This window comes from Corvus cornix, chromosome 19 (assembly GCF_000738735.6).
Source record: "Corvus cornix cornix isolate S_Up_H32 chromosome 19, ASM73873v5, whole genome shotgun sequence".
In the NCBI taxonomy this organism is placed as follows: domain Eukaryota; kingdom Metazoa; phylum Chordata; class Aves; order Passeriformes; family Corvidae; genus Corvus; species Corvus cornix.
Window position 1 is genome coordinate 4,874,261 of NC_046348.1, and position 249,738 is coordinate 5,123,998.

The window sequence follows — 249,738 nt, forward strand, 5'->3', positions numbered from 1 at the left end:
GGTTCCTTCCCAACCCAAACTACTCTGTGATTCTATTACATGAACACAGTAATTGTCTTTCTTATTGTTTGGGTTGAAAAAGACCTTTAAGATCATCGTTACCCCATCACTGCCAAGCCCACCACTAACCATGTCCCCAGGTTCCACATCTACAAAAAAAAGGGGGGAATTTGCACCAGCAAAGACCCTGATTCCTGGAAAAGCAGTGTCACTTTGGGCATCACTTTGAGCTTCCATCACTCCAACCCTGTGGTCAGGGCATCACTCCCTGTGCAAGGACCTCCCTTCACAGCTGGTTTCAGGGTGTGTGGAGCATTTCCCAGCCTGGCAGGACTGGGAGAGCTGGAATTGAGCTATGCACACGTTGCACCCCTCATCTGAAGGCTCAGAGAGGGTAGGAGCCCTGAGGACAGCCTGCATTTGCTGCTCCCCAGGCAACCCCTGCACTTCTTGCTCCCTGGCTGTTGATAAATGAGGAAATTTTTTGCCTTCCAGCTGTCTGGAATTTAGGGGAATAATTACAGCAGGAATTATCAGGGAGGGACTGGAACAGCTGGGACCTGAGCTTTCACCCACCTGGAAACCCAGGCACCAAGGGATGGATCCTGCGTCCCCACGGTGGAGGTGCTGGCAGTGCAAAGCATCAGCTCTGAACCTGGAGCTGAGCAGGTTTTCCAGCCAGGGAGAGGCCCAGACACTGCTGGAAGCAAGGGAGAAAGGTGAAATGAGTCAATTCCTGCTGCAGGACAGTTTTGGGATGGATTTGCCAATGGAACACGGAGCTTGCCCTGAGGTGCTGCCCCTGCGCCTCTCGCTGTAGCTGCAGCCCTCCACTGCTTCACATCTGGGCTGGGGTTATATGAGGGGAATGAGAGGTTTTTGTTTTGCTCCTGGAGCATTCCAGCAGTGCCTGTTGTGGTTTAGGGTGTGGGTTTTACTCTGGGGGGCAACTGGAAAGAGGGATCCTTTGTAGAAAATTGGCTGAGCGGGAACGCCGGGGGCTGCACAGCCTGGCCCAGTGCCTGGGGCAGGAGTGGTCCCACCTGAGCCCCTCCTGGGGGATGTCCCCCACCCTGCTCCAAGCCCCCATCTGCCCTGTGAGTGCCTGTCCCAGCCCCCACAGCCAGGGGAGCCTCTTCCATCACCTTTCCCGTGCAGACGGGATCAGTTCATGGGCTCAGCTCCCCTCATCCCTCTCCAGGTCCCCCGACTCTGCCCAGCCAGGATCCTGCCAGGTACCCCTGGGGCTCCAAAAATACCTTGCTGATGCTTTGAAGCAGCTGTGCCAGTGCAGGCAGCTGCCTGCTCCCATTGCCTCTGGCACTGGGATGTGGCACTGCTCCTTCCCAGGGGCTGTGCCCACCCTGGGGCATCTCCAAGGAGGGCTGGACCCCTGGTGCTGGGCAGGGATTGCTGCTGTCCTGCTGCCCCCAAACATAAGGAGAGAACAGGGTTGCTGCTCTGAGTTGGCTCTGGTGCTCCAGGTGGGGGTTTCTCAGCTCTTTGGTGTCCCCTTGGCACAGTTTGGGGTTTGGGGCCCCCCGGGTGACAGGCCTGGCTCTGTCTTGCAGTGCGCTGTGCCGAGCTGCAGATCCAGCTGACGGAGGCCGTGTCCACCCTGGCTGGCCAGAAGGAGCTCGTGGCCAAGCTGGAGCACGACCTCAGCACCATCCAAGCCCTGTCTGCCATGCATCGCCCGGATGCAGAGGTACCCCCCTCTCCCCCCGGCCCCGGGCTTGGCTGTCAGAGCTGGAAGTGTGAGGGAGTGTTCACCTCCTCTTTTTTCCCTTTTTAAAATTGTTTTTCCTTCCTTTTCTCTCTGCCTGATATTTCACCCAGCAGAGATTTGCACGGTGCCCGTGCAGTGGGGAGGTGCTGGCGTGGGAGGGGGTGGTACCAGTGGCACCCAGGAACCATCTAGCCCTTCTCCTTCCCAGGCAGAGGCTGGGATTTGAGGTTGAACACCAGCCTTTCCACGCTGTGTCAGTCCTGATCCTTCCAGGATGCCCGTCCAGCAGGGATGCGGCTGCAGCTGCCAGGGCAGTAGCAGGATCCAGGAGGGTTTGCTTTGCCCAGGCACCTTTGGGTGGGTGGGAAATGCTTAACCCCTTCTGCTTGTGCTGCCCAGGGTGCGGCCACCCCCGGCCTGGAGAAGATCCCTGAGCCCATCAAGGAGGCCACGGCGCTGTTTTATGGTGAGAGGAGGGAGTGAAACTGGCGCTGGGACACCCCAGTGCCATGGGCAGGGTGGTCAGTTGTCCAGGGATGGCAGCACGAGGAGGCTCCTGAGCCAGAACAGGCATCACCTGCTCCGTGTGTCCCTCGCTGGGACAGTTTTCCATGCTGGGCATGGTTTGCCCATCCTCTGGCTCCTCCCGAGGGGTGCAGTGGGCACGTGCCACGCCTGGCTCTGTGCTGAGCTGGTGAACCCAGGCTGAACCAAACACCCTGAGCTCTGTGCTCTGCCTCCTGCTCTTCCCACACCAAACCCCTCCAGAGCCAGCCAGTGAAACATTTCCTGTACATCAGCCCCTGCGCTGAGGTCTGCAGGAGAAAATGAATCAAAAAAAAATAACAACTCTTTGCTCCTCTGGGAGAAAAACAACAACAACAAAACACTTCCTTTCCTTTTTTCCTTTCTTTGCTTGGTTTTTGGGGTTTTTTTTTTTTGGTTTGTTTTGAAAGGTTTTGAAAACACAAGATAAACAATATCACAGCAACAGTCCCACCAAGCCAAACAACCTGCAGCCACCCCTCCTGCACTATGAATAACTGCTCTGTGCAGCTGCCTGACTCATGGCCTTGGGGACACATTTCTCCTTGGCCATGGATGCCACTGCCAGGAAGAAAGAGCAGGGAGGGATGGCCACAGCCCCCCAGGCATGCTCAGAGCCCCCTCATGGGGGGCAACCCATGTGGGACACCCAAAAAATGGGGCCCTGGGCATAGCAAGCTGGTGGTAGATGAGGAGTCAGGGTAGGGGAGAGAAGGGTGTGGATGGAGGGGCTGGTTGTGGCTCTGGGGCTTTATTTTAATGCTGCAGCTGCTGCAGAAGCCAGAGGAGAGATGGGGAGGGTTGGGGTCAGGGAAAGGCAGATGTGGGTTGCAACAAATAATGCAATTGGTTTTCCTCTCCACTTCCAGGGTGAGTCCTCAAAAATGAAAAAATAACCCATAAATACCAGTCCATGTTGTAATAACTGTGCACAGGGGTTTATCTGGGTGCCCCCAAGGTCCCACAGCAGGAGGACCATGAGCAAGCCCCTGGGGTGGATGGTGGGCATCTACCAGCTCATCTCTCACGCCAAACCTCGTCCACAGGTCACCCTCCATCCCCTGGCACCTCATTCCCTGAGGGGCAGGTGGACTCACTCCTCTCCATCATCTCCAGCCAGCGGGAACGCTTCCGGGCCAAGAACCAGGAGCTGGAGGGGGTGAGTGTGCTGGGGAGGGGGCTGGGGGGCTGCAGGGCCTCAGCCTGGGCTGGCTGCTCTGCTGACCTGCAGGGAATTTTGTACCAACCACTCACTGCAAGCAAGAGGAAAATACATCCTGCTGTGAGCAGGACCAAAGCCTGCCCCAGCCCATGTTGTTCCAGCTCAAGGACAGGTCCAAATCCCTGTGTCCCTGTGCTTGGCCTCCTGGCACAGTCTTTGGGGTAGCCATGGAAAAACCATGTAGAGGATGCATTTTGGGGTAACAAACTAAAGGAGAGCTCAAAATAACCCTTTCAAAGCTGTCAGGTTGTGTCTGCACATCCTGTGGGAGCCACATCCCATCCCAAAGTCCCCCTCAGCCACCTTGGCTGCCCCAGCCCTTCTTTGGCCACTGAGGGATGGGGTTCTTAATGGTTCAGGACTGGGAGCCCCGTTCTGCCACACCTGGGACAGTTTTAATTAGGGAGCAATTTGAATTCAGAACCAGGGGGGTTTAATTCCTGAGAAGGGACTGAACCCTGGCTGGATGCACTGAATCCCCCCTGGCTGGATCCCATTCTCCCCCTGCCCCCCGTGCAGGAGAACCGGATGCTGCAGCACACGGTGCACGCCCTGCAGAGCGAGCTGGACAACCTGAGAGCTGACAACATCAAGCTCTATGAGAAGATCAAGTTCCTGCAGAGCTACCCTGGCCGGGTGAGTGTCCATCTGTCCATCTGTCTGTCCATCCTCGGGCTGGGCTCACACGGACAGACAGCCCACACAGAAACTGCACATTTCCAATATGCAGCTTGCATGGAAGTTGGAGCTAATTGGGGTGGGAAAAGGTGCAGTGGTCTGTCCAGAGGAGCAGGGACCCCACCTCCCTGCCAGGAAGGCAGTTTAGAACTGTGCTGAGGGGTCTTTGAAGCCAGAAGCCCAAATTTCCTCCCTACTAGAGCTGCTACACCCCCCTTTGATGCTCACTGCTGGCAATGTGGTGCTCTAGCAGGTAAATGTGGATCCTTCTACCTGAGCAGGCAGCCAGGGGTTAAACTGGGACCTCCTGCAATAAATCCCTGCCGTAGAGCCTGGAAAATAATTCATCCTGTCCCACCTGTGCTCATTCCTGAACTTCTCGTAGCCAGCAGAGAGAGCTGCTCCCTGAGCAGCCAGAAGACAGACAAAAGAGAAGAAACCAGCCCAAAATCATCCCAGTAATGCCAGGAGGAGGCTGGGAAGGGGGACCAGACTTGGCTGCAACCTGCTCTGCTCATGCTGTGTCGCTGAGGAGTTCATCCCTGGGGGTTTGCAGGAGGGGCAGGCTGCTGCCCAGGAGCTTTCCACTGCAGCCACTTCTCCGGTCAGAGCCAGGCTGTCCTGACCTAAAAATGCCAAAGTGCCACTCACAGAGAGGACACCCATTCCCTGCCATCCTTCCCTCTCGCTGCTGCCTTCCCGTGCTGCCTGGACCGAGTCTGTTTTGTTGATGGATATTTTAATAGCATTTGGGGGTGGGAAACTCCTACAGCTGTGAGGGACCTTATTTGGTTCTTTTATTTATGCCTCCGTGATGACGCCAGGTCGTCCCCTCTGACATCTTTTCCCGTTTCTCCTGCAGAATATCATATCCATGTTTATCCTCCGCCACAAGGCAACCCCTGAATGCCATTGCCATGAGCTAAAGAGCAAAACCCTCCGTGGCAGCAGCGCTTGGGATTGCATAATTCACCCTCTAATGGGGCATGTGACACGTTAAAAATACTCATCAAAGATCGCTCCACCGGGCCAGGCTGCGGCCAGTTCAGCGCCCCTAAATGGTCTCATCGCGCTGACCCGAGGCTCGGGTTTCAGTGTGTGAGGGCTGGTTGTTACTAAAGGTTTACACGGAGGTGTAACAACCAGCCAGGGGCTGGGCAGGGCAACCTTCTGCACGTAGGAACAGGTCCAGAAAGCCCTCGGGGAGTGTCAGCACTGCCGAGCTGGCTGGGCAGAGCGGGAGGTGGCACCGGGCTGGGACAGGGCTGGATTCGCACCGGAGCGAGCAGCCAGAACTTGCAGCAGGCTGGTGGCTGCATGTGCTGTTTCCTGGCTGGGTTTGGGCAGGAATGATGTGGAATCTGCAGTTCCTGCAGAGGTGGAGGAAGGAGGAGCAGGGATGTGCAGGCTGCACGAGCATCCTCGGGGCTCGCTGCGGCCGAGGCTGTGTAAGGGGGACCTCTGTCCCAGGAGAAGTATAAAATCCAGCCTGTCTGAACCCACCCAAATCTTTCCCTTCTTTCAAGAGGTTTTCTTCGTTTTCCTTGCCCTTTTCCCAGTTTATAACAGCTCTGTGTTTGGACAATGATTTGCTCCTCCTAAACCGCTGTGTCCGTCCTACCTGGCCCAGCAGCAAAGGAATTCAGGGTGGGATTTGCAGTAGCCCAGCTGAGCCCTGTGAGGACGACACAGTTGACAATTATTCCATGGAAAGGGCCAAAAACAGGGAGACACAGGAGAAACAGGAAGTCCTCATGGCAGAATCCCCTGGTGTAACAACCCAAGGTCCTTTCCAACCCAAACCATTCTATGAAGAAATGATTTTGTTCAACAGTTCCCGTTGTGCTTCTCCTTTCTGAAGGGGACAGATGCTGTCGGCCCCGTGGGTCAGCTCTGGGCTGTGCTGCTCCATCCTTTGGGGGTCATTTCTTCCAAATGGGGGACCTGGGGGCTCTGTCCTTGTGCTGGGTGTCCCTGCTGGCTCTCACGCTGCCTTTGCTCCCACAGGGCAGCAGCAGGGATGACACGGAGCAGCGCTATTCCTCCCAGTATGAGGAACGCCTGGACCCCTTCTCCTCCTTCAGCAGGAAGGTATGAAAGGCCCTCCCAGCACCCTCCTCTCCATCAGCCTCTGTCTGCTGTGGGATCATGCCCAGATGAAATCCAGGGACCTCTGATAGAATGAAACGCACTCAAACGCCCTTTGCTTTCAAAAATAAAAAATAAATAAAAGTCACTGTGCCCAGATGATGGCTGGGGGTAGGGCGAAATAGGAGCATCCTGGGGCACACAGCTCCTTCCATGTTTTGCAAACCCCAAATTAACCCTTTGAGCCTTAAAATCCTCTGTGGTTTCCTTTCAGGAGCGCCAGAGGAAGTACCTGAGCCTCAGTCCCTGGGATAAAGCCACGCTGAGCATGGTGAGTGGCTGCTCTGCCAGCCCTGGTGGGAGCTGAGAGGTTTTTAACCCAGTGCCTGCAAGGGAATGGGGCTCTTGGGCAGTGGGAAGGCCCCATCCCTGCTGCCCCAGGCAGGGGTGCAGACCACACTGGGGCCATGCTGGGTTCGGGTTAGGAGCAATTCCTTTCCTCCTGTGCTGTCCAGGGCAGCGGTGGAGCCACCATCCCCAGAGGTATTTAACAGACATGGAGATGTGGCACTTGGGGACGTGGGTAGTGGTGGCCTTGGCAGTGCTGGGGGAATGGTTGGACTGAAGGATTTTTGAGGTCTTTTCCGACCTACACAATTCTGATTCTATTCTGATTCCAAGCACCTCTCCTCTGGTTTGTAGCGTGCTGGGGGGCTCAGGGCTGCACCCCCATCCAGAGTCAAAGCCTCCTGCATCAGAGACCCCCCCCAGAGAGCCCCAGCACCCCACACATCTGGGGAGAAGGAGTGTGAAGGGCTGCAGAGGGTCCAACACTCCAGGGAAGATCTCTGCCCCACACAGCACAGCATCCTCAAGCACACAGCGACTTCTCATTGCATTCTCCATAAAAACCCCTTCCCAAGCCCTGATCCTTCCTGCTCTGGCTCTTCTTTCCAAAAAAGTATCAGGGAAAATGCTGGGGAAGCTGTGGTGTCTGCAGCAGCTGAGGGTCCTTGCCTGAGCCAGGGAGGGCAGGAGGCGACTGCTGCCACTGCAAGCCTGGGCTGCCATCTCTTAGGGCTGAACTTTCTGAGCTAAAAATGTGGTTATTGAGGAAATCTGACTTATATTGGAATTTGTGGCATTAGCAGCAGGCTCAGGATGGGGTTTTGGCTGAGTTAACCCCCAGCTCTCCAGCACAAGGGAGGTGAACGTGGGACTGTGAGGCTGCAGCAGCCCCAGAACACAGAGATATCCTGCAATAAAGGCAGAGTTGTCATTTGCATAAAAACCAAGCAAATGCCAACATGAATATGGATTGTGTGGCATGCCAGCACCACGGAGAATTAATGAAAGGCATTCACAAAAAAAAAACTGACTTAGGGGAGTTATTCCTTGGGAATATTTAAGAACATAATCTTGTTTGTTACAGCAGCCTCCGCTGTGGCCGTGAATAGCAAAGACGATTTCAGCCCGGAATGGGTTTGGTGGGAGATCTGTGGGTTTTAATGCCAGCTTTGGAAAGCCTGCATGGTGTTTGGGGAATGTGCTTATGTCCATAATGAGTCCCTGGGTTACAGCAGGAATAAAGAGTGGCTATGAAGGAAGGCAGGACCTTCCTTTACAAGCCACTCCTCTGCTGCTCCTGATTTTCATGCTTTTGAAGGGAGGCACACGAAGGATTTCCCACTGGGATCTTGGTGTGATGTGCCAAAAGGGCTCAGGTGTCATCAGGCCCTGGCTGTGGTTCAGTGGCCTCTCCAAAATGAGGGGTGGAGGGCGATTCAACCCCACCCCACAGGTTTCCAGCCCCCAATGAGGTTGGGCAGCCCTGTGGGGTGGCACAGGACTGGCAAGGGTGGAGAGCAAACCTTTTGGGACAGACCTTGCAGAGCCAGAGCAAGGGGACACCAGGGCCCGGCTCTGGGAACACCAGCACAGCCTTGGCTCCAGTGCCCTGCCCAGGAGGCGATGAGGGGATGCTGCAAATCACAAGTTGTTCGAGCTCATGAATTAAAAATGTGCAAGACTTAATTACTGCCGGGGTTTCTCTGCGGAGCAGGCACTGAGGCAGGGCTGGCACAGCAGGAGCGGGGAGAGCCGCTGGAGAGAGCTGGGTGAAAGCAACTCAGATAAACCCCCAGAAGAGTTTTCAGTAGGGGCAAGCCCACAGCAGGCAGCCCTGAGTCCACCTCAGTTTGGGCAAATTTGGGCTGAGAGCGTTGGCACTTGTGCAGCCACTTCGAAGGAGCGTCACTGCTCGGAGGTGGGTGTAGGTGGGTGGCAAACACCACCTCACTGCATGTTTGTGTAGGGTCTGGCAGGAACAGGCTCCCAGTCCTGGCCAGGCTCTCTCCAAGGCTGCTTGAGGAGAGCTGGTTTCCGCTGGCCCCCATCAAAGTGGGATTTTCCACTCTGCTCTTCTGCAGGGGCGGCTCATCCTGTCCAACAAGACCGCTCGGACCGTGGCCTTCTTCTACACCCTGTTCCTGCACTGCCTCGTCTTCCTGGTGAGTGTGTGGGCCACAGGGGGTGGGCACTGAGACAAAACATCTGCTATCATCCCCTCCAGGGGGGATTTGGGCTGGTTTAAGATGTGCCAAGCAGAGCGTTGCAGCTGCTGTGTCAGTGGCTCTGGAGGCACGGCAGGGCCAGGAGTGTGGGACACAGACATGCCAGGGAATATCCCCCTCGGCTCCACAGGGTGGAAATCCCACCCTGGGTGGGCACAGGCTTGCCCAAGGGCAGGAGCTGGAAGCTGTCTGTGTGTTCATGTTGTTCCTGGGAGCAGCCATGGGACCGTGGTGCCGCTGTGCTGGGAGCTCACACGGAGTTTGTGTATTCCCAAGCAAGCCCTTTGCCTAGTGGGGAGCAAAATTTTGGTTAATTATTATGAATCCAATACCAAAAGCGATTTTAGGAATAAAATACATCCCCCTGAGCCCACACTGCCTGGTTCTAGACCATGTGCAATTGCACTTTCCTATTCCTGGGTGCCTTCTTAACCTCCTGCTCAGTGGAGCTCATTTGCTGCCTCTCCAGGGATGAGCTCTGGCTCTCCCCATGCTTCTTACCTGCCCTGTCGCTCTCTTTTCCTCCAGTTTTCAAGATTCCCCAACTCTACATTACAGCTGAAAGTAGAAAAGCAAAGATTTGGTAGGAATGGAGGCTTGAGCCTGCCAGAATCTCCTGGGAGTTTGTCATGGTGCAAACTCCTCCTATATCCTTGCACAGTGTCTGGGAGTTTATTTGTCATTTCAGGGAGGAAAAAACAAGCCAAACAAGTCATCAATAATTAAACGAGGAAACGAGATGAAAGCCAAATCAGAACAATATTTCTGTCCTGCTCGCAAAGTTATTTTGGTGAGGAAAGGAGCAAAGGAAATAAAAAGTTAAACATCATTAAACTTTAAAGCTCTAACCCCAAAAAAAAAAAAAAAAAAAAAAAAAAAGGAAAGGAAAGGAAAATTCATAAATATTACATGGCTGGAATGATCTCACATCATCTAGACACAAAAGGGCCTGAAATCCAGCACCCAGCACTGCCTGGGCTGGGCACAAACTGTGTGTGCCACAGGGGACTGGAGGAAGCCCCTGTTCCTGCACACCCACAGTGGGAGTGACATCTCTGCCACTGATCCCAGGAGACTTCAATTAACCCTAATTTGGAGGCCTGCTGGTGGGTGTTTGTGTGGTTCGGGTGATTCCCTGGTGATAGCAGCTTACAAGTCCCCAAGGCTTGAACAAATCAGTGGGGAATGGGAGGGCTTGTCCCTCTTCCCAAACCCCAGCACTGCCTCCTGCCTCCTCAGACCTCGGCTCTGGAATGAAAACACGGAGCCATGAAGGTAAAAAGGAGTCAAGCCAAGCAGTGACCTTCCTTAAGCCTGTTCCAAAAATACATCTCTGTCCATGTGCAGCCCTGAGCCTTGCCCTGAGCTACCACAGCCACAGCAGCGCTGTCCCAGTAAAAATAACCCACTGGGAAAGGTCATCCTGACCATCCTGAGGGCAACCCCTGCAACACACCGGGGGTTCCCCATGCTGGTGATCATAGAATCATAGCGTGGGTGGGAAGGGACCTTAAAGCCCATCCAGTGCCACCCCCTGCCATGGGCAGGGACACCTTCCACTATCCCACGTTGTTCCAAGCCCCATCCAACCTGGCCTGGAGCACTTCCAGGGACAGGGGCAGCCACAGCTTCTCTGGGCACCTGTGCCAGGGCCTCCCCACCCTCGCAGGGAAGGATTTCTCCCTGATACCAGATCTAAACTCTGTATCTGTTTGAAGCCATTCCCCTTTGTCCTGTCACTCCATGCCTTTGTCACAAGTCCCTCTCCAGGATGGGATGGCAGGGCCAGGCTGGCACAGCAGTGGCACAGACTGCAGTGAGGAGGGGCTGGGATGGAGGTGGAAGCAGAGCTGATCCCATTCCTTCCTTTCCTTGCAGGTGCTCTACAAAACCGCCTGGAGCGAGAGCGTGGGACGGGACTGTGCTGCCTTCTGTGCTAAGAAGTGAGTGAAGACAGGCTGGGGGCCCCGGGGTTTGTTTGGTGGGCAGGGCTTGGTGGTCTGCAGCAGGTATTTTGGGCACCTCAGTGCTGGAAACAAGGCCAGTTAATGGGGCTTTAAACCCAGTGAGGATGGGGGGGAGAAAAAGTCACGGTGCGGGGCAACCGCTTGTGTTCGGTTGGGTGTTTTCCAAACCCTCTCCTGCGGGCAGTCCTTGCCCAGGAGGAATCCTGATAAAGGCAAATGTGATCCTGGAGACCTGGGTCAGACCCGTGCCATGACTCCGGTTCCCTGCTGCCCGCGGCTGGAGCAGAGCACGGTGCTTATCCTCCTGGAATGACCCCTTGGAATCGGAGCGGCTCCTGCTTGGCTGCCAGAGCCCCTTGGAGCTTGCTGCAGGCTAACGTGGCTCTGCCCTCTCCCCAGGTACGCTGACCACCTCCACGAGTTCCACAAGAACGGGGACGTGGGTGACATGTGGCAGTGACAGCTGGACACGGCCCCGCCGGCCCTGGCTCCCTCCCACCCCGCAGCAGGAGCCGTCCCTCTGCTCCTGCCAGCAGCTGTACTGGAGCTTTGCTTTCTGCTTTGTAGGATGATGATCCCCCCCGTTCCCACCCTTGAAATTAAAAGCCTCAGCTAAGGGAGAATCATTTTCCAGCCCTGGAAGGGCTGCAGCAGTTCCTGTGCTCTCCTGATGTCCCAGAAATCTCAGTCTTTACCAAAACACGTGGAAAATGCAGGATCAGAGGTACCCCTCCTCCCAGATGCACGTCTCTCCCATCCTGTTTGAAGTCCAGTGCAACACTGGGTGGGCTGAATCTAGCCAGAACTGGGGAGGAAAAGCAGCCTCCTGAACTTGCATTTTCAGGTGTTGTGCTATTTGAGAATTCCTATTTTGCTCCAGCTCTGGGGATCTCCTGCCCGTGCTGCTGGGCACCGGCAGATGCCCTTCTTGAACTGGAGCCCTCAGTTTGGGCATAGTTCGGGATAGTTAGGACTTAAAGGGCATGAAGGGAGGTGCTGCTGGTCAGGCCTGACCTCACAGGAATGCTCCAGACTCTCCTTGCTGAGATATTTCTGACTCTTAGGAAACCACAAGTCAAATCAAGCGACTGCTGGTGATTGGGTTTGCTGGGTGATGAACACTGGGCTGCTAATTTGGGCTGATTTGGGGAGACAGAGGCGATAGGAGATGCTCCAATTAAAAAGAGCAGGTCCCAGCAACCCCCCCTTCCTGCTGTGACCACATGGTGAGGGAAGATATTAGCTTGTTAAGGTGGTCCTCAATTAAAATTCCCCTCTGTAGACAGGAGAATAGCATTGCTCCCAATTAATATTTCATTGCAGACTCACATCTATTCCCATTCCCGTTGCTGGGAAGCCGGGGCCTCTAACGGAGCATGCAGGGAAAGGCCTCACATCTGCCATGGGCAGCCAGGGTTTATTTATAGGAACTGTGGCCAGCAGCAAAATGTAAAATACTCATAAATTGAAGGGAGGGATAAACCCCAAGGGACCAACCCACACCTGTCCCCTCGGAAAACTGAGCCCAAACGGAAGGGAAGCGTGCCAGGATGCAGCGAGGGGGTGATGCTGCCGTGGCTGGGGCCCTCTTCATAAAATAATCAACTTCGGGTCTGGGGGAGATGAGCTTTGGCTGCCTGAAGTCAGTAGCTGGGAAACATGATCCAAGGAAGGGTGGGCTGCTTGTTGAGGCTTTGTTGGGAAGGTTAAATTTGCTTTTTTTAGCAGCTGTATGTGGCGTCTTGGAATTGCAAAACTTCTGCAGCTATTCACACTTGTACTCCTCATAAATGACTTAAAATAGATGTCGAGTTCTGTTGGACAAGTGATAAAATAAACTTAGCCATGCATTGACTGGGTGGCTTTTGTGCTCTGCTTCCTTTTTTATTTTTTTGGACTTTTGATATTAAACAACTGAGAAATGTCCTGCTCGAGTCCAAGGGCAGAGTGTGCAGCTAATTTTAGAAACCCATTACAGCAGCTAAAGGCAGCGATGTCTCGCAGCGCCAGGGAGGGCAGGACCTCTGTCCCCGTGTGCTGCAGCCAGCGTCCCAGCTGCCATCAACACCAGCATCCCACGGGCCTGAGAAAGGCTCTGGGGAAGGAGGGACCATGGGAATAGAGCCCAGGCAGCTCCAAATCCTGAGATATTCTGGATATCCCCACGTGGCTGTTGGCAAAGGCGCTCCAGCTGAACGGTGTAAATTTGCCTGGCTAATTTTGGTGAGCTGCTCGTGATCCCCCTCTTCCTCAACCTCCTTTTTCCTTGCTTTTCCAGCCCTGGGGGATGCCAGAAGCCCCAGGCTGGCAGAGCTGGGCTGCTTTGGGTTTTAGGCACAGCTTCCTTCAGCCAAGCCCAGCGGTGCAAGGGGGTCTGGGGAGGGCCAGGAGCTGTTTTCCCCCACCACGAGGAGCCTCTGTGCCAGAGGTTTTCCAGCCCCCCGGGATACCTGGGTCTTGCCAGTCCTCTGGAGCTGCTGAATTTTGTCCCTCAGGCAGAGCTCTCACCTCCTTCCATCCAAAATAAAAATGACAAGCTCACTGATTTGTCCCAAACTCCCTCTCGGGGAGGGCAGGCATTAGATGTGGGCTGTTGTTTCCTCTTCAGATCTCACAGTTCTGCAGGTTCCAGCAGCTCCCACTGCCATGGTGTGGCCCTGCCTGTCCAGCTCACCTCAGCTGCCTCATCCCAGCCCTGGTGACCTTGCAGCAGCCCAGGGATGTCCGGGTGCCCCGGGCAGCCGCTCCCAAGAGTCCGGCTTTGGCTGCCAAGCCCTGTGTCCGGAGGCTCGGCCAAGTTTTCAGAGCTGTGCTGGAGGTGCTGGGCTCCAGGGGATCCCGGTGATTCCGGGCAGAGCAGAGTGTGCCAGGACAGTGAGATGTTCCTGCTTAGCATGAAACAAAATCCTGCAGTTTTGGTGCCTGGGGAGATGCCCTGCATGTGAGAGGTGTCCTGGAGTGGCCAGGCACAGGGAGATGGCTCCTCCAGCCCCCAACACCCCCTGGCACCCCCAGCCAAGCTCGGAAGTGCTGGCAGTGCTGTGTCCAGACCCCGTTCCTCCAGAAAGCCGTGGGTGAGTTACAGCAAGCAGGAGCCCCAGCTTTGGGCAAGGCTCCAAACCAGCTCACCCTGTGCAGGGTTTGCCTGGAGGGGAGCAGGAGCAGCACTGTCCTTGTTGCTCTGGCACGTGTGGGATTTAGGGCACAGCCAATTCCTCATTCAGCCTGATCCAGCTGGGGTGCCACTGGCTGTGCTGGGTTTTGGGGACACATTGAATTCTCCTTACAGCCACCTACAGACCCACAGCCCTGAGCCCCAACACCCCCCTAAACCCCATTTTCAGCCAGGCTCAGAGTGCAGCCCCAAAGCAGCCCACAGTCTGTCCCTCTCTTGGAGGCAGGGGGAGAAAATGGGAATGGATTTTTTTACTAATTTGATTTGAAAACCCCTTTTATCCCTGAGTCATTCAAAAGAAAAGGATTTCAGCGACCCCCTGCTCTCCCTTGCTGTTTTAAATTTAATTATGGGAAACAATTTTAATTAGTATCGACAGATATTCAGGAAAATAATTATGGGCAAACCTGTGCTTCTTATATCTGTTTAACCTGCGAATCTCCCAGCCCATCTCAGAGACCCAGGCTGAATTTCGGGGGTTTATCTGCTTAATAAAAGGCTCCTGGGGAAGCTGAGCTGGCTAACGAGATAACAGGCTGCTCACATCTGGGTCACAACTTCAGTTTTTGCCGTGGGCAAAGGAGACAAGAGAGAAATCACTGTCAGGATGTGGCCAATCTGTTGTGATCTGGGGCTCCGGGCAGGGGTGAGGGGGCTGATCCCACTCCAGCCCCGTGCGGGGGATGCTGAACGCCCTGGCAGCTCCGGGAGGAGCGCTGAGTGCAGAGCGAGCTGCAGCAGCAATTATCGCAGTGCCATAAAAAACCAATAATACGATTTCCTAAAGGTTTCCGTCCGGGCGCCTCGTCCCTGCGCTCGGTCCCTGCTGGCAGCGGGGCTCCGGAGCCACTGTCACACAGGCAGGCACCGTGTTTGCAGATGGAAAAGGGAGATCGATGGCTCCGAGCGTGGCTGGAGGCGGCGGAGCAGGATGCCAGCGAGACTCCGGCCGGCAGGAAAGGAGCTCCCAAGCACAAACACGGGCAGAGGCAGCGCCGGCAGGAGCGCGCAGGTTATTTCAAGTTCAGAGAATGCGGTGGATAAACAGAGCGTGGGGCAGGGTCAGCACACGGACACAGCGCACGCAGGAAAAAGGGGGTGAGGTGTAAGCGGTTTGGGTATCTCCATAAAAGCATGGACACAGCTCCTATGGGGAAACAGAGGCAAAACAGAAGGGATTTGGGTATCTGGAGGCACAGCCTGGCTAGGCCGGCCACAGGTACTTATTTTTGGAAATGTGGCTCTAATTATCCGCTATAAGCAGGCAGGGCAATGGTGGTGCTGCATCCCCACCACTGGATGCCTTTAAATCACAGCTGAACATCTGTCTTGAAGACATGCTCCAGTTCAGGCAGGAATTCCAGCCAGGCAGCAGGAATTACCATCCAAGGGTGAACATCACTGCAATCCATGAACCACCGTCCCTCTCATTGCTCCCCTAGCACACGGAGCAGACAGAACTGCTGGGTTTGGATGGGCTGTGTTAGCAGGGACAGCGGGGTTTGGATGCTGGGAAGTCCTTTGGCCGGGCTGCCTTAGCCGTGGCGCTTTCCTGGTCTGGGAGAGGGGACAGCAGCCAGCAGAGGGATGCAGGGGCATGTGGGAACCACAGCGGGGTCATCCCAGCGATGGATCGGCACCATCCCCTGCTGCAGCAGAGCTGGGCACCTCTGCCACGAGCTCTGGGAACACGTGAGCCCCCTAACCCTGTCAATAGGGACCTCTAAGTGGGATTCCGGGCAAAATCCCACACTCCAGCAGGCGAAGGCGGCTGCTCCGTGCTGGAAGGTGCCGGCTGGCAACAAGAGTTTTACTGCTTCCTGTTGTGTGAGACATCTGACGGCAGGCCGGGGCCGAAAGCTGGTGCAGCATATGGAGTGCCCCCCTCGCTCCCTCCCTCCCTCCGCTCCTTATTTACAGTCTCCCTGGGGATGGGCCGCGCAGGCTTTTCCAGCTCCGAGGGGAAGGCAACGATATTCACCTCGCTCCCCCCACCCCAAAAGCCTGTTCCCATTAAGGCAGGGAAACCCAAATGAGGCACGCGAGGTGGAAATGCGGCGCTGGCACTGGGAATGCTGAAGGGACCCTCTCCAGGGAATCCCTGTGGGGACAGCAGCCAGTGCCAGGGAGTCACCCCAACCCCAACCCCAGCCCTTCATTTCCCATCAGGGAGACGCTGGGGGTGGCAGGAGGGTGTTTAGGCACCCCATTGTCCCCCAGGCAGCACCACAGGCCTGGAACACCCTCCCGTGACGGCTCTCCTGCCCAGAATAACCATCCCCACCGGCGGCGGGGGCGGCCGGCACGTGGCAGCCAAAAAAAGCCACGGAGGGAGCGGGGGCAGAGGGGACCCCGCGGGGCTTTGGCCACAATCCCCGGCTCCCCGGCGCGGGCAGGGCCAGGCTGGCAGCACCGGGGCTTCTACAGGAGCCGAGCATCCCGCTGGGACCCCCCGGGAGGGCGAGGAAGGCGATGCCAGGTGGGATTTATGAGGTGTGGAGCTGTCCCAGGGTCCTGTTGCACCCCAGCAGCAATCCAGCTCTGGGATACACCCTCAGCACATCCCGCCCCAAATCCTTGCCCTGAACACCCGGGAGCTGGGGCCTTTCAGGTGCCTGTCGCTATGGAAACCGCTTCTCACCGCGCTGGTCCAGGCTGAGCCTGCCGGAGCTGTGCCTGCCCGAGGGGGGATGCTCAGGTGAGGCTCGGGAAGGCGATTCCTGCAGGTTCCAGCTGCAGCAGGATCAGGGAAGGCCTCCCCGAGAGTCTCCTGGGGAAAGAAGAGGTTCTGTAGGGAATAGTGATGGGCTTTTTTAATAGCTCGTTGGTGGTTTTAGAGGCTTGGTGAAGATGTTTAGCACAGAGGAGGGCTCTGGGCTGGACCCACACAAATGATCCTACTGGTGTTCCCTAAAGCCTTCACTGCTGGGGGACAGGGAATCTGCAGTGCAACCCCCTCTCGCCCCCCTGCCCAGCCAGGAAAGGGCTCTTTGGCTTTAAAAAACTGGCTTTGTTCTGCACACGATCCCCTCTGCACCCCGATCCCATCGAGCACCCCACCAACCCAGGGACTGGGTTTGGGATTGGGGTGGGAGCAGGCAAGGCATTTCCATTCTCCTGCAGAGAAAAAGCCCCTCAGGGCCCCCACTTTTGGGGGGACTCTAGCACCACCTCCAGGAGCAGATGCTGCAGATTCTGAGTGCCTGGGGGTAGGATGGGACCTGTCCTGTCACCTCTGGGGTGACACAATCTGCCCTCACTGACCACCTTCCAGTGCCCTGGCACAGAAATGGGATTTTCCAGGGCTTTTTCCCAGTTCCCCTTCACATACCAACCCCTACAGGTCCACAGGGTTATGGAATTTCCCTGGCTGCTGATTTGGGCCACTTGGCTTCATTTTGGGAACTTCTTCAGGGGCACTTTTCCCACCAGCCCTGCTCCTCACACACACCTTGCCTGGCTCCCCACAAGCTGCTGAAAAGATGGAAGAAGCTTTCAAAGCCAAGGGAAGGTTGGGATTTTGGAGCTGGTAACATTTTTAAGAGCTGCTCTGAGTCCAGGCAACGATGGTTTTGCCTTTAATATTTAATGCTTTTTTTTTTATTGAACACACGTGCAAGGGAGCTGCTTGCAGGAGAGCTGGGCACTGCAGGAACACCACGGCCAGCCTGACCCAGCAGCGTGGGGCTGCTTCAAAGCCAAGGTTGCCAGAAGGGCATTTTCCAGCCTGTAGGAAAGGCAAAACCTTGGAAAACTGCAATGAAAAAGCCACTTGGACCAGCACAGCAGGAAATGCTGGTGAGAGGATCCTGCACAGCAAAGATGAGCCCTTTCCCAGCAGGAGCAGCACAGTTTCCCCCGAGGTTTCCAGGTGCAAAGAGCTGCTGTTGCTGGAGTGTTTGCAAGTGGGAAAGGTGAAAGTCCTTTTTCTGTGTCCGAAATCTCCAGGGGGTTGGCTCCTGCTGGCTGCAGGCTGCACAGGGACCTCTGGGATAATGAGATCCTGGAGCAGCAGCACCAAGGGAGCCCACAGCTGTGTGATACCCAGGAAGAGCAAGGGGGAAAGATCCAACCTGGGACAGACCCGGGGATGTGGTCCTGTGGTTCTCAGCTCCATCATCCTGGCCATGGGTCAGGACAGGCAAGCGGGAGTCCTACGCCTGTCCCCAGGCAGAGGCCACCCCACAGATGCAGCTGTAGGATGTGACTGAACGGTGATGCTCCTGAAACCACCCCTGCCCAGGGCAGCACAGCCATGGAGGGGGTGTGGGGAGGTTTTTGAAACCTTTTCCTCCTCCGTGGTCTCTGCGAAGGCAAAACAAAGCCTCTGACACCATTTCTCAGGCACAGCCCCAGCAGAGCACAAAGAAAAGGGATATTTCAGAGACAACCCGCAAGCAGCTGATAACCCCTGACCTCTGCCTGCAGAAACAGGAGGTGGCTTGGAAGAGAAGGTGCAGAAGGTGCCAATCCCCCTGGGAGAAACACGGACCTGGTCACCCCAGCAGGGCCAACACAGCCATAGGGAACAGAGCCCTGAGGTGAGAGGAGGCAGGAACAAACACGCTGTGGTCTGGGGTTTTTTTGCTAAAGTTTCAGTTCTGCAGCCCCAGTTCATGTTCCCCCAGCACAAGGACTGGTGTCTGAGTGGCCGCCCCGACACGGGGCTCTGCCCCTGCTCACAGCACTGCACGCTCGGCAAGCTCCCCACCTGAGCTCTGCCAGCAGGTGCCGAGAGGGGGCTGGAGCACAGGGACAGAATCACTTTTCATTTGCATCAGCAGGAGGAAGAAGAGCAGCAGCAGCAGCGCCAGACTCCGGTGGCTTCTGAGGGAGGGAAGGAGGTGTCCTCAGAGGTGTTGTTTGGACAATCCTCTCTCAGGTACAGAGATGGGGCTCTTGGGGATGGTCCTGTGCAAGGTCAGGAGCTGGACTTGTTGATCCTTGTGAGTCCCTCCCAACTCAGCTTTTTCTGTGATTTTGTAGCAGGAAATAGTAATATAGAAGTTAATACTTAGAACTTCAATAGTATAGAATTACAGGACACGAGATCAGCCAAGAAAGTAGGGATGCAGCCACCTCCCTTCAAACATAATCCCAGGAGACACGGAGAGAGCACAAAAGGATCCTGCTGGTGCAGGTCCGTGGCATTCCAAGGGGCCCAGTGAGCTCCATCCCAGCAGGATGCAGTACAAGAGACTTGTCCTTCTTGGAGGCATCAAGATCAGGCAGAACAAACCGCTGTAAGATGGGAAATGTTGGGTTGTGTCTGCTGATACAGAGCTGATCACCCTCTTTTTGCTCCTAATTCTTCTCCCAGCACCATCAGGGATGCAGAAGGATCAAGCCCTGAACCGTTTTTCCACCTGACAGTGAGATTGCACTCCCTCCCCACTCATCAACCCCAAATATTTCTCCATCCCATCTGAGTCAGAGGCCACTGAGCACAACCCTGAACAGATGTTTGAAGCACAGAAGAGCCGTGATGTGGTGAGGGACAGACTGTGTGCACACAAAAAGGATGTGGGGTGAACTCCCGATGCTGAGAGCTGGCTGATCACTCTCCAGCACGACTCCTGCGCTCAGCTGGTGCTCTCCATCTCCATCCAAACTCCACTGGTTGTCCCACAGAAAGATAAGGATGGGTTTTGGTCCTGTTTTTGCATCTCTTTCTGTTTGTACATCCTCTCCCAGGGAATTTCACTGGTCTGGCTTTGTTCTGCTCTATGGTTGGGTTTGTCCATCTCTGAGGTCATCCTGGGAGAGCATCGCTCAACCAGGGCTGCACAGACACTCTGGGGAAGAAAAAGGTCACAGAGGAAATATTATCTACAGTTTTTGTGTTGAAAGGAAAGGGCTTTGCTCCCTCTCGAAGGTAAATCCTGGGTTGCAGGGTGAGGAGGAGAAGGGAATTTGCACATCAAGGTCTTCCCATCAGTGAAGGCTCCTCCAGCCCCGTGGGCAGGCTGTCACAGCCTGTTTGCCTTCTCCAACACATCAAAAGACATTTTAAAACCATTCCTCCTGCACAAATAAATACAAACCCAAACCACTATTTTTTCTGGTTTGCTCTCTTTTCCCCTTTCATCCCTGTGACGTCTTCCTCCAACAAATCCTCCCCTTACATCCCATGAGAGACTGCTCCTGGACAATTTGCAGCTGTGACAGCCCGGGAGGTGCCTGGGGCCTGTCTGCCTGGCTGACAGCTCACACACGCACCCGGCTTTGCCACGGAACGCTTTCATGGCTGGGCTGCCCCGGCCGCGGCGGGCTCCTAACTTCCTTTCCAGGTTTTTCCCGGGATGCTGGACAAACCCCCTTTACCTCCCCCCCACACCCCCAACACAATCCTCTCTCCCCACCATGATTTTGTGGGGTCACAAAACCCACAGCACGAGGGTTTTGCAGGAAAATCAGCCACAGCCCCGCGGTGCCCGCTGCCCGGATCACCCCCGCCCGCCCCGGGACGTGGCGAGGATGGAATTAGAACTCCCCGGCGCTGCCGGGAGGCGGAGGGCGCTGCCGGAGCTGGCACCGCTCGGATGCCGGATGCCTCCGGGCACAGGATTTCAAGGGCACGTCACGCTCCAGCCGGGATGCTGCCAGCAGCCCTCCCCAGCGCTGGCTGAGCCACTCGCTTGACTCCTTCCAGCGATTTTTTTTTTGGTTGTTGGTTTGTTTTGTTTTGTTTTTTTAAGGCAGCTAATTGCTCCGGGGGAGTCCCGGAGTAATGAGAACTGGCAGGAGCGAGCAGATATTAGGTTTATTTACCACCAGTTTTAAATCATTTAGCATAGCAGAAAGGCCATGGTTCTACAAGCAACGTGTTCTGCTTTGCTCCTGCCGTGGGTCCTGTTAAAAGGGTTTAGTGGTGAGTGGGAACAGGGGTGTCCACGGGGGCTCTGCTCTGCGTCCTGTGGGGTTGGCACAGGGATGAGCAGGGCCAAAAAATGGGGACGAGGATTTGAGCCAAAGCTCATCCCCATCCACAGGAGCTCCCTTGGCTGCAGACTTGGACTCGTGAAGGATTTTTGTCCCATTGAAGGCAGCCTGCAGCTTCAGTTTAAAAATAAAGCCTTAAAAAGGCAATTTGGGGAGCTGGCCCGGGGATGCTCCTTGCGCAGCAGAACGCAGTTCCTTGGGGATTGCTGAGAAAAGTCGCGGGAGAAGTTAAACTTTCACCCTGGCAATTATTGTAAATCTCTCTGGTCAAGGCCCAGACCTAAAATTAGCCCACGAGCCCTTTTAGAGGTTGGGATTTTTCACTTGATTTTCCAAGTGACCAACCAGCAGCGGAGCAAACCGTGCCCTTCCACACTCAGAGCCCTGGGGTGTTTTTTAATTGCAGCCCCCGTGTTTGATGGAAGCAAGGCCAGGCATTCCAGCCTGGTTTTACACATCCTGAAACAAGCAGCATCCCACAGAGGGAAGGCAGGAGAGAGCCTGTTATGTACCAAAGCCTTTGCAATCACACAGCATTTGTCCTGGTTCATGAAAGAAATCCCAGCCATTCCCTGGGCTCCTGGTTTTGCTCTTAGTGATGGTTAGTAAAATCTAGGAGTTAGTAAAACCTGGGATGCTGGGCTTTCCGCTGCCTGTATGGGAGCAGCCAGATCCTCTGCATGGCCCTCTCCCTTTTAGGGTGGTCTGGGAGGTCCCGTGGCACAGGCAGGGCACAGCACCAGCCGGGGCTGCCGGACCCGCTCCGTGCAGCTCCCAGCCCTGCTGCCAATCGATAGCGAGTGCAATGAAAACCTTAATGAAATTCCAGCCTGAGAGACTATTGATTGTGTGTTTTCTTTAAAAATGGATATGAATGGGAGAGAGGCTTTTCGGAGGAGAGGCAGCGGAAGGGGGGGAGTGGAAACACATTGTCAGCTGCCATGGGAGCTGGGTGAAGGTGGGTGGCCCAGGCTCACCTGCACTGAGCAGTGGGATCCAGCCTCTCTGTGAGCATCCATTCGTCCCCAGAAGACCCCTGGGAAGGAAACTGTAGAATCCCAGAAACATTTAATGGTTTGGGATGGAAGGAGCCTTGAAGCTCATCTCATTCCACCCCCTGCCATGGGCAGGGACACCTTCCACTAGACCAGGTTGCTCCAAGCCCTGCACAACCTGGCCTTGAATATGTGACCAGCCAGTAGCAGGAGGGAGAGCATCCACCCAAAATCACCACAAACCCAGCCATGATGGAGAAAATCAAGAGTCCCTGTCCCAGCTGTGCCTCCTCGGCAGTGCTTTTGGAATGTCCACCTCGGCCCATGTTTCATGCTGCTGCCAAAAACACACCAAAAAAAGAGAAATGTTTAGGAAGATGTTGCTGTGGAGGAAGAAAAAGCAAACGGTGCATCACTGTGCACCAGCCTTACAACAAATCTCCCTCCTTCTCCCCCAAACCAGCCTCTTTCCAAATCTCCCAAGAGTACACCCAGCAGGGTAACAGGACGGTGAGGAAGCATAATAAATAAATAATAGTAATAATAATGACAAACCCCTCCCTCCTCTCCACCTCTTACATAACCAGCATTGTCTTAATCCTACAGGTGCTTCACAGAAGTAAAAAGGATTTGTTCCTCCTGCAAATCCTTTTCTTTTTTTCCCTTTTTTTTTTTTAATGGTGACTCATCCTACCGTGGACGAGCCATGGGGAGGCTGGGGGGGCTGTGCAGGGTCCCAGAGGCAGTGGAACCCTCAACTCCACCCCTGAAAGCCCCTCTCTGGGCTTCAGTTCCCCTGTCCTGGAGTTTGGTCCATCCAGACCCCACCCTGTCCTGGGGTTCAGTCTGTCCTGAACGCCCTGGCAGGGAAAGTACTCTGAGATGGGCCCCAAAATCCACCAGCAGGATGACAAAGGTGGGCAGAGCCCAAACCTCCCCCTGGAGCCACTCCAGTCACACCACCCTGCCTTGTGCCCCCGGGGAATATGGGTGTGGGGGGGATCAACCCCATCCCCTCTCCTGGGCAGTGCAAGGACAAATGTTGGGTGATAGATGGGTTGGAAAAAAGGCTGTGGCCCCTCTTCAAAGCATGGGGTGCCCTGCCAGGATTTGTGGATCTTGAGCATCTTAGGGGCCTGAAGACTCGGCACCTTGAAAATTTAGGGTGCTGCCCAAGCATTCGCAGTGCCCCCGGGGGAGCTGGGGAGCCCGCGCGAGGATTTAGGGCTCTTCCTGAGGATTTGGGGTGCCCGCTGTTGTTTGGGGCGCTCCCGCAGACACCCCCCCATGCCAACCCGCGGTCGGCGGGGACACATCGATGTCGCTGGGGGCCGGAGCGGGGGCGGCGGGGCCGGGCGGGGCCCTTTAAGGCGGCGGGGGCGGGGTGGGCGGGGCGGGGGGCGGCGCTGCCGGCGGGGCGGGGGGCGGCCGGGCCGGGCAGAGCCGAGCCGAGCCGAGCGGAGCCGGACAGAGCAGCGAGCGGGGCCGGGTGAGCGCATCCTCCGGTACCGGCACCGGCACCGGCACCGGCGGGCGGAGGGGCGGAGCAGGGGGAGGGCCCTTTATTCCCGGTTATTCCCCGCCGCTTCCCCGTTCGGCAGCGGATCCCCCCACCCGGGGGAGGGTCCCGCCCCCCGCCGCTGCGGCGCGGTGCATTCGGGAGGGTCCCCGAGCCGCCCCCTCCCCTCGCACCGCGGGGCCGGGGGCTGCCGCCGCCTGCCGCCCCCCCGGCTGGGTCACCCCCCCCCGCCCCGTTCCCGGTGAGCATCGCCGCCGCTCCGGGCGGCCCCGGGCCCCGCGGGGGCGGGGGGCGGTGATGGGGCAGACCCGGCTCGGCCCGGTGCGCCCCGGGGAGCGGGGGCTGCCCCGGGGGTGCGGGGCTGCAGCGATGGGTTGGGCTCTCCCCGCCATGGGGGCTGCCCTGCGGACGGGGTTCTGCTCCGGGGATGGGGGACTGCCCCAGGGGAGGGGGTTTCCCTCCGGGCCTGGGGGGCTACAGCCGTGGGTTGGTTTCCCCCGGGGCTGGGGGGAGGCACAGGCAGCACGCAGCCCCCCGCATGGATGCTCCCTTATTTTCAGTCAGTATTGTCTGCCTGGGTTTGCAGGAGGGGTGCAGGCTGCTCTGGAGGGTCTCAGGGGCCCCCCGAGGACACAGCAGCCCGGGCAGCCGCTGCCTCCCGTCCCCGCGGGGACACCCGTGGGGCAGCTGCGGCTCCCGAGCTTCCTCCAGCCCTGCTCTGCTGAGCCCGGGCAGCACCGCGGGAAGGCCCTTGGGAGGCTTGGGGGACTTTCTGCCTGGCCCTTCTGCTTGTTTCTGGTTTTGGTGAAGTCAGGCTGGAGCCCAGCAGGACTGTGGCTTGGGGGAGGTGAGATGTGCCTGGGGATATTGCTCTGGCTCCAGGGCTTGACAGCCTAAACCTTTGCCTTCCAGGTCCCTCCCTCCAAGTCGGTCTGGTACTTCCTTCCAGTGTGGAAATTGATCGGTTGAAGTTATGCATTTGACCTGCAAGAGCCACGCTGCCGGTGCTTCGGGGATCTTGTGAACTGGAACGGGAAAGGAGGTAAAACCTCTCTGTCCACCCAGCACCCTGCCCAAAATCCCCTGCAGGCCCTGCTCCTGTGTCTTTGAGTGGATGAGGAGCAGCTGAGGGAGCTGGGAGTGCTCAGCCTGGAGGAAAGGAGGCTCGGGGGGACCTTCTCGCTTTCTACAACTGCCTGAAAGGAAGCTGTAGCCAGGTAGACCTGAGTAGACAAGAGGAAATGGCCTCAAGTTATGCCAGGGGAGGTTTAGTTGGGTATTAGGAAAAATCTCTTCACTGAAAAGGTTGTCAGGCTGCCCAGGGCAGCAGCGGAGTCTCCATCCCTGGAGGATTTAACAGACATGTAGATGTGGCACTTGGGGACATGGTTTAGTGGTGGCCTGGGCAGTGCTGGGAGAATGGTTGGAATGGATGATCCTGGATGTTTTTTCCTAACTAAACGATTCTGTGATTACTCAGAACTCCCCTCCATGGGGATTTTTGGTTTGGTTTGTTTGGAGAGTGGAGAAGGACCATGGACATCTGGGGATGCCTTTCTAAATAGGAATCATGCTCCCAAACCACACAGGCTCTTCCGAAATGCTCAGCCCCTCTTCCCTGGTGGGAGGTCACATTTGTACAGACAGGTGGGCGCGTGCTGCCAGGAGATCTGCTCAGATGGGATGGCAAGTGCCCTTGGACCTTCCCTCTGTGTCCTTCAGTAGTATTTCCCAGTGTCTCACTATCACTGTAACGCAGCAGAGGAGCCCAGGGCTAGTAGCACTGAATGATTCCTAAAAAAGCTGCATAATTCTCTCAGCTCCAGCTTGGGAGGCACACAGGTTTGCCTGCCCTGCCTGGTGTCTCAGTGACTCTTCCCCTGTGCCATCGAGGAGGGTGAGTCAGCTCTGGTCCCCGTCCCTGTCTGGTCAAGGCTTTGGGGTTAAAATCACCTCCTTTCTCAAATGTGAGTTTCTCATCTGGTTCAGGGCTGCAGCGGCTGCTTGACTGCAGGGTTGCCTCTTCTGGCTGATCCCCTGGGCCATCAGGTCTGTCCCCTCTTCTCCTGGACTACGAGCACATCTCAGCCACCCTTGTGGCAGGGTGGTCTTGTCCAACCTCCTCTTGTCCTTCCTCCTTGGAGGTAGAACACCCGTCTCCTCAAGATGAGGATGTTGCTGGCTAATGCCTTTCCTGTTCCTCTTCCTCCTCTTCTTCTTCCCAGCAGAGGCAGAGAAAGCAGATAATGATTGCCCATCTGCTGGCCCTGCTGACTGGGCTGGCTGGGATGCCCCAGGGCAGTGCTTCCAGCGCCGGGGCTCCTGGCATCATTCCCCTCCTGCCTGTGGGTGCCCTCACTTGACCTCAGCTGTTTTCCCTGCCCATGGATGCCAGTGAGGTGGTGGGATATGAGTGGGAGACTTGTCCCTGGCCCGGGGATCCGCTTCCTTGTGCAAGCAGAGGGAAATGCTCCCAGAAATTGAACCCCAGCTGGCTCCATCGCAGTGGAGAGGAGGAGAGATCATGCCTAAAGGGAAAACTGCATCCCACACCTGATTCTTCCTAAAGGGAAAACCAGAAGGGCTTGGAGATTCTTCTTGCTGGGTACAGGGTCCAGGTTTGGGATGAGACGTGACTGGAGCCCCGCATCCATCCACACCCACAGATGGGGAGACAGGAGAGGGACCCAGAGTGCATCCACTGCAGGGTCCCACTGGGAGGATGTTTCTGCCCTGCTCCACTGGGTCCTGGCAGCATTTGGACCCTGAGGCAGGAGAGGGGCTGCAGTGGCACCCCAAAACCCGGGCAAGAGGGATGGCAAAGTTGGAGACAGCCTGTGAGTCCCTCTGGCATGGTCATGGCCATACTGGGTACGAAGCTCTGCCTGCCCAGGAGCATCCCTGCACAGAGAAGAGAAAAAGGATATTTGAGGTTGGATCTCCAGACGGGGTTGGCAGCTGTAACAGGGTGTTTTGGCATCATCTGGTTGAGGGGGGGGCGGTTCAAAGCCCACTGGAATTTTTATTTTGCTTAATACACCACTTAAGCAATTAGCAGTGATTGTAGCAGTCCTGGGTGAGGCGCTGGGTAGAATTGAATTTCCCCAGCTCAGATACCATTAGGCAGCAGTTTAAGGCTGTTTGCAGGCGAGTATGAGACAGTGATGTGTGTGGGGAATTAGATCTGCAACGTAAAAAAAAACATAAGAAAATTTCCTACAGAACTGTGTAACTTTATCTCACGTTTATTGTGTGCTGTAATTGAAAAACAATCTTAGGGGGTTCTCTGACCTAATGACAGGGGATTCCCAGATGACTGTGCTGTATCCATCAGGATTTGCTTTGTTGAGCATCCACTCAGCTCTCACCCCAAAATCACCCAAGGAGCCCCTCCATGGCACAGCAATCCCCAGGGCAAGAGCCATCTCTTTCAAAGAGTTTGCACTTTGGGTTATGTTGCAGGGCTTTTTCAGTAAATCCCCAGAGTCTTGGGTGCCTCCAGGGGAGGGGGGTGAGCAGATAAATCTCCTGTTGTTTGGCATTTCTGAGCCCAGGAAGGGTCTGCCCACAGGTCCCAGGTCAGTGGTTAATGTGTAACAGGTGTGAGGACACTGTGCACCCACGGCACACCAGCCTGGAGGGGCATGGATGTGCAGATAGTTTTCTGAGGATGGGAAGGCAAGAGGAGGAGGAGGAGGGTTTTGTTGTGGGCTGAGGGGCGGAAGGAAATCGAGGCTTAGCGAGGGAAATGTGAGATTGCTTGGTTGGGGACAGGGCTTGTGCTGCTCCTTGGGGGAGGCTCTGCTATTGTGGTGGTTAAAAATAGACTTTGGACTGGGGAGTTTTCTGTGGGAAGCTCTCTGGCTGGAGACAGGCACGTGAGGTGGCATCCAAGTGAGGGGAAACGAACAACAGCCTCTGATCTCCTTCACCTAAAGCTCTGGGGTTTTAATTTTTTTTTTTTTTCCAATAGCTTTTCCTTTTGGTCATTGAGGAGGTGTTTCTGCTTTATTCCAAGACACAGCACGCTGCCTCCAAGCCCCAAGCTGCATCCACGATGCCCAGATGCACCAAAGCTTTGCTGATCATTATGTCCCTGCACCCTGGGAACCCTGTCCCCATGGCTGAGGCATCCCCCAGGTCCCACACCACTGTTCCCAGCAGGCTGAGTGCCTTGGGTGATGCTCCAGCCCCGTGCGTGGGCTGCAAGTGTGGCTCCCTGCAAGCTGGATGGAATTACTGAGGGAAAAGATTATCTAAGATCTAGTGGATCTTACCTATGAACTTGTCTTTATTTTCCAGCAGCTGTCAGCACAGGAGGTACAACATCCACGGCGGGGGATTTTGGAGGGGAGGGAGAGGAACTGCCCTGTGGTATGGTCAGAGTAGTGGGAAGTGGAGAAAAGCTCGGGTTTTTACTGGGGGGCTCTCATGGGCCCATTTGCTTATTTGAACCCTGTGGGGCTCAGTCAGGACATCACACAGCTGTGGGGACACCCTTATGTGCAAGAGGGGGAAAAGGGTCATTTCTTGCCCATTTTCTCTTTTGAAGATGTGTCCTATCAGCACCTGCACCCCAAAACCTTGTCCTGGCCATCCAGCACTGCTGAGTGCTTGAGGCATCTGTTTTGAGAGCTGGGCTGGCCAGAGGGATTCCTTACTGGGCAGCAGAAAAAGGCACAAGGAGCCTTTTCACTCCAGAAAAATGTTTTTTTAAGCTGCAGGTGACAGGTGGACCCTGAAGTGCATCTGGGCAGGGAGTCAAAGCATGCTCCTGCTGAGGCATTGGTTCAAGGCAGGTGGTTTGACCATAAAATTTGAGGCCAAAATGCTGTTCAATTAATATTTTAGTGGGATGGACAGTAAACGAGAGGAACAAAGATTGTTTCCATGGTTCAGACAGCCAGTCGGATTTAAGATCACAACAGTATAAATAGTACATGGAGTACTGAGGAGCCTGGAGAGCAATCAGCTTCTCCCACTCCAGGGCTGTGGTCAGGGATCCAGGGGATGTGAAAGGTGCAAGGCAGGTGACTTCTGCTTTTGTTCCTTATAGTTTTCTCTTCCTCAGCTCAGCCTCTGCGTGCACTTAAAGCTCTGGAGGGTCTCGAGGGCTGGGAAGGGTCCTCGAGGTGACAAAGGGAGGTCACTTGGTGACGTGCTTCAGGTCTCAGCTGTGGAATGGGGGGACATCAGCTCCGATGGATCCCTCATCCCGCTGTGCTTGCACGGCAGGAGTGGGGATGGTGCCCCTGCTTCTCTCCTGCCGTCAGTCTGAGCCTGCTCCCTCTGCCCCACTGCCCCCAAGGCCAGTCCCCTTCCCAGTTTGAGCTGTTTTCCCGTCTGCCCAGGGCAGGCAGTGCCCCGGGGCTGTGCAGGCAGGCTCCAGGCTCCCTCGGGAGCTGCCAGAGGGGCTGCCTGTGTGTCAGGAGCTGCCTGCCAGGAGCATCACCTCGGGGGGGGCCGGGGGTATCGCCTTGCTCTGCGACCTGCTCGTGACTCGGGGATCTCCTCCTCTGGCATGGCACGCTTAGGTCAGGCGCTTTTCTGGGGGAGCAGGTGCCTGGGTTTCCTCATGTCATCCCCACGGGATCGGGATGACCAGCTGGGGCTTTGAGTGGCATCGATCTTGCTGGAAACCGAGCAGCCTTGCAGGACTGGGACAGCCGGGGCTGGGATCTCCTTCCCCGGGAGCCAGGGCTTTGCTGCACACCCTCCTGCGCTGGCTTTTCCTTTCCCTTTGCTCCCTGGCGTGACCCCGGGAGTTTTCCCACACAGGCGGGATGGAGGGATTCATTTTGCCACTCACAGCCTCCACCTGACAGTGCTTTTCCCCACTGAGTTTCGGATCACTTTGTCCCAGCCTGGCTGCGCTGGGCGGAAGGGAAACATCTCTTTATTAGGGTTGTTTCCTTAAATAAAGCCATCGGAGCCAGCGCTGGGCAGGCCGTGCTGGGCAGGCTGTGCTGGCCATCCCATGACCGGTGTTGTGCATTCGGATTATTAACACCTCATTAGATGCTGGTTCCTCCCCACGCCTCTGGTTCAGCAAATCCCAGTGGCTTTGTTGTTGCTCCCTGACTCCTGTTTCACGGGGGAGTTGTTTTTTTATGGTCTCCTGCGCTTCTGCTGACAGTTTAAATTTCATTTCTTCTTGAGGTCAGTTAGCTTTGCTTCGACTTTCAGATTATTCCAGAAGCCCCCCTCCCAGAGCAAGGGATGCCTCAGCACACCTTGGTGGGAGAGGTGTCCCAAATCACTGCCAGCAGTTGGCTCTCACCTGCCATCCCAGCCTGGGTTTCCACTTGGCAAACCCCAGAAGTTCTTTATTTTTATCCTCTCTTTTTAAATCTTGACTCAGTTTCCCAAATGACAGCGGCAGCAGGCACAGCTCTGCCCTGGGAGGAGTTTGGGGACTTGTGCAGGTGGGTTAGGAGCCCGTCACCAGCCTGATGCCGTGGTTGCCACTCCATGGCTTCTTCGTGACAACAGGCCATCCCGTTTTATATTTTTATTTTTCTGTCCTCTTGTGTCACCCAGGCAGGGACTCAAGGCTGTGTGGCCCCTGAGCCAATTCTGGAGTGGGCTGATGGCACTTCCAAAGGAATCTGGCTCCTTAGAAAGGTGCCTGGAGTGTGCTGCAGGCCTCAGTAAGCTGGGCTGGCAGGGGATGGCCCTTTCCAAAAAGCAGTTGCAGATTTGCTGCTTATTTTCATCTTGAGCTTATTTTCGTCTCCGCTTCCACCGCTCTGCCCGGGGATGCTGTCTGTGGCATGATAAGTTATTTCCAGAAGTGGGGCAGAGCTGTTGGTATGGAGGGGAGTGCAGGCACCCAGATTAAAGGTAAATCTACACACATAATTGGGAGCCTGCTTCCTGCAGAAACCAGGTGAATCAGGGGCGGGGATGGCTCTGCAGTCCCAGGGGCTGCCCTTAAACCACCCCACTGACTCCCAGCCTGTGCTGTTGGGCCCTGGCTGGGGGGCTCCTGGCTGTGCTTCGGGCAGGGGGGTTGGATATGTGGCACAGGGTTAGTAATCCCCGCTGCCGCCTCCTCAGACCTGCCAGATGTCTCTCTTCTAGGCTTCATTTTTATAAATTGGCCTTTTAAAGTCTGTCATCCCCATGCAGATGAAAGGAAGACGCTGTGATGCCTCTGCGTGCGCGTCTCCGAGCCTGAGCCTGGCTGCCGTGCCTGGATCTCCTTGAGGCTTTTTGTTTGGGGCTTTATCTTTTTTGAAGTGCCTTATTTTTTCCCTTCTTCTTCTTCTTTTTTTTCCCTTAACCTCTCAGAGTCTGTTGCCATGCCTTGGTTTTGGGCAGGCAGGCCCTGAGCACCAGTCCCTCCTGGAGAGAGGGATGGGGAGCTGTGTTTTCCACCAAATTCATGGGAGGGAAACCATCAAAGCCCCGGGGCTCAACACCCCAGGCAGATGCAAATAAACCCATCACCGAGGGGCTTTCTCTTCCCCCCACAAGCCCCCTTCTGCTCTTTTCCCTTTGCACCCTTTCTCTCTTCCTTGCTCTTGCCGTGACTGCTTGGATTGGCAGCAGGAGACTCCTTTTCATCTCCCTTTTCTCCCCAAGCCCAAATACTCCTGGCCCATGGCTTGGTGCCAGGGCAGCTCCTGGGGCCGTGGTAGAGCTGGGGTTGTGAATTTTCAATTCAAAGGGCAGAGTCTTTAAATCCTCTGCTTGGTGATGGATGGATAATTAGGAATTTCATTTGCTGGGCGGGTAACAAACAGCTTTGCATTTTCTGCTGCTTTGCTGATGTCTCTTGGGGAAATTCAGATGCTGCTTCTAAACTGCAGGGATGGGTTTTTTCCCAGCTGGCATGGCTCCCTGCTCAGGTCTCCGGGAAAGCCCTGTGATGCTGGGGAGAGCCTTGCCAGGGATTTCTGCAGGAGCTGGAGCTCTGCTGGTGCTGTGGGATGTGAGGGGCCAATGCAGGTCCATGTGTACCCTGTCCTCAGTGCCTCCCTAGCACAGCCAGGTCTCCGAGCAGCATCCCTGCCTTAAAGATGGGAAAATGCCACATATATCGTGTTTCTGTTGGGATTTTTATTGCCTGTGTGGATTTCTCCCTGTTTGGAGGGGGTTGAGAGCCACTTCCTGGGATGGAGGTGCTCCCAGAGAACTCATCTCCATAGGGATGTGCTGGGGATATGGCAACCAGCTCCTGGCCACAGCTGCTGCTCTGAATCACAGCCTTCAGGGCTTGATCCTGCCTGGGGTCTGGTGACTGACATGGCTGGGGTCTGGAGGATAAGGAGCAGGTTATCCCAGTCCCCAGTGCCCGCCCCGATCCCGTGGCTTGTGCCGTTCATCCGAGCAGTAATTAATTATTGGCCGTGTAAGCTGCCGGCGGGATCCGGCGCGTGATTTATTAGCAGGAGTAATCCCTCGCCAGCAAAAGAGCTGCTCTGTGAATGGAGAGCAGCAAAACCCAGGGAAAGAGCTGCTCTGTGAATAGAGAGCAGCAAAACCCGGGGGGAGCTGTCCTGCCCTTCCAGAACTGGATCCCACAGGCACAATCCCTGCCTGGAGCAGGGCAGCCACAGGCACCCTTGGGCTCTGTGTTTGAGCCAGCTGAGGTGGATTTGCCAACCTGCTGCCCTTGGAGTGGGGAAAGGAGGGGTGTCTGGACACAGGGACTGTGTGTTTGGGGTCATGGGCTCAGCAGTGCCCCAGCCAAGGCCCACCAGTACCAGCAGGCCACGAGCAGTTTTGGCACTGGGAGGAGATTTTTGAGATGCAGTCACTGCTGGGGTCTCCCAGGGGAGGCTGTTCATGCTGCCCAGAGCCAGGCAGAGATTTGGGAAGTGCAGCATGAGCACCAAGCTGGACTGGACACATGCACTGCCAGTCCCTCGGCCACTGGGAGAAGGACCAGTGTGGAGATTGGGCAAACTGGTGCTTCTCCCAAAGGCTCACAGGTCTGGTCTGCAGCTCCCATCAGCTTCTGGTGTGCTCCTGGGTCTGCCTTCTGTTTCTTTTCCCCCTGTACCCCACCTCCTCATTGACCTCTGCTGAGGACCTGTCCTGGGTTATCTGTTAGCTGATGCTCAGCGGGGAGGACAAAATCCCAAAACTGATGTGGCAGAGGATCAGGGCAGAAATAGAGACTGGAGAAAGAGAAGGACCAGCTGGTGGCTGCAGAGGGGAGGGTGCTGCCCTGGGTGGGCACTGCCAGGACTCCCAGTGCCCCATCCCCTTATGGAGAGCTGTGCCATGCCCAGGCAGACACAGAGCGAGAGGAATCCTGCAGGCAAATCCCCCCGGGCTCCTCCGCTCGGGGACTCCTTAGTGGTTTCATGAGAAATCAATAATGCTTTTGCATGGTCATAATCGTAAAATAAGTACAATTTATGGCTGCTGCCGGGGCCAAGATTCTTTCCTAGTGGATGAAGTGGAGAGAGAGCGACACACAGACACTTTCCCACAGTATTTTCCTTTGCACTGGAACTGCAGATCAGCTCTGGCATCGTGGCAAGGGGAGACCCCTGTTTTGGGGTCTGTGTTGTGTCCATGTCCTGTGACCCCTGTTTTGGGGGTGCAGGTTGTGTTGTCCATGTCCCCATTTGGGGGTGCAGGATGTGTTGTCCATGCCCCCATTTGGGGATACAGGGTGTGTTGTCCGTGTCCATGCCCCCATTTGCGGGGTGGGGACAGGGTAGGTCATCCATATCCCAGTTTAGGGGGGACAGGGTGGGTTGTCCATGTCCATCCCACACTCAGGCTGTGTCCTTGTCCCTCAGCCCGCCGGCAGGTGGAATGGGGCAGCCATGAACGGCGATGCCCTGTGCCAGGAGCCCTCTTCCCCGCTCCCCGACTGGAGGGAGTTCTGCAAGCTGCACGCCCAGGCAGCCGCCGTGGACTTCGCCCAGAAGTTCTGCCAGTTCCTGAAGGAGAACCCCCACTACGACACCCCCGGGGCAGAGACCTCCTTCTCCCACCATTTCACCGCCAACTTCCTGGACATCTTCAGCCTGGAGGTCAGCCGGGTGTTCGTGTCTGACTCGCCCACCAAGTACAACATCGTGCCCTTCGTGGGGCTGCAGAACTGCCACGTCCCCTACGGGCGGGAGGTCACCCCGAGGAAGGAGGAGACGTCCACGGAGTCCCTGGACAGCATGGACGCCCCGCTGGGCGCCAGCCGGTACCTGACCCCAGCCCAGCAGGTGCAGGCTCGCAAGGTCTCCTCCTACGGCCAGTCCCGCAGCTCGGAGGATGTCTCCATCCACGCTGCTGCCAAGCCCAAGTTCAAGAAAGGCTTCTCCCTGAGGAACATGAGCCTGTGCGTGGTGGATGGAATGAAGGAGATGTGGCACCGCAAATCCTCTCCGGAGCCAGGCGCTGAGGCTGCTCCGGGTGGCCGCAGAGCCGAGAGGGAGCCGTGGCCAGCCGGGGGCAAGGAGCCTGGGGACCCTCGGGAGAAATGGACCCACAAGCTGCGCCTGTCCAAGGTGCCCTCGTCCAAGGTGGAGCTGGTGGACATCCAGAGGGAGGGGACGCTGCGCTACATGGTGGCCGATGACACGAACTGTGTGGGGAGCTCGCAGTGGCAGAAGTGCCGCCTCCTGCTCCGGAAAGCGGTGAAGGTGGAAGGAGAGAGGTTCCTCCTGGAGTTTTATGTCCCTCCAAAGGTAAGTTCTGGCTTTTGTCCACCGTTGTTTTTATGAGAAGTTCAGGCAGCAGTTGGGTTTTGCTTGGGGCTTTTTTTGTTTCCACTGCTGAGCTGGGCTGAAATCCAGCTCTGGTCCAGAGGGAGATCTGGTGCTGTGTGGCTGAGGTGCGAATGGATGGGAAAATGTGCTTGAAACCCATCCAACCTGCAGGCCAAAATGAACCCCGCACTGTTGGTGTTGGTCTGTGCCTCTTACCTTTTGAGAAAATACAAAACATGAGCTTAAACTCGAGTGCATCTCTCTGGAGAGCAGCTCGGCACGGGTACGGATGGTGGGCACTGCTCTGGGCTGGACTGGGGGCTTCCTGAGCCCATGGAACAGGGCCTGGCTGGAAAGAAACAACTCCATGTCCATGGTGCCCACAAGGCAGCCTATGAGAGAGCAGGAGAAGGACATTTCACAGGGCGTTGAGTGACAGGACAGGGGGGGAAGGGAGTAGGGATAGGTGAGACATTGGGAAGAAATTCTTCCATATGAGAGTGAGGAGGCCCTGGCACAGGGTGCCCAGAGAAGCTGTGGCTGCCCCATCCCTGGCAGTGTCCAAGGCCAGGCTGGATGGGGCTTGGAGCAACCTGGGATAGTGGAAGGTGTCCCTGCCCATGGCAGGGGGTGGAACAGGATTCCTTCCAACCCAACCCATTCCGTGATTCTATGGATGGAGGATCTGATGGAGCCTGGTGTGTCAGCTGCACCAAAGAGAAAATAAACTTGGGTTAAAATGGAACAACTGCTGCTCTTAAAACATTTAGGAGAGAGCTTGTAGAGGGATTCCATTTTTAGTGTATCTTGATTTGCCTCTAAAAATCAATTTTGAAATTATTTCACGGCAACTTTTATGAACATTGTCTGCTCTTCTGTTATAATCACACCCCGCTTAGGTTTACAGCTTTTTCCTCTCATCCCATCATGCTTTCCATCTGGCAAATGTAAAAGTGGCACCAGTCTGGCACAGCTGGAAGAAAACTGCTTTTTGCTTCAGCAGCCCACAGCTTTGTTTTTGCATAGACCCTACAAAAACTATGGCCACGTCTTTAAATCTTTAAGGGAAGAACCCTCCCAGAGAGGAGGGGGTTGGAATGAGATGATCTTTAAGGTCCCTTGCAGCCCAAACCATTCTGTGATTCTAAGACCCTTCTCTGGCTCAGGGGTGAATTATCACCTTGTTTCCTCTCCTTTCGAAGCAGCTGCCACTTCCTTTCTGACCTTCTCCTGTACAAACACCAAGATGGAAAAATTCCCCAGGGATGGGCAGAGCCTTGCACGGCTGAGACATGTCTGGAGGCAACACTGGGGCTCCGGGGCTGGTAGAAACGAAACATCCTGCAAGGGAAAAAGCAGTTTCTGTTCTGTCTTGGATTTATTTATTTTTATTTCCCAATAAAAATGGGAACTGAGCCCATTATTGGTAACTTGCAGCCTGGAGCTCCTTGCTGGCCTCATCCCACCCACTGCAGCCAAGGCACCAGGCACAGGTTTTGGTGACTAAATCTCATCTCTGCTTCCTGCAGCTGCAATGCTCCAAATCCCAGAGCCCTGGAGGGGACCAGCCCTGGAGAGCAGCACCACGAGCTCCTTTGTGGGGATTTGTTATAATTAAAACAAATATCTGGGGAATTTGTTGCTCAGCAAACACTTGGAGTGGGAGGCACCGGGTCTTGCCTCCCCACCGAGGCTCCGGCGGGTGCCAGGGGCCCTGGGGGAAATTCATTTTTCTTTATTTTAATGTAATTAAAATTCCCTGCATGGCTGAGGCTGCTGCATCGTGGCTGCCCGGTTGAAATGCTGCTCCTGTGCTGGAGAAACGGGGCTGCTTTCCGCATGGGAAGCATCCCCCACCAGACAGCACAGCTCTCTCCATCGGGAGAGGGTTGAAAATGGAGAGAAATTAAGTGGTGTTGGCAGAGCTGGCACATCAGCCTGCGCTGGAGCAAGGAGGGTGGTTTGGCAGTTAAAAGCACCTCCCTGTCTTCCACTGGGCCTCCTCTTGGTTTAATTCACAGAGCTCAGAGTTATCAGGCACGGGAGGGAAATCAATGCTGTTTATCCCCCCCCCGTAATAACCACACAGGCTGAGCTGATCTTGCCTCTGAGAGCCCTGCTGCATTGTCCCCAGGGACAGTTTGATTCAATTGAGTGACTTTTTTTTTTTCATTCATTGATTTCTTTTCATTTATTTTCTTTGGTTTTTTGGGTTTTTTTTTCTTTTCCCAGGCTTCCAAACCCAAGGTGAGCATCCCGCTGTCGGCCATCATCGAGGTGCGCACCACCATGCCCCTGGAGATGCCTGACAAAGACAACACCTTCGTCCTAAAGGTGAGAGCAGGGTGTGTGTCCCTACAGGAACCCCCTCTGCACCTGCAGCCTGCAGCACAGGAGGCTCAGTCCCCAAAGGGATCATTGCCTTGGCTTTCAGAGCTGAGATGCCAACAGCACTCATGCTCCCCACAGGATCCCTGCCTCCTGCAGCTGACACCGGGGTGTTCTGGGATCAAGCTGTTTGGCTTCTCTGTGCCACCAGGAGATGGGTTAAATCAGTGTCCAGAGAGAACCTGCAAGGAAAAATGCTCCCTGGTGCAGCTGCTTGTGGTTTTGTGGCTGCTGCTGTCCCAGATCAGTGACTTGTGGTGGCTGCTTCATTGACACACTGTGATGGCCCTTAGTGATGTGGTCTGGTTGACAAGGTGACATCTGGTCAAAGGTTGCACTTGATGATCTTGGAGGTCTTTTCCAGCCTTAGTGATTCAGGGAACAACTGTGGGGGGCCAATGAGACCCTAGGGGTCAACCACACATGAGTCTGGGGGCGTGAGCAGAGAGTGAAAGTCTCTCTCTTCAGAATTTTCCCTATCATGCAATTAATTAGCTCAGTGCTGCCTCCTGCTCTGCTGGAAGACAACAGCCTGTCATGGCAGATCAGGGCTGAATTTTGCAGGGTCCTGGACACCACAATGGTGATGGGCCATTGAATTTTGAGCGTTTCTGGGTTCTACCTCTGCTAAACAAACACCTCTCTCCCTGATGCTTCTCCCTAAGAGTGTGTGGCAAAGCAGAGCAGAGAGGCCAGGCTTCCCGGCTGAATAAACCTGCTTGAAAGCTTAGAAAACTAGGAAAGGAAAAGGGGGGGAAAATTGAGCCTGGATTTGTGAAAGCCCCCAAGCCTGGTAGCCTGCCTGGCCCCAGCACACATTCCCATGGGAAATGGCTTTCCATCAAATCCAGCTCCTTGTCAAGGTCACACACGTTCTCCTGGCACCCTCCCTTCCCCAAGGCCTTCTTGCTCTTCAGCCTCAGCAGTGGTCAGTGTCCACCATGGGCACAGAGGCTCATTCAGCTGTTGTCTTCTGTGCCTCAAAGGCCAACCTCAAGTGTCTTCTTCTCTCCAGACTGACCAGCCCAAGGTGCCCCTTGCTTTCCTTGCAGGCTCTGGAGAGAGGACGCCCTGAAGTACACATGGGGCCGCAGCCCAGAGCGGGTGGGAAGGATTGCTTCTTCTTTCTTCTTCCTCTTTGTCCAGCCCGAGCTGATGCAGTTGCTTTCCTCACACCCTGACGATGATGATGGTGACTCACATGCAGCCTGTGGGCTGGTGGAACTCCGGGATGATTTTTGCAGAACTGCTCCCAAGTCGTGGTTCCCCAGCCCGCACACATGAGGTGATCACCGTGAGCCAGAGCTCGCCCTGTCCTTGAGCTGGAGGCTGGTTTCAGCTTTTTATTCCACCTCAGCTTTGACAAGTTCATTTGAATTCTTGCCTGATCCTCCAACACACTTGCAGTGTGGTGTCATCCCTGAATTGATCAGGCATCCTCGCATTCTTTTGTCCTCATTACTGAGGAGCATGCACGGAGAGCCTTTGATGGGAAGGAGCTGCTGAGCACATCCCTCAGCTTTGACCGCTGGCCATTGATCTCTGCTCTTGGAATATGGCTCATCAGCTACTTCTTGTCATGTTCTCTAGATCCCCTTACAAGTCCCACCTCAACTGTGTCACCTCAGTGTCCAAAGCGTGGCCAACACCGAGGGTGTGCCACTGCTTCTCCCTATCCCTGGGGCTGTCACGAGCATGAGCAGGTGGGTTTGGTCATGGCAGATCCCTGCTGGGGGGATTCAGCTCTGGGATGCCTCCTGGGTGCCTGTGAGGGTTGGTTTCTCTGGCTGCTGGAGGAAAATTCTGGGCTTGCCCTCTTCCCATCTTCTGGAGTCAGGCGTGCTCTCTCCACACCCACTGCTAACAGCTTGGTGACTGCTCCAGCCATTCCTTTAATTCCCTTCAGGAATGCTCCAAACCCTGCCAGCTGGGAAATGCCTGCTTTACCAGGTACCTCCTGCGCCTGCCCTGTGCTGGCTTTCACCCTGCCACAGGGGAATTGATCAGAATCGATCCTTTGAGTGAGCTGAGGCAGCAAGCATGGCATGGAGCCCCCCCAGCCAGGCTTTGCCCTCCTCTCCCAGCTGTTGGCACAGGATGCTGTTCCGCTTTTCTCACACCCACAATTATTCGTGGCTCATTTTCTACCCAGGTCTTCCTTGCTGGGACATCTTTCTGCTCTCCCATTTCCCCTTCTCTGGCTGGACTTGCAGAGGGGGTGAAACACCCCCAATGCTGGGGTACAGATTAGGTGGGCAAGCTGGGTGCTGTGGTTTCCCTTCCTGTGTGATGTGGAGCCCAATGTCTACCTTCACACACAACATGCAGGTTACGATGGGTGGAAAAGCCCCTGCCTTGTTTGGGGAGGCCACACTGAAATAGTTTCTGCCAGATTGCCTAAAAATGAGCAGCCAGCATGTCCCCAGAGCCCATCAGACACCAAGCACGTGCAGTTTTTTCCATTGCACAAGCAGGTGCTTGCAAAATACCCAAGCCCTGCACGTGCTTTGCTTGCTGTCATGCTCTGCATGAGTGAGCAGCCGCATCTCCCACGTCAGCTTCATGCCTTGCCCTTAAAAAGCCAGAGAAGATCCTTTCTTCTGGTTAAACAAACTGGGGACGGGGATCTTTGCTACTCCACTCCACCTCTGCTCAGGACAGGGTCCAGGTCCCTGCTCAGCCCCAGCCAGGGCTCTGCTCCTCCCTGCTTGTTTTCAGGACGGTGATTCAGTTGTTTGTGATTAATCGGATTTGCTTGGAGGTTGTCTCAGCTGGCAATGTGACACCCTCCCCGAGTCAGGGCTGCTCTGCTGCCTCGGGAACACGATGTTTAAGGCTCCATGAGGGATGCAGGGAAACCTGCCAGAGGCACACAGCATCCCATGGCATCTGAGTCCACTGATGTGGAGCTTCTGGGCTCTCCCCAGAAAAGCACAGCTCCTTTGGGCTGGACAGTTTGGAGGCTCTTTTGCATCCTAATTTTTATTTATTATTTCTTTTTCCTATGAAAGGGGGTTTCTCTCCCACTCTGTTGCAATCAGAAGTCAGAAGCCTCATGGACCAGAGGCAGAAAAGATAACAGAGGAGAGGTTTAAAACTCCTGGGGTCTGGCAGGGTTTTGGGGCAGAGAGCAGCATGGCTTCTGCTATACCTGTGCAGAGCTAGTTTTGGGGGGACACAGAGGTGCCCCAGGAGTGAGGGATGCTGTCTGTGCTTGGGCATAGTGCCATGCCCCTCCAGTGCTGCCAGCCAGGTGTGGTTTTTCCATGGAGGCGTAAAAACTTTGTAAAAAACCTTGTCATACATTTGCTCATAACAGTGGGGTGGGGATTTTCCTCTGAGCCCCAGCTGTGCTCAGGGGTCATCTTGGATGCACCAGAGCATCTCTGGCGGTCACCCCTGGGAACTCCTGTGCTGGGATGGGGTGGGACACTGATCCTCTGGGTCACCCCTGGGAACTCCTGTGCTGGAATGGGGTGGGACACTGATCCTCTGGGTCACCCCTCAGCACTCCTGTGCTGGGATGGGGTGGGACACTGATCCTGTCTTGCTCAGTTGGGGTGCTGTTTAGGGGGTCTGGCTGGGTTGTGGGGTGTGCTTTGCCTTGGGATGGGGGGCAGCACTGCAGCACAGCTGACTCTGTCCCACATTGCCTGCAGGTAGAGAATGGGGCTGAGTACATCCTGGAGACCATCGACTCCCTGCAGAAGCACTCGTGGGTGGCAGATATCCAGGACTGCATCGACCCCGGGTAAGGAGTGCTGGGGAAGGGGCTCTGTGGGGCTGAGCTGTGGTGCCTCACCACCGAGCAAGGGCTGTTACCCTGATGCAATTTTTGCTGCTTGGGTTGTCACAGGAAGTGCCCAGCTCACACCAGCAGAGGTCTGGGGGCAGAGTTAGCAGCCTGTGTCTGCCAGGGGTGCAGAGCACTGGCTGCCTGTTCACCCTTCTCTGCCCCATGTCCCCTCAGCCTGGCAGAGGCAGGTGACCTGGGAACACAGCCTCAAAGCAGGAAGTTCCTAACACCCACCTTCTGAAGCTTTTATACTATATTTGAGCTATTTTCCATGTGTTTTTCCAGCTTAGCATCCCTGATATATTTAAGATCCTGCTGGTTGAATTGATTTATTTGTATTTCTATCACAGTGGCATCAATGTTGTCACAATTGGAATCACAACTCAGCCAAAACTTCTCATCTGCTGTTCCATCAGCACACACAGCAAATTGTGTAGGGAGGTTTGTGTGCCTGGTGCTGCTGCCCTTCAGCTGGTTCAGACATGCCCAGCCTCCAGGGAAACCTTGGCACTGCTCTTCTTGGCACAGTTTTGGAAAAACAAGGTGCCCACGCTTGTGGCAGTGAAAACCTCAAGCAAACCTGGAACAGAGGCTTGGAGATGCTCCTGCTTCCTCCAGGCTGCCTTTGCCCCCTCCTGCTAGAGAGAGGCATTTGGTTGGTCACCCTGGATGCTGCATCTCACAGGGAGGATGCACTGGTGCACTCCAGATCTTTGCTCCTTTTGCTGTTTTCTGAAAACTGTAATTCATTGGCATGAACTGCCCAGAGAAGCTGTGGCTGCCCCATCCCTGGAAGTGTCCAAGGAGGTTGGACAGGACTTGAAGCACCCTGGCCTAGTGGAAGGTGTCCCTGCCCATGGTAGGGGGTGGAATGAGATGAGCTTTAAATTCCCTTCCAGCCCACACCATCCTGTGATTCTGTGATTCAGGAAGCAATGCTGAGGCTGGGCTGCTGATGTGAGGCTCGGAAAAGGCCTTTTTTCCCTCACTCCGTGTTTCAGTGCTGGTTTTCCAGCTGGAGCTGAGCACCACGGCCGTGCTCCCCTCGAGCCACCACAGAAGCCGCCGGCATCCCTGCGCCAGCCCCTCGCTCTGCCCCTGGCAGCCTCCCAGCCCTTTCTGTTTGCTTAGCACCCAGCGCCGGCCGGCTTTGGCCTCCAGACGTGACTGTAAAGCAAATAATAATGAACTCCAGAGCAAATAATAATGAGCTGTTTAATACACCGCCACACACGCTCGGTGCCAAGAGCGAATTCTCAATCAGCTCCCGATGCTCGTGCCAAGGGCTGCGTGCTGGAGCCGCTGCGTGAGCACCCGGCGACGGCTTTTCTGCAGAGCGCTGTTGGTTTTGGTTTCCTTCCTCCCTTCTTGTTTTTAACTGGCTGCAGCTGAATGACTCCCAGTGGCTGATTCACTTACTGGCCACTAAATAATTCAGCAGCTCACAGGGAGCTGTTGCCACTGACGCAGCCGCTTCCCCGCTGCCTGTGCCCACGTGGCCCGTGTGAAGCAAGAGCAGCCGAGTGCTGTGGGCAGCTCCGGACTCTTGCCGGTGGCTGGGATAAAAGTAGGTTGTGGAGCAAGTTGGATGCTTGTGCAAGAAGGGTGCTGAAGTGCACAGGGAGGGTCAGCAACAGGGATGCTCTGAGTGGCTCCCTTGCTCTATTCCCACTCACTCTTTTGCTCCAGGCCTCCTGGCTTGGTTTTTTCATGTCTCTTAGGGATGTAATTCCCATGGGTCGGTAATTCCCTTTTCCCTTTGCAGAGGGTGAAAGTGAAAGTGCCCTCGGGTGGAAGTTGGTGGTGGGAGGGTGTGTGGGTGCAAAGCAAAGCGCTGAGAGTCAAGGTAACAGCTTTCCTTCCAAACCCACAAGGCTGCAGCAAAATCCTGCAGCTGGAACTGAGCAGCATGACCTGTGCAGTGTGGGCTTGCAAGGGTTTAATCCCTCCCACGCTGGTTTCTCACCCCCAAAAAGTCATGTTGTTTGATGGCTGCTCTGCCTCACCATGCTCTTGGTGCTGTGGCAATCCCTTGGGAGGAATCTGGGAGCATCAGGATGTGCTCTTGGATCACACTGGAATTTTGTTTGGCTGAGTCCCCATTTCACGCCAGTGAGTGGAGGTGCCGCATGTGTGTGTCTCTGTCTGTGCTCTCCTCCAGGGACAGTGGGGACGACATTGAGCTGGTGTCCTGTGCACAGGGAGCCTGTCTGCCAGGCAGGACAACCTCCTCCAGCTGCGAGTTCCTGGCTGACGGTAAGGAACTACATCTGGGAAAGCCTGGGAGTCACTCAGAGCTATAACCTAGCCCTCAGGTGTCTAAGATCCAGGAGTATCCAACACAGTTGCCTTCAGAGCAGGACAGCCCCCAGCTTTGCCCAGTGATGGTGGGTGATGCTGAGCCACTAACTCATCCCTCTGCAATTTCCCCTGCAGATGTACCCAGGCCACCGGACAGATGTGCCCTGCCCAGCACTCACAACACCGCCACAGCCACTGCTGTCCCCGTGCCCCACAGCCGGGGCAGGGATTCCCTGGGGGAGCTGCTCACCCATGTCCCACTGGAAAGCTTCCTGCAGACACTGGAATCCTCCCCCACCGCTGGTGGGCATCTCACAGGTACTGGGATGCAGGATGCAGCCCCAGCATCTCGCTCTGGAGGGTGCACGGAGGGAGAGGAGGAGGGGCCAGGAGGAGAGGGGGTGATGTCCGGGTGCTCCCTAAAAACCTGCTGTCCCTGCGGGCAGGGGAGGACAGCGAGGCCGAGGCGGAGATCAACCTCTCTGACTTCCCCTGGTTCCACGGGACTCTGTCACGGATCAAGGCAGCCCAGCTGGTGCTCTTCGGGGGCGCCCGGAGTCACGGATTGTTCGTCATCCGGCAGAGCGAGACGCGGCCGGGGGAGTACGTGCTGACCTTCAACTTCCAGGGGAAAGCCAAGGTGGGTGTCCTCTGCTTCTCCATGGCCTCTGCTTCTCTGTGAACGTCAGTGTCAGCCCTGCCCAGCACCTCGGGGTCCTTCTTGCTCTGTGGGTGACCCCAAACACAGCAGCTCTGCAGGGAGCTGCACCCTGGTAGGGCATCCCTCAAGACCGCCTGCCCTTGTGCCCCAAGAGGCCTCTGCACCCTGCCCAGCCCCTTCTACACTTTCCCAACTGGATCAGTGCCTGCCATGTGAGCATAAGGTTAAATACCCCATGGAGGCTCAGTGTAGCTTGGCACACCTTCCCCTGCCCTCTCCTTGTCTGTTCAGTGTCCCAAAGTACACAGATGCACTACAAAAAACCAACCACAAGTAGTTTCTTGCTGGGTCTTTTTCCTAGCAAAGAGATTGCCTGTTCTTGTCACTTTGCAAGACGCAGTTCAGGTGAGCTAGAGGCTTCCCCAGGCTGTCTGTGACACTGGGATCAGAGCTTCAGCCTCCCTGGTTGTACCCAGACGCCCTTCTCTGTGTGTTTCTTTATGGTGTTCTTCCCCGGAAGGGGCCAAACTTCTCCTGGGGCTGCAGCGAGTGGGGTTTTACAGGAAACACCCTGCAGCAGGGTAAACATAACAATCCTATGTTAGGAACAAACCTCCCTTGCCTGATGGAGGTGGCTGCTGCCAATTGCACGGGTAGGTCTCACCCTCACAACCCCCAGCTCACCCCGTCCCCTGCACTTGCAGCACCTGCGCCTGTCGCTGAACGAGAGCGGGCAGTGCCACGTGCAGCACCTCTGGTTCCAGACCATCTTTGACATGCTGCGCCACTTCCACACGCATCCCATCCCGCTGGAGTCGGGCGGCGCGGCCGACATCACCCTCCGCAGCTACGTGGTGGCCCAGAGCCCACAGCCCGGTAGGTGCCAGGGCTGGGCAAGGCTGCACGTGGAGGGCTGGGTGTGAGGAGCGGGCTGGGATCTTGCATGGACAGATCCATGGGATTCCCCCCCTAAAGCAGTGCCCTGCTGATGTGTGGGGCCATGGAGATGCACCAAGGTGGGTGTCACCCTCTGAAGCTGGGCACTGAGGTCCACGCAGCAGCAGGGCTGTGTGGGTGTGACCCCCTGTCCCTGGCTGCGGGTGTCAGTCCCCTGGCTCGGGCAAGGAGAGGAGCAGGGGGTTCTGCAGGGCTCGGAGCATCCTGCTATGCTGGGAGAGAGTGGGAAGGAGGGTTGGAGAAGAACAGGGTCAAGGATGGAGAGGGGATGTGGGAAGGTACCAGCAAGGGAGAGGGAAGGGGCCAAGCCCCAGGCAGCACTGGAGGGGTCAAGCTCCTGTTTCTCTTGCAGACACCGGCCCCCCGCCACCCCTCGTGTCGCAGCCACCGGGCTGCCGGGTCGACCTGCCACCTCCACACTACTTCTGCAGCACAGCACCCACGGGCCCGCCGGTCCCGCCACCCGCTGAGGGGGTGGCCGCGGCCCCCACTGTCCCGGTGCCCGCACCCTACCACCGCCTGGAGGGTGCCCTGGGCCCCCGGAGCCGCAGCGACAGCGCCGAGCGCCGGCCGGAGCCCGCTGCCACCAGTGCCGAGGACTACCACGAGGCTGACAGTGCCCGGAGCCGGACCCGGGCGGTGGAAAACCAGTACTCCTTCTACTGAGCCCCCCGTGCTGGGGGCTGCATGGTGGGGGGAGCGGGGCAGCCGTGCCCCTCACTGCTGCACCGGCCTCGCCACCTCCTCCTGCCACCAGCAGCGACCCAGCCGGGACGCCCTCCTCGATCCCTGCTGCTTTTCGGAGCTGTGCCAGCGGTGGGCAATGTCCCCGCTGGACCTGGCGCCAGCCCCAGGGTTGGGGCAGTGCTGGGGGTGTGGGAGGCTGAAAGAGTCAGTGCCATTTTAGAGCTTGCAGCCTCTTCTCCTTCCCTCTGGACCAAGAGCTCTCCCAGGGCCGAGCCGGGCTCCCTGCATCTCCTCCTAGGTATGACCATCGTGGGATGGCACCCAAAGCTGTGACAGGCTCCATCCTCCAGCCAAAGCACCTTGGCATGTCCCCTCTGGGGCGAGAGCCCAGCATGGCCAACATCTTTCTGGCACCACCGTCCCACAAACCAGCTGCTGAGGGACTCCGGCGTTTTGGGATGAGCATGGAAATGTCAGATCTCCATGCAGAGACTCTTCTCGCACACATGGATCACTGAGAGGGCGCTACTGCAGAGGCCTGAGGGTTTATCTGGGCTGGCTTTTGGGCTCCCTCTGGGGCGTTTCCTACCCTCTGACAGAAGGTTTTTGTCCAAAGCTTAATGAATTGCATTCAAGGAAGGGTTTTCCTGCTGTCCTGCCTTTTCTGTTCCTTTGTTTCCTTTCTCTCTTTGCTCTACCAACAGAGAATCCCTGGATACCCTTTCTTCCTCCCTCTCTTCCTTGATTTTTCAAAACCTAAGCTCTCTGCAAGGGCATCAGCTCAGCCTTCTGTCTGTTCTCTGCCACAGCTGGGGACTATTTTCCATTGCTCAAGGCAAACCTTGGAAAATATGACAACAACCCCTCTTTACATCAGTTTTTGGTCATTTGGGATGTCTCGGGGGGGTCAGGCCCACATCCCACAGCCAGGAGCTGTGTCCAGAGGTGAGGGACAGCTTTGCCTTGCAGGTGCTTGGCTGGGCTCCCAGGAATAAAAACACTATATTGATTCTTTTCCAGTAGGTCATGGAAGCCCTGAGGATGGTTTTACAGGGGTGCCTCATGTGGGGTGGGAGACCCTCCAGAAGGGCAGCTTTGCTCGCAGACAAAGTGTTTGCATGTCCCCCTTGGTTTGGCTCACACAGCTTGTCTTACCCAGGACTCCTGGCTCCTTGTGTGGCAGTGACACAGGAGTGACAGTACTCACAGGACCTGAGCCAGGTGGCTTTGGAGTATCTGGATAGGTCTCCAGGTAGGGCAGACCCCACCATACCCAGCTAGAAATTACCACTTCATGCAAAGAGGTACAAGCCAAGCCACAACCTCAAAAAAAACCCCCCTTGAGTTTGCTGGAATTGGGTTGGGCCGAATTTTTATTTATTAGGTGCCTTCTTTCCTGAGCTAGCAAAGCATGTCCCCAGTTCTTGACTCACATGTGCCTCCTGCTTCAAGAGGGCAGGAAAGGCTCCTTGCCTCCTCCTGTGGTGTGAGAGCTGCCTTTCGGGCCCATGGATGTGTGAGACAAGGGCTGGTGGATCCCATTCCTACAGCAAATGCCACCTTCTCCCCAAACACACGGCCCTTCAGAGCGCAGCGGGAGCAGTTTGCTCTGTTGACGGTATTTCAGCCCAGCTAAAACACAGCTCAGAGGAGCAGGGAGATGCTGGATGCTGTTGGTTGATGGTTTAACACACACAGTGGATGAGGGGAGATCTCCAGATCTAATACTGACATTGTCACTCTGGTTCTTCCCTGAGGTCCCAAGGGTGGGATCCAGAGGGCTGGATGGGAGCACTGCCTTACAGACCTTCAGCTATTGGCTTTGTTTCTCACTTTCTGTGTCACAGGATAGGAAAAGGAGGGGGAAGCAATGATCTGCAAGCGAAAAATGTTAATTTGTAAATAGGGAAGAGTCTGGAAGAGTTTACTGTTGTGTAGAATAAATTAATTTTATTTAAAAAAAGAAAGGGGAGGGGGAGACTTGTTAAACAAATGGAGAACTCGAGTTCCGGTTTTAAAATAAAATCACTTGCAAAAACAACAGCACGTGAGCAAGAGCTTGGGCCTTTGCTGGATTTGCTACATCAAAAGAAAGGAAAAAAGAGAAGGAGGATGCTGTCATGTCTCATGTGTGCAGACCTCGTTGCTATCTCTGGGCAGCTGGGGCCAGGCTCGGTCTGTCTCTGCCTGCTGGCTTGCACTGAGAAGAGAGAAGGAAGGGAGCCGAGAGCTCTCCTCACTGCTGAGCAGAGGGAGGAGGAGGGCGGGTCCAGGCTCTACAGGACAGGGTTTCCTCTCCTCCCAGTCTGTTATTTACTTTGTCTGGTTTGTCAGTGGTGCAAGTCACAATGTCTCCACCCCCCAAGCAGCAGGGATAATGGGGAATGAGCAGCCCTGGGCTGTGAAGGTGGCCCTCCCTTGCTAAAGGCCTGTGCTAGCATCTCCCAGCAGTTCCCCAAGGCCTGTCATTCCCCCTCCTCTGCCTTCATCTCTCCTGGGAGACTGTGCCTCATGCTCTGACGTTGTATGTCTTTCTAGTGTGCTCTTTTCTGCTGAGAATCCCCTGGGAAAACTGGAGCATTGTCCCAGACTGTACTGTGACAGCTCAGCAGTGACAGACGCAGCTAACACATGGTTTTTGGGGGGGTGGAAGGAACTGCTCAGCTCGGTAATCAGGCCATGGTTGTGTCATGATCCATTCACAAAAACATTCCCTCCCCAAAAGTCACCAGAGCCTTTTCACCACTCCTGGAGAGCTCATCCATCAGGAGCTGGGCAGCTGGGGAGGTGACACTGAGGGCTGTGCCTTCGGGACAGCTGCTCCTCCTGCCTCACGGAAAGCCGTTCACACCTCAGCTTATTAGCAAATTGACTAATTACAGCATCAGTCTTGCTGGAAAACATCCCTTTCCTTTCACAGGGTGTCTGGAAGGGCAGGGGCAGGACAAAACAGCATCTAACACAAAGATTTGATGGTGAAACAAGGGGAAAGCAGCCTCAGCGTGTGGGCTGGATTCCATGCCAGCAGTGCCCTCTGCCCGGGGCCAGAGAAGGACTGGTCTGCAGGGATGCTGGGCTGGTCTGCAGGGATGCTGGCACTGAGCTGTGCCCTGGCACATACCATGAACAGGACAAAAATGCAAAGGGATTTCAGCAGCGCAGCCGCCCACGTTTCACGTGGGTGTTGGAGCTCCACGGCTGCTCCTGCCTGACGTGCAGGGTCTGTCTCAGCAAAGGATTGCAGTGCTTCCAGAAGGATCCCTTTGGTAGGAAAACTCCTCAGAAACACAAATGAGCTTCTCTGATAAAGATCAGGGAGCCGAGTTTTGTTGTTTGGTTCGAACTGACCTATGAAAACACTACCCTGTTCTAATGCAAATCCGCTGACCCCAGTAAGCCCAGTCCTGCCCAGATCCCAGCTCAGTGCTCTGATTTGGTGAGCTTTGTATTTTGATGAAATATTTTCTATTTTTGTATGACCCAAGTAACTATCTTGCCCCCCTCCCCAGATTTTTTTAAAGTAAAACGTGCGTAATACGTCAAGAGTCTGCACCAACTCCCTCAACATGTAGTTTGAGAGAGGGATGTTCCCAGGTCTCTTTCCCCACGGTTTGCGTGGGCTCTGCTGGATGACAGGCAGCTGTCTGTTTGTTTCCTGGGGCTGTGAGCTGTGGCTGGAACAAGCCACGTTCTGGGCAAGTGAATCCAGCTGCTCCCTGCAGCCCTCTGCCTGCCATTCTGCCTTCCTCCCATGGAGTCCTGGCAGCTCATCATTCTCTCCCCTGCTTTGGGAAGCTGTGTGGAGAGGAGGCTGAGAGGAAGAAACAGGGTTAAACTTTAGGGATTAGTGAGCTAAACCAGCCTGTGTTGTGCTTAGGACTCAGCAGAGGAAATTCAATCGATTTGCAGCAATTCTGCTTTGTTAAACAGTCTGCAGTGACTGAGAGGGGACAGGGGACCTGCCCTGGCCTCTGCAACAGAGCTGGTGTCTCGCTGGCAGGGCTGAATCCAGCCTGGCACTGGATGGTTTCTGTGCTGGTGGGCTGAAGAGGACCCAAGGCTGGGAGAGCCACGGGCACAGGAGCTGGGGAGCTGGCAGACAGCATGGAGGAAGCTGTTTGCATTGCTCCAGCCAGGGCTGAGACTGCAAGGATGCCTTCCAGGACCAGCGGCCAGCTGGGAACTCAGCCAACACTAAATTCACACCATTCTTTTACAAATCAGGTTGGTAAGACAAACACGAGACACAAACTAGTGTGATTTCCATAGCAACCTCAGCGGAGGTTGAAAAGTCTTTTGTAAACATAGGGCTGAACCTCAGGATCAGCTCTGATTTTCTCCACAGAAAGGGGAAGAGAATGGAGGCTTAATAAATTCAGGCCATACAAATGAACTATAAATCTCAGAAGGAGCCATTCCCAACCTCTCTGTTCCCCTTTCTGTCACCCTCTCCACATGCACAGCACGAAGCTGTCTGAAACCCAGAGCCCAACTTCCCGGCTCCGGCTTATCTCCATAAATTGCACAAAGGCTTATGCCCCTCTTCCATTGCAGCTGACCTTTACTGGCTAATTCTGTGACGCACACACAGCCCCAGCACATGCCATGCCATTTCTGTAGGGCCACAGCGACTTGAAACGAAATTTGGCTTGCAGTGGAGGCCTGTACTGCAGCCAGCCCCGGCTCCTCTTCCCCACCATGGCTTCCTCCAGCTCCGTCAGGCAAGCGTGGATTTGGGTGTACCAGCCCTCAGCTCATCCAAGCACTGCTCTTGCAAATCCCAGGTGTGAATATGGATGCAGACAGCACGGCATCCCCCCCTCCCACTACCCACCCACATCTCCAGCACCCAGCAGGGCCGTGCTGTGGAGAACGGTGCTGCCGTTCATCACTGTCAGCACACAAAGCCCGCGGGCTGCGCTGGTTAATGACCAAAGTGACACGAACAGATGGCGCAGGCAGCGTGCCATGGGGGCACCAGGAAGTGCTGTATCGCTTACATCCTCACAGGGAAGGGATTTGGCAGGGCTGAGGGTGCCAGGGAAAAACACAGCGAATTTTCACCCTCCTCAGGCTCGGCCTGGACAGAGCGCAGCAGATGCCGGAGCTGCCTCGCTAATGCGGCCTGCTGGGGACAGACTGCACTCGCTGCAGCCCCGAGAACGTGCGTGAGGGGACAGGGGACATCGGAGCTCAGCAAACACAGCTTTGGCAGGAGCAGGATGCACGGCTACAGCTGGGACATGGGAGGAGTGACACAGGGAACAAGCTGTATCTGAGTATTTGAGTGTTTGAGGGAGGGTGTCAGAGGCAGGCCCTGCTCAGTGGTGCTGAGCAATGGGATGCTGGAGCTGCAGCTCCACCTAAACGTGAGACATGGGCCTGTTGGAGCGAGCCCAGAGAAGGCAAACCAGATGATTACAGGGGTGGAGTACCTCTCCTAAAAGAAAAAGCTGAGAGAATTGGGAAAAGGTTTTCAGGGTGACCTAATTGTGGACTTTCAGTACCCAAATGGACAAGAAAGATGCAGAAGGACTTTGAATGAGAATTTGTAGTGACAAATGGGGGAACGGCTTCAAACTGAAAGAGTGGGTTTAGATTACACATTAGGATGAAATTCTTTGCTGTGAAGGTGGTGTCACCCTGGCACAGATTGCCCTGAAAATCTCTGACAGCCACGACCCCGGGAATGTTCAAGGCCAGGTAGGATGGAGCTCTGAGCAGCCTGCTCTAGTGGGCAGCATTCCTGCCCATGTCAGGGGGTTGGAATAGGAAGATCTTTTAGGTCCCTTCCAACCCAAACCATCCTGTGATTCTATGAGGAAGAACTTCTTCACTCTGTGGGTGATCAAGCACTGGCACAGGCTGCACAGAGAGGATGTGGGGTGTCTCCCAAAAGCCCTCTGGACACAGCCCTGAGTGACACACTCAGGGGACCATGCTGCAGCAGGGGGGTGGACGGGGTGACCCCAGAAATCCCTTCCAACCTGAACCATCGTTCTGTGACTCTGTGCCTTCGAAGAATCCCACTGAGGGTGGCAGAGCACTGGGACAGGCTGCCCAAGAAGAGCGTGGAGTCTCTCTGTCTGGAGACATTCCAAACGCACCTGGACGCGTTCCTGTGTCACCTGCTCTGGGTGACCCTGCCTTGGTGTGGGGCTGGACTGGGTGATCTACAGAGGGCCCTTCCAACCATAGTTTGGTCACTCTGTGCCTTCAGCCTCCGTCCACGCTGCAGGGTACGGACATTAGGAGGAGCAATTACTTCACAGAAACGGTGATTAGTATTGGCACAGGCTGCCCAAGGAGGTGGTGGAATCATCGTCCGTGGAGCTATTCAAGAAACAACTTGTAGCACTCAGTGCTCTGCTTGACAGGGTGGTGATAGGGCAGAGGTTGGGTTCGGTGATCCTAGAGGTGTTTCCCGACCTGATTCCGTGGCTCTGTTGGCGCAGAGGGCCCCGCACGGGGGTCCCTCACACGGGGGTCCCTCACAGAACTCCCGCCTCTCCCCAGCCCTCACCACACCCGCCATGACAGCGCCGCCGCGTCGCGGGCCGTGACGTCACGGGAGGCGGGGCGCGGCCAGGGCTGGAACAATGGCGGCGCCCTCGGCCCCGCGGCCGCCCCGGCCCCGCAAGGAGCCGCAGCCGCTCGTCATCCCCCGGAGCGCGGCCGAGGAGCAGCGCCTCCGCCTCGAGCGCCTCATGAGGAACCCGGTGAGGGCACCCGCCGGGGCACTGCCCGGGGCGGCGGGGAGAGGAGAGGGACGCCGAGACCCCCACGGGGTCCGTGAGGGAAGAGAGACACCGAGACACCCCCTGCCCCCAGGGTCTGTGAGGGGAGAGGGACACCGAGACCGCCCCAGGGTCCGTGAGGGGAGAGGGATACCGAGACCCCCACTCCACCCCCGGGGTCTGTGAGGGCAGAGGGACACCGAGCCCCCCACCCTCGGTGTCTGTGAGATGAGAGGGACACCGAGACCCTCTCGGTGTCTCTGAGGGAGGAGGGACGCCGAGACCCCCACCCCGCCCCCAGAGTCCGTGAGGGGAGACGGACGCCGAGACCTCCACCTCTGGCTCTGTGAGAGAAGAGGGACTAACACCCCCTTTCCCCTCCTCCGGGGTCCGTGAGGTGAGAGGGACCAAATTCCCCTTTCTCCTCTCCGTGTCCGTGAGGGAAGAGGAACCGACACCCCCTCCCCGGGCTCTGCCAGGAGAGAGGGACCAACCCCCCTGTTCTTCCTTCCCGGTTCCGTGACGGGATCTACACACGCCCCCTTCCTCCTTGCCGGGTCCTCAAGGGGAGAGGGCCCGACTGCCACACTGGGTTGCTGTGAGGGAAGAGGGATCCGTCTTTTGTGGGATTCTGTGAGGAGAGAGACGCTTCTCTGGGAACGCAGGGGCCTTTCCGTGCTCTGCCCGCTGGTCTTCCCTCTATCCACTGCTTTTAATGTGCGGGAGCATGACCCTGGTCCTCTAACTGGGTGTTTTGGTCCTTTCCTGAGGAGGTTTTTGCCAGGAGGAGATTCTCACCTCCTGCTCTGTGTGTGCTGGAGCAGGCTGAGACTTCCCCACACCGCATTCTTCCTCTGACCTTGCACCATGTGTTCTCCCTCCCCTGCTCTTCCCTGTCCTCTAGCTCTGGCATGGAAGGTGCACAAATACCTTTCGTCGTTTCCCAGACTACTGGTACTGGAATTATATTCAGCTCCCACCAGTGCTTGGAGGTGCTGACATGATTCCTTCTAGTTCCCATGCTGAAAAGAGGCACAGACACTCCTAACCCTCCTGGGGTTTGTTGACCTGCAGGCCTGAATGTGAGGGACAGAAAGGATCCCTTCTGATTCTCCTCTTCTGCCTGCTCCTGATCCCTGTGCATGAAGAAATTGCTGCAGCTGTGCTCCTTCTGAGATCTGTCAGTTGGTGGAAGAGGCTGTTGTCAGACGTATCCCGCCTTTCAACAATGTGTTAAAATTGCAGACTTTGCTCCTGGAAGATACTGATGGCTGGTTGGTTTGTTCTTGCAGGAAAAGACTGTACCAATTCCTGAAAAACTGAATGAATGGGCACCACGACCTCCCCCGGAGTTCGTTAGAGATGTCATGGGTAAAGATTCTATTCTTCAGATAACTCTGGGTTCAGCCTCATTTAACTTAGAAAAGTGTTAAGCAGGAAAGGACAGAGGTGGTTTTCTGCTGCTCATTTTGCTGGAGAAAAGAGGTGTGAAATGTGCTTTGAGAGTTGATTTTTCAAGTTTTATTTGCTTCTCTGGTTCCACTTTTCTGCTGGCTGTCAGAATGCAGGGAGAACAAAGCCCGTGGCACTGCAGCACGTGGGCTGCCTGCAGTGCAATAAGCTGCTGCTCTGGTGATGACAAGTAAATGATGATGAGTAAGTCTGTCCTCTCCATGGATCTGAGAGTGCTCTGGAAGATTAGCAGTGTGAAGTCCCTCTTTTGACTGCTTTGAGTCTGGGTCTCAGGCCATGAGAAGCAGGCACATGCAGCAGGTGTGACTGTGTGTGCTCAGGTGGGGAGCTGGCAGCTGTGCCAGGACACTGACCCAACTACTCTATGTACGCTTTACTTTTACCTGCAGGGATTAAATATAGTAGCTGTGGTATAAACTGGCTGCATGTAGAAGTTCTGTCTTTCTTTGAGACCTCTGTCCGTTCTAGAGGTTGACTTTTCTTATTTCAGAATAATTGATCTTGGTCTAAAGTTTTTATACTCCTGAATAAAATCTTCAGCTTACTGGAATCCCTCCCATGGCTTTTTCAAATAGCTTTGCTGTGTGCTTGAGTTGAATTGTCTTGTTTTTCTGGGAACACCTGATGTGCTGGGATTCTGGTGGTATTGAGAGCACCCCTGTTGCAGTCCCAGCTGCTGGGTTTTAATTAGGTGTCTTCTTTGAGACTTGTATTCCTGTGCTTTCCCTTGAGAAATGGCTCTGGAGACAGGGGAAGAGAGTGGAGCACAATGCTTAAAGCTCCTGCAAGGCTTCAATATGCAGGTTGATGCCAGGAAGAGAGTGCTGTAGAGATTTAATTTATGAAGAAACAGTTAAAAACTGTCAGTGGATCTGTCTTGCATGGGGAAGTACAGTATCACCTTTTACCACCTTTCTGTTGACCTTTATTTTGTGTGCAAGATGCTGAAAATTATTTGGAAGCAGCATCAGCAGCTAGCTCACCTCTGCCTGTAAGAGAGTGGGGAGTGCATTTCATCTCTAGTTCTTTGCCTGCCTTGATGTGCAGCTAAGAGTGGGCTCTCCAGGGGGATAATTGTGGGACCTGCAGTGACACAAAAGTGTGTGGGTTTGCAGCTCACTCTGGCTTTTGGTTGAGAGTTATTTTAGTTTAAAATGGTGACAACACTCTGTGTGTTGTTGATAATTTTCATCTGACAGTGCCCTTTCCTGTTCCCCAGCTGTAGTCATTTGTGAGCATCTATTTACCTTCTTTCCTAGCAGACTTAACTCCTCCTCGTTGCAGGTTCCAGTGCCGGAGCTGGGAGTGGGGAATTCCATGTGTACCGGCATCTCCGTCGGCGAGAGTACCAGAGGCAAGATTTCATGGATGCCATGGCTGAGAAGGTCAGCACAACTCTTTATAACTCCCCCCACCCCCAACTATTTGTTGTTCATTGCAATTCTGTGTTTTCTTTGAAAGTCATGTACAAATAATTCCGTTCTGAGCCACCCCTTGTCAGAGGAGTCTGTAGGAGTGTGTGATCCATGGTGTCTGTGTCAGTACTGAAACATTCGGTGCTTTGTGTCAGACATGCTCCATCTCCTGTGTTCCCTGGGGTCCTAGCACACAGTAAGGCCTCATGGGAATGTGTGTGTTCTCAAGCTGACTTGAAAATGCTTTAAAAGCAAGGAATCCCTGGTAACACTGCCTTGCACAGACAGAAACAAAGTGAGTGCCTGTGCACAGAGTCCAGATGTTTCTTTTAAGTCTTGATCAAGTAGAATGACTTGATCTCTTTTAGAGAGCACTATTGTTATACTCTCTCCTGGCTGAGATGAGTCCGTATGTTAATGTTTGTGTCTCCAATTATTCATTTGTTTTTACTGAAACGTTCATTAGGGCAGAAGCCCAACCTCCCTCATCTGTTTTGGTGAGGATTCCTCCCTCAGAAGGTTTCAGTGTTTGGCTCAGGTTGCAGGTTAAAAACGCTGTCTGTACAGGACTCATCCCTAGGAACATGGCTTTGTATAAAGAAGCCAGACAAAATCTGGCAGAGCTCCCTTCTGTATTTTGCTAAAAGACTTCTCCCTAAAAGGACATGACTTTTCAAAGAAGTATTTTAATTTAGATTGTGACCAAAGTATGACATGTGATCAATTACAGCAAAGACTAGATGAGGAATTCCAGAAGAAACTGGAGAGGAATAAGATGATTGCAGAAGAGCAAACAGCAAAACGCAGAAGGAAGCGGTAAGGGCAGATTTTTCCCAGGAGGCTTGACATGGAAACCCTCACTCCCTGTGCCTCATCTGTAGCTGCATGCTCTGGATAAACACTGTCATTCTGTGTCTGCATCTATCAGCTGGGAAGTCTGGCTGTGGAAATTAAATTTGTCAGTGTCAATGTTTGGTTTCCAAAGGTAGCTGCAAACCTGACAGGCTTTGCTGGGGTGGTTTCTTTTCCGTGGCATTGCTTGCAGGATAACTTTGGACTGGTTGAGCTGCTTTTGCTGACACTGTGGTCTTGACTGCAACGTGCCTCACTCCATATTTGTTTTAACAGTGTCAGGAAAGGTTTGTGTGTATATCTGGCTTAAGTTTATGTCTGAATCATTTGATCCCAAGCAGTTTCAGTGCAAAAGTGGGTGCTGCTTCATGGGTAGGCTGCTTCTGCCTCCCTCATTGAAATGTCTGGCAGGCCAAGTCTAATAAGTTAGGTGGAAATACTAAAAAAATATTAAATCCATCTTTCTCTTAAATTTTAGACAAAACGAAACAGTTACAAGATTGATGCTCTCGAGAAATAGCCTGAGCATTGTAGTGCAGTGGCACGAGAATTTAAATCCCATTCTCTGTGTCCAGGATGTTTCAGAAATAGCACAGAATCATGCTCGGCTCTTTCCCAGGGTTGGACCGTGAGCAGCCTCTCCCTTGCTGCTTTGCATGCTGTGGCTGAGAGTTGCTGTGGAAAGGCTTGTGCAAGGTGACTCACTGCCATATTAACACAAAAGTGCACAACACAAACACTGTTGCCATCTTAGTTTAATTTAATGTGGTCCAACAGATGGCCAGCAAGTCAGATCTGGCCTGCTGCCTCTTCCCTGGCTGAGATGGAGAACAACTATTCCAACAGCAGATGCTGCCTAAACACTAACACCTCCTTGTCCCCCTGCTATGCTCTAATGGTGTGGCTTTGCCCTGCGGGAGCCCCTCTAATTTTCCTCACCACCCTTCTCCTTTGTCCTGCCCCAACAGGTACAGTTCTTAGCTCTCTGTTTCAAGAGAGTTCATTTATGGTGTTGAGAGAGGAGCATGTGAATGCCAGGCTGCTCTGCCTGTGTCTGCTGTTAACTTGCCATGTTGCCTTTGCTGGGCAAAGAGAGCTGGGTTGTATGAATTGAAATTCCCTCTTAGCCCCAGTGCTACTTCTAGGGCCTGACATCCTGAGAAGTACAGCCAAAGAGGAAGGTCAAAGCATACTGCACTATTTTTATTGTCTTCAATTAAAGTATATATTACTGGTGATTTTCCCCCCCATTGTTCAGTTTCTGCAGTCTGGGTTTTACATGATTTTTCTTTCGAGCTTATTAGCCTAGGTAGCTAAAATGTGGGGGCAGCTTCATTTTTGTTCCATCTGTGTTCTTGGAGATTATTGTGTATCATATAGTTTTGGTTGCAGTGGAGTCATGAAAGACTTTTAAAAAATCTATTAATCTAAAAACAACATGGAAAAGTTTTCTCTTGATCACGTGCTAAGTTTGCTCTTGCTGGATTTTCAGTTGAGGCCAAATTTAAATGGAATTTCTCTTCTGAAATCAGCTTTTCCAAGATGTCTGTAATATTTCCTTTATCAATGAATTTATCAATGACTGGATTTTCCAGAGTCTTTTTTCTTTACTTTATAGCCAGAAATTAAAAGAGAAGAAACTGCAAGCTAAGAAAAATAAGCTTGAACAAAAGAAGCAGGAAAAAGGTCAGTGAAATTTAGTTTACTTTTCTCAGGACTTGGTTCTGTTCCCTTATTGAAGCCTATAAGGTTTTGTTCCACCCACCATCCCAAGCATTCTCAATACATGGATTAAAGCCTGAGCCTTAAGCTTGTTATTTTAGCTAATGTTTCAAAATCCTCTTTGAAAGCCATCTATGTTGAGGTTTAATCTTACAAATAACTTGGCTGTTTGTGAATATTTTCCATTTATTAGGGGAAATTTTGGACAGCAAACTCTGGAATCTGAGTTTGTGTGTGTTTTGCCCCAGCTATTTTGATAAACTGCAGATTCAGAACCTCAGCTGCTCAGAAAGGCAATATTGTTCAAGGCTGTGCTTTTTTAAAGTATATTTTGAATGTGTATGGGAAAACAGGTGGAAAAAGAATGCACAGCTTGGGCAGCAAGAAACTGAGTTATAATTTTGTGTGTAAGAAATTGAGCCACCTTGGTACCATCTGTTCCACAGGACCATTTTATTTGCGTAGAAATAAAGGTGAAAAACCTGACTGCCTCTGTTCTCCTGCAGTCTTGAAAATTAATGTTCAGCAATGTCAGTGTAACTGTGTGCTCAAACTTTTGCATACTTGTTGCTTCTTTGCAGTGTTTCAGTGAGTATATTTTGGCTTACTCTTTGAAATAGTTGTCCTTTGTGAATTAGCACACAAATTGTTAATCTTAAAGTTACAGCAGTTTCTGGTAATTCTGCTGGAACAGTGACTTGCCTGACAGTTCTACCTTATTTGTGCTTTGCTTTTCAGAATTGGATCTGTTTCAGCTGAACCACTGCCAGCCTCCCATGTAAACACGGGAGGACAAATTGTTAGGTTAATTTTACTTGTGACAGCAAGTGAATGTAGTAGAGTGAATTTTTTGGGTGTTTTGTTTTGGTTTTGTTACCTTTTTTTTTTTTTTTAAGCTACTCATTTATGAATTGTAACAGGGAAGAGATTTTAAGTATGAGTCAACATACTTGTGTTCATTTTGAGTGAGCAAACAGAATACTCATCCCTTAGGGACTGGCTGGGAGAGAGGAGAGCTGGATCAGGGACTGGCACTGTGGTGTGGGATTGCCATGTCCCAGCTGTGGGACTGGAGTGGTTTTGTTTGGCACAAGTTCCTGAAAGACAGAATCCAAACTCGCTGGTCTTTGTAACAGTTCTTAACTCTTTACAGTTTGTGCTTCTCTGTGTAAAATAATAATATCGGGGAGAGAGAAGCCCCTCTTAGCCATTTTTAGTCTACTGAGAACAGCCTTTCCTTTTTGTAGTTCTGTGTGCCCTGGGTTGTGATCTGAGAGTTTTTTCAGATTAATTAAAGTGTATTTGTTGGATGTGGCAGGCAAACATTTGTCTTCCTTTTTGAATGAATAAATGAAACCTCTGAATTGCCATGTTTCATCTTTGTTGTAGCAAAAACATTAAGAATAAGGGTTGGCACTGAATGAGGTCAGCTGTTAAGGTTGCATTAATGAACAAACTCCCAATAAACCCTCTGAGTTCAGCACTTCACCACGCGGTGGCATCAGACCACTGATCCTAAATCCTGCGTGAACTGGTCAGGACATTGAGAGTGTGACTGGGCCTGAGGAACAGGAAAGGGGTGGAAAATGGCTCTTGGATTCAGGTCCCACTTTATGCCGTACCTCATTTTTATTATCGGTTATTTAATTTCTAGTAGATGTCTCCTGGTTTTTTAGCAGACTTCACAAGTTTTCTGTGACCCTTGTTAATTTTAGGCATATCTTTATGAGTTCCTGTACTTGCTGTATAGCAAACAGCCTGTAAAAGTTTATGGCACCTCATGGAGTTTCTGTGAACTTGGATAGCTGTAGGAATATATTGAGTCTCGCCTGTGGCTTCCCAGTGCTCTATGTGATCCTTGAAAGTTCATCCCAGCCTGCAGAGGTGAGATTGGGAATGAGATAATCTATCACCTCCATGTTTGAAAGAAGTAATATTCCAGAGGAGGTGGAGTTGTTTAATGATGGACTTGGTAGAGTTGGAGGTAAGGGAATTCTCCAAGGGAAAGTTTGATATTCTGACCTCCTCATCACCTGGCAGAATTAATAGAACCTGATTTGTGTTCCCTGAGTATCTGGGACTGCTTAGTTGTGAGTACTTTACAAGGAAGATGCAGTGGAATATGTTACCCATGCATGCTAATCAGCCTGGCCTAATACACATTTGCTGAGCACCTGAGACTGTTTTGTTGTGAAATGCTTGACAAGGAAGCCGGGTGGGAACACCTCATCCATTCATCCTCTTTGTGTTTGTAGAACCTGGTCAATCCCAAGAGCAAGGCAGCAGCGAGGATGACGAAGAGGATAGCAAGGAGGAGGAAGAGAAGGAAGATGATTCTGAAGAGCCAAGTTTTGTGATGGGAAGAGGATGAGGCCTTCCAGGGACAGCTGGAAACACTGTTCATTGCTTTATATTCAGGAGCATGAAAGTCTTTCATCTCAGCCAAGCAGAACCCATTGGCGTACGTTACATCTGCTTAACGGGGCATGGCCTTCACGTCACAGGCCCGAGAGAAAATGATAGAGAAATGCCAAATAAGAGATTTTTTCTTAATTGCGTGTATAACTGCTGTGCAGTCTGCTCTAAGTTTGCTCTAAAGAGTCAGCCATAAGTCTCTATGACCCTAGAGTTCTTTCTAACATGGCCCAGAGTGTTTTTCTGTCTGAAAGCTAAAACATAACTATTACCATTTAAGGGAAATATTACTGTGAAGGCTACGTGTTCTACTTATGTTGAAGCTGGTAGCAGTGGGATACATGAATCTAGGGGAGGAGTTTAACCTGAAGTAGAAAAGTGGTCTGTAGCCAGACTCTCCTGCACTGTGAGTGTTCTGCATTTGGGGTTTTGTATGGGGTCATCTCTAACCCAAAGAAATCAGTTTATGTTGCTAGACAAGTTCTATAGATTTTTAATCAGGATCCCTTTTTTAATGCTAAAACTTTCCCTATTGCTTTTCTTCCATGTTTTTTAAATTAATAAAAGGGATGTGTTGGATTGTTCTGTCTTCTATTTTTTATTTTTGGAAGAGGATTTCAGTAAAATAAAGAGATGCTGCAGTGCTGCAGGAAGGGACAAAGAGATCAAGTAATGTGGCACACATGAAAATATGGAAAAGGTGTTAGCTGCATGTCACTTACTTTTTGCTTTTGAATTGGAACAATACCTTTTCCCAAAGATTGTGTGTAAAGCCTCTGAATCCTGTGGCAGAAAGGCTTGGAATGGAATCATTTTGCTTGTGCTCAGCTTCCTGTAATGACACCTGCCTTTCTCTCTGCTTGAGCTCTCTGCTTTGCACTTTGGATTCCCTGGTAGGAATCATAACATCTCTCTATATATTTACTTATTGGTGCTTCAATGAAAAGCATATGCAGTGGTGGTTTTACTTGTAACTCTGGTTTTTGTCTCTTCAGTGTATCTTTAATTAGAAGTGCCTGCTGGCTTTCAGACGTGCTCATCCCAGAGCCTTGCATCCAGAATGCGGTGCTACTTCTTCTCAAGCCTTGGTTAATGCCAAATTATTTTAAGCAAAAACAGTAAAAAGAGAGAATCTCTTTTTAGATTTCGCCTTTGTTGAATAGTGCTGCCAGAAATCCTGCATTTTGTCTGAGCTGGCTTTATGTAATGGCTTATCAGTGGTGTTACTGTGGTGGCTGGGAAGCAGATGTGACCAATTGCAAGTGATGTTTGTGTTTAGTTCCCCTGTACATACCCAAGGGCTTCAGAGGTGGGTAACTTCTGACCTGCAAGGTCCATATCCCCTCTGCCCCCCAGGTTAGAGATCTGCATGGAACTGTTTTCTGCTCAATCTCCACAGGGGCAGGTGCTGCAAGCTGTGGCAGTGTTTCATTCAGATACAGGATGGATGTTCTGCAGCTGGCATTTTCCCTGTGGAGAGATTATTTATGAGCATTGCTTCACGTGCATCCCCCTTAGGGCAGGCAGACCCTACGGATACTGTGTTGTAGGATGAGCCATAAAAACGTGAGGGGTTTTTTATGGGCAGAGAAGAACCAAGAGTCTCACAAATAAAGATGTTCTGCCTCTGAGCTTGTCAGGTCTTTGAGCTGAGTAAGTGCTGTTCTGCATTAAGCAGAGCAGATGCTGCTGAGTGAGGACACGCTTCCCTCAGCCATGAGGAAGGTGAACTCGAGTTTGTCCTGGTGATTGAACAAATTCAGGTTGTGTGGCCTCATCCTGCCTCCCTAAGACGCCACCGTTACCCGCGCTGAATTATTCATGCTCTGTTTTCTGGGAATGCCGAGTTTGTAGGTGAAATCTGTAAACAGCAGAGAGCATGTTGGTGAAGGTGGGATCTGCCTCACGCTCTGTCTCGCCGGGGTGGCTGAGTGTAGCAGTAGGAGCTGTATTTGGTAGGTGTAGCTGTGAATTCCCATAAACATTCCGCCGCGTTGTGGTTGTTCGTGGCAGTACGAGCTCGTTGAGAATACAAAGCACTTCAAAGGGAGGTTTCAAGGGATGTTTCTTCGTTTAGAATAAAATGCAAATGCGATGTGACCTCAAAACGGAGAAAACGTCATCCATGGAGTAGAAAAGGGGAAGTGCTCCCGTGCATAGTAAAATCAGGAACAACTCTACAACTGCTTCCTATTCCAAATAGAGCACCAACAAAGCGGTAATAACTTACAGGCTTGAAACTGCCAAGGAGTTTGACCTGCTTACACTAAATTCGTGCTCTGGGTTGTTTTCTAGAGGAGTCCTTCTCCTTTCTCTGATGGAGATTAACCCTCAAGGGCTAAAGTTTGCTCTGTTCCATTTCTACTCGTGTATGTGCGTATGTGGGACCCCGAGAGACAGCAGTGTTAGTGCTGAAACCGAGCAGGGGTATTCCTGCTCTCAGAGGTGAAAAGCACACTCAGGATAACACGTATCTGTCTCTTTATTAGCCTTTTAAGAGTTATTTTCCTTTGTTCCCTCCCCCAGGCAGAATGGAATTCAGGAAGATGGGATTACCCTGTGATAAAGCTGACCCATTGTGCTGCCTTTCAGCATTTTCTTTATCTCATTTCCAGGGAAGGAACTCCCTCTCTTTCCCATAAGGCTGTCCCTATCCTTTTGATGGGTTTATACAGGATTTCCTGCTGAGTCAATAGCGGAGGAGTGCAGGGAGATAGCAGTCGGGATTCGCAGGGAGCCTGTGCTCAGCCGGAGGAGGTTCAGCCCGGCGGAGGCAGAGCAGCGCTGCCTTTTGACTTATGTAAGTGGCGACTTTTTGCTGTATAATTAATAATTGTAATAAAAGCACATTTGCATCCCATTGCACCAATACCTTCTCTGTGGCAAGATTTAGAGATAACACAAGGTCCAGACCCACTAACACCTTTACCCAGTGGGTGGGTTTCAGCCCGACCGCGACTTTAGGGATCCGCAGACCTGATTTTTTTTTTTTTTTTCCCCCCACAGATGCATGCTCACAGCGGGACTCCCGAGCGCTGCGGGAGCGGCTCCGTGCCGGGGGGATGCCCTTTCTCTATAACCGCTGAGTCCATCCCCCGTTTCGTGAGACCCCCAGGCCCCCCGAACGGCTCCCCGGGAGGGGCGGGGGGCGCCGGCCCTTGCGGGTCGGGGGCGGGCGGGGGTCGTGTCCCCAGGCCCCGCCCCCGCCGCCGAGGGGGCGTGGCCGTTCCGGCCGCGGGCCAATGAGCGGGCGGTCACGTGCGGGGGCGTGGCGGCGCTGCCCCCCCGTTTCCTGCGGGTCACGTGGCCGGTGCCCGGCGTTGCCGTGGCAGCGGCGGAGGCGGCTCCGGCTCCTGCTCCCGATCCCGCTCCTGCTCCCGCTCCCGCTCCCGCTCCCGGTCCCTCTCTCGGGGCTACTGGCACGGCCCCCGGACGGCAGCGCGGTGAGACACGGCCCGCCCCTGAGGCTGCATCCCGTCCGCAGGGGGCTCATCCCCAGCGGGGCCCGCGCTCTGGGGCAGCGGGCGGCGTCCCCTCAGGCGTGTTTGGGGTGTGGGGCACTCGTCCTGCAGACGTGGGAGCATCATCTGCCCGCGGGGCTGCGGGAGGAGGGGGTCTCGTCCTGCCCGGGGTGCTGTGGGGGGAGTTGGATTCATCCTGCCTGAACAGGGGTTCCCCTGCCCGGGGCGGTGTGGGGGAGACGCGCCTCGTCCTGCCCGGCCGGGGGCATCCCGTGCCGGGGTGGTGGTGGTGGGGTTCGCGCCTCATCCTGCCTGGCTGGGGGCACTCCGCTGCACCTGGACAGGGTGAATGGGAAGGGTCCGCTGTGCGCAGAGAAGGGGGTCCCGTCCTAGCCGGCAGTGCTTTGGAAGTGCCGTGGGAGGCAGAAGGCAGGCCAGCTGCCGTGGGATATATCCGGACAGGGATCCCTTTCGCTGGAGTGCTGTGGGGGAGACACCTCCATCATACGGTGCGGGGAAGCCCCTGCCCCAGGGTGCTTTTGGAAGAGGGAATCGAGGGATTGGGTCCCATCCTGCCTGAGGAGTTGTGGAGGATTCTTGGGACGCTGGATCGGGATGCAGTGGTAGGAGGTTGCATCCTGCCTAGGAAAGATCCTCTGTCCAGGTTGCCTGTGGAGGGAAAGGTCCTAGCTGGGAGGGGTTCTCATCCTGGCTTGAGGGATCTCCTGTTTGAGGCTGCCGTTGGAGGGGAGATCCTCGCTGTGTGGGATCACCTCCTGCCCAGGGTGTGCTGAGGGTGGCTGGGGAGGAGGAGGAGAAATCCCCTGCTCAGGCAGTGCCCCGTGAGGAGGATCCCGGCTGTGGTGGTGGGACCGGGGCATCACATCCTGCCTGAGAGGTGATCCCCTGCTCCCACAAGGGTGGTCACAGCTATGGAGTGTTCACACCCTGCCTGGGTACTCTTGACACCCTAGGGGTGCTGCTTGGGGGAGTCCCAAGCCAAAAGAGAACATAGCAAGGGGTTTCCCACGGCAAAGAGGGCTTGAGCTCATGGGGGTGGAGTAGCAGGGATTGGGATTTGGTTTAGCCGTGGTCTGCAGGGGCTTGAACAATGTTAGACAGGGAAGGAAGGGACTGGCACAAACGCACAGTTTGGGGGTGTGGGGCAGAAACCTGGGACTGGGGAGGGGGCTGGCATCCCAAAACCAGGCAGAGGAGCTGCCAGTGCTGCAGACAGTGCTCTGTGGGCGACTGAGCACGGCAGTGGTGGGAGGGGGATCTGCACAACTTGGCCCTGGTGGTGTCGGCTTCATTCCCAGCTGTGGAGAAATCCCCACACATGCCCTGAGATGTGAGGAGGTAATAGCTTTCCCTTTTCCAAAGGACAGCACTTGGCAGGTTAGGAAAATCAACATAAGGGAGCAATCACAGAGAGCTTTCTGTCCTACCAGTGCGAGATGAAGCGGGGTCAGATGCGTTGGTGGTGCAGTGGAAGTGAGTGAAGACACAGCTGGGATGGACTCTGCCAGGGATGCCTGAGGAAAAGGTCTCCTGGAGAATTCCTCATTCCCCATCCAGAACTCAGCAGCCCTGTGCAGTCAAACCCTGTAGGATAGTTATTTCTGTAAGAACAAGTATCCTAAACCTTTAACTTTGCAAGGCAGAAAGGTGAAATCTCCAGAATAAGCCTTCCCTGATGCAGATGAAGGCTGAAAAGTATTTCCAGAGTAAAACTGCTCCAGTTACAGCACATGTAAAATGCTTCTTTGGTCTTGTGTTTCAGCCCTTGAAGCCCTCCACCCAGTCCCTCCATGTCCATAGCCAGCAAGGTGAGTTTGACTTCCTGGCACTGCTTGTTTGGGTTACATTTGTGTTTATGGATTTTATTCTGAAGCTGTTTACTTACTTGAGAACATCTCTTGAGCTGCTGCAGAGTGAAAATTCAGCCTTGTGGTATTTTTAGCTTATTTTTTTAAGGAAAGAAGCAGATGTGATTGGGTTCTCTTGCCCTCTCTCTGTAACCTCTGAATTCATTTGTCTTTTTAATGGAATTTGTCCCAGGGGTCAAAGTTTCCTACATAGAAACTTCCTAAGTATTTTGTGAAAATAAATGGCAGAGTAGAGGCCATCACTGTCCCAGCTGGGGACAAAGTGACTGAATTCACGCTATACATTGCAGGATCCACACAGGATGTTGTCACAGGAAACAGCATCATAATTTTGCTGCTCACAGACTGTGTCTTCCTCCAGTCCTCCCAGGAGGCTTTTTTATTCTATAAAATATGTGATTCTTGTCTTTTCTGGAAACACAGATCAAGCAGGAAGGTTTGTCCCTGTTATTCATTCTCTTGTTTTTATTATGGCGTGAATGTTCTATTATTGCCTTTCTGTTTGTTTGTTTGTTTTGGGGGGACTTTTTGTTACTTTTAAATATTTTGAAAACTCTTGAGCAGGTCAGGAACCTCCCTGGAGTGTTCCAGGGGCTGTAATAATGGCCTTCTCAAAACCTGCTCAGGAATCATCTTGTGCTGCCGTCCTTGTTATGTCTGAGGGAGCTGGAACCTGAAAGCCCCCCCGTGTTCAGGAGGGACAATCTTGGACCTGCAGTGCTTTATTTGCTAATCTTTGTTATTGTGCCTGAAACAGCTTCCTTCCCTTTTAGAAACAGCATTCAGAGTTGTGGGCCGTGTATGTCCTTTTGATCTTTGCCACTTCTCCAAGTCTCCCAGCAGTCATGGCTTTATTAGCTGTCCCCATGTGGCCCCTGTACATGGGGAGCTGGGGGGATGCAGGCAGGGCTGAAAGGTGCCTGTGACCTTGAGAGGTGGTGCTGGGACTAATTAGTGCCACACACCAGGTGTGATTCTGGGCAGCATCTCCTCCTGGGAGCTGGTTCTGTAGCCAGAAGGTGCTGCTCTGGTGTCTCTGTCTGCCACCACCACAGCGCTCAGTGGAGGAGTTGTGAGTGAGGGGATTGAACAAAGAATCGTGGTTTCCGTTCTTTGGAAGGCTGAGTTAGTTTCAGATGTCTGTCAGAGTGGGAAATTTTTGCACAAAACATTTCATGGATGTTGTTCTGTGTCTGGGCATCACCACAGCCATTTGGCAGCAGCCTGGGGACATGGTGGTGTAAGGCATCCACCACCTGGAATATTCTTGCTGCTTTCATACATCTCTCAGTGTAATCCCTTGAATCCAAACGTTATAGAATTTCCTGGAAGCAGCTCGCTTTTCCCCTTGGAATTGCCTTTTCCTTTCCCTCTGCTCAGAGCTGCTGGTGGAAGTAAGGGAACAGGATTCTTGGTCAGATGTGGCTGATAAATGGAGTGTGAGCAGCTCAGGAAATTTAACTTCCCACTGCAAAAGCTTGGGAAGTTCATTTGTTAACCCTACACAGCATTCAGTTCTGTTCTTATCGTGGGAGTTTGGGGGAGAACTGTGCCCATCTAAACTGAGCTGTGACGAGCAATGCTTTAACTGAAAAAAACTGGTGTGTTGGTTTGAAAGTAAACCAGTGGGAGAAATTACACACAAATACCTTGAGACAGACTTCAGGTCGGAGTTACAATTTAATAGAAAGATTACAATAGGCGCAATGATACAGAAAAACAGACTTAAACCCACAAAGTCAGAACACAACGTGGCCCCTGTTAGTCAGGGTGGTGGTTGCAGTGCTGTTGAAGTGATGGTTGCAGTCTTGTCGAAAGTAGTGGTCCTGTGGATGGTCTGGCCCTCCTGTGGAAGTTTGGGTCCTCCTCTGGATGTCCAGTGGTGGTTGTGTTCAAGTCCCTAAATACATACATACAGTCAGATTCAGGCGGGAAGGTTCAGTACCTCCCCCAGGGCGGGGAATTTCACAATGGAATGATGTGATCCTATGAGTCACAGGATATTTTGGGGAGTCCTTTATGGCCTAGGTCGTTACAGCTGCTCATTCGTGCCGTTGAGCCATTATGGCCCATTGGCAGGGATGACCCCCTTGGGCTGGGTGTGGTTATCATGGCTGAGTTAATCAATTTGTGAAGACAAAGAAACACCACCCTGCCATGCAGCGTTTGCCTCCTTCCCTTATCTAACACCCAACTTGCAGCCTGGGGGGTCGGTGGTGCACTGTGCAGCTCCTGCAAACGACCATTAACTGTTCATCAGGAATAATGTAGATGGGAGTAGAATACATGGTTTGGTTACACCGCACGTTGTAACCCAGGAGGAAGGTTTCCAAAGGAGCAAAAAGTGACTCCCTGAACTGGGGTTACTTTGGTACTCTAAGGAGATGCATTTGGAGCCAGCCCATGATGCTCTGGGAAATGAACTGTCAGCTCAGAACAAAGATAAGATGGGGGCTAAGTGTATTTATGTAAAACACTTCTTTATTAGCGAGAAGGAATTAAAGGGCAAAGTTGAGGTGCCTGATCTGAAATGAAAATCCAGATGCTATGCAGCCTTCCTTAATTCCTGCTGCAGTAGTTCCCGGGTGTACCTTTGTTATCTTTCCTAGTTCTCGTGGTCATTTTTGGCCATTATGGATGGTCCTTTCTCAGTTCTGTCTTTGTTATTTGGTCCATCATTTTTCACTGACCAAGGGCAACTTTGTTCAGCTGTAGCTTTTCCAGTAGTTGATGCTCATCTTGTCCACCACCCCCTCTTGAACATGACTGTTTTGTTCCCTCAGCATTTCTCTCATCATGAGTTCTGAATTAAATGTTCCGGTGGATCCGTCCACTCCTGCTTGCTGCTCTGAGCCTGGCACAAAGGGCATGGATTATCGGGACTGGGTCCGGCGCAGCTACCTGGAATTGGTCACATCCAACCACCACTCTGTTCAAGCTCTTTCCTGGAGAAAACTGTACCTGAGCCGAGCCAAGCTGAAAGCCTCCAGCAGAACCTCTGCTCTGCTCTCTGGATTTGCAATGGTATGTGTGTTTTATAGATTTTTGAACTGTGAAGGTTTTTGGGTTCCCTAAAATCAACTATTAATCAGTGTTTTCCTCCTGGGAAGAAGCAGGCAGTTGTTTCCTGAAGAGACAAGATGCATCCGCCTTGGGAGCTTCTGTTTGGCTGCTGCTGCAAAGTTTGAGGCTGGCTGTCTCACTGCAGCAGGGATAAGTGAGCTGTCTAACAGCTCCAACCCACACACTCCCAAGTCAGCCCTTTAAAAATACTAATCCCCTACCTGCAACTGATCCTAAGTGCTCCAACAGCATTGCTAATCAATCCAGGACCTCCTTTGGCCCCGAGGCTGTCCGGTGCTGGCTGCCTTCATGTGAGGCTGCTCTTGGGCGTGGAGCACTTTCAGGCCCCTGTGGTTGCTGTGGTCCTGAACGTTATTTTAATTTCTCTGTGTGTTTTCTCAGGTCATGGTGTCTAAAATAAGGTGAAGGCTGGGTCACAGTTTGCCAAAGTGAAGTTTGCATAGCGTGATCAGGGAGATCGTGTTGTACCACTGAGGTGTGAGAAGAGGCCCTGAGCCTCAGACCTGGTGTCAGAGGGCTCTGCAGCCTGCAGGGAGCCAAACCTGGTATATTTTTGTCAGTGCTGCCTATTGGCAGTGATCCCTGGTGCTTGCTTTCCGCTGTGCAGCACTTGGGTGTTATTTGGAAGCAATTTGCATAGGTCAGAACCATGTCAGGAGTGAGCAAATAAACAAGACTGACACAGTCAGTGGTCCAGTGCTCAGGCCTGTCTGAGCTGTGTGTTAAAACACCACCATGCTGTGTCAGTGTGAGCCCCTTCATCTCCCCTCTGCTTTTGCTTACTGGGAGTGAGAATTGAAACCAGTTTGGGGGAGGTTTCCTGTTCAGGAAATGGGCAGGTCTGGTTGTTCCCGAGGTTTGTCAGCAGAGGGGCAGAGGGCAATGCCTGGGTGGCATGGGACATGATGTGAAGATGTTTCATCCTGCAGCTCAGAAGCTGTGGGGGGAAAAGATAGATCTCAAGAACTTTCCAGATAGCCTTTCTTGCTTTATTTTAGCTTCTTCCGCTGCTTTTTCCTCCCCCAACCCCCCAGATCATGAATCATCTGTAACATTACGACAGTCTGGGATGATGAAGTTGGTCACCCAAAGTGAAGCTGGAAAGCTGCAGGTGGGGGTTTCAGTGGGAGCAGGCTGGAGTGGGGACAGGGTACTCAGTTGCTTTGTCATTGCTCTCCACTCTCTGGCTGTGTGCAAAAGATGCTCTTAAAAACTTTTCACAAAGTCTGTGTTGATTTGTAACCAAACTTGTGTGCTGCAGGGGCAGAAGGTCCCTCCCTCCTCTTTTTGAGAAAGCTGGGTGCTCTCCTGTAGACTTCTCTCACTCAGGAGTTTGCTTACTCTAAAAATCCTCTTATGTGCATGCCCTGTGTGCCTCTGATTGCTGGAGTCCTGTTGTGACTGTTGTCTTTAACATGATTATTAAATTAACATTTTGTATTGCTGGGGACTGACCTACCAGCGTGGTCACACAAGGTGTCTGTGCTGGGGTGTGCTGTCACTGGCATCACTGGCACTACTGGGAGTCGGGGGCTTGCAGCCCACCCACACTGCAGGGCCGAACCACATCTCTGAGAACAAAGCACGCTTTCTCAACTCTCACAGCAGAAAGTTGCTGAAAGTCTTTGGCAAACCCACAAAATTAACCATTGGTTTTACATTCTCTTTGAACTGTTTAAAGTGCAGTTGAATATACACAGGTGTAAGTGATGTTAATTATGCTCCCTGGCCTAACACAAGAAATAGACCTGAAATCAGTAACTAAGAAAAAAAATCTCTTGCAATAAGGAATTCTCTTTATTAGCAAGCTTTTCCCCCAGCTGATTGGAAAGCTGAGGTATTTGTTCCTACTGGCTCATTTCTCCACTGGTAGTTTGGCATGCAGGTATTTAGGTATTTAGTACACGGATGTTTGCTCTCTAATAAGAGCACCTCTTTGGCTATCGATGAAAGAAGAGAAGTTATTTAGAGATAAGTATGTGTAGACGTGGCACTTAGGGACACGGTTTAGTGGTGGATTTGGCAGTGCTGGTGTAGTGGTTGGATTCTGTGATCTTAAAGGTGTTTTCCCGTCTGAACCATTCTGTGATTCTATTAAATAGTTTCCCCAAAGCCTTGAGTGCATTTAACTACGTAAACAAATGTCATGCAGGGCTTGGCTATTGCTTTATTTAATTCCCTGTCAGTGTGTTTGATGCAAGCTTGTTCTGTATTGGCTGAAATTATTGTGAGCTGATGGATATTCAATCAACAGGCGGTGGCTCTGATCCAGCTCCTTCTGGACAGGCTGCAGAATGATGCAAACCTTCCTCATTATCATCTCTGGTATTTCTGGCAGAGCACTGGGCAGGTCAGGAGGATGTGGGTCATTCCAATGCCAGGTTTGCTTGGAGGTGGGTTGTAGGGAAGCTGTATCTGCCTCGAGGAGGCTACAAATAAAGGAAATTTAGAGGGAGCTTAGGAAACCTCCTTAATAATTTTCCTGATGGAAATAAGAACTATTACTGCTAATCCATCTTCTCAATACTTGTCCAATTGCTACAGGATATGTATTTGATTAAAAAAACCAAACCAAAACAAAAATGCCGACAGATCTACTGGAGCGATTGTTTTTACAGTCTGCCAAACCATCTGTGTGAATGTGTCATGGTTTATGTTAAGCCATTTGTCACCCTTTTGCCTGATATTATCTGTCCTGGTCTAAATTTCTCAAGATAGATTACATCTTTGTTGTGGACAGTCTGAGTTATACTGGTCTAAAACCCACCATTATTGCATGTATTTAATTGCAGTTTAATTCTAAAATGTTGTAAGCACTTGATCCTGTAATTCTGGAGTTCAGCTGGGTGATTCTCAAGCTTAAAATTAAGCCTGTGCTGAAATATTCCATGGCTCGTCAGAGAGCTCAGCCTTGCAAAGTTGCTTCTGGGAAGAGGTTAAAATAAAGGGGGCTATTACATGGAAGAGTATAATTGTATCAAACATGACATATTAATAGTTTTACAGGCTAGGCAGCATATTTAATGATTTTTAAATGGGTTATGTCAGCTTGTCCTCTTTCTCTTATCCCGGTCAGGGAATGACATGACAGCCTGTGCTGGGTAGAGCAATAAGAGTTCACTCACCTTTTCAGTACTTGAGTGGGTTAAATGAACTGTTTTTCTGCCTTGCTGCCCTATCTGGATTGTTGATGTTTTTCCCTGAAATACCTCTTACTGAGCCATCAGTCAGTGTTAAAAATTCATCACATTGCACAGCTGAAGCTTGCCCTGGGGAATAGGTTAGTCTGGGAGGAAACATCCAATTAGCTGAGAAGTGCTGCTCATGTGAAGGATAACAAGCAGAAATTGATATGTTGACATCAGCCAGGCTTTCAGCTTTAATATAAAGCTATAAATTGGACATGCAGGTACAATTCCCGTTCAGCTGTGTCTCTGGCTATTACAGCACCCCATAATGAACAATGTACCTGCAGGTTTTCCTGGCTGATGGGGCATGACTGGCAACCACAGTGCTGTACAAATTCATTGTACAGTGAAGCAGAAAATAAGTCTGATCTCCTCCCTCTCAAATCAGTATAGGGGGAACTGCAAAGGGAACATACACAAGGCAACATGAAATGTGTTCTAATTAATTGACCTTGCAATTGATAGTGAAGCCAATCCTGTGTTAGGATTTTCTCTGATGTACAACAAGAACTACTGTAAACTGCAACCAGGAGCCTATGAAAACAAACAAACAAAGGGAAAACCCCAACGTGTTCATGATCAGAACAGAAGGCTGGGAATGCCCAAGAACTGTCACAGTATTTTTCGTGTCTCCAATATCTTAAATAGTTGATGTAGCTACAAAATCCAGACTTGCAGAGATTGACCATTTTCCACACGTGTTGTATCTTGTTTGCTGGTAAATGTGTTCAGACTTGACTGTGATCTGATGGGCTTCAGAGCAAATGCAGGTAAGGCAGCAGTCATGCCAACTGGTTTCCATTCTCTTTAATCCTTTTCAGGGCTTCCAACAGGGACTACATGAGCATACCCCTAATCTTCCAGTGCCTAAATAATATGATTTTAAGTAATGCCAGAGCAAGTGGTGCAGGTGATTATACAGAGCCTGAAATGGCTGCTCAGGGGAGTCTCATGTGAAGTCTGGATAACGTAATCATGAGTCAGTTCTGCAAATCCTTCTGTGTCCCAGAATTGAGTGTAGATTTGAAGCTTTGCCTTCTCATGATGTTCTTGAGAGGGCCTTCTTTCCAGCAAGCTGTGCTGGGCTGGAGCAGCAGGTCAGCTGGGATCACCAGAGCTTTTCCTTGCTGCCAAGAGAGTTAACTTTCCTGCAAATCATGAAGTGCAGCTGCAGATCCAAGCCAGCTGCTAGAGAGGAATGTTTGATAGTCTTGTCCACTGCTTTTGTAGCTTCTCTTAGCAGAAGGTTTGTGCAGTCCTTTCAGGGATGCCGCCACACAGAAGTACTGGTTTGCTTCATAGGTAGCTTAAGTAATCGTACAAATTCTTATGCTAAACCAGTTAAGGGGACTCCAGTTCTGATCTCAAAAGAGCCTCCTGCTCTCTTGCACATATTCTGCTTCTCAAGCTTTATTTGATTAAAATAAAAAAAGCTTAAGAGACCTGCTGTATGATAGCTCTTCTTTTGGGAAGCAGACTCCTGAGTTGCTGAGCACACTCATAAGTTGGTAGCGGTCAACTTCTGCTGAGTGTATCACTAAGTTATTACCTCTCAAGGGAGAAATTTGAGGATATAAATAACTTAAAAGTTATTTATCTGGGCATATTTGTAATAAAAGCAAACGTAAACTGTTCTGAGAATAGAAGGCAGTTATTTTAACTATGGGCTAACTTAAGTTGTAAAGTAGCTTGTGTGTTTCCCATGCTGGGTAGTGAAACCTGGCTGGCCACTGGCCAGAGGAGCTGCTTGGTTTTGCTTTTCTTTACACGCCTGAAGTTGAAACTTCCTGCGCTGCAGCCGCAAGGAAGGAGTGGCAGGAGGGGGTGTGATGGTGGGTTATAGCAGGCTGTCAGCTGCCTCCCAGCCCCATGTGGCATCTAATGAGCTCCTTCTGTTGTGTGCTGGGTTTGGGGCAGTCCTGTGGCTCATGGTGGCAAGGAGAGACATGTTCTTTGAGAAAACCACAGCCTCAGAAGGGCCACAGCACAGGCAGGCAGCACAGGCATCCTCATGGGTGACAGCAGTGATCCATCTGGGCTGCCATTCCAGAAAGCTCTGGAGTGTGTACTTGACCTTAGGTGTTCTTCCTGAATCAAGATGCTTTCCTGGCTGAAAGCCTTGAAAAGAGGAAAGCCAGCAGGTGTTGACAAGCTCTCTGTTCCTTCCCCAGGTCGCCATGGTGGAGGTGCAGCTGGAGGTGCAGTACAAGTACCCCCAGATGCTGCTGATCGCCTTCAGCGCCTGCACGACGGTGCTCGTGGCTGTTCACCTCTTTGCCCTCCTCATCAGCACCTGCATCCTGCCCAACGTGGAGGCTGTGAGCAACATCCACAACCTGAACTCCATCAGCGAGTCCCCGCATGAGCGCATGCACCCCTACATCGAGCTGGCCTGGGGCTTCTCCACCGTCCTGGGAATCCTCCTTTTCCTTGCGGAGGTCGTGCTCCTGTGCTGGATAAAATTCCTGCCGGTGGGCTCCATCCTGAAAAACGAGACCACCAACGTGGAGAAGCCCAGCAGCCACGCAGGGTGGCAGTCAGCACTGGTGTCCACCATCATCATGGTCCCCGTGGGTCTGATTTTTGTCGTCTTCACCATTCACTTCTACCGCTCCTTGGTGCGGCACAAAACGGAGCGGCACAACCGGGAGATCGAGGAGCTCCACAAACTGAAAGTGCAGCTAGATGGGCATGACAGAGGCATGCAGGTGGTGTGACAAAGCCTGCACGCTGCTCAGCCAGGGCTGAGAGCAAAACACCTGGTCTGCTGCTTGGTGAGACACACCAGGGAGGGATTGTCTTGAGGCTTAAATCTGTAAATGCTACTTGCCTGCCATTTCTAGCTGTGGGTTCTTGTGCTGTTCCACGTGCTGGGGGCTCTGCCCTGATTCTGGTCCCACACACTTGGTACTTAAGTTGACACTGCCGTGGTGTTCAAGGTCAAAACTTTATCTACCTTAACACTGGTAGCCAAAAATCTGTATCTTTTACAAATGCAATATTCTGTTGCCAAAAGTGAAACTGCATTGGCTGTCCCAAAAGCCATTGTGTGTCTGCGTGTGTGTGTAGGACCTGTCTTACATGTCAGAACTCCCTGGCTGTCAGTGCAGCCACAATTAACTGGCAGCTCATTCCTAGAGCAGAGCTGGTTAATGTGGGTACCTGCAGCTGACTCAAGGACATCCAGGAAAGCACAACAGAAACTGAGAATGTTGATCACTGTTGTTCCAAAGCAAGTATTCCATAAATACATAACCAGAAAGAAAACAGCCTTAGCTTTTATGTTCTTTTCTTGCTATTCTTTACTATATTTTTACAGCTTGGGAAGTAGAATTTTGAATTGCAGGAGGCTGGGAAGTTCTCTTGTACTTTCTTCAGCAGCATCTGTCACTTTAGATTGAATAAGTGCCAAGATCATGTGTTTTTTCCCAATAAGAGGCAAGAGTGCCCAGGGAAGGCTTACAGGTGTTTTAGTTTTAACAAGGACATTCTTAAAACAGAACAGTGACAGGGAGTTTAATGAGACAAGACTCTGAAGGACTAACAAAGCAAGTTTCAAGGAGGTAAAGGAGTGACAGCAAGTATTGTAGAAATCTGCCACCGTGTCTTCTTCATTTGTGCATTGCTGCAATGCCTTTTGCCTGGTTTGCTGGAGACAACAAGCCCAGTCCTGTGTTATTTCATCATTTGGGGTTTGGTTTTTTTTCTTCTTTTAATTGGCTGTAGCGTTTTTCTGTCAGAAATGAATGCTTCCCTCTCCCTCCACCAAAGCAGACAACTCCTCTGGTGGAACCTGGAGCTGTTCTGGCGAGCCTGATGGAGCTGGATCTGGCAGGAATGCTGTGTGCCATTAAAGAGTTATCCCTTTCCTTTGAGCTCATTTCTTTTTTCAGCAGCTGAGACAATGACACTTGCATGTCTGTGTTGCTTAGCAAGGGAAGCTTGTAAATTCCATAGCATCCTTGTGGGTGAAAACTTCTGTAAAAAAACCCCAATTTTATGATTTTTGGTAATTTTGTGGAGAGAAAAGAGTGTTTTGCAATCATCAGCTCTTTTAAGGGAAAGTCAGGCTTTCTGCCACACAGGGCTGCAAGAAGCATAAGCACATTTTCTTGGCCCTGATCCTGTGCTGGTTTCCTCCTCTGCACTCCAGAACTGCAGTTTCAGAGTCTCTGAGGCCTTATAGGTTTCTGAAATCATTAAGGATGTTTATAATGTTCTATTTAACCCTGGTCTCTTATTCCACTGGGATTTGAGGACTCTAATGGCAGTTTATTACATGTCAGCTTCCCAGAAGGGAGAGCACATGCAAACCCCAGGGCAGCAGGGTGAGACTGTCCCAATATTCCTCTCTGGCGAGGGCCTTGGGAAACCAACTCTCATCTCTTTTGTTTACATGCGAATGTGAGCGTTGCTGAACAAGTTGCTTAGCACTGTGTCTGTGGCTTTCATCTGTTGTTCTTGCTGCAGTTGGCATGTACCATATTGGCTGATGTGCAGCAAAGAAAATAGTCTTTGTGTGCTAAATGACTAATCTGTACTCATGTGCATATGCAGAAAACAAGGAGTGTCCTCCAGGAAACGGGGTGGTCGTGAAATTCATACGAACTCCCCAGGACTCTGCCCTCTCTCCCTCCTCTTTTTACCATAATAAAAATTAAAAGGTTTATACAACAGAATCAGAGTTGAGTTTTCTGCCAAGTGCTACACGTGTCGGCTCCTCCACCAACAGAATTTCTGTTGTGAGGCCAGAGCCAGAGCAGATGGGCTGAATCTCTCATCTGCACTTTGCACTCTCCTTTAACATCAGTAATAGTAGGACTTTGTGTGCTGAGGGGCTCAGGAGGCTGTTGAGGAAAGTACTGCACCATTTTTGCAATATCTCTTTAAAAGGTTTCCTCCTGTGCATACAGTGCTGCAAAAGCAATGCAGTTTGTTTGGGAACAGCCAAATCGTTCATTTAATTTTTTCAAATGTAATAAACTTCAGCAAATGAAGAAATGCAGTGGAAGCTGTGCTTTGACTTTGTAGCATAACTCGTTGAGGCTTTGGTGGGATTGGATTCAAGATCAGTCTCAAGGCAGCACGTCTGTGACTGGAGTGGGATCACCTTACTCCAGGGGGGAGTCTGAGGTACAGTTTAGGATGGTGTCCCAAGGGCAAATGCTCTTAAACCAGACTAATAACTTGCTTTCCTGTCTTTGCTTGCAGCTCTGTTTCATGTATCTCTCTGGGCACTGAATTCTCCCTTCCATGAGAAGCCCAGGGGGGTATTTTTGCTCTTTGATTCTCGAGGTTACCCATCACCTTTGTGCTGTAACTCCTTTCCCAACAACAGCACTTGCTTTTCTTGCTCCTGCCTCTCTTCATACAACTTGTTTATATTTTCACCACTGTTGGGTCCAGACTTGTGGTAAAGAAGGGTTACCTGTGGTACCAGCCACGGGAGTTCATCCATAAAGGAAGGAGTAGGGGTGTTGTAGTTGTCTGGCTGGGTGTTTCTGTGCTGCAGCACCAGAAAATCCTCCTTGCTCTTGCTGCTGTCCCCGTGGCTGTCAGCAGGATTCCCATCAGTCAAGCCAGCCTTTCCACGCTGTCACTGCTGTCCCAGCAGCTCTCTGTGTCACGTCTGGGTTTGTCTGCCTGTGCCTGGCCATGTCTGTCCTGTGCTGTCACCTCTCTGTCGTTCCTGGGCTGTCTGTCATTCTTGGAGTGTCCCAGGTCTTGTGTGGCTGCAATCCTGCAATGCCTGCAAGGAGATGCTTCTCCCAAGGGTTCCACCCTTAGCTGGGGATGTGTGTTGGCTTTCTGTGCCAGCTTTGGGCTCTGGGCTGCTGCAGTCTGGGGTTGCTGCTGCCCTAATTCTCACCCCTTTTGGGCTGTGGCTCTCTGGGCCAGTTATTGCCTTGTTTGAACTATTTCTCCAATTTTTGCACTGGAGCTTAGCAGCAGGACAGCCATGATCTTGCTTCAGAGTCCTGAGTCTTCCTTCAGAATTTTTTTTTGGACAGTTTGCCCAGCAGAAAAATGCCTGGAACCCTGCCTGCTCCCCCTAAAGGAGGGAAAGAGCGCTCATGGGCAGGGGAACAACACTTCTTTGTATCATTCCTGAGCCTTGGTTTAGGGCAATGCCTCTCTCCCTTTCCCTCTTAGCAGGAGTAAAGAAGGGGCACGACTGCGAGCTGGAGGAGCAGGATCGGGTTCTCCCTTTGCCGTGTTTAGTGGCAGCTCTCGCTCTGTGATCTCCCTATTTTTAATATCGCCCCGGGGCAGGCCTGGCTCCCTGTTTCAGTGGAGAGGAGGCTCTCGGGGAGACTTTACAACGGTGAGAGATGAAATAATGTTGGATTTGGCCATGTGACGGATGAAAGCGATACCGTGCGAGAGCCCCGGGTGCAGGGAGGGCTGCTGTAAGCGCTCAGATATCTGGAAGTGTTTATGGAGAGCACTGGGGTGGGTGCAGCTGCAGAGTGAACATCCTTCCACATCCTTCCACATCCTTCCGGTCCCTGGCTCTGGGATGTGGGGATGGGCAATCCCAGTTTGCCTCGAGGTTACCTGTGCTGGGCTCGGGGGTGGAGGTGCTCCTCCTGCCTTTCCAGGGGATTTCACAGTGTGCTTTCTCCTCTTTTCCTGCCTTCAAACAAACAAACCAAAGGCCTTGGATTTTCCCTGCTGCTGTAGATTTCTTATCTTTTAAATCTCATTGCATCAACTTCTAAGACAGCTTCCTCAACACTCCCTCAAGCTGCAATCTCAAATTTGGGGTGGGTATTTTCTGATTAACTCACAGGCTCTCTCTTCTACAGCCATCTCAAAGCAGTTGCAGTAATTAAAATTGACTGGCTGGATTTGGAGAGTATTCCCCTGAATCCTTGTGTGTCCAACTTGCTTTCTGCCCAGAGGTGTGACAGCCATGACTGCTAAGAGGGGGGAAAAAAAAAACCTGTGTTTTAGCTTTGCCTATTCTTGTTTTACCTCTGCATGAACAATATTTAATGTAGAACAACAAATGTATCTCAGTTATTGTCCAGCTGTGTGAGAGAAACTGGATAAACTTGCTCAGTTTTATGCTTCTTGGTGATTTCAGACTGATTTTTTGAAAGGCAGCTCAAGTCCTCCAGCATCCTCTATGGGTTAACTTGGATTCTGCCTTTTTGAGAAAAGAAGCTTGGTCAGATATTATTGTTCTCCTTTTGCAATGCACAAGGAGATAACAATTAGATGCACTTCCTTTTAGTGAGGGTCTGGGTCTTGGCGCATGTTTTACAAGGAGGTTAAGGTCACAAACAGCTGTGACCGGAACTCCTATAACAGGAAGACCATTAAAGATTGTCCTCTGTTAATAATACCAGCTTAGTGGACAAAATTACTTTTAAGCGCTCATTAATTAAGATTAAAACATCTTTATACTTTTCTCAGATTTCTATGGTACTTGACAGTTAAATTGTTAATAGTTTGTAACACTGCTAAACAGGATCTTCTGGCACTTTTTTCTGGCTTTTTGGGAGAGAATGTACATGAAGTTTTAAGGAGTAATACTGAACAGATGGGTGTGCAATTGCATTTTGATCCAAGGATGATGCCCAAGAGGCTGTTTGACAGGTGAAAAATGTCAAAAGACTGGCACAGCAATGCCTGTGTAGTGACTAGAATAAGTTTTTGACTTCAAAAACACCAAGAAAAAGCCCTCACTTTTTGGCTCAGTATTTGATTATTTGCATTGTTTTCACATTTAAGATATCAGCTAGGAAGAGCTGGAATCTTCTGGCAAGAACAGCAGCTTCCTGCATAGTTCAATCGAGGCAGAAAAATTCAGCCAGCAAATGCAGAGCACAAAATGAACTAGCACTGTGTAAGTTATTGTGGCAATCTGATTCATCAGAATCCATCATCTGCTTTCACTGTGGAGAGAATGGAGCAGCAGGGACACACACAGAAAGTGTTTTAGCAGCCTGAGAGCACAATATAAATGTAAAAGGGAGCATTGGAAATTGGGCCAAACATTAATGGCAATACTTGACTGCTGCAGTATGGTGAGCAGGCCTGTGGAGAGGCTTGGAACTGAAGGGTGAGGAGGATACAGGTGCAGTGTTTGCTCTCTCTGTGACAGCCTGTGCTGGGTTTCCTCCCTGTGTGTCTGTGCCAGGCTGGCAGCCTCCTCCTCCTCCTGCTTGGACAAAGTCCCTCTGCTCCAACAGTAGCTCCAGGTGCTGTCCTGGGGACATCCTGACAGTGCTGAGCCCTGTGGGCACCAGGCTGCAGAAAAAGGTAAGGAACTGCTGCTCTCAGAGCACTCCCTGCTTCTGGGAGTGGGGTGGACAATCACAGAATGGGTTGGGTTGGAAGGGACCTTATCATCCAGTTCCTCCACCCCCTGCCGTGGGCAGGGACACCTTCCACTATCCCAGGTTGCTCCAACCTGGCCTTGGACACTTCCAGGGATGGGGCAGCCACAGCTGCTCTGGGCAATCTGTGCGAGGGCATCATCACCCTCACAGGGAAGAATTTTCTTCCAGATATCTAATTTACATCTACCTTCTTCCAGTTGCAGCCTATGAGGAATTTCCTGGGACAGAGCTCGCTGTGAGCAGGTGTGGCCTGCCTGTTGTGTGTCTGTGTTTGCAGTGAAGAGGTTCCATCAGAGGGGATGTGCTGTGACTGCTGGAACTGCTGCTGGAGCTCCTTGATGACACTCACCAGCCCACCTGGATGGAGGTTTGGAGTCTGGGACTTCCCATGGGAGCCCTGTTAGTAGGTCTCTGCTGGAATTAGCACTAAACTGGACCTGGCTCATTGCAGCCCACAAAGGGCAGAAACTGATAAAAAATATCCTGCTTAACCCATCTAATTCCTGTCCTGGGTGAAGAGCTTCCTCCCTGGCAGTGCCCAAAGCAGAGGGCAGTGCCTGTGGCAGGAGTGCTTTACTGTGCAGCAAATCCTGTGCACTGTGCCAAGGAAGTACTTCTGGGGCAGAGCACAGCAGTGCAGGGATGCTGAGATCTGTCCCCTTTCCTTCCCAACTAAAGCCAGGCAGCACTGCCTGGTGGTGGCAAGGTGGTGTTTTACTGCTGCAGGTGTGACTGTGCTGAAGGGCTTTCATGGCACCGCCGTGTTTATTAAAGGATCACGCTTCCTCCACAGCACAACTTCATTTTCAAGAGCACAGAAGTTTGTTCAGAGCAGACAGATGGCCTCAGATCAGCTTCTGCTGCAAATGACTGCTTGAATCTTAGGTACGAGGCATGATTCAAACCTGACTGCTGGAGGTGCCAGAAAAATAAATGATAGCTGCCAGGGTTGCAGTCTGTTGCCCAGCTAATTCCCAAAATCAGACTCTTGCTACTGAGAGCTGACAGCAGGGTTCAGAGATGACAAATGATCAGAAAATAACACAGTCTGTGCAGGCCTTTGGTCTGATCTCTGTCCAAGCCCGAAGAGTCAGCACTGGCCCTCTGCAAATGCTGCTCTTTGGTCCCAGAAGATACAGGTCACACATGAAATTTATGATTAATCCTCATTGCTGGAGCACGAATCTTCAGCAAAGATAATTACTTTAATTAGTTCTCAGTGTGTTGTACTGTCTTTAGAGAGATACTTGCTTGAGACCTGGTCTCTAAAGGACCTGTCTGAGGTGGGTGAGGAGATAGTTGTACCCCCAGGGCTTGGTGCAACATTCAAACCAGTCTGACAGAATCAAGTATGGGTCTGGAAAGCTTAAAATCTGTGGCAGGGCTTGGGCTGGATTTGTGTCAAGAGCTGCTTGAAAACTCTGTTTAATGTTTCTAACTTTCTCGGTTTAATTTAAGTGTTTAGGAAATGGCTCTTTGCTTTTTTGTTACAACATAACTAATGGATTCAACCTCTCATTTCTGACTTTGGCCTAAAAGCTCCCATTGCCCAGGAAGCTTCAAAACCCATCCCTTTTACTTCTGTTTGTTAAATTTCCATTTTATTGAGCTTATCTCTGCACACACCTGGTTCCTTACGCCCACCTCAGAAATAAACCAAGTCATACAAATTCCATACCTCAGTTTACACATCTCCCAACAAAACGCAACCTCGTGGTCACACGGGTCTCCCTTGAAAGGAAAGAGCAACTTGAAGCAGTTCTTTGCCCAGTTCCTCGTGCCTCCCCCCGGCGCTGAACTCCGCGGAGAGCTCCCTGAAGGTGATGCAGACGCGGCGGTGCTCGATGTGCCTGCGGTGGATCCCGTGTTTCCACTTGTACCGCGCGTCCCCGTGCAGCACCACCAGCGACCTCTGGGGCAAGGGGATGGCCACACTCACCTCCTTACCCGGAACCAGCCTTGGGGACAAAAAGCACTTGGTTCCCCCTTCTCCTGAATTTCTGCACGATGATGTCTGCGTGAAAGATCCAGGGGGACTTAATTCCTCTTTACTGGAAATGGGAAATAATTGGATGGTGTCCTCTGAATCGCAGGACATGGAGAGCACAGTTTTTGACAGCAAGTTCAAGCTGACCAGGCGCTCCCCCCAGAGCCACCAGTCATCAAAGTGGGGGTCGATGGCAGAGCCTCTTTCTGGTCTGTAGTCCAGGTTACACTGTTCCACAGGTAAGAAACCACTGAGCACAGCACAGGCCTTCATCTGGGCCACAATCTTTCTGCTGAAACCTGGCAAACCGGTAAAGCTGCCAGCTTTCAGCCTTTGTTTCTTGAAGTTCACTTTGGGTCCATAGTCCTGTTGGAAAAGAAGAGGGAGGAAAAAGCTGGTGTAAAGGGAAAATCTAGGACAAGTCTTTTTGGAGAGGCTGCTCCTGCAGAGTTCTGTTCTCATCTCTTCCAGTGACCTGGTTGCCAGGTTGCAAAAGGACTCAGTGAATCTACATTAATCTCTCTGGATTTATAAAGTAAAACCAAATCTAAACACCCATTTCTTTCCCTTGGAGATTGTGTGAACTTTAATGCTTGAACACACACCATCAGATACTGTTTGTTGCAGCTATCATGTGTTTTTGCAATAGGTTGATTTTAACTGCAGGTAATTCTTGCCATTGATTTCAGGGAAAGCTTTCAAAGGAAAACACTTAATGAAACATCTCAATATTTTGGGTTTTAGCTGAAAACAGCTTTCCTTTTCCAGAGGGATCTAAGATCAGATGTGCTTCTAAAGTCCAACCTGTTTCTTTCGGCCAGACTGTGATGGTTTCCAGTCATCTCGATCCATCAGTTCCACTATCTCACACTCTTCATCTTCACTAATGAACTCCTCCACCAGGAACACCCCTGGAAAGGGAAATGCCCAGCCAGCAAATTCCGAGTGCTCATTTCCTTTAGCTAGGCCTGTTGCTGGACAGTAAGTGAAATTATCTTCTCCCTGTGGAAATATCAACAGAAAAGAAGAAAAGCAATAAGATATTTCCATTATTTGCCCCTGCAACCTTGGTATTGCAGCATGAAAACTACAGGATTCTTGGAGACAAGAGAAATTTCACAGCTGCTTTTGGGGAACAACTATTCCCTGCTCTTTTTTTTACAGCTGCAGCATCACTGTGCTGCTTGCTTGAAGCCACTTTTCTTTCCTAGTGATGTCTTTATCCTGGAGAGGCAGGCAAGAACCGATGATCCTCAGCGCCACAGGTATAAGGAGAATAATGGTGGGTATTGCTGCAGAGATATGGTTTGTCATAGCAATAAATGTTGAATAAGGAAAGTTGATAAAAATCGCGCAGGCCACAAGGCTAAACTGTAACAAATGAATGTGAATGTAACACGTGAGGCTCCAGGTGAGCTCCGACTCGGCTTCCGAGCGCTACTGAGGTGAAGAATTCACAATTTTTCACCGCCGGGGGGGCTCTGCCTTTCCCCCGTCGTGTAGCCCTGCGGCCCCCGGGGCCCCGGCCCCGCTCCGGGCACGGGGGTCCCGCAGCCGCCCCGCCCCGAGGGGCCACGGCCGGCGCCCCCCGCCGCCCCCCGGCTCCTCCCGCCGCCCCGCCCCGCCGCCCGCCCCCTCCCCGGTACCTGCGGGGGCGGAGCGGCCGGCGCGGGCCCCTCGCAGAGCAGGCAGGAGCGGATCCCCTTGCAGCCGCAGCCCGGCCCTCCGCCGCCGCCTGCCGCCTGCATCCCGCCGGCTGCGCCGAGGACACAGCCCCCCCCTCCCGCTCCTCCTCCCGCCCTTCCTTCCTCCCCGGCTCCTCTTCCTCCTCCCCGGTCGCTTCCAGGTGAGGGCAGCGGGGCTGGGCGCAGGCCGCGCGGCCGGGCAGCGGGAGTGGAGGGGGGGGTGCGGGCGGACTCGCGCTCCCAGCAGCCCCCGCGGCGCTCCCGGGCACCGCGCCGTTGTTCAGCGCCGCGGGGGTCGCTGGGAGTTGTAGGCGCGGCGCGCGGAGCACGCCCCGCGGGGGCGCCTCAGGCCGCGGCCGGCGCCGTCCCCAGCGGCGCTCGGTGTCCGGAGACGGCGGTGACGGGCGAGGCCTCGGGCCGGGGCCGCACCTGCCCCGCCCGGCCCTGTCCGGCCCTGCCCACGGGCGGAGCCGCGGCCTGCGCCCGCAGCCGGTGATACCCCGCGGCCCAGCGTGGGCGGATATCCCGGCATCCGTGGCCTTGCCATCCCCGGGGCATCGCGGCCCAGGGGCTGCGCCAGCCGGGCGGTGCAGGGCAGCTCTGAATAAACACGTTCAGGTCAGGGGGATGCTTGGCTGTGGGGCTCCATCCCGAGAGCTGCGGTGGGGCAGGAGGGGGTCAGTTCGCACTGAAAGAACCCCAGGGTTCACCAGCCCCCGGGGTAACCGAGTGTTCTCTCTGCAGCATCACCCGTGATGCTGTGGGAATGGGATTTGCCGTGTCTGGCCTTCCGTGCAGCTCCCGCCGTGTCACAGCTGTGTCTGGGGTGTCAGTGTGGCAAAGAGAGGGCGATGGGAACATCCACAGTCACTGGTGACACATTTTTATTATAGGCACAAGATCTTATGGAGGTTTGCTTGGGTCAGCCTGACCCTGTGGTTGGGCTCGCAGCAAGAGCACTGTCGCTTGAAGGATCAAATCCCAAACAGCTGCTGTTTAAACTGGTTTTCAGTTCAGCTCTTTGTGCTTGTATACAATATTTCAGGCTATACAATATTTCAGTGTATACAATATTGTAGTGCCCCGTTGCTCACCACAAATTGTTGCAGGTGCTGTAGGTGTGTGGTGCTGCTGAAAGCAAACCCAAGGACGGCTCAGTGCCCCATGTGCTCCTCACGATGTGCTAGAGTTGCATTTAGGCAGCATTGATCTAACACAGAAAGACAGGAGCGAGCCCAGCCTTGGAGCTCTGTTCTCTTTTATTTCCCTCTCTTGGAATCTGTGTCAGGAAGAGTGGTAACCCCTGAACCGGTAATTTCATGGCAATTTTTTGACTCTGTCAGCATTGTTATTCCAAATATTGGTGTATCCCTCCGTGTGTGTGTGTGTGTGTGTGTGTGTACTGAAACATCAGTTAATCAACAACAACACACAGAATGCTGTTGATTTTCTTTTTCCTTGGTGAGGAAATGATGTCCTTGATTGGTGGGTGTTTAAATTTCCGCTGATTAATTCAGTTTTCCAAAATTTTTGGCAATCTAGAAGCCGTCAGCCAAGAGTCTGTCCAGCTGGTCAGGCCAGTGAGCGCAGTGTCACTTTCTTGGGAGGAAGACATTCACAGCAGGTGTGTTGACTCTTACTGCTGCTGTTCGTTTGAAAGAGTGTTGGAATTCCTGGAGCAGAGCCCAGGAGAGGCACAAACAGGTACCTGTGGTGCTGTCCTGATCCTGAGTGCCATCACTTATGGACAGCTTTCACCTGCAGCAAGTCTGTCACTCCAACAGCCATGGGATGTATCCCTGTTGTTTTGGAGATGGATTGGATCAGCGTGTTGGGAGCCTGTGCCCAGTCTAATAATAGTCTTTGCCATATTCATTTCAGCCAAGTAACAAAGGTGACTTCCAACACAGCAGCAAAAACAGTAGATAACCTCATAAATTTTTTTTTCTGCCTTTGGAGCTGTTGAAAGCATTTCCTCTTATTCCCATTTGTTTTACCAGGAAGGTAACCAGAAGACATCTTACAGCTGACTGATTAGTGATTCCAGCAGCGGGGTGGAGATTAAAAATGTCCAAAATTACTACAGAACTTCTTTTGGAAAGGGCAGTTCCAAGATCTACGAGGCTTCGAAAGATCGAGACCCTGAAGTAAGTACAGACAGGCCCATGGAAAATTCCAGATTAATTCAAGCTGGACAATCTCCTTTTTCTCTCTTTCTTCCCCTTTTCTTCTCTTTTTTACTGAAAAAAGAGAAACAGATCCCAAGCACAGAACTGAGATGGCGTTTCCAGTGCAGGAGCAGTGAGCACTGGTGGCACTGCATTCACTAGGGAGGTTATTGGCAGATGTTACCCTTTTTTGCCATTTCTATTTTGTGAAACTGCTCAGGGCTGGATCCTGATTTCCTAACCCCAAGATATCATCCCTACCCCCAAAGCCCTTGTATCTTTGCTAGCAATTGCTTAATGTGAATAAGAGAATCTTCCAGCATAGATTTGAGAGGGTTTTTAAAGTATTTTTTACATTATTTCCTTTCCATTTTCCTCTCCCTCCATCACTTTCCATCCCCTCTAAATCCAGTTATCCTAGTACCTCAAACATTGCAGAGGGAGAGAATAAACTCTGAAACACTTAAAAACCAATAGAAACAGTTTTGTCACTCAGATCCTGAACAGAGGTCATTGCAAATATGTATCTTTCCAAATGTTTAACACAGTGGAATTTCACTGTTCCAGACCTGGCCAATCCAAGTGACTCAGCTGGCCAATTTCTGGCTGGCGCCTTTGTTGTTTTTGTTGCTGATGTCAGGGGGTTTGGGTTTCACATGTACTCTTTAAAGTTATTTCTTTCAGTTTGCCTTGTGCTAAAATCATTATTTTTAGAGAGAAACTTAAACATTTCTCTGAGGAGTATCAGCTGCAGTAATCTGGGTAACACAGTGATGGGGAGATGTGGATTTTTGGAGTGTGGCCTTCTCCATGCAGCTTCGTACTGCGATGTTGAAGGGTCATATTTCAGAAAGTCTATTTGGGGAACACCGTTGAGTTTCTCCCCAAAATGACACCACAGCCACAGCTCTGCAGCCAGCTGGGTTCTCCTCAACCTTTCTTACCAGCTCTGGCTGGCTGGTTACACTTCTGAGATGGCAAGTGAAGGAGAAAGGATCTTGCTTCCTGGATTTATTTGCCTCATTTATTCACACTTCATTAATATCTAGAAGTCTATTTTTTTAACTAATCATTAGAGACAGAGATTCTGTTTGTTAAAGGAGCTCAAGCTTGTGCCCTCACGAGATGGCTGCCAGGACTGGAACCTCCCTTTGGAGCTCACCTAAACGATCTAACCCAATATAAATGACCCTGCTTATAAAAGGTACTTTTCACTTTCTTGTGGAGCAGGGATATTTCTTTTCCCCTCATCAATATTGTACCACTTCCTCTTTCCAGGACAGAGTTCTTCTGGTTTGGTGGCAGTCTTGGGATTTAAGTAGATTTCATTTATATTCACATTTATCATTGGAAGTTTTTGCAGCAAAACTCGCTATAAAAGAAATGGAAAAATCACTTTTTTGGTCAAGTTAGTTCTTTGAAAACAGCCAAATTATTTGGGAACATGCTCTGCACTTGGCCTGAACTGTGAAATAATGAATGTAGTACATTCTGTGGACAGGGTAGTAAGTGTCTTGAATTGCCACAGCTTGTTTTGTTGAATCAACATTGCACAGGAACAAAATACCAAACCTCTTAGAGGTGTAGTAATTTTTTCTATAAAATAACTTTTTCTGGTAATTCACTGCTCCCAGCCAGCTCAGTTACCCCTAGGAGATTATCTGAATTGCAGGCTAGTTGTACTTTGACACACCTGAGTCTCTGATGGTGTCAGCTCAGACACATCGGCTTCCCCACAGTGTGCTCACAATCCAGAATGCTGCTGCCAGAAAAAGCAGGTTTGGTCAGATGTACCCAGTGAGTTGTGCTGGACTGAGGTGCCACCAGGTGGGACTTTGTATCCTGTGAAATCAGCATTTGTTGTTCCAGTGAGCTGCAGATAGTTCATGGGGTTTTTTTTATTTTCAGCCTGTCCAAGCTGCAGTTGAAGACTGGAGACTTAGACCCACGTTTGTTTTCCCGCCTGAGGCACCTGCAGAAACTTGATCTCTCTGATAATTTACTGGACAAATTCCCCAACAGCCTAACCCTGCCCGATCTACGTGTCCTGAACTGCAACAATAACAAGCTGGAAGATGTAACTGCTCTGAAACAGTTCCCTCTGCTTGAGGAGCTGACCTACGAGAACAATGTGTACTTGACAGTGAGTTACCCCCCTCCTTACACTAAACAGAGAGGCAAACAAACAGCAGTTGTGCAAAGCTCTTATATATTGTTCTTGGGCAGCAAGTGGAAGGGCATTGGAGAAAGCAGCCAGCCTTCGTGCCACATTTAACCACTTTGTGCCACTGTTTCTCAGTCTGCAGAAGTGACTTGCCCAAAACCACTCAGATATTAAAATCTGTGTCTTGAACTCCTGATTCTCTAGACCAAAGTCCCATCTTAGATGGCTTATCAGGCACAGTATTTTATGCTCATACTTGTGTAAAATATGGTAATGATTGTGTAGAGATGTCCTTCTTACAGAAACACAGAATGGTTTGGTTTGGAAGGGACCTTAAAGCTCATCTTGATCCAACCCCCCGCCATGGGCAGGGACACCTTTCACTAGACCAGGTTGCTCAGAACCCCATCCAACCTGGTCTTAAACACTCCCAGGGATGGGGCAGCCACAGCTTATCTGAGCAACCTGTGCCAATGCATCATGACCCTCACAGCAAAGAGTTTTTCCCTAATATCTAATGTTAGTTTTATTTCCTAATATCTGTCTTAGTTTTACTGCCCTTTGTGCTCTGGAAGAGCAGCCTCGGCCCTCTGATGAGGGTTTAAACTTGGTGATTAATCTGGTTTAGGTTTCGACTTCTCCCAAGAGGATCTGCTGACTGTACAAGTTAAACATCCAAAACTGATTTTACTTGTGCTGTAAACTGGCATCAGCCACTCACCATCCCCACATGCTTATTTGCTGTTGCACAATGGCAGTATATGTGTGGCTGTATGGTGAACTGTCTGACTTAAAATGCATCTGACCCAAGGAATTCCTGCTGGAATTCCTTGACTGGAGGCAGGACAGGCCTTCCCCTGTGTAAAGAGTTAAGGGATATGAACAGAGCTCCCAGTCTTGCACTCAGGCCCAGCAGATGAGCAGTTACACAGCCCCCACCTTGTGTTGGATGCTAGCACTGCCTGAGGGCTGGGCAGCTCTGTCTGCAGTTTAAGATCCCAGCTCACAGGAGAACATTAATTCACAGCTGAAAGGTGAAATTCAAGTTGAAAATCCTGAGGAGATGTTATGAAATGGCTTTTCCTTACGAAATATATCATTTTCATATAGGCTGTATTTTAATCAAGGACTAAAGGTAAAGCAAGTACCACGTGTACAACTTTTATAACTCCAATGTTTTCTCTTTCTAGCTCAATGATGACTATAAAGTAATGTTTCTTTTGCAAAATCTTCGTCTGCTCAATGGCAAGGACATAACCAAACTGGCCAACCATGTGAGGCGTGTCAACAGCCGTAAGCTCACCAGCAAGGTAAGATGTGGGATATTTCCTTAACCTCCAAACACCTGAGAAATAACTAAATCCTGTGCTCAGTGGAGTGGCAGAGCTGCAGACAAGCTTCAAGTGGTTTGCAATACCTGTGGTATGGTCTGAGCCCAGCCTGCAGAATGAGCCACTCAGGAAATGTCTTACTGCTGCTTTCTCTGGTCACTGCTGGCATCTGCTCTACCTGTTCTGTGCAGCCAATTTGCCTTTGGTTTAGGTGACAGGAGCAGGGCCAGACAGGTCTGTTGTCTGATCCTGTAGTTTTTCAGGTTACTCTGAGCATCATTCAGAAATGGGAGAAACCTGGTGCTGCCAGAACAGCTGCAAACACCTCCCCATCTAATTTAAGTTACTGTCCAGGCCCCAGGAATGGGGAGCACAAAACCAAGCTCAGGATAATCTTGCTTTTTCCAGCATACACCAGGAGCAAGGATTTGTTCTTTCTTCTTCAGCTGTGAATGTTTAGAACTCTATTTTCACTTATCTGTCTACACAGTTTAGCTCCTGACAGATTGTCCCCACAAGGCATTGTTGTGATCTTAAGCAAAATTATTGTTCAGTTATGAAAAAGGTTTGGTTGGCTGATTGCTTTTGTGTATTACTTCTCTTACCATTTGTATTCTAGTTACTTGATCTTCTTAATTCCTTCTGTGTAGCAGGGGGGAGAAATCAAATACTGAAGACCGGGATGTCTTGTTGTGCTGAGTGTTGTATGTGTAATATTTGTGTATCTCAAGGGGTCTCTCTGAGAGCTGCTCAGCCTCTTACCCAGACAACTGATCATGGTTGGCTGTTTAATGAGACACCAAACTCTTCCCCCTGTGCTGTTCTTTTCGTGGTGTTTGGGCCCTGATGCCTTTCCCTGATGTTATTGGTACTTGCCTGCCCAGTTCTTAGTCCTGTGCCTCAATGTAAAAACGTCTGTTGGGTCCAAATGCTGATGGATGTGTTACTGCCCACCAGAAACTCCGATGGGAAACTGTGCTGACAGGTGAGCATCCACGTGGTTGTGCCTGTAGTTCAGCAGCCTTTTGGAGCCCAGGTATCTCTAAATGGGTCCATGCTGACAATGCCTGCTGAGCCACACTCACTCCAGCCTGGTTCAGAGGAACTGACTTTCTTGTTAGCTGAAGTGGTCATTTGAACGTGAATAATTAAATTAAAGTGGTGCCATCACGTAGGGTGCAGCACTCAAGGTTGGCCACTTCTCAAATGCTTTCACAAGTTCCCTTGTGCTTTTCTGTTGGATAAACTCAGTCTTTCTGCCTAGGTTACTGCTCACTGGGAAAAATTCTTCCGTGACCAACTCCCTGAGAAATACACAGCTGAGCAGGTGAAGTCCATCAAGAAGAAGTTCCTGAAGTCAGTACAGACCAATGTGGTGTATGGACCCAGCTCACTCAGCGAGTTCACCCGCTGGCGGGTAGGTCACATCCCACTCACCCTCCTGCTCTTCAGGCAAGGACCCTGCTCCTGGTTCTGCATGGATTGGATTAAAACACTCCATGGATTTGGGTGCTCTTGCAGACAAGTGGTATCACTTTTTCTTCACTGCTTTGTTAAGCAGTTACAGAAGCACCAAGTTGAAATGGTTATCATTAAACATCGGTTTTTAATTCATAAGCAATAATGATACTTGTACTAATTAACCAGACTGCAGTATCCTTAATATTTAATTTTTTGAAAATTAGTTTAATGGCAACCTTTACTCTTGATGGAAGAGAAAAGATAATGACAGAAGTGTAGTTGCTCCCAGTGGGGAAAGACACCATTTAGTTTGTAACATTTGTTTTATTTGTATGTTCATACACACAGTTGAGGCTTCCATCTCTCCTTTGTCTTGTTTTATTGCTGTGCTGTTGTTTCCACAGCTGTGTGCTCTGGATGCCCATGACAAAGAGAAGTTCTTGGGTCGTGTAATGTCAGCTGGGGACTCCTCCACCACTTGTGAAATTCACACAGAATAGAGGGAGCAGTATTAAAAACCCAGCAAAGCAGCTCTTTGTGCCATGACACATCAGAGCTTGACATGCTGTGGCTTTTTTGTCCTCTTTTTTTTTCTTTCTTTTTTAACATATCCACGTATTTGCTTCTCAGGTGAAAATGATTGCAGAAGAGTTTCTGGCATACTCACTAGGTCTGGAGTTAAACTCCGATACTGAAACAGAGGAAAAGATGGATGAGAATGAGGAAGAAAGCACAGAAAGCCCCAGGGAAGCTGCAGAGGATGTGGCTCAGGTAGGTGATTTTTCCAGTTACATTAGCAATGTTCTTTCTGTTTCCTGAGAATTCAATAGCTCTTGTCAGTTCACATTTATGACCCTTTGCTAACCACAGGGGTAGTCTCAGGCTCCAGCCTGTATCCAACAGCTCAGGCTCCTTCTTTACAGCCAGATTGAAGCTTTCCCAGAAATGCGAAGGTTGAGCTGCTCTGTGAGAGGAGAGAGCTTCCATTCTCATAGGAGACCTGAAACATTCCATGAGTGCAGTCCTGCTCACTCCACCTCTCCTCTAGGAAGGGATGTTTTAATTAGAGAACTGGGCTGATGCCTGGCCAGACTCTGCTGGTGTTTGCCTGCTTGGAAATGGCTGCAGACTGAACCCCTGTGGTCCACGGGCCAGATTTGTTTTTCCACATTTTATGTAGATTGCAAATAACTGAGACGAGGGAAGGGAGCTGAAAATGAGGCTGGCTGTGTGGTTTTCATTAGCTTCTGCCTCTAGGAACCCTGCAGCTCTGGGCTAGCTGATTCCTGGAACCCAGTCTGTAACCGTGGGAGGGTACTTGCATGTGAATAATTAATATCTCTGGCTTACAAATTATCTGCACTTCTCGGGGAAGCTAAAAACCTTCTGCAGAACCTGACAACATGACAACATGCCTTATAGGTCACAGTAACACCCAGCAAGAGGAAAAGAAATCATTCAAAATCAAGCCCTGGAAACAAGAGGTCCAAGTCCCAGGCAAGCACCAAGGAGGAGGCTGCAGTTAATCCCAGAAAATCCAGTCACGTGGAGGATGACCCAGCTCCTGACAAACCGAGAACGTCGAACCAACCAGCCAAGGAGGCAACCCCTGAGCAGGGAGCTGAAGGGACACAGAAGAATGGAGAGCAGTTTCCCAAGGGGCAAAGCAACAGAAGATCCAGCCAGATGACAGGGGAACAGAAAAGCCAGGAGCAGGACAACGGCGTGGTTACCTTGACCCCAGTGAAGAATTCCAAGCGCAAGGTATGTCCATCAGCCCCCTTGGGACTGACTTTGGGCCTCTTGGTTTAGTGGGAGGAGCTGCCTTCAGGTTTCTTCAGAGCTCTGCACAGAGCTTGGAGCTCATAGTTGGCCAAATAAATTGTGAGTTTTGGTTTGGTTTTTTTGTCATTGTTTTAAATCTCTCAGAGGCATCAAGGGAGAGAAGGCACCCCCAGGAGACGCCAGTGAATCCCCTCTGGGGGATGGACGGACCAGCGCTCTGAGGTGGTGCACTGAAAGCCTGTGCTTAGAAATGGGACTGGCAAGCCTTGCTCTCAGCTCAAACCAGTGGCTGCATGGGGAAAGGTGTTTCCCCCTCAGCTCAGGCCAGTGGGGATCTAAAGGGTTTTTCACACTTCTCTGCAGTAGGAAATGGGGTTCTCTGCTGGGGTCTGCTGGGCACATCTTTGCTAAACAGTTCCCTGCTGCTTTAGGACTCTTGAGCATTGTGGCACCTCAGTCTCTCCTCTTCTCCGTAGCACAGAAGGGCTGAAAAATACTTGAGTTTAACTCAGATTGCTGTGTTCAGTAGAGAGTTCTGTCAAGGCAATCACAGGCAAACCGTGTCAGGGGAATGAATTTTCTAAATGTGGATGGTTTATTGTAGGAGGATGTCAGTGCAGAGCCATTGCATTTTCTTCAGTGTCACAGTAAAGGCAACAGCCGCGAGGATTTTAAAACGCAGCTCTGGTCCTGTGTCTTCGAGCCAGTGCTAGACTCTGGAGCCAGGAAAGGTGAGCTCTTAAAGAGGTTTGCAGGATTCCCAGAACCACCTGGCTCTGGAATCCCAGCGGACTCCATGCCTTAGACCCCTGCTCCTTCAAGCCGTAGTCTCCGTTGTCAGGAAGAGACTTGCTTACATATTTCTCCATTGATTTTGAAAACAGGAGACTGGGAGAGCACCAGGCAGTGATAAGCTGCAGTCTTCATGTGTTATCCCTGAAGTTGGGAACTTCTCACGAATTATTTTCCTCTTTCAGATCCCATTGTGAGCTCCTCCAGAACTGTGGCAACCTGTGGAGGGGAATCTGTCTGTCTGATTGATTGTGAGACAGGGACGGTGCTGAAAAAGTATAAGGTGGCTACAGAGGTGGGTTGCAAGTGGGAAGGGTAAGCCTTGAATGGGAATATCTGTAGTAATTACAGTAGTAATTACATACACGCATAATATATATTACAAAGAGGTCTGAAAGTGTTAGTGTGGACAGATGTTAAGAAGATGAAGATAGATAATAAATATATCATGCTCATCCTTTTCGCCTGGTTTGGGTTTATTTTTTTATTAGCTTAAGAGATCAGCTTGCCAGTCCTCACACAGGTGTGTCTGGCTGCTGAGCCTGCTTGACAGCACAGAGGAATAAACATCCTCTTTCTGTAGTTTGCATTCTTCTGAGAGCTGTTTTGAGTTTTGATGCTCCATCTTAAATAGTGGTGTCATTTCACCTGAGTAGCACTTGTGACAGTTGTCTTTTCTCTGAGGTGACAGCCACCACCCTGCTGGCTGTTCTCTGTCACCCCAGCCTTGTTTTCCTTCTGTCCCAGGAGTTCTTCAGCGTTGCATGGACAACCCTGACGATGGTAATCAGCGACAACCGCAAGAAAGCTCACAACATCTTGGCAGCTGCAGGGAGGAGAGGGATTGTCAAACTGATCCATGTGGCAGCCGACTTCTGCTACGGAGAGATAAAGGCTCACAAAAAGCCCATTGCTACTGTCTGCTTCAGCCCAACCCAGGAGACCCACCTGTTCAGTAAGTCAGCTTCAGAATCCCTAGTTTTAGTGCTGATGTGGAAAAGTCAGGGCTTCCTGAACAGGGGGAATTGTCACCAGGGCAAGCAGGGACACACGAACAAAAGGCATGGACATTAGGGAGAGAGCATTGTTATTCTCCTGTGGCAGCAATCTCCAGCAGGAACAGCTTGTTTCAGCCAGAGCCTGGCTCTTTAGCTGAGGTGCAGCAGCTCCTCTTTCTCCCTTGGTGGCTCTCAGGGTGGCTGTCACACACACATTAGCCACAAACAAGCCCAGGAGTGGATCTGTTCCACAGGGATGAGTAAGGAGAATGGCAGAGCAGGCAGCTGGGAGCCAGGCAGTGGCATGACTCTCCTCCAGCACAGCACCCTATTATGGGCTGTTGGGTTTCATTTTATCCAACCATGCACTTAATTGATTTTGATTTTTTTTTTTTTAATGTGAGTTCTATGCCTCGTCAGAGATTTCTATTCAGGTCCTGATGTCAAGGAGAGCTGTGCCACACACGGTAGGGCTCACAGAGGCTGTGGCTCGTGGACTGGTAATGAACCATCATGTTACAAATTGCAACTGCATTGTCAGGCTGTACAGTCAGTTGGTACAGAGCCATTCAGGCCACACCTGCACCCCATTGTTCCTCTTGCCTACAATTACCCACATCCTGGAGTGGTTAGAGTGCTACATGATCCATTAAAAGTGGAATGTTTTTTAGAATAGGCAGTACTTTTTAAGAAGAAGCTCAAGAGTGCCAAAAGCAGAAGCAGAGGAAAGGATAAAGAGGTTGGTAGAAGGGATAAGGAGGTTGGTAGCACAGCCATATAATGGTGTGGACAGCAAGGCTTGTTATATTTCATAGAAAAATTTAGAGTAATAAAGGGAGAATCTTTGCATTGTTTTTGGGGAGAGGACACCAACAAACTCTGAGTTTGAGGGCTGCCATCTGATGAGGGTCCAGGTTACTCAGAGTAATCTCTTAGAACTGTTTCTGCTTTCAGTGTATCAGCTTGGTGACATGTTTCTCACCCTTTGTCAGTGCCTAACTTTCCCAATGGGAGCTGTTGTGGACGTGAACACAGTAAGCCATGGATATGTGGAATTAAGTGGTATCTGCCTGAGAGTAGAGGTTGGAGCTCATATTTTAGATTCCACCAGAAGCCCTGACCAGAAACAAGCTCAGAGGGCCACTAACTAATGACCTTGTGAAGCCACAACTCAGTAATGGACACCAGGAAGCAAACTTTGTTTTATCTGCCCCTCTTAGAGCACAGGATAAGAACACAAAGTACTGACTGTGCATGTGTGACAGTGTCTGGGAAGTGCTGGGCCAGGAGCCTCGGGGACTGCTGCTGTGCTTTAATGAGCTCTCTGGTGCCACAGCCTTAGAGGGTGACTATGACTCAGGCAGAATTGCCAGCTAGCACGAGAAGAGCCAGATGAGCAGCGGTGTCACTACCTGCTTCTCTTCTGTGTTCCACAGCTGCATCCTATGACAAGCGAATTGCACTCTGGGATATTGGGATTCCAGACTGTGACTACAATTTCAAAGCAAGGTAAAGGTTCAAAAACCAGATGTGGCCAGTCCAGGAGCCTGTAACTATCACGTCACAGCACCACTTAACTGCTTGTTCTCTGCTTTTTTTTAGCCAGCTGCTGGTGCTGGAAACAGCCTCTATCCCCCTCCGGATTGCCCTGGTCCCCACCTGCCCAGAGCAGTACCTGCTGGCAGGCTGTGAAGATGGCTGCTTTGCCTGGAACATAAAACTGGATAAGGGACAAAAAAGCAGGTGAGAACCACAAGCTGGGGGCATGCATTTGCTTTCTGTAACAAGAAGAGATAGTCCTAACAAAGGCTTGATTTCTAACTGAGGAGGTCTGAGCAAAAGCAGCATGTCCTTCCAAACTTGAAACATCCTCCCCTTCCCAGAGTGGCCAGAAAAAATGGGAGCATGCTCAAGGACTGTTGAGAGCTTGCATGACAGCTGCAGTCTGCAGGTGCTGCAGGCTGCTTTGCAGGAGTGTAATCCAATACCCCAAAACTTAAGGGCGTGTCATCTCCAGGTAGTGTAACGGAGCGTAAATTTTTGGATCCATTTCCAGTCTCACAGTGAGGCCTTCCCTGCTCCTGGTACATGAGGTAACCCAGGAAACTGGCACTCTGTGGGAGCTCAGGAAAAATTACGAGGAAGAAGCAAGTAAAGTCATGCCCTGCTGATAAATACTAACCCTGATGCCTGCAAAAGAGATGGAGTGGAACAGCAAGCTCTTGAGCAAACAGGCTTCTGCTGTATTAATAAACCCAGGTGACAAAAGTGTAAGTTCAAGGGGGAATTCACCTGAGCTTGGCAAGAGACTCACTAATACACAAATTTCCTTCTGGGCTCTGCACCCGGGTGCCCTTTCAAGGGTGGCTGTTCAGGACTTGGCTCATTTCACCCTTCCCCCTGCTCTAGGCCTTTTGAAGCCATATTCCAGTTTCCTGATGATGAAAGCATGACAACATCTCACAGGGTTGATGGTTTGGCTTTTCTCAATGATGATGTCGTTGGTGAGTATAAACACAACAGCCCAATCCCAAAAACAGTGGGGCACCTCAGCGTGCACAGGGTGAAGCCAGCACAACGAGCAGAGGGGCTGAGCAGGGTGTGACAGCCTCTTCTTTAGCTTTGGGGAGGCTACACAGGATGGAGCTGTCTCCCAGAGTCACATGTCTTTCCCAAAATTGTGGCCTAGAGTGCAAACCTGTTCTTGGACAGGACTGGAAATCAGCTGGACACATCCCCGAGAGCACACTTGGCCAAGCAGTGCCAATGTGGAAGGGAGGACAGTCCCTTTCTGCTGGCAGCAACAGTATTTTTTTTCAGGGGAACTGGGGGTTTCCCATCATGGGCTAGCTCTTTCTGAACAGCTTATGCTTGTTCTGCAGCTCAGGAACATAAGCATAGCACTGAAAAATCTCTCTGCAACCTCCAATTATCCTGAGATAAGGTAAAGCAGGTGGAAACAGTTGCTGCTGGATCAGATCCCATGTCTTTAAAAGCCATATTCTGGATGGACCACCTCTGTCTCGATGCATTTTGCTTCTCAGCAGCTGACACAGTCTCTCCCTTCCTTTCATCCCCAGTTTCCAAGAGCTCCAAACCAGGATGCATATACTTGTGGAGCTGGAGCAGGTCTTTTGATGCCAAGGAAAAAGGATGCCAACGGACAATGTCTGCAGTTATTCTGGCTGAGCTGGAGTGGTCCACGACAGACATGTCCTACCTGACACTCAGCACCTGCCCAGGTAGGCAGCACTCATTTCCTGGGTAATGCTTTGCCCAGGTGTCCGTGGCTCTCCTTTGATCCATGGGAGCAGCCTGGAGCTGGAAGCAGAGGCCTGGATCTCAGAGCCCATCAGGGAGCTCTGCCCTCCCCTCTGCAGTGCAGCTCCAGCACTGCGCAGCCTCAGCCCAGCACCAGCTGGGTGGAAATAACACGTGTAATAAAGAATTACAGCTGCACCATCTGCCCTCCAAGGGGGGACAGCTGAGGGTCGAGGGGTCTTTCTTGCACAGGTTTTCAAAGCACAGAGCTCAGGGCTGGGCCCTGTGGAGGCACTGGGATGCTGAGTGCATCTGTGGGCAGGGATGTCACACACTGGGCAGCTGGAGACTGACAAGGAACAGACAAACCTGATCTGGTCAGCAATTCCCACAACCAGTCTAAAAAAGGTCAGGAGAAATCCCAAAGCATTTAGGGCTAGTTTTTCTACACTGAAGATAGCTGGTTTATCTTCAAATGAATTGAGTTCTTTCAGAGCAAGGTAGATAAATATTTTTGTGCCAGAAAGGGAATTTTGCTGAAATATGGCACCCTCCATTGGGATCCTGCAGCTCTCCTGAATCTCTGCTTTACAGCAGAACAGACTCCCAGCTCCACACTCGTTTTCCAGCTTTTTCTTCTGCTCTCACAGCAAAAGAGTACGTGTTCTGTGGGGATGAGAAGGGCAGTGTGTGGATGTACAACCTCTCCAGCTACACCACAGCCTGGGGCTCTGCCAAGGGAAAGCGCTCAGAGCGGAGGATCTCTCCCACACAGGTAGGTCTGAGGTTCTCTTTGGGGCCTCCCTTCCACGCCAGGGCAGCTGATCCCACTCCTGAGCGGGTTTATCCCAGAACATGCCTTGTGTTTCCACATCTGACACTCACAAGCAATTAAAAGCAATCTCCAGAGCGTGGCCAAGGCCGTTCACTGGGACAGGAATGAGGAGCTGCAAAGCAAATCTGTCACCCCCTGCAGCTCTTCCTAGAAGGGCCCTAAACAGTGGTTAAACTGGGGAGCACAGGTGTGCAGGCACCACATCCCCCAGGGAGGGGAGGGAAGCCAGAGTGAACATTCCCTGGCAGGAAAGGGCTCACTCCCCCTTTTTCTGCCCAGTATTTCCCTCTGGAGACAGTTCTCTTTGGGGCAATCACTGTTCCCTTGCCTGTCCCTCTGAAAGGACAATCACAAACACTCCCAAAGGCTCTCACCCACTGGTCTGGAGCTGCATTAGACAGAGGTATGAAGTGACCCAGTGTTCTGTTATTTCTTCACTGGAAGGGATTTCAGGTATTGGAAGGGGCTGCCCAGGGAGATGGTGGAGTCACCGTCCCTGGAGGTGGCACTCAGAGCTCTGGTCTGGGTGCCAAGGTCTGGTCACAGGTTGGACTCAATGCTCTGGGAGGTCTTTTCCAACCTCAACAATTCTGTGATTCCACAGGCTTTGGAAGTGCATTGCCAAGCCACCAACCTGTTCCTCTGGGACTGAGGTGCAGCTGTTTTCACTCGTCCCTCCCTGCTCAAGCCCCTCTGCACTAAACCCTGGCCCTTTAGGAATATCACACAGCTCCACCAGCCCCTCAGAACAGGGCAGAGCCTCTTCCTCAGGTTCCCCAGGGACCCACCTCCCCCTCAGACACACCACCAACCCCTCTGTTCTCCCCACAGATCCTCAAGTGGCCGGAGCTGCGGGTGAACGGGGAGCAGCCTCCTGAAATCCTGGTGAACAACGTGGTAGCAGACCCTGCCTTCACCTACCTTGTTGTGCTGACAAGTGTGAACATAACAGCAATCTGGAAGAAGTCATAGTGCCCTGTGCCACAGTCTCATCCCCGTGCTTTGACCTAGTGCAGTATTAGTGACTGTTACCCATGTGCCCATGAACGTTTTCTAGACCAGCTTTATGTGCAAGACGAAATGAACAAGGTAAGAGTTTGTTAAAATTCATCGATTCATTGTAAACATCTGCTTTCTTTTACTGTAAGTTTTCACAATTTGTGCATTTGTTTTATAGAAATGACACTTAATAAAACAAAATACCAGTTCACTTGGCAGTGCCTGGAGTTTTTGGCAGGAAAAGCAGAGAGTTCATCTACAGCTGGAGTCATACCCACAACAACCTCCCCAACAGCCCAGACCAAATACTTGCCTTAAGGCTCCAATCAGAAAACAAATAATCACTTTAATGACTTATCCACCAACTCCAACATGACATTTATCCTCTTGGCAAAGTTCCTGTCTGCTATTAAAAAAACCAAACAAATGCAAAATATTGCTGCTGCTGACAGAAATTAAACGGAAGTGGGACAAGGGGGAAAATATTTGCCATGAAGGGAGGTTTAAATATTTCATCCAACTACCAGACACATCATTCTGCCTCAGAAGTAACAGTCTGCTCCAAAGGGGGGGGGTTTACTCAATTCCTTCTTGTTTGTCCTTAATAGCAACCTGTAAAACAAAAGCAAAACCACACATCTACGAGCTGTTACTGAGCCAGAGGTGGATGTTCAAACATTCCTGACTGTTCTGTGAAGCACAACAACCCACAGTGGAAACCTCTACACCACCAGAAAAATAATACTGAAATTAAAAACAGAATTTATTTACAAATGGGTGCCCTGGAGCCTTTTGCCAGCACATCAGAGGCAGGCTCTTAGTCACAGTCCCCCTGGTTTTGTCTGAATAGTATTAAGAAGATTAAATCTCAGAATTTAGGGGCTAAATAAATAAATAAACTGAGCATAAGGGATGAGAAGTGAAAATACTGGCCCAGTTATGGCAGGAGAAGTAAAAAAAAATAAAATAAATACACATTAGAGCAGCCAGGCTCTGCCATGCTTTGACAGCAGCTGAACAACACAAAGAGTGTGGCTTCAATTAATACATAAACCTAAAAACCAGCAGCTCTAATGGATGATCCCATCCCTTTGATTAATCATAACAAGCCCAAATCGTTTTAAGAACAAAATGAACTTACCCTGAACCTCTCTTCCAGGAGGGAGAGTTCACTGATCAGGTCCGTGATGGCATTGGTGAAAGCCTCCTGGGGGCTGTAGTCAGGGGTGGTTTGGACACGGATGATAATTTTATGTTCCAGAGGGTGTGGGACCTTATACCCTGCAAACAACACCTGCGGGTCTTTGAGCAACTGCCTGCAACGGGAATAAAAAAAAAAAAAAAATTTAAAAAAAAAAACGAAACAGCAGCGAAACGAGGGGAGGAAAAGCCCCAAACCTCCCCCCAAATTTGCTCCCCGCCTGAACTTACGACTTGATGATGTTCCCCAGCGTGTGGTCCTCCTTGTTGATGGTGAACAAGCAGGCGTTGGGCACCTTCGTGTCCTTGTTGATGGTGATCCTGAGGGGATGGATGGGATAAAGGGATGATGTTACCGATCCATGCGGGCGCGGGACTGGGGAGAAAGGCCCGGGCTCCCCCCTCCCCTCGCCCCCCGCAGTCTGATTAGGGTTTAATTAGTCGCCTCCGGGTGTCCCCTCACTTTTTCTCGCCCTCGAAGAGCAGGAAAGACTCGAAGGCCGGAGGCGCGTTCATCCCGCCGTTGCTATGGCGGCCGCCGCGTCACTTCCGCCAACGTCACTTCCGCCCGATGCCGCTGTCCGGCCCCACAGCGCCCCCAGGCGGGCGGGAGGACTCGCTGCAGACAAAGGCACCAGCGGGACCAGTTACCGCGGGGAACTGGGGATGGCAGCAGAGGCAGGGCTGGCTCCGACTTCAGAGCCACCCGTGCGGCCACCGGCGGTTGCAGGAGGAGAACACACACCAGTGACGCCATCAGCGGTGTCCCCACTGCAGACACGGCCGCGGTGCCCAGCCGAAATGGCACCAGCAGGGGCACTGGTGACAGCACCACTGCCACCAGTAACACCAGCAGTGCCGTGAGCAGAGACCCCAGGGATGCCACCACTGCCAGGCAATAGGCCACCAGCAGAACCCCCAGTGATGGCACCAGTGCTGCCACCAGTAGAGCCACCAGCAGTGTTTTCACCAGGCCACCAACAGAACCGCCAGCAGCAGTAGGGCCATCAGAAATGGCAGCAGCAGGGACATCCAGCGATGGCACAGTGCCGGCAGCAGCAGGGACATCCAGCGATGGCAGCGGTGCCAGCAGCAGCAGCAGGGACATCCAGCGATGGCAGCAGTGCCAGCAGCAGGGACATCCAGCGATGGCAGCGGTGCCAGCAGCAGCAGCAGGGACATCCAGCGATGGCAGCAGTGCCAGCAGCAGGGACATCCAGCGATGGCAGCGGTGCCAGCAGCAGCAGCAGGGACATCCAGCGATGGCAGCAGCAGCAGGGACATCCAGCGATGGCAGCGGTGCCAGCAGCAGCAGCAGGGACATCCAGCGATGGCAGCAGCAGCAGGGACATCCAGCGATGGCAGCAGTGCCGGCAGCAGCAGGGACATCCAGCGATGGCAGCGGTGCCAGCAGCAGCAGCAGGGACATCCAGCGATGGCAGCAGTGCCAGCAGCACTAGCACCACCAAGAGAACTCCCCCAGTGTTTTCATCAGGCCACCAGCAGAGCCACCAGTGAGGCCACCACCAGTAAGGCCACCAGTGGGATGCTAAGAGATGTCACCAGTGTAAATGGCACCAGTAGCACCACCAGTGCCCGCCCCCAGCCCCAACAGACAGACAGGACACGGCTGCAGGGTACAAAGTGCCTTTATTGCCTCGGCCGCGGTCCCCCAGGCGGGAGGACTCTGGGTCTCTCACGTCTGCAGCTGCAGCAGGGCCGGGGCCGCGGGGGCCGGGGGCTGCGCCCGGCGGTGACAACTCTCCAGGTCCCCCAGCACCGCGAAAAGCTGGCTCAGCCCCTCGGGCAGGGCAGCATCTGCAGGAGAGGGTAGGGACAGTGAGACCCCACAGTCTCCCTGGAGTCACCCCCAAACCACCACAGCCCCTTGTGACCCCTGGGGACATCTCCCAACCAGAACACCCCCAATAGGAACTCCAAAACCCCCCCACCTCCAACCTACCTTCACCCCGAGGGCCGTTCTGGGCATCCTCGGGCTCCAGCAGCTCCCAGTACTTTTCCCTGGGGAGAGGGGGAGGAGAGGGACGGGCCCTTGGCAGGAGGATGAGGGGCTGCAGGAGAGGTGCAGGGGGGGTCTCCCGGAGGCAGGAACTCACCTGAGGGTCCCCCGGAGGCCCTGGAGGTGCTGGAAGAGGCGCTGAGCCTCCACCGTGGGGTCCAGGGGGTCACTCCAGTCCTGCAGGGTGACGCCGTGCCGGGTCCGGTCGCATCCCAACCCTGCGGGGCAGCAGGGTCACCATACAGGGAGACCCCTCCAAGAGCCCCGAGGGGCTCCGGGGCCACCTCCCTGTACCTGTCCTGTCCCGCTGGTGGCAGCAGCTCCATTTGTCCCCACGGAAGACGCCGGGGTGGTAGGAGCGGAGCACGCGGGGGTTGTTGCCGCACACCTTGCGCAGGGCTGACAGCCACTGGTTCAGCTCGTTGACACACTGCGGGAGAGGGGACAGGCAGAGGAACCCGCGGGCTGCGACAGCGCCCGGGCTGCGACAGCGCCCGGGGTGTCCCCGCTGCCCCCGCCCACCTTGCACTGCAGGTAGGCTGTCTCCTGCTGCCCGCCCGTACCCATGTAGAGCACCTGCATGACGTGCGAGCTGCCGAAGCTCTTCTCCTCCACCTTCTCGGCCGCCAGGATATCGCCCAGGGCGATGGCACCGATACGCTGATGGAGGGGACACACACAGAGAAGGGGTCAGTGCCACCCCGCTGCCACTCCCCCGCCCCTCCAGCACCCCCTACCTCTGCACTGGGGCTCTTGCCGAAGCTGAGGGCTTCCCCGGTGAGGCAGAAGTGGAGTTTCTTGCCGGCGGCAGCAGCGAGCAGCGGCCCTTGCCCCGGGTCTTGGGCACAAGGAGCAGCCCTTCCTTCACCACGGCCGGCGGGGGCCCCAGCGGCCGCCCCTCACCCTCCTCCTCCCCCAGCTCCTCCTCCGTTCCCACCAGGCGGGTGATGAAGTCCCTCATGCGGGCGGTGCCCTGCTGCAGGGCGGGCAGCAGCGGGACAGCCACGGCTCCTTGGCGCGCCCGGCCGCCGGCTCCATGTTCCCGACCAGCTGGATGGCCTGGAGAGCCCGGGGGTGGCAGCGTCACCCCCAGGAGCCCCAGCTGTCCCCAGCAAGAAACAGCCAGGCACCCCAAAGCCTCGCCCCGGTGGCCCGTGCCGCACCTTGGCCAGCAGCAGCAGCGTGCGGCTGGTCCGCGCGTCCGCGTGGGTGTCCCGCAGCTGGAACAGCTTGGGGGTCATCACGGCCGGCGAGAAGAAGCGCAGGCAGAGGAAGCTGGTGACAGCCACAAATTTGGCGTGCTGTGACCACCGAGGGGGTGGGGAAGACACGTGAGGGTCTCTCCCAGCATGGGACAACCCCACAAACAGCGATGCGCCAGTGTCCAGGGCTGCTGTTTGGGCGCCGCTCGCTGCCCCCCTGCCCGAGAGCAGACGCCACTGGCCACAGCTGGGGACCACACCCAGAGAGCCCTGTCCCCTGGGGATGCCCCTGTTTGACCCCACACCGTCCCCCGCCGCAGCCCGACCTGGTGCTGCGGGAAGCGCTCCCCGACGCGCTGGAAGAGCTGCCGGAACGCGGCGCGGATCACGGGGGGACACGCCGGGGCCGACCTGACGATGGCGTCCAGGAGCTCGCCAGGTAGGACTGGAGGTGCTGGCGGCCCTGCTCGATCACCTCGCCCTCCGTCTGCACCCGGTGCAGCCCCGAGCACCTGCGAGCACCGTCACTGTCACCCCCAGGGCTGGGGCCACCCCTGCCCTGCCACCCCACGAGCCCCTTACCCGACATCTTTGATCTCCACCTTGCTGGGGTCCAGCTCCACGTATTTCTTCTCCTCGAACACGCGGGTGATGGTGGGTCCCAGGACAAAGTGCAGGTATGGCATCCCTGTCACCTGCCGAGGGACCACACAGGGGACGGTGATGGGCCGCAGGTTTGGCACCTGACACCCCCAGGGTCACCCAGTGGATTTTCTCCAGCCTTCCAGCCCCAGGGGAAGGCACAAGCACACCAGCCCTCCCAGTTCTGCCCCTGGGAACAGCCCAGGGCCAGGATGACTTGGCAAAAGCAGGTTTTGGGTGGTGTGGCACCTTGAGGAAGGACTCCATCGACTTCGAGGCCAGAGAGTTGCTCCGGAACAAAGTGTTGGGCTCACCTGCAAAACAGGAGAGGGTCCATGGCCTGGGAGACGGACACAAGCCATCCCTGGACAGCTGCATCAAGGGGGGCATTCCCAGAGGCTGTGCCCTGCCCCCCTGGCCATTTCCATGGGGGTTACGGGGATTTCCTAACCTCAAACCACCTGCTCCTCTACCAACCTCAGCCCATGAATTGCTGGGATGAACCCAGCAGATTCCACCTCAACCATCGCTCCCAAAAAATCCCCGCACAAGGCCCTGGAGGTTTTGCAGCCCCAGGAGATGATGGGAAGCCTCCACTCCAGCCTTACAGGGCTTGGCCAGCTCCAGCTCAAAGAGCAAGTCCAGGAACTCCTTGACCAGCCCTTGGCCCAGGAAGAGTTTGACCAAGTTGATGGCGACCTCCTGCCGGCACTCGGCCGTGGTGGTTTCGTCCAGGAGGGTGACCAGGTGCACTTGGCCATCCTGGAGGAGAGAGGCACCATGATGTGACAGCCTGAGGCAGGCAGACACCACAGCACAGAGCTGGGCTGGGCATGGACCCCTCACCTGGCGCCCTGACTTCACCTCCTGGCACAGGAGCTGCACCAGGGGCTGGTAGCAGTGGGAGGGAAGCACCGTCTCGTCCCGAAGCTTCACCTGCAGCTGCAGCGAGCCCAGGCTGCCTCGGCACCTGCAGGAGCACGGGGTGGGTGGGTGGGATGAAAGGATGGATGGGTGGGTGGGTGGTGGATGGATAAGTACTTCACCAAGCAGGTGGCCCAACACTCTAAACTACCCCTCCAAAGGGATGATGCTTCCCAGGAAAATCCCCTCCCTAATGCCCCTGAGGACACTGGGACCCCCCCCAGCACAGCCCAACACCCTCTGCCAAAACTCACTCGTCCTCTATCGGCTTGGACTTGTCCGGCCACAGCCTGAACCACCCCTCCTCCTGCCCGGCCGCCTCCAGCCCCTGGACGCTGAACACCACCTGGGAGGGGAAGGCAGGAGAGGGCTGGGTGTGCAGCTGGGCAGGACCCTGGCAGCAGTGACAGGGTTGGGGGGCTCACCTTGCCCAGGAAGTCATTCCTGCCGACGAGGTCCCAGTCCCACACCTCCACGCAGAGCTTCTCCCCGGCGGGCTCGGCCAGCTCGAACTCGAAGGTCTCGTTCCAGCGTGGGTAACAGGATTTCTTCACCACCTGCAAAGGCAACAGGTTTTTGTCCCCTCGCCAGGTGAATCTGTCCCTCAGGGACACCAAGCTGGGGGTGCTGGGGGACAGGGATGGCTCCTGGCTTCCCCGTGGGTTGATTCCACCTGCACCTTTGGCAGGTTGGGGATGGCTGAAATCGCACTCACGGTGCTCTCCTGTGTCTTCCCGTTGTAGCGCAGGCGGACAAAGGGGTCGGAGGCACCATTCCTGTCCTTCCTGGCCAAATCCCTGCCGAGAAGAGGGAGAATTTGCCAGCAAGCTCCCAAAATACCTACGGGCACCCATGGCACCCACTCCCCTCTCAAGGAATCTCAAGATATATGTCCCAAAGACCTACAGATGAGGTAGACCCTGCCCCAGCACCCCCGTCAGCTGCTGGCTGGTGAGGAGGATGCTCTGCACCCAAGGGACCAGATACACCAGGGAAACTGAATCATGGAGCAGCTGGGACTCACCACCCCTGTCCCAGCTGCACACACAGCCCCTGTCACCCTCGTGTCCCCTCTCACCTGGCCTCCAGCACGGAGCAGCGCAGCCGCCGGCTGCCCTGGCTGCCCAGGACCTCCACCCGCAGGTGGATCTCCCCCTGCACCTCCTCGTCAGGGTCCACCTCACTGAGGCTCATCCAGCCGCTGTATCCTGTGGGAAAAGGGGGGATCCCCATGGAGGGGTCATTGGGGAACCCCGCAGGACCAGCTCGTCCAGCGGGTGGGAGATGGGTCCCTGCTGGGACCCCCCGGCCACTCTGTCCCCTACCTTTGGGGTGCTCTGCCAGCATGTCCCGGGTGATGCAGACCTTCCCAATAACGTCATCACGGCTGGAAAACAAAAGTGGGAAGCAGGACATGGCGCGGGATTGGTGCCCAGGCAGGACAGCCCCCGCTTTGGGGGATCCTAGACGGGGGCCACCACGGTGTGTCTGTCCCCATGGAGCACATCAGCCACCCTCTGGACAATAACCTCGGGAATTAACTTCACCCATTTGTGTCCCAAAGCCCAGGGCAGCGTGGCCAGAGGTGGATTCTCTGGTGTCTACACTGGGGCTGAGCATGCACAGAGCCAAAGCAACCAACCGAGTCCGCAGGCCAAGCCCCCACCATACCTGAGTGCATCCTCATCCATGACGTAGATGGAGATGCTGTGGAAACTGGGCTGGAGCTGCACCTCGTACTCCTCCCCCCAGAACGGGGACAGCGTCTTCCACACCGTGGCAGTCCTGTGGGGCAGGTGGCACTGGTGACACAGGGGACAGGGCTCCCCTTCTGGGGACCTTCCCAGCTTTTGGGAACACATGGCTGGGGGCAGGGATGAGTCTCTGTCCCTGTCCTTGTCCTGTCTCGTGGCTCTGGGCTGGCAAGACACAGGGGTGGCTTATAGGGGAAGAGGCCCATGAGCTGTTAGACCCCCTTGTGTCTGCAGGAGCATCTCAGCCCAAAGCAGGGAATAATAATGAAAGATAAATAATAATAAATAATGATCTTAACAGTAATGATAATAATAATGTGCCTGCAGCAAATCTGCCAGGAGCAAGGTTTGGGGCTCCAGCAGTTTTAGGGACCAGCCAGTGACCTGGGCCACTCACCTGATGATGGCCTCATCGTCGATCTTCACGATGCAGTACGGGTCACTGCTCCCCGTGCTAGAAGGACAAGGGACAGCTCTGTCAGTGCCACCAGCCACAGCCTGGCCACCACCCAACCCACAGGGCTCTATGGCCATGGGTGACCAAAGCCTTCAGCCCTGACACCCTCACAGAACGGAGACCTCGTAGAGACAAAGCCCCGAGGGAAAAGCTGGGCTCCAGAGGCTCCAAAGGCTTCCACGGGTGGACTTGGCCACAGCTGCCAGCACAGGGTGACCCCGGCTGCGCTTCCAGACCGGGGACACTCCTCCCTGGCCGTGTCCGGCTGCTGCGTCCTGCTGGCAGCCAGAAGTGGCTTTTCCTCTTCCACACAGGAAGGCAAGGAGCAAACAAAACCCACCCTTTCCCCAAAGCAGCTTCAGGCACCTGCAGCCCAATTTCACACACCAGGAGTGAGGCCACAGCAGCCTCCTCCAGCCCCAGAATGTTCCCAGACCCCCAACACCACTGCAGGGATGGGGACACCCCTAGGGACACCCCCAGGGATGCAGAGGGTGTGAAGGGCAGTGACCACCATGCTTTGACCATGCTTCCTCCCTGGGGACAACCCAAGTCATCCTTGCCCAAAAATAATCACGGCTGTACAGCTTATTGCCCCGGTTCATCAGAAACAGGGTCAGGGGTGGGGACTCCAGCCAGGGACAGAGGAGATGGGACCTGGGGGCTGGCCAAGGTCATGGAAAGGCTGTGGCTCCCATCCCACTGGCACGGAGCAGCCTGCTTGGAGCATGGATAACTCATTAACACCAACCCCAGTGGCACTGTCAGCCAACGACAAATGTCCTGGGGAAAGGGAGGATGCACGGGTGGGGGCTTGGGGACCCCAGGCATTGAGTGATTTCCACATCCCAAATCCAGGGAGGCTGAGAGCCAGCTGCTGGGGGGATTGAAAAGGTTTTGGGGGCAATTAAAAAAGTTTCAGGGGATCCAAATGGTCTTTGAAGGGACTGAAGGGCTTGGAGGGGGCTGAAAGGGTTTTGAGGGGGACTGAAAGGGGTTTTGAGGGGGATTGAAAGGGATTGGAGGGGGACTGAAATGGTTCTTGGGGGAGACCAAAAGGTGGTTTAGGGGAATCAAAAGGGGTTGGAGGGCACTGAAAGGGTTTTGAAGGGGGACTGAAAGGGGTTTTGGGGGATTCAATAGGGGTTGGAGGGGACTGAAATGGTTCTTGGGGGAGACCAAAAGGTGGTTTAGGGGAATCAAAAGGGGTTGGAGGGGACTGAAAAGGTTTGGGGGACTCCTTGCCCCGCTAAACGCGGCTGCAGGGGTTTCTCTGGGCTGTGCATCCCGGGTACCACAATAACATCCGTGTTCCCAGGCGCTTCCATCCCTTTGGCCCCGCGGGGCTGGCAGTGCAGCAGGTTGCCAAGAGCTGCTCGCCGGCTCCCGCTCCCATTCCATCCCAGCCGCCCTCCGGAGAGGATTTTTAAGGAGAGCCGCGGGTGAAGTGCCATTAATCGGAGCCCATTGCTGACATTTCCTGCCTTGTGCAAACCATCGGGGATGCCGGGAGCGGGCAGGCGGAAAGGGAGCAGCTGCCCGCTCCAGCCGTGCCCGGCAACGCGGGGCTGCCCCGGACGGCACCGGCAAACCCTTGTCCCCAGCGCGGGGACATCCAGCACAGCCACGACCCCCGGACGCCGCGGAGCCGCTCAGGCATCGCGTTTTTCCAGGGATTCAAGCACAGGATGGGAAGAATCCATCCTCGGTGGGAGGTGCCCGAGCTGCCACGCGAGGCGCAGCCTTTAGATGAGGATAAATCCCTGCTCCAAAGGCAGGCGCTGGGTGACATCGCCCGCACAGAGCCTCTGTCCCGGGATGTCGCGAAGGGATTTGTGGCGCTGCGGGCTCGGTGGGTGCGGGGCTGGCCTGGGCACCCACCCCGGCACGCTGGGGGCAGGGAAGGAGCTGGAAAGGGGAAGGCCGGGCTTTGGAAAGAGGAAATGAGCACAGGCAGGACTGGGGGAAGGGGGAAGGAACCCGCAGCCACCCCTCCGGCAAAGGAACGGCGGAGGGCTGGAATTAAAAATTAACTGGTGTAGGCAGCAGTGCTGCTCTGCCCTGGGGGGTGGTGATAAAATAAATAGAAATTTAAATAAAAAATAGAATTGAAAAGGAAAGACAAAATAGAATAATAAATTGAAGAAAAATAGAATAAAAAATAAAAGTGAATTTAAATATAGAATAATCAGTTGAAGAAAAAATAAAAGAAAAAAGAAAAGAAAAGTAGAATCAAAAAAAAAGAAAAATAGAATAAAAAATAGAGAAAAAAGAAAAAAGAAAAAAGAAAAAGGAGAAAAATAAAAGAAAAAAGAAAAAAGAGAAAAATAAAAGAAAAAAGAAAAAAGAGAAAAGAGAAAAATAAAAGAAAAAAGAAAAAAGAAAAAATAACACAATAAAAGAATAAATAAATGAAGAAATAAAAAAGAGAAAAGGGCAAAAATGAAAAAAAATTTAAAAGTAATAATAAATAAATAAATAAAAACAAGGAATAAAAAGTAAAAAAGTGAAAATAAAACTAGAATAGATTATAGTAAATAAAAGATTAATAAATATTGTCATTGTTTATTACCCAACATAAAATAATCCGATAAAATAAATAAATAATAAAATAGGAATTCAAATAAAAGAAATTAAATGTCGCATTAAAAAAATCAATATTAAGTAAAATAAATTTAAAAATTGAAAACCATTTTTAAAGAGTCAGGCAGACCCTTTCCTTTGCTTTCCTGGGATGAAGATGGGGGGAAGAGCCTCAGCTGGGGGGGGCTCCCGTAACTCCCTGTGCCAAATCCTGTGGGATCTGGGGGTTCCCCACGGGGATTTGGGGGTGCTCCATCACCTCTGGCTGTTGCCAGCAGGGTCTGAGCTGCCCATGCAGCGGGGACACCCCGCGGAGGGAATTCCCAGGAGGAAACCAGCGATCCCAAAAGCCGTGCCAGGGCAGGGAACCGGATCCCCTGAGCGGAGGGGAAGGGGCCGGGGCCAGACACGGACAAGGTCGCGCTCGGGTTTCCCTCCCCGCTGTCCCAGCCCAGCGCCACGTCCCAAAGCCACCGGTCCGGAAAGCTCCGCTTCAGGCGCTGTGGCACCCGGGGGGCTTCCCGGCTCTCCCAAAACCCAGAGCCTGCCCGTGCTGGGTCAAGCTCCGGCGGGGAGTTGTGCCAAGGGATTTAAAAATCAGGCCCTGACACACGGGATTTAAAAAAAAAAAAAAAAAAAGACAAGAAAGAAAAAAAAAAGTCATGTTTCTTTCCTTGTTTATCCTCTTTTTCCATGACGGCTGCAGGGATTTTTGCTGTTTTTCCGGCTGCCGAGCGCTCCTCAGCAGCTTCCCGCTGCCTTGGTGGTGGCTGGGGACACCCCGGCGCTGTCCCCACATCCCACCCCATAAGGGCCAGAGCGATGAGGATAACACCGGGATCCGCCGGGAGGGAAATCCCGACCCAAGGGCTGCCCCCCGCACCTCAGCCAGGTGGGATGGAGCCGGGAATGGAGACACAGCACCGGGGCAGCCGCTGCTCCTTTGCGGATGGATGTACCGGCTCCTGCTGCGCGTCCGGGGGTCCCTGCGGGGTGTCTGTGTGGTGGGGACAGCCCTGTCCTGTGGCAGCACAGGGGAAGCCCCCAAACTGGGAGCACTGCTTGGGGTACCCAAAACACTGCTGGGGGTATCCCAGAGCACGGGGTGATCCTGGGGGGGAACCTCAAACCCATCCCCGGGGGGTGTCCCCAAATCGGGGGGGAACCACAGCACCCCTGAGGGAGCCCCGAAAGCGCTGCGAACTTTTGGGGGCACACAAAAATTTCCTGAAGGGAACCCCCAGAGCAAGGGGGATCTCAAAGCCACACTGGGGGAACCCCCAAAGCAAGGCAACCGCTAAGCCATCCTGAAGGAAACCCAAAGCAAGGGGGATTCCAAAGCGATCCTGTGGAGAACCCCCGAAGTACATGCACTGCTGGGAGGTACCCTAAATCTACCCTGAAGGGAACCCCCAAAGTAAACACACCGCTGGAGGGGACCCTAAAGCCACCCTGGGGGGGAACCCTCAATGCAAGGCAACTCCAAAGCCATCCTGGAGGGAATACCCCAAGGGGTGATACCCCAAAAGGGGATCCTAAAGCCACCTTGGGGTGAGCCCCTAAATCACATGCATTGCTGGTGGCCCCCCAAAACCATTCTGAGCAAGCCCCCAAAGCAGGGGGGACTCTCCAAAGCCGCCCCGAGGGTGGTGTCCCCACCAGGGACCTGTTGGGGGGACACCCCGCAGCACTCCTGGGAAAGAGGGGAGTCCCTCCGGGATGCCGCCGCCCCAAGCCTTTCCCGGCCCCCGCGGGGGCACTCACATGTCCTTGGCGGGCAGGTTCCTGCCCTCCACGATGCGGATGGAGAGGGCGCTGCGCCGGGCCATGGCGGGCGGGCAGCGGAGCGGAGCCGAGCCGAGGCGAGCCGAGCGGAGCCAAACAGCGGCCTCGAACCCGCGGCCCCGAGCACAGCGCCCATGTGCGGACCGGCGCCGGCGGCCGCCAATCAGCGCGCGGGGGCGGGGAAAGGGGCGTGGCCTAGCTCGTATCCCCGGCGCCCATTGGGTGGTTCTGTCGGCTGTCGGCGGGGGGCGTGGCCTGTGCGGGGTGGGCGTGGTTTCGCCGGGGTGGGCGGGGCCGGGCTCCCCGCGCTGCCGGGGTCCCGCAGGGTCCCCCCGCTGGGTCCTCTCGGTCCCCTCGGTCCCCTCCAGCACCCGGCACCGCCCGAGGCTCCGGGGCCGTGCAGCCCCGGCCTGCCCAGCCCGGCGCCCGCCTGGACTGGACCAAACCCACACCGGACTCCTCCGTGCCCCCCACGAGTCTGGGGGACTGCAGCATCGGCCGCTCCGCGCTGCCCTGCACCCCAAAACCATACCGTTTTCTTGGTTTTTAACCTTTTCTTTGTTTTTAAAGTACTGCACCTCCTGGCTGCAGCACCCCCGAGGGACAGGTGGCATTTCTAGGGACTTGGTGCCCTAAATACCAGCGGGGGGACGGGGAACCCCACTGCGAGACCCACCTGGAGTCGAGGACTCGGCCGGCACCCAGATCTGGGGCTCAGGGCTGTGCCGGCCAAGATGGTCCTTGGCATTTTCGCCGCGGGGACACTGCAGGGACACGCTGGGAACACACTGCTCTGTTCCTACAGCAGTGCCCCTCTGCCTCCCCCGCACAGGGCGACAGCAAGGGGACAAGGCGCAGTCCCCGCCACCATCCCACGAGCCTCCCGTGTGCCAGCTCCAGCCCCACAGGCGGTCGGGACCACATGTCCACCTCCAGCCACGGACGCGTGGCAGGTGACAACCCCCCCATAGCCCTCGAAGCCGCTTTGCAGGTGAAGCAGTTGTTTTATTTCGTGGCACGCGTTGTAGGGCGGAGGAGACCCGCGTTTGCCGGATGGAACCATCCCTCCGCTGCTCCCACGCTGATCTCGGCAGGAGTTAATCGCTGGATTTGCTTGATTTCCCTTGGCAGGGCTCCACGGAGGCGGCTCCGGCAGCGGGGGCAGGTTGCTAACACCCCTCCCCGGCGGCACAAGGACAGCCCGTAAGGGCGCTGTGACCGGGCTGGGGGGTGAACGTGATGCTGCCCTTGGCGCGGCGCCTGCGGGGGAAAAACGGGGCTTTTAATATTTGTACACCGGTACACACACACCTGCCCTGCCTCCACCCAAAACGGGATTGTCTCCAGCACCAGAGGGGTCTCATCCTGTCCGAGCTGCAGGATCAGGGCACCCACATCCCTCAGATCAGCATCAGAGACCCACATCCCCGTGTAGGATCAGGAATGATGTATCCGGTCCCTTCCAGCCGCTAGTACAGGATCAGCTCCCCCTCCCCCGCCCCAGCCCACTCCCCACCAGTGCAGGATCAGCCCCCACATCCCCCAGATCGGCATCAGGGACACCACCCAGTGCAGGATCAGACACCCCGCGGTGCCGATCCCCTCTTGGGGTCTCATGGCTCTCAGGGGAGCACCAGCAGCACCCGGGAAGGATTGGGCCAGCTCGGGGTGGGGGAGCCCCTCCTCCGGGCTTGGTCAGGGAGAGAGCTTTGTAGGATTAAAGGGACGCGAGAAACACCCCCCCTACACCCACCGCCCCCACCTCACGGGGCATTTCAGTGCCCCTCACCCCAGCATCAGGGCTGGGGCGGGGGGGTCAGGCTCCCCTCGCTGCCCTGCACCCAGGGGACTTTCCCCCATCCGAAGTGGGCACAGGTGGCACCGATGCCCCAGCTGGGTGTGGCAACGCCTCCCACTCCAGAGCATCCCTGGCCGCACCCTGCCCCGCGCGGCAGCTGTCTCCCACCCAGCCACGGGGCTCAGAGTGGGGGTACAGGGGGGCTATGGGGCTTTCCAGGAGGCTGCGGGAAGCATCGAGGAGTCACAAACAGGACGCACCGGCCGGGCAACAAAGCGTGCGGAAAAGCCTTTAATGTCCCTATCCACTGCCCCCGTCCCGGGTGGCAGCTCCACAGGGGTCCATCCACAGGGATGGAACGGGGGGGTCACATTTACACCCGAACGGGGGGCGCGTGGGGAGGGGCGGCGGTGCCGGGGGGCGGCGGGGAGGCGGCGGGGGCTCAGAGCCGGGCGGCCGGCTGGTCATAGACGTGGTGGGTGTTGTACCGCCGCACCGTCACCGACTCCGGCTTGCTGAAGGTGCTGCTGTCGCCGCACGAGTCCGAGCTGGGGAGGGAAGGCGGGGTGCGGGATGAGGGTGGGGACCAAGCGATGACGGCGTCACCCTCTGACGCCGGTCCCGCGTGCCCAGCACCCTGGGTGGGACTTGGTGGTGGCACTCACCAGAAGACGAGCATGGCCACTAGTCCGGCCAGGAGGATGGCGAAGAGGATGGAGAGGATGGTGGTGATGGCGATCATGCCGGCGCTGTGCCTGCTGTCCGTCGTGGAGATGCTGCTGGCTGGCTTGGCTGGGGAGAGAGCAGCAGGGGAGGGAGCAGGATGCAGGGATAAACACCCCGGAGTGGCTCAGGGGGTCCGGATGGGTGACGGCGTGTTCGTGTGTGCCAACACGATGTGCCATCACACGGTGCCACCCTACACGAGTGAGACCCGCGGCAGAGCCCTGCCTCAGTTTCCCCAGCTGCTCACAGGAACACTCACCCCAAACCACTCTTGCTTAGCATTCAGCCCCGTGGGACCACCCCACACGCCCAGGACCACCCCATATCCCCCCTGGACGGCTGCGGGCTGGGGGCGGGGGCAGGACGAGCGCCCCGGCAGCGGTACCTGTCCTCAGCATGATGGGCGCCGACCATTCTGTTTCAGCCACGGGCTCAGAGCCCTGTAAGGCGAGGAACTTCACCCTGGGATGGGAAAGGAGGTTGGCCACGGTGCCGTGAGCCGGGGGGCGGCCGGCAGCCCTTGAGGGGGCCAGGTCCCCCCGAGGAGGCTCACCGGTACGGCCCGGGGCCGGGCAGGGGGCCGTTGCAGGTGGGTCTCGTCTCATCCCGGGCGCAGCTGGTCTCGCTGCCGACGCGCAGCACCGTGATGTCCTCGGCGGGTTTGGGGCAGGGGTAGTTGGCCAGGGTGGCATTGAGGGTCATGTAGGCAGAGACGGACTTAGGGAAGCGCTGGAATGCGGTCTCGTTAGTCCCCGGCGCCGCGGTGTTGTTGAAGGTGAATGCGGCTGCAGGGGTGAGGATGGGGGTGAGGAGGGACTTGGTGGGCGGCACAGGGACCCCTGCACGCCCCCTGCCCCGGGTTGCTCCCACCTACCCTTGTCCAGGGCCACCACCAGCCAGATGTCGGAGGTGTCGTAACTGCCGAAGATGCAGCGGGGCTGGTCCAGCACGAAGGTGGAGGCGGTCGTCGTCCCCTCCAGCCGGGGGTTCTGGGTCAGAGCTGGCTTGTACGACAGACTGGCTGCGGTGAGAAGCCGAAGAAGTGAGGCAGAGGGTGCGGACCCCCCGCTGCAGCCCCGGAACGGAGGCTCTGACCGGCGGCCGCGGTGCCGGGGCTCGGGGTAGGGACAAGGACAGGAGGCAGCTGACCCCTGAGCCTCCGCTCCCCTCCCACGCCCCGGTTCGGGCTCAGACAAGTGTCTCATGAAAAGAGGAAGCAAAGAAACTCCGTTTCTTTGGGGGGCACCAGCTGCCCTATGCCTCCAGATTCGGGGGGGTCCTGGTGGACCCCAAAGGGGACCTCCAGAGAAACCCACACTGTGCCAGTCAACCAATACCAGTGACACCAGAGACTAGAGCTGACACCCAGAACAGGATCCAGAACAGGGGAGGCATCAGCTGCCCTACACCTCCAGGCTCAGGGGGATCCTGGTGCTTGTGCACGGGGGATCCCCACAGTGCCAAGGGGAATCCCGAGTCCATCCCAATGGCATCCTTGGACTCACCTATGGCGTGGGCCGCGGGCACGAGCAGGAGGAGCAGCGGGAACATGGTGCGGGCGCCTGGGTGCCGAGGGCGAGAGTGTGAGCGCTGGGGCTCCGCGTCCCCGTGGGACCCGCCTGTGGCCACCAACCGCCCACATTCCTGCAGCGGCCGCAGCCCCGTGGCAAACAGGTTGGGCTCGTTTCCCCGGGAGCGTTTGTTGTGTTTGAGCACCCGCCGGCGAGGCGTGCTGAGAATCGCTGCGTCTGTGGCATGGGTGGGTGAGAGCCTCACCCAGGCATTGGGCAGAGAGGGACAGCCCGGGGTGATGCGCTCCACAGACCCCACCGGTGCTAGCATGTGTCCCCCAGACCGACACCAAGTGCCACCAAGCCAGGGCCCCACGTGGTTTTTGGGGTCGGTGCCCCCACCCTCACAGCTCCCACCGTGCATGGCCAAGGACCAGGAAGAGGCAGTCACAGATGTAAAATCAGCTTTTACTTGACAGGACACTTCATGTCTAGTGGAAGTTGTCCCTGCCCATGGCAGGGGGGTTGAAACAAGGTGGTCTTTATGGCCCCTTCCAACCCAAACTGTTCCATGATTCTCTGACAAGGAGCAGGGGGTTGGGGGGAAGAGTGGCACAGCCCAGGGGGGCTACACCTGCAGCCAGGGGGCAGGGGCTGGGGCAGGGCCGGAGGGATGTGGTGGGTCCGGTAGGATCTGCGGATGAAGGCATCGGTCCCCAAATCCTGGTGGCACAGGGAGCCCCACACCTTGGCACTGCAGGGAGACAGAAGCAGAGGCATCAACTGGGGTCTGTGGGGCTCTGCACCAGCCACCCCCAAGGGGCCCTTTCTCCTGCAAACTATGGCAAACCCCCAATTTAAGAAAACAAAGGCTTTTTCAATGTTAAAAAGATCTCCATTTCTTTGCTGATGGGGTTGCCAAGTTAAGGTGCTCTCCTGAGGCCCCTGTGGATACTCCCCACCAGCAGCCCCCCATACCCCAGGGCTCCGAGCACGGCGGTGGCGAGCACAGCCCCCAGGCTGGCCAGGATGGAGGCGATGACCACCACATCACTGCCACGGCGAGTGGGCGCAGGGTCAATGGTGCCCGGGCTGACAGCTGGAAGGAGGTGGGATGAGGGATAAGGGGAACACAGGGGGCTCAGGGACGGTGCGATGGAAAAAGGAAGGATGGGGTGGATAGAGGGACCGGGGATCACTTCTCCCCGCAGGTTTTGGGGTGATGGCACAGGGCCCATACTGAGCCATGTGCCAGCACCCCAACCGGGCAGGTGCAGGGGACCCGCGGGGGGTGGCAGTGCCACAAGTACCTCTGCGCAGGAGGATGGGCTCCGACCACCGCGTCTCCGCCTTGGGGCCGCGGCAGCCCATCAGCAGGAACTTCACCCTGCGATGGGTACGGGGGTGATCCGGGGGGACGAGCATGCCCTGGGTGCCGAGTCACCCCAGCTGGGAATTGGGGGTTCCGGCCTTACCTGTAGGGTCCCGGGGAGGGCAGGGGCCCATTGCAGGGGTCCTGTCTGCCCTGGTCCCTGCACGCCGTGTCATCCCCGACCCGCAGGACGGGCGAGCTCGGTGCCGAGCACGAATACGCGGCCGCCGCCGTCTCCAGCGTCATGTAGGAGTGGGCAGTGGGCAGCTGCTTGTACGGGGGCACGTCAGCCCGGGACCGGGGGTTTCTGAAGGAGGCTGATGCTGCACAGCACAGATGGCAGCTGAGTGGCTGCGGTGAGGGTCCCCATGTCCCCTGCCCCTGCCGGAGCAGCGAGCGCTCACCGTTGGCAAAAGCCACCACCAGCCAAACTGCGTCGGAGGCATCGGCGTGGCCGTCGAAGACGCAGCAGGGCCTCTCCAGCGCGAAGGTGGTGGCAGTGACCTTGCCCAGCAGTGCCATGGGGGGTATGTGGGGCACATAGGGCAGCCGGGCTGGGGGAGTGGGCAGTGAGCGAGGGGACTTCTGCTCTGCACCGCTCAGCAAGCGCCTGACCCCAGCCCGCATCCACACCAGTGCTGGCACAGGCGGGTGTCACAAGGTGCCAGTATCAGGGGGACAGCACTGGTGTGGGGACCCCTAGCCAAGCTCAGCCCCATAACCCCATCCCTGGACAAACGCCTCGCAGCCCCTCCAGGCCCCGGTCCCCCTCTGCCCTGTTCCCCAGGGAGTCACCCAGGTCCGCAGCTGCGCCCGTCCCAGCCAGCGCCAGCAGCAGCCACGGCAGCTCCATGGTGTTGTCCTGGTGGTGCTGGATGTGCTGTCCTGCTCAGCTCACCTCGTCCCACTGCCGAGGGGACGAACTGCCCCCAGTGCCCCCGCAGCAGGGACCGCCTGTCCTGAGGAACTGGACCCTCCCAGCCCCGCATTCCTGCACCGGCTCTGCCGGCCCGGCCAGACCCCGCGGGCAGAGGGGAGCAGCTGAGCATCCCGGGTCACCCGCTGGTCCCAAACCCCCTGGGAACCGACCTGCAGGACTCCCGAGGCACCTGCGAGGAATCGGGGCACAAGCCTGTGTTGTGACAGGGGAAACTGAGGCACAGAGGAGGCACATGTTCCAGGAAGGGTTGGCAGGAGTCACAGTCTTTGTTGGCACTATGGGGGCAGCCAGGCAAGTCGTCCTGGACCCCCACTCGCCCCACCAAGACCCGACTCCCTGGGGGTGCCTTGTGTCCACCAGGTCCCCGGAGCCAGGGGTGAGCCCGTGCCCCACTGGTTCAGGTGCAGCCAGCCCTGCCCCGCGGGCAGGGAAGCGCTGCAGAGCATCACACCCGAACTCACCCAAATCCCAGCGTTCAGGTGAACAGCCCCACTCAGCACCGGGAGCACGGAAGCATTTTGAGCTCTGGGGCCACCCCACGCTGGCATTTCCCCATCTATCGTACCCCTTCCGAGCCCTTGGGATGGGGGCAGGGACATCGCCCTGGAGCGGGAGCTGCCCCGCGGCTCGGGAGCCCCTCACCGCCGCTCCCCCCGCAGAGGGGTTGGAGCGCTCACGCTCCCGTGTTTGCCAAGGGGAGCGGCTGCCCACTCCTGCGTGGGAGGAGATTTTCCCCCCCCCTTCCCAAGGGGCTGGGACCGCGCCTTCAGATTAAGTGGAAATGGGGCATTCAAAGATTACAGCGTCCAGCTGCAGAGGGAAAAACAGGCGCAGCTGCAGCCTCCGTCCCTCGTCCTTCTTATCCCCGCCTTATCCCCCACTCCTCTCCAGCAACACTCGTCCCGGGGACCCCGGCAGTTGCCCCAGATCCCTCCCTGGTGCTCCCCGGCCGGCAAGGTGCCAGCAGCAAGGTGAGGGGCAGGGTGGGTGACGCAGGGGGGTGACGCAGGGGGACAGTGAGTCACAGTTTCAGCTGCCGGGACCCAGCATAGCTGCGGGGTCAAGGCTGGGCTAATAATAACCACCCTGGGGCAGATGAGCCATCACCGCAGGGGGCTGGGAGAGACACTCCCCTCTCCTCTCCCTGGGCCTGCAGCTGGGGAGGGGGGACACGAGGATTTTGGTCAAAGCACCGATTTGGGGCTCTGGCCCCAACAGGCACCGTGGTTATGCTTTCACCTCACCTTCCAAAGCATCTCCCTGCACCACCGTGCCTGAACACCTGGCTCTGTTCCTTTCCACCCCCTTGGATCCCCCTGCCAGGGGGGCTAAGGCACCTTGAGCACAGCACAGAGAGGGCAAGGATTTTAGGAGATGCCTCGTGTCCAAAAACAGGGCAGTCAGGGATGAGCTGCTGAGCTTGGCTGGCTCACCACAGCCCAATGCCCCTGCCCTGGACCAGCCCAGATGCAGGGAGGCTCCAGCTGATTCACACCCAAGAGTAGCTGCTGGAGATGCCTTGGGCCAGACTCAGCAGGAAATTCTTGCTCCGCACAGGGCTGAGTGAACCCTGCTTCAATTTTCGCTTCAATTCACTGCTTTGATGGCTGGGACAACATGATCCAGGGATTTGAACTCAAAATCTCCCCCTGTCGCAAGCAGGGTGGGAGAGGAGCAGGCAGAGCCCATTCGTGCAGAGCTTAGCAACACAGACACTTCACTGCAGCTCCCAAGGAGCTGCCATTCCTGCAGCATCCCCAGATTTCACTGGAAGTTTGAGGGGCTTCCCCTCAGAGCTTGCAAGCACAAGACGGACACTGGGGAAAGCTCCAGCCCTCAATGGCTCAGAAAAACCTTTAATTTTTATATTGGCAGGACAGGAAGCAAAGTGCCCCTCTCAGCTGGTCCAGGATGTCCTGGTCCCAGGAGGATGTCAAGGTAGAGCTGCCACAAAGCCCAGCCACATCCCAGATTTGGCACATGGCACCAGTGCCAAAGGGATAGATTGGATGGATTTAATGTGCAGCTGGGTCTGGTGGCTACAGGGAGGGGAAGAGCCAGAAACAGCTCTTCAAAAGGTATCAGCTCGCAGGTGACAAGCAGCCTGGGGACAATGTACAGTAAGGCCACCAGGACTGGGGGGGCAATATCCCATTTGCAAGGTGCTAGCACCCAGAACAGGAACATCCTTCCAGCCAAAGCATCACTGCTGGCACCTGAGCTGCTGGGAGGAAGGTGACCATCACCAGCTGGTGGCACCAGCATCCCTGCAGCAGCAGCACAAAGCACAGCAGCTCCTCCCTGCATAGGCATCACTGAATTGCTGCCATTTCACCTTAGAGAGGGAAAGATTCTGCTTCTCGTCTTTGGGATGAGAGGAGTGGGGCTGGCAGCTCACAGCAAGAGCAGGGTGGTGCAACTTCCCCCAGGCTGGACACTGGTAAGTCACCTCTGCTGACACCACGGCCACAGACCACCAAACTTCAGTGGCCAAAGCACTGACAGGCTGGAAGCACGACCCCTGGGACCAGTGTCCTGCCTCCACCAAGATGTGTGTCCTTTCCCTCCTCCCTCCTGGCTGGATTGATGGTCCATGGCTCCATGGAGCTGGCTGGTTCCCCACAGAGAGCCTCTGAGGGGGAGGCACCCCAAGCCCTGAGGCAGCAGGAAGGCAGAGCAGGGACTTGCTGTGAGAATGAAGAGTTTATTGGGACCGAGCAGAGATACATGGCAGGAGGGAGGCAAGAAGTGCCTCAGACAGGGAGCTGAGGTGTCCCAAAAGGAGGACCTTGTTTGGCTTCCATGTAGTCCATCGGAAGCAAGGCACTCTCCTCTCCCATCCTGTCCCCAGGCATTACCAAAGGAAGGTCCTGCCTTCCCCAGGGGATCTGTCACCTCAGGACTCTCATCCCAGCTGCACCTGGCTGCAGCCATCAATCCCCCCCAGAGACACAAGCACAGCTTCTACAAAAATATCCTTCCCTCCCTCCCCCCCCCCCCCCCAAAAATGTGAAGAGCGGGCAGGGCTCCCACAGAACTGTTATTGCTCAGTGTGACGGGTGGTCAGACACAGGATCTTAAGGCATCAGGAATAAGTGCACTAGGTGGCCCCTGAGGCTCACTGGCCCAGGCAGTCCTCGGTGACACCCTGGGCAGCCAGCTCTGCCAGCACATTGTCCAGATAGTTGGGGTCAGGGTAGCCATGGCCACTCAGGTTTGAGTCCATCTCAGTCTTGTGGTGGATCTCGTTCCACACCACCGTGTTGCTCTCGCCCGTGGTGTTGGAAGTGCCCACCGTGAAAATCAGGCGTCTCTTCCAGGCCACCTTCAGGAGCTCCAGGACCTAGAGGGGGAAAGGAAAAACAAAGCTAAGAGCAGCAGCTATGAGACTTGTGCCACGAATGCAGCTTGCCAGAAGCTTGACAACCCAAGAAGGGCGATGTTATCAGGATGTGATATCTCACCTTTCTGCCCTTCTCATTGTCTGGTAAGTAACAATAGCGAGGAAAGCCTCTGGCTGTGTATGGCATCCCAGGGTTGGGGTGCTCGGGGCCCTGCAAGAGATGAGACACATTTGTCATGGACATATCCATCATATGGATTGGACAATCCCTCAGCAGCAGGATCTGCTGCCCATCCCAAACCAGCTCTTCCACGTAGAGGCAGCAAGGTATTGCTGGTGAGTACAAGGTGTCCAGCTTGTTCTTCTGGGACATGTGAGTATTACAGATCCTCCAAAAGCAGTCTCATGCTGGGATACAAAGCCAGATCTAAAATCTACTTAAATTCTGGTGAGAGACAGCCCCAAACCACAGCTTTTTCCATGTGGTCTGGTAATACCTTTAAAAGACACAGCTCAAATCTTTGAAAGTTCACTGCTACCACTGAAACCAGCATGGGCTGTGAAACCAGAACATGGGATGTTTCCCACCTTGTTTTCAGGGGCAGTCTCCTCCCTGCTTCAGGCAGACATTAGACTTTACTGCAGGTGAACAGCTGGGGCTGCTCAGGAAAAGATCTCTGATGGAGAAGATTCTCACATGTTGAAGAGGAGCCAGAGCAGCTGCTGGCTCCAGGCACCACAGGTTGCTCAGCAGAGGTGCTGCCCTGGATGCCAGCACTTTTCTGGGAGGCTCTCACAGCTTGTGCTGTCTGCCAGCATGCTGGGCACTCACCTGGATGCCCCTGCTGATGTGATACACAATCCGGATTGTCCCACAGTCCTTGTGTCCCGGGAGGGACTGGGGGAAAGTGGAGACCTCCATCTTCCCTTTGGGCTGGGTACCGGTTTTCTCTCCGTAGATGGTTTTACAGGAGGGACACTGCAAACTGCCATCCTGCCAGGGGAGAGAAGCCACATCAGAGCTCCACAGCCCAGCCACCTGCACACAGGGGCCTGGTGAGGATGAAGCAGCTCAGTACCTTGTTCCCGTTGGAGTACATGGCCAGCACGCAGAGCATGTGGAAGGAGTGCTGGCAGTTCCTCAGGCGACCGACTGCCTCTGGCCTGATGGTGCTGGACTGGCACGAGTCGCTGTAGCCCGAGGAGGAGGACAGCTTCTCCATGCAGATCATGCAGTCCTAGAGGAGAAACCACCACGTGGTGTAAGCACAGGCTGGTCCTCAGGACTGACACACCAAGGAGATGCTTCAGGAAGATTTCCTTTCAGCTTTAATCCCTCCCTTTGAGGTTTAAGGACACAGAGACAGGTTTCCTTATCTGGCTGGTATCACCCCAGTCCACTTCCTGCATTGTCCAGGAGGTGGAGAGCTGTCATCAGTCAGAAGGAAGAGTATGGTTACATCCTGCTTCTCTGCAGAGCAGCTCCAGTGCAGGGTTTGATCTCCAGTGTTGATCTCTGAGCACTGAGACCAGAACCAAACTCTTTCCTCCAAAGGAAATGCAGAGGCACTGCCAGGATGAGCTACTCAACCCACACTGTGCCTCCACCACAGTCCTCTGATGAGGACAAGTCACCAGTTGTCACATGTGGATTTCAGACAGTGCTGAGGACTCTCCACCTCGTGTCAACAGTGCCACTGCAAGCAGCACCATGTACCACACCAGACACCCAAGGAAGGATGGTCCTTGGGCACTGCTGTGGTTTTCTTGGCACCCCAGTGAACTGGGCAAGCCAGAGTTGTTTCACTGTCCTCTTACCTCATCAGCAAGAGTGCCCTTCAGCTCTTCCAGGTACTTCTTCACCACTGATTCTGGCTCTGTTGGTGTGGCTGCACAAGGAGAGATGAGAGACAGAAGTCAGACACCGCATGGTACGATGGGCACGTGTGGGGCGAGCTAGAAAGAAGGGAGACAAGCAGGTCATTGGCCAGGATGCCAAGGAGAAAGGTCAGGGTTAGACGGGGAGAAGAGGCTGCTCCAACAGATCCCTACAAGCCTAGCAAAGGCTTTGCTTTCAGCAATGGCTCCCACTAGGGCTGTGAGTGCCTGTAGCTGGTGTGCTCCACTTCTCCCCACACACCCCAAAGTAGCACCAGGCACATCCCAGCTGGACTTTCTGTGCCCACCCAGAAGCCATCAGTCATCAGTCCTGATGGGACAGAGGATCACACAGACTGTTGTTAAAGGAGGAAAAAAGGCATTCCCCCACCACCCCAGCTGGTGCCCAACAAGGAAACCCAGCAGCACACTGAGCTTCAGGCCCTGTTCTGAAAACAGCACAATGAGCTCCACATCCTTAACATGAAACAGTGGCCTCTCTCCTGAGCTTCCACACACTCATACCTGGCAAGGCACAGTGCAAGTCACCAGGCGTTGAACCAAACCAGCTTTTAACATGAACCCTATCTGCAGCACAACACAGTATCCTTGCATCTTCCCAAATGTAATCCCTGGTCCCATCCACCCAGGCACAGGCACCTGAGCAGCCCACCAGCCCCAGTAGCCTGGTTCTTGGAGGCATTATGGGATGAAGCAACAAACATCACACAACACCAAGAGCAAATTACCACTGAGTGCATCCACTGTCACCTCAACTCCCAGCCCATCCTCCAGGAGCTGCCCAGCAAGGCTTGGTTTAAGGCAGGGAGCATCCCATGCCTCTACAAGGCACCTGGCCCTGGGTGAGAGGAGAGGAGCTCTTTACCAGTCATCAGGCCTGCCACAGAAGCTGCCAGGCTTTTCCACCAGCCTGGGAGAGGAAACATTTGCACAAGCAGGAGGCAGAAGACAGATCAGTCACTTGGCTTGGGGGAACCTCATCCTTCCTTCCTGAATCCACTTCTGGGGGCCATGAGGAGAAAGCAGTGCTGTGACCAACAGGCTGGCCAACGCATAGCTCTTCCTTCTCCTGTCCAGGTGGATGCTTTAGCACTGAGGGTCTTGCTGCTCCCAACTCCACACTCCCAGGAGGACACAGAGCATCATCATGTGGATCAGCCAGGGATCAGAGCTGCAGCTGCAATGCATGACCCATCCTCAGCTCTCCCCATACACTCTCCGGCTTTCAGGGAAGACAGAGGCTTCACAAGCATTGCCTCAGTGGTTCAAAAAGCTGCACATCAAGAGACAGCCACTGGAGCTGTTATTCCAGCCCAAAAAGCCATGTCTGTCATGAGCAGGAAGGAGGGGGTGCTATTTTCTGGATAACCACTTTCCATGGAGAGACAAACCCAAAGCAGAAGGGAAGGACTGCTCACATGCCACAGGTGCTGTTATCAGGCAAAGTCTGGGATGGCACAGATCCTCTACCAGGTAGAAGCCCCTCATTCCCTAGAACACTGTGGAAGGGAGCAAGGCAGAGCACCAACATCCTTTAGCTAAGATGACTGATGAACTGAGGGCTGGACTCTCCTAAATGAAAACACAGTGATTAAGGTGAGTTATTTTCAGAAGGGGATTCCTGGCCATCCTGAAACACATGATTTCTGGCAGCAGTAGCAGGAGGAAAGGATGACTGAGCACACAGAGCAAGAAGAGGAGCCCAGGAGGTGAAGGGATGCTCACTTCAAGCGCCAGTGCTGAGCAGGAGGGATGCCTGACATCTCAGGCAGAGCAGGGCTGTGAGGATCAATCTCTGGAGATCCCAGGCCAGGAAGGTGGCAACAGGATTAAGCATTGAGCCAAAGATAACACAGAAGTGGGTGTTTTCCTCTTCAGGGGCCAAAATCCCCTGGAAAAGCATTTCCAAGAACTGCCCCGAGAGCAGGAAACAGGGAGGAGCCTGGGCAAGCCTCAGGCTTCCACTTCTAAGGCCAAAGGCTCAGCAGTGCCAGGAGCTGCTTCAAGGCCTCAGCACCAGACCTCACAGGGAATGTGGCTCCTTGTCTTGTCTTTTCCAAAGGAGAGAAACAGGTCCAGGAATTCTCTGCTGGGACCTTGCTTGCATGCAGCAGATCAAGAGCTAGGAACGAACCTGGAGGGGATGTGATCAGTCTGAGCTGTCCTAGCCCACTGTGCCTGCAACCCTTCAACTTCTTCTGCTCTACAGGTTTTAGGAAGAACTCTGTGAGCAGGACTAGCTACTATCCACCCTAACTTCATCTGCTTCCACGATGACCACTGTGTTCTCATCCCTGTGAATCCCATGCTGCCTGACAGGCAGACCACCAAATCCTTCTCCACCCAACCTGCATTTTCCAGGTGGCTCTTTCTGAAGTGACCTTCTTGTCTCCTCTGGCTTTGGGCTGGAGAAAGCAAAGCCAAAAAGATGTACAGCCAAGGTGAAGACAGCGAGGGAAGGGAGCAGGGAGGGTGTGTTACACCATCAGCAACACCTGCCCAGCACTTGGCAGAAAGCCCCAGCTCACCTGCTCCCACCTGCACAGCACATCTGAGCAGCTTTAGAGCAGTTCAGCTCATTCAGGGTGGTGGGGGATCGCTCCTTTCACAGAATCCCTCATGACTTTCTTTCTCTGGAGCAGCTCCAAGGAACAAAGAGATAACTCACCCAAGAACTGGCCAGGCTCATTCAAATGAAATCAATAAAGGAGACAATTCTGGTGCAGAGTTGGGTAAGAGTGAGACAGGAAAGCTCTTGGGATTTTGGGCATTACACCACTTCACCAGGAACCAAACAGGCAGAAGGTGATGCAGCCCTCAGCTACCCTGAGGAGACCCACGCCTGATGGATTTGCACTGTGGCATTTCCAATCTGTCCCTGTCACTTTGCTGTGACAATGCTCTAATGCATTTAGAGCCACCAAGGCTGCCTGGAGAGAGAAAGGGCCAGGCAGCCCTGATGCTTTAGAAAAGCCATCCCCAGCTGCAAGGATTTCAACGTCCAGTCCTAAAGAAGCCTTTTGATGCTGAGAGCTCTGTTTCAGCAAGGGTAGAAAAGCCCACATGGCCCTCCTTGGGCAGACCAGCACGTCTGGCTGGCCACTAATCAGCAGCACAGGGGGAGCCAGGAGGCAGCTGGGACCACAGCACGAGCCACATATGCTCCAGCACGTGAATCACTTCCTTACAGGACTGTTTACTCCATAAAAATGTTTTGCCTCCAAATCTTTGTTCTAGCCATCCCCTGGGATCATCAAAGCCTGTTCAGTCCCCAGTTTTCTGGATTCAATAGTGGACTGAAAATGGACTGGAAGAATCAACCAGTGCCATTTATCACCAGCTGGCCCAGTGCTGTGCTACAGATTTATCCGGGATGCCAAAGAATGTTTACCATTCTTTCATTTACAAAGAGAGGAATATCAAATTGTTTTAATGCTTCCCCTTCCTCCCTGTAGATAATAAGCTGCTTGCTTGTTCCACGGGTAACATTTAACAGATGTGTTTTGAATCCTTGCTCGGCAACCAAATGCTTGCAGCAGTAATATCTCCTTCTGTATCCCAAAACAAGCCATATGGTTTGCAGCAGACTTTTTTTGATACCCTCTGCAGGCCATACACTGGTTGTTCCTAGTTATTGTCATGGACAGTCACACCAGCTCCCATCACCTCTGCTCCCTGGACTTGCAAAGGCCGCGTCTGTAGATTTCTCCATATCCTGCATTTCAGCAGGAAAAACCAGAGCATCCCTGTTTTTTCAGTCTGTCTCCCTCAGCAGATGTTTCCCCAGGGGAACAGCAAGATCTCCCAGCTCTGAGGGGCTCCCACCCATCCCATAAACACTGGCACAGTCTGCAGATCCAGCTGCAGGTGGATGGCAAGGAAGGATGAGCATGCTCCTCTCCTTCCTCACTGCAGCACCTGCAGTGACTGCCCATCCCAGAGAGGATGGATGTGCAGGGAAACCTCCTCACCAGGTGGAAGTGGGTAACAAGTGACACAGCAGACCCAAGCAGTCCCCTGGAGAGCCTTGGAAAGGCTGGGGAGCTCTGTGGTGGCCAGTTCCATGCACAAGCAGCACTTGTGAGAGAGCAGGACAAGGCACTTGCCCTCCTGCCTCCTGGACAGCAGTCAGGTCCCAGCCAGCGATGCTGGCACGAGGCAGCAGCTGCAGCATCCCGAGGCAGCACCAATCCATCAGGATGGCAGAGGCTGCCAAGCCCTGTGCCAGCACGGAGAGCACAGAGCCTGCCCAGAGACTACGGCTTCCCCAAGCCCTGCAGCACCTGGCTGTGCCAGAGACATCCCTGCCAGAGCAGCAACAATGCTAACGAGTCCTGACTAATTAGTGCCTCTGTTTAACACACCCAGCTATTCACCGAGCCAGCTGCAGTTCTACCAGCACTGCCTCACCCCGTGTGGGACCAGGGTTGGCAGCAGCAGGGAGGGAGAAGGGGCTCAGGAGGGGCACACTGCACCCACCACCAGCTGGTTGTGGTCAGTGTAATGCTGGGTCTAGTCCTGGATGAAGAGCTCTTGCTTGAGCTCTCCATGATGGAAAATCCTAAAAGGATGTGGGAAAGAACACACAATGCAGAAATTCAGGGCACAAAACAAACCCATTTCTGTTGGCAGCGTCAGGGTCTGTGAAGGGAAAGAGAAAAGTCTGGCCAGAAGTCAGGCTCAGCACCTGCACTGCAGAAAAGTGTTCCTAAGCCCTGAGGGGTGTTGTACGAACACAGCTTGTTCCTGGAAGGGACTGAACACTCTCTGCATCCCAGGAGTGAGGCACTCCACAGGACTGGCATTCCAGCCCCCACCAACAGGAATCCCGCTTTTTAAAATAAGAGGGAGGATTTTAACAACCTAAACCACTGAAATGTTCCCCTTCTCATGGGTCAGTGTGGGAAAAGGCTGATGTGGCAGTCTCCTCTGCAGCACATCCTGGGCAGGAAGAGGAGAGCTGGGACAAATCCTGCCATGCTGGATGGGAGAAAGAGATGCTTGATGCCCCTTTCCCATTCCATCCCTCCTACTGGTGTTGCCTCTCCGCTCCTCTGCGGGTGTCCCAGCCCCAGCAGGTGGCATTGGAGAGCTGGCAGGGAGGCGACAGCCTGCCCTGGGGCAGGAACTGGAAGAAGTGATGCTGATGGGGTGCACAGCTACAGCCAGGGGACACCCAATGGACACCCGGTGCGGTGTGTGCTGCTCTCACCTCCCAGCCCATGTCCCATTCTTCCCACTCCCCTTTCCATGCCCTGCATTGCTGCTCTCCCCACCCAGTTCAGAAGTCACAAGACACATCCTGCTGTCCTGTTAACATCCCACCCTTGCAGCATCCTGGGTGTTTGCACCCCACACCCCCGCGGTGCCAGGGACAGCTGGATTCTGCGAGCGGAGCAGCGCCTGGGACCAACAGATCCTACAGAGAAGGCAGCAGCCAGCCAAGCTGTGTCTGTGGCCATCCCATGACCTAAATACAGCTGTTTCATGTCACTAACCAGCAGCAGGTGGCCAACACCAGTGCAGGCCTGGCCCTCGTTGTTCTGGGCTCCTCCAGTGACAGGGACAAGCCAGTGCCTCTGTGGGAGGGCGTGGCCTCGCCACAGCTCCCTTTTGGCACTGTTTCCAGGGCATTCCCACCACCCAGCCCTCATTCCTGTCCTTGGATGCTACCCGTGCCAGGAATGAAGCACCAGGAGCCACACAACCCCACCACTCTGCCAGCTGGCTGCATGGAGCACGATCCTCATCCAGCCCCTCTGCCACCCACCTCTGCTCAGCTCTTCTCCTTCACCTCCCATTTTCCTTTGCTCCTCCTGTTCTTCGCTGCTTCTCCTGCCGCCCCTGCTTTCTCCTCCCCCTCCATCACACATCCTACTCCACATTTGCTCTCTCACTCCTTCTCACAGCTCTCTCCACAATGCATTTCCACAAAATACCTCCCTCCTCATTTAATTTCTATTTTCCTTCCTGCCTCCTTCAGACAGCTTTGGACTTCATGGACTCCGAGGAGAGAGAAAAAGGTACCAACAAACTCCCCAGACAGGCAGGTATCTCCTCCTCCCCACCTCTGAGCTTTTCCCTTTCTTAAAGGTAAAGATCTCTATGTTGAACATCTCCAGTCCCCACTTGGCTTATCCAAAGGGGGACACGCTGTAGGTTTGGTGGTGGTTGACATCCCTGTGCCAGGGCTGGCAAACAACCTCTACAGCTACACCAGGCTGGATTCACACCTACCCCTGCAGCCTGCTACACAGGGATGGGATCCAGGCTCTAAACTGGGAGCCACAGGCTCTGCAAAGGTGAGGGGTGCCAGTGAGGTATGAAGAGGTGAAATGAAGGCTCTACCCTGAAGGTGGCTCCGCCCAGCAGGAGAGCTGAGGTAATCCATCCCTTCCTGCCAGGGCACACCCACCTGAGAGCACTCCACTCCACTCCCTTCCACCCCAGACTCAGGTGGAGAGAACAAACCCTCTGCAATTTGCCCTTGAAAGCCCTCCATGACTCAGGAGCCTGCTTATCTGGGAGATCCTTGTCATCCCATGACTCAGTCACAACAAACATGGCTCACAAGCAAATCTTCTCTGCAGAGCACATACGGATTTGATGTTCTTTGTAATGGCCGCTCAGCTCTCTGACTTGTCCCACCAACAACTCAGAAGGTCCTGGTATGTGGACACTCCCTAAGAGGGTGTAGCAGGATCACAGGGGAAGTCGATGGAGTCTGACATGCAGAGAGCAGATCTGTTCCAGCTTTAATTTTGTGTGGAAACAAGCAGACCTACCACAGGACCACACCTACTTTACCATGGTATTTTACAGCCTGTCAGAGACACTGCTGGTCAGGGGAGACATGTCCTGCTTCTCCCCTCACCGGGACGAACATCATCAATCAAACCAGAAGAGCCAAGAGGGTGGGGGGGAAACAAAAGGAAAAGAGGAGGGCAGAGAGATAAAGAAAAGGAGATGGAAGCAAACATCAGAGTTTGAGCAGGAACTACCTTTCTTGGACACTTTCCTCCCCTCCTTAACTGAGCTGTGTTTTTTAGTGGCCTTATGGGTGCTGGCAGCTTGCGGCACACGGGTGAGGTGCACGGGCAGTCCGGCGGCTGACATCAGAATAGCTGTCATGCCTACAGTGGGTACGAGGTCAACATGCAGGAAGGAAACAACGGGGAAACACATTCATTAAAAAAAAAACTTTAACCTTTCAAAGAAAATAAAAAGAAAATAAAGTAAAATAAAATAAAACCCAAGTCCTTAGTTCTGAGGGCATAAAACGTCTGAGAGGTAACAGGGCTGGAGTCGGCACAAGGAGAGGATCTGGAGGTTTTCAGAGGGAGGAGCCCGGGCAGCAAATTAAGGGAGGGAAATGTGGGCACGTGTCTTGTCTGTGACCCTCTGTGCTAGTGTGTGAATAGGACCTTCCTCTTTGGGCTTTAGGGCTCCTCAGGCACTGAGTCTGCTGTGGTGCAGAGTTCTCCCGCTCACCAGAGCCCTGGAAGCAGCCCTGAAGGATGAAGATCATCACCCATAACCCCTAAAAGGTCCTGCCCAGCTGCTCCCCCCTAAAGCTACTCATTTCAACAGTGTCACACTGAACCAATCCCCAGAGTGCAGCTGAGCTGCCTTCAAGCACCAGGGCAGAGCTGCCCCACACAGCTCCCCACTCACCCCACACCCTCTCCTCCCTGGCACTCCGGTTTTTCCTCATACCCCCAGCAGCAATGCAATCCTCATCCTCCCCCATCCCAGCCAGCTGAATCCATGGAATGCAGTTTGATAAAACTAATGAATCATTGAAAAGGACAGCCATTCCCTGAAGGTAAAATTGGCACACACAAAGCTACAGGACTGATCATGCTGATCCGAGATGATGTTTGCCTGGGAAATCCAGGCTGGTTACAAATCATAACGTTTCCAAGGTACCATACTGCTCTCACACTTAAATCCAAGAGAACACCTGCTTCTGCTTTCCCAAGAGCAACTTCCCACCTGCAACAGTCAGCACCAGAAATAAGAGAAAATGCTTATAGCTGCAAACCAACAGCAGAAAACCTAAAAGCCAGCATTCCCCCAGAAATCCCCTTTGAGAGCAGACCACGCAAACCACATCCTAATGCTACAGATATTCCTGCTCAGTAACGCATGGCCAAAGCAGAGATTTCCAAGCATTTTATTTTTGCAAGCCTCTACTTGGCCATGTGGGGAAAGGAAGATTCTAGAGCACACTTGTTCAGGACAAAAATGAGGCACCTTGCCCACACATGACTGAAAATCGAGTTATGATGGGAAGCATCAGCTTTGTGTGTAAGTGGTAAGACTATTTTCTGCCTCAAATATGCAATCAGTCAAGAACTTCTGTCCTGTGACTACAAATCCCCTGTGCAAAGCCTGTGTCAGTGCCCCACGAGCAGAACTACTCCTACACAGTGCTGACCACAATTTGTACCTCCTTTTCGTAAGGTCTGAGCACAAATATTCCAGAAGCTGTTCAACTCCTTTCTTGACAGCTGAAGTAGAATGGTTTTACTAAAACTTTCCTACTTAAGGATCAAAAGACAGACAGAAGGGGTTTCACAATACAGGGAGAGGGGTAGAGACAGAGGAAGGAGTTTCCCCAGGGTTGCCCAAGAACTTTTGGAAGAGCTGGGCTGACCACAAGACCAGGCTGCCCAATGGATGGTGAAATGCACTTCCAAAGGGGAACAGGTAACCAGGCAGCCACGGATCACCCTCAAAGTGGATCTAGATCTGAGATCTACAGTTCTCCCAGTTCCCAGGAGCTGCAGAGCCAGAGGACCTCCAAAGCATACAAACACGGGGTTAGTACCCCTTGCCCTCCTGACAGCACCAGGCAGAGCCAAGGAGAGCTCATCAGATCCAGAAATTTCACCACCAAAATAACTCCCTTAAAGTCCTAACTAAAGGCCACAAGCCTATTGCAAGCTCTCAACCCATCAAAGCCAGCAGTCCACTACTCCCAGGGAGCCCTAAGGAAGAGCATAAATGTCCCCAGAACAAAAGCTACTTGTTTTTTCAATAAGTACAGCTGAGAGACCCAAAGCCCAGCAGCAAAGCTGCCCCCTGCACCTTTCAGGTCCTTTCCCCTTCCAGCAGGGAACAGTCAGAGATACTCCAAGAAGAGCAGCAGCAATCACTCTGACTAGAGAGGCTGGAGGAACAATAGTCTTGAGAGACAGGGGAAGATCTCCTGCCACAGCTGGGGAAATCATCTCAGCCTGACCCCACTGAGGCTGCACAATAGTATTCCTAGAACTGGTGCAGGAAAGGAACATGAAATTTGTCTCTAAAAAAGCTGTTTCTAAGCAGTGCAATAGCACTGATTGCACAGACTGACATTTGAAAAGCGAGTCCAAAGACTAACAGGGATTATCACCACCCACGCACAGCTGACTGATAGGCAAATGCAAAATTAATGTGCTCTTCTGAAGAGATCAATACTGTCTTGCTAACATTAGCATGCAGAACCCAGGAAAAAAGAGAAAACAGAAGCACAGGCTGAACAACTGGGTTCAGACTCTCAGTAGCAGAGGGCAACAAAATTCAGACTAAGCAAAAAGCAGGAGCCACAGAACCTCATGTGAGTTCAGCTACTCGGTAACGCAGCCCCCCTTGTAGCTGGAATAAGGTGTCCAAAACTGTCTGCCAGCATCATGAATCATCACAAAAAAACCCCAAAAAACCACCAAAGCAAACAAAAAAAAACAACAAAAAACCCAAACAAACAAAACCACAACAAAAAACCCCAAAACACCCCCCCCCAAAAAAAAAAAAAAAAATCAAAAACCAACCAAAAAACCCCATTGGTTCCATTAACTTTTTGGTTTTTGAGCTGCGAACCCACCTGCAACTCCACACAGACATACAGCACAGGGCAAACATGGGACCAGGAGAATTACCCCAACTCAATGTTCTCCAATCTCAAATTGCTCAAGAAAAGGTATAAACGGTAAATTACCTTTTCTTGGCCAGTTTTTAAGCTTCTGCTACCTTTGGAGCTACATGCAATGAATCATCTTCTGCAGATTCAAGTAAAGAGAGCATTCAAAAAGGTTCTGGTGTTATGCTCTGCTTCCTCATGTCAACCCCCAGTAGCCATGCTATGCTGCCTTTAAAGTTCAAATACAATACTGGAAATCTCAGCATTAACAATCTTCCCACAAGCTGGGTGACTGGAGTCCCCAGGAAGGGACATCCTCTGAGCCAGGCCTTAGATGAGAGGGTGTTTTCCTACAAAGTGCCAAAATAATACAGACACAAGTCACGTGGGCAGGTTGAGCATCCAGTTCTGACCTGTGGACACAACAATTTCAAGTCAGAACCTGTTCCAGGCATGTGTGGAGTTATGCCAGGAGCAAGTGGAGCCCTGGCCCCGGATAAATTCTCACCTGAATACAAGTTGCAACATGACAAGCTTGCCCAGACTAAGACTGCTTTGGAGACGTTCCTGTGAGAGTTCCTGCTGCTCACTAGCTAGTCCAGGAGCTTGAAAAATACTATTTTCTATGTTCACACTTTCCACTGGGCTCTGGGTTTCTTCCCTGCAAGGACTGCAGGAGGAAGGGGACAGAAAACCTTGCAAAGAATCCTTTGGGATCTGATTCTATGTGTGCAATAACCACATGCAGAACTGCCTTTCTTCTCTTGCTCAAAGCCTCTTATTGGGCCAGAAACACAACATTAGTGGCTCCTTGGGGTAAAATTATTTTCACTGGAGCTATGACAACATCCACCAACTTTTTTCAGCCTGCTGTGTAAATAAGGGACTTTTTGTAACATCCTGTACAGAAGCTGAGCACAGGAAAAACACCCTGACATTATGTAATGAGTGTTGGCCACACAGTCACTCACACCCAGCCCAACATGCCCTTTTGGCCACCAGCTCTGGTCACTGGCCTGGATTTGCACAGACCTCAGGCTGGTACAGGGCAGAGCTTACCTTCAGATAATGTGAGATCTCAGAAAAGCATTTGTACAATTGTATCCACCAGCAAAATCAGTATGGTTAGCACATTCCCAAATGCCCCAGCTCCAGGAAACATGCAAACAAGAAAAGCTCGGTTTTATTTAACAAAAAGCTCCTTTTCAGATTTCATCTTAAACAATAGCATTAGAAGGGCCTTTATAAGAGCACCTTGCCACCCCTCAGCCCCAAGGCACACCAGCTAAACTCCCTTATTCCCAAGAAATGTTAGTCCAGCTGATCCTTCAACACCAACACTGTGGTTAAACAGTTTGCTTAGACCTGTTTGGCATTTCACTGTACTGATCAAATACTTGGGGGAAAAGAAAAAGCTTAAAAGACAAGTTCCACATGCACCATGAAGGATTAAAACAGCAGAAAGCAAAGAAAAAAATTGTACTTTCTTGTACAAAACATGGTTTTAAAGTCAGCTTCATGATTTCTGGGATCCCGAGAGGTGCTTTCAGAAGATGTGGGGCTGACAGTGTTACAAATCCCTGACTCAAATCCCCAGGCACCCATCACACAAACAAAACCCAGCTTCTAATTCAGACTCACAGGACTCCTCATCTCCTGTTTAGCCACCACAGCTTCTCTCTGCATCCAAGAGATGCACCTGCAGCAGTTCTCAACATCACCCATGAGATTCAGGGGCTGTATCTGTCCAGCTTCAAACCAGAGCTAAAGCTGCTGAGGCACCAGGGGACAGAGACCAAGGGTTCTGAGACTGCTGGACACATTTTCCAAAATAAAGCCTCCTTCATTTATGTCTGAGACTTCTCTCTCCCTCACAACGTTGTCCCCCACCCTTCTCCACTGATGTTGTACGAAGCAGTCATGCAGTGGGGATTGGAGGAACAAAAGGAGCCCAGCCTGTGTTAGAGAATCACCTGAGTAACGAGTAACTTGAACACCATCGGCAGGATTTTAATTATGAACAAAATACCACTTCCCAGAAGAGGTTCTAAAACCAGAAAGCAGAGCATAGAGAGGAAGAAGGTGTCCCTAAAGACCCAGCCAATTAATATTTCAACAAAACTTTTTCTTTTTACCAGAACTCCATTGCTTGCTTTTCACCAGAAATATCCGCAGAGATTTATTTTCCTTCCGCTCCCTAATTAACTTGTATTAATCTTTCCTCTGCTTCTATGTGACTTTGAGGACTCAAATTCAGATTTCCCTCCTCCCTTGCACCTCTGAGGTGTGGGACACTTGGCAAAAGGCAGCACAGCACCCAAAGCTGTGTTCTGTAAAGGCGTCGATCTGAAGGAGACCCCAAGGAGTTGCTTCTGCACTTCCCTGCATTCCTGTGTGTCTCCTGCTGGCTGCCTCAGGGAGAGGTAAAGAGTATTAAAATGAGTAATTATCTTTTCTTTTACACCCCCAGACTGCAACAACAGAGATACCAAGTACAAATTTAACCATTTTATTGTATTAAATGGTGGCTAATGGTTTATTCTATTGGGATTTCCTGCAGCCTTTTACATCTAAACGTGGCACCACAAGGCATAAACAGACCACACACATTCACCTCTTCCACCTCTTGTACATGGAGAATGAGATCACAGTTAACACAGCCTGGATTCATCAGAGCTCTTCAGCTCTGTGCTTTATTTACCTTTATGTGATTAAGTACCTAATTACACAGTCAGTGCTAACAGCCAGGGCATGAAAAGCAGAGCTGTTATAAGCAAGGGGAGTTCTGCTCAGGTCACCCACCAAGACAAGGTCTGAGCTTGACTTTACACCTCGTTTCCACAGCGATTTGCTAAGGAGGAGACAGATGGGCTGCATGCTGTCAGAGGACACCTGTGTTAGTCTTCATGCAGTGCCAGTTTGGCTACAGATACAGGCAAGGCAGTTTTCATGATGGTGCCAACATTAGATGAAGGGAAACATCAATCCTGAGGATCCTTTTTACACAGGGTAAAACCTAGCACTCAAGAAGAGACCAAACACCCTTTCTGGAATAAGGTGGGAACCATTGCCTTGAAAAACAAGAATGTAACTGTCTCTGCTTGCTCAGGAGCAAAGGTTGGTATCCCTGGAGCTAATAACCTCAAGAGACCATGCATGGACAAGAGCCAGAGGAAGGAGAGGATTAACAGACATTTTGTGGTGTCTGAACAACAAAACTCCAGAAAATACCAGAAATCAGATGTTTTCCACTCCTCTACCAGGTTATGATAGAGTTTTGAGCACACAGTTGGTGCCGGTACAGAGACCTCTGCTCTGGGCAGAGCACCCAAATTCCCCAGCACCACCATACCAGAGTCACTGTTTTGGCACAGCAATGCTTCCACTGGGAGAGGACAGCACAAATTGTCATTTTCAAGACAATGCCATTTCAAAACTTTAACAGGCAAATCTACTCTGAAAAGGAGCACTGAAAACTGGCACTTTCATCCCTCCCAGACACACTTCTCAGTATATTTAGTCCTGTGTTCACAGGTCTGGATAACAAGCAAGCCTGCATTCTGCTGCACCAGGAGACAATGTCTGATTCAACTTCTCCCCTTTCCCAACACAAGGCATCACAATCCTCTTTAAGCTAAAGACCACCTGAGCTTTTTAAATAAAGCCACATTGTAAAAAGTCATATTAAAAACCACACAAAATCTCACACCACTTCTCTCCTTTGACTTTATAAAAGCAGAAAATAGCAGCCAGCACTGAGCTTGCTTCACATACCCCTTCCTTTGCTACTTGCTCATCCACATGTACAGAAGATGATGAATAGCCATGCCTCAAACAATCCCACTTATTTTGAAGCCTCAGCATGAGAAAAAAAGTTATTAAGGCTTGTCCATCCTATTCTCCCCCAGATTTGCCCTGTTTGCTTTTCTGGAAAGTCTTTGGGTCTAAAACCTTAACTGCCAGCAGCATTTCTGACTCTTTCCAAAAGTCAAAAATGGAAAGTAAGTGCCACAGAAAGGCAAACCTCTCACTCACCTCATCCTAAGGATTGAGCAAATAAAGCACAGGGGGGTTCTTACCTGCCAGGGCTTGGTTCACTCTGCTGGGTTTAGACATCTTGACAGGCAGGGTTTGGGCACTGGAGAGAGAAAAAAGGATGACTTTAACAGCAAGGATCAGAGACAAACAAAACAGAGACAATTCAGCAATGCACTACTCCCTCTTGAGGCCCAGGGCCCTGGATATATTAAGAGGGATTAATTGCTCAGATGAGCCCCAGCTGGGACCCTCACCCATGCACCCTTCTCCCACTGGTCCAGCAGCTGTATTTAAGGAGCTGTGTCCTTACCAGAGCTCTCCCCTAGATTAACTTACCTGCAAGGTGGGCTTTAGGGCTATGCTGTATGTAGCTGCTTCCAGCCCCATCTCCTCCTGAGTCATCCATTCCTCCTGCTGGACCCTGCTCTGATCCTGTGATACATCCCTGCTCTTGCTACTCCACCACAGAGCTTCCTATGAGCAGCCAACCTGCACTACACATCCAAGGGGGATGTGGGGACAAGGGAGGAAAAGCTGGAGGAGACTTAGAAGAGCTTAACCCCCATTTTTATTTGGAAATCAAGAGAATTTGGACACCCAACATCCCTTTTAGAGTCCTCATCTACTTGTTTTGGCAGTGCTGGCAGCTGTACTTCGAGTTTGGGATATGTGGGCAGCCAGGGTTATGCCATTAGCTGGCAGCAGGAGTTAGGGAGGAAAGGGGAGCAGCAACATCAACACTGATGTGGGGGTCACTAGAGGAGAAAGAAAGCTGGATCCACACGAGCAGAGCAGGAACATTTGAAATCCATCATGCTGGCACAGAGGAGCCACCCATGGGCTTTGTCTCAGGTGGCCCATGTGCCTGGGATGGATGAGGCTCATGCACCTCAGCTGCAGTTAATACATGGTGCATTCAGACAACAATCTCCATGGGCTCTCCAAAATTACAGAAGCCTGTTCAGCTGCTTAGGAATTCAGAGACTAAGGTGGTCAAGAGCCCAAATCTCACCCACTATTTAGGGGAAAACTTCTTCTGTCCAGCTGGGATGCAAGAGCTGCCTTGCCCAAAACGGTACCACAAAGGTCCCTCCTTTCAGTCTTGCTAAAATCTTTGTTCACATTTCCATAACAATGACCAGGGCTGAAAATATTTTTGAGTGACACATGGCTGTCTTCCACCCCTGACAGGGAGGCATCCCCACCTCTCCCCTCTCCTACCTGCCACGGTTTGGAATGGGTTCCTGGAATGGGTTCCCACACGTGCTCTGAACTCCCTGAAGAGCCCCAGGCAGGACCAAGGGCTTGATGCAGCTCTGGCAGCCTGGCCAAGTGAGACCAGCATCCCCAGACCCTTATAAAGCTCTCCAGACCACAGAGGTTTCCCTTCTGCCTCTTTCAAAGTCTGTGCTTTCCCTTCTGCTGCCCCAAATTTTGCAATGCCTTCAAATGATGCAACGGACTGCTGTGGCTACAATTCAAACCCATCAAACACAGGGGAAATCTTCCCCGTGATTTCAAAGGGCTCTAAATCAGATGTCTTAATGATTCTCTTTCTTTCCCGATTCACCCTCTTAGTCACAGCTCTTTCTCAGGTACTTCCTGACTTGTTTATCTCAGCCCTTTGCGTCATCTCTGCCCCTATAATCCTCTTCAGAGGATGGCAAGGAGCAGGACTCCTTGTTCTCCAGCTGCAGACACTTGAGGACCAGGAACTTGAGAGAACTGCTCCCAAAAAACCAGAGACATTGGACATTCCCTCACTTCCTCCTCCAACTAAGAAGCCAAGAAGACACCACTGAGCCTGTGACCCTGCATGTGACAGATAATGAAGAGTTTGTGTTTCATTGTCATGCCCTGAGATGAAGCAGCACCTTGGGCGCTTTCACTTCCCCATGGAAGGTAAAAATAAAATAAAGCACAGAGCTGAACCTTCCACTGTGCCAGGAAAGGAGGTGGGGGCAGGGGATCCTCCCAAAAGGCTGGAGCATGGGGTCATTACACCTGAGGCTGGAGAAAGCAAACCCAGAGCTGCCCTGGGAAGGTAATCACAGGTAACCACGCTTTGAAAAGATGGCAGAGAAGTTCTGCACTCTTCTTTCCTCATTGCAAGGCTCAAATCCAAGTCATCCATGAATCAGAACTTGTATGAAGTTGTCCTGGTTTCAGCTGGGATGGAGTTAATTTCCTTCCTAGTAGCTGGTACAGTGCTGTGTTTTGGATTTAGGATGAGAATAATGCTGATAACACAGGGATGTTTTAGTTGTTGCTGAGCAGTGTTTACATTAAGTGAGGCCTTTTCTGCTCCTCACCCCACCCCACCACTGCAGAGGCTGGGGGGCACGAGAAGCTGGGAGGGGACACAGTTGGGACAGCTGACCCCAAGTGCCCCAAGGAATATTCCAGACCACAGGATGCCATGATCAGAAGAGAAAGCAGGGGGAAAACTACTGAGGGCTGTTGCTTGGGAACTGGCTGGGCATTGGTCAGTGGGTGTGAGCAATTGCTTAGTGCATCACTTGTTTTGTACATTTTAATTATCATCAGCATCATTACTTTCTTTCCCTTCTCTGTCCTGTTAAACTCTCTTTATTTTAACACAATATTTTTACCTCTTTTTTTTCAATTCTCTCCCCCATCCTCCTGGGGGAGGATGAAGTGAGCTGAGGGGCTGTGTGGTGATTAACTATCTGCTGGGTTAAACCACAAGAGAAGTGAGAAGAGCCCTTAAGGTCTGCAGAGAGAAACAGGTAAGTACTTGATGCATTTGCAAGCAATCAAGTTTGGGAAGCTGTGAGTGCACTGCAGATAAATTACCATCCATGAGCCAGGAAACAGTCACTGATCAGCTGCACTCCTGGGGTAAAGGCAAAGTGTGTCAGCTTTGGCTGCTGGAGGCTTTGAGCCAACCGATGTGATGATGGGAGAAACCAAATACTTATTTCACTAAATACACACATTCATTAGCAGCATCTCAGCTAACAGTGCTGTGGGATGTGCTGACCCCATCCACTCTGCAGCATGGGAGCAGGGCTGCCACGCTCCTCGAGGTCTGTGACAACAGCAGAGAGCCCAAAGGCTGATGAAATCAAGGGAAATCCACACTGCTCTGAGGTACCACAACACTGCCTGGGCCGGTCTGCAGCCACAGTGTGTGGGAGGAAGTACTGCTGTGCCAAAAAAGGTGAAGAAATGTTACTCAGAGCCCACCCTGGGTCTGAAGTGGGGTTTTGGGGGGGAAGGGGATGAGGTAACAGGGAAGGATATTGTTATTATAGTGTAACATGGGCTGTGCATCCAATAATGGAACAGCACAAGCTCAAGATATTCCAGCATCACCATACCAGTGCTGGCTTCTGGGGAGAGGTCCTGCTGATTTATTGAGAACAGCTCCGTTAGGAGAAAAACGGATGTTTTGATTAAGGGAGATCTTGGCAGCATCAGTGCAAGAGCAACCACTGCAGTGTGGAGAGATGAGAAGGATCCACCGAGGCACCTGCTCCTGCTGCCCACAGAGATTTCTTGCCAGGCAGTGCCTTTAACTCCTGGCCAAGTGTTCAGGCTGTGCTTGCAACACCTGAAAGTCAACGCCTGAATTCTCTGAATGTTTCCTGGTATTGATTCCTCCTTCCTGGCCCAATTTTGTCCTGCTGTTCACTGCAGCTCCTGCTCTCCCACTGCTCTGTGTGCTGGATGTTCCTGAGTGTAACAGGGATCACCAGGTTGTGAATAAAAGGATGCAAAACAAGACAATATCCTTGGAGATTCAGCAAGAAGATCCTGGTAAGATTTCCCATCGCTGGTTCCCAGGCACTCTGCTATGGGAAGCAGGCAGGGCAGACGGATATGTCAGCATGGCAAACCCACTCGCTTCTCCAGAATTTCAAGAATCTGCAACACCAGTGAGACAGCAAAGCACAAGTCCAGCGAGTAAATGTGTCAACAGCTTGGAATCCAGGGCTGCTGCCACTTCAAACACTGAGTGGCCAGGTTGGAGCCATCACCTGAGCCACACATACACAATATCCTAAAGGAGCAGAATTAGGGAAGCCCGTAGGAACTCATCCTCTCCACCTGATATAACCCTTTCTTCCTTCCTCTCCCCTGCACACAATCAGCAGGCCACAGATCTCTGTATCATGGCCACAGATCTCTGTATCTCAGCATCTTTGTAGCCCTCTGGGGAATAGCCAGTACTTCTCCTCACAGATCAGGGCAGCATCCAGCCCTGCTTCACACTAAGTGCTGCCACAACACCTCAAGGTCCAAACCCCTTCCCAGGGCTCCCTGAGTGTCCGGTGACATTAATGACCCCACCTGGTGGTAGCACCACGCTGGCTAAAAGGGCTGCAGGACAAGTCACAGTGGGCACAGTGCAACCAGCACCAGGAGAGCTCCTCACCACCCAAGGAGCTCATGGGAATGCCTACAGACAAAGGTGAAGGATACAAAGGTGGAAAGAAAAAAGGAAAGGCCCTGGCTAGGGTCCCTCCTGATCCTACAAAGCATGTGTTCCCCATGGGGGATTTTGGGGTGCAACAGCAGACCTTTCTTAGGAACACCCCAATTCTGCCAGCATCCTTTTCCAGCTCCCAAGACCCCCATTCCCTCTGGTTTTATACAAAATCCTGCCCCCCTGAGCTGCCTGCCTTATTTGTAGGCACAGTCCAGACCAGCAGCCAAAGCCACATAAGCTCAGAGAAGCCTGCAGAGCTACTGTAGGGATTTGCCTGGCTGGGACACTAATTAATATCCCTCAGAAGATTGCTTCCTGCAGCTTTAGTCGCTCATATTACAAGCAGGGCACTCCTTACTGTGCTTCAGGAGGTCTTACTCTGTAATTAGACAGCACAGTGCAGGAACAGGGGAGCTCTTGCCCTAGGGAATTGATGCTTTCCCATGTGGGGTGGGAAGGATGTGCCAGGAGGTGGCTGGGATCCTGGGGAGCTAAGCCCTGCTTCCCAGATCTGGTTAACAGTGCTGAGATAAGGACACAACCCTAGCCATGGCACATTCCATGTGCAGATTCCAGCACTGCCTGTGAGAGAGGCTGGATTCATTAACTGTGTTTAATCCACGAGAGGAAACTAATGCACCAAGAAGCAAAGTAACTTGCCCACATGTATGTAATTCATTAGCAGCAAAGCCAAGGATATTAGCATCTAGTTAAGCCTTGGCACTCCTCTCTGGGTTTTCCAGTGGCTTTGACCCTCTTGAGAGCAGGAGGAAATTAAAGTGCATTTGGCAGTGCCGAAGCTCCGCCTGCTCTCACACCAGCACCCGCCCTCCAGCAAGCAGGAAATACATTTAATCACCCTCAGTGGCACAGCAGCCCGGGCATGCCCCTTCTGGGGGCTATCCCTGCCTGCTTGCCTGCTAGAAATAACTGTCACAGCCACACAGGGACCCAGGCAGCTTTCCAGGATGAACTGCACCTCGTTCTCAGCCCTGCAGGAGAGAGGTGCTGCCATATTTAGCTGTGTTTCCTCAAGAAACTAGGCGTAAACAACTACACTGCCTTTCAGTCTCTCCCAACGAGTTTTTGAGCCCCCCTGCCAGTTGCAGCTCAGCCACCTCTGCAAGTTTTGTGGAGATCAGCAGTTTTGTAAAAGCAAGAAATCTGTCAGGGCTGCTTTGGAGCCAAAGCTTGTGGGGTGAACACAACACAACACAACACAACCTTTAGCAGACACCAGAGGATCCACCGTGGTCCAGTGCTCCCATCCCTTGGGTCTCTTGAGCATGGCTCAACACAGGAATTGCACATCACAGCTAAGAGAACACAGCCAGAAACCCTTGGCAGGATAATTAACGCAGGATAATTAGCCAAAAAGGTTAGACTATTGGGTGATACAGGACATTGACTGCAAGGGAAGGGGAACTAACGACCATGCTATGTCTGAGGGGGGGAAGACAGGGAACCTAGAGGATAAAATAACCCAGGAATGCTCTGGGCTTAGGAATTAAAGGAAACACATTGTTAGAGTTTGCTACTCAGGTTTCCCCTAATTCACAGAAATTAAAGGATTTTCTGCTGGAACATGGGTTTCATGAGCCCAAGACTGTAACCCCAGCCAGGAGCAATTACACCCACCCAGTGGCATTTCTGACTCAATCCTAGCCCAGGGGTGATGGGAAAAGCCATCCAGAGCTGTCAGCTGGGGATGAAAAAGTCCCTTTCACATACGGCACACTGCTGGAAGACAGAGATTGTCCCCCTGTGTTCTGGCAGGGATAAAGGAGAGCGACTCTGGGACAACTGATCCCAAAGGACTGAGGATCACACCCCAAGGGAACAGACAGCCCGTGGAGTGGGGCTCACTGGGGATGTGGGTTTTACACAAGTCTGACAGCACTCACACATTCCCAGGTATCCAAAGAGCTGCCACCTGCCCTGTGTGGCATGTCCTGCTGTCCCCAGCACAGATTTAGCTGTACAATCCCTTTGCATCCCCCAGAAAGGCTGGCTTGGCTAGGGATGATTGCCAGGACAACAGCCACCTCACCTCCTCCACAACACAAACAGATGAGCTGCAAAACAGGTTCAAACAGCCCGACCTCAACCAGCCACGGCATTGCTGGGCACCTCCTGGCCATCCCTCTCCTCCCAGTCAGCATTGCCTGGGCCATGGGCTCAGTTCACGGTCAGGAGCCCATGGCAACCCTCTCCCATCCTCCCTCCTTTCAGGACAGCCAGTCCCCCCACCAGTAGCACACCACGTACCCCAGACCCCGATCGGCTCCAGACAGGCTTGTGGGGCAACTGCTGCAGTATTTGGCTCTTCCTTTTCAAACTTCCCACCCTGAATCACTTTGCAAATCCTTTGGGGAAGGATGGGGGCTCCAGGCAGCCCAGCGGCCCCACACACCCACCAGTAACTCCTGCAAGAGGGGGAATTTGGCAGCTTCTTCAGGAGACAGCAAGAGCCTTACTGGGGGCTCCTGCAGGCAGTACTGAGGTCCGATTTTCAGCCCTACTCGAAGGTGACTGGAACAGAGAAGCACTGTGGATGCTCAAGGCAACACTAAAAATCACCAGGTGGAGAAAAAGCACCAAAAAAAGACCGTGAGAAAGAAGAACAGGATGTGAGAAGTCATTTCACTCAGATGACCCCAAAGAGGGAAAGTCCTGATACAACACTAACATCTCAAGATTCACGGTCTTGTTTAAAGCACAAATGAGATTCAAAACAAACCTCAAACTCCTGTGCCTTGTGCAATTAGCAGAATGTGTTTCCAACACTCTGCTAAATCTCTTATCTCTGTACTTACTTGGACAGGTAAGTCAGCCCTGGCAAGTTCCCCTGCAGTTTCTCAGGGGTTCAACAGCTGGATTATTCCCAGTGAAGTGAGTGCAAGGCCCTGCCACTTCCAGCCACTCACAAACAGAGGGAGCAGTCAGCCAGCCCCTGCTGGGTCAGACACTCGGTGCCAGCACTGCCGCAGACAGGCCACACAGACCTCTGCTAGCAAGGGCTTGTGCACAGGAAGAATTAAGATCCTGAAAGTGGGATAACCAACTGTGGCTTGCCCCAGCAGCCCATGCCATGGAGAGGAGCCGGGCTTTCAGACCACAAGCCTCTGCTTTTCACTGAGCTGGGAGCAACCAAAAGGCCTGAAGAGAAGTGAAGCTCTTCCTCCCCCAACAGTAAGGTGCAAATATAGCCCTCCTTCAGCTCTAGCTGATAGGAGCTGAAACCCCAGGCTGAGGTGCACACTGGTTTCAGCTGTCAGAGAAGAGCCACAGTGAAAATGGATCCAGTGGCACCTCTGCTCTGCATCACCACTTAGCCTGGAAAATAGCCTGGACACCTGATTTTGACAGAGTTCATGAGGTTTCAGCCATATGCAAGGAGTCCTGTGGTCCCTCCTTGAAGGGGAAGAGCTTAAAATGAAGAGCAGTGTTCCACTCTACTGCCTAATTTGAATTAAATGTGTTTACAAGTCCCCTTTTCCTTCACTCGGTCCCCCTCAAAGCTGTTTTTTAACCTAACCCAAAATACCACTGATCGCTACTAATTTTCTCAAACCTTCAGAATCTCAACCTGAGTGAATTCCCCTGTGGTTCAGGGAGACCGCTAAACAGGGACTATGTTTCAAACGGGAAGAAAAGAGGTAGAAAGCAGAGGAGAAGTCTTTTCATCCACTGTACTGGATATACAAGCACAAACCTCTCTGTCCTAGGGAGAAGACCCTTGTAAAGTCCTCTGGGACAGAGAGGCTCCAGGATGATGCAGACCTGAGCACAGCAGATCTCTTGGACACACATATGGTACTTAAAGGTGAATTGGGATCTGTACCTGACTCCATTAGATGCTGCCAGTGCTGTGTTGAGGCTCCCAGTCTGAGCCAAAACCAAGGCGCTCTGTGCATTGAGTCTTGGTGTTGACCTTGCTCCAGTCAAAGTGGGTTTGTTATAGGGCACGAAGCCGACACTGGAGGAACTTACTGACGCTGTCCTCCCAGGAACCTGATGAGTAGTGGAAGAGTTGGGAAAGTTTGTCATGGAGTGACGGTAGCGTGTGGTGATGGGACCAGTCCCGCTGTTTGGCCAGCACTGCTGGCAAGAACATCCCACCCCTGTGTGAAGGGGTGTGGTGGAGGTTGTCACCGGGTACGGGGCGTCCAAACGCCTCTGAACGCTGCGGCGGAACCTCGTGGTCTTGTTGGTCTGGACTTGAGCCACAAAGTCAACTTCGTAGTTGTAGCCCAAGGGCCCGAGATCGACTCGCTGGTGGTTGGTGGCATGGGCTTGCTCCAGGAACACGCAGACGTTCATCTCATAGGGGGACCACCCACCATCGTCGTTCTGCCACTCCCACATGACGCCCTGCCCGGCAGCAGAGTCTCCTGGGAAGACGTGCCTGCGGACAGCCCGCATCGTCCCTGTGTGGGAGAGGAGGGGAGAAAAAACACAGTAATTTAGTGAGCAGAGAACCAAGAGGGATGCTGTACCAGGGATTTGTTTCTGCACAGATCTGTGCTGCCTTCTCTTCTCAACAAGGCTGGGTTTGCTCATGAAGCTTAGAGAAATGCAACATCTCCGAGATCCCTGTCCCTCTGCCAAATCTGATTGTGGGCTGGCAGCAGGTTCAAAAGCTGCTAGGAGGAAGGGTGGGAAAGGAGAGAAGGAGAGAGGATGCAGACGCAGACACACCCAAGCACAAAGGCACAGTGATCACATATGCCTCCCTGACGTTAAAAGGAAAAAACAGTAAAAAGAAAAAAAAAAAAATCAGGCTCAGGCACAGATCTGGTTAAAAAAAAAACCAACTCCCACAGCCTTGACAACAGAGTAACTATAGAGACAAGACACCATCGGGAAGTGCTTTGTAGGAGCACTTAAGGGGCTGAACGCCCACTTTGTTACACAAGGGTCGGGGCAATTTTGTTCTTAGGAGAGTGGGTGAAATCCCATAGGGGCAAGGACTTTGGAGAAGGGCAAACTTCTGCAGGCTCCTGACTGCTGGGAGAGAGAGCAAGACTAGAGAGGGGAAGACAATGAAGTAACTTGAAAACTGGAGTGAGCAGCTGTTCAGACAAAGGGAGAGAAATGGAAGGAGACACACTACTCTTGCAAGGCAACTCGACAGCGACAGCTGGAGCTCGAACCCCCCGGAGCCTGGCTTTCCAGGATGACTTCATTCTTGGGTACTTTATCCCTTACTTCAAAAAAAGCAGCAGCCTAATGAGAGGGAAGGAAGCCACCCAACAGGACAGAAGCTCTGAAACCTTTGAAAAATGGGTTCTTGCAGCAGGAAAAACCCTCAGCAGCATTCCACACAGAGAAAGAGGAGCAGGAAAAGCTGCGGGGCAAGCAAGTCGGGGGATCTAGGAATGTGGGGGTGAACTGGGGTGCAGTGAGTTGTTACAACACAGGAGGAGTTAAAAGAACAGCACCAAGAGGAAAAAAAAAATAAAGCCTCTAAAGAGATCATGAGAGTTATGGCACTATGCTCCAGGACCCCAGGTGAAAATTTGCATGTTTCCAACTATCCACACCTACAGCCTGAGGAGAACTGCCCTAGGATACCACTGGTGACTCTGTGGTGCACGGGCAATCCAGGCAAGCTTCACACCCAACGTGCACATCCCAAGAAAGAGGGAGGACAGCCCTCGTGAGACTCCACACTGCCAAAATCCAACTGCTGCTGCGTTCAGGCTCTGCCCGCCTGGATGCTGCCATGAGGATCATGCTGCTGTTATTCTACCCAATAGTATTGGGATGTTGTGGAAGCTGTTTGTCCTTATCTCAGCACTGCTAAAGCTCCAGAGATAACACAAAGGCTAAGGTTCTCTCAAAGGCAGAATGTGCCAGACCAAGGAATGCCAGGGCTTGTGTTTCGGCTCCAGAGCAGCACCAAGCATCCTGCTTATTGCAGAGCAGGACTCTCCAGTGACACCAGCGAGCAAACATCATCTCATCAGCACACTTAAAACACTTCTAGCAGCCAGTGAAACACAGCAACCTCCCCAATAGCTCAACCATGGTGCTCAGGATTCCTGTGGGACCAGACCTTCCTCTGGCAGAAGGTATCAGCAGAACCAAAGTGACCTTCCCAGCCTGGAACTGACATCTTAGTGGGAAAGCAGACTAAAAAACCAAAAGCAAACTCTAGCAATGACTGCTCCTATCCCGCAAGTCCTGCCAAGTTTCAGAAACACAAACCCACAGCCTCAAAAGGTGGATAACTTCGGGAATGAACCCCTGAGCAGGAGGAGGACTAGGGATGAGACTGTGATGCCTTGGGTTTTAACTCTTATATTGTTCAAGTCCTGTACTGCCTGGTGTGTAACTCTGAAGTTTCGTGTGGCCCCGTTAGTTACTGCTCTCTCAGGCTGGTCAGACATAACAAACCCTCTCTAGGTTTGCTCTCCAAGGATACCTCGATTGTCTCAGGCCCCAAAATGTGTAAACTAAAGCCTTGAGAGGAGGGGCAACCTCGGGGTAATTACATCATTAACTGAAGTTATAACTGGAGAATTAACCCTGATATGCAAATGGACCAAACCTATAAAAGTGTGAAGAACCCATGACCCAGGGTCCATCTTGGGTGGAGGCTTTGGACTGCCCAGGGTGTGCCTTTGAAGGCCCTTCAAATAAATACCTACTTTTATTCTCTTATTCTTGTCTAGTCTCTGTTTTTAGGTGACCACCATCAAGTGGACTGGGAATGAGATGGTGAGACACACACTACATTTAGAGATGAACCTGCTCCCAGAAAAAGGGGACTACCACAGGTTAGGCAAGGTGTCCAGTGGGACACATCTCAGGAGATTAGCAAGGCTTCCCCTGCTCCACTGGCAGGTGGGAAGCTAAAAGCAGCACAAAGAGGACTGCAGGACTTACTTGCAAGCAACTTGTGTTTTTAACACCCTCAAACAGCAGCAAAAAGAGGTTTTAGGAGTGAACAACAAGAGCAAGGCCCTGCACTTGGAAAACATCCCCCTTCCTCCAGGCTGGCAAGGAAACTGGCATTCCTCTCCGGGGTGGGCAAACAGCTGTGGTGAGAGGACAACTCCTGCTGCTCCCCTGCACTCACTCTCAGCTAATCTGCCTCGAGCAGCAGCTGAAGCCGACAGCTAATCCTGCCCACAAGATCCCCCCGCACAGCTGTCATTCCCTGCTGCTGGGGACGCTGCTCCCGTTAACACTGGCTTCCTGTTATTCTCCCTGGCTTCCTTTGAAGAGCCTATTTATCTGTCTAATAGCTAATGAGCAGAATACAACAGCCTATTTTTTGCACTGTTTAAAGATTTTTCATGGGGATGTTTCCTGCAGAGATTCTTTTCTCCAGCACATGACAAAGTTCAGCTGGCGGCTTGCTCAGAAAGGTTCACGTTTAAGGCAGAGCTTTGCAGAGAGAAAAAGCTTTGCTTAGAACTGGGCCATGGAAATGGATATGAGAGCTTTTCCAGTAGTCACGTTGCAGAGCACACAGGTATTTGTGGAGGGAGGTTCACAGCATTGGCCACTCTGATCAGCATCCCTTTGGATCGATGGGAAACACTGCAGGAGAGCTGTGGAGCAGAATCAGCCTTTTTGTTATGAACAGCTCAAACTTAGATCTAGACCAAGCAAAGATGAGATCATACCAGCCAACATCATTTCCAGAATTGAACTGGACTGTCCCACAGAGATGAACTACTCCAAACTACCCTGCAATGGACAATATTCACTGGGTGTTTTGAGAGCTCTCATGAGGGTCTAAAGAGATACAAACCCTCTAAGGACAGACAGCTGTGCATGTGGAAAAGAATGTCCCACTCACACTGGGACACGTTCCACCCTCCCACAGGATCTCTGCTCACCTTCACCAGACAGCTTAGGACTGCTGTCCACGTGTTGGAGCACTGGCTGAAAAGGGCCAGAGGCTGGAAGGCTCCTTCACAAGTTTGGCATGAAAAAAACACGGAAGAAACAGCTGCTGGTGCCAGCCCTGGTGGTCCATGCTGTACTGCTCGAAGCCACAGCCTCAGCTGGCCTTCCAGATGTTTAAACAGGCCAAGCTGAGCACACCTGCCAAGGCACCCAGCCTAGACAGCTCCTCACCTTGCCCAGGACACTGCTAGATAAACTCAGCCTAAGGTCAGAATAAAAACACGGATGCAGCTGTGATGACCACTCACATTTGCTCCAACCGCTTCCCTTTCCTGTCAGAATTGGCAGTTGATTCAAATATTGCTCATTTACTGTTTCAACTGGCAAGAAACCAACACGTGCCTCTCTCTAAAGCTTGGGATGATGCTCGACCGTCTCCTGGAGTGATGGGAGATAGCAGCAAAGGGGAACCCGATGGATGGAAAATTTTCCAAAGCAGCCATTCATTTGGGGTGTGTAATTTGGGATCTCCCTGGATTTTCCAGCGATGAAGTGCATGCATTCCATCCTTGGCCCTTTTCTAAGCTCCAGCTGCTCACATCTGGAGCAAAAGAGGGCAGGAGTAATCTCAGCAGATTCTGAGCTGCTACTCCCAGTGACCCCAGAAGAGAGGAGAATGAAAATCAGGTCTCAATTCTGCTATTGAGCCCATCCTGCCCTTTCTCCCTGGGAGGAAGCAAGCCAGGCTCGCACAGCACAAGTGGAGGGAATATTCTGCTGCAGCATTTTGGTGTCATGCGGGGGCCGCAGGCACTCACAAGCAGCTTGAGCAGGGCTGCATGCCAAGGTAAAGCAGCTGGCACTCCAGCTCCAGAGGGAGCAAGGGATTCAAGCAGGAGGGTTGGAATCGTAAAAAGGCCGTTTTTACGGAAGTGATCTTGAATGGATGGGGCGGGGGGGGGGGGGCAGTTTCCAGCTCTCAGAGCTCTGGCTCACAGGCTGTGAGCTCCAGGGGTCCCATGATGGTGCTCCTGAAGACATCACAGCTGTCTGCCTGCACCCAGCTCCACAGATTTTTCCACACTGGGCAGCAGACAGCATCAGGAGAGCAGCAGATGTGCTCACAGAGCTGCCCAGCACGGCAGCAAACAGCAGAGCTTTGCAGGGCTCTTACACACAGAATGAGGCCCTGCTTATCCCCAAGGACACCAGCAAAACGGGTGGGGAAGCTCCCTTACCTGTATCCTGCCGGAATTGTGTCAAGCTTGGAATGTCGATGACATAGGGAGCCAAGGCGGGATCCGCACGTCCCAAAGGGATGCTGCTGACCAGCCCCGACCCTGAGCGCCGGCCCTTCTGCTGAGAGGCTTGGATAATCTGCTCGATGTAGCTGCAGACATTGCCTCGGTACGGCCTCCACCTGCCAAATTCATCCTGCCATTCCCACACAGCCACTGCCGTGGAGCTGCTGCTGTGCCCCGGGGCAGAACTGGGCAGTCCGGATGGCCCGGCTGAACTGCTTCCCGATCCCTGAGCTGCTGCCATGTTCCTCCCTGAGGTCTGGAAACGCCGCGATTGGAAGTGGCAGCTGCACTGGCCTTACACCATTTTCTCCTGGGGACCTGCAACAAGAAACAGAGCACAGGGAGCTGAGAATGATGTCCTAAATCCCCCCAACCTGCACCCATATCACACAAGCCATCTGAGAGGGAAACAAGCTCTGTCTGTCCTTCACAGAGGACATTCACTCTGGATTTAAGAGACTCCAGAGAAGCAGACTGGCCTCAATACCCTGTGGCTGAGGGTGAGTAAGGTACCACCACTCACTCCCTGCCAATGCTGGCAACTTCTCCTGCTAATTGAGAGCAAACACTCTTCACTGAGACTTTGCTTCCTGTGGTTTGTGGCACCAAACACCACCTGAGTCACCACAGATCTGTACCAAACCATCCCTGAGCCACCACAGATCTGTACCAAACCATCCCTGAGCCACTGCTGATCTGTGTCAGGCAGACCTGTAAGCCTTGGCATGAGTTCAGACAGACATTCACTAGCCAGGAGTGTGCCAAGGCAAGCTGCCATTCTGCCCCTTCCCCATGCTCAGCACTGCTCCTGGCAGCATTACACTGACCACCCCAATGTGAGCTCCCAAATGATGGCCAAACACTCATTCACAGTAATGACTTAGTTACTGACAAGTGGTTCCCAAACTCTTCACACTGATCTGAGCTCCAGAGCTACACCATCAGCTCCTTTCAGGCTTCTGACCACTTAGTTCTGGCCCAGGATCAGTCTCAGACTCCTTCTGTGCAGCATTATACATGCAAACAAAGCCAGAAGACAATTCTTAATGCAGTTTGCAAATCACAGTACACATACTTATTTAGTTGAGTGTAATCCCAGCAAAAAACAGATGGGAAGGAGTACAAGAGAACCAGGAGGAACACAGGGCACAATCAACTGCCTGTGCAGAGGGCAGTGATTTAGTAGGTCTTTAAGATCAAAGCACACCTATCTGCAGCTTCTCAGGTTGGAAAACAAGGAACATCTTGAAACAAGGGATAATCTACATCAGAGACTCAAGCCCTTAAGAGACGATTTAGGGAAGAATGGAGAAGGGGTAGGAGCCCAAAGACACCAGACAAAGACACAAAGGCCAGTGAATAAATTCCAACAAGAACAGATCACAACTCTCAGCCCCCAAGGGATGTAAAAAGAGCAGATCCAAAGGCATCACATGATCACCAAGAGACACCAGAGGTCTGATATTTGACATTCTTGTCTGTTGTGTCATTCCAAGAAATCCTGTCCAAACCATCTGGACACACATCTGTCCAAATGCTGGACAACCACTTGGAGATCCCCACGTTGGTGCTCGTGTGTAGGTGGGTTTGGCTGTGAATGAGTGAAACTCATTTTGTTTTAAAATAAATTCGCCTTCTCCCTCCTGAGGTCTCACGTCACTGATTGCTCGCTTAACTCTCAGCAGTCAGCAGGGAGCTGCGAGCTTCCTTCCCATCCAATAGAAAAGTTCAGGTCTCCCAAGAGGCAGAGCAGCAGTGGGTGGCTTCCACTGGAGGATGCCATCTGCACAGAGAATGACATTCCTGCCGGATGGGGGAAGATCCCACGCTCTGTGGAGTGTCCCATCCATCATGCCCGTGTGGCTTGATAGCTTAAAAAAGACAGAGAAGAAGAGCGAGCGCAGAACAGACACACCCACACGTCTGCATTTATAAGAGGAAAGCAACACTTTCCCCAGGAATTCAGTGTAAATTAGTTTATGAGCTGCTCTGAGATTTTTACACAACACCCCCAGCTCAACTGGTCTTGGTGACAAACCGCTCTGGATCGCCACGATCCTACCCTGGTCCCTGCTACTAATCTTTTCCTTGTAATACATTCTCCCCTAACACACCAAGGACAGTTATTTTACTGCTCAAAACAGCAAATTAAGACTTAAGGTATCAAATACAACACCTGCCTCTGCCAGTTCTTTTTATGGCAGGTTTCACACCAACACTTCTCCACCTCAAGGACCACCAGCATTGTCCGTGCTCGACTCGAAGCCAAAGCCAGGCTGTGGCATTTTCTGTCCCACCCACCTGCACTAGGTGCTCTGAACCCCAAACCAACAGTTTTTTTCCCCCCGAAGTTGTTACCAAATATTCATCTGCAGCCACAAGCAGAGCAGAGGAGAAGAGGGAGGCTGTGAGGAGGGAGTCAGCGATTCGTTTTCCTTCCTTTCTGAAACAGCAGCAGGAAATGCAAACAAGAAGACACCGCAGCACAAAAGCCACCTCCTTCCCGTGCCACCTCACACTTGCTGGGGTATCAGCTGGGTGACAAAAGCCTATCCCTCACCCCGGCGTGCGATGCTGTGAATCCTGGACCACACGTGAAGGTACCCGGGCTGGCTGCACGTGAGTGTCGCGTGCTCCAACATTCACTTCCCCATCAGAGTGGAAAAATATTTCCTGCGCTGGGACTGCTGTTCCAAAGGAGGAGCAAGGGGTGTATTTCAGCCTCCTTCCAGTTCTTGCTGAACGCTGCTGGAGCCAGCAATTGTTTGCATGGATTGGGAAGCGAGGAATGCAGGAGAGCATCAGTAGGCCAGAATTACACAAGTCCTGGAGTTATGGCAAATGACAAAGAAAAAGCCTCAAGTTGCAGTTCCTGACTTCTCTTTGAGAAGTCAGCAGCACACAAATATTAAAAGCTGAGAAATTCAATACTGGAGCTGCTTGTACAGTGTTCAGCGTTACACCACGGCAGAAAGGGTTTGGGGAAGAGTGGGACATAGTTTGGGATGTGTTACACATCCCAGCTCACATCTCTACTCAAATCCCATGGACTTCAACACTTCACCTCAAGCTTTAAAAATACCTTGAAAAGCTGAAATTCACACCAACCCTAAAAGCTCATATTCACCAAACAGTCGTGGCTCCAGTCAGAAATCCTCTGAGCCACCCTTCCCCCAGTGAAAACAAAACCCTGGCTAATTCAAGTGCAGACTTAAATATTCCAGCCAGAAGCCCTTCACTTTGAAGATATTTGGTAACGTGGGCTCAGAGCTTGAGTTTGGATCTGTTTGGTTGGAACTTTACACCCAGCACAACCTCTGAAACATTTGTCCACATGGCTTTAATTGGGGACTTGGACAGGAAAAGAACTGAGTGCATTTCAGACGTGTTTTCCAACAGTTGCACTCCCTGCTCCTCAAGCTCCAGCAAATGGTGGTGAGAAAGCTTGAAAATGGGAATTAAAACCTTTGAAAGCTGTGTTTAATTCTCTGTTCTACTTCCAGAAAGGAGAATTTTCTCTCACTTTAAATGCAGGATCTTAAAATTCATGGGTCTGAGATGATTTCTAAAAATGCCAACTCCTTTTTTAAGGTTCTGAACTTGAATTGCCAGAGCTGATAAAAGTTTTCATGAAATGCGAGCTTGCACCTGGAAAAGAAAAAGAGCCTTGGGAGCTCTTGAGCTGGGCTGAATTAAAAACAAAAATCACCAGATTAGTAAAATAGAGACTTCTCAGCAGGTTGTTCAGAAAAGAGAGTGCCCAGGAGGGATTTGTTAAGCGTCACTACACCACTTTGAGAGACAGGACTGGGAGGGCAACAAAGATCCCATGGGAAGAGATTACACAGGGATTAGGGGAGCACATAAAGCACAGGGAGGCCACAGGGCTGCCGTAAGACATGACCCTATGCAGGGGGCACGACTGGAGCAGCACTGCCGGTGCCCTGTGCTCCCCGCCCCGACCCCAAACCACCCAGCCAGGGCCCCCACAGCTCCCCGCCCCAGCTGAGCTGCACTTCTGGGCACAGCAGAACCTGATGCAACAGGGTCGGAAGCTCTTGCCAGGTAACTCATACCCGAACACACCTTTCCTTACACAAGCACCCAGCACCGATTAGCAGCAACCAAAGAGAAAGAACAGTGCCCGGCAGTAGAGAGGGGGGTCAGGGTAATAACTCCAAGCACGCAGCTCCATCCCAGTCCTGCCCTCTCCCAGCCTCTGCTGATCCTCACGGCACAAGGTGGCTGGGTTGACAGCCAAAACAACAGAAGAAATAAACCCGGCTGCTCCAAAACTGGACTGCTTCCATTCAAAACAAGCTTTAAGCGAGTTCCCCTCGGAGGGGGAAAAAGAGACCGCAACTGAGGCGGAACAAAGCTTTTGCCTGTCAGTTAAGCCGAGGGCTGGTTTCGGGCACGGGTGAATAGGAAAGCTGAGGCAGCGAGAAGAGGGCAGGTACACCCAGACACAGGACTCCACCTGGGCACGGGATCACACCACACCTTGTGTCCAACCAGACCATTCCTAGGTCCTTCCGGGCACCGAGGCGGGTTATTTATTTGTGGGGAGACCACTGATGTGTGAGGGGCGAACCTGGCACGATCTGGAGGGCCCCTCCAGCTCCCCAACGGCTTCGGCTCGCGGCAGGAGCTCCTGGAGCTCCGGAACGGCCAAGCCGGGTCCCGCCTCGGGGAGCCGGTGGCTCGGGGCCGGCCCGGCGCAGGGAGCTCCCCCCGGCCCTGGGCAGCACCCGCCACCCACCGCAGCCGCCTGCTGGCTCCGACCGGCCCCCCCGGTACCACGGGTGCCGGGGGGTGTCCGAGCGGCACCGACCGCCCCGAGAGCTGCGCAGGAGCCAGGGCCTGGTGCGAGGGGAACGGCGCCCGTGTCCCCGGGACGCCAGGCAGGCCGAGCCCGAAGCGGCCGCAACGGCGCGGGCGGTCCCTCACGAACGGCCCGCACTGCGCGGCACAGGGAACGGGGTGCCGGGGGTGCCCGCCCCGCGAAGAGAAGCGAAGAGAAGCGAAGAGAAGCGAAGCGAAGCGGAGCCGAGCCGAGCCCAGCCCAGCCGCCCCCCGTCCCGGCGCCGCTGTCCCCCCGTCCCGTCACCCCTCACCCGGCCCGTTCCCCTCACCCCGAGCAGGGCCCGGCGCCGCCGCTCCCGGCCCGCGGTCACGGAATCTCCGCGCATGCGCACGCGGGGCCGCGGGGGGCGGGGTGAGGGGCGGGGCGGGGGCGGGGCCAAAGAGGAGGGAGGGACGTGATTGGTGGAGGCGTGAGGGAGAGTAACGGTGAGTGTGAGGCGGGGCGGGCCGGGTGTGATAATGAGTGTGATAATGATAATGAGTGTGATAATGAGCGTGTGATAGTGATAATGAGTGTGTGATAGTGATAATGTGTGTGTGATAGTGTGTGTGTGAGACAGTGTGTGGGACCAAGTGTGATAATGAGTGTGTGATTGTGATAGTGTGTGATAGTGAGTGTGATAGTGTGAATGTGATTGTGTGATAGTGAGTGTCTGTGTGATAATGAGTGTGATGGTGAATGATAGTGTAATAGTGTGATAGTGATATGAGTGTGTGTGCAATAGTGATAGTGTGATACTGTGTGAAAGTGCAAGTGAGAATGTGTGTGATAGTGTGTGACAGTGTATGATAGTGTGTCATAGTGTGCATGTGAGTGTATGATAATGACTGTGTGACTGTATGTGTGATAGCATCTGTGATAGTGTGACAGTGTGTGTTGGTGAGTGTGAATAGATGTGGAAAAGTGTGATTGTGTGAATGATGGTGACAGGGATAGTGTGAGAGAGAGAGCTGATGGTATGTGCGAGTGTGTGGGACAGTGGGGGTGTGAGTGTGACAGTGTGTGATGCTGTGTGTGAGTGTGTGTGACAGTGTGCATGAGTGTGATACCATCCGTGGGAGTGTGTTACCGTCCATGTGAGTGTGTTACCCTCTGTGGGAGTGTGTTACCGTCCATGGGAGTGTGATACCGTCCGTGGGAGTGTGTTACCATCCATGGGAGTGTGTTACCGTCCATGGGAGTATGTTACCCTCTGTGGGAGTGTGTTACCGTCCGTGGGAGTGTGATACCGTCCATGGGAGTGTGATACCGTCCGTGGGAGTGTGTTACCGTCCATGGGAGTGTGTTACCGTCCATGGGAGTGTGTTACCGTCCGTGGGAGTGTTCATCAGTCCTTATCAAATTACTTTAAACCTCCCTGGACTTTACACCCCGAAGCACTGATTCACCTGTGCCATCATACACCTGCCACAAAAGGCTTATAAAATAAAGAACATTATGTTTGGACTCAGTAGCTACGGCAAAAAATACCACACAGAACCACTTTATGCTGTGTGTGTGCGAGACCCTTCTTCCAGGGTTAAACATGTGGGAGTCATCTTTACAGGGCTGGAATAAGGTTGGTTTTCATCCCAAAATGTACAATGCCAAGCACATAATGACAGCTCCAGTGAAAACCCTCTGGAGCTGCATCCCCCCCACAGCTCAGCCTCGTATGCAAATGCCCATGGATTTCTCTGCTCCAAGATGGATGAGACTGTCACATGCTTGAGCTCAAAATACTCACAGAGTACTAATAATTGCCAGAAGTGATTGATAGCCTGTTTGTAATGTGTCTGCTTAAGCAATAAGTTTCACATTTACAACTCAGGTGCTCGGGATTCCTGTCTCCTGCGGTTGTAATTAGAAACTGGAGAGCGAAGCAAAGGGGTTTTTTTTCCTGAAAAATAGATAGGAATGCTTCATAAAGCCATGCTGGGAGCAGACTATGTGATCCATGTGACTGCATGGATGGACAGTTATTAAATATCCTGTGATCCTGAATGGGAAAAGGTTTCAGAGAGAACTGAGGATGGTGAAGAAGGGTTTCTATAGAGACTTGTAGACCTTCACGGCATGGATGCTCCCAGTAAGGAGTCCTGGCTGGTGAGAGAGGCTGGGCGAGGGCTCGGGGTGATGCTCCAGGGCTGAAGGGTGCTACAGATAAGGGCTGCAGGGTGGGGGAGAGCAGAGGTGAATTGGGTGCAGCTCCTGGGTGGAGGGAAGGGCTGTACAGTGGAGATAAACCAGTCAGGTGGTGGCTGAGCTGTGGGAAGAGTCTTAAATTGCATTGGATTTATTTAATTTTTTATTTTTGAGCAAGGATTCATGATCTGATCTTGCATCAGGGCCCCTGGAAGGTTTTGCCAGGCACAGTGAGGGGCTGAGGTACCTCATCTCAACAGTGCAAGTGCATGGCTGGTCCTCAGTCTCCCTTTTCTCACAGCTCTCCATCCCTTGTCGTGTATCCCACAGTGCTCCAACAACTTGAAAGGGGTTAACAGAGCCATGGGCAACATGAATCCAAGGTCTGGTGACCAGCTGAGCCTGTCAGACCCCACTGCACAAATTCTTCCAACTGCTCTGCGTGAGGGTGGCTGTAAAGATCCTCGATGATCCTTGAGTCTAAAAGGTGAACTTCAGTGTCTTGCTGTTCCTAAGGACCCTGTTTTCACAGGGATGCAGACCTCACAGTCCTCTCTGCCTGCAAAAAATATTTTATATTTTACATGATTTTTACCTTAATGATCCACAGATTTTAATAGTTCCTTATGCTTTTTTTTTTTTTTTCCAGCTGGATCCCTTTTTTCCCATGCTATTCTTTCCCACACCCTTCTCTGCATGCTCCACAAATCAGTATGCAAAGCACTGAGTCCTCCAGCATGGCATCACCTCCTGTCTGATCCATCCACACACTGGGGTAACCAGCCAAATATTTGCCTTCCCCCGGTTCCTTTTCTTGCAGTGGTGCTGGAAGGCTGTTGAATTAATTTATCCATGGCTGCTCCCTCTCACACGGTTTTGGCTCGTGGTCCTACACTAATGTCTACAAAACCTGATGCTTGAGGCTCTGTTGAATTGCCAGGCTCAGCCTGGTGCTCCAGGGAATAGCCTGGCCACTTAGGAAACTGCCTGTCCAAGCTCTGCTGGGATTGCTGCAGCACTTTAAATTCACAGCCCACTCAATTTCAGATTAATTTCCCTGAGCAGACAAACCCAAAGTGACAGGAATTAGGAAGAAATTCCTCTGCAGGCAAAGGATAATAGGTGAAATTTCGTTTCATTTTCCTCTGCAGCAGCTGCTGCTGGTTCCTACCAGGGACCAGTTAGACAAAGCAGGGATGGATCTGGTGTGGGCATCCCGCTCCTGCTGGGTGACCTTGCTCTCCAACCTCTGGGATTTACCTGGTGAGAGGGACATGTTCCTCATCCCTGCTGGTAGTGGGAGATGCCCCATGAGCTCAGCTAAGCTCTCTGTGTCCCACTGCCTGCCTTCTCCAGGGAAATCAGGGAATCATGGACAGTTTATGTTGGAAGGGACCAGCTCAGGTTCCAATCCCCTGCTGTGGGCAGGGACACCTTCCACCATCCCAGGTTGCTCCAACCCCCACCCAACCTGACCTTGAACACTTCCAGCATCCACAGCTTCTCTGGGCAACCTGTGCCAGGGCCTCACTACCCTCATCATAAAACATTCTTTCCTTACGTCAATCCTAAATTTGCCATTCTCAGTTTAAACCCCTGCCCCTTCTCCTGTCATGCAGACCCTGATCAAAAGGCTCTCTCAATCCCTGCCTTTCCTAAATCCAACCGGGAAACTCTGGAGCCGAGTCCTCTGGGTTGTGTGCCTGTCTCGCCTTCTCTGGCCACCCTCACCTCGCCATTAGTGGTAATTATGGGCAGAACTCATCCCGCTCTGCCTTCTGCCTGCTTTTCCCACCGCTCCGGCAGTTCTCTGGGGGATCGCAGTGGAGCTTTCCTCTCTCTTCCCGAATCCAAGCCTCTCCCCGCTGTCGCAAGCCCTTCTCCCTGCAGCTGCGTGCCACCTAGTGCACACTCGGCCGCCCGGCAGCCGACAAGGCAGGAGATCCATCCCTGCGGAGCTTTCCTGGAGCTAAATGAGCCTTTAAAGGTGCCTTCCAACCCAAGCTGTTCCATGCAGCGTCAGGCTTGGGCACGGCATCTCCATCCCACGCAGGCTCCTGCACTGGCAGGCAGCGATGTCCACCCCACCTGTCTTGTCAGCCTGGCTGTCCCCACACGGGTCATCACTTCCCAATCACCCACTTTGGCACGGTTTGGACTGTCTGGAGTGAGTTGAAAAGCACTGAGGCTGCCGCAGTCCCATCTCACAGCAGCGATGCTGCAGCAGCAGTGGGATGCGTGAACTCCTCGGGGCTGGCCAAGAAGCCAGCAAGTGCTGGTCCCAATGGACAAGTCATGAAAATAAATATACCTATATAAATACAAGCATATATATAACAAATATATGGCTGCTGTCCCATAGGATCCTGCTGCCGAGTGAGATTTCACCCCACAGAGGTAATGGCAGGCAGAAAAGGGAGTTACAGACATGCCTTAAAGCTCATGGTCTGCAGAGAGTGCCTTTGGTGACTGAGGGCACCCAGCTCCCAGTTTCCCATCCCCTCTTCCCTGCTGCGATCCATTCCTGCTCCTCCCCAGCCCTGGATGCCGGCCGGAGCCCACAGCATGGGTCTGCTGCCCTCCGGAGAGCCTCCTGTCAGCACCGCGTCCTTGGGCTGCTCTTTCCCACCTGGCTGAGGTGGTTTCTGCAGCACGTCAGGCAGGAAGCAGATTAGGGAGGAACAAAGGTGATTTTGTCTGGGGCGGGGATGGGTACCTCTCCCCGAGCTCCAGCTTGCTGCAGCCCAGGGCAATGCTGAGCCTCTCTGGGGGCTTCCACTGCCCTTTCCTCAGCCCTGCCCTTCCTTCAGTACTTATAAACTGCCAGAAAACACCTTAAAATTAGCTTGTGGTTCCCAAATAGCACAGGAGTGTGCTGGGAGCACAGCTGCAGCTGCACTGAGGCAGGCCTTGATGTCAGGACAGGGAACCAAAATGGATTTACATCTTTCCCTTCTTTTAAGGCTGCTGGACACAGGCTGGTTTGGGGTTGGGAGCTCCCAAACCCCTACATTGAAGGATCCCATCCACTGCCCATGCCCTGAAGCAGGAGGAGGAGCAGAGGAAAGAGGGGAGGCTCCATCCTACTGTAGATGCAGCATTTTTCATGCTGGTGCTCCCCAGAGTGAAATCAGCAGCAGGAACCCCCTAAATACCCAGTGATTTAGCTCAGCAATCAGCAGGGGAATCCTGTCATTTGTTATAAGCTGGCTAATGGCTCAAAACAGCAACTGGTGTTCTCAACCCTGTCTTTCCCTCCTGGCAGCAAGAAGATGCCTTTTGTTCCAGCTTATGGCTTTTTCCTATGGCACCAGGCCCTTCTTTACATCCCCAGTGCATTTCCTGGCCATGGTATAGCCTGGACAAATGAGTTCATGTCTCCTCTCTGTATTTCCCCAGCTAATCGAAAAGGGAAATCGGTTTGGATTTTTGGTTTTGGTTTGGGTTGTTGGTGGTTTTTTTTTCTGGAGGCCTTGTATTTTCTGCAGTTTTGTGAGCCACTTGTTTTCCCCAGTTTCCACCCATGCTGCCAGAAAAGAGGTCTGCTGGAGATGCCACCCACTGCCATAGGAAGCTGTGGCAGATGCTGCCGGTGGCACATGGCAGCTGCTGAGTGGATGCGAGGATGGCCCTGACCCCTCCAGAAGGTTCTCTCCCATGGGCATCTCTGATATCCCTGAGTGTCCCAGAGTGTCCCTGCCTGAGTAGGCAGCAGGACCATCAGGAAGCACAAAAAGAGCTTCTTTTTCCACAAGAGACCAGCTTTGCTGTCCTGTGGAATTTTATAATTAGCCTTTCTTATGTTGTGGCTGCTCCTTGAATAAGGCTGGCTGTGTTTTCTTTTCCTCAGAGCAGCGTAATCCCCCAGCCTGATACTGCCAAGCCACTCAAAGCACATGCAGGAACGATGTAGACATGGAAAAGGGCTGAGATGATTCCCCAATGCCCAGAGAAATCCTGGATGGGGTAGAGAGCATCTTATCCCTGCATGTCCACATTGTGCTCCTGGTCTGCAAAACCTGGGTGTGGATTCATGCTGGAGCTGATGATTCCCAGTCCATGGGCCCTGGCTGACAGCCAGGACGGTGGGGAGTTTGTCAAAGTTTAGGTAAAACAGACTTAAAAGGCACCTTTGAAACTTGCACTCATGATCTGGTTAATTAGAACTTTGCTGCTGCTGGGGAATAAAAGTGCCTAATTGCTAATTACTAAATCCCTGCAAGAAAGGAACAGCAGAAGCAGTTGGCGACAGTCATAGCCAGAGCTGGCTTTCTGCAGAGTTAAAATATGAAACCCAGCCTTTTTAGGGCATTGAGAGGTCTGGGCTTTGCATGGGAGCAAGTGAAAAATCCAGCAGCAAGAACCACAAGGCAAATTCTGCCTCCTGTGAGAACGAGGCCGGGAATCATGTGGCTCATAAAATTAACTTTTTCAAAGCCAAAAGCACACCAGACTCTTAAAATTGCTGGAGAACTTAAGAATTCATAAGACTGGGAAACCCAGTGTGTTTGGAGGTTCCTTTTCTGTGATCTTCAAGGTTGCTGAGACCCAAGAGTCTCACATTATCTGGCTTTTACTTGCAATGATGGCTAAAATGGTTAAAAAGCTGTAATAGTTAAAAATTATTAAATATACACAACTCTTTTTAAAATAAAGAGATGTTCTGGTCAGGAGCAAAAGGAGACAAGTTGAATGTGTAGAGCAGGAGGTGGTGGAGGTGGATGGGGAAGGTTTCCAGCCACAGGACATCCCTCACCACAGGCTGGTGAGGGATGGGTCAGGTCTCTCTAATATCCTCAGCAGAGATGCCTTGGATGGTCAGACAGGAAAAATCCTGAAAAAAGGGGCCTCTAAAGGTAATTTCTTGCCTAGGAACAGGCAGGGAAGACCCTGGTTTGCCCCAGGAACAGGTCTCCAAGTCTCCCAGGCAGGGAAGGAGGTTAGAACTATCCCCTGCTGCTGCATCCCAGTGCTGGCTCAGACACCGACAGAAGGATTTCCAGCCAGATGGTTATTGCTGACTTCCTCTCCAGGTGGGCACTCAGACAGCCGAGGAGGGAGGTGGGAAGCAGCTGAAAAGCCCAAATCCTCTGAAAAAGCTTCTTCCTTCCCCTTGAGGCGTAACCCAGGCTCTGCCAGCACCCAATTTAAGGATGTGTCCTTGCCTGCCTCCCTGAAACCCGAGCCATTCCCTCCCCGCCATGTCTCCTTAGCAGTCTTCCCTCTCTTCTCCTCTTTCTGCTTCTTATTCCTCTTCTTCTTCCCCCTTCTCCTGCTCCCTCTCTTTCTCCTTGGCTTTGGGAATGATCTGTCCCAGGATGGGTTGCAGGGCTGCCATCCTGCTGTAACCCAGCAGCAGCAGCCCCAAAAGTGCGAAGAGATGACAGGCTGGAGCTGTTCCGTTGATGGATGAGATCCATTTTCTTCTCTCTTTATCTTTTTTTTTTTTTAAATTTACTAAGCAAGATCTCACCTAAAGAAAAAAATCCTGCCTTATCCCCATCACATCTTATCGGAAATATTAATTTCAAATGTTATTTTAAAATTTTTTATAACTAACTAGCCAGCTCCTTCCTTTATTTCAAAAGAGGACAGGTATTCCTGGGATTCGATACACGCCTCTTTATACTGGAGAGGAAATACCAAACAGGTATGTGGATTTATGATGCTTTTTTTTTTAGGTCAGGGTTGTAATTATAAATAATGATCTGGTGGGGTGGTGGCAGCTGAAAAACTGTGATTTCTCCTGAAGTTTTTTGAATAGTTAAAAAGTGGAAGAAGTGATAAATAGAGCACGGGGGTTCACTCCAGCTCTGGCCAAGGGGTACAAAGGGGACCAGAAGGGATGAAAGGACCTGTGGGGTCCTGTGTCCAGGTGGGAGGAGAGAGTCTTCACCGAGGGCAAAGAGCTGGCTGGGCACGGTGTGTCTACTGTGGTGTGTTATTTGGGGTGAAAGCAGGGACTTTCTGTGCCCCATGTTACAGCCCTGGTCCTCCCCTGTGAGTTTTGTACGTCCCTGGTGGTCAGTGGTTGTGTAGGATGGGGGTGATGGAGGATTTGCTGCTCCTTCCATCGGGGTCATGGTGGGGCTGGCTTCACAGGACACCTGACAGCTTGAAAACCTTGGTGTGAAGGGACTTCCATAAACCCATGTCCAGCAACCCTTTAAATCACAGAATCATCACAGAATCATAGAATGGTTTGGGTTGGAAAGGGACCTTAAAGCTCATCCCATTCCACCCCCTGCCACGGGCAGGACTCCTTCCACTAGCCCAGGTTGCTCCAAGCCCTGTCCAACCTGCCCTTGGACACTTCCAGGGATGGGGCAGCCACAGCTTCTCTGGGCAATGTTAAAAGGGATGCTGTGTTTTGCTACAGTGCCACGATGACTAACTATGGCTTAAACGCTGTTTTTAATCTGTGGGCATTCTGAAAGAACCCCAACACCGCTGCGTTTAAGGAAGTAGGTTCACTTTGCAGCTGAATCCTGAGCGTTGGGGTGAGGATTGAGAAGCAGTTGGAAAAGCACAGACGGAGAAGGAAAGTTGGGTTTTCCCTCTTTGAGGTCGGCCATGGCACAGCACCGCAGTGGTTAATGCCCGCTGCCACCCTGCCAGGGAGCAGGAACGCGCTGGCTCCGGTACAAAAGTGGCCGGCGATGACAACGTCCCTGCGAGCAGGACGCGATGCCGGGGTTTGGCCGGGGCAGGGCGGCGGAGGGGCCATCTGTCAGCCCTGCCCCGCTGGAGAGAGGGCAGGGCCCGTGGGACAAAAGGAGACATTATTCGGTGCTTCAGGAGGGATGAATGGAGTATTGAAAGCCACCACCTCAGCGAGTAGATTGGTTTTCATCTTCCATCACTGAGCTGTCTGTCTGCTGGTGAGTCTCCTCCAGAGGCTTGGTCAGCACGAACTGAGCAGAGGGATCAAGGAGATGGAACGGGGCTGTGTCCCATCCATGCGGGCTCCTTCCTGCAGCTCCATCACCTCCTGCTGGTGCAAGACCCTTTGGTCCACCATCATCTCTCCCTAGTGCAGGCAGCGAAGTCAAAGGCTTGGTCTGGAGGCTCTGGAGCCCACCCAGCCCATGGTCTGGAGGGACCTTGGCTGGGTGGACACCTTCTCGTCCAATGCCCTCCACATGGGAAAACCAGGAGCAGCAAAAGGCTGGATGAGGGGTTTCTATGCGAAGGAGGGTTTAGTCACTGATACTGTGGATTTCAAAGACCTTTCCCAAGTTTCTAACCACCAGCAGATGCCTGAAGCGGCAGCAGTCGGTGTGCATCCCTTCAGGAGATGGTGTGCACCGTGTGGGCTGGAGAGACTAATTTTAGGGCTCCGCTTAGCTGAGCCTGACAGCCCGGCTTTGGAGCCGGCGTGCGGGAGCATCCTCACGATGGCACTGCTCCCCCAGCGCACGCTGCCGTCAGACCGGCTGCTGGGACCGCCGGGATGCCGGTCTGGGCTCCCGGAGGTGTCCCGGCCAGCAGGACCAGCACCCATCCCCTCCCAAACAGCCTGCGAGTGAGACAGAGATGGAAATCCACCGCTTTGCAGTGAGTGGTAAATGAGGGGGAAATGGAATCTTAAGATATTTAATCTCTTCCTCGTTTTCTGCTGACATTTCCCTATTGCTGAGTTTTATCTCACAGGTGGGATTACGGCCCTTCAGATTCATCTTGCCACTCAAAAAAATATCTCTTGTTCTCAATAAACCCAGCTGGAATTCCTTTTCACGTGTCTCCTGGTCACTGCTCCTGGAAATACTGAGGAGGGACACGTTCACAGGTCCTGCATGGCCCTTGGTGATCACAGGCTCTCCTGGCCGCCACACTAACACTGCTGTTTGCATGTTTCAGGGAATTCTCCTCTGGAAATTCGCCTGCAGGAGGACTGAGAAGCAGCAATGACAGTCGGTCCCTGTCCAGACACCCGGCACGAGGTGCCGGACATCGAGGTGCTGTCTCTCTCCTTGATGCCAGCCATGCTCCTCGTCCTCCTCCTCAGCCCCACCGGTGAGCTCCTGCCTGGGGCAGCGGGAGGGGTTTTAGGCACCCGTGATCCCTCTCCAGCTCAGATTTGTAGGTAGATTTTCTCCAGGAGCAGGATTATTGTGGTGTCCCCTACAGGGATGGAGGGAGCAAATTCAGCTCTTATCTCCCACCGTGACCTGGGTGTGATGGCGAGCCCAGCACTCAGGACAGGCAGGGGAATGGGGCAGGCAGCTGCCAGCACTGGGGACAGAGCAGTTTTGGGCTCCGGAGCGGGCAGCCCCCATGGGAAGATGCTGATGGCCAAGGGATGCTCCTGGGCTTGCTCCCAGGACCTGTGAGACCAGTCCTGCCCAAGGAAACAGGTGGAATGAACACCCATCCCCTGAGGACAACGGCCCCTTCTCAGTCCTGGCAGGCACTGTCCAGCCAAGCTGGGAAGCATTTAAATCTGGGAAAAGCCATTCCCGCTCTGGAAGGCGGGTCCGCACCAGCGCTGTGGCAGCGTGGTTATCCCTGTGTGACTCTGTCCATGGAATTACAGCCAGGCGGCGGGGAACACATTCCTGCCTCAACAAACCGGCGCCAAGGCACAGCCAGCCAGAAAACTGGGAATTCAGGTGTAGTCAGACATCCTAACTGAGTTAAATCGGGTTTTACCTTCCCACCCCCTCAGCTGGTGCTTCCCTTCTCCCTCGAGGTGCTGCGGCAGCATCTGTGCCCACACTCGGGTGTGGGGACCCTGAGGGGACCCCGGTGGCTCTGTCGCTGTCCCCTGCATCTCCTGGCTCTCCTGGTTCTCTTCATTAATGGGCACAGATTAGTCGCTAACGAAGGGCGATTTGTCCTCCCTTTCGGTGGTTTTGTTTAGCAGCGGTGTTTACTCGAGCAGTTTCCCCCTTTTCTTTCGGCTTTGTGAAGCTGGATCAGAGAAACATGGAGGGCTCTATTTCTTCTCAAAAAAGACAGTTTTCCCCTCGCTCCTCATTATTGTAGACTCACCAGGCATATTTTTTTCAGATCTCTCCTGACTTTGCTGGAGGATACTCTTAAATGAATATTTCAGAGCTTTGATTTTGACTCAAAGGGAGATGAATATTTATCAATGTCCTTTTATCCACTGCTTTTTCGGCACTAGTGTGGACTAGGTGTTAAAAATCAATACCAACCAGGATCAAACACTCTTCCTAGAAACCCTCACACCTCCACATTTTTGGTGCAGAGGTGAGCTGAATTACCTCTCTCCTGTTATCCAACCCACGGGGCTGCTGTATCCTTCCCTGTCCTCTCCTGCAGAGCCTCTCTGCTCCCATGGTCTCACCTGTTTAATCCCCAGGTCCTGCTGGAATCACAGCATCCCTTTCCATGCCTGGTCCAGCTGGATAGGGCAGCAGCACCCGACCACGCTGGAGCTCCCCGAATGCTGCTCTTCATCCCAGCATCCCTGCTAAGTCATGGATACAGCCAGACAGTTGCCTTATTCTCCTTTCTCTTGGGGCTTCTAGGTCTTTCTTTGACAGCCCTGATTTCTGGCTGACTTAATGGTCTCCCAGGCAACGTCCTAGCGAGGAAAAGGGAGGTGGGTTCATCTGCTCCCCTGTCCCCCCAGGCTCACGCTGCTTCTCACGGCGGTGACATCCGCCTCCGGAGCGGCTGGGATTGACCTTCCCGTCACTGCTCGTAGGCTGAGCGTGAAGCAGGACAGGGCTGGTCCAAGGCAGTGGGAGGACAAGAGGCCACAGAGGCACCACGGGTGTTGATCAGCCCTTGGGTGCTGTAATTAGCATGGAGGCATCACAGAATCACAGAATGGTTTGGGTTGGAAGGCACCTTAAGGCTTGTATCGTTCCAACCCCCCTGCCATGGGCAGGGACACCTTCCACTAGGTTTGGAAGGATTTTGGAAGGTGTCACCTATGGGAGAGGGTTGTGCAGGGAGAGCCTCAAGCCCAGGACACCTCGGATGCTCAAGATCTGTGCTGGGCTCCAGCATCGGCCAAGACTTTGTGAACTGAGAGGTACAAAAGGTCCAGCCACCCATCCCCATCCACTATCCCCCAGGGCGTCATTATCGTGTTCCTGTGACCTCCTGGACCAGCTGGAGCCCTCAGTGACCCATGCTGGCAGCATTCCAAGGGGGATCCCACATCACTCAGCACTGGGGCTGAGAGGGATTTTGTGGCTAAATAATGCCCAGACTGTGGGAGGGGGGTCCAGAGATGAGGACACATCCTGCATCCTTCAAGTGTTCACCTCCCTCTGGATGATGTTTGTTCACCCCCTAAGGTGGCTGCACCCCGTCAGTGGGTGTGTTGGTACTTGCATGTCATTATGGAGCTTCCAAAAAGTGGATTTTGTTGGGGAAAATAAAGAAATAATAGATGAAAATGCACTTAGGGTACAGCATCTTCCATCAGGACATCTCCACTGGGTTTCTCAAGCTAGGCAGGATTGATTTTCCTTGTTCCCATCTCACCACACAAGTTTTCCATGGGGGTGGTGGAGCAGGAGAATGCAGGAGCTGCCCAGGGCTCACAGCAAGGCAGCAATGGAACCGAGGATGGACACAAAAGTCCTCAAGACCTGGCCCAAGACAGGACCCACCTGGGGTGGCTTCTGCTGGCCACTGGGCTCATCAGGGTCACACATGTGTCACCCTGTGCTTCAAGCACCACCAGAGTCACAGTCACTCATATGCTGCCTCAGTTTCCCCACCTGTGAAGTAGATTAAGTGATGCCCTGGGGAAGGGTGATCATTTTTTCCCCTAAAAACACCAGGACTTTGAAGGAAAGGGAAGGGTCCAAGGGCTGATGAGTCCTGCCAGTCCCCACCACACCCATCCCATCCCTGCTGCCATCACTCTCCGAGTTTCATCTCCTCCTCTCTGGGGAGACCTGATCCCTTCTCTTCTCCCTTGCAGGCACCACCTCTGAGCCCGAGCTGTTGCCATTCCCAGGTGAGATTCTTCTCCTAAAGTCACTTTCCTCCAGGAAGTTTTGTAGTTGAAAAATGCATTTTTAGGTAAAAGAAGGGATTTGGGGAGTTTAAAGAAGGAAAGATACTGGTTTGGAACAAAAAGCAGCAAGAAGAAGCTAAACTTCTTTTACAGAAAGGAAATAAAGATCCTTTACTATCCCTATTCCACTAATTATCCTGAGAGGAGTATTTTGCCACCTCCTGCTGAATCCCTGTCCCTGTGCCATGCATCACGTGCAAGTAAATAATTCCCTTGATGTGGTGGACCCCGGGCACTTCCACGCCTGCTCCCCGTTGCCAGCAGCTTGAGAGATCATCTCCATCCCACCAGCTCCCATGTGGGACCAGCTCTGGATGCATTTGCTGAGGCTAATAAGAATTTGCTAATTGCATCTTGTCGCTTGTCACCTATTGTATGTCAACATGTGGTGCCACATGTCTGCCTTTCCCTTCTCCCACCGGGCTTTTGCCCATCAGCAGGCAAGATGATGGGAGCACCACAGAGCCACAGAATGGTTTAGGTTGGAAGGGAACACCTTCCACTAGACCAGGCTGCCCAAAGCCCTGTCCAGCCTGACCTTGGTGATGGTGCATTCCCAGATTGAGATGTGCTGTGTCTCCACATTGACTGCTTCCAGCAGATGAAGGGGAGCCCGTGTCCCACCAGCAGGTGGGCAGCACCAAGCCAACAACTGTCTTGTGCTACAGAGAAGGGGCAGGATTTTATTTAAGGGGCAGGAGTTTGATGTAGATTTGCTCCCCGTGGCCCACTGCCTGCTGAGGGACCTCTCTGTTCCCATCCTCCCAGAGATCCGTCTTGCCAACGGGCCCAGCCGGTGCCAGGGGCGAGTGGAGATCCTCTACAACGGCTCCTGGGGGACGGTCTGCGACGATGACTGGGACATCGTGGATGCCAACGTGGTGTGTCGCCAGCTGGGCTGTGGCCATGCCATCACCCTCCCAGCCGCCATGACCTTCGGCCAGGGGAGTGGGCCCATCTTCCTGGACAACGTGGACTGCAAGGGCTGGGAGGCAGCCCTAAGCGAGTGCTGGAGCCATGGCTGGGGCATCCACAACTGCTACCACTATGAGGATGTGGCTGTTGTTTGCAATGGTAACGAGGTTGGGTTCTTTGGGGGCAAGGAGAGCAGGGGGTTCCTGTGGAGTGCAAGACTTGCGGGCTGCAGGGGCCTTGGTGGAGCCCAAGAGTTTTATCACAGAGCCAGTTCCTCTGACCTGGGTCAGCCAAACATCCTCTGCATCCTCCCTTTCGCCCTTCTCCTCAATCCAGGTCACCTCCCAGCTCCACAGGCTGGTGCTCCATAATGTGACCGGCCTGTTTTGTGTTCCTTGTCACTCCAGCTCAGGGACTTTGCGCCCTCTCCAGCACAATCCCTGGGGAAAGAGCACATGCCCACCCACGCTCCTGCCTCTGAGTCAGTTACTGCCCAACTGCTCTTTCCCCTTTTGACTTGTGTTTCTTTACATTGCTGAGCTTTTCAGTAGGAGATGTTCCTAAAGGTGAGAAAAGCAGTGGAAAGTGTTTGAACTTGGCAAGTGAAAGTGGAACGGCTCCGTGACGGCCCTTATGTACCCCACACACGTTCCTCCCTCACTGTGAAAGGTTTGCTCATCAGCCAGGCATCAGCGAGCTGCGAAAGGGAGACTGTGCAGACCTGGAGCAGCTGCTCAGTGAATCCCCATGTCCTGCAGAAGCAGGGCTTGGAAAAGGAGGGATGGAAAGGCAGGGATGGTGGGTTGGCTGGTAGGTTGTACCAACAGCAACCAGAGAACAGAGGTTGTGGATTGGGCAGGAAACTGAGTCATGCCATTGTTGGAGAGGAGAGGTGGAAGGAGTGAAAAAGGAGGTGGGGAGCTGGGTCTGAGGGAAGAAGAGAGGCTGGAGGCGTTGGCAAAGAGCTCTGGGCAGGGAGGTGCAGCTTCAAACCCCTCTATTTCCCAGCTGGGGCTGTTTTGGTGCAGACCCTCCTGGAGCAGTGGGGTGGGGAGGGATCCCTCTGGCTTCGGGGTGGAGCAGCAGCAGGTGCCACCTCTCTGCTTCCCTTTGCAGAGTTCTCGCCCACTCAAGTCAGCGAAGGACCGACCACCAGGACCCTCATGGCCTCGGTACAGGATGGGGAAAGTAAGCTGCTCAGCTGTCATTGCACATGAGGGCAGTGTCCCCTACTGTCACCAGCTGCCCCTCTTGAAGCCTCCCAACCCTCCAGCCCTGAGGTGCAGACCCCCAAACCCCATCACTGTGCTGGCCATGGCTACACCCTACCCCAGAGGTTCCCAAGGCTCCCAAGCCCCATTGCTTTAAAGCTTCACCCTTCCCTGCTTTTTCTCACTCATTTTCTTTGCCACCACAGGCACGGCAGGGTCTGGGCACGGTGGCATTGCTGTGCCACGTGCAGGGACACCACATCCTTCTCACCTCATGCTGCCACCCTCCAGGTGACGGCAGCATCCGCCTGGTGAGCGGCCCCGACACCTGCCAGGGCCGGGTGGAGATCTTCTACCGCGGGAACTGGGGCACCGTCTGCGACGATGATTGGGGCCTGAGCGATGCCAGCGTGGTCTGCAAGCAGCTGGGCTGTGGGCAAGCCCTGGATTACAAGAGCAATGCTTATTTTGGCTATGGAACAGGACGTATCCTCCTGGACAATGTCAACTGCGACGGCAGCGAGCCCTTCTTGTCCGCCTGCTACAGCCTGGGCTGGGGCATCCACAACTGTGGCCACCACGAGGATGCTGGGGTCATCTGCACAGGTACTGGGCTGGGCATCACCCTCGGGGTGGGGAAAAACCCAGGGACATCCTGGTCTCCAAGCAGAACAGGCCTCAGAGAGATGCTGAGGTACCCAAGGTTGGGCTCTGCGCTGTAGGTGCATCCTTGCTCCTTATCCACCCTCATCCTGGTTCTCTGGAGTAGCAACCCCATGCCAGGAGCCTGGAGCACAGCCAGGGTGGTGACTTGAAGGGGAAATGCATCTGTCATGCTGCCATTTCCCTCTGCCATTTCCCTGCTCTGCTGGCTGGAAAACAAGCTGCCCGTGTCCGGAAGGAGGGAGGGGCTGCCAGGGGCCGGGCACAGCGCCAGGCCCAGCCTGCCTCCCCTTCCCCTCCTGAAATGATGTATTCCTGCCATTCTCCACTGATTACTGTTCATAATGTTAATAATCCCCCTGAATTCCCTCATTATCATGGCTAATGACAGGAGCACTAAGTGCCAGTGCTTTCCCTTTCCCACTATTAACAGAGAAAGGGGATGGTGTAGGACAAAAGGGACAATTTTTCAGGCTGGTCCTTTCCTCCCTAAACATCCCCATCCCCTGTGGCACCTCCTCTGGGCACACAGTTGGTGGCACCACCACACCCAGACCTTGCTCAGAGGGGCAGGGGATAATGAAGCATGAAAGGTAATGGATCCTGGTGATGAAATCTCCCAGGTGCCACCTCTATCCTTCTGTGTCACCACAGGACTGGACACATCCACCATTACATCCTTCACCACCTCGGTGACCCTGGGCTCCGAGGAGATGCTCACAGCCACGGCCACAGGTAAGGAGGTTGGCAGTCGCCCATCTGTGGGGGAAGCTGTGCCCTCTGTGCCCTCTTGTGACCCAGCCTGACCACCCCGGGGTCCTGCCATGCATGGATGATGCTCGGGAGGTGACATTGCCCGTGGCAGGGTCTTGCCAGGGGGCAGCCATGGTGCTGGTGGATGCTGGCACCAACCAGGAGGTTGGTGGAGCAGGGGCAGCAGGTGCTGGATGTGGACCTCTCAATGCCCACGTGTCCCCATACTTGTCCCAGCAGTGACAGACAGCAGGGACCAGCCCTCCCAGGCCACCGAGGTGGTCACCACCGCGCTCCTGACCGTCGAGCAGGAAAGTAAGTGTGCAGCTGCTGCTAGTCCTGCATGGGGCTTCACATCCCTGGGGGAGTCACTCTACATCCCCAGAGCTCCTCCCATGTCCCCAAAGGTCACCCCATGTTCCAAGTGCTCAATCCATGCCTCAGGAATTATCTCACATCCTCAGGGCTCACCCCACATGCCCAGGGTTTACTCCATGCTCCCACGGTGTTCACCCCATGCCACTCAGAGGTTCGTCCCACATCTCCAGGGATTGCTTCGTGCTCACGGTGCCCACCCCATGCTGCTCGGGAATCACCCCATGTACCCAGTGTCACCCCACAGCACCAGGACTCACCCTGTGTCCCCAGGGGCTCAGCTGACATCCCCACAGTTCATCCTGCGCTCTCCAGGCGTTACCCCATAACCCAGAGGCTCACCCCATGCCCACAAGTTTTTACCCCACATCCCCAAGGGGTTGCTCCCACGTCCCCAGGCGTTCCCCCAGAAACCGGGGGCTCACCCCACGCCCTTGGAGGGTCAGCAGGGGACACCGGACCCCCTGTGGAGCCCTGGTCCCCCCGGCGTCGTGCCACGCAGGTGGCGGCTTGCGGCTGGCGAACGGGAACGGGAGCTGCCGCGGGCGGGTAGAGGTGCGGCACCGCGGCACCTGGGGCACCGTCTGCGACGACGACTGGGACTTCCCCGACGCCCAGGTGGTTTGCCGGCAGCTGGGCTGCGGCACCGCCCTCGCCGCCACCGTGCTCGGCTCCTTCGGCTACGGCAGCGGGCCCGTGCTGCTGGACAACGTGGGCTGCGGCGGCGGCGAGGCGCGCCTGGCCGACTGCTTCCACCTGGGCTGGGGACAGCACAACTGCGGCCACCACGAGGACGCCGGGGTCATCTGCCGAGGTGACAGTGGGAGCTGGCAGGAGGGGGTCAGCAGGTTGCCGGTGAAGCCCAGCTCAGTGGGAAAGTCAAGGAGAGAATGGGTGTAGGGAGGATTTTGGCAGTGCTCAGGCTGGCTGTGGGAAATGGGGTCCCCCAAATGGGGTGGTAGGTGAATAATGAGCCCCCAGACCACGGGGTTTCTCCTGCACATGGGGACAGCAGTGGCAGTCGGTGCAGTGGAGTGTGAGCACCCCCTCTGGTCTCCATTTGTGCACAGTGGCTGCACATCCCACCCCACACCCCTGCAGCCATCCCCAGCCATCCCACACCACATCCCTAAACCCATCCCCCGCCATCCCACACCACGGCTGGGGGGCTCTGACCCGACCCTGTCCCTTGAGTCACTTTTCCCACCTCCCCTCCACTGCACCAGGTGCTGGTGACACTGAAGACCATTTCCAAGAAGCCACTGCTACAACCACCACGTTGGCCCCGACTCATCCCAAGGAGGGTAGGTACTGGGGTGTCACCTGGGGACACACTGCCAGCCCTGGGGATGCTCCATGCTGGCACAGGGTGGAAAAAAGTGGCTCAGGCAGAGGCACAAGATTTGGCAGTGCCTGGAGCGGCTCACAGGAGGGGGAAAGACTGCTGGCAATGTTAAGTCATGGCCTCTCCTGGTGCTCACAAGGCTGGTTCAGGCAGAGGTGATGGACATTGGGCGATGGACCTCAGGGCAGGGGAGGAGGTGATGGACCAAAGGGGCTGAGCCGGAACAGAGATTATTGTCTGTTCCTCCAACTTAACATCCACCACGACGCTCTGAGGGTCACCCCCAGCTCCAGTGCTGGCCAGTGGCCATCGCCCTGCTCCTGCCCGTGCAAAGGCAGTGGGGGAGCTCTGAACCTCAGAGAGACCAGGGCTGTCCCAGGACAGGCAGGGAGAGGGGGACACAGCGCTGGGGCGGGCACGGGCAGGGGCTGCCTCACCCCCTCCCCTCCGCAGGGTCCCTGCGCCTGGTGAACGGCAGCCACCGGTGCGAGGGGCGCGTGGAGGTGTTCTACCTGTCCCAGTGGGGGACGGTGTGTGACGACGCCTGGGACCTGCGGGACGCCAAGGTGGTGTGCAGGCAGCTGGGCTGTGGCCACGCCCTGGCGGCCTGGGGGGAGGCACGCTACGGCCAAGGCACCGGCTACATCTTCCTCGACAACCTCAAGTGCAAGGGCCACGAGCCCTCGCTGCTGCGCTGCTCCCACATCCGCTGGGACGTCCACAACTGCGACCACTCCGAGGATGCCGGTGCTGTCTGTGCCATCCTATGACCCTTCCGCAGGTAAGGGGGGACAGGGATGCTGGAGGGAGCTGGTGGCAAGGCCACAGAGAGGGCAGAGCCTTGGCTGCTGGTCTGGACATGCTCCCTGCACTGGCTGGGTGCCCTGTGGGTGTTTGGGCTCCGAGGATGGGAAGAGCTGGGTGAGAACTGGGTTCTCCTCAGCTCCTGAAATAGCGGCTGAAGTTTCCTCCCCACCCACCCCCGGACTGCCCCTTGGAAAAACAAAACTGCCTGTGGTGTGAAATCTGGTTGGTTTCAGCCATTTCTTTTAAGAAATGAGGAGAGAAAAATGGATTTTCTGCTGTGAAAATGACGTTAAATTATACTCAGAAAATGTAAAAAGGGGGCTGAAATCACACCAGGATGCTCCAGTGGCTCTGCAGTAAGTTGCTGCTGTTCTGCAATTTGCTTTGCAAGCCCTCCAGCAATCCCAATACCAGCTTTTTCTTCCCATTTTGGTATCAGAAATACCAATTCCTCCCCCATTTCCATGCAGCAGAAATGCAGGCGTTGGATCTCACGCAATCCTTGTGCCTGTTTCACCTGTTTCTTCTGCAAACACTGTGGGGTTTAGGAGAGCTAGGACGAGATTTCCCTTCCTGGCAGGCTTCAGCACAGCCAGTCCATGCCCAAAAAATCCCCTGGGGAGTGGGAAAGGATGGGACTCCCTGCAGTCCCCCCATCCTGTGCCATACAGACGTGCTGGCTTTGGCTGCTCTGTCCCAAAAGCTCCATGCTCTGAGGTGCCCAGGGCAGGGAGGGGGCTGGCACACAGGACACAAGCAGATGGAAAACCATAGGGAAGACCCCAAATCCCTTCCCAGAGCAAGGAAAGGGACCCAGGAGCCTGCTCCTTCCCCAGTGCTGTGCCTTTGGGGTATAAAGGCTGTTTTCCTCCCAGCTCAGGTGGAAAGACCCAGCCTGCAGCACCAGTCGCCTTCACCACCAAGTGTTTGATTCCTACTGGGACACTGGGAAAATGATCTCCGTGTTCTCATGGATAGGGCTCAAGAGTGGGGAAGGGCTTGTGCAGTGGCACAGAGCTCACTACTCTGTGCAATTATTTTGTTAATAATAGACTGTGCATATTCCTGGGTTGGGTTTTTTTGGTTTTCCCTTTTTTTTCTTATATGTGTTTGGGTTTGTTTTGTGAATAAATAAAAGCCCTTTGAAAGTGCTCTGAGAGCTGACTTGTTTTCCTGTCATCCTCTCAAAGCCCTGCGTAGAAGCAAATGCCTGGGGAAGAGGAGATGCCCCAAACCTGGGGGAGAGAGCTCAGTTCTTGCTGCCAAAAATTGCCCCAAATCCCTTGCTGACCCTTAAGCAGCCCTTGATTCCTACCCAGCTGAGAGCTCAGCTTGAACCTTTCCCCACCCCCGCTCTGGGGGTGGAACCCTGATGCCACCAGGCTCAGGGGTGAGGTTGGATCCAGCTTTGGGTTTGTTCCCGGTGGGATTTGGCAGTCACGTGGGCTGTGGGGTGGCCCTGGCCCCATGCTCAGGCTCCTGTTGGCTGCTTCTCTTCCACTTCCCATGGACAGAGCTTTCCCAGCACTTTGTGCCAGTCCAGATTTCCATCAGTGGGGAAACTGAGGCATGGAAGCATCTTCCAGGCAGGCTGTGGCAGCACAGCTGGACAAGGGCTTGCTGGGGCCCTGGGAGAGGGCAGGGAGGTGGTGTGTGAACAAAATCCTCCTTTCCCTGTGCTCCCAGGTCCTGCACGCTCCACTGCCCACTCACTTCCCGTCTCGCCTCCTGCCTCCAGGACAGCTGGGCAATGTCTGGGTCCTGCTGGGAGCAGGAGGGGGACAGAGCTGTCCCCAGCAGCTCCCAGGCCATCCCTGCAGCTCATGGCAGCTGGGGATGGCTCAGAGGGTGCCGTGGGCTCCTCCAGCTTTGCCGGCCCCTCCCTTTGGCTGTGGGAGATGGGAGTGGGGCTGGTGGCCAGGAGCTGCTCTGGGAGCTGCTGCCTCTTGGGGTGTCACAGGGAGGAAGATAAGAAAGGCTGGATGGGTTTTCCCTGTTTTTCTTGGGGACTGTGCCTTGAGCTGGCAAAGCCAGGCTGGTTTTTGGTGTTACCCCACACCCTGCTCTTCTTGGCTGTGAGCTGGGAAGAGCAGATCCTGGTATCCGGAGTTTCTCCCTTTCACAGCCGACAATCCGGCAAGCAAAGGGTTTCCAGCCGGGAAAGGCAGCAGCTGCCTCCCTCGTCTTCCAGCGTTTTCTCCTGCAGCCAGCTCGGGATGGGCTGGGATCCACAGGGATCCCCCCAGACACTCCACAGCCAAGCTGGGCATCATCTCCTGCTCCTCTGGGAGTGGCAGGCAGGGTGGGAGCAGGGTACCAGCATAGGGATGCCCTGGGGCAAGGAACAGGGGGATGGAGGATGCCCTGGCTCTGCAGCACGGCAGCAGCACAGGGGTTGCCCTGGAGCAGGGCAGCAGCACAGGGAATGCTCTGGAGCAGGGCAGCAGCAGAGGGAATGCTCTGGAGCAGGGTAGAAGCACAGGGAATGCTCTGGAACAGGGTAGAAGCACAGGGAATGCTCTGGAGCTGGGTACCAGCACAGGGAATGCTCTGGAGCAGGGTAGAAGCACAGGAGATGCCCTGGCACTCAGCAGCAGCACAAGGAATGCTCTGGAGTAGGGTACCAGCGCGGGGGGTGCCCGGGGTGCCAGCGCATCCCACCACGGGACCACAGCCAGGCTGCAGCGGCTGCGTGGGAGCCGGGATAAGCCGAGTTCCTGCCCAGCTCCCATCCTCTTGCCGACGTCAGCTGTTTCCTGGCGCCCAGAGCAGCTGCAGCTCCACACCGGTCGATGTCATCGATTAGTTCCTCTCCCCATCCCTGGACAGGGGATGGTGTGGGGGGTAGCAGGGAGGAGAGAATAAATATTTCAGCAGGTCCAGGCAAAAGCTGGGGTTATTTTGAGGCTGGGATTTATGGGCTATTAGGAATAAGGAATGAGTCTGTGCTAGGGAGAAGAGACCCATTAATCCAGGCTGAAAGAGCACAAATGAGCAAGGGGAAATGGAGGAGGCTTTAAGTACTTTGCCACGTTCTAGAATAATAAGCTGGCCTCCGGCTGGGTGCTGGTGTGTGGCTCAGGAGCTCTGCTTCCCGGGAACGGGGGCAGGTGACACCCACGATTAAATCCCTCCCAGCTGTGCTGGGAGAGATGGGCAATCCATTCTGGGACCAGTATGAGACCAGTACAAGCAGTGCTTCTGGCTGGGATGTGGTGGAGGATGCCCTGCTTGTGGGGAGAGGCTGCAGACTGCAGGGATGGCAGGAGGGGCCCGTGGGTCAGTGCCCGGTCCTAGGGGTGCCCTTCCCGGGCTGGGCCAGCCCTGCCACCGCCGTGCCCCGTTAAGGCAATCCCGCCTGTGCCTGTAACCGGAGGAGCTGGGCACTGTCCGGCGCAGGGTGAGTCAGTGCCGGAGGCAGCCCAGGGCCGGGGAGCATCCCTGGCTCTGCTGCTCCCAGCACCACCTGGCTGACCTTGGGCTCTGCTCTGTTCTCCAGCTCACGGTGCCCCCCGGCTCACTGTGCCCTCCCCTGCCCTCCTTGCTGCCTCTGCATCCCCCCACGTGCCTTAGTTTCCCTGGGGGACACGGGGAGGGTGGTCCTGGCTCACCCCTTGACACCCTCGGGGAGCTGCAGGGACCCGGCTACCCTGGCTGGAGGGGCATTCCTTACCCCGTGGGGGCACCGAGATTTGCCCCATCCCCTACAGTCAGAGGTCCCGGGAATGTGGACACCCACGCGGCAGGGATGCGGGGCAGGGACAGCCTTGGACCACCTCCTCCTCCGATGGGATGAACGAGGACCTGAACTCCCTGCGGCATTCCTGCGGCACTACAAGCCCTGCTCCCTTGCGAGCGTGGCCCCGGGTGCCAAGGTCACCCAGCGGGACCACGGTGGGAGCAGGAGCTGCTCACCACACCCCAGTGCCGGCAGCGTCCTCCTTCCCCGCTCCTGCCGGGCCTGCCGCCGCGGCTCCCGCTGACGTCACCCGCCGGAGCCAGGAGCTATTTTGGGAACTGCAAAGTCACTGGCGCAATTAGTCGGCTGGCAAAGGCAGCGGGGCGGCGGGGGGACCGCGGGGACGGCTGCTCCCCACGCTGTGTCGTGCCGTGCCGTGCCGTGCCGGGGGCTGCGCTGCCACGGCCCACGGGCACCGCCAGCTTCCCTGCGCCTGCAGCAGGGCTCCCTCCGCCAGGACAAACGGCCACGGCTGCAAATCCTCCCATCCATCATTTCATCCTCTCTGCCTCCTTTTTTTCTTTCTTTTTTTCTTTTTTTTTTTTTTTTTTTTTTGCTTTCATATTTAATTTTATGTCGCTCCCCTGGCAGGAGCCTCCCCACGTGGGCTGCCGAGCGCTGGCGAAAGCCAACTCGCTGCCGCCTCGCTGCCACCGCTCGCGTTTGGAGAGAGGCAGGAGAGGGATTGTCTGCCAGCCGCGCTTCCCAGGGCGATGCCGTGGGCCAGGGGCTGCCCTGCGGCTGGGAGAGGGGGTCCGGTTATTCCCGGGTGCTCTGCTGCCAGCTGGGCGCTTGGTTTAATCAGCTCTGCCGATGCAGCCACCGCGGTGCCCCAGCTGCACAGCCCCAAACGCCCAGTTGGCCCCATGGCAGCGATGGGGGGGTGTGGATGGGCTGCTGAGACAGTGGACGGACACGCCTGTCCCCGGGGCACAGCACAGACCGTGGGGTTCTGCCGTGCGGTGCCCTTGAGCCTGGGGATGTGGGGACCGTCAGAGGGGACAGCTGGGGTGCTCGGTCCCCCTGCCCAGCGCTGTTTGGTTTCTCTGCCCACCTTCCTCGCCTCCCGGTAACTTCCAGGTTATGGCCAGAGGGGATGTGCACGGAAATGCTGGGACAAGCTGATCCTGACAGGCTCCAAACACCTCAAAACTGGGGCTCAAAAAATCCTTTTAAAAACCATGTGACCTGGCATCTCTTTCGGTCCCATCCCCCAGGAAAAAACACCCCAAATCCTTTCTCTCACCTCCTGCAGAGGTGCCATAGCAGGAGTTGGTGCTCAGCTCCCCTGATCCCATCTGGGGCTTTGGTCGGGAAGACCCACAGGGCCAGATCCAGATGGATCCATGGGCACAGCAGAGGTGATGGGCGCTTGCAGACTCACCCCCGCCCTGCTCGGAGCCCCGACTTGCCCCTGGAGGGGGGGGTCCCTGCCCATCCTGGGGCTGGAGGAGCCGCTGGTGGTCCTGGGGTGGGGATAGACAGCGAGGAGTGGGACCACGGGGTGGCTCTGGCGTGACAGGGGCTGTGGCAGGGCGGGGGGAAGGCGGGGATCGTGTGTTCCCCCCGGGCTGGGGGAAGAGGCCGCGGCGGTGGGGCTGGGAGCGGTGAGGCTGTGCTGAGTCACGCTGCAGAGCCTGCGAGCAGGACTGCAGCAAGCGGCTCCCTGTGACAGCCCTGTCCCTCCCGCCTCCGGCTCCTCGCCTCCTCCCGGGGCCAGGATGCTGATGGGGGGGGTGATGTCCAGGTAGGGGGGTCCCGCTGCTCCCCTGGGCATGGCTGTGTCGGTGTTTCCAGCCCTGCTCGCCCCTCCCCAGCCCCCTGCCCTTCTTCAGGGATGGGGCTGCTCTCGGATGGGGGTCCTGGAGCTCCTGGGCAGGGAGGACTGAGCTGCCCTTGGGGGATGAGTGTCCCCGGCCCCAGTGCAGGAGGGGTGTCCCTGAGTAGCTGTGGCATGGGGGACAGCGGCGCCGGGGGGTCACTCGCCGCCAGCACAAACACGAAAGGGCACTTGGCAGCCACTGGAACACGGGGCAGCTTTCCCCTGGCTCGGGTGGAGTGGGGTGGGAGGTGGGCAGAGATCCCCCCAAACTCCCACCCAATGCCACCAACCCAGGACACAGAGCTGAGCATCCAGCCCTGCACTGGGTCCCCTGCTACTGCACAGGAGAAAGGTTGAGGCAGGGCCCTGCTGCAGAGGGAAACCGAGGCACGGGCTGTGCCCCGAGTATTGGCCCCAGACGCAGCCACCTCTCAGGCTCAGAGTCCGGGGCAGCCCTGTCCCCACAGGAGGCTGGCGACCACCCTGCTGGTGCTGCCTACCAGCCCCGCAGAGCTCAGAGCTGCTTTTGGAGGGACCGAGACAGGCAGGGCTTTTTTTAGGTGCTCCGTAAGTGCCGTCTGGGCGGTATTTATATCGGCTCCTTAAATAAGAGCTGCCATCTGAGCCTGACGAGCCTGCTTAATTATTAATGCCTCACAGGCAAGCAGCATGCCCGCCTGGTCCTGGCCCACCTTCCTGCTGGGATCCTGCATCCCAGGTCCCCCCGGCTCCCCACCAGCACCCAGGGCGAGTTATGACAGCCCGGACACCCCAGAGCATCCAGGCTTCCCATGGGAACATGTCTTATGTGGGAGCATCTTCCTGAGGGCAGGGAAGAAGGCTGAGAGGGGATTGTCCAAGCAGAGGGTGCCATGGCATGGGCATTGCTGCAGTTCTTAGTGGGTATTGGGAATAAGGGGAGAGTGGGAGGCACGGGGTGCTGCTCTCCCATCCCTTCTTGGTAGCTTGAGCTGGTTCCAGGGAAAATCATTCTTGGAAGCCCCGAGGGGTAGGGGCAGCCCTGCTTCGTGGCAGGGCTTATGCTAAACAGCACGGGAGGGCAGCTGCTGCAGCAGAATTAATTTGGGCTTGGAAAGTGCTTTGAAAGGCTGAGATGAAAGGCCGGGGCTGGGTACAAAGCACTGCAGCTCCACGGGCAGGGGGAAGGAAACTCCCAGCAAAGCACCCTCGGTCTGGCATCAGCCCCACCAGCCATGGCCCCTCCATCGCCTCCTGCCTCAGGTGAGGCAGCCTCCTGGCTCTGGGGTGTTTTGGGGAGGGTTGGTGAACCCCTGAGTTCACCCAGCTGTTGGCTGTGGGGTCCTTCCTTGGGTTGGACCAGCCCTGGTGCAGGTCAGGGTGGAGGGGCCAAGGCTGCACCGTGGGGGGGCTGGGGAGGTGCAGGGTGAGAGGGGACACCCTTGGGCTGCTCCTGGGATGTGTCCCTCGCTGTGTCACTCAGCCAGGCTCAGGGCAACACTGTGGGAAAGGGGCCAGGGTGCACTGGGGTGTTGGGGACAGGCAGTCTGGCCCAGGAAGGCATCAGGCAGGGAGGACATGAAGGCACCGCTGTCCTGCAACCTCAGGGAAGGGGACACTGAAGGCAGAGGTTTCCTCCAACCAAGCTTGTTTTTCCACCAAGATAACTGCAAGAGTCACAAAACTGCTCCCCTGGGCAGGCAGCCCTTCCTCAGGGCAATCCAAGCAGCAGCTGCCTGGGCAGTGGGACTTGGGGCTGTGCAGGATCCTGGGCAGCATCCCAAGGATGGGACCCATCCCAGCCCACACACCAGCCCTGGGGAATGCCAGCCTGTGTCCCCTGGTCTTCACAGCTTTGCCACCCACCAGCTGAAGACACCAAGAGGTCGAGTCACTGTTGGTGTAAGGTGTGGCACCTGTGGTGACAACCCTTGGTGGGGGGACAGGCTGGGACACCTGCACCACGCATCTCCCATGCTGGGCATCCCCTTCCCTGGGCATCTCCATCACTCCAAGCAAGGAGACATGGAGGGAAAAGGCACAAGGGTAGGGGCACACGGCCCTACAAGGCAGGAAACGAGGGGTGAGGATTTCTGGATCCATTTTTGGAGCAGTCAGCAGCTAACCCAAGCAAAGCTCCAAGTCACGGAGAATTTCCTGCCTTCCCTCACGGTGTCACAAGGCATTGACAAGACGTAACAGGGAAGGCAAGAAAATGCAAAGAGAAAGACTCTTCTTCCAGGCCACAGGAATTAACAAAGTGGCACATTTGAAGGCAGGGAAGTATTTTTAATCCCGCAGGCAGAATCGAGGTTATTAGGTTTTTCTGGGACATCTGCAGAACAGACCCACATCCTTTGGGTCATTGTGATTTCCCAACACAGCAGCTGCCCCAGCCTCTCACTGAGGGGTGTCCACAGGCACCAGAGGTGGGAGAAGGGGATTTAGTGATGTCCAGCGAGGTAACACCTCCAGCTGCCCGTGCTGCCCACCAGAACCTTCTAACTTGGACCATTCACCACCAAACCTTCACCCCACTGCTGCCTGGGCTGGGAAACAGAGGCATTAGGTGTTGTGAGGGGTGTTGATTTATGCATCAGAGCTCAAAAAGGGGGCTGGATTCACTGCAGATAAATATTACAGCCAGATTGCTACTCTGAAGAATTTACAGCATCATGAATATCCTGTTCTGACCTGTGATGGGGAAGGAAATCATCTGCGTTGGGAAATGTATTTATGGCTCTGGTGCTCTGACAGAAATAAATCAGTATTTGCTCGTTTTGGGGCAAAAACAGGGTCACTGTAAATCGGCAGAGCTGGGCTGGCTGAGAACGTGCCAGGTTTATGGAAAATACTAGATAAGGGTCCAAAGGTTTGTATGGAGAGGCAACAGTTTTTATTAGGACTATTGATCTATTTGGAGAAATCGGGGGATCTTCCAGGTGCACAAGTACTTCTTCAGGTCTGGGCTTGTGTTCAGTATTGTCCACGAGAACCCAGGAATTGTACCCAAGGGATAATATTATTTATTTTCCAAGTTAGAGGATGCATATATCCAACCCAAATGCTGTAGGATCCCTCAAAAGGGGATGAGTAGGGAGCCTGATTCATACACAGAGACCTGAGAGTGCTTGGCTCAGGTGATGCCCCACAGATACCTCCAGATTATTGATAAGAAACGGCAGAAACAGCTGAAAGAAATAATTTGGGAACCAAACTCCTTTAATATTCTCTTGCATTCTGCACTTTTTTTACTCAAACCCTCTCCCAAAACTGGCACCAGGGTGAAAACAACCCAGAACCTCGCTGCGGAGCTCTCCAGAGATGATGGTGAGCCCCCTCGGGAGGATGAATGAGCCTTTATCAGGGAAGAGGAATAAACTGCCCTTGTCTGTGGGATCTCTCCTCGGGATGGCCGGGGCAATAAACAAAGGCTGGGCACAAAGGCTGTTCTCACTCGGGAGCCACGTGCGCTGCGGGGTGTGAGGCCGGGGGTGCGGGTGAGGAGACAGCGTCTGATTTTTGTAGAGGAAATGGAGAGGATCCGGGCGTGTTTCTGGTTCTGTTTATTAGAGGGGGGGATTTCTTCTGCTCTCGGAAGCTGTAAACAAAGGAGGATTTTGTGCTACACAAATGCAGGCGATGCCATTCTCTGTTATTTGCAGAGCGGTGCTAAACCCACGACAAAGACGGAGATCTCGCCCCAAAAGGGTGCTGCTCACCACCACCAGCATTCCCAAACCAGTTTGTCCCCACCCACGTGGGTCATGGGCTTTGGACAGCCACAGCATTGCCCTGAGGACACCGGCACGTCCCAGTGCCACCCAGGGCTCCTGTGAGGTCGCAGAAGGAAACCACAGGGCACAGGGATTGGCAAGTGGGATGGCTGAATCCTCCGAGATCATCCCCACACCTTCCCAAAGCACCTGCGTGGGGACAGTGGCACTGGGAAGGGCCAGGGACATGTGGCACATAAAGGACAGTGTTCATCTGTGCATCAGCACTGCCTGGCTCTCTCCAACCAGGATAAAGTGCTTCCATTGGGATCACTCTGTTTGTTAGACCTTTCTCCCAGTGCCACAGCATCTTCTCAGCGTCGCTTTATCCAGAGGATTTTTAGGAAAACAGGATCCATTAAACCCTTTCATTTCTCCCAGTGCTGCAGCCTCCTCTCAATGTCACTTTATCCACAGATTTTTTAGGAAAGTGGGATGTCTTATGACTCCCAATGGCATTCCCCATGTAGCAGAGCCCCACATGGCCGGAGCAGACGTGTTTTCATCCCGTGGGTTATCCATGAGTGAGTGCACTGCGTGCCCAAGGTGGCTGTCATTATTCATTATCCGGTGTTGTTCTCCAGTGGGAATGATCTCCTCTGTGGATCAGGACCCTGGCCATGGTGGGAAAAAGGGGGCAGGGGAAAGCAGGGTTTTGCCCCAAGATGTGTCGCCGCAACCTGGCCCAGCACTGTCCCAGTGTCAGAGACCCCAGGTGCAGCAACACTGGCAAGGTCTCCAAGGGGGAATGGTGAGTGAGACTGGGATGGGAGGGGGTCTGGGTTTTCAGTGGATCAGGGTTTTCAGTGGGATCTGGTTGTGAGTGGGTTCAGGCTGTGAGTGTGGCCAGGATGGGAGTGTGTCAGGGCCATGAGTGGGTCTGGTCGTGAGTGGGACCACGCTGTGTGTGGGCCCAGGCTCTGAGACCAGCCTGTGAGTGGGTCAAGCTGTGAGTGACCGTGGGTTATGAGCGGGCCCGGGCTGTGTGTAGCGTGTGGGGCTGTGAGTGGGCCTGGGCTGTGAGTGGGCACGGTGAGGACAGGCTGTGTGCGCTGTGTGTGGGCTCTGAGCGGGTCTGAGCCATGTCTGAGTCCACTCTGCGTGCGAGTCCACCCGCGAGCGTGCCTGGGCTGTGGGAGCGTCCACACCCTGAGCGTGTCCATGCTGCGAACGGCTCCTGGGCCACGAGCGGGACCAGGCTGGGAGTGTGCGTCCCTGCGGGTGCGTCCCTGCCCTGCGGAGGCCCGTGCCGGGCGCTGTCCCGCAGCTCCATGCCGAGCACCGCCCGTCCCACGGTACCTCCCGCGGCCCCCTCCCCGCTCCCCCCGGCGCGGGCCGCGCCCTCCGCGGCCCACCCGGCCCGGGCTCCGGTGAATCAGCACGGGCGGGGCCCAGGGGGGCGAGGGGGCGGGGTCTTGGCGCGGGGCACGACGGGAGGTGTAGTCCTGGAGGGAGGCGCTGGGCCGTGTGAACTCAGTACCGCTTCCGCACTTGAGGACTTCATCTCCCGTCGTGCCCCGCGAGCGGGGGGGGGGTGGGAGGGAGCAGCGGGGGAGGGGCGGGGCGGGGCGGGGCGCGCGCAGGGGGGTTGTGGTGGCCCGCGGCGCGCGCACAGCACCGGGCGCAGCCGCCGCCGCCGCCTCAGCCGCAGCAGCGCCGAGACCGCCGCGCCCTCCTCGTCCTCCTCTTCCTCCTCTCCTTCTTCCTCCTCCTCCTCCTCCCGGAGCCCGCAGTCTCCTCGCCCCTCTCCCCCCCGGACCCCGCGAAGATGGTGGACCGCGAGCAGCTGGTGCAGAAGGCCCGGCTGGCCGAGCAAGCCGAGCGATACGACGACATGGCGGCCGCCATGAAGAACGTGAGTCCCGTCCCGCGGCCGCCGCGCTCCCCACACACACACACGCCCTTCTGCTGCTGCTGCCCTGCCGGGGCCGCGCTCCCCTCGCCCTTCCCGCCTGCTCCCCGCGGTGGGTGGTGGGCTCGGCCGGGGGGGCCGCGGGGGTGTGAGGGCCCCGGTCCCTCGCCCTCCGACACTCCCAGCTGAGTCCCGTTCTCGCTGCTTTTCCCGATCCAGGGTTACTCTGCTTTTCTCCCGACCCCCATCCGCTGCCCTAGAGCCCCCCACGCATCCCTTCCCTTGCTATAGGGCCCCCGCCCAGCCCCACGCATCCTGCTCCTCTGTCCTAAAGCCCCCTCCCCACGTCTTTCGCTTGTTCTGGGGCTCGCATCCAGCCCCACACATCGCTCTCTCCTGCCCTAGAACCCCCCCGCATCTTCTCCCTTATTCTGGGGCCCCCACCCAGTGCCACACATCCCCCCTCTCTGCCCTAGAGCCGCCCGCCATCCTTCCCCTGCTCTAAACCCCCGCGCTTTGCCCCCCCCGCCCCTCTCCCCTGCCCTGCTGCCCCCACCCTGCCCCACGCATCCCCCTCCCCGCCCTAGAGCACCCCCACATCCTCTCCTCTGCCTTAGAACACGTTGCCTCCGCAGCCCTGCAGCTCCCCACATCACCTCCCAGCCCCATTTCTTCTCTGCCCCCACCTCAGGCCCCCCCTGCCTGCCCCACGCATCCCCTCCCATGGCCCCTGTCCCCACCCTGCCTCAGCGTGGGGGGGCAGAGGAGCCAGCCCGGGGGTGCGGCGCTGCCCGGGGGGTCACACCGGCTCGGGGCCCCGTGGGGCGAGGCAGGGGGGACCCGGCGGGGGGTGGGGGGGGGGGGTTGCGTGCACATCTCTCTCCGCTGCCGAAATACCTCCCCGTGCATCCCTTCCCACGCGTGGTCGCCGGGGCTGGTGTGTGCCCCTGACCCCAAAGATCGGGAGCTCTTTCACTGCCAAAGCTCTTATTTTTACTGCTCTTGGTTGGAGATTTATGAATTGAGTCATGTTGTATTCATTTCACGCTCTTAAAATAAAGACTCTGCATATAGCAGGCTGATCTGATTTGTGACACTGAACGCTCCCCTTCAATACTGACATTTTGACAATATAAGAAGGGGAAAAAAAACATATCTCTGATCTGATCTTGCAAACAAAGCAATCGTGGGAGGCAGGATCAAGTCATTCCAGAAGATTCTGCATTTGTCATATTGCAGAGAGGCTAGACTGGGTGGAGGGAGGGAGGGGGTGCTTTAAAGGGGAAAACTGTTCTTTATGTTTGTCTTCTTAGTCAGGTCTGAACCTTTGCTGGGAGCTGGGGTGTCCTCCTCGGCTGATGAAAAGTGAATGCCGATCTGGGAATGTCGCAGTCTGCCGTGGGTGCAGCTCTGTTTGCCCATATTGCACCATTTTGTCAATAACCTTGCATTTATCAAACAGACAAAACTGTCACAGCCTGAGCCCGGGGAGGGAGGAGATGTCTTATCAAGGAATGAAATACAGATAATCGGAACGAGATATTATCACATTAAACCAGCCGGGCTGTCCCTCTGCTGCACTGTGGCTTTTATACCATTTTCTGATAGCGGCATCTATTCATTTTAAAGCAAAACCTGCTGTGTGAGCAGATCCTACAGCTCATTTCCTACGGATAATACAGCCGCTGTGACAAAGCCAGCAGGGATATGCCCGGGTCTCACAGCCGTGTTGCACTGTGAATTTCTCTTAGCCTGCTTCCCCGGGCGGAGTGCTTGAACCCAAGGCGTTGTTAAGAGCTCATATATGTGATTTTTCCTTCTAGCCCTTACGGGCCCTGGTGAAACAGTAACCCGGGCTAACGCCTCTTATCAGCTGCCGGGTGGTTTGGCCGTAAGGAAACGATCCCCAGCGGGAGCGCTGACGCCTCCCTTCACCAGCAAACAAAAGGCAGAGCTTTGTTCTTCCTTTCTGCACCGCGCTGCCCCAACTCCGGCACGGCCGGTCCGGTGGCCACGGGCATGTCACAGCCGTGTCACAGCCGGTTATCCCCGTCCCCGTGCGCTGCCCAGCCCCCAGCCCCGGTTGTGCGGGAGGCTGATGACCTCGCACTCATTTCCGTAGCAACGCCTAGTGATGTCATATGCCATGGTCCAAGCTGCAATGCACCCAGGCGGTAGCAGAGAGCATGCGGGCTGCGCCTAGCAAAGGTGATGCAGAGCCATCCTGCCCTCCAAACCTAGCCTTCCCTAGCACCCTGCTGAGAAATGCTGGATGGTTCTCCTTTCAAACCTGTCGTGGCAATGATGGGCATAAAAGAGGCTCTTTTTCCTGCAGCTTCATCTCACCGTTGCATTTTGGTGGCTGCCTCACATGGGGCAGCTGGGTGGCTTGTTCAGCCTCAGCCCTGCCTGCTTGGGATTCTGTGCTGTGTTAATGGTTTAAAATGGAAATGGTGTGCTGGGGTTCTTGCTGTTCGCTGATTCATCCAGTGATGTCTGGGATCACAATAGTTTCTCTAAAATATTATTTATATATAATAACTTCTAGCTCCTTCCTTCCTGCAAGTGCTAGCTGCCAGTGCCCCTGATTGCTACCTGCAATTATGTTGCTGCTGCAGGAGCAAGATTGCTCCTTCAGCCCCCAAAAGGGGCAGGTTTACTGGGGGTCTCTGAAAATGCAGCAGATGGTCCCTTCACCTACCAGAGGGAGCAGAAGGTGATACCACACCCAGGAAGTGTGCAGGGCTGGGCCCATCGATCGAGGGTATGGCTGCATGACCTTGGTCATGTCCCTTGTCACCTCAGCGCTGTCTGGGGATGCCATCAGCCCTATCAGGTGTTGAAGGACAGGAAAGCTCTCTGCCAGTCCCCAGGGTGGTCAGTAGTCAGACATTTGGCCTTGGGCTTGCTTGCTGCGGTTTCACTTCCCACAGTGCTGGTGGTTGGAGCAAGATGCGTTTTTGTCTGATTCAGTTTCAGGACGAGCTTTACTGTCCGAGCCCACAGCAGGGCTGGGGATCAATATCCATTAGCTGGGGAAAGTGGTGCTGCTGGAGGCTTTCCGGAGGTGGGACCCTTGCCAAGCCCCTGGCCAGTGCTGCCCAGGCAGCAGAGCACATGCCTCCCCACAGACCTTTATGTTGAGGGGATGTGCAGGTGAATAAACAAGATGATTGCAATAACTTAAGCAGGAAATAAGTCGCCTTTTAAAAGCGTGTGGGGAGAATACTGCACTGCACCTATGTGTGGTGTAGGTATGGGGCCCTGTGAGGGGAGCACCTGGCTGCTTGACTTAAGGGGACTCAACCTCTGCAGCAGGGCCGTGGCTGTGCTGTACGTGACAACCACCACCTGTGGTGAGTGTGCAGGGGGAATGTTGGAGATGCTGGAAAGCAGATGGCTGCTCCAAGCTTTAGACACCACACCTTGGTGCAGTAAATGGCCATTGTGGATGAAGGAGGAGCATGAGGATGGGAAATTGCAGGGTATGTGGGCTTCTCCTCTGATGGTCACCAGCTGGGCATGTTATCATCCCCCACATCCAGCATATTAGTGCTGATAGCAAGGCTTCACACAGACGGCAGGCTCACCCTTGGAAAAAGGGGTAGTAACGCAAATCCATCCTATCTGGAGAGTCCCCAGGGAGCAGAGCAGGGATGATTAGCTGCTTTCTGCTCGCAGTGTAGACAGACAAAAAGATGGTGTGGAAAGGCTTCTCCAGGAGGAGTGCTGGGCAGGCCATCTGTGATGGTGGGAGGGGAGCAAGGAGTGCGAGCTGCTGTAGTAGCACTTCCCGGGGGGCTGGGGAAGGCTTTGGAGAAACCATTCCCAGTGCTGAGGTGGATGTTGCAGTCATTAGACGTTGGCATCTAATGGCAACATTGATGCTCTTGCGCAGGCGTCTTGAAGGCTGCCCAGCCTCGTGGTGCCTCCAGACCAGTGGTGGTAGGGATTGGAGACAGCCTGACTCATGAGCGAGGCTTCCTTCCTGGAGGTCCATGGGGTCAGGACAGGATGGTGGCTGTCAGGAGCTCCTGTTCTTCTGACCTTGTAGTGTTCACAGTGTGGGGTTGTCTCTGTATGACTCGGCCTTGGGACCTCATAGCAGTAGGCTGAGTCACATCTGCACCTAAGCCACAGGCAGCTAGCAGTATGCCCTGTACATGACTGCAGTGGACACTGCTCACATTAACTGGCCAGTCTTCAGCAGCTCAAGCTCTTAGAAATTCCACTTTGAGCTCCTGTGAGTTCTTATTTAGTCCATTTAGGAAGAGTCACTGACTTACAAGACCATGCTGGGTTTCTTAGTTGGCCAAGTGTAGCAGCCAGGGTGGATTTGATTGGAAATAGCTCTTCTTGAACTAAACAAAAGTGATATTGAGACTGTGATGGAGAATATTGCAGTTGAATTATGCCTGGGGGCATAGAAACAGTAAAACTCTGGGCAAGGGCTCTCCAAGAACCCTTGGATTATTTGGCCTTATCCAGTAGATCTGTTGAATGATGTCTACCATGAAAGTGCAAAAAGATTGGTGTGAGTTGTCTTGATATATTAAATTTTTTTTCAACCACCTTTATTTGCTGCTTCTTGTGTATAAAGATGGCTTGTTCACAGGAGAGTCAATTGTTTTAGTACACCAAATAAGCTTCATAATGTCAGTGGATAAGCCCTATCTGTCCCAGCTTTGTTCACCAGCTGATCCCAAAGTTGCTCTAAACTCTTTGGAATAAACTCTTCAGACATTGATGATGTGTACTTGGGCTTGCTGGAATATTCAGGAACAGCAATTTAGGGACAACCACAGAACTTCAGCTCCAAAAATGTTTCCTGGATTGAAAACTCCAGCATCTAGCAGCATATACACTGTTCTTGGCAACTGGATGATGTCTTTGGCATCCTCTTAGTGGTTCTCATGGATGTTCTGGACGGTACTTTCAAGAGTAATGAGGGTTGTCCACATAACTGTGGTGTATCCCTCTGCCTCCTGCAGCTGGGATTTGGTTTGTGATCGGGGAGATGAAAAACTTGGTTCTTCCTCAGCTTCTGGGGCTGGTAGAATTAAGATTTTCCTTAAATTGAGGATCCCCACTGTACTTTTTCCTCTTCTTCATGTGTATTACTGAAGCACTTTTCTTGGGCCTGGGCCAGTAGCATTAGTGCTGCTCAGGAGCATGCTCAGCTTGGCTTTCCAAATAGGAATAAGCAGTCTCAGCCTTGCCAAGCTTAAGACTAGGGAGGTGGAGTAAAAGCTACCTGATGGTCCCCAGTAGCCTATGGAGGGGCCTGGATTTTATTTCCAGGCTGGTGAGTGACCCCAAGGTCACAATCCTAAGGACTAGGATTTTTCAAAGCCTGGTATTTCTACTACCTCTGCAGGCCTGTAGTTAATTGGATCTACTAGCTGTTGCTCTTGAGGATACGAGGAGAAACATGGCTCAGGGTGCAGCTGATGGAGCAGGGGCTGGGGAGGAGAGTGGTGGCCATGACTTGATGTCTGGAGAAACCTCCATGGATGGTGACACATCTGGCAGGGCCTAATGCACCAACTCTGTGACTGAACTCTTAAGCTTCTATTTGGAGCAGCTTCATGCCAAGTAAACCATGCAGAGAAGTTGTGTGCAAGGCTACATACTTAGGAAAAATAAAGAATCCAAGCTTTTGTGTGTCCCAACTGCTAGTGCTTGAGTAATCAGCTGCCTTTTGGGCGGTGGCTTTTTCTGAGCTCAGACGTGTCCTTGGATGTGGAGCACTGCTGAACTTGTTGGTGCTGCTTTTCCCTTGGCAGAGGTGAGTGGTGTGTGTTGGGAGCTCAATTCCAGTCTGGCAGGGAAGAGCCAGGAGGACTGTCAGACTAGTTCAGACCAGAGCTGGCTGCTTGGTGTCCCAGCCAAGCACTGGGCTGTTCAGAGGCAGGTACAGGGAAAGAGGCATTGGAAAATACCTCCAGTCTGACCTGAGGGAGATTTTCCTCAGATGGGTCAATGCCTGGGGCATTTAGGACTCTGCCTTGTGCTTTTCTGCCCTGTTCTGCCTCCTGAGCTGCCAGCGAAATGTGAATGCATATTAGAATAACTGCAGTACAAAGCACAGTGGAACAGGATTTGCCTGGCTTCCCAAGCGTTTCTCCATTGACAGTCTTGAGAGGACACAGGCATCATCTTCCACCTCACCGTGGCAAAGCTGTGATGTGATGTGTCTCTGCACCCCTGATGCTTCCAGGCGTTCTTCTACGCTTCAGTGCTCTGCAGCTCGAGACAGATTTTTCCAAAGCTGATGCTGTGAGGAGTATTTTTGTGCTACCTGGTTTGGAGCCAGCTTAAACCTTCTTTCCTTTGCTGGTCAAGCCTTTGTCTTTTCCTTCTGAAAAGCTGAAAGCCTTCATCAACTTCTGCTCTTTACTGGAAAGGTGACTAACCGAACTGGTCCTTAGCTGAAGTCTTGCTCCCCAGTGTTAGATTCACGTGACTGCAAAGAAATGGCAACTCCCATTTCTGGAAAATAGCAACTGCCCTGTCTGGGAAGCAAAAATTGAGTGGAAACAAAAGTATTGACTCAATTTGACTAGTGATGGTCACTGTTGGGCAGCAATAGCCTGGAAACCAGCTAAAAACAAGGGGAAGGTAGCTATGGATTGGTCAGTGTGCTGGATTTTTGGTGGCTTTGTATTTCAGCCTCTGAAACCTTTGGCTTGACTTGAAGAAGCTGTTCAGATAAATGGTGGTGGCCAGCTTTGTGCTGGTGGCACTGAGCTAAAACGTTCTGCTGGCTGCCAGGCTCTACCTGTGCTTCTGCCAGTGCAGCTTTCAGTCATTGAAGGTGGGGGAACTCTTCTTTCCCCATGGGAACAAAATGGCTTTGTGGGAATGTTTTTCCCCATTTCCATTGATCTAATGAGCAAAGTCCATCCTGCCAGCCTAAAATGAAGGAAAATGTGGACAAAATGACTTTAATTTTGCTCTTTAAATTTATTTATTTTTTTAAGTAAGAGGCCTGACTCTTCGCTCCAGAATCCAGATGTCAAGATGTGGGATTCCCACCCATGGCTCTGGGGTGGGGAGCGTGCCTGGGGGAGGAGTTCAGCAGCAGGATGGCTTTGTCCATTTTTTCTGAGTGCACACTGACAGTAAGGCTGAGCTGCTGCGTCTTTCTGGTCTCTCCTGTGGGCTGGAGCCCTGGGAGCTGCTGGGGCTGGTAAATCATAAAGGTTGATCTTCACCCAGGAGTCTCATGCTGGTTGCAGTACTGGTTAACTTGATATAGTCTGGGAAATCTCAGAAATGGTAAATTCTGGAAAATGGAGCTGAAATGATGAGGCAGCAGCCCTTGGGCTGCAGGAAACATTGACAAGACTGTCTCTCAAAAGCAAAGCCCTCGTGTAGCTGGCCAAACAAAAGCCTTTGTCTGCCTGTTTAAGGGCAAACTTCCCCCAGTCTCAGGTTTTTCTGTGCTAACCCAGATTTAGTCACATCTCAGACATGACCCAGTACATGCTCAATTAAATATTAAACGAACCTGATTTTTGGCCCCAGGCTAGTGATCTAGTGACCAGGGGCAGTGCATTAGTTAATTGCAGTAGGAGAGTAACCAGAGAACATGTCACTGATGATGGCATGAGATTCCCTTAAAGTGATCCCCAGATTAGGGATTAGAGTACTTAATGTTTTTCTTCTCTAAAGGAGATGTTGGAATTGAGTCCGTCTATGGGTGTTTGAGGCAGCTGCACTTGGATGAGCGCAAGTCTGCAGGGATTCCAAGTGCAAACCATTCCTTAATTGTTTGCAAATTCCCTCTGATCTTGCTGGATGGGTTGGCTTCCGTGGGATGTGTCTTTGCTTACATACCAAGCAAAGCTACTTGGCGTGTCAGTGTGCTTCTGACTCCTCTCTAAGATGGTTTCAGCAAGGCTCTAGAAAAACACCAGCGAGAAGTCTCAGCTTCAGTGCTAACTAGGCTGCTGATGGACATGTTGTTTGGACAGTTGTGGTGCTCAGCAGCATAAAGTTTATTAATAGTAGGTGGAGAAGCTGTTGCTGTGCCATGTGCTAACAGACACACTCAGCAATTGCTGTAGGAGATCTCTACTTGTAAAAGGCTAATGCTTAGTATTCAGCAGTGAATGAGAACTTGGGGAAGATTAACAGCCTTTGATTTACACCCAGCTGGGGCAGGTGTTGGAGCTTTGCCTGTTTATGCTGTTGGGCTTTGTTACATGGGATGAATATTTCATTACCTAGAAGTTGGGAGCTTGGTTTCTTGCATTTGGTGGTGTCAGACAACATCGGTGCCTGAGGGGTTCTGTCACCTGTGATGAACTGAGATAAATCTGTGGTGGGAGTCCCTTGGGCTTCAGAAGAGGCAATGGTAGTTAAACCCACAGTTGGATCTAGGATAGTAAAGTGACCCTCCTTGTAATTTAAAATCGGTTGCAGTGCTCCAGAAAACTGTCAGAGCAAAAATTTGACTTTATTCTGTTCTGCAAGTTCATTTAAGAAATTAAATAAAATTGCTTTTGCTAGAGGTGTGTAAGATCAAGCCTGAAATCCCCGAAGCAGTGGGAGGGTAAAGGAGGGATAATCACCTTACTCACTGATGCAGAAATTAAACCTATCGTGGAGCTGGCATGCAGGAATCCACCTGGGTGTTCTGGGAATCTCTTGCTTAATCTGGTAAAACACGTCTGAGACACCAAGGAACTGCTGGATCTGCAGACCAAGACACTTAGAGCAAAAATCTTGTGAGGTGCTTTTTTTTTTAATATTTCCAGAACCTTACCTTGATGTGCAACAACCAGGTGTTCCCAAAGTGTTTGGGGGAGTGACATGGAGCAGGTAAAAACGTATATGCTCACTGCAGGGAGTTTTGCATGGCTGCAGCTTCTCCCATTTCACCCTTGGGAGCAGCAGCTTGCAGCTGCCATAGCAGCAGTGGCTCTGCTGTGCCAAAGGAAGCCATGCCAGCAGCCAGGAATTGCCCAGTTCATCCTGCTCCAGCAGACCTGGGAACAGGCTCTCCCAGCAACCAGAACGTGCTCTCAGCCTTGGGATGTGCTGCCCATGGCACATCATGTCTTCTCTCTTCACTTGGCTCAGCTAGGTAGAGGTCATGGGCACAGGCATTTTTTGAGCCCCTGATTAAGGACAAGCCCTGGCACTTGATGCTCTGGGGAGGATTTGATGATCTGGTGGCAGGATTCTTAGTGCCTGGCAGTGGGGCTGGAGGTGAGCAGGAAAGCACTAAGATCTGAGCCAGATTAGTGCCCTTAGAAGCTGTGAGGTAAATCTTTAAGCAGCTAATGCTCCCAGCAGCACTAAACACCCTCCCCACATGAAACTTGGTACATTTATCTAGAGAGTCCCTGAAATCTGTCTAGCTTGGGTTTGTTATACCATGAATTGGAGAGAAAAAAACCCATCTTCTTCTGCGTTGACCAAGTCTTAAGACTCTAGAAATGTCCGGTGGCCATCCTCTGGATGGCTGCTTCAGCTCAAAAACCTGTGAGTAGATGGAATTTTCTGAGGAATAATGCTTGAACAGAAATTTGGAAAATCCAAATCTTTAAACTTGTACAGAAATGCTGCTGAGGAAAGAGCTGCAGTTACTCTTGAAGAGCTCTTCAGCTCTCACCTGGAGAAACTTAATGCAGCCCAGAAGAGCCTAGAGCAGCCATGAATTGTCATTCTCCTTCCAAAAGGATCAGTGGATCAACTCTGAGCTCCTGAAACTTGCTGTGAGCTCCAGGGGTGCATCTGAGCTCTCATGGCAGCGGCACACTGTGGCACTGGTCATCCACGTGCTCAGCAGGGAACAGAGCAGATAATCCAATGCAGGAGAGCTCCCCAAGCTGTTGGGTGATGGAGAAAGGTGGTGGTGATCCTGGGCTGCTGCTGAGGCACTCACAGGAACGCAGCAGTGGGCAGACGATGCTGCCAGCCTGCCATATCCCGGGGAAGGAATAGCTTGGCATCCCTTCTGTTGCTTTGTAGTTAGCAGGCAAAGGTGCTGGTATCCCATCTGCCGGAGACGGTGCGATGAGCCCTGAGTGACAATCCTCTGAAATGCTGGGACTGATGTGGTTGGACTTGCTGCTCTCTCCATCTGGTGGCTGGAAGGCACTAGGCCAACAGAGGTCAATCAATCATTTTTCCTGAGAGTTTTTAATAAGTACGAGGCAGGTAGAGGCAGCAAGATGTTGAAACAAGTTGTTCTACGGCCAGTTTTCAGAATCTCGTTTAATAGCCTTAATTAAGGCTAATGAGAATCAGGGTGTTAATAAGGAAGACAAGAAAACTTGAGCATAATTCCTTCCTGGCTCAAAAAGCACATATTGGCTAGAGGAGCAGCTCCCTGCAACAAACCTGTGCAGTGCTAACGCAGAAATGGTTTGTAGCTCCACACTTGAGCATGCACAAAACTGGGAGGCTGGGGTTGTTCCTTCCAGTTGGTTACTGGGATGTGTCTGGGCTGCTCTCCGTCCACAATAGCCATGGCAGGCAGATGCTCCCTCGTGTTTGCCTTATCTCAAGCTGCAGAAGAAGTTGGGGACACAAATCAATGGCACCCAGGTGTTCTGTAGCAGAAAAACCCCGGAGTCGTTAGACCAAGTCCTGGGACTGCAGTGCTGCAGATAAGGGCTGGTACATGAAATGCTGCTGCCAGACACTGAATGGAGAAGCTCAGGGCTCTGCTGCTCTCACTGGTTTTCTCACCTTGGCTCCCTTCAACCTTTCATGTGCAAAAATGATCCAAGTAGCTGAAACTTGCTTTTTCTCTAACTGAAATCCATGATGGCCACACTGAAACTGGAGCAGGAGGTCTGCAGGCTCCAAGGACTGATCAAACCTGAATGTAGTGTGATCACATGTAGTTATTAAGCTACAAAGGCCAATGAAATAAATGAGCTCTTGGTTTCCACATCTCCCAGTTTGAAGACTTTGTCTTGGGTGGTTCAAAGTCGCCTGAAGTAATAAAGGCTGCAGAGTGGGATGAAAGCTGCTGTTAAATGTAGGAACATGCAGAAATCCTAATTGGTGTCTAGAGCGCCTGAGTAGCCTCTGAGATGCAGTTGGGCTACAAGCAGTAAATAGTTCTCTGCAGACACTGGTCCTTGAGGCACTGGGAGCAATTTGAAATGTAATGGCAGAGCCATCCCATGTGCCCTCAGCTGCTGTCCTGTGATGTGAACTGGCCCTGCCAGCTTAGAAAACGGGAACTAGCAGGTGATCATTCATACTGAAACAGACAAAGGAGAAGGCAGTGGGGAACTTGTATCTGCCCACAGCCTGCATGTGCTTTTTTTGGTCTTGTCTAGGATGAGAGGAAGGGTTCGACCTACAGCCCAAAATCCCCCTGGCCACACTGACTTAAAACATGAGCAGAGGCCAGCGGAAGGGGTCAGCGAGGAAAGAAGCAGCTATGGTGTGACTTCCACTTCGGAAGTGTGACATGGGGGCGAAGGCGAGGCAACACGGGAAAAGAACCCAAACCGATCTGGTAACATTTTAGATTTAGGTCTGGTTTAACACACGCCTACCTTGCCAAAGTAGGACAGTGCTTAAGAAAAGCATCTTTCCGACTGCTGCGATGGAGTTGTAGGACAGCTCGCTCTGGCGCTTGGGGAGAAGCTGTTCTTGGTGAGGCTGTGTGACATCGAGTCGTGACTGTCACCAGGCTGCTGGGTAATGGTGACAATTTCATGTGCTTGAGGGCAGCCATTTCTTCAAGTTAGGGCAAGCTGGGGGCAGAAAAAACAGGCAGCATGTCAATCATGACCTTCTGAAATGACAGCACTCGGACTGCGGAAGGTGGTCTTGTCACAGAATCATTATGTTTGGAAAAGACCTCCAAGGTTACGGAGTCAAATCTTTAATCAGTCACCACCTTGTCAACCAGACCAGAGCACTGAGTGCCATGTCCAGTCATTTCTTGAATACTTCCAGGGATGGGGACTCTACCAACTCCCTGGGCAGCCCCTTCTGATGCCTGACAGCCCTTTGTGTTGTTGAAATTCCTCTTGGTGTCCAGCCTGAGCCTCCCCTGGCACAGCCTGAGGCCATGTCCTCCTGCCCTTGCACATGTGTGGTGGGGTCCCACCATGAGACAGCAGCTGGAGATATGGGGGAGAAGGTGACATGTCTGTAGGTACTGTGAACTTTTTCAGCTGCCTGAGCCTGGAGGGGTTGTGTGCTGGTTGCTCCCCTTGCCAGTGGCTACAGACCAAGAAGGAATTTCAGGGTTGGACTTGGTCAGAACATTGTTTCAAAAGCACATTTGCCTTTCAAAAAATGAAACAGAGAAGGGGACCTTCAGGCCAGAGCTCAGGCTGATGAGCTGCATGTGAAGGAAAACAAGGTGCTTGCTGGGGTTTGTGTGGAGAGATAACAAACTTAATTACATGGTGCAGGAGCTGTAGATAGAACAGGAAGCACGAGTGCTGAAGGGGGGATGGATGTTGTGTATCGTGGTGGGAGAGGAGCTCTGGTGATCTTTAAAAGCTGTTCTCAGTGAACAGTTTGAAGTTTTTCATGACTGTCTCTGTCTCTCCAGGAAAGCTTTGCTCTTTTGTAGGTGTCTGATGTCTTGAAGGACTCGGATTCTCTTTTAGGCAATAAGAAGAGCAGGTGTTGAGGTTTATAACATGGGTTAAACTGTCAGATGTTGATGGTATTCCCCAGGGAAGGATCTCTGGGTCCTCTCAGCTTGCCAGTGCTGTCTGCTTTAAGATAAGACATCAAAGCCAGGCAGAAGCCGTAAATGGGTGGGCACTTAATTATCAAACTAAGTGAAAAGTGTGGAAGGATAAACAGGTAGAACTACGTCCTGTGATGGATCTCCACTGCAGTCACTGAAGGGACCTCAAAAATTAGCGTTTCCTGATGTATATGTAAGACCTACTCATGCAAGGTGAGAAGTGGAGGATGGGAGTCCTGGGATAAGCCCCTAACCAACCTATCTTGCTGTTCTCTGGGCACAGACCTTCCCCATGGGTCTCACCAAAGCCTCTTAATTGGGATACTTCCAGAAAGAAGGCGCTGTAGAACCGACCCTTGGGTTTTTGGAGTTCACATACCTAGACATTAGGGGCAGGTAAAGTTTTGCTGGCTCCCTGGCTTCTCCTTGTGAGGCTGAACCTTCCCTGGCTGCAATGTGAGCCTTGGGCATGCCGGGAGCCTGCCAGATTTTGGGCAGGGTGCTGAGTCAGAGCTCCAGCTGTAGTGGAGAAATCAGGAAAACCTTCTCAGAGATGGTGCTGCCTCTGCAGTGCTTTGTTGCAAATCAGAGGGCTTGGGTTTGTACAAGCCTCTGGTGTCCCAAACAGTATAAACCCTAAACTCCCAGTTATTTTTGTCCAACGGGAACTGATGGAATTTCCCCATGGCTTAAGGGCACTTGAGTCTTGGTGGTGCAGACACTGTGCCATCAGAGGAACTGGTGGGACTGGAACTGTTAGTGTCCTCAAGCTTAGTGAATGGAATGTGCCTCCCAGCCAGAGCCTGGCAGCATGGACTGCTCCATGCCAAGCTCCCTGCCTGGGTGTCCTTGTGCAGTCTGCTCCTGGCAGGTGTGTTCTCCTTTTTTTTTTTTTTCCAGAATAGCTAAAAGACTTTCCTCTATCAAGTTTCCACCATGTGGGTCAGCTCGTTGTCCTTGGGTGTTTATGCTACATCCAGGACTTGACACCATTTCAGGCTTATGCATCTCCTGCCCTTCTCCCCAATCTTTGTGGGCACAAGAGTGAGATGAGGCTGGACAGTTACTGAGATTTGCAGAGCAAATTCTGCTGTTCTCTGCTGGCAGCCAGGGAAGTAAAACTCCAAACTGACTGAGCTTCCCAAAGAGCAGGTAGACCTCCAGCCAGGGGCTGATGGCTTTGTGCTCCTGCCAAGCCCTCCCAATGCCAAATTAAGATTTTCCTTTGGCTATTTGAAGTCTCTGACTCCATCTAACAGTGCTGGAAATGGCATCAGGGGACCTGATCAGGGCACTGCCCTTCTTTGGGGAGGTGAGACCTCTTCAGGGTCTGGGTTAAGAAGGGGGAAGCCTCTGCCCTTCTGTAATGTGACTGCTACAGTGTGATCCAGGCCTGATGCGGGATATTGCCTTATTTGATGTTATATCAAAGGCATTCAGTGCAACGCTACAAATTCAGTATATCAGAACCTGCTGTTTTGCCTGTGGCAAACTCACTTTGTTTTGGTATCCTGCAGTGTAAGAAAACAAAAAAAATCAGCATTTGTTTGGCCAGCACAGGCTACACAGAAGGCACAGCCCCACATGCGCGTGACAGGCTGGTGCAGAGGTGTTGGAGTGGTTTCTGCTGGAGATGGGCACTGGTGCAGTGCTGTGGGAAGAGCAGAGTGACAGTGACTGCACAGTCTGGAGTGTGGAGGGGGCTGTGGCAGGAAATGCCAGCACAGGCGAGTGGGCAGCAGGCTCTTGGCTGTAGCTGAGGGGCAGCAGGCAGCTCTGGGCAGACCGAGGGCAGGGGTGTCCTCAAAGGCAGCTGAACCTGGGATCCATCTTTTCCGCCTTTTTCTGACTCTGATAAGGCAGCTCAGTGTACCCTGCTGTCTGATACCTTGTGTCCTGGGCATCTTGCATTTTCTTCCTGCTGGGAATGCAAGAGCCAGATGGTTTTCTGTTCTTCCTCCCTCGGCTCAGTTGTGAATTGAAATGTGTGGGACTACAGCCTCTTCCCTCTCCCGGTGCTGAGGAACGTGGTCCTTGTCCCCACCCATGTTACATCTTGGCCATGTCTCTGCAGTGTTCCTTCCTAGGAGTCTGGGTCCTGCTAGAGAGCAGTGACATGGTTAACAAGGCTCCCTTCCTGCTTTTACAAGTTCCCTGTGAGCTCTCTGGGGGAATCTGCTGTCTACACAGGTGTACCTTCCATCTGTCAGCCAGTTTGTTGAAAGGATTTTGACAGGCAACTTTCCTCCATAATCCTCAATAGCTTCGCATTTAAAATGTTTATGGCAAAGCTAATCCCACTAAACTCCCTGTAGTTTTAATAAATCTGTCCTCCAGCAAGACTCTTCTGGTGAGAGGAGGTAAATCTACTTCCTGAAGTGATAAGTATCTGCAGACGTGGCTGTGGGGCCGCTTTAAATCACCTGCTTGGTCCTCACTTCAAAACTGGTGTCTCTTATCTGGGAGCACCTTGCTAAAAGCAAGATTGCATGTGGTGATCAGTCTCCACAACCCCTGTCAGGACAGAAACTCTTGGAATCACTGAGTCTCTTGTATGACTGTTGGTGTTGGACACTCCATTTACAGCTGGAAGAGAATAATTCAGGCTGGGATTTCTGGATGTTTCTAGTTCCAAATCCCTCACTGAAAACAGGGCAGCTTAGGTGAAACAAGACCCCAGGTAACCTGATGGAGTCTTTAGTATCTCTGAGGACAGGCAACCCATAAACTCTGGGGCAGGAGGACACCTTTGTTATGCTCTCAAAGATGTCTTTAACTCACAGAATCATTACTATATGTTTGTGCAGGTGTCACTGAGAGGGAAGAATGAAGGGAGACATTCTGCAAAACTGCAGAGTAGAGACCTCAGAGCACCAGGCAGGCTGGAGGCAGCATACAAGTGTGTCACCACGGGTATTTGGGCACGTTGTGGTTGGGCCCTGCCTGGCCCAGCTGCAGGAAGCAGGATATCACAGGGATCCCAGAGCCCTGTGGCTGAACAGTCACCACCATTGTCCTGGCTGGGAGAGGGGGTGTGAGGGTTAGCCTGGCACCAGGAGCTGCAGGATGGCCCAGGCATCACTGCCCTGCTTACCTTGGGCGGGAACACCCGGAGCTGCCCTGGCACCCTGCCCTGTGCTCTTTGTCCTGCGCCGCTGGCGGCTGCTGATAGTCCCAGGAGATCTTGCCCTCGTTAATGTGACACCCATTTCCCTGGAGCAGAAGCAGTTGTGCTGGTTTGCACAGGAAGACCCTCTTCCATATGGAAAAGGGATGTCTGCTGCTCCTCTGCCAGGCTCTAGAGCATCCCGTGGAGCAGCACAGATCCACACAACAGCGGGCGTGGGAGTGGAGGGTCTCCTTGCTGCCTCTTCTTGAGGGAGAGGGCTGGAGGGGGTCTGATCAGAGACTCTGCTTGCTGTGGGGGAACCAGGCTTAGCTGTAGCCTGGTTTTGGGAGGAGACATTAGCCAGAGCATGGCTGAAGAGCTGCAGGAGGAGTGGATGTTCTGGAACATGCAGGTCAATACGGTGTGAGCAAGTGTGAGTCATTCCAGGCCATTCAAGTGAGGTCCTGGGCTGGGCCATCCTTCACCTCCCAGCAGGAGCCCTTGGCCTCCTGATCCCCACCATAAACGTGGTTATCTGGGCCGAGAGCAAACCTTGTCCTTACAGATCCTTGTGAAAGTGACTCAGTATTTGCAGAAGCCTTTCACGTCCAAACCATTACCTAATCCTTGACTACCGTGAGGTGGCTCACAGGTTCCTGCTCTGCTGGCCTGATTCCCAGGTGGCTGTGCCAGGGTGTGGATGTGGGGCGGGGATGTGTCCTGGGGGAAAGGGGACAGTGGCCATGCCCAGGCTCAAAGTGCCACTTGGCAGCTGTAACTGCCCCAGGGGAGCAGCTGTGTGGAGCTGCCCTGTGGTGTCCTGTCTGCTCCAAGGGCTTCTCCTGCCCCTGGGGGTGGGAAGCTGGTGTAGTGCTTGGCCAAAGGTGCTGCCCAGGTGGCTCCAGCCAGTGATGGTGTTGTGGGAACTGGAATGGGATTATTGTGGTACCGAGTGATACTTCCCAAGTAACTGAGGGAGTTCTGTGCTCATCATCTTCATAATGCCTTTGGTTTTTTTGAGGTGCATGAGGCAGGTGATGGTGTGAGTTAACACCGTTAACCTCAGTGAGGAAAATCGAGTGGGGGGTTTCCCCCTTGCCATGTGAGCTTTTAAATCCTCCTCTGTGCAGGTGCCTGAGGCAGCTGTAATTGTACTGTCTCATAGATTCTTTGGGTGTCTCTGAAGCGTGCCCTGTGCTCATGGGAAGCAGAGAAGATGAGCACCCCGTAGCTCTGGTGGTGTTAATCCATGCAGCTTGTAACCCTGGACCGTCTCCTCCCTCTTGCTTTGACTGTCCCTCTCCCCTGCATCACCAAGCCCGACTCTCATCCTACAGGTGAAAGTCATCTCCTTCCTAGAAGATTCTTCTCATTCTGGAAAATGCTGATCTCTCAAGTAAAACCCAACCCCTGCTCCTTTTGTTGTGGGTCTGGACCACAGCAGGATTTCCCAGCTGGCTCCTGCAGGGATGGGAGCAGATGACAGAGCTGGATGACAGAGCAGGACTTTGTGAGCCGGCTGCCTCCTCCTGCCTCTGTCTAGAGATGCACAGGAACACCCAGAGGTGTGATGGGAATGTCAAACAACTGGGGTTTAACCCAAGTGTCTCTTTTCTCTCCCCCTCTCCCCATGCAGGTGACGGAGCTGAACGAGCCCCTGTCCAACGAAGAGAGGAACCTGTTGTCCGTCGCCTACAAGAACGTGGTGGGGGCACGGCGCTCGTCCTGGCGAGTCATCAGCAGCATCGAGCAGAAGACCTCTGCTGATGGGAACGAGAAGAAGATCGAGATGGTCCGTGCCTACCGCGAGAAGATCGAGAAGGAGTTGGAAGCGGTGTGCCAGGATGTGCTGAGCCTGCTGGACAACTACCTGATCAAGAACTGCAGCGAGACGCAGTACGAGAGCAAAGTCTTCTACCTGAAGATGAAAGGGGACTATTACCGCTACCTGGCCGAGGTGGCCACCGGGGAGAAGAGGGCGACCGTGGTGGAGTCTTCAGAGAAGGCCTATAGCGAAGCCCATGAGATCAGCAAGGAGCACATGCAGCCCACCCACCCCATCCGGCTCGGGCTGGCGCTTAACTACTCGGTTTTCTACTACGAGATCCAGAACGCGCCGGAGCAGGCCTGCCACCTGGCCAAGACGGCCTTCGACGACGCCATTGCCGAGCTGGACACCCTCAACGAGGACTCCTACAAGGACTCAACGCTCATCATGCAGCTCCTCCGCGACAACCTAACGCTCTGGACGAGCGATCAGCAAGACGACGACGGCGGAGAAGGCAACAACTAGACCCCCCCGATGGACTGGCAGCCGCACGCTGATGCTAACTACTGCAGTCTTTATTTTTTTCCCACGAGTGGGGGGGGTCCGGGGTGGGGGAGGGAAAGGGAGGGGACACCTTCCCAGGGAGGCCCCCCACAACCTGTCTTTGATTGCCTCGTTGACATTTTTGCCAAAACACCACTAGTGGAAGTCAGGCTGGCTGTGCTGGTATGGAATAGCAGCCTCACTGGCATATGGACTGTTCTGTAGATTATTAATACAAGTGGAGCTGTCTTTAATTTAACTTTATTGCTAGAAATAAAAAGGGTTTTAAGACGAATTCGCGTGGATGGAATGGCCCTCGTTTTTAAGGAAAGCAACGCAAAAACATTAAGAAAAACAAAAACAACCAAAAAAAAAAAAAAAAAAAAAAAAAAAAAAGGGAGTTCTGTGGTTCCAGTAAGGCTTCGAGCGTTTGTTTCCGCAGCCCAGGTGCCGTGTGCCCGCACCACATCGCGGGGCCTCTCTCTGCAGCGCTCTGCCTGCCAGGGCGCAGCTGCAAATCCCCAAATTGAGAAGGAATTAAAAATAAAACCAACAAAACTAAAGAATTTGGGGCTCGCAAAGCCCTGGGATTTAGGCCATCCAATCTTTTTTTTTTTTCCTTTTTTTTTTCCTTTTTTTTTTTGATTGAGATATTTATTAGGGTAGCTTACAGTATTAACACTAAATTGCAGTTTACAGTATTTCTACATTACAGCCATATGACATCAAGCCTTTGATTGTCTGTTTTTCTTTCTTTTGCTAGTTCTTTTGGCTTGCCTTCCTGAGCAGTCCTCGCCTGTGGACTGGCTTTAGCTATTCTGTGTCGCCCAAGGCAAGAAGACCGCCCGCCCGAGGAACATCAAAGCTGCTCTAGTTTTTTGGTCAACAGCTTAACAGGTGCTTGGCTAGCGGCTGTTTCAACTATTTTAAGTCCACAGCAAAAGGTTTAAGAACTTAATTAGATAAAGGGGGAAGTGTTTAAACTTAAAAATGCCACTTAAATAAAAAATAATAAAAAAAAAATAAAAAAAAAAAGAGCATTCAGGTCTGTATGTCATGTACTGTGTTTGGTATTTCAAAAGACCATCCTGATTTAAGGTGCCACAGCTGCTTCCTCAGGGATTGCACTGCCATTTCACTCTGCCTGACTTTCTCCCACTGTACCATGAGGTTTGTCAGCAGATCTCCGGCACCCAGGGCTCCCTTGTTTGTCACCAGGGAAGCCGGGTGTGTTTTCCTTTCTCCTGGGGAAGCTTGTGGTGTAATGAGTGAACTTCAGGAGCTTAGACACTAATTTGGTAGAGAAATTCCTCAAGGGAAGAGCTACAATCATAGACATTTCTATCCACCATCGGGAGCCCAGGAACTTAGTTCTCTTCTTAGCAAAACCTTTTCCGAGTCTGTCTGATCTGGCCGGGGGTGGGAGTCGGGGCATCTCAGTTGCCTAGCAGGTAATACTTACCCCAGTTTGAATAAATTTAGCTTTAATTTTGATTTTTTCCATGGTTGTTGGAGGTTCACTGCTGTTCTCTGGCCCGCGGAGCGCTGCGCCCTGCAGCGCTTCCCCCAGCGCTGCGCAGTGAGGAGAAACCGCGCTCGTGCTTTAATTCCTTGTCGCGATTCTGACGCTGATTTTGGAACCAGGCTTCCCCTGTCCCTTGCGAGAGCCGGCCCCACACGGCGCGTCCGTCGTGGTGTGGCACACACGGCACCGCCGCTCCCGCTGCCGGGGGGCACGGACACGGCTCCAGCCCCTCCCGCCGGCCCAGAGCCGCTGCCCGACTGCCCGGGAGCGCCTCGGCCCCCGGCCCTGCCCCGGCACGGCTTTGTTTTGGCCGGGGCTCCCCCTGCTCTGAGTCTGGCGCAGGGAATTCGGGGCGCAGCATCCCGCAGCGAGGGGCGTGCGGTGCCGGTGTGTGCCGGGACCGGGAGATGCTTTAGGCTTCCCTCTCATTGACCCCCGTGTCCCGTGAGCAGTGTTGTCCCAGCTGTATAATTTGGAAGTGTTTTACTGGAATTACAAAACCTATCTTCTTTTTTTTTTTTTTTTCCCCAAATAATTACTACTCTTTTTGGCTTTTTGCTCTGGCTGCTTTAGGAAACTTATGCAGGAGAGATGGCACAAGAGGGCTAAAAACGGAGTGGGGGTCAGGGACTTGATTTTTAAGCAGCTTGAATGGTTTCTTTCATTTTTTAAGAGATGCACTTGCCTATGATACTGTCTCTCCAGTGAAATGATTACTGCTCCATTACTCTATTGATACAATATTGTGCATGCTAGTGTCGTATTTCTATACAGTAGCTTGAAATTTATTAACTTATACTGTAGATGTTATGTATTCCTATGACAAAATAGTCTTCAAAAATTTTTTAAAGTTTTTTAATTTATTTTTCTTTCCTTTTTTTTTTTTCGGGGGTAAAGTTTGCTCTACCAAATAGTGATCGTAACAAACTGATCTGTTATGGATGTTGCTATAGTGACATGCAATTATATATGATTTTGTTTTTAAAAAGGAAAAAAAAAAAAAGCAAAAGAAAACACCAGTGTTAGCTTAATCTTAATGTCTGGTGTTCGTCATGGTGAAATTATAACTATTACAGTGTAGGAGAACAATGACTGTGTTCTTTGAATGAGCCTTTGTTTGTGCTTTTTGTCATGTTATGCAGTGAACTATTTTTAAGGTCTAATCAGTGATTATTTTTCCAACTCCGTGTTTCTGTAAGGAATTATTTCACACACGGACCATTCTTAGCAGTTTTTCCTCAGTGATGGAATATCATGAATGTGAGTCATTATGTAGCCGTCGTACATTGAGCAAATAAACTTACAGATCTGACGTCAGCGCTGCTTAATTGTTATCGCCTGTCTCGACTTTCTGGGGGGCTCCGTGGGACGGGGGGGGGCTCGCGAATGGCCTGGGTTCTGCTGCTGGGGCCGCCTCCCTTCCGCTGCTGCAGAGGATCCGCGTCCCTGCGCGTTAAGGCTTCGCCGGGCTCCTCCCCCGGGGCCGAGGCGAGCGGGAGCCGTGGGGAGGGTGGCGCGGGTTCAGGAGTGGGTTGGGTGGGTGCTTCCCCACCTCCGTCCTTCCCCGCCTCCCTCCCTTCCCGATGGTTTTCCGCTCGCAGCCACACGCGCGGTGACTCACGCTGTAAAAATACTCCCCTCCCCGCGCAACTATAAACAGAAAATGCGCTTTGACTCACGCGCCCTGCGAGGGATCCGGGGCTGCAGCACCGACACCCCCGGGAAGGGGCTGGGATCAGCCCCCGGGCCGTGCCAAGGGGGGCTGGGGGCTCACCGAGCACCCCCACACAGGGAAGGACACCCCGCACCCCATCCCAGCGCCGTGGTGCTCCCGCAGCCTCCAGCCCCTGCTCGGGTGGCTTTTCGGGAAGTGAAAGTCACCGTGGCGAGGCCACAGGAGAGGGGAGGGGGCCGGGGATGCTCCTCGAGGGGCTTCTTCCCCTGGAGCCACGCTTCGGCTGGAAAAGCCTCACACCCCCCAAGCACAGGCGTGACCCTGGCAGGAGGAATTGATCGCCGGGATCAGGAATTGATCCCCGGTATCTGCCTGAGACCTGCCAAACTCATCACACCCGAGACTGCTGGAGCAGAGGGGGTGGGCAGGAGCTCAGAGGGGGCACGTGGAGCCCCCCAAGCTCGCAGAGGGGCCTCGCAGCTGCAGGATTCCTCCCAGGTCACCGTCTGCCTGCGGGATGACTCAGGGGGGATTAGTGGGATTTGACGGAGCAGGGAACATCGAAGCCGTGGGCCTGACCTCGGCCATGTAGGGCCAGTCCTTCCCAAGACCCGGGGGCATGGAGGGCACAGGGGACACGGGGCCAGCCAGGGCCAAATGGCACCAGGACCCCAACCCACCCCCTCTTCAGCCCCCCAGCGAGGCTGCGGCCCCTCAAACAATGGGGTGGAAGGAAGGGGGAGCACGGGGGGGCAGGGCTGGGCCTCAAGGGGCTGCACCGCTGGGGCGAGTTCTTGCCCATGAAGCCCCTATTTGCCCTCTGATCCGAAAGGGGTGGGTGTGTGTACTTGTTTTTCTGGGGTGCAGCATCCCAGAATAGGGACACTGGAGTGTGGAGACCCCAAATATTCTGATAGGACATGGGATAGCCAGAGTGTGGGAGAGTAGTGATGAGGGGACTCACTGTGCTGAGATCTGGGATTTGAGACACCTGGGATGTAGGAGACCCAGGCTGTGGCAAACTGGAATGCCGGAGACCTGGCATGTGAACAAGAGGTGTTGGAGAGCTGGGATGTAAAGCCCCCAGGATGCCAGAGGTTTGGATATGGAGAGCTGAGATGTAGGAGACCCAGACGTGGGAAATCCAGGATAGGGAGACTCTCAGGGTGTGAAGGTCTGGGACACGGACCCCAGGATGCTGAGCCCAGGTTGTAAAGACTTGGGATGTGGAGCCCTGGGTTGCAGAGCCCCCAGGTGCTGAGCAGGGCTCGGGGACCCTCCTGCTGACCCCTCTGGCCCCAGGCAGCCCCATCCCGGTGCAGCTTCCACCAGGAATGTCACAGCCATGGGGGACGGACATGGCACAGGGACAGGTTTCTTTCACCAGCTTTTATTCCAGCTGATTCTGTCGGTTCCTTCACATTTATTCAAGGCACTCAGTGGCAGGGCGAGTATAAAATCAACAGTAAAAAGGGGGTGGGTGTGAGGGGGCAGCTGGGGGTGGGGGCGGGGGGCAGCAGCGGCTTCTCCTCTTCCTCCTCCTCCTTCTCCTCCTCCTCGGTGCCGCCTACTTCTTGGCTGGCTCCTTGGCTTGGCTCTCCACGGTGACAGGGATGGTGATTTCGGCAGACTGGATGGCAGGTTTGGGCAGGGGGGCCTCCACCGTCAGCATTCCATCGGGAGACAGCGAGGACCGCACGGCCGTGGCTTCCACACCAGGGGGAAGGCTGGGAGGGGAGGAGAGGGGAGGGGGAGGTCAGGGCTGCAGCACCAACCCAGGGGATGCAATGCTCAGCCCCAAATCGCTGCCTCTCCCACTCCCAGTTTGGCTGAGCAGCATTCCCTGTTTGGCCAGTGGGCTTTGGAGGGCGTGGGTGGGTGGGAAAAGGTCCCCAAAGACGTCAGGGGGCTGCAGCAGGTGTCTCCCCTCCTCCCTCGTACTTACGTGTATTTTCGGGTGAAGCACCGGGAGATGAAGCCGTGTTCATCCTGCTTCTCCTCGTGTTTGCCTGCAAGGAAACAAAACCCTGTGAGGGTTGGAAGGGGCTGGCTTGGTGGGAACCTTCCTGCCCCACCCCAGCACTTGAGAGGGGCTGATTCTGCCCGTCCTGGGGTTTTTTTGTTGGTTTTTTTTTTTTTTGTTTGTTTTTTTGCCACAATATCAGCCTGGAACAACTTGGGGGGACCAGGGGCTGTGGGGCCACTCCGGATGCACGCCCCGAATTTAAGGGGAGGAAAGTACAGTGCCAGGAGCTGGGGGGTGGCCAAAGGGGTCCAACAGTGGCCAGCTGGCCCCACAGCTGGGCAGGGCTGGAGACTGAGCACCCCCCTCTCCCTGGGGCTGCACCCCAAATTCATCTGGCTGGTGATTTGCCCCCATTCCTTGCAGGACCCCCTCACCCAGCAGGAAGCACATCCTGGCCTCGTGCCACAGCTCTGGGCTTTGTCACGGCATCCAGGGTGCTGTGGGGGAGCGCAGGGGCTGCAGGGCTGGTGACACCCCACATCACCCCCGGGGCTCTCTGTGGCTCCAGCCAGGGGGTCCCTCCCTGCATCCTTCTGGAACAGCAGCAAGGGGTCAATATATGGGGCTGGGGGGGGGTCTCTGCACCTGAATGCACCCCAAGACTGAGCTGTAGTGCTGGGCCTTCCTCTGTGCCTTGATTTTCTCTTTCCCTTTCCCTTTTTCCTCTTCTCTCCTCTCTTCTCCTCCCTCTCCTTCTGCTTTTCCTTCCCTCACTTCCCATCCCTTATTCCAATCTTTTTCCCCCAGCAAGCTCCAGGGGGGCAGCTGCCCCATCTCGGGAGACCCCACCCCAGCACCCACCGGTTATCTCCACGATGTTATCCTTGGTCTTGACCACCAGCTCCTCAGGTGCGAAGTGGTTGACATCCAAGGTGACCTTCCAGCTGTCGGCGGTCTGGCGGATCTCGGAGACGCCGCTGCTGAGCTGGCGGGTCAGCGCCTGGCTGAAGGGCGAGCCGGGCACCGGCATCAGGGCGCTCTCCCGGGGCAGCAGGCGGAAATATCCCGGCCAGGCGCTGCCGCTGGGCCACTTGTACCAATCCTCGGGGATGTGGGGCATCCCAAAGGACTGGTCGAAGAGGCGGCTGCCATGGTACCAGTCGCGGAAGGGGTCCCAGCTGGGGCTGCGCAGGAAGGTGAAGGGGACGCGGCGCTCGGCCATGGCGTGTGGAGCTGCCGGGGGGGGCGGCCGGCAGGGCCTTATGAAGAGGGCCGGGGGTTATTTTTAGCCCGGCTGCTCGGCTGGCTATTAATGGAAATTGCGGCAGCCCTGGGGAAGGGACGAGAAACTTGCCCGGGGTTGGGGCGGCCACACGCAGCCGGCAGTGGGAGGGGGCTGGCAGCCTGCAGGGCCCCCCCCTGCCAAGGAAATGTCCATCCCCCTCTCATCGCGAGAGGCTTGGCCTGGCTGGGAGTGATGGATGGCCCTTGGAGCGGCTCCCGGCCTCTCCTGCCTGCTGCCCGGAAAACAATCCCCAGGATGCGGCCCCGTGGCAGCGTGAGAAGGGGGCTGGGGCCGGGCCAGCGCCTCGGGAATGGCCGGATGAGTCAGTGGAGGAGGCTGTGCGTGGCCCTGCTCTGCGTCAGCACCAGCCAGAAGGTTCTGGAGCCCCCCAGCTCCTGGTCACCCACCAGCCAGAAGGTTCCAGAGTCCCCCAGCCCTCTGGCACCCCAGTGGCTCCAGTGCTCTGCACCGAGGTGGGGAACCCCAGCACCAAGTTGGGGTGAGGCTGCTCCAGTCCCCCTGGGTGGGGTGTCCCTGAGGTCTATGGGGCTGGTGAGGGTCTTGGGGGCCAATGGGACCTGTAGGGGTTGGTGGGGGCTTGCAGGACCTGATGGGGGCCAGTGGGGATCAGGGGGACTGGGGGGCTGGAAGGGGCAGCATCCTCTCGTCCAAACGAGTCTCTCCACACACCTGGCACCCAGGAGGGGATTCCCATTTGGTGCCAAGCTCCCATCCTGAGGAAGGGCTGTTTTCCAGCTCAGTGAGCCTGGCAGCTCTGGGACCCCATCACCTCCGCCCAGTTCTCCTCTGTCCCCAGATTTGCCTTGGAGAAGACAGCTGAGCGGGTGGCAGCTGAGCCCTGACACACTCAGTGCATGGATGAGTGACCTCCAGGAGGGGGGGGGGGGGGGGGCGGATGCAGCAGGGAATTTCGGGGTGTCCTTTGCCTGAGGCAGAGCCCAGTGCTGACTCTGGAATGGCAGCGAGGGGGAAGGGGCTGTAGGGAGCTGAGCCATGTGGGGCTGGGGGCTGCATCCTGTGGCGCTGGGGCAGGCCTGGGAGGGGAACCAGGGGAAGAAAGGTCACTGGGGAGGGGACGGAATGGGAGAGATGCGGGGAAACGAGAGGGACGTGGGAGGGAGGGGAGAGATGCGGGCAGGGATGCCAGGAGGGATGCAGGGAAATGGGAGGGATGCAGGGAAATGGGAGGGATGCAGGCAAGGATGCAGAGAAAGATGCAGGGAGGGATGCTGGGAGGGAGGGGAGGGATCAGAGGAGGGATTCAGGGAGGAATGGAAGGGTTGCAGGTGGGAACGCAGGGAAATGGGAGGGATGGAAGGGATACAGGCAGGAATGCAGGGAGGAGCAGGGAAGGATGGGAGGGATCGGGAGAGGGATGCGGGAGGTATGGAATGGATGGGAGAGCTGCAGGCAAGTGGGAGGGATGCAGGCAGGGATGCCGGGCTATGGGGGAGAGGGGAGGGATGCAGGGATGCAGGCAGAGATGCAGATAAGGATGCAGGGAGGGATGGATGGGAGCTGGCAGGCAAATGGGAGTGATGCAGGGAAGGATGCAGAGCCAGGAGGACGGCAAGGAGCCGGGGAGGATGCAGAGGGAGGTGTTCCCAGAGGGATCCCCACACACAGAGCAGGATCCTCGGTGGGATCAGACACAAAACTCGCAGTGCTGCTCCACATGGAGCCAGAGGGAAGAGCAGGATGGATCCGCAGGGAGCCGGACAGAGGGAGCAGGATAACCTTGCCGTTCTCCCGGCAGGAAGAAACCTCTCAGTGGCTAGCAGGGTCATTTACAATATATACTGTATATTTATTATAATTGCACCAGCTCACGGCATCTACAGCTGTACTCACAACCCAGAGAGAGAGCGCACGCGCGACAGGAAAATACTGAAGTATTTCTACAGAGTATTTGTTCCAGTTGGCTCCCTCCGCGGCAGGAGACAGAGACTGTAAAAGAGGAAGACTGGAATTTTTCCCTGATGTGCTGGCTGGTCCGCGGCGCCGCTGCAGTCGGGTCTCGGGTTTTTGGGAGCCGCGGCCCCACAGGGGCTGCAGGGCTGGGGCTGCGGCCACTGGGGAAATCCCCCACTGCTGGCTTGGGTTCGGATGTTCACAGGGGATTCCCCCACATCCCAGCAGGGTTGGGGGGTCCAGCGGCCAGTCTGAGCTTCCCATGGGGCGATGTGGGGGATGGGGGCTGTGGGGCAGCAGCTGGAATTGCTGGGATGGTTTTCCAAGTGCGTGGCTCAGGGTTTGTAGGGATGCTCATGTCCTCCACCTCCCCAGGCTCCAGGAGAACAGGACCCTTTGTCTCCTCCTCCTGCCACAGTCGAATCCGGAGCTGCCGCCCTGCCACGAGTGTGCCCCTCCTTACCTGTTCACCCCATTTCTAACAGCTCTGCTCGTTCAGGTGTCTTTGCCAGCAGGTGGGTGGGACACCCAGGGGCTGGCACCCATCACTGCCCAGCTCCTGGGATTTTCCTCCAAGGGCTGGTGAATCCTCAGCCTCTGGCTGAGCCTGGTCCCTCGACATGCCGGGTTTGGGAGGCCGACCCCGAAGTGCCCCTTCGCTCCCATCTCTGCCCTCCCGGGCCCCCTGGCTCATCAGGCCACGGCTAACGAGGCTGTCTCATTACAGCTGAGCTGGACTCCAAAGGATCCCTCCCGATCCTGGCTGGCTGCAAACCAGCAGCGAGCGGGATGGCCAAAGCCTGGCTTTACATCCAGGGGCAGCGGGTTAATCCGGGCAGCTGCTCTCCCACCCAGGGAGGCTCATCCCCATTGTCCTGCTCCAGCCGTCCGGAAAACGCGGGGCCACCAGGATTAAACACCAACCACTCCGGGGGGCCAGGACTGTCCTCAGAGCCCGGGGGGGCTTTTTTTTTTTTGGGAAATCAGCAAAATCCTGCAAAAGCGGGGCTGCGGGCCAAGCCTGGGACCCTCCTCCCTCTCTCTTCCCATAATTCAGTTAAAAAAGCAGCCACTTTTCCCCAGAGCAGGAGGGGTCTGGGGCTGCGAGCCCAGAGGTGAGACGGGCCATGGCGAAGCTGGATGCACCCCCAGGGGTGGAAAACCCCCTGCCCAGCCCCGGGCCCTGCAGCTCCCTCCTCCCAGGGGTGACGGCTCGGTCCGCCCCAGACTGGGTGGGGTGGGCGTGTGCCAGGGCCGGCTCCTGAGCTGGGATGAGCAGCGTTTTTCCCCTGGATCTCCTCGCTTGGGAAGAGACTTGCAGGTGCTGCCGGCTTTGTTCATCCATGGCTCGGCGTGTGCTCAGGTCTGAGGGGACCCCAAAATGTTTTGCGGTGCCTCTGTCCCCCGCTGTGACACCCTGGGGACATCTTCGCTGGGGGAAACAGGGTCTTGCTCACCTCTGGTTGGCACCACACCCTCCAGCTGAGCCTGCCCCCCCCCCCCCGCCCACCTCCCCGGGATGCTCTTGTGCTAAAAAACAGTCAAACCAAACCAGAAAAGCAGAAGGGGGTGCCCCAGGGGTGTCCCCAGCCACCCCCACCCACTAGCCCAAGGTCTCTGCAGAGCATTTGTTCCCTCGCTCTGTACTCGCCCATCCCACCCCGCCCCACCCCGGCACTCGCAGAAATAAGAAGATATCCTCCCCTTCCCCATCCCGACCCCAAAACACCCCGGAGCGGGGGGAGCCGCCCCCTCCCAGGGCGTCGCAAGGACCCATTTGAGTTCCCGTCCGTGCTTTCCCCCGCTGCCAGGTCCATCCTTAGCATCCCCCGGCTCCTTTCCACCTCCCCGGTGGTCCCGTCCCTTCTGGGGGCGCAGGTGGCATGGAGGGGGCAGAGCTGGGCTGTCGGGGGGCTGCGGCCGGGTGCCGGGGGGGCTCAGAAGCCGGCGCTCTCCGAGCTGCTGCGGCTGTTGTAGCTGGGGCTGCGGCTGGGGCTGCGGGAGCGGCTGGGGGGGCTGCGAGTCCGGCTGCGGCTGCGGCTGGAGCTGTAGCTGTCGTAGCTGCGGCTGCGGCTCCGGCTGTACGAGTAGGTGCTCAGCGAGCTGGAGGACGAGGGGCTGGGCCGGTAGTAGGGGATGGGACGCTTGCGGGCGCTGCAAATGGAAAAGGGAAGCTGAGTCAGGCCCCCGGCATGGCTCGGGGAAGGGGGTCCGGTGCTGGACCCCCGGCATGGCCAAGCATCCACCCAGGGCAGCCAAGCATCCCGGCGGCCGGGCTCGGACCGGGATGCGGCCACCCGGCATCACCTCCCCTTCCATCCATCCCGTTCCTCCTCCCCGGCCCCCTCCCCCGGGGTGTTAGTCCTGGATTAGGCAGCGTCGAGGGCAGAAAGTGAGCAGGTTAATGTGGCTTTTGTGTTTCCCAGACACCAAAGATTGAAAGCTGCTGAAAAAGAGACGTTTGGGATTAGCGGGAGGCGAGCTGCGGCCCGCTGGCGCCTGAGGATGAGGAGGGACACGGGGAGCACGGGGACAGTGGGGTGGGGGGACACAGGGGGCAGCGACACCAGGAGTCGGCCCCTTGTCCCTTCTCCCAGCCTGGTGTTAGTGGGACCAGAGAGCGGCTGGGTGCCGAGGGCATCCTAAGGTGTGAGGAGACACAGAGGGGTCCAGGAGGAAGAGGAGGAGGAAGAGGAGGAGGAGGAAGGGGGAAGGTTACCCTGGGAGCCAGGCTGGCGGCGATGCTCTCCGAGAGGGACCTTGGGATGAAATGGAAAAGGAGAAGTTGGCATCACTGAGGACCACGTGATGGAGGGGGGTGATGGGAACTGGGGACAGGGCAGGAGGGCAAAGAAAAGCCCTGGAGCATCTGGCTGGGCTATGGGGCAGGCAGGCGGGACTGGGGGTGTTTCCCTGGCTGCCCCCTCCCCACAGCATCCTCTACTCCTCACAGAAATGGCTCTGCTCCTCCTGAACCCCGAGCAGAGTGGGGTCTGCCGTCCCCATCCATCCCAGGGATGGTGACGGGGATGGGATGAACAGTCCTCACAGGGACCATGGGCTGTGTTCTCCAGCCAAGCCCTGCCACCTCCCTGGGGACATCCTGGTAAAACCAGGATGGAGCAGGAGGGATGGAAAACCAGCCAGTGGCACCTGGGCTGGGCTGGGAGCAGTTTTCCCAGCCCATTTTCTTTCCAGGACATCCATCAGGGAGAGCTGCGGGAGCTCTAACCCGTGGGCTCTGCAGTGTTCCTCCTGTCCTTTCTCCTGTCCTCCCTCCTGACAACTCCAGTCTTGCCCAGGCAAAACAAAATCCCTCCCACAGCGAGACAGAGCTGATTTCTGACAATCCAGCCCCCCCGATCTCCCAGCTGATAGTGGGAGAGACAAATAGGTCAGGAAGGAGGTAATCTCGGCTCGGCACGGCCCTGCCACCAGCGCTGCATCTTAACGAGGTGCTACATATGCACACAGTGTTTCGTCTGGCACAAAATATTGCCTGTCTTACAGCCCAGGATCCTGAGGCAATAGGATCCCAAGGAGGAGACACCAGCTTTTGGAGGGCAGGAGAGGTGTGATTGCGGACGTGCGTATTGCTGGAATACGCACAGGCGGATTAAAATTAATTCCTGTTTTCATGCCTCGAAATAGGAAGAGGTCAGAAGGTCACAGTATTGGAGGCAGTGTGATTATCCATCTGTCTGGGCCAGCTGATTCAGCCAGCCATCCTCAGAGCTATCTGTGCATCCACAGATCTGCTTTTGTCCATCCGTGTGCCCATCCATCCATCTGTCCATCTGTCCATCCATCCATCCATCCATCCACCCATCCACCCACCCGTCCATCCATCCATCCACCCATCCATCCCTCCACCCATCCATCCACCCATCCATCCATCGATCCATCCACCCATCCATCCCTCCACCCATCCATCCACCCATCCATCCATCGATCCATCCACCCATCCATCCGCCCACCCAGGCACCCACGCATCCTTTGGGGTCAGCTGGCAGCAGAGCTCAGCCCGGGACGTGCCAGCGGCCGTGGCAGAGCCTTTGCCGCACGCCAGGACCCACCTGGTGATCCTCCTGGGCTCCATGAAGCTGGGGGAGTCACGTCTCCGCTTCCTGATGGGGGAGTAGCTCCTGGAGCGGCGCCGGGCGCGGGCGGGATCGGGATCGCCGTGACGTGTTCGGGGCTCGTTGTCCTTCTCTCTACACCCCGGGGAGGAGGAGGAGAAGGGTCAGGGAATGGGCTGGGGTCCCGTGTGGGACGCAGGGCCACCTTGTGACAGCAGTTCCCTGCACGGGTGACACTCCCACCTGGGGCTGGCGTTTCCAGTGTGACCAACAATGACTTGTTACCACACCCCGAGCCCCAGGGCAGGCGGGACCACCCTGAGCCGCGATGCCCTGTGAGCCCGCTGCTGGCACCCGCGGTGTGCCCCGTGCCCCTGTCCCCCCGGGCCTGACCTGCTGGCTGGCTTTTTCGGCGAGGGCGAGCGGGAGCGGCTGCGTGCTGCTCTCTTCTCCCGGGAGCGGGAGCGGGACTTGGAGAGGGAGCCGCTGGAGCTCCAGGAGCTGCTGCGCTGGCCGGGACTGGGGGACGGGCTCTTCCTGCGCTCCGAGGCGTGCCGGGAGTGCTTGGCTGACGACTCCGAGCTGCTGTTGGGCCGGCCCCGGTGGTGCCGCTCCTTCACCCTGTGAAGGCAGATACCAGCACTGCCTCGCACCTCGTCCTGGCTGGCAGGGTGTCCTCACGGCAGCCAGGGACCCCAGGTTCCCATAGGGAACACCTGCATGACGCCAGTTTTTGCCTGGGCTACATCCCTGACTGTAAAGCCCAGGGCTTTCATCTGCCTGGGAATCCCGCACCATGTAATCCCATGCTGCCATCCAGGCACTGCCCTTCGCATTGGGATAATCCCTTGCGGGGATGACCCTTCCCACAGTGTGCTAGCACTGACCCACTGTGGCTCTCCCCTTTCCCCATCCGTAGCCCCAAGGCCATCCTTTCCCTATCACCATCCCCGTGGCTGTCCCCATCTCCATTCCCAACTCCAACTCATCCTCATTGCCATCACCGTGGCTATCCCCATCCCATCGCTATTCCCATCCCCATCCCTTGAGCATCCCAACCCAGCTCTGTTCCCCCACAACTTTGCCTGGATGGATTTCAGGCGCCCGCAGGGAGCTGCACCCCGAACATACCAGCCCAGCACCCATATCCCGGCAGGGATGACAGGACCCCATCCCGGGCGCTCCCTTACTTCTTGCCGTGGGCGCCGTGGTTCCTGTCGGGGCCGGCCGGCGGGTGGTAGGGGTGGGAGCCGGCCGAGCCCTCCGAGTCGCTGCTGTAGCCGGCGGGGCTGAGCGGCGGCGGCGGCTGCGGCTCCCGGGAGCAGGAGGCCGCCCCTTGCTCTGGCCGCGGTGTCGGGACGGCGGCGAGGCACTGCGGGAGCGATGCCGGTGGCCGTGCTTGGCCCGCTCCGGCGTGGGCGACCGGGAGCTGCGGGCGCCGTGTCGGCCCCCCCGGGTGCGGGGGGGACGGCGGCTCCGTCCTGCCGTGAGCCCGCGGAGAGGGGGACGCCGAGGCCGGCCTCTGGCAAGGGGGGAGAGAGAGAGAGAGAAGGAGGGAGAGGAGGAAGGGGGGAAGAAGACAAGAAAGAAGGAGAAAGGGGATTTTAACGGGGGGCGCCGGGCCGGGGGCGCAGATCACAACGTCAATGCACATCGCATAAGGCAGGCTACACAGACGCTACTCTGCACCTTCCTCTCGCCCTCAACAACGTGGGTCATGCAAACCTCCGCATGCAAAACGCCAAAAAAATATAACTCAACTTAAATCGTAATAAAAACCCAAAGGAAGGGGTGGGATGGGAGGAAAATAAATCCAAGAAAGCCCCAAGTCGTCGGGGAGGGAGAGCTCGAAGGGAAAGAAACATCCCGCCCCCAAAACAAAAACCACCTGGAGAGGGGATAAACCAAACCCTGGTGCCCGCCCGCCCCGACCGAGAAAGGGGAAGGGAAAAGGGGGATAAAACCCAAACGAAGGGAGGAAAATAGGGGAAAAAAGAAAAGATGAGTGGAGGGGAGGTGGGGCAGTGGGGGAGAGTAAATCAGACTGAGCCGAGGGGAAGGGATCGAACCAAAGAGGGCCGGAGGTGATGGGGTCTGCTCACACAGAGGCATGCACATATATAGAGATATATGTTCTGATACGTGTAGTTTTTATCGATAGTACGGCTTTCGGCTTAAAACAAATCCAGAAACGAGGAAAAAACGGCACAGAGCGACAATGGAGGGCAAGGCAGGGGAGGGGGCCGGAGGGGCGAGATAAAAGAAACCAACAAAAAAGAAAGAAGAAAAACCATCCAAATCAAATCAAAATTTTAAAAAATAATAATAAAAATAAATAAAAAAAAAACAAAGCAAAACTTCACAAATGTCCTCGTTACTGAGATAAACGAATGTCTCTGAGCTCTTCCTGGGACACGCATTGAGCTGTTAGCTGTGACTCTGCAGGGAACTGCTAAGTCCTCATCAGCACTCAACACAGATTTTGCTTTCTGCTTCCTTTTTTTTTTTATTTTTTTATTTTTTCCATTATATGTTTTTTTTTTTTTAAGTCCCTCTTGGTTAACATCCACTTACCAAAAAAGTGGCATTTCCTCCTTTAGTAGGTAAGGTATGAAGAGAAGGGAAAAGCGGGGCAATATAAGTGCATCATTAGATTCACAAAAATGCAAGAGAGAAAGAAAGAGCGAGAGAAGGAGGAGAGACAGAGACAGAGCCAGAGAGAGGAGAAATAAAACAAACCAACTCACTTCTCCTACGGGGAGGGGAAACCTTGGGGCCACCACCGTGGCCAAGCCCTGAGCCAGGTTCTCACTGAGACTTCAGGGGATTTTGCCCAGACCTGAGGCTCCCAAGTATCTGAGCTCCTCTGAGCCACAAACGCTGCCTGGGTGTTTCCCCCATCTTTGCAAACACCACGAGACCAAAAAGATAGGTGGGAACAGGTCCTGCAACACCAGTCCTGACTGAGCTGGCAAACCCCAGCTCAGGGAGCTTTGGGGTCTCCTTTCCCCCAGCCACAGCCCAGTGCCAGGTCCCTGAGAATCCCTGGAAGGCTGAATCCTGCACAGGGCATCGCTGTGGAGATCAAAGGGGGTTCAGGGATATTGGGATGGTTCCAGGATTGTGCCACCATGCCCAGGGCGGGTAACCCCAATTCCTCGTCATCCCCTTGCCCCAAATACACCAATGAATAGTCAGTGAATCCTTGAGGCTCTCTCCACCCATCCCACTGTGTTCTAAATGCCACTTTTCTCCCCAAAAAAAGAAAGGGGCAGGGTGAAGGGTTGGGATTCTGGGGACCACCACGAAGATGCTGCAAAAGGGACACAAGGTTTCCATGTCCCTGAGCATCCCAGACTGCTCCACAACCCATCACCTCCTTGTCCCCATGGATAAGCCAATCCCTCCAGCCACAGAGCAGCAAGCTGGAGCCAAAATGGGGGGATTTGGGGTTTTTATTAAAAATCCGTTGCTGTTGCAATTAGCTGCGGCGAGGGGGAGGCTGGCAGTGACGATCAGCCCTGCTCAGCTGCCCTGCAAGCACTGGGGGACATGGATCTGCTCCAGGGGGATGCAGCAGCCCTGGAATGGGGGATCCGTGGAGCCCATGCCCAGCCCCGCATCCCAGGAGAGGAACATTGAAGCAGAGAAGATGAAGAAGAAGAAGAGGACGATGAAGAGAGAAAGTGAAGGGTTTCCTCTTTCCCAGGGTGGCGTTTTTGGTCTGGCTGGCCATGCCGTGGGCTCGGGCTGCGGGATGCAGGGCTCCCACCCAAACCCTGGAGTCTCCTGCCCTGGAGTGCAGGAAGGCAACGAAGGTAAAAGCATCCCAAATAAACCCAAATTGGCAAAGACTCAGCCTAAAAGGGAAAACACACACTGGGCACTTGTGGGGATGGGACAGCCAGAGCAGGGATGCTGTCCCCTGCCCCTCGCAGACCGGGATGCCCTGGACCTGCCTCTCTCCAGGCAGGAAGATTTAAACCTTTCCCCACTGCAGCCTCCCTGAAGAGGGGCTAAACCCACGCATCTCCCCAAATTTCTCATTCCTTGCCCCATCCATCCACCCCAAAACCCCCTGTGCCCACTTCTACCCCTGGCCACTGCCCCTATTTCTCCCTAATTGTATTTGCCTTCATTACCCGGCCACTAATGGGGGACTGAAAGGGAACAGCCGTGCTCGGCCTCTGAATGGAAACGAACACAAATTCAGAGGGCTGAAAGACACAGAAATGCATTCTACCGACAGCACGAGGAGACGGGGAAGAGAAAAGGGGGGAAGAAAGAAAAAAATATTACGTGGACAGGGCAAAAAAAAAAAAGTAAAAATAAAGAACGTAAGAGAAGAGCATGGCTTTGCAGCTAACCGGGAAAAAACCATACAAATAAAAAAAAATTATATATAGCCACCAAAAAGAGACAAAATGAGAGACAGAGAAGGAGAGTGAGAAAGAAAGAGAAAGAAAGTCAGAAAGAAAGAGAAAATAACATTAAATCAAGCTACGGTGCTTTTCAACAGGCTCATCTGCAGAAGTGAACGTGCAGAGGTGGACGAAATACCTACCTTCGGAATTGGCAGTGACAGGAATGCAATAATAAAAAAAGAAAACAATAATCTCCACATTTGGAGGGCAGAATGGGAAAAAGACAAGGACTCTTTAGTACGGCGATCCAGACCCCTCGGCTAATCCCGTTTGCTTTGCTTAGAATTTTTAAAATTATTTTTTAAATTGGTCTCTTTAGCTTCTAATTTTTATTATTATTTTTTAGAATTATTGTTTGTTTGTTTGTTTGTTTTTCAATGGAAAGGCTGCGGCCGGCCGCCGAGCGGGGTGGCCGCGGGGGGGTGGCTGGCTGGTGTCTGTAACCCGATCAGGCTGCGGTTCAGTCTTAAAAAGTCACTCTACAACATGGCAAAGTCCCGGATAACATGCAGGGAAGGCGATGGATGGAGGTGGGACACGGCGAGGGATGTTGGGTTGTGTTGGCCCAAAGAAAACCGGAGAGAGAGAGAGGGGCTGGAGGGTGCGTGTGGGCGAGGAGGAGGAGGAGAGACCCAGGAGGAAGGCTGGGAAGGCAGCAGGGATGGATGGAGACAGGACTGGGTATTTAAAAGGGAAGGCAACGCCGCGCAGCGCCCCGGGGCACCCCTGGCTCCCGGCGGCTCTGGGGGTGCTGGGGTGGGCACAGCTCACCCGGTGGATGGGCTGAGCCCGGAGCTTTTGGGGGGTGTGCAGGAGGTGGGGAGGGGGCTGGGTACCAAGGATGCTCAGCACTCATCCTGTCGGGATGCAGGATGACCACAGGGTGCTTGGATAACCTCATCCTGCAGCCGGGGAGGAAAACCATCCCCACGGCAGCAGGATCCAGCTGAGGACACCGGGCAGTTGCCAATTTGAGGAGGAAAAATTCGCTCCCTTTGCAGTGTAGAGCTGCTGGGTTCTCTTCCCTTTTAAATTCCTTCTTCAAAATATAGAAAATGGAAATACAATGTTCAGCGGTCGTAAATATTTAGGAAACACATCAGGGTTTTTGGTTTTTTTGGTTTTTTTTTTCTTCTCCACATTAACACACACAAAAGCAAAAAATTCTAGAACAACACGACGACGACGGGGTGGGGGGAAATAAAAATAAGAGAAATATATATCGTTTGCATTTCTGTACATCACAAGGGAAAAGAAAAGAAATCATGAGAAAGGAAACTAAAACAAGGGGGCAGGGAAAAAAAAGCACGTTTCATTGCCCTTCCCTCCCCCTCTTCCCTGCTTCTGCTGAGCAAGAAATGGAAGTGTATATTACCGTTTGGGTTTTTTTCAAATGGGAGGCTAAAGAAAAACACAGATGGGATTAAAAAGAAAAAAAAATAAAAAATAGAAACCAGAGAGAGAAAGAAGAGAGAGAAAGAGAGAGAGAGAGAGAGAAAGTTGTTGGAGAAAAGTCCCGCTGGTGCCGGGGAGCCAAGGGAGCTCGGCGGCGATGCTGGGGTGGGCAGGGGGAGAGCGGGGCGAGCCGGGCGCCTGGGGGGCGGCGCCTCGGCACCCGAACCCCCCCACGCCCCAGCCAAAACCACAGGAAAGAAGAAAGCAGAGAGGTGCCCCGAGAGGTGGGCAGGGTGCTGGGTGCTGCTGGGGGGTGCTGGGCTGGGGAAGGTGAAGGGGACGTGGATGTGGGTTTGGGGGGGTCCTGGCCCCGTTTTCCAGGGTGTCCCAGGCCCTGCAGGTGTTGGGGTGTCAGTGTTGGGTGCTCTCAGCCCAGGAGCATCCCTGCAGGACCTCAGCTGTGGGAATAAAGTCTGAGGCAAGTGGGGACCTGCGTGGGCCCCATCGGTGGAGTTCTGCAGTGCCCTGCCTTCACTCAGCACTGCCTCCAGCCCCCCATTAGCCAAAGCAGGCTCCTCATCATCCCAGCACTGGTTAAACTGGGGCTGGCCCCCTGGGTCCACTGGGTTAGGGCTCTGCCCCACCCAGCAAGGGAGCAGCCCCCCAGGTTTCACCAAGACCCTTGGGATGCTGAGGCAGAGCTGGGGATGCTCAGCTCCAATGTCACCTGCCACGGAGACCTCAAAATCCTAAAATCTGAGCATCCAGCATCAAATCCCCTCCAAACCCTAATTTGGCCAGACCGGGTGTTGGGGTCCTCAGCACTGGTGCTGGCCCCCTGGCACTAGGGAGAGTTGGGGTTGGTGGGGAAACAAGAATTTTCCTGCTTTTCCCATTTCTTGGCTGTCTGGGATCAATCTCAGGGGGCTGCTGAGCCCCGTGGTGACCCTGGCAGGTGATGCTGGCCTGCCAAGCCATCATCCCGGGGGGGCGACATCCGCAGGGCGACCTGTGGCTTTGGGGGAGGGATGACCTGTTGGCTGCCCTGATCCCTGCCTTGAGGTGATGGTCTGGCTCCCCCAGGGAGACCGCGCACCCAGCGCGGGGTTGGTGAGTGCTGGGAGGGTGCAACCCGCACCCCACATCTCCCCCGTGTGCTCCGGCTGGGCAGGGCGGGGAGCCGAGCGAGTGGGGAAGGAAGGGAGAGGAGAGCAAGGGGGCAGTCCTGTGGAGGGAGGAGGGGAGGGAAGCGAAGAGTGATCCAAGAAAAGCCTACGTACATCCGAGGGCTCCGGGAGCGGGGCGCCGTGGCTGTGGCGGCCGTTCTGGGCGCTGCCCTTGTGCCCGTTCTGGTGCGGCGAGGCCGAGCGCTGGGGCGAGGGGGAGGACGGGCTGCGGCTGGAGCGGGCGCTGCTGCCCTTGGGGCCATCCTGCCGGCGCTTGGGGCTCAGCCTGAGGGGAACCGCACCGTCAGTGCCGGCATCTCCGGCCCCGAGCCCGGCCCCACCCTTGGCCCGGCTCCGGCAGAGCCGCCGGCTGCAGCCCAGGTTTTGCCGAGGCCAGAAATGGGGTTAGAAGTGGCTCTTTGTGCTTTCTTTAGCTAAAAATTGAACCCCGTCTGGGGACCATGTTCCCAAACCCTGCAGAGGTGCTGCAGCACCATCCCACTCCCCTCTATACCTATCTCAGGGACACCTCTGCCACCTGCCTCTGCCCTCCATCCCCCGGGGTCCCAAACCCTGGGACACCTCTGCCACCCACTTCCTGCCCTCCATCCTCCAAGGTCCCCATCGCTGGGACTCCTCCGCCTCCCACCTCCCCGCCCTCCACCACATTAGGGTGTCCATCACAAGGACATCTCTGTCCCTGTCCTCTACCCCACAGGGTCCCACTGCGGAGGCTGGGGGCTGTTGCGGTGGTGGGGACGGGGGTCCCGGACTGTCCCTACCTGCCGGGGGGTTTCGAGCCGCTGTCGTCGGAGGAGAGCGAGGCGCTGTGGGAGCTGCAGGAGCTGCGGCGGTGCGAGCGCCAGGCCGGGGACTCACTGCGGGACCTGCGGAGAGGGCGGCCGGGGGCCGAGGGACAGGCTGAGCCGCCGCGGGGGACACCCAGGGGCACAGAGAGCCCCGCTCCCCCCGCCAGCGCGGCCCCTCACCTCTTGCGCTCTTTGTTTTTCTCTTTCCGTTTGTTCTTGGGGCTTCGGGACCTGCGGGAAGAGCCGAAAGCTGCAGACGTGGGAGCGGGGGCAGCACCTGGGGGTGGCTTTCCCAGCCCCCCCAGAGGCACCGAGGCTGCGGGAGGAGCGAGGGGAAGGACCTGCCTGGTCTGGAGCTGGGCTGCATTGAGGTTCAAAGCGCGGCGGGGATCCCAGATGGCTTTGGGGGGGACTGTGGGGTCAGGTGCAGGTTGGTGAGGCCAGGCAGGAGGGAGTGGCAGTGGGAAGGGGGGTACTGGCTCTGCTCAGCATCCTCAGGGCTCGGGCCCATTGTCACCCCCCCCACACACACTTGCTTTGCCCTGCGCCCTCTCTGGCACCCTTTGTCTGTTTTTCACTTCTTTCACCCTAAAATGGGCAGAGGGCATCTGCAGAGCAGGGCAACAGTCAAGGTTTGCCCTGGCCACGGCTGCCTGGGGTCCCCCCTTCTCCCCTGGGGGACATTCAGGGCCATGTGGGACTCCACAGTCAGCCAGAGTGGCCCTCTGCCACGTCCAAGGGAGGAGGACACCCAGCAGCATCCAGCTGTGGGATGAGGGGGTCCATCATGATGGGCAGAGGGGAGGGGGACAGCAGGAGGGCAGGACACAGGGGGTCCCTGGCAGGGGAAGCTGGCAGCTGGTGGCAGTGGGGTGGCTCCTGGCAGCTGTCACTCTTACCTGTGTCTTCTCTTTTTTCGTGACCCCGATTCAGACCTAAGGGATGAAGAGGAGGCAGAGATGAAGGAGACACACTGATCTGGCCAGCAGGGAGCAAAGGCTGGGCAGTGTCCAGAGATGACGAGAAGGACAGGGGGATGGCCCCGAGGTGGGCCACTGGATGGGGCAGGTGACAGTGGCTGTAAGGAGGTGATGGCCCCATGAACTTCCGTCACTATCCATGTCTAAATCCCACCCCAGCCCAAGGGCCTGAGCAGTCCCAACCTGCCCCACCATCCCCCATCACCCCTGCTGTCCCCAGCCTGCTGTCATGTCCATCCTACCTGTCACGTCTGTGTTTCTTTCCAGTCTTCTTTTTCTTTTCCTTTCGGATGGGTGAAGAGCTGTCACAGCTAGAGGGGAAGTGGGTGCCCTTGAGCAGGGAGCGAGGGACTCCCCAGCCTCTTCCCCCTGGCCCAGGGGAGTCTGGTCCCGCCACCCCCAGTCACATTGCTTTCCCTGGACCACCCCATGGGATGCACGAACATCACATGGCAGTTATTTCCTGGGGGATTTGGGCTGGGGGACAGAAAGGGACTTTTGGCAGAAGGGCTCTGGCTGCCTTCAATTCTGGAATGCCCAAATCCTGCTGTGTCTCATTGCCACCTCGTGGGCTCCACAGCCTCCAGCAGGAGACAAGGTGGCCAATTCCCAGCGGGATTTCAGTGGGTGGTAGAAGCCAGTCTGTGCTCAGTGGCCTTGCAAGCCCAGAGGGGACCCTGCAGCCCACCCAGCCCAGTGGTCACTCACCTGCGCTCTGAGCCGGGTTTCCTCTTTTTGCTGCCATGGGAAAGGCAGAGAAGAAAGGGACATTAGGGACAGCATCCTGCCCAAACAGCCAGTGCTAAGTGGTGAGGTTGTGGGTAGATGGACCCTTCACAAAGCCATATCCTGCCTGGTGCTGTGCCCTGTGGCAGCGAGCTCCTTTCCCACATGGACCAGGCAAGGTCCCAGCAGTGCATGCAGTGGGGGTGTGCACACACGTGTGCGTGTTGCAGTATCAGTACATGCAGATGCATTGCACCTCCTAAGGGTGCACATTCAGGGATGTACTGCCCCCCAAAGTGGAGTGACTTGCCCCTCCAAGGCCTGGGGAAAGGCTGAGCTGGGAGCTGAGCTGCCCTCCAGAGAGAGGGGACAGCGCAGGGACAGCCAGGGACTCACCGGCTCCGGCGGTGACCCGATTTCTTCTTCTTTTTCTTCTTGGGTGGAGGAGAAGTGGAGCTGCTCGAGCGTCTTTTCAGCCTGTGGGAGACAGCAGACAGGGTTGGGCAAAGAAGAAGGGACAGGCCCCTGGCCTCTGTGTCCCTGGATGGGGACCCTGCACACAGCAGGTCCCCAAAATCTGTGCACACCTGTACTCGCGGTGGCCGCTGTCCTCGCGGTAGCACTCGGCCGAGCAGTCGCACTGCAGCAGGCAGCCCTCTCCGTAGTCGGGATACTCCACCGCGTACTCCTCCCCATCCGCCCCGCGGTGGTTTTCTATCACACTGCCAAAGGAGGAAGCACAGGATTCATTTGGGGATCCCCGTTCCCTGTCTCCCACCAGAGCAGCTGGGGCAGCCCCAATGCAGCTACAGGGGCTGGGGGACATTCCCTCTGCCACAACATCCCCAGGGGACCTTGGTCATGTCCCTTGATGTCCACACACAGCAAAGTGCCAGGGTGCAGGTCTGCTCAGGGTCTTCCTGTGGCTCCAATCCCTGCAGAGATCCCCACTAGGCTGGCACACGGACACCGTGAGACTCGGGCCACCATCTCCCCACAGGGTCCAGCCTAAGCCTCATTCGAGCCCCTTCTGGCTTTGCTCAAGTGCTGGGGCTGAGCAGGAGGCTGGGTCAGCCTAGGTGGGTGGCAGGGCTGGATAAGAGTGAGAGGAGCTGGCAGAAGAGCAGGAAATTTAGGTGGGAACTGCTCAGGATGTCCTTGGCTTTGAGGCCAGCACTGCACGGTGCCACCAGCCCAGCACTGGAGCTTCAGGCAGGTAATGGTCAGTGTCCCTCCTAGGGGCCAGGTGAAGAAGGGGTGGGGGGACATCATGCCTAGGGCCATCAGGGTCTCCTCTCTCTCCTGAGTGACTTCATCAGCATTAATTTTTCCAACTGCCATGGAAACCGGCATGAGGTTGCCATTGACTACCGGGGCTGTGGGCAGGGCTTGGCAGAGGCCTGGCAGCTGGACTAGGACAGTCTCAGGAGTCCCTGCCCAACCTCTCCCTGCTGCCCTCACCTCCCTGGTCCTTCTCTGCCATCAGCCCCAGGAGCAAACCCCATGGGGAGCCTCTTATTTGCTCTTGGGGGATGTAGGACATCTCACCCATGGAGGGACAAGGACATCCAGGTGCTCTGGAGGGAAACTTAACAGATGGGGACAGGCTCGGAGGGTGCACAGCACCACACCAGCCCAGGTGCTTGCTTCCCAAGGGAGATTTGCTCTCAGAAATCTGATGTGGGCTCCTCTGCCCTTCCCAGCCCTGAGGCGAGCAGTCAGCAACGCTGGTGGAGAAATGCAGCCCCACAGGATCAGTCCCTTGGCAGCCTGGCCAGTGCCTGAGCAAAGCGAAGCTCCCAGTCCCAGACTGCAGAGCTGACAGTGGCACGTGTTGGCATCCTTGGCCACAGGCAGCCCATGGGCTGTTTAACCTAATTAGAAATGTCTTGGACCGAAACTACACACGAGACACCCTCCCCCTAACCACGGACGATCGCTCAAGCGGGTTTCGGGCTCCCTGCTGTGCCACAGCCATGGCTTTCTGGGTCCTCTCCAAGTGACTTCTGCTTTGGCCATGTCCCAAGGGTCGGAACAGCCTTTCAACCACCCACCCTACCATGGGAAGGGGGAGAAAGAGGCAAAGAGAGAAGTGAGCGGGGATAATTCCCTGCGTGTGTTTCTGCTCCGTGAGCAGGCAGTGCTCCACACTAGAGCCTGCTGCCAGCATCTCACCCATTAGCTGTGCTCAGCAGCTCAAGACCAGCCTTGTGCTGTTCCAATTATCCCTCCCTGCCCAGCACACACTCGCCTTTGTCTGCAATCCCACCAGCCTGTCCATCAAGCCCTTCTCCTTGGGGACCAGGCTGTACCGAGCTGTGCACACGGAGACGGGAGCTGGGAGAGCACAAAGAGCAAAGCCGGGGACTCAGGTGGTCACAGCTCTGCTCCACGCCTCAGTTTGCCCTGGGGAGTTATGCAGATGATGCTGAGCTCTCACACTGGCTTTGAAACAGGACCAGCTGGTTCAGACTCACAATCCCGGCAGCTAAGGACCGAGTGGTAAAAGCCCAGAGCGGTGCTGGAGCAGGACCAGCCCACGAGATGTTCTGCTGAGCACTCTCCCAGCCGCCACAAGCGCCGATGCTCTTTATTTAAAGCTTATTTAACCCTCTTGTTCAGCCTCTTCATGCAGCACAGACCTTTGGCACGCAGGACATCCTCCAGCAGCTGAGATCCGTGCTGCTTGAAGAGCCAGCTCCTTTGGACCCAGCTCCTACCAGCTTCCTCAAGTGCCTCCGGCTTTGCTCTCCTCCGAGCAATCCTTTGCTGTGAGACTGCTCCTTCCAGCTCAGCACTATTATTTATAGCCCTGGGGCTAATCTTTAATGATTACCCTTCGTTTTGCAAAACCAAGCCTGTAAAGGTGACAGCCAGGGCTGCCTGGGTAACCTTAAGGCACCTTTGGCTTCCCCATGTGCTTGTTACAGTGCTGGCCCTAACGAGACTGCCAGGAAGATGCCCTGGAGATGACTCCTGCCCCCACCAGCAAAGGCCACTTGTTAACACCTCAGGCATGATGCTCAGTGACCTGGGCAGGTTGGTTTTCCCCATGCCTTGTGTTTTTTCCTGCCTGGAGGAGGATCCTGAATGTTTCATGCTGTCCCAAGCCCATGTGCCCCATCCATGTGCCCAAGCCATGTCCCTGAGTCCCTCCCTGCCTGGCGTGCCAGCAGAGTGGTGTGAGGAAGGCTCTCCCTGCTGCCACGGCTTCCCTGCCTCCCTCTTCGCCCTGATTTCCTGACCCTAATGAAGCATTAATATTCAGTGAACCTGCAGCTCTATTCCTGTCCCAAGTGACCTGGTTTCCAGGCTGATGGATGGTGCACGCCGGGCCAGCCATGCTGCCTGGGCCATTAAGCATTGCACTGATAAATCACCATCGAGCTGGAGTGGACCTTGTTGAGGCTGGGGACAGTCCTGTGCAGGGCAGGAGCAGCAACTGGCGTGTCCCCAGCAGGAGCTGGGCTGCTTTGGACACCAAACTTGAGCCCTAAGTCCCCTTCCAGGGCAGATGCAGCCCCCTAGGACCAGGCACAATCACTGTGAGGAGTGATTAGAAACAGAGGAACAGTGCAGGAGCTCCTTGGAGAAGCTTCTTGCATGGGGTCCCTGCCCCTGGCTGGGGCGAGCCAAGCACTGAGACCTTCTGCACTTGGGTTTCCTCATCTGGGACAGGAGCATTGCAATGCTGGCCTCTGCACAGCACCCAGAGGTCTCCAAATGGCCAGTGCAGGATAACCTTTAAGCTCTCCAGAGGTAGGATACTGCCTCAGAGGGGCAAATCCTGCCTCCAGCTGACTGAACCAACCAACAACCAACCAACTATCAAATCAACCAACAAACCATCCAATCAACCAACCACCCAACCATCAAATCAAACATTGACTCACATCCAACAACCATCCATCCATCCATGCTCTCTACACCCTCTTCTTGTAGATCCACCTACCCAGTCAGGCCTAGACATACCCTCATCCACCCATTGATACTCAGGCAATCCAGGATGTGCCTCTCTGGGATGAGACGCACAGAGGGACCAACTGGAAGCCGCCTGACTTACATTTGGCGCCCGTGCTGGTCCTCCCTGGTGAGCACACCTTCCTTCTCCATCAGCATTTGCCGAAAGGTCCCCACTTTCTGCCGGATCTCCTCTTCGGAGTACCTGGATGGGCAAAGACATGGTCTGGGCTGCTGTGATTGGAACATGGGCTTCCCATGGACCTGCTGAGGACTTCTATACCTTTGGGAGCGACACGTGGCCTAAGGGGCCAGTCAAAAGGAGTGGTGACATGGTGACAGGGGCCTGGAGGACAGCAGGAGCTCTGCTCAGTCCCCTGCCACCACTCTCTATGCCCTCCTTTCTCCTGTCTGCTTCTCCCAGAAGTGCTTGGCAGAGGAAGGGACCTCAGGAAGGGTGAAAAGAAAAGGATGACCATGAGGTTGCCATTCCCTGTGACTGCCCAGGCTTTGGGGCAAGTCCCCACCAAACTTGGCAGTGTCACCATTGCAGCTGCTGATTCCGGGGTTCACTCCCAGCATCTCTGTCCCATCACGAGCTCCCCCTGCTTGTCCCCATGATGCTCCGGAGCCCGGCAGCCGTGCCAGCTCTGCACTAACGCCGAGTGCTGACTCAGGCAGCTGCAGGGTTATTAACAAGAGGCACTAATCACTGTGTCCTGGCATCTGAGAACAGCCACTGCAAACCACAGTGCTCCCGCCGTCCCCGAGGTGTCCCTGGGAAGGGACAGGTGACAGCCCTGGGCAGGCAGGTGGTCCTGTGCCACATCCCGTGGCTGCACAAGGGCACCTGAGCATTTTCCTTGACTAAAAACATCCCAACAGAGGGATGTGGTGGAGACATGATGCTCTTGGCATCATCCCAGGGGAGAGGGTGAAGGGAGAGGGACTCCATGACACCACCTTGCTGCCACACTAGGATGGAAGGAGTCGGACTCTGTGTGTGTGTCCCTGCCCTCACCCACAGCCTCTACAGGGGCTGCTCATGGCCCACCCTTTCCATCACATCCCATCAGCATCGCTGTCACGAGCTCAGAAAACTGGATGTCACAGACAGGCCTAGCCCTGTGGCCCCCAAGGCTGTCACTTCACACAGCCCGTGCTGGGGACAGTGATGCCCCTTGCAGCGCTCTGGGTGCCCCTGGGTGCCCTGGGTGCAGAGAGGCACGTGGCATCACCAACCCCCCTTGCAGTGTCCATGCAGGGAAACAGCGAGGAGAGGGGAATTAATATTAATGAACTCATTTGCACTGAAAGGCTCTCATTAGTTCCCCAGCCAGACTCCACACAGAAGGAAGGCTGATAACAGGGCATGGAGGCAGCACCTCAAAACCAGGGCAGCACCCCCAAATGCTGCTCTGCTCCATTCCCTTGATGGCAGTGCACCCAGCTGGGCAGAGTGGCCACCCCACAAGGATGGAGCTGCCGGCCCTGGCCATCCCATGGACATCAGCCAGCCCACAGCAGCAGGAAGATGTCTGCCCGAGATGAGCATTTGCTGCAGCATATTAAGAACATGGCCAATGCTCTTGGAGAGGGGACATGAGGGCAAACAGGAGGCGACAGATGGGCCACTGCGGCTGGGCCATTAGCAAATCTGTGGGGGAAGGCCAAGGCAAGGAACTCCCCACCACATCCAGGGATGGAGGCAGGAGCAGCACCAGCCCTTTCCTTCCTGCGTTCCCCTGGTGCTGCTTATAACCCCGCTGGAGGGGGTTTCCTTTTGCATTTAACATGCAGAATGGATTTGGGAAAGAAAGAAAATTTGCTGACACTTCTTTTCTGGACAAGGAATCCAGCCTGCAGGCAGGGAATAACGCTGCAGGCAGCCTGGAGCGAGCTACAGAGCAGGCAGGAGGGGCCATCCGCCTTTAAGGAAACAAGGGAGTGCTAAAATCCCTGCAGAACCCCCTCTGCTGACACTCACATCCATCCTGGGGGTCTGCCCTCATCAACAACTCCCCCAAGGCCATGGCCAGGAGGCTGCCCCTGGTCGAGGCAGAAACCTCAGGGGTGCAAATCCCTTCTCATGGAACCTCCGCTGGAAAGCCCCTGTGTGGAGGGGAAGAGCAGGCGGAGGATTAAGAAGGTTGACCAAGATTATTACTCTAATTATATTATCATTTTGGCGTATCGCCATCATCAGTGTTATTAATAGCCTTAATAACAGCAAAGCAATTATAGCAATAACAACAATCCTGGTTGCAGTGTTGCTATTACCCATTGCAGTAATGATACTACCAGTAGTAAGATCCCTACTAGAGCTCGGGAACCCGACAGGAGGCTCTGGGCTCCCCAAAGTGCCAGGTCAGCCTTATTTATTTCCATAATGACAAATTAGGCACAATCATTATTCCAGTCTGTGTGAGACAATTTAATTCTAGGTCACGCTTGCACTCTTAATGAAAGCCTTGGCGAAGCCTTCCCTCAATCCATTTTCCTTCTCCCCAGCTCCCAGCTGATACCAGTCCCCGTCTACCCAAGTGTGCCGAAGAATTTGCTCCACCCATCAGGTTTTAGAGAGCTGTCAGAGGGATCAGGATGTTTGGCTGCTGCCAGAGACAGCACAGCCATGGCTGGCAGGGATGGCGGGGTCTCCTTTCTGGCCCCCCAGTCCCTCCTGCCCACCCAGGAAGGGATGTTCTTCAGCCCCTTGGGTTTTTCCGTAGCCCTTTGTTTCCCAAGGGGAGAGCAAAGGCTGGGGAGCAGCTTGCAGTGCCTGGCCATGGCATTGGCAGGATGGGGGCAGGGGGTCCTATCGCCCCAAAACTGGGGAGGAGAAGGAAGACGGGACAAAATGAAGCCCCAAAACAGCCTCTCCTGTGACCGAATGACAGCTCTCCTCTGGGATCTCACAATCCAGGCAGGTGGGGCACAGGGTAGGTGGCACTGATGACTTGTGCAACCATGAGAAACTTCACTCCTCCTTCCTGCTTCAGCTTTACCTGCAGGACAAGCTGGGATCCCAAACTTCCAAGCAGGGAAAGTGGATGAACTCCTAGGTCTGCATTATTTGGAGGCATTTCCCTTCACAGACCAACCCATCAAAGCTGTTTGATTCACCCAAAAGTGGATTTACTTCCAAATGGGGACATTTGCCACATCAAGGTACTTTTTAAAGGGAGAGAACAAGGTGCAAACGGGTCAGAAGGATCCCAACCCTGATGTCCCTGCCACTCACCCCTGCTCCTCCATCATCTCCTGCAGCTCCATGCACTTCAGCTCCACCCGCCGCTTGCGCTCATGGTCCAGGATTTCCCGGTGAGCCTTCTTCACCATGCTGGGCTCCACCAGCCGCACCTCCTCCTCGCCCTTGTGCCATGTTCCTGAGGCACCGGGCTGGGGGAAGCCATTGGAGGCTTCCTGGGGCGAAGGCACATCAGCCCCATTGTTGTAGAGAGCCATGATCGCCTGGGAGGGAGAGAAAGAGTCAGGGTCAGTCCCTGCCCTGGTTCTCCTCTCACCCCATGACAACGAGGAGACCTTTTAAGGACCTGAAGGTAAAATCAGTCTTGAAAGCAGGTTGGTGGGGACAGTGACTGGGAGATCTCCCTGCACCTTGCTTCAGTTTCCTCATCCTCAAAGCAAGGCTGTGGGTACTCCCATCACCATGCTAAGAGGGCTAGCTCCCAGGAAAGAGAGGAGGACGCTCTGCTCCAGCCTCATACCGGAAAAACCTGGCCAAGTGTGGGTCTGTGGGAGCCAGGACTATACAGCAGCAGCAGGACAGGTGGGCAGGGGTCCCTCCCAGCCCCATGGACCCCGTTGTCAGCCACTGGGGGTTTGGAGCAGGGGCAGGCATCCATCCTCACAGTCCTCTAGGGACACTGTCCCCATCAGCAGGGGAATGGACACAAAGACCTCAGATATCCCCTTGCATTTCCCAGCTGCACTGGCCCGTTTGGTTGCAGTGGTGGGACATCCTGATGTCTGGCTCAGGCAGCAAACACCTACTGATGCCCTTGGGCCATGACCTGGAACCCTCTGCCGTGGCCCAGTGCGGGCTGCAAGGGGAGATGAGGATCCCCACCAGCTTCTGCCCCGCTGCCTTCTCCTTGCTCCTTCACCTTCACGTGTCTCTGCCTCCTCTTTCCACCACCACCGTCAGTGTGTCCTCACTTTGCTCCAAAAATAACCCCTCGGAAGAGGACAACCATTCCCGAGCAGCACTGCCATGCTGAGGCTCCGGCTGATGCTCCCCGAGCCTGAGGGAGGAGATGCTCCCAAATCTCCTGGATCAACCAGACAGACACAGCCCTGTCTCAGCGCCCTCAGGCCATCTGCGCATGGCTGAGCACCCATTCCTCACTGTCCCTGTTGTCTTGCCATGCCCCAGCGCCTCTGCCCAGCACTCCAGCCTTCTCCCGAGCATGGGATGCTCCCACTGGAGAGCTGCTGCCTTAACCACCAGCTTCACCAGGCTGCAGAGGCACCACCTGGGCTTTACAGGGGTTTTACACAAAGAGAAACGACCAGGAGTAAAGGCAGAGCATCCTGCCTCACTCTCCAAGCTGGATTTGGGCTTGGAGATGCAGCTTCTGCCAGAAGCCACTTCTCTGAGGTGTTTCTATCCCAGGGATCCTGCTGGAGAGGCTTTTCCAAGGATGGGTGTTGGCTGCACGTCATCTCCTATGTGGGAAGCAGCCAATCCATACGCTGCCCATGGAGGATGGGGCAAACACTGGCCAAGGGGAGGAGGGATCCCTAAGCCCAGTAGAGGCATGAAGGGCAGATGGACCATGGACTGATCCGCACTGTTTCGAGCCCAGGAAAGTTTTGCCATTCCCAGTGTGCCATTCCACCAGAACACCAGGCAATTCAGAGCTTTCCATGGCTATGTCAGTTGGGACAGAGCCAGGGTCAGAATGCACATCACCCACGAGGGGCTTTGGCCATGTTTCTTTGCTATTTGAGGAGAGGAAACACCTTGGAGCCCTCCCTGGTGTGGTGGGGATCCCAACCTGGCCAGAAGGCTTCTCCCACCCCACAGCATCCTCAAAGGACATCCCTGACTTTCCCGCTGCCATTGGCCACCCCACACAGTCATTTATCTCCTGACAAGCCTGCCCAGGGAGGACAGCAGCTGAGTGCTTAATTACAAAGCTTTTTTCCCATTTTTTTCCCTTCATTACTACCACGCAGAGAGGAGCCAGCAGCCTTTATTTCTGCAGAGGAACAGGGGAGATCCTGCTGGTGTAGCAGGAGCCAGCCAGGGCTCTGCACTCCTGGATGCTCATCCCTGCTCCTGGAGGATCCCTCGGTCCCCCCCTGCCTGCAGCATCCACATTTCAAACCCCATGACACCCCACAGCCCTGCTCACCCTGAACCCAGCCCCCTCCATATCCCAGGGTGGCTCCAGAGAGATGCTGCAGGAAAACCTGCCTTGGGGGCTCCTCTCCCTCTTTCTCCCATCAGGACATGAAGCCAAAAACCTGGAAGGAAATTAGGGAAAGGGGGAAACTCCCCACTTAGAAACCTTCCCCCAGAGAGGGGCTCAGGGAAGGAGAGGGGAAAGGAGAGGATGTTTCCTGCAGCAGCCTCTGCTTGCTTGTCCCCAGTGGGAATTCATTTTATCCTGAGCCCAGCAGTGGATAAATTCATTGCTGAGAAACCTTGAGAGTGTGTGGGATACAGAGCTGGGCAGGTAGATGGAGATAAACTGGCAGCTGGATCAGTACCTGTGGGAGAAGGCTGCATGGTGGGGGAGGTGTGCAGATCTGCCAGGAAATGCTCCCTGTTTCCATGAAAAGGATGGAGCTGGTGAAATCCCCCTTGCACCTAGGGCCAGGAAGGTGGACCCAGACTGGGGATGGACATCCCAGTGGCCTCTCAGCCCTGAGCAATATCCACCATGGGAGCTGCCACCAGCCCCTTGCCTCAGCCACAGCACGGGCAGGGAAACAAAGGAATGGGAAAAACCCAGCCACAACCCTCCCCCAGCTCTCCAAAGGGGCCCCAGGCAAAATCCCTGGGTGCCAAACAGAGCCAGCCCTACACTGCTGGTGACAATGGGGACAAGGACAGAGGGAGCCCATGCTCCCCAGCTGGGTCTGTGCTCTCCCTGCCCTGCAAGGAGAACCCCAGCGATGCCCTGCACCCACAAGGGACAGCTCAGAGACACAGAGTGGCTGCCACCACCACAACCTCAATCCATCGGCCGCCACACAGGGACCACCCGGCTCTGCCAGCACCAAAACCAGCACCAAACCCCCCAGCACAGCCCTGTCCAAACAGCAGTGGTTTCCTGCCTGGCTCAGCACTACCCCGATAATAAAGATGATGGTTAAATATTTCATTATCTGCAGTAATTACCCACAAAACATCAATCACTGGCAGCCGCTGCCCGGCTGCCTCGCCCAGAGGGAGAGGAGACATCCTGGGGAGAGCTCTGTGTCTCCATAGACTCCCAAAGGCTGCAGGATGTAGCTGGAGACAGTTGCTGGCATTCATTCCCACCTCCTAAATTCCCTTACTGCCACCCAGGAGGGCTCAAACCCCCTGGCACCATGGGCTGGAGACTTCTGAGCAAATCCCTCTCTTCCCATATTAACCAGGCATTCGCCCATGTGTTTTGGGATGCTGATCCTCCTCCCACGTGCCACCTTGGGCCTTGGGGAGGTCAATCCAGCTTTTCAGATTGCAGGTGCTTTCTGATGCCTAGATTAGAGCTTTTGGAAGTGTTCAGAGATGCCCCATCCTCCATCCTCATCCTCCATCCCTATCTTCACTTTCATCCCCAAATTCCATCCTCCTCCTCATCCCCCATCCTCCCCCTCATCCCCTTCCTCCTCCTCATCCCCATCCACCATCCTCATCCCCATTCTCCATCCCCATCCACCATTCTCATCCCCATTCACCATCCTCATCCCTATTCTCCACTCTCCTCATCCCCATCTTCCATCTTCATCCCTATTTTCTATTCTCCTCCTCCTCACCCTCCACCACCATCCTCCATCCCATGCCTGGGTCTCTCCCTCCCTTCCCAGCCATGCTAAATCACACCCAAGGTGTGGAGGACCTGGGCACCCACAGTGCCAGCTCGGTGACTGCCAGGACAGACAGAAGGACGGACACTCTGTGCTGTGCCCCTGTCACACAGCCAGGCCAGACCCTGCCAGCTTGGAGTGCAAGGCTCAGCCCCGCCATCCTGCCAGATTTTGGGGCTGCTGGTTTCCAGCCAAGCTGTGAACAGAGCTCACTCCCTGTGGGCTGGAGTGGGGTGGCCCCAGGATGTCACCGTCCCCATGTCCCAGCCCTGGGGCTGTCCCACCTGGGCTTTGTCCAGCTCACGGGTTCAGAACTCCAGCCCGAAAAGAAAGAAGCAAAATGATGGGGAAAAGAGTGTTATTTCACCAAACTGCTTTGGCCTTTTTACTTCCCAGCCCAGAACAAGCCCCTTCCCAGCCGGCTCTGCTGAAATCCCCCCTTGGTCCCGCTCAGCCCCCGGGCCATGCCCGCAGCCCCCGGCGCTGAGCAGCCGCCGCCGCAGGGCCCTGCCGCCGTACTGCGGATGGAGCCGCGTCCCGGGGGGAGCGGGGATGGCAGCGGGGGGGGCCGGCAGTGCCTGGATGCTCTCCCGGGTGCCTGGATGCTCTCCCGGCATCTCTCTCTCGCTGGGGAAAGGCCGCAGCGGTCCCCGGGCATCCTGCCCCCTCCCCGTGCCTCGGTGCTAATTAAAGCCGCCTCCGGCTGGTGCTCCATTAATTCTCGCCACATCCAGCTGCACCAGCCGGGGCGGCCGTGAGCGCCCGCGTGCCGGGATGCGGGCACGGGATGTGGGCAGCGAGCCCAGCACGGCGGCTCCCTGGACCACTCATGCACTGAGCGTGCCAGAGCTCGGCCCCAACACGCCAGGAACAGCCCGGATGAGATGAGGATGCTCCAGTCACTCCAGAGAAGCTCAGAGGGGTGGTACCCATGTTCTCCTGCCTGTTGGGATCTCATCAGGACATACCACCACCAACTGAAACCATAACCCTGTCCCCAAGCACGTACAGCCCCATCCCAGGCTGCTCCCTGTCTGTGCCGTGGTGACACTTGGAGAAGATCTTTTTTTTCAGGACACAAAATATGCCAGAACATATTTTTTATGTTTTTATATTATTTAGAGGAGGCCAGGCAGTCGGCCTCCTCTAAACACCCAGCTGGAGTTACAAGGAGGAAAAGTCCGGGGTTGCTGCCATTAATTGGGCTGACCTTCTCCAGAGCTGCCTTCCAGTGCCAAAAACCATGAGTCAGACCTTCAAGAATAAGGAAAAAAGGCAAATCTAGCTTTAAAAGTGCAGCCATTCCAGGGCTTGTTAGTGCTGTCCTCCAGTCCCAAGCCACAGGGACGATGCCCGTGGGAAGGGGCAGTGGGAAGGGGCTGGTGACAGCCCTTGCAGTGCTTCCACCCGTTTTCCCAAGCCCGGGCCATCCTTTTCTACAGCTGCCCGAGCAAAATTTGACACCTCACAGACTTTAAAGCAATTAGTAAAGAATATATGGATGCTGGCTAGGGGGTCAGGAGCTGCAGCTGCTTGTGCATACCTACGTCTGTGCAGATATATATATACATATATAAAAATATATATATATATATTTTAAAATAGATGAGTAGGCTGGTGGAGAAGCTAAACAGTTGCTAAGCAACTGGGCTCCTTCCTGGCTTGGGGATGTAGGGATGGGGGAGCCAAGCTTGGGGACTGGCCCCCCACCAGACAAGCATCACACAGGGGTGTGGGCACAGAGATCCCCTGGAGAAGATCCAGAGAAAAAGGCACAATGGAGGGTGAGGAGCCAGGAGTTACCCCCATCCCCAAAATGCCGTGGCTGAAGCCCCCCCAGCCTGAACCCCTTGGGTTGTTGGCTGTTGAGAAGCTCCATTCTCAGCTCTGGCTGGAGAAGAGCTGGTGGGAAAGGGGTCACACCACGATAGGAAGCAGCCCCAGGACCCATGCGGTGACCCCATTCCTGAATCAGGGATGAGGGAAAGGAGGAGCACATCCCCCCATGCCGAGTGGAGAGGCAGTGGATCCAGGTGATGGGTTTTCCTATGGGATCCCCAGCCCTGTGCCCCTCTGGTCACACTTTCCTCATCCCCTTGGGAATGCCCTGCCAGACCTACCCCAAACAGGAGGTGCTCAAATAAGGAATGGGGATGGAGAGGGGAAACAGCCGCCCCAGGTTTTGCACCTGGGCCATTTGCTTTGCTGGGCAAGGAGTCAGGAAGAGGCACAGTCAGCCCGAGGCCCATCACCCCTCTGAGGAAGGGGAGTAATAAGTCTACTACAAATAAAAGCAATTATTGAGCACATGGAGGAGCAGGGGGATGACTGCCACAATGAGGTCACCTTCCCCAATGGGGACACAATCCCAGCGAACAACCCCTGGGGCTGAGTGCTGCAGGTATAGGGGGGTCACGGCCAGTGCAGGGGGAGCATCCAGCTGGGAATCCCCCTCACCATCCCCCCCCGTGGCTGCCTGGGTGGTTGTGTAACGGGAGGAGCTATTCCGGGGTTTGAGCACGTTATATAAGCCACGGGCCACCTGGCCGGGGAAAACGGGAGCTGGGAGACAGGAAGGAGGAGGAGGAGAAAGGGCTTTAGGGACTGGGGACCCCCACATCCGGCAGGCCCTCAGCATAAGGACTAAGCCCTTAGGGTGACCTGCACCCCGCAGGCATCCCCTGCCCAGAGATACGGGGTGAGCACCCTCTGCTTCCTCTTCAAGCAGCCTCCAGGACCCGCTGCCACATATCCACCCACAACTGGATCTGGCCCCTGGGGCATGAGACCCTTTGTCCAGGGAAAAAGCATAATTTTCTTGGCACCAGGGACAAAGCCAACCAAGACCCCTGCACCCCTCTGCCTGGCAAAACCCCTGCTTGCCATTCCCAACAGCGACCAAGGACCAAAGGTTCCCTTAAAATCTGCCCAACTTCTGGCTCTGAAAACCCCCAACGTTCCCTGCACGTGTTGCCAGGATGAGTCCTGGGGCAAGGGGAGGCAGGTGGGATGCTAGAGGAATTTAGGGAAAGCAGGTGAGACACAGAGGGTGGTGTTGTGTGAGGCCACGCCGGCAGTGGGACAGAGAAATGACGATGTGTGTTTGGACACAAACACTATCCCCAAAATCCCCCCCATCAGGGGTGTCCCTGTGCTCCTGCCAGAGAAGAATCCACATGCCAGGGCAAGGAGACCAACCAGGGCATGAGCACCTGCACCCTTGGAGAAGGTCCTTGACATTTTTCACCAACCTGAGACACCTCCAAATGCTGCCAGCCCCCAGGTGACCCCCCTACAGCAGTGGGAACACAGGCAAACCAAGACACATCCAGTCTGAAATCTTGCTCTGGAGGGAATGAATGAACCTGTGTCCTCTGAAAGCCACCTGCTCCCCCTGAGCCATGGCCTGACCCCTCACCACCAGCCCCCTGCGTGGCACTGCCTGGACATCCCTGGGGACAGACCTGATCTGGGAAGGAGAAACACAAAACGCTCCCAAAAGACAAGCGGTTGAGTCGCTGCTGTGGCTCCCCGCTGCCAAGCCTTGCCCCTCTCCTTCCCTCGTGCAACACCCGCAGGGTTTGAAATCTCATCAGCCAAACCCTCCCCAGCACAGCCTGGGGGTCCACGCAGCAGAGGCAGGGGCTTGTCTCAGCCTCGTCTCCCGCCTGTACCACACAAGGCACCAGCTGAGGGCTCAGCACTGTCCCGTCCTTCACAGCCAAAAACCTGCTGCTGAGGGTCACCCACTGTCCCAGTCCAGCCTGGCTCCCCACAGCATGGAAAAGAGGGATGTGGGTGCCCCCCCAGCCACTCCCCCAGCACCAGGGAGCCCCCAGCACATCCACGTCCCTGAAGGGACCCCCGTGCCCCAAAAAGCACCTCGTCTCCAGACTCCTCGCCCCATCCCACACCCCCAGGAGCATCTAACCTCACGGGGGGACATCCCTGGCACACCCCTCCCGGTGAGGTCCCCAGCCGTCCCAGAACCCACAATACGATGCACGCCTTACCCACCCCTTCCATCCATGTCGCTTTGGAGACCCCAATTCCCAGCCCCCTGAGGAGCAACGCACCCCTAGTCCCCATCCCTGGGGGTCCTCACCCCCCTGCCCCCAGCGAGCATCACCGGCTGGGTGGGGGGGCCTCGTCCTCCCGCACCTCCCGCACCTCCCAGAGCTCCCCTCAGTGCCCAGCGGGGTCCCGCCGCCCCCCGGGCCCCCCCCTCACCCCCGCCGGGTGCCGGCCCGACAGCCCCGGGCCCGGCCGCGCCTCACCTCGCCCCGCCGTCCCGCTGGGCCCGGCCCCGCTGGGTCCCTGCTGGCCACGGGGGGTGCCGGGGGTGCCGGGGGTGCCGGGGATGCCGGTGAGCGCCGGGGGTCCCGCCGGCCGCGGCCCCTCCCGCGCGGCCCCGGCGCGGCCCCTGCTGAAGTGCTGGACAGCTCCGGCACACGGAGCCGCCCGACACAGAGCGCCGCCGCCGCGGGCACGGAGCGGCCTCAGCCCGCAGCGCCGCCTGCCGGCCGGAGGGCGCACCCGCACCGCCCCCGCGCCGCGCTGCTCCGAGAGCCCCGTCCTTACACAGAGCACCCCGTCCCTACACACAGCACCCCGTCCCTACACACAGCACCCAGTCCTTACACAGAGCACCCCGTCCCTACACACAGCACCCCGTCCCTACACACAGCACCCCGTCCTTACACAGAGCACCCCGTCCCTACACACAGCACCCCGTCCTTACACACAGCACCCCGTCCCTACACACAGCACCCAGTCCCTACACACAGCACCCAGTCCTTACACAGAGCACCCCGTCCCTACACACAGCACCCCGTCCCTACACACAGCACCCCGTCCTTACACAGAGCACCCCGTCCTTACACACAGCACCCCGTCCTTACACACAGCACCCCGTCCCTACACACAGCACCCAGTCCTTACACACAGCACCCCGTCCCTACACACAGCACCCCGTCCTTACACACAGCACCCCGTCCTTACACACAGCACCCCGTCCTTACACAGAGCACCCCGTCCCTACACACAGCACCCCGTCCTTACACACAGCACCCCGTCCTTACACACAGCACCCCGTCCTTACACACAGCACCCAGTCCTTACACACAGCACCCAGTCCCTTACACACAGCACCCCGTCCCTACACACAGCACCCCGTCCTTACACACAGCACCCCGTCCTTACACACAGCACCCAGTCCTTACACAGAGCACCCCGTCCCTACACACAGCACCCAGTCCTTACACAGAGCACCCCGTCCCTACACACAGCACCCAGTCCTTACACACAGCACCCAGTCCTTACACAGAGCACCCCGTCCCTACACACAGCACCCCGTTCTTACACACAGCACCCCGTCCCTACACAGAGCACCCCGTCCTTACACAGAGCACCCCGTCCCTACACACAGCACCCCGTCCTTACACAGAGCACCCCGTCCCTACACGGACCCCCCGTCCTTACACACAGCACCCCGTCCTTACACAGAGCACCCCGTCCCTACACACAGCACCCAGTCCTTACACACAGCACCCCGTCCTTACACACAGCACCCCGTCCCTACACGGACCCCCCGTCCTTACACACAGCACCCCATCCCTACACAGAGCACCCCGTCCTTACACACAGCACCCCGTCCTTACACAGCCCCCCGTCAGAGAGCCCCCCGTCCTTACACAGAGCCCTGCACTGCTCAGAGCACCCTGTCCTTACACAGCCCCCCCTCACTGCACAGAGCCCCCCCATCCTTATACAGAGCCCCCTGCACTGCTCAGAGCACCCCATCCTTCTGCAGAGCCCCATCTTTACACAGCCCTCCTCTCACTGCTCAGAGCACCCCGTCCTCACACAGCCCCTCCCTCACTGCACAGAGCCCCCATCCTAACACAGCCTCCAGTCCTTACAGAGTCCCCCATCCTTCCCCAGCCCCCCATCCTTCCACAGTGCACTCCGCCCTTCCATAGCCCCTCATCCTTCCACAGGCCCCCTCCATCCTTTACAAAGCTCTGCCGTAATTCCTTCCACAGAGGCCCCCATCCTTCCCACAGGCCCCCTCCATCCTTCCACAACCCACCCTTCATCATTCCATGGAGCCCCTCATGCCTCACCCCACAGCCCCTCCACACCCCCGCTATCGTACAACCCTCTGTCCCAATCCCCCAACACCTCATGGCTCTCTCTGGTGCCCCTCCACCTCCCCTTCAAGGCTGCCATGGGGTGTTCATGCCTGGGGGATGCAATTGCCAGAAACGCCCCCACCCTGTACCCCACTCTGTATCCCATCCCTTTCTGCATTCCATCTCATCCCATAACCTACCCTGAATCCCAACCCATCCCATATCCCACACTGCATCCCATCCCATATCCCAACCCATTCTAGATCCTATTCTAAATCCCATATCCCACCCTGTATCCCATCCCATATCCCACACTGCATCCTATCCCATACCACATCCTGTATCCCATCCCATCCCGTATTCTACCAGTATCCCATCTCATACCCTACTCTGAATCACACCCCATCCCATATTCCACGCTGAATTTAATCCCACCCCTTACCTCCTCACCATGATTACCCCCAGTGCTCCCCAGGGCCAGCCCAGTGCCTCCCAGCCCTACCTGGGAGCACCCGGAGCACCCCAATCCCAGCAGGTGCAGGGGCCTTGGGATGGCCAGTGCTGCAGCTCAGGTAATGAGTTGGTGCTAACGAGCCCATAATTAATTTTCATTTCCTTCAGTGATGCCAAACACTGGCCCTCTTTGGCGGCCAAGAAATGGTGAAACCGGAGCAGGGGGAAAGCTCCCAAACCTCCCCTAAGCCACCTCAAAACTGCCTGGTGTGGTCATGGCCGGGGCTTAGCTGCCCAAATCACTCTGAATTCACCCCGGCTGCTCTGCCAGGGACACCAAAGGCACCTGACTGGGGACACCCAGTCCCACCCCTGCCTCAGTTTCCCCTGCACTGCCTGGGCTCTGCGTCCCATGTGACCACAGCACCCTCCTGAATGTGGCTGCAGGTTCCCAAGCAGAGCCCCAAAAAAACCCACCTGGCTGTCACTCCATGGGGGATTTGGCCTTGGAGCAGGATTTGGGGAGGGAGTTGCTGCAGAGACAGGGATGGGCAGCCAGAGCTGGGGGCTGAGGGGAGTTTTCTGGGGGGGCAGCCAAGCCTGGAGAGGCCTGTCCTGGTGGGGATGTCTCCACAATTGGTGGCAGCTGGGTGATGCTCTGTTTCCTGAGGGACGACAGACCCAGGAACCAAAATGCTGCCAGCAACACCAGCCCAAAATCACTCCATCCCTTCCTCTCTGTCCCTGTGCACAGGGTTGAGGTGGCAGCAGGCCATGGGGACAGATCCAGCTGGGGGGGACACGGTGCCCAGATGCAAACAGGGTTGGAAGGCATGAGCATGCTCTTTCCACAAGGATTAAACAACAGTTTGGGGTTGTTTGCTGCATCTGCTGAGCAAAACCTACATCCTGCATCCATTATTCCTGTAGGGACTACACAAACAAGTGGCTGTGTGTTGGACCTCTGTCTCTGTTAAACTCCAGCCAAGCAGTGGGGCTGGATTAGGGAGGTGCAGCCCCTGGAGCACTGCCAGGGCCATTGCTGCCTTCCCCTGCCCCTACCTTTATCCCGTGTTCCCCCCGGGCTGACAGCAGACGTCACCTCCTAGGAGGAACCTCCTGCATGGTCAGGATTATTCCTGGTTTAATGCTGGAGAGGGAAAACAGCTCATGACAGGAAAATCCAGCATTGCCAGGGTGAGCCCATGCCCTTTGCAGCACCATTATCTTCCCAACACCCCGCAACGTGTGCAGCGCTGAATAATGCATCAGGTCCTGGGAAACAAAGGAGATGAGGGATGAAAAAACAGCACGGGGAGACCCTGGCATAGGGAGGGGATGGACAAGAGCCCCATTTCCTGGTCTTGGCCAGGAGCCAGGGCTTTGTAGCAGGACCACACCAGGGTTTGACCAGTAGCCCGGGAAAACAGCAGTGGGACATGGAGCATAGTCCAGCCCAGGGTGCAGGATCCCAGCCAGAGAGCTGGCACAGGCAGCAAACACAGCCAGAATCACACCTGGAACGGGATGGAGAAAGGCAATAGCCATCCAGATGGGAAAAATCAAGAAAAGCAGTGAGAAAAAGCTGCCAGGCAGGGTGAAGCCATGAAAGCAGCGAGAAGGGGTGATCTGGTGGAGAACAAAAGGGGAGAGATGGAAAGAGCAGAAGGGTCGGTAATTGCAGGCAAACAGGCAGAGCCAGCCACGGCTGGGGGGAGAGGAGGAAAATCATCACTTGAAAGGAACCGAGGATTTGGGAAGGAGAAGGAGAAAGAAAAGGCGATAAATAATTAAAGGAGATCAAACGAGGCAGGCAGCAGAACAGGCCTAATTGCAAGGATTTGTGCTGAGGTTCGACATCTCCAGCAGCCTCCTCCTGACGCAGAAGAAAGGGCGGCCGGGAGTGGCGGTGCCGTGCGGGAACGTGCTGCTGGCACGGCACAGGCAGCAGCCCCTGATCAAAGCCTGGCGCTGGCTTTCATGGTGCTCAGCAGCCCCGACGAGGCGGGGGGAGGGAAGAAAATGCCAGAAAATGGGGGGGCAAAGCAAAGGCATGAAGGGGAAGGGGCTGAGGGGCACCACGATCCCGTGAGAGCCCAGGGTACGATGGGGATGGGGCATCGGAACAGCCCCACGTGTGCCCAGGGTGACCTTGGGCCATTCGATCGTGGCCTGGTGGCTGGAGGCTCCCATCGATTTGGGCTTGACCATGTGGCCACGTGGCCCAGCTCAGTGCTGGGGTGGGTTTGCTGGGTTTCCTGCTTCCCCAGGGCTCCCTAACCCTCCTAGCGCTTGGCACGAGTTTTTCTTCTTGTGGATTTATCGGGTCACTCTTTGAAGCCCTGGGAAATGTTCTGTACCCATGCTGTGCTGCAGCAAGGAGATGCCCACATCCTGTGCCCACCTCCCTCGGCTCATCCAGGAGCTCCTGCCTGCTGCTTTCCTTGGCATGTCCTTAACCTGGAGGTAACAAGTCCAGGAGGAAAGAATGATCCAGTGTTGCCCTTCCAGCCTGGAAGTACCTCTGAGCAGTCATTCATCGCCAGAGCCATCCTTTGCTTTTACAAACCCTCCCAGAGCATCACCCAGCATGGGAGAAGCAGAGACCTGCCACTGTCCCAGAGCCCCCAGCTGCATCCTGCCCTATGTCCAGTGCCCACAGTCTCATCTGTGACCCCATCCAATCTGTCCCAGTGTCCCCACGGAGTCCCCGCAGGCAGCAGGTGCCAGGGATGGGCAGTGTGGTGGCAGAGCTCAGCTTGAGCGTGCTAACCTCTCCTAACAGGCAATCAAATCCCTGCCCCGGCAGGACTCCCTGCATATTAATTGCACTGCGTTATCCAGCCATCTGTTCCCGCAGCCAGGAAAAGAGCAGTCCCTTTGGTCTCCTTTATTAACAGGTTTCCCTGTAAATGCAAACAAACCCTCCCGCCTCGGCGCCGCTCTCCAGCTCTGCTTTGAGGCACCCAGGAGGCAAGTGGGAGCTCTCAGGCATTTCAGTAAATCAAGAGCAGGGAATGCAAAGGTGGTGATTTCACACTGCCAGGGGAGGGGGAGAGGCCTCTGCAAAGCCAAATCCGCAGTTCAGATGGTTTGTGATGCTCCTGCTAATGTTAAAGCCCCTTGCCTTGCCTTGGGAAGGAAGGGGGAAGCTGAACTGGCTGTGAGGGAGATCTGCCTGTGCCCCCAGCCATGCCCAACCAACCTCGAGGTGTGTTTCCACCTCTCCTTTCCCCGTTCCTGGGCAGAGGATGTGGTGCCTGCTCTGAACTGCCAGCCCCAGTAATGCAAGGCTGAGCACAGGATACCCTAGTGTTGGTGGTACAGATGCTGGGCTGCCCAGGGAAGGAAAAGGGCAGCAACAGCTCTCTATCTTGGCACCTTTTTGGGGGGGAGAAATCACTGGAGATTATGAATTTTGGAGGTGGGGTCCTGAGAGAGGGCAATAGTCATCCAGCATCTTCCTGCAGTACCTCCAGCCCCTCCAGTTTTGCTCTTTTGCTGGAGCTGGGAAGGCAGCCACCTTTGGCAAGGCAGAGGCTGCACTAAACCATTGTTTCTTCTGCTTCTCCTAAATATCACCAAAATGCCATGAGTTGTCCTCAGGCTCAGCCATGCCTGCTGCAGCTGTACCAGCCTTACCCCAAGGCAAGTGGCTGCTGCCATCTCTCAGCACCCAGAGCCTCCCAGGGTGAGGTGGGGCTCGGGGTGGGAGGTCTGTACCCCCACACCAAAGCACCAGTCCTTGCACAGAGCCAGGAAGGGAAAACAGAGTTCCCAAGAATAAAGGACACAAGTCTGCCAGCCCGCTCCTGTGGTCATCACATATGAAGTCCCCCAGGACAGGGGTGATCAGGATGAGGCCCCAGTTACACCAATTCAGCATTTGCTTTTCTCCTTGTTCTATCCTTCCCTGCATTTAACACGCTACTGCACCAGAGCAGCAGGTGGGCTCGAGTGACCTGACATACGGCCATCTGGAGAATCTTTATTTATTACTCTCCATACACATCTCCTCTGTATCTTGACATCTGTGCTCCAGCACAGAGCTGGGCTGCCCAAGGAGGCAGCAGCTCCGTGTGCAGAAATGATGCTGCAAGGGAAGAGGTGCTTAAAGACCATCAAGACAAAAGTCTGCTCAGTAAAAAGGATGAAACCCAAGAGATCTGCACAGGGCAGGTTTTTCACCTTCTCCAGACCTGGTCACTCCCCTCCACAGGAGGTAAACACAAAGGCTGCCAGCACTGGAGTGAGTGCTGTGATTCAGCAGGGCAGCCCTGCTGCAGAACTTACAGGAGAGAGGATGAAGGTCAAGTGTCTTGGAGCCACAGCACCAGGAAATAATTTCCAATTTCCAGGACAGAGTGCTGGCTTATCTGGGTACAGCCAGCTTATTCCTACTCCTCCCAAGGGATCCCTTACTCCTCCAGGGAATCTGCTCAGAGAGAAGGGGTGGGATGTCCCACACCTTTACAAACCATCTCCAATCTTCAGAGGGATTGTTACCCACCACAGCACTGCTCAGCCACAGCGACAGCAGTGACCGAGCAGGGAATGCCGCCACAAGTCCATTCCTCACCTTTAGCCAGTATCCTTCTGGCCTCTGACTTCATTGCAGAAAGCCACAAGAAGGGTGTCTCATCTCCTTCCCCAAAAGGGAGCAGATTTCCAGGCACAGGGAATAGTTGCAACTCCAAAATTGCAGCACAGGATTGCAGGGAAGAAGAAACAACCCCAAAATCCAAACAGTGCAGGGACTTTGTTAACATTCAGGAGATCTGAAGGAGACCCTGGAGAACCTGCAAGTCAGCAGGTGCTGAGACACAATCCTCTTCCACCTCAGCTCCATTTGCCCATGCTGCCTCTGAGTCCCTACTGGTACAAGCAAAGCTTTCTGCTTGTCCATGCAATTCCCTCAGTCTTTGCTGGGTTTGGACTGCTGACACAAGAAAAGATTGAATAACCTAAGCCACACGATGAACCTCGAGTTCTGAAAAGTCTCCAATGCTCAGAAATTTGCTCTATCTGCTGTATTAAAAATAGCAGGACTTGAACTCAAGTGTGTGTTCCTGTCCCGCTGGTTACAAGGCAAGGCTTTCCGTGCAGCCTTGTGGAGCAGCGCCCCTGGACTGGGACACACACCTCTGGCAGGCACATCCACACCATTTTTAATACCCTGTGCTGTCCATTTCAGGTTTGAAATTGCTGACAGGCCTGCAAGACCCCTATACCCAGTTAGAGCAGCCCTGCCACATGCTTTCCATTTATTGTTTGGAACAGTCTCTGCCATATTTACCAGGTCTGACCTGTCACTCCTCCTCTGGGTCCTCCAGTTCCGACATCCTCCCCGGCCCCCCTCCAACACGATCTTTAATTCTTTAATTCTATTAATACCACCTAATAATTACTTTGTTCCAAGCCTGCTGAGTAATGACTGCCAGCGCTTCTATTTCATTACTATTCCTGTAAAGAAACCAAGCTTTTAACACGCTGAATTTCTGCAGAGGAGTGACAAGAGCTGCTCACTGTCCCCCTTGCCCACATCTTCCACAGGGCAGGAAAAGAACCAGGCACTTTATTCTCCATGCATCGACAACAGTCACAACTGTGTGATCTGGTTCAGAAGGATAACAAATTAAAATTTAAAAAATCAAACCCAGTTCAGAGAGCTCAGAAAAAAAATACAAGCGGGAGGAAAAGAAAAGGCAGCGACCAAAAAGCACCTACTACCTTCAGGTATTCTTTCTTATAAGCCACTACCTCATGTTCTCTGGCTCAAACCAACATTCACCTCAGTTCCTCCAGAGGTGCTGGGCTTTGGCTTTTCCTTCACTCATCAAAATAAAGTCTGGTTAACTTAGAATTCAACCTACACGGATGAGAGCAATTCAAAGCAGCAGCGTAAGCAGCGCAGAGCACGGAGGAAGAGTGAATTAATAGCTTCCTTCATTAAAGCTTACCTTCAAAGAAGTCAGCAACAGAACTCGTCATCACCATCTTCTCGCAGACATTTATTTTTATATTCACAAGAGGATGAATGTAAGAGAAATTTATGGAGATGCTAAATCAAGGCTTTTGTTCCTAACTAGAAAGAAGTCGCTCTCAGCAGTTTAATTATTGTCTTAGTGCAGGACTGACGTTTCAAACACTGTGCTCTTTCACTAACT

At 54.1% G+C, this 249,738-nt stretch overlaps 14 protein-coding genes across 25 annotated transcripts; 6 read left to right on the forward strand and 8 right to left on the reverse strand.

The window, feature by feature from the left end:
• The first annotated feature begins 23,348 nt into the window (after positions 1-23,348).
• SH2B2 (SH2B adaptor protein 2) lies at positions 23,349-46,949 on the forward strand. Its single transcript, XM_039563037.1, has 10 exons — positions 23,349-23,404; positions 24,347-24,476; positions 33,196-34,083; positions 36,337-36,438; positions 40,152-40,243; positions 42,450-42,544; positions 42,725-42,907; positions 43,036-43,229; positions 43,955-44,126; positions 44,560-46,949. The coding sequence occupies exons 3-10, from the start codon at positions 33,223-33,225 to the stop codon at positions 44,871-44,873; spliced, it is 2,013 nt and encodes a 670-aa protein (XP_039418971.1). The 5' UTR covers positions 23,349-23,404; positions 24,347-24,476; positions 33,196-33,222; the 3' UTR covers positions 44,874-46,949.
• A 4,520-nt stretch (positions 46,950-51,469) lies between these two features.
• PRKRIP1 (PRKR interacting protein 1) lies at positions 51,470-60,092 on the forward strand. The gene is made up of 6 exons (XM_019287621.2): positions 51,470-51,613; positions 52,924-53,002; positions 54,389-54,489; positions 55,250-55,335; positions 56,990-57,057; positions 59,349-60,092. Exons 1-6 carry the CDS (start codon positions 51,494-51,496, stop codon positions 59,462-59,464), a joined length of 570 nt encoding a protein of 189 aa, XP_019143166.2. The 5' UTR covers positions 51,470-51,493; the 3' UTR covers positions 59,465-60,092.
• Positions 60,093-60,827: 735 nt separating this feature from the next.
• ORAI2 (ORAI calcium release-activated calcium modulator 2) lies at positions 60,828-78,206 on the forward strand. Of its 3 annotated transcripts, none has more exons than XM_010402503.3 (4): positions 60,828-62,308; positions 64,753-64,798; positions 67,642-67,882; positions 73,302-78,206. In XM_010402503.3, the coding sequence occupies exons 3-4, from the start codon at positions 67,655-67,657 to the stop codon at positions 73,845-73,847; spliced, it is 774 nt and encodes a 257-aa protein (XP_010400805.1). In that variant the 5' UTR covers positions 60,828-62,308; positions 64,753-64,798; positions 67,642-67,654; the 3' UTR covers positions 73,848-78,206. The 3 variants fall into 3 exon arrangements, with proteins under 3 accessions (XP_010400805.1, XP_039418578.1, XP_039418577.1); XM_039562644.1 differs by lacking the exon at positions 60,828-62,308 and adding an exon at positions 62,799-63,082; XM_039562643.1 differs by lacking the exon at positions 60,828-62,308 and adding an exon at positions 62,799-62,951.
• A 1,372-nt stretch (positions 78,207-79,578) lies between these two features.
• On the reverse strand, positions 79,579-83,229 carry ALKBH4 (alkB homolog 4, lysine demethylase). 2 transcript variants are annotated; one of them, XM_039562642.1, is made up of 4 exons: positions 83,115-83,229; positions 82,273-82,470; positions 81,421-81,834; positions 79,579-81,331 (listed from the first exon to the last, which is right to left on the reverse strand). In XM_039562642.1, exons 1-4 carry the CDS (start codon positions 83,214-83,216, stop codon positions 81,161-81,163), a joined length of 885 nt encoding a protein of 294 aa, XP_039418576.1. In that variant the 5' UTR covers positions 83,217-83,229; the 3' UTR covers positions 79,579-81,160. The 2 variants fall into 2 exon arrangements, with proteins under 2 accessions (XP_039418576.1, XP_039418575.1); XM_039562641.1 differs by having other exon boundaries at positions 79,579-81,834.
• Positions 83,230-83,270: 41 nt separating this feature from the next.
• On the forward strand, positions 83,271-99,158 carry LRWD1 (leucine rich repeats and WD repeat domain containing 1). 5 transcript variants are annotated; one of them, XM_039562638.1, is made up of 17 exons: positions 83,626-83,771; positions 84,696-84,777; positions 85,154-85,300; positions 87,230-87,464; positions 88,676-88,795; positions 90,081-90,233; positions 90,908-91,048; positions 91,700-92,041; positions 92,667-92,793; positions 93,040-93,149; positions 93,602-93,809; positions 95,289-95,361; positions 95,455-95,595; positions 96,262-96,356; positions 96,933-97,094; positions 97,764-97,888; positions 98,780-99,158. In XM_039562638.1, exons 3-17 carry the CDS (start codon positions 85,221-85,223, stop codon positions 98,918-98,920), a joined length of 2,253 nt encoding a protein of 750 aa, XP_039418572.1. In that variant the 5' UTR covers positions 83,626-83,771; positions 84,696-84,777; positions 85,154-85,220; the 3' UTR covers positions 98,921-99,158. The 5 variants fall into 5 exon arrangements, with proteins under 5 accessions (XP_039418571.1, XP_039418572.1, XP_039418574.1 ...); XM_039562637.1 differs by lacking the exons at positions 83,626-83,771; positions 84,696-84,777 and adding an exon at positions 83,271-83,314; XM_039562640.1 differs by lacking the exon at positions 84,696-84,777.
• On the reverse strand, positions 99,063-100,717 carry LOC120411001 (DNA-directed RNA polymerase II subunit RPB11-a). Its single transcript, XM_039562646.1, has 4 exons — positions 100,611-100,717; positions 100,379-100,468; positions 100,089-100,263; positions 99,063-99,559 (listed from the first exon to the last, which is right to left on the reverse strand). The coding sequence occupies exons 1-4, from the start codon at positions 100,661-100,663 to the stop codon at positions 99,524-99,526; spliced, it is 354 nt and encodes a 117-aa protein (XP_039418580.1). The 5' UTR covers positions 100,664-100,717; the 3' UTR covers positions 99,063-99,523.
• Positions 100,718-101,780: 1,063 nt separating this feature from the next.
• On the reverse strand, positions 101,781-111,639 carry LOC104691229 (ras GTPase-activating protein 4-like). Its single transcript, XM_039563144.1, is given in 23 exon segments — positions 101,781-101,965; positions 102,111-102,169; positions 102,265-102,385; positions 102,462-102,597; positions 102,690-102,827; positions 102,905-102,985; positions 102,988-103,166; positions 103,169-103,226; positions 103,331-103,468; positions 103,696-103,808; positions 103,811-103,881; positions 103,952-104,064; positions 104,261-104,325; positions 104,620-104,773; positions 104,858-104,981; positions 105,190-105,281; positions 105,361-105,492; positions 105,651-105,732; positions 106,014-106,143; positions 106,261-106,322; positions 106,607-106,720; positions 107,087-107,143; positions 111,494-111,639. Coding segments are annotated over 23 exon segments (2,406 nt in total). The 5' UTR covers positions 111,559-111,639; the 3' UTR covers positions 101,781-101,843.
• A 906-nt stretch (positions 111,640-112,545) lies between these two features.
• Positions 112,546-115,644, reverse strand: LOC120411020 (uroplakin-3b-like protein 1). Of its 2 annotated transcripts, none has more exons than XM_039563004.1 (6): positions 115,544-115,644; positions 114,913-115,059; positions 114,592-114,823; positions 114,424-114,500; positions 113,978-114,104; positions 112,546-112,774 (listed from the first exon to the last, which is right to left on the reverse strand). In XM_039563004.1, exons 1-6 carry the CDS (start codon positions 115,587-115,589, stop codon positions 112,684-112,686), a joined length of 720 nt encoding a protein of 239 aa, XP_039418938.1. In that variant the 5' UTR covers positions 115,590-115,644; the 3' UTR covers positions 112,546-112,683. The 2 variants fall into 2 exon arrangements, with proteins under 2 accessions (XP_039418938.1, XP_039418937.1); XM_039563003.1 differs by lacking the exon at positions 112,546-112,774 and adding an exon at positions 113,574-113,860.
• A 396-nt stretch (positions 115,645-116,040) lies between these two features.
• On the reverse strand, positions 116,041-117,468 carry UPK3B (uroplakin 3B). Its single transcript, XM_039563165.1, has 6 exons — positions 117,326-117,468; positions 117,025-117,244; positions 116,860-116,936; positions 116,528-116,648; positions 116,184-116,303; positions 116,041-116,056 (listed from the first exon to the last, which is right to left on the reverse strand). Exons 1-6 carry the CDS (start codon positions 117,441-117,443, stop codon positions 116,041-116,043), a joined length of 672 nt encoding a protein of 223 aa, XP_039419099.1. The 5' UTR covers positions 117,444-117,468.
• A 3,077-nt stretch (positions 117,469-120,545) lies between these two features.
• Positions 120,546-155,887, reverse strand: DTX2 (deltex E3 ubiquitin ligase 2). Of its 4 annotated transcripts, none has more exons than XM_039562932.1 (11): positions 155,807-155,860; positions 153,232-153,497; positions 150,606-150,989; positions 145,346-145,931; positions 137,087-137,145; positions 130,105-130,236; positions 123,023-123,093; positions 122,284-122,442; positions 122,037-122,198; positions 121,326-121,415; positions 120,546-121,204 (listed from the first exon to the last, which is right to left on the reverse strand). In XM_039562932.1, exons 3-11 carry the CDS (start codon positions 150,910-150,912, stop codon positions 120,980-120,982), a joined length of 1,791 nt encoding a protein of 596 aa, XP_039418866.1. In that variant the 5' UTR covers positions 150,913-150,989; positions 153,232-153,497; positions 155,807-155,860; the 3' UTR covers positions 120,546-120,979. The 4 variants fall into 4 exon arrangements, with proteins under 4 accessions (XP_039418866.1, XP_039418868.1, XP_039418867.1 ...); XM_039562934.1 differs by having other exon boundaries at positions 153,030-153,497; XM_039562933.1 differs by lacking the exon at positions 153,232-153,497 and having other exon boundaries at positions 155,807-155,887.
• A 9,640-nt stretch (positions 155,888-165,527) lies between these two features.
• SSC4D (scavenger receptor cysteine rich family member with 4 domains) lies at positions 165,528-175,912 on the forward strand. Its single transcript, XM_039562979.1, has 11 exons — positions 165,528-165,678; positions 168,575-168,610; positions 169,439-169,744; positions 170,702-170,773; positions 171,088-171,402; positions 172,114-172,194; positions 172,450-172,527; positions 173,090-173,401; positions 173,814-173,891; positions 174,386-174,713; positions 175,615-175,912. Exons 1-10 carry the CDS (start codon positions 165,570-165,572, stop codon positions 174,700-174,702), a joined length of 1,704 nt encoding a protein of 567 aa, XP_039418913.1. The 5' UTR covers positions 165,528-165,569; the 3' UTR covers positions 174,703-174,713; positions 175,615-175,912.
• Positions 175,913-185,641: 9,729 nt separating this feature from the next.
• YWHAG (tyrosine 3-monooxygenase/tryptophan 5-monooxygenase activation protein gamma) lies at positions 185,642-206,868 on the forward strand. The gene is made up of 2 exons (XM_039562857.1): positions 185,642-185,910; positions 203,341-206,868. The coding sequence occupies exons 1-2, from the start codon at positions 185,824-185,826 to the stop codon at positions 203,995-203,997; spliced, it is 744 nt and encodes a 247-aa protein (XP_039418791.1). The 5' UTR covers positions 185,642-185,823; the 3' UTR covers positions 203,998-206,868.
• A 1,717-nt stretch (positions 206,869-208,585) lies between these two features.
• HSPB1 (heat shock protein family B (small) member 1) lies at positions 208,586-210,528 on the reverse strand. Its single transcript, XM_039563156.1, has 3 exons — positions 210,043-210,528; positions 209,161-209,224; positions 208,586-208,942 (listed from the first exon to the last, which is right to left on the reverse strand). Exons 1-3 carry the CDS (start codon positions 210,401-210,403, stop codon positions 208,783-208,785), a joined length of 585 nt encoding a protein of 194 aa, XP_039419090.1. The 5' UTR covers positions 210,404-210,528; the 3' UTR covers positions 208,586-208,782.
• A 3,708-nt stretch (positions 210,529-214,236) lies between these two features.
• Positions 214,237-241,355, reverse strand: SRRM3 (serine/arginine repetitive matrix 3). Its single transcript, XM_039563073.1, is given in 17 exon segments — positions 214,237-214,552; positions 216,475-216,612; positions 216,871-217,098; positions 217,668-217,794; positions 217,797-217,941; positions 217,943-217,999; positions 223,577-223,748; positions 224,245-224,349; positions 224,452-224,502; positions 225,171-225,206; positions 225,494-225,562; positions 225,960-225,989; positions 226,374-226,454; positions 226,565-226,699; positions 230,041-230,142; positions 233,179-233,408; positions 241,262-241,355. Coding segments are annotated over 16 exon segments (1,917 nt in total). The 5' UTR covers positions 233,403-233,408; positions 241,262-241,355; the 3' UTR covers positions 214,237-214,335.
• Positions 241,356-249,738: the final 8,383 nt, after the last annotated feature.

Bases quoted from the DNA above. Each gene is read 5' to 3' on its own strand.
- LOC120411001 (XM_039562646.1), bottom strand. From the start codon at position 100,663: ATGAACGCGCCTCCGGCCTTCGAGTCTTTCCTGCTCTTCGAGGGCGAG. The intron at 100,469-100,610 runs GTGAGGGGACAC...CCATCCCCTCAG, and splicing joins CTCTTCGAGGGCGAGAAAAA to GATCACCATCAACAAGGACA. The intron at 100,264-100,378 runs GTAAGTTCAGGC...TTCCCGTTGCAG, and splicing joins CTGGGGAACATCATCAAGTC to GCAGTTGCTCAAAGACCCGC.
- ALKBH4 (XM_039562641.1), bottom strand. From the start codon at position 83,216: ATGCAGGCGGCAGGCGGCGGCGGAGGGCCGGGCTGCGGCTGCAAGGGG. The intron at 82,471-83,114 runs GTACCGGGGAGG...ATATTTCCACAG, and splicing joins CGGCCGCTCCGCCCCCGCAG to GGAGAAGATAATTTCACTTA. The intron at 81,835-82,272 runs GTTGGACTTTAG...CTTTTCCAACAG, and splicing joins AGTCTGGCCGAAAGAAACAG to GACTATGGACCCAAAGTGAA.
- ORAI2 (XM_010402503.3), top strand. From the start codon at position 67,655: ATGAGTTCTGAATTAAATGTTCCGGTGGATCCGTCCACTCCTGCTTGC. The intron at 67,883-73,301 runs GTATGTGTGTTT...TTCCTTCCCCAG, and splicing joins TGCTCTCTGGATTTGCAATG to GTCGCCATGGTGGAGGTGCA.
- UPK3B (XM_039563165.1), bottom strand. From the start codon at position 117,443: ATGGCACTGCTGGGCAAGGTCACTGCCACCACCTTCGCGCTGGAGAGG. The intron at 117,245-117,325 runs GTGAGCGCTCGC...TGTGCTGTGCAG, and splicing joins GGTGGTGGCTTTTGCCAACG to CATCAGCCTCCTTCAGAAAC. The intron at 116,649-116,859 runs GTACTTGTGGCA...ACCTCCTTCCAG, and splicing joins GCCCATCCTCCTGCGCAGAG to CTGTCAGCCCGGGCACCATT.
- LOC120411020 (XM_039563003.1), bottom strand. From the start codon at position 115,589: ATGTTCCCGCTGCTCCTCCTGCTCGTGCCCGCGGCCCACGCCATAG. The intron at 114,501-114,591 runs GTGAGCCTCCTC...TTCCCATCCCAG, and splicing joins CCCGGCCCCGGGCCGTACCG to GGTGAAGTTCCTCGCCTTAC. The intron at 114,105-114,423 runs GTACCGCTGCCG...CTCTCTCCCCAG, and splicing joins GCCCATCATGCTGAGGACAG to CCAAGCCAGCCAGCAGCATC.
- DTX2 (XM_039562933.1), bottom strand. From the start codon at position 150,912: ATGGCAGCAGCTCAGGGATCGGGAAGCAGTTCAGCCGGGCCATCCGGA. The intron at 137,146-145,345 runs GTACAGATCCCA...TTCTCTCTCCAG, and splicing joins GCAGCATCTAATGGAGTCAG to TGCCCAAACCCTGCCTGTCA. The intron at 122,199-122,283 runs GTACTGAGCTGC...CTCCCCTGGCAG, and splicing joins TGTACTCCAACGGGAACAAG to GATGGCAGTTTGCAGTGTCC.
- SH2B2 (XM_039563037.1), top strand. From the start codon at position 33,223: ATGAACGGCGATGCCCTGTGCCAGGAGCCCTCTTCCCCGCTCCCCGAC. The intron at 40,244-42,449 runs GTAAGGAGTGCT...GCTCTCCTCCAG, and splicing joins CAGGACTGCATCGACCCCGG to GGACAGTGGGGACGACATTG. The intron at 43,230-43,954 runs GTGGGTGTCCTC...CTGCACTTGCAG, and splicing joins ACTTCCAGGGGAAAGCCAAG to CACCTGCGCCTGTCGCTGAA.
- LRWD1 (XM_039562637.1), top strand. From the start codon at position 85,221: ATGTCCAAAATTACTACAGAACTTCTTTTGGAAAGGGCAGTTCCAAGA. The intron at 87,465-88,675 runs GTGAGTTACCCC...TTCTCTTTCTAG, and splicing joins AGAACAATGTGTACTTGACA to CTCAATGATGACTATAAAGT. The intron at 95,596-96,261 runs GTGAGAACCACA...CCCCTGCTCTAG, and splicing joins GATAAGGGACAAAAAAGCAG to GCCTTTTGAAGCCATATTCC.
- SSC4D (XM_039562979.1), top strand. From the start codon at position 165,570: ATGACAGTCGGTCCCTGTCCAGACACCCGGCACGAGGTGCCGGACATC. The intron at 165,679-168,574 runs GTGAGCTCCTGC...TCTCCCTTGCAG, and splicing joins CCTCCTCCTCAGCCCCACCG to GCACCACCTCTGAGCCCGAG. The intron at 172,528-173,089 runs GTAAGTGTGCAG...CGTGCCACGCAG, and splicing joins CCTGACCGTCGAGCAGGAAA to GTGGCGGCTTGCGGCTGGCG.
- YWHAG (XM_039562857.1), top strand. From the start codon at position 185,824: ATGGTGGACCGCGAGCAGCTGGTGCAGAAGGCCCGGCTGGCCGAGCAA. The intron at 185,911-203,340 runs GTGAGTCCCGTC...CTCCCCATGCAG, and splicing joins TGGCGGCCGCCATGAAGAAC to GTGACGGAGCTGAACGAGCC.
- PRKRIP1 (XM_019287621.2), top strand. From the start codon at position 51,494: ATGGCGGCGCCCTCGGCCCCGCGGCCGCCCCGGCCCCGCAAGGAGCCG. The intron at 51,614-52,923 runs GTGAGGGCACCC...TTGTTCTTGCAG, and splicing joins AGCGCCTCATGAGGAACCCG to GAAAAGACTGTACCAATTCC. The intron at 53,003-54,388 runs GTAAAGATTCTA...TCCTCGTTGCAG, and splicing joins GTTCGTTAGAGATGTCATGG to GTTCCAGTGCCGGAGCTGGG.
- HSPB1 (XM_039563156.1), bottom strand. From the start codon at position 210,403: ATGGCCGAGCGCCGCGTCCCCTTCACCTTCCTGCGCAGCCCCAGCTGG. The intron at 209,225-210,042 runs GTGGGTGCTGGG...GTTTCCTTGCAG, and splicing joins TAACATCGTGGAGATAACCG to GCAAACACGAGGAGAAGCAG. The intron at 208,943-209,160 runs GTAAGTACGAGG...CTCCCCTCCCAG, and splicing joins TGCTTCACCCGAAAATACAC to CCTTCCCCCTGGTGTGGAAG.